The sequence below is a fragment of the Oncorhynchus mykiss genome, chromosome 28 (genome assembly GCF_013265735.2).
Source record: "Oncorhynchus mykiss isolate Arlee chromosome 28, USDA_OmykA_1.1, whole genome shotgun sequence".
Classification (NCBI taxonomy): Eukaryota; Metazoa; Chordata; class Actinopteri; order Salmoniformes; family Salmonidae; genus Oncorhynchus; species Oncorhynchus mykiss.
In genome coordinates, this window is record NC_048592.1 from 15,584,618 (window position 1) to 15,826,736 (window position 242,119).

General features: G+C 43.2%; 3 protein-coding genes across 7 annotated transcripts; 1 reads left to right on the top strand and 2 right to left on the bottom strand.

Annotated features, from left to right (window-relative positions):
* Positions 1-37,046: 37,046 nt before the first annotated feature.
* On the bottom strand, positions 37,047-115,839 carry LOC110508626 (PH domain leucine-rich repeat protein phosphatase 1). Its single transcript, XM_021589282.2, has 17 exons — positions 113,927-115,839; positions 64,420-64,616; positions 63,108-63,233; positions 60,888-61,036; positions 54,447-54,593; positions 53,213-53,440; positions 50,276-50,478; positions 49,872-49,932; positions 49,643-49,738; positions 45,432-45,587; positions 44,898-45,098; positions 44,609-44,771; positions 44,391-44,521; positions 44,140-44,253; positions 43,619-43,813; positions 43,288-43,516; positions 37,047-39,510 (listed from the first exon to the last, which is right to left on the bottom strand). The coding sequence occupies exons 1-17, from the start codon at positions 115,512-115,514 to the stop codon at positions 38,227-38,229; spliced, it is 5,268 nt and encodes a 1,755-aa protein (XP_021444957.2). The 5' UTR covers positions 115,515-115,839; the 3' UTR covers positions 37,047-38,226.
* Positions 115,840-118,715: 2,876 nt separating this feature from the next.
* On the bottom strand, positions 118,716-208,928 carry LOC110508627 (phosphatase and actin regulator 1). Of its 5 annotated transcripts, none has more exons than XM_036965991.1 (12): positions 208,706-208,928; positions 159,589-159,753; positions 150,121-150,201; positions 143,976-144,182; positions 142,491-142,887; positions 140,660-140,838; positions 140,304-140,460; positions 125,965-126,029; positions 124,976-125,037; positions 123,879-124,019; positions 122,136-122,212; positions 118,716-121,938 (listed from the first exon to the last, which is right to left on the bottom strand). In XM_036965991.1, the coding sequence occupies exons 1-12, from the start codon at positions 208,815-208,817 to the stop codon at positions 121,923-121,925; spliced, it is 1,659 nt and encodes a 552-aa protein (XP_036821886.1). In that variant the 5' UTR covers positions 208,818-208,928; the 3' UTR covers positions 118,716-121,922. The 5 variants fall into 5 exon arrangements, with proteins under 5 accessions (XP_036821886.1, XP_021444958.2, XP_036821883.1 ...); XM_021589283.2 differs by lacking the exon at positions 208,706-208,928 and adding an exon at positions 167,308-167,813 and having other exon boundaries at positions 125,974-126,029; XM_036965988.1 differs by lacking the exon at positions 208,706-208,928 and adding an exon at positions 167,308-167,813.
* A 263-nt stretch (positions 208,929-209,191) lies between these two features.
* LOC110508628 (NAD-dependent protein deacylase sirtuin-5, mitochondrial) lies at positions 209,192-216,739 on the top strand. Its single transcript, XM_021589284.2, has 9 exons — positions 209,192-209,339; positions 210,013-210,125; positions 210,735-210,868; positions 213,114-213,339; positions 213,708-213,795; positions 213,909-213,962; positions 214,275-214,398; positions 214,619-214,734; positions 215,179-216,739. Exons 2-9 carry the CDS (start codon positions 210,026-210,028, stop codon positions 215,249-215,251), a joined length of 915 nt encoding a protein of 304 aa, XP_021444959.1. The 5' UTR covers positions 209,192-209,339; positions 210,013-210,025; the 3' UTR covers positions 215,252-216,739.
* Positions 216,740-242,119: the final 25,380 nt, after the last annotated feature.

A 242,119-nucleotide genomic window follows, 5' to 3' on the forward strand; every position in this document is an offset into this window, starting at 1 on the left:
AAAAAAAAAAAGTCTAGAAACATAATTCCACTTTGATATTATGGGGCATTGTGTGTAGGCCAGAAACTCTGGCTACACACCTGAATGACTCCACTTTAATTCACCTTCACAGAACTGACAGGGGGAAGGATAATGCCAACCGGCCCTTTGTTTCAACCTCATAAAAAATGCTAAAAGAATGCATTGTCTGCCTGCCTGTGTTTTATTCCATGACTCCTTTCACTGAAGATTCAAACATAAGAAGCTCATGCCGGCCTCCACTTCTGTTCACTATATCTGTAGATCTTCTCTGCGGATACAGTATCTTCAAAGGGCATCTCAGATTCAGTTCTCTTTGAGTTGACAAAGAAAGAAATGTGTGGAAAAGTTGTAGTTGTCACACTCAAAGTCAATTCGCTTTTACGCCAACAGTGAGTTAGTTGTATGTTCTCGAGATGTCTTTTTACTTTGATTATTTCCACTCGTTCATTTCTACAAGGGACTTTGACAATGCTCATTATCATCCATTTTGACCTCATAAGTTCACATAGGAAAACCCACAACAGTGTTAATATCCCTTACCAACATCAGAGCCAGTAAGGTTTTGACACGTGACCATGATGGGATTTTAAACCCCCAAAAATGGAAGTGTTTAATGTGGAACTCTTAGAGGTAAACATTACAATTCACCACAGACAACTAATTAGGCTTTCCTTCAATACACCATACGGTATGGCCCGTTTTAATTTGTATGACCAGCAACATCGATATTCAATCACAGAAACATCCGTGGTGAGTGTCGGTATGCCGAGGATTTTCAGAGGCTAGTAATTCGGAGTATAATTTAATTTAATTGCAAAGTCAGGAGTCAGGTATTATAAAACCCAAATTCAGCCTTTTCTTGTTCATAAAGTAGCCAACAAGGTTCATTATATGGTTGACCTGGATGACATTTTTCGAATAAGGTGGTCTTGTGTGATCATTTGTGACGATGGAGGATTATGAATGAATTCATTATGAATGGGAAATGAGGAAATGTCCTGATGTAAACTTGTTCAGACTCTTTGACTCTTTTACACTAAGTCAAACGCTGTTGGGGAGTGGAGTTTTATAGAGGATGATGACAAGGGGAAGAAGAGAAAATAAAGTTGAGATGGAGAATGTGTGAGGGGAAAAATTGAGTGAGAAAGAAATCAATGGGAGAAGACAGAGAGAGGTCAATGTTCATATGTTAACAAAACATACAGGTCATTCCCATTTTATGAATTTACAAGAAATGTGTTATATGCCAAGTTAATGGCTTTTCAAACAGCAACATGGATTTGAAAAAACATGATAAAAGCTCTACCTTTCTGCTAACGGTCTTAAAAGTCTTACTTGTGGCTCTCACATCCTTACATCCTTGTAAAGGCTATGCTACAGCTGGATTCTATCACTCTCATGAATTGTAATGGAAAATGGACTGTTTTCTGTGTTCCGTAGCATGCTGTGCAGAACTGGGCCCGGTTTCCCAATTCAAAATCAAATCAAATCTAATTTTATTGGTCACATACACATATTTAGCACGTCATTACGGGTGTAGCGAAATGCTTGTGTTCCTAGATCCAACAGTGCAGTAGTCTCTAACAATTCACAACAATACACACAAAACTAAAAGTAAAATAATGGAATTAAGAAATCTATAAATATTAGGATGAACAATGTTGGAGTGGCATTGACTAGAATACCGTAGAATACAGTATATACATATGAAATTAATTTTAAAAAATGTATGTAAACATTATTAAAATGACCAGTGCTTCATTATTAAAGTGACCAGTGATTCCATGTCTATGTACTGTACTTTGTTACGTTACAGCCTTATTCTAAAACAGATTAAACTGTTGTCTTTTTCCTCATCAAGCTACACAAAATAACTCATAATGCCAAAGCAAAAACAGGTTTTTAGACATTTTTGCAAATTTATAAAAAAAAAACTGAAATACCACATTTACTTAAGTAACCCTTTACTCAGTACTTTGTTGAAGCACCTTTGGCAGTGATTACAGCCTCAAGTCTTCTTGGGTATGACGCTACAAGCTTGGCACACCTGTATTTGGGGAGTTTCTCCCATTCTTCTCTGCAGATCCACTCAAGCTCTGTCAGGTTGGATGGGGAGCTTCGCTACACAAATATTTCCAGGTCTCTGCAGTGATATTTGATCAGGTTCAAGTCCACTGGGCCACTCAAGGACATTCAGAAACTAGTCCCGAAGCCACTTCTGCGTTGTCTTGGCTGTGTGCTTAGGTTCGTTGTCCTGTTGTAAGCTGAACCTTCACCCAGTCTGAGGTCCGGAGCTGGTTTTCATCAAGAATCTCTCTGTACTTTGCTCTGTTCATCTTTCCCTTGATCCTGACTAGTCTCCCAGTCCCTGCCGAGGAAAAACATCCCACAGCATGATGCTGCCACCACCAAGCTTCACCGTAGGGATGGTGCCAGGTTTCCTTCAGATGTGACGCTTGGCATTCAGGCCAAAGAGTATAATTTGGTTTCATCCGACGAGAGAATCTTGTTTCTCATGGTCTGAGAGTCTTTTAGGTGCCTTTTGGGAAACTCCAAGCGGGCTGTCATGTGCCTTTTACTGAGGAGTGACATCCGTCTGGTCACTCTACCATAAAGGCATGATTGGTGGAGTAGTGCAGAGATGGTTGTCCTTCTGGAAGGTTCTCCCATCTTCACAGAGAAACTCTGGAGCTCTGTCAAAGTGACCATTAGGTTCTTGGTCACCTCCCTGACCAAGGCCCTTCTCCAACAATTGCTCAGTTTGATTCCAAACTTCTTCCATTTAAGAATGATGAAGGCCACTGTGTTCTTTGGGACCTTCAACGCTGCTGAAATGTTTTGGTACCTTCTGCAGATCTGTGCCTCAACACAATCCTTTTCTCGGAGCTCTAAGGACAATTCCTTAGACATTATGGCTTGGTTTTTGCTCTGACATGCACTGTCAACTGTGGGAAAATTACATAAAAACTGTTTTCGCTTTGTCATTATGGGGTATTGTGTGTAGAAGTCAAGTGGTCTTAATACTTTCTGTATGCACCGTAGACAGGTGTGTGCCTTTTCAAATCATGTCCGATCAATTTAATTTACCACAGGATGATCAATGGTAACACAATTCACCTGAGCTCAATTTCAAGTCTCATAGCAAATTATCTGAATACTTATGGAAAAAAATATTGAGTCCATTTTAGAATAAGGCTGTAACGTAACAAAATGTGGAAAACGTCAAGGGGTCTGAATACTTTCCGAATGCACTGTAGGTACAGCAGATCCCCTTTAAATGTGCCTTTAGATGCACGAACTCCAGGGCTGGATGGCATACCAGTTGAGGTACACTATCGGTCAAAAGATTTAGAACACCTACTCATTCAAGGGTTATTCCTTATATTTACTTTTTTCTACATTGCAGAACTGTGAAAAAACACACATGGAATCATGTAGTAACCAAAAGAAGTGTTAAACAAATCAAAATATATTTCATATTTTATATTCTTCAAAATAGCCACCCATTGCCTTGATGACAGCTTTGCACACTCTTGGCATTTTCCAACAGTCTTGAAGGAGTACCTACATATGCAGAGCACTTGTTGGCGGATTTTCCTTCACTCTGCGGTCCAACTCATCCCAAACCATCTCAATTTGGTTGAGTTCGGGGGATTGTGGAGGCCAAGTCATCTGATGCAGCACTTCATCACTCTCCTTCTTGGTAAAATAGCCCTTACACTGTCCTGTTGAAAAACAAATTATAGTCCCACTAAGCCCAAACCAGATGAAATGTTGAATCGCTGCAGAATGCTGTGGTAGCCATGCTGGTTAAGTGTGCCTTGAATTCTAAATAAATCACAGACAATAGTGTCTGTGACACAGTGTCAATAGCAAAGCACCCATACACCATAACACCTCCTCCTCCATGCTTTAAGGTGGGAAATACACATGCAGATATCATCCATTCACCCACACCGCGTTGCACAAATACACTGCGATTGGAACCAAAAATCTCCAATATGGACTCCAGACCAAAGGACAAATTTCCACCGGTATAATGTCCATTGTTCATGTTTCTTGGCCCTACACTACAGTACATAACCTAAAGTATGTGGACACCTGCTCGTCAAACAACTCACTCCAAAATCATGGGCATTATTATGGAGTTGGTCCCCCCCCCCCCCCTTTGCTGCTAAAAACAACCTCCACTCTTCTGGGAAGGCTTTCCACTAGATGTTGGAACATTGCTGGGGGACTTGCTTCCATTAAGCCACAAGAGCGTTAGTTAGGTCTGGCTCATAGTCGGCATTCCAATTCATCCTAAAGGTGTTTGATGGAGTTGAAGTCAGGGTTCTGTGCAGGCCAGTTCTTCCACACCGATCTCGACATACCATTCCTGTATGGACCTCACTTTGGGCACAGGGGCATTGTCGTGCTGAAACAGGAAAGGGCCTTCGCCAAACTGTTGTCACAAAGTTGGAAGCACAGAATCATCTAGAATATCCTTGTGTGCTGTAGTGTTAATATTTTCCTTCAATGGAACTAAGGGCCCGAACTATGAAAAACATCCCCAGACCATTATTCCTCATCCACCAAACTTTACAGTTGACACAATGCATTCAGGCAGGTAGCGTTCTCCTGGCATTCACCAAACCCAGATTCGACCGTCGGACTGCCAGATGGTGAAGCGTGATTCATCACTACAGAGATCGCATTTCTAGTCCTCTGAGCTTTACACCACTCCAGCCAACGCTTGGCAATATGTATGGTGATCTCAGGCTTGTGTGCGGCTGCTCGGCCATGGAAACCAATTTCATGAAGCTCCTGACGAAAAGTGCTTTTGCTGACGTTGCTTCCAGAGGCAGTTCAGAACTCGTTAGTGAGTGTTGCAACCGAGGACAGACGATTTTTACGCAATACGCGCAGTCCCGTTCTGTGAGCTTGGGCCTACTACTTTGTGGCTGAGCCGTTATTGCTGCTAGATGTTTCCACTTCACAATAACAGCACTTACAGTTGACTGGGGTAGCTTTAGCAGGGAAGAAATTTGACAACTCACTTGGAAAGGCAGCATCCTATGACAGTGCCACTTTGAAAGTCGCTGAGCTCTTTCGTAAGGCCATTCTGCTGCCATTGTTTGTCCATGGAGATTGTATGGTTGTTTGCTTGATTTTATATACCTGTCAGCAATGGGTGTGGCTGAAATAGCCAAATTCACACATTTTAAGCGGTGTCCACATACTTTTGTTTATATAGTGTATATAGTGTTTTACGTGTACTCCGGACTCTGACATTGCTCATCCCAATATTTCTATATTTCTTATTTCCATTCTTTTACTTTTAGATTTGTGTATATTGTTGTGTATTGTTAGATATTACTGCACTGCCGGAGCTAGGATTTCGCTATACCCACAATATATTCTGCTAAATATTTCTTTGCGACCAATAACACGTGATTTGATTTGAGGAGGACAATAATGCAGATGACCTTCCCTGAGATGGTTTCTAACAGTCGGTGCATGAAATCTTCAGTTGTGCAAACCCACAGTTTCATCAGCTGTCTGGGTGGCTGGTCTCAGATGATCCTGCAGGTGAACAAGCCAGATGTGGATGTCCTGGGCTGGCATGGTTACATGTGGTCTGTGGTTGTGAGGCTGGTTGGACATACTGCCAAACTCTCTAAAGCAATGATGGAGATGGCTTATGGTAGAGAAATAAACATTAAGTTCTCTGGCATCAGCTCTGGTGGACATTCCTTTTGTCAGCATGCCAATTGCATGTTCCCTCAAAACTTTAGGCATCTGTGGCATTGTGTTGTGTGACAAAACTGCACATTTTAGAGTGGCCTTTTATTGTCCCCAGCATAAGGTGCACCTGTGTAATGATCATGCTCTTTAATCAGCTCCTTGATATACCACACCTGTCAGGTCGATGGATTATCTTGGAAAATGAAAAATGCTCACTTACAGGGATGTAAACACATTTCTGTATAGCATTTCAGTGAAATAAGCTTTTTGTGCATATGTGAAATTTCTTGGCTGTTTTATTTCAGCTCGTGAAACATGGGACCATCACTTTACATGTTGCAATTATATTTTTGTTCAGTATGGAATCAAGATGTTTATCTGTATGTGACCGCTGATAAATTCAGAACAAAGATGACAAGAAATACAAAGTTGCCAATGTCTTTGCAGTTTATTTTAATTTTATTTATTTAACTAGACAATTCAGTTAAAATGTCTTATTTTACATTGACTGCCTACCCCGGCCAAACCCTCCTCTAACGACGCTGGGCCAATTGTGTGCCACCCTACGGGACTTCCGATCCCAGCTGGTTGTGATACAGCCCGGTATTGAACCAGGGTCTGTAGTGATGCCTCTAGCACTGAGATGCAATGCCTTAGATCACTGTGCCACACAGGAGCCTCTGGAGTGTGTTACAAACAAGTGAAAAGAAAAAATAGCTTAAAATGAAAACCGAGATGATAGCATTAAAATATAAAATAGAGTAGGCTACACACAGGCCTATGTATTTCAAGAATTGGGCTATTGAAATCTATTTCATATTCAATCAATTTAGTTATTCTGTTTTGCTAATTGTAGGCTGTTGTAGCCTAGGCTATGTTATTTTTGCCTCAATATGTTTCATGATGTGTGTTCACAATGTGCCACATCTCTGGTTCTGTGCTTTAATATATGGTGAGTCATTAGAATAAGCCACCTCAATATGACCTATTAGAAGCCATAGATTATCATATCTCTATAGGAGCTGATCAGTCCTCAGTATTTTGGAATAATTCTACTGATAAGTTAAGGTGATATTTGAAAAGCGAAAGCTGATCCAAGAGAGGCGCTGCGTTGCTTTCGATCTTATCAGTATCAACACATTTAAAAAAATGTTTTACCTTTGTTTAACTAGGCAAGTAAGTTAAGAACAAATTCTTATTTTCAATGACGGCCTAGGAACAGTGGGTTAACTGCCTGTTCAGGGGCAGAACGGCAGATTTGTACCTTGTCAGCTGGGGGGATTTGAACTTGCAACCTTTACGGTTACTAGCCCAACACTCTAACCACTAGGTTACCCTGCTCCAACGACAACATTTGTCTTTGCCTGGCGTTTTGGGAAATGCATATTACATCTTTGTCCTTTGTAGGAAAGTTGCATGTTAAAACACTTGTAAGCCTAAGTTCCATCGCTATCAGGAAACCGGGCCCTGGGCCTTATCCCTCCTAACCATATCTAAAGTATTTGGCCCCTGCCCTATTATAGGCTAGCCTCTTATGTAACTCAATCTGTCTGTGTGTGTGTCCTTGAGTGTGTGTGTGTGTGTGCATGCATGTAAAGTGATACTATCTACATCAGCTCCCTACCCTCCTGCAGGCTTTCGTTCCATCCTAAATCTAGCACACCGTATTCTACTAATTAGCATCTCACCACGAGCTTGATCAGCTTAATCGTATGTGTTAAAACAAGGTGGGATCAAAAGCCTGCTGACTAACAGCAAATAAACGATAACCTATCAAAATAAAGAAAGTCACACACTCCATATGTATTTATTTAGGTAGTTTAGGGTGAGTTGGGAGCACATGGATCATTGTGTTAATAGAGGACAGTCAAATGAGAGTAATGAGAGTTCTAACTAGTCTGGCTGTGTAACAAGGGGCCTTCAATTGACCAGGTTTCTCTGAGACCGGAACTCGCTCAAATGAAGCTCTGCCGCGATAGGGGTCGATGATCCATGCATGATTAAGTGCTATCATCTTTCCATTTCACTTGACTCACTTGACAAATATGTCCGGTGCTAGACTGGTCAGGCGGTTAATTAACTACTTCCTCTTCCTGAATCCTTCTGTGTGAGAATGTGCCTCTTTACTTTGAAAAAGCTCCTCAGGCACAACTCTTTCGGTGTATCAAAAGGTGTTTGCTGTTAAAGCAAGACGAAGATCAATACATGCCTATTATGACCATATTTCAACTGAACTCACATACGGTATAGTAATACTTGGCCCTGATAGGTGTTCAGCAAGTTTCTCAAAATGTCAAATAAAAAGTTTGTTTTTTCTCCTACATGTGTATACAATACATTATATCAAATTCTGCCCGTAGTTTGACCTATACTGAATGCAACAGTGTTGTTTGTTCCGTAACTCCAGTTGATCTCTCGACAGTTCCAGGACATCACCGTTCAAACACCTTGATATGAACAGCTGTAGCCAGTTGTTGCTGAGCCAATGATGCTCTTACATTGCAGTTCAGTCAGCTACAGCGCCTTCACAAGGCCTAAATAACACGTACCAGACCACACAACAGTTCGGTCACACATCCATTTCCCAACTGCCACAGCACTGCCCCGCCATTTGAACAGGACCGCAGCTGCCGGGCAGAGAGAGAGGTCACAATTCAGGATACCCCTGGACGACCGGTTCGCCAGTAATGAAACCTTCCTCCACTCTCCATCTCACATTAGACATGACTGTAAATGTAGATATGAATATTAATGGCAAGAAGAGATAGATCGAGGGAAGTCCACCAGCATCCTGTGATCAGTGGGAACTCGGTCAATAGAAAGATAGAAAACGTGAAATTAACACACAATCAATGACCTCATCAGACGAAAGGACAGATTTACACCGGTCGAATGTCCATTGCTTGTGTTTCTTGGCCCAAGCATGTCTCTTCTTGTTATTGGTGTCCTTTAGTAGTTGTTTCTTTGCTGCAATTTGACCATGAAGGCCTGATTCACACAGTCTCCTCTGAACAGTGGATGTTGAGATGTGTCTGTTACTTGAACTCCGTGAAGCATTTATTTGGGTTGCAATTTCTGAGGCTGGTAACGCTAACAAACTTAAATTAGAGTTACCAGCTTCAGAAATGGCAGTCAAAATAAATGCTTCACAGAGTGGTGGTCCTCATCAGAGCCAGTTTTATCATACCGCTTGATGGTTTTTGCACTTGAAGAAACTTCAAAAGTTCTTGAAAATTTCCGGATTGACTGACCTTCATGTCTTAAGTAATGATGGACTGTCGTTTCTGCTTATTTGAGCTGTTCTTTCCATAATATGGACTTCGTATTTTATCAAATAGGGCTATTTTCTGTATACAAGCCCTACCTTGTCACAACACAACTGATTGGCTCAAATGCATTAAGAAGGAAAGAAATTCCACAAATGTACTTTTAACAAGGCACACCTGTTAATTGAAATTCATTCCAAGTGACTACCTCATCAAGCTGGTTGAGAGTGCCAAGAGTGTGCAAAGCTGTCATCAAGGCAAAGGGTGGCTATTTTGAAGAATCTCAAATATAAAATATATTTTGATTTGTTTAACACTTTTTTTTTTGGTTACTACATGATTCCATGTATGTTATTTCACAGTCTTGATGTCTTCACTATTATTCTAAAATGTAGAAGAGAGTACAAATTAAAACCCTTAAATGAGTAGGTGTGTCAACTTTTGACTGGTACTTGTCCATGAGCTGGTGCCTTGAACTAACGGTCAGATATTGACTTCTGTCAGAAAAAAATCGCTGTATAATATTTTTTCACTCGGCCACTGTTTTGATAATAAAGCACACAGCGTAGCTTGGAGTCAATGCAGCAGGGTGGTTAGCAGTCGCTTCTCTGGAGGTAAGAACTACATGACAGCGTCAGAGGCTGAGGGCTGAATGTCTAACAGGTATCATGCCCTTACTGGTGAATAATAATGGGTGAACAACCATTAAATTGATCCCTTTGAAGTTTTGTAATGACTTGAAGATTTCCAAAGATAGTGTCCAGAAAATGATTAAGAAATTGCCTAATCAAAGTTGTTACACGCCTTGTACACCTGACCAGTTCAAAGCCAAAGACTTGTATGGGTGAATGACGTTTTAAGCGGTCAGACATTAGGTAATTTCCTAACTTCCTCACGTCAACAGAGTGAAAGTGAAAATGTAATTGTCAGGTGGGTTTGCCCTGTTGTATTTACACTTGTCAATTCAATTTAAATCAGTTACAATTCTCTAAGAAGATTGTACAGGTGGTATCATGACACAAGGTGCAGACACATGAGACCCAGGTGCAGACACATGAGACCCAGATGCAGACACATGAGACCCAGATGCAGACACATGAGGCAGATGGTTGGAGTCTAACAATATTTATTAATCAAATAGGGTTAGGCAAGAGAATGGTCGTGGACAAGATTCTAATGCATTGTTACTTCAACATGTTGTGACTAGGGTTGCACATTTTGGGGAATATTCAGATGTGGAAACTTTCCGTGGGAATTAATGGGAATATATGGGAATTAACGGGAATATATGGGAATTAACACGAATATATGGGAATATATGGGAATTAACAGAAATGTATGCAAATTAAATTTAAATGTAATGTTTTTTTGCATTGGATATATATTTCCCATATCACAAAGAGACAGAAACATAAACATTTTACCTTATCATATGTAGACATAATTGCAAATCCTTCCAATAGAAATGTTTAACAACTATTTAGTTACGAATTGAACTTTAATTAAATTAAATACCTAATTTGGGATTTCACTTTTCAGAAGTTTTTCAGCAAGATGAGAATGAACTACTAAAGCTGCAGGGAGTACCTTGAGTACGGCACCCATCTTGAAGCACCACCCCCACCCATCACATCAGCCACTAAGGAAGTCAGCCCTGTTCCTGCGGATACGATCCACATGACTGGGCAAGTATACAGACACTAAATCCACAGAATCATAGGATTAGTACTACTAGTAGTGAGGTCATTCCATGAAATGGTGCCTTTTGCATGCATCCCTTTGATATTTTAAGTAGGAATTGTGCACCAATATTGAATTTTAAAAGTCTGTTGTATTACATGTATTATTAGTCCCCTTTAATATAGACCACATGGACAATTCAATACATCAGATTTGTCATACGAATAAAGTCTTGCTAAAGTACAAAAATGTCCCTCTGTGATTTCTAGGAAGATTTCAACCCACTTAACCCTCCAATTTTTTTCCAGGTTTCCCCCATTAGCCCTAGTTGGTCATTTTATTTATTTATTTATTTTTTACCCCCTTTTTCTCCCCAATTTTGTGGTATCCAATTGTTAGTAGTTACTGTCTTGTCTCATCGCTGCAACTCCCGTACGGACTCGGGAGAGGCGACGGTCGAGAGCCATGCGTCCTCCGAAACACAACCCAACCAAGCCGCACTGCTTCTTAACACAGAAAGCATCCAAGCCGGAAGCCATCCACACCAATGTGTCGGAGGAAACGACGTACACCTAGCGACCTGGTCAGCGTGCACTGTGCCCGGCCCGCCACAGGAGTCACTAGTGCGCGACGAGACAAGGATATCCCTGCTGGCCAAACCCTCCCTAACCCGGACGATGCTAAGCCAATGGTGCGCTGCCCCATGGGCCTCCCAGTTGCAGCCGGCTGCGACAGATTTATTTAATTCTCCATGTGGTCTATATTAAAGGAGACTAATAATAATGTAATAGAACAGACTTTTAAAATTCAATATTGGTGCACAGTGCTGCAACAGAGCCTAGGCTCGAACCCAGCGTCTCTGGTGGCACAGCAATGCAGTGCCTTAGACCACTGCCCCACCCGGGAGGCCATAGTTGGTCATTTCTGAAGATTATTATTTATTTCATGTGATTAGGGATTAATTTACATTTGTCCCCTCATTTTAAGGTCAACCCTGCTACGTGAACTGAACTGTAGTTTTATTATGGTGAAATTATACATTTTTAAATAAAGAAGAAACATTGAACATTATTAGTCAAATCATAGAGTTAAAGCAGGGGAGCTGGTTCTATTCTTTTTGGCAATTTTATGGTGTTTAATGATGGAAAACTGAGCGGGTTGAGAATAACATGTCAACCCTGTTACCCATAGATAGACAGGCTAGACATTTCTGAAAGGTCCAATACAGCTGTTTTTATATCAATCTCAAATCATGTCTGGGTAATAAACGTTTTAATAATAGTAATAGTTTTCTATAATAATTGATCAAAATAGATTTTTAGCAACAAAAAAATGTCTCAAGCAAAACTTAGCTTGGGCTGTCTGGGGGTGGTCTGAGTTGGGAAGGGAAAACTGAAAACTAGCTGTTATTGGCAGAGGGGTTTGGAACTCTCTTTTTTATTGGTCTATTAACCAATTTACCGCCTGGTGACGCAATTCCTGCCCATGCAAACCTGCTAAATAGAAAATCCTGTGTAGATTTTATTTTCAACCAGCAACTCAGGAAATAACACAGATTTTTACACTTTTCCAGTGTTAGTTTTACCAGCTGTTGTACTATACAAAACACAGGAAAAACAGAATTCTGACTGCACTGGGCCTTGAACAATAAAAAAGATTGACACTTATATTCAATTGCCACTCCCTGTTGAATACAAGAAGCTTCCATTCACGCCGTCACAAGGGGATTTATGGATGATTTAAGATTAAACTTACGGTCAACCCTGTAAGTTTATTTGGCACTTACTATAGATATTTTTAATTCAACTTCTTGAGATGGGAAAACATGTTTTTCTGAAGGTGAACATGTGCACTTAGTGACAGAATGATAGGTGAAAGTTACACTTCTCAAAAGGCTCCACATTGGTGGACAACCCAATAATTGCAATAATGCTGTGGTAGCCAAAGTACTAAAACTAGAAGTACTAGTATTAGTACTGTGGTACTACTAGTAGTAGTATCAGAGAGTACCTGACTACGGTGGCAATGTTTTTTAAAATATTTATTTTTATTGAACCTTTATTTGAGTGTTCCAGAGGCCATAGTGCTGTAACTACCCAGAATTCTTCATGGTCAGTGAAGGTGAATGCATGGCCAGAGCTGAGACTGAATCAGTTCTACATTGTTAGGCATCTCCCTAAGATCCTATTATTTTAAGTAAAATAAAGCAGCGTCCTAAGAATATCAATAACCAATCACCTGAGTCCTGAGTCCTAGTTTCACAACAGTGAACTCAGATTCTATATTAAGCTCACAACTCAGTTTGATTGGTCGATCTTTACCTTGTCCCAGTTGCAACCTATAATCAAGGACAGGACACATTGTATTGGATCTTCGGCAAGAGGACAAACTTTTTCATTTAAATGTTCTCTTTGATGATAAATCGTCCGAAGTGACTGCATTTGTGAATAACTCATGAAGGTGTTAAAATGGCTAGATATCATATGTGACATATCAGCCACAGACTTAATTCTGATTTACAGGTATGGATGCAGTGTAATCATCCCTTCCATCAGCGTTCTCTTTCCTCTTTAAATAAACCTTCTGTTTAGAGTTCATGGAGATTAAGCATTAAGGCCCGAGGGGGTGTGGTATATGGCCAATATACCACGGCTAAGGGCTGTTCTTATGCATGACGGAACTCTGAGTGCTAGGACACAGCCATTAGCCGTGGTATATTGGCCATATATCACAAACCACAGAGCTGCCATATTGCTATTATAAACTGGTTACCAACGTAATTAGAGCAGTAAAAATATTTTTTTTGTCATACCCATGGTATACGGTCTGATATACCACAGCTTTCAGCCAATTAGCATTCAGGGTTTGAACCACCCAGTTTATAATCCACAAATTGCCACTGGCTAAATCTATAATGTTGAAATGCCTATTTACTCTGTTCCATCTGACTGCGCAATTCACTGTCTCATCAGCCCAGCCAGGCAATTTATAAACCTGATCTCCACTATAAAAAGCATCTCAACATTATCTCACATTTCTTTTAGACTAACATTTTGTTTTCAACAGCGGAGATTTGTTTGAACCTTGCTGTCTGTCTCTCCGACGTGCAACATTGTTTCAATATTCAAATTCTATCTCCTGCTGTCCTGTAGTAATTAATGAGTCGAGACAAGACAGGCAGTGTTTCTCAGCCAGTCAAAATCATGAATCAGTTGCCATAATTTTTATGGATATATACAAAAAAATGTCAATTGAAAAAAGGTCAAACTAAACACAGCTACTTTGCAGTATTTCCAGCTTCAGAAGTGATTGTGTTATTGTAGCTGTGTTGCTGGCTAGCTCCTATGCCAGGCAAAATCACGCCTCATTAGCTCATTGTTATGGATGTACTTAAATAAATGTCACAGTTTAAACAAGTGCAAATGAAGCTACTTTGCTGTTATTCTGGTTTACATGACAATAACTTAGCCGTAGTTGACTAGCTAGCAAGCAAGGGATTCGAACGTTGCCAGCCAGTATGGCAATGGAACATTTAGAACTATCGACAAGGTCCATAGATACAGAACAAATAGACTGAACGACGTCTCGTCTCTAGCAACCCTAGATTTGTGTCGGGACTATATCTTGTGGAAGGACGAAATAGTATGAATAAATTAATCAAAATAACGTTATGTGAATGTGTTGGTAATCCGTTGTATAAAAGTGATAATGCCCTCAAAGCCGGTGTTTGGAGATTATATTGGTTTTATTATATTACTAAGGTTTGCCTAACACCCATGTCAATATATCCTCCAAACACTGGCTTGTTGGGCATTATCACTCAAGGAAACCCTAAATTAATAATACCAAAAACTTACCTTGACTTGGAAGAGTTCCAGTGTTGGAAAATCATGGCCAGCTAGCTAACATAGCAGACATCTGTTTGAGTAGGGTGTTTCAGTTGTCAAACTAGCTAGCTGCATTTGCTAGCTAAGTAAGTGAAAGTGAAAAAATATGACAATCTCTCTATTTCTCTTGCTTCTCCTTCATTTTGGAAGAAATTAATTTGTTCCAAAATGTTCAACTCTCTTTGAGTCAACTACTCGCCACATTTGATACACTGCCGTGCTAGCTAGCTGTAGCTTATGCGTTCAGTACTAGATTAATTATCTGATCCTTTGATTGGGTGGGCAACATGTCAGTTCATGCTGCAAGAGCTCTGATAAGCTGGAGGGCGCCCTCCGGAAGTTGTCATAGTTACGGTGTAAGTCTATGGAAAGGGGTGAGAACCATGAGCCTCCTAGGTTTTAGCTTTGAAGTCAATGTACCCAGAGGAGGACGGAAGCTAGCTGTCCTCCAGCTACACCATGGTGCTACCCTACAGAGTGCTGTTGAATCTACTGTGGACCTTCATTGCAAAATAGTGTGTTTTAATCAGTTATTTGTTGACGTGATTATATTTAGTATAGTTTTATCTAAAAAGGATAACTTTTTAAATGTTTGACGATTTAAATCTTTATGAAATTTACTGAGGAGGATAGTCCTCCCCTTCCTCCTTTGAGGAGCCTCCACTGAAAGATCAATTATATGTTATTGACATTTGACATCTCGAAATTCTAATATGTTTGTGGGGAGAAAACTGATTACTGTTTTTAAAGACGATTAGAAGACATGTTTTCCAAAGAAATTCAATCAGCATGTTTCTAATGACAAATATAGTCACCTCCAAAATGATTGGCACCCTTGATAAACATGAACAAAAAATACTGTATAAAATAAATACTACAAATAAATGAATTACGTGTAACTGACATAAAAAAGGGAAACACCAACATAGTGTCTTAATAGGGCGTTGGGACACCACGAGCCACCAGAACAGCTTCAATGCACCTTGGCATAGATTCTTCAAGTGTATGGAACTCTAATTGAGGGATGTGACACCATTCTTCCACAAGAAATTCCATAATTTGGTGTTTTGTTTATGGTGTTGGAAATGCCATCTCAGGCACCACTCCAGAATACCCCATAAGTGTTCATTTGGGTTTAGATCTGGTGAATGAGACACTCTTTAATCCCGCTATGCTCATTTAAGACCCATCTTTCAAAGCCACAGCCCACTGGGCAAAAACTGGTTCAATCAATGTTTTTTCCACAGAATTTCAAACCAGAAAGTCAATGTGATGACGTTGAATCAACAAGGAAAACTCGATTTGCAAAAAGTAATGTGACGACCCTCCCACTCTGTCTGCCGTATTCTGTCTTTGTTCTTGTTTCCTTATTAGGATGCCGGTGGGCGGAGTTGGGAGGGTCGTCAGCTTCATGGGAAACACCTGGGCCAGGTGTCTCCCAGGATAAATAGACCTCTTCCACATTCATGGAGGAGACTCTCTCCATGCAGACGCCTTTGTAGATTGTGTTGTGGTTCTTGGTGGCGTTTTGTTTTGGCACCTTTCAACACCCTGCATTATCACATTCATGCATGCAAAACACTCACTTACACTACTGATTACACACTGTAACGGTTTTGACTTGAGGTTGTTTTTTATAGGGGTGCCAGGTAGGTTGTGCCTACCAGAGAAAACATTGGTTTCTCCTTTTAGTTTGGGAGGGAATGAGTCCCATCTGGTCCGTCAAGTCTACACCATTACAAAGGACTTATGTAAACGTCAGAAGGGAAATCAACTTTTCATAAACCCTTAAAACATTGAAAAGAACTTCAAAAACAACTATTCTTTTGCGTGGGTTGTATTAGCAACATCAATGGATTACACACACATAATAATATAACACAATGAGTTCTGGTTCCTCCAGAAATGTCCTGTACCTCGGGCCTAAAAAGAGTCCAGCCCGGTAAAGGAGTTCAGTGAACTCAAGTGACTTTTGTCACGCAATGTTTGTCCGTTCATTCCGTGTAGCGTAAACCCAGTATTAAATCATACAATCAATATAACAATTTTACCACAGAACTTTAAAGCGTATCAGCTCTTACTAATTCCTCAACTACATCTAACTACATAAATTATCACCGTATACATCATATCAAAACAAATGAAATACCGTATACAAAAAAGGTGGTAGTCAGTCGGTCAGTCAGACAATCCAATCCGCCAACAGATCTCCAGCGGAGAAAGGCCACGAAGAATGGAGAGGTGTAGTCCACGGACGCAAAGAGTGGATCCGATCCTGGGTAAACTCTCAGGCTACAAAACACACGTTTAACAGCAACAAAACAACCGGAATAGAGAAGCTTCGGGAACACATCCTCAGTCACGTCTCCATCACAAACGCCCCTTTTGCGCAGCTGATGCTGGCTATTTAATTGGGAATTAAAGGGAAAGCACCCTATTGGAAGGAGAAGCACTGAGACGGCTCAAAATAATTCAGGGCCGTCACACACCCCCTCCCCTGGAAAAAGCCGACCATTGCCCTGGAAGGCACATCTTGGTCGGGGTAACCGAGAAAGGTCTCCTCATCACTTTCCTCTACAAAAATTCTCATGACTTTTTGGAGCTCACGCTCCTCAGCTGAGGGGTCACAGGCCTTAAGGTGTGAGACTTCTGGGTCTGGGAATCCGAGAAAAGTCTCCTCACTTTCCTCTTCAAAGATATCCAAGATCTTGCGGCGCTCAATCGCCTCCAATTCCTCAGCCGAGGGGTAACAGGCCTTAAGGCGTGAGACATGGACAACGCGCATATCTTCACCTGTGTCCTCTTTCACCACTCGGTAGTTCAAAGGGCCCATCTGCTCCACAATCCTATATGGTCCTTGCCATTTAGGAGCGAGCTTGGCAGAGAAGAATTGTTCAGCTTTCGAGTAAGGATGAGAGCGAAGCCACACCCGATCACGAAGCTGAAACTGCATGTCTCGTCTGTTCTTATCATAATTTCTCTTCTGCTTGAGTCGAGCCTGGGTCATGTTCTTTGAGACAAGAGCTCTCAAGTCATGGAGATGGACTACCTGGTCATAGCAAGCAGCGTCTGGAGTAATCTGCTGGGGCTGTAGCACCATATCCAAGGGTCCTCGGAGGGGACGACTTAGGTTCAGCTCTGCAGGTGTGACTCCAGTGGACTCTTGCACAGCAGAATTCAGGGCAAATCGAAACTCGTGAAGGTGCTTGTCCCAGTGTTTGTGCTGGGTCCCTACATAGGAAGCAATCATTGTCTTCAAGGTTCGATTTACTCTCTCAGTGAGATTGGTCTGTGGGTGATAGGCCGTGGTCAACTTCTGTCTCAGGTTCCATCTTTGGCAGGTCTCCTCAAAGAGATCAGAGACAAATTGGGAACCTCGATCAGACAGGATGTAATCAGGCACTCCCCAGCGAGTCAGGATCTCTTTCGTAAGGATGTTAGAGACGGTCCTTGCTGTGGCCTGACGCAGGGAAAAGAGTTCCACCCACTTTGAATAATAATCAACAAACACAAGCATGTACACATTCTGATTGGAGCTTCTAGGAAATGGACCCATCAAATCCACTCCTAGCATTTCCCAAGGTCGGGTAACCACCGTTTGCTGCAACTTGCCAGCAGGCTTTCTACCTTCTGGTTTGTACATTTGACAAACCTGACAGTTTCGGATGTGTGACTTCACATCCATGCTCAGATGTGGCCAGTACAGTAACGCTTGCAACCGCTTGTAAGTTTTGAACCTGCCCAAATGACCAGCTAATGGGTCTTCATGGAAATGTTGAAGCAGTTGTAGGCGTAGAGTTTCAGGTATGTACAATTGGTAGAGGGTTCTGTGTGGTAGTTGTACAACACGGTAGACTTTGTCTTCCAGGATGGTCAGCTTTGTGGTAGGATTGACCATCTTTTCTCCATCTTCCAGTATAGTCTGGTACAAAGCCTGTACTTCTGGATCATCCTGTTGGGCTTTCCATATGGTCTCATCAGAGATGGGAAAGTCTGCTTTGGGCGAGTCTCGACTGCTTGACAGGACAGTAGCACATGTAAGATGCGGGCCACCGTTGCCACAAGCAGGAGCTCTGGATAAGGCATCTGGAACAGTGTTGTATTTTCCTTTCCTGTATTCTACTGCAAAGGTGAACTCTTGCAACCGTAGAGCCCATCTTATGAGTCTGGTGCTTGGTTTGTTGGTCTTGAACACCCACACAAGGGAGGAATGGTCAGTGACCACAGTGAAGTGTCTTCCCTCCAGGTAGTACCTCCACTTTTCCAAAGCCCAGACAACTGCAAGGCACTCTTGCTCGGTTGTGGAGTAGTTCCGTTCTGCTCCATTCAATGTCCGACTGGCGAACGCTAGCACTTCTTCAGTGCCAAGTCCAGTCTGTTGGACTAGGACAGCACCAAGTCCAACATCACTTGCATCAGTGTAAACAACAAAAGGGGAATCAAAGTTGGGATGACCTAAAATGGGAGGTGTGACGAGGTGTCGTTTCAGGGTTTCAAAGGATGTCTGGCACTCTGCCGTCCATAGGAATTTCACTCCTTTTCGCTTCAACGCGTTGAGGGGTTCTGCCACCTGGGAGAAGTTCGACACAAACCGATGGTACCATCCAGCCATCCCAAGGAACCGTTGAAGGGCCTTGAGTGTGGTTGGCACAGGAAAATCTTGTACCGCCTTGGTCTTTTCAGGATCCACATGAATGCCGTCGAAAGACACAATATGGCCAAGGAACTTCAGGGAAGTTTGGCAGAAGTTGCTCTTCTTCATATTCACGGTCAGACCAGCTTCTCTTAGCTTGTCCAACACTGCTTGAAGATCTTGAAAGTGTTGTTCTCTGTTCTGGGAGTAGATAATTATATCGTCCAGGTAGACAAAACAGATCTTCCCTTTGAGCTCACCTAACGCAATCTCCATCAGTCTTTGGAAAGTGGCAGGTGCATTCTTTAATCCAAAAGGCATCACCTTAAAGGAAAACAAGCCCTCAGCACAGACAAAAGCAGTCTTGTCCTTGCTTTCCTGGTCCATCTCAACTTGCCAATAACCACTATTGAGGTCAAGGGTAGTGAACACAACAGCGCCAGACAAGGACTCCAGGATCTCGTGGATGGTAGGAAAAGGATAGGCATCAGTCTGGGAAACATTGTTGGTCTTCCTATAGTCCACACAAAATCTAAGACCACCAGTCTTTTTTGGGATGAGGACAACAGGAGCAGCCCAAGGAGAGGAGGAACGTTCTATTATATCTTGTGTTAACATATCATTAATGAGTCCCTTTTGGATGATTAGCTTCGCTGGGGACAAACGATATGGCTTTTGCTTGATCGGCATTTCCTGTGTAAGGAATATTTTGTGCTTCAGGAGCCCGGTGCGTCCTAGCCTTGAAGTACATACATCAGCATTATTCTGCAGCTGTTCCAACAGCCTTAACTCCTCTGGATGTTCCAGCTGAGCTCTTCTTACAGCCTGTAAAAGGAGATCGTCAGAAGGATTATCAAGGGTTAGTGGTAACGGAGCAACGGCAGAGAAGACTGCCACATTTGAACCCCAATCATGTAACTTCGTAGCTTCTGATTGGAAGAAATGCTTCTTGCTCGGATTGTATGGAAACCAGTAGCAATTGTGTGCGATATCAATCTGGACACCACTGAAGTACATGAAATCAATTCCCAACACGACAGGAAAAGCAAGGTTCTTGGTTTGTAGGATAACCGAAGGAATCATATAGGAGCGGTTACACAGGCGGAACTCTACCTCACTCCATCCAAGTGGTCGTTTAGCCTCACCATCAGCCAGGTAGAGTGGACCTTCTGTCCACGGCTTCAAGTTGTATTGCGGACCTTTAACCTCCTTCCACAGTTTCTCATTGAGCAGTGTATAGGATGACCCGGTGTCCAGGATGGCTCTTCCTGTCCATGGGCCTATGGACAGGGGTAACCCCAGTTGGTGCGGTATGAACTGAAAGGAAGGGGATGTCGATGGGGGGGCGTAGGCAGTGACTCTTGGGATTTCAGCTCTGGTTAAAGCACCCAGAGAAGGATGGTCATTCCTGCGAAGAGAGTTAGGTGTGTTGGCCTGTTGTGATTTGTGGTTTCTGGAAGGGTTTTCGTGATACGGTCTTGGACATGTAGCTGAAGAATGTCCCTTTTGGCTACATCTCCAACAGAACATGAGAGGGGTCATGGCTTGAGACTCTGGCTGTTGTTGATGGTCTGTCTTGGGTAACGGTTTGGGTGTCTGTTTCTTTCTTTGGTCATATTGCTGTTGGCATTCTCTGTCCTTCTCAAACTGCTGTCCCAAGCGAACCAGTCCATCGACAGTGGTGACTCGTTCTCGGAGTTGACTGGCTAGTAGTGGGTTGATGTTCTTCAAAATCAATTTAATGACCTCTTCCTCCTCAATGCCAGGTTTCCACCTTCTGCACAGGGAGTGGTAACCGTATGTAAAGTCACGGATACTCTCTTTCTCTCTTTGTACTCGATTCCTGACTCTGTCTGCCAACTCATCTGTGTAGTCCTCAGACAGAAATGCAGAGGAAAACTTGGCCTCAAAGTCAGCCCAGGAGGTAGTGGTGAGACGTGCCACATCCCACCAGTCTCGAGCTGTCCCATGCAACACATTCCTCAATGTGGCAAGGAGTTCTTCGTCAGCCAGGGGATTGAGGGCAAGAAAGTCACGACATCTTTCTAGGTACATTAGCGGATCAGGACTGTCATCTTTTTTCCCAAAGGTGGGAAATTGCAATTTAATGGGCATCGCCCCCACATGACGTCTACTCAAATCACCATGAACAAACGAGCTAGGAGGGATTGAGGAAGTAGAGGGGAAGGGAGTTATCGGACAATGAAAATGAACACCAGGATGCATGGTGGATTGCATCCTGCAAGGGGTGGCTGTAGCATGGCCTTGTCTTGGCTCTTCAGAGGTGCCAGCTTGGCCCTCAGTGGTCTGAACAGAAGTGGACACTAGAGAAACTCTGTGTAAGTAGTTGTGTTTAATGGAGGCCATGTCCACAGACACGTCATCCAACATTTTAACACAATTAGAGAGCTCTGTTTGCAAGTGGTCTACAGTGTTAACCATGGGAGAAAAAACAGAATTAACGTCCTTGAGGACCTCAGTGTGATGATGTTGCAGGCGCCATTGGAGAGTGGCAGTGTGTTGGTTTCGTTGGTAGTCAAACTGCCTGTCCATGGCACCAGTAATTTCCCGTCTTCCACTCTCACTGAGCTCTGTCAGCGTGTGGGTTAGAGTGCTCAGTGAGTTTCTGAATTCCATGGCACTCTGTTGTTGCTCTTCCCTCAGACATTTGAATTTATCGTGGATAAGAGTTTGGAGATGTTGTTGAGTCCGACGAATATCAAGGATGTCACCTTGAAGTTGTAAAACTACAACCTCTGGAGATAAACCAGACAATGGAGGAAGGTTGGGTGTCAGATAGAGGGCTGGCTCAGTACTTTCACACAGATCCATGTCAATAAGTGAGTAACTGGTTAGACCTCCTGTGGCCTGTGGTCCAGACCGAGCATTCAGATTCCCAGGACTCTGGCCCAAATCAACTCCATTATCTCCATTCCCATTATGATTTGTGTTGTCAGCTTGATGGTCAGAATGGCCCTGTGTATTCCCATTGACAGGTATGAAATGGATGAGCACATTATCTTGGGGTGAATCCATTGTTTTAATTCCACACAAAATATTTGCTTTGGTTAGTTCTCAATGTTGAGCTGTCCCATCTGGGGTGCCATTTTTTATGTAACGGTTTTGACTTGAGGTTGTTTTTTATAGGGGTGCCAGGTAGGTTGTGCCTACCAGAGAAAACATTGGTTTCTCCTTTTAGTTTGGGAGGGAATGAGTCCCATCTGGTCCGTCAAGTCTACACCATTACAAAGGACTTATGTAAACGTCAGAAGGGAAATCAACTTTTCATAAACCCTTAAAACATTGAAAAGAACTTCAAAAACAACTATTCTTTTGCGTGGGTTGTATTAGCAACATCAATGGATTACACACACATAATAATATAACACAATGAGTTCTGGTTCCTCCAGAAATGTCCTGTACCTCGGGCCTAAAAAGAGTCCAGCCCGGTAAAGGAGTTCAGTGAACTCAAGTGACTTTTGTCACGCAATGTTTGTCCGTTCATTCCGTGTAGCGTAAACCCAGTATTAAATCATACAATCAATATAACAATTTTACCACAGAACTTTAAAGCGTATCAGCTCTTACTAATTCCTCAACTACATCTAACTACATAAATTATCACCGTATACATCATATCAAAACAAATGAAATACCGTATACAAAAAAGGTGGTAGTCAGTCGGTCAGTCAGACAATCCAATCCGCCAACAGATCTCCAGCGGAGAAAGGCCACGAAGAATGGAGAGGTGTAGTCCACGGACGCAAAGAGTGGATCCGATCCTGGGTAAACTCTCAGGCTACAAAACACACGTTTAACAGCAACAAAACAACCGGAATAGAGAAGCTTCGGGAACACATCCTCAGTCACGTCTCCATCACAAACGCCCCTTTTGCGCAGCTGATGCTGGCTATTTAATTGGGAATTAAAGGGAAAGCACCCTATTGGAAGGAGAAGCACTGAGACGGCTCAAAATAATTCAGGGCCGTCACAACACACCATTGTAAATGTTCCTTAGTTGCTTTAGTTAATAAATATTTTGTTACTCCTTATCTCCACGTTGTCTCCCTTTGTTACGGGCTTTGAGCCGGTTCGTGACAGTAATCAAAGTAAAAACATTTAGTATTTTTTTCACCCAACTTTTAACCTGAATCCAATGAAATTGTTACATTTGTTGTTTATTTCACGTTGAATTCAGTTAGTTAACAACTCAACCATGTAAATCAAAAGTATGTGCCCAGTGGGTGAGATCTCTTCTAGCCAAGGTAGCAACTGGGTATTTTTATACATGACCCTAAGCACGTTGGTGGAAGAAGGTGAGGACCAAGATGCAGCGTGGTAAGTGTATTTTAATAAACTGTACACTAAATACAACAAGGAACAAAAGAAACAACCGAAACAGCTCTGTCAGGTGCAAAACAACTCTAAAGAGAAAATAACTACCCACAAAACCCATGTGGGCAAAGTATGGTTCTCAATCAGAGACAACAACAGACAGCTGTCCCTGATTGAGAACCATACCCGGCCAAAAACAAAGAAATACAAAAACATAGAATAACAGAACGCCCACCCTAGCCTCTCTATGGCCAGGGTGTGACAGCATGATGGGATGTTAATTGCACACAACTGTGTGGAAGCATCTGCTTTCAAAATACTTTGTATCCCTCATTTACTCAAGTTTTTCCTTTATTTTGGCAGTTACCTGTATATTGTATGCACAAACATATGGGGAAATTATATTATTTTATATCTATACAGTTGCTCAGATAAAAGAGATTTTGTTAAACAAGTATTATTTTTCTCAAAAAGATGTAAAAATGGTCACCCATTAAAAAAAAAAAAAATACAAGTAAAAAAAACATAAAAAGTAGAATGTTATTGCAGGTTTAATTGAGTTAATCTCAGTTCATAACAATTTGGGAAACGCATGTAAAACCCATTTGTCATCCAAAAATGGTTTATCTTTACAAAAATAAGTTTAATTCACATTCGTCATGTCAATATTACAAATATATATATATGATTTGAATATGAATTGCAGTTCCACTATCGCGTTGGCAACAAATGCATTTGATCAATTTCCCAACAGCAAATTCTAGGAAAATGTGATTTAATGTTGAATATCACCTCTTAACTAACTTGAAAGGGGAATGTAAAGATTATTGTTTCATGAGAACAATTTGTGGGGCATTTTAGTAGCTAGCTCTTAAAACTAGCTATGTGTCTGGGAAAGGGAGCCCTACAGAGTGGATGCATGTAATGTCCCTTTACTAAAGCACATCGATGGCTAGTCTTTCAGCCACACATGTTGCTGACAGGTGTATAAAATTGAGCACACAGCAATGCTATCTCCATAGACAAACATTAAATCACCGAGAACCCGCACATAAGCCAGCAGCATACCACCCTGCATACCACTGCTGGCTTGCTTCTGAAGCTAAGCAGGGTTGGTCCTGGTCAGTTCCAGGATGGGAGACCAGATGCTGCTGGAATTGGTGTTGGAGGGCCAGTAGGAGGCACTCTTTCCTCTGGTCCCCAAAAATATCCCAATGCCCCAGGGCAGTAATTGGGGACACTGCCCTGTGTAGGGTGCTGTCTTTTGGATGGGATGTTAAACGGGTGTCCTGACTCTTTGAGGTCATTAAAGATCCCATGGCACTTATTGTAAGAGTAGGGGTGTTAACCCTGGTGTCCTGGCTAAATTCCCAATCGGGGCCTCAAACCATCACGGTCAGCTAATAATCCCCAATTTACAATTGGCTCATTCATCCCCCTCCTCTCCCCTGTAACTATTCCCCAGGTCGTTGCTGCAAATGAGAATGTGTTCTCAGTCAATTTACCTGGTAAAATAACAGATAAATAAAGATCACCATGCGCAATGTCAAGCGTTGGCTGGTGTGGTGTAAAGCTCGCGGCCATTGGACACTGGAGCATAGGGAAACCCGTTCTCTGGATTGATGAATCATGCTTCACGTTCTGGCAGTCCGACCGTCGAATCTGGGTTTGGCGGATGGCAGGAGAATGCTACCTGCCTGAATGCATAGTGCCAACTGTAAAGTTTGGTGGAGGATGAATAATGGTCTGGACCTGTTTTTCATGGTTCGGGCTCCTTAGTTCCAGTGAAGGGAAATCTTAACACTACAGTATACAATGACATTCTAGAGGATTCTGTGATCCAACTTTGTGTCAACAGTTTGAAGAAGGCCCTTTCCGGTTTCAGCACGACAATGCCCCTGTGCACAAAGCGAGGTCCATACAAAAATGGGTTGGTCATCGGTGTGGAAGAACTTGACTGGCCTGTACAGAGCCCTGACCTCAACCACATCGAACACCTTTGGGATGGAATGCCGACTGCGAGCCAGGCCTAATCACCCAACTTAATTGCCCATATTAATGCCCATGATTCTGGAATGAGATGTTCGACAAGCAGGTTTCAACATACTTTTGGTAGTGTATCAACTTGTATCGTCTTGTATATTGTACCATCATCACCAGCGCTGTGCAAATCAATCACCATTTACACCTCTACCTGCCCACCTACTGCTGAATTTTTGTCCTTACGACTGCTAGAAGGACCCTATTTTACACCAGGCCATTGTTAAATAGACACCAGCTGGAATGCGGTTTTAACCAATCAGCATTCAGGATTAGACCCACCCGTTGTATAATAACATGTTAGTTATATTAGCTATGCTGACTATGACGGTACTTTAGCTAATATGGTAACAACGATGTTGGCTGTTTGTAAAGATTTGGCTAGGAAAGTTTTTTTATCGCCTGGTCACATACAGCTGATTTGTTGTGAACTGATGAAGTCCACGAGAGAATGGAAGAGAGGGAAATACAACGTTGCTGTTATGAGAGTGAACTCATGTTTACACGTGATCAGGTGTGTATTCATTCCGCTAATTCTGTTGAAAAACGTTTCTTAAACGGAAGTAAACAGAACAAAACCGGGATAAACATACCTGGATTTGTCCAATAGAAACTCTCGTTTGCAACTGTTGGACTAATGATTACACCATATTTCAGCTAGATGTAGGCAAGAGCAGTATTTCATGTCACTGTCTTGTCACCTCAAGCTTGTCTCTCGACGTTGTAAATTTCATTCATAGGCTAGGTTGTAGCAACCTCATGACGGGTATAAGGAAAATGTGAGTATCATGTAGTAGCCTCAACCTATCGCTGTTACATTGAACTGGGTGAATGGAATATGAATGAGTCATCCAATATGCTGTAATAGAAAGAAAGTCCTCCCTCATCTTAAAAATGGCACTGACCGCCACTATGATTTTTAGATGATTATTAATATGCCTGTGAAGTACATTTTTAAGTGAAATGTTTCTTTTTTCTTCTTCCATCTCGCTGGTCTAGGGAGGCAAGCAAAAAACAACACTGTCAGAAATCTTAAAATAGATGATGTTATCACATCGTTGTTCAGTGATGACTATTTCGTCTGATGATCATAATACATTTCTTAATGTATTTGATGATGCGTTCTAACTATCTTGGTAAAATAGTGTTATTCTCTCATGTATTTATTCAATTAGCTACAGTTTTCTTAAACTTGCCTCAGGATTTTGATCCTCTGCACTTTAGGTACCTTTAAGGTGAGAACCTTAATGGGCTCTGAAAGAAGAATTCACAACAAAAAACTTCTGAGATCTGGGATGAGGAACACTTTGATTCTCAGAACTATGCTTTCTGCAGATAGAACCTTTTAGTCCCAAAGTCACAATGTCAACATGACAACAAAAAGGCAGATTAGTGCTAGCCTAATCAAACACGAGTTGTTTCAAACACACGACACAGTTGATTTATCTGGCCTTTTCCCAAGAGCAATAAGCTATGTGATCAGGACAAACAAATATGTCTTATTGTGCTGATCACATGCCTAATCTTCTCAGACAAGCAGGCTAAGGACACCATATAAGCATCGACGGAAGCATAATTTGAGATTAGGGCATGGTTTATCAATTCATTGTTATCAGGTCATTGCTTTACTTTTGTCAGATGTAATTGAAGGGCAAAGAGCAGCGACATTATTTTTAAGATTCCAGTCAGCATGCTGTAATCCACATGAAGTCCTAACCCTGCAGATCTGCCATTGGGGAGATTCCTTGTCTCCCTGACCTTTCGGGTTTGAAGGTCAATTACATGTCAACTCTGTCCATTCAGGAGACAAATTGAAAATCCAAGGCTAGATTTGAAAATAATGGCTAAACTTGCCAAATTTAAATGAAATTGAACCCTCCAACCTGGCTGAACTCTCTCTCTCACTCCTCCCTGCTCTCATACCCCCTCTCTCTCTATCCCTCCATCCCCAGGCAGGGAACACAACTTCAACACTTACAACGACACCACATCGAGTTCTCTGGGCGTCCCCTACAACTACGGTTCCATGATGCACTACAGTAAGACAGCGTTATGGCACAGAAGCCCAATATCTTCACCAAGAGCCCTGCCTTCGCCGACGTCGTCGGACAGTGCATGGAGTTCATCGACAATGACCTCGACAAGATCCAGAGCCTCTACGACTGCAGTAGGACTCAGTCGCTTTATGCTCTACAATTGCAGTAAAGCCGGGATTCAATCTGTAGACCGCTGTCCACAATGCACCTTTTAAAAGGCAGTGTTCTTGCGTTCGTGGGGATCACATGTCAGGTAAATGCTGCAGATGTCAGCTGAATTGGAAATCAAATGACCAATTCAAATTAAGTTACTTTAAGCTTCACAACTGCAGTGAGACTTTGGGCTCGACTCAATCTGTAAAAAGGTAAACGTAATATTAGATTGAGCCGACATATGCAGCGTTTACCATAAAGGTTGTCTCCGTGAACGCGGGAACCTTGCCCTTTAATTTTCTATCCCGCTTCAACATGGATCTTCCGCCATACTTCTGAGATACAGATTGAATCCAGCCTTCAGATATACAGTGCCTTGCGAAAGTATTCGGCCCCCTTGAACTTTGCGACCTTTTGCCACATTTCAGGCTTCAAACATAAAGATATAAAACTGTATTTTTTTGTGAAGAATCAACAACAAGTGGGACACAATCATGAAGTGGAACGACATTTATTGGATATCTAACAAATCAAAAACTGAAAAATTGGGCGTGCAAAATTATTCAGCCCCCTTAAGTTAATACTTTGTAGTGCCACCTTTTGCTGCGATTACAGCTGTAAGTCGCTTGGGGTATGTCTCTATCAGTTTTGCACATCGAGAGACTGAAATTTTTTCCCATTCCTCCTTGCAAAACAACTCGAGCTCAGTGAGGTTGGATGGAGAGCATTTGTGAACAGCAGTTTTCAGTTCTTTCCACAGATTCTCGATTGGATTCAGGTCTGGACTTTGACTTGGCCATTCTAACACCTGGATATGTTTATTTTTGAACCATTCCATTGTAGATTTTGCTTTATGTTTTGGATCATTGTCTTGTTGTAAGACAAATCTCCGTCCCAGTCTCAGGTCTTTTGCAGACTCCATCAGGTTTTCTTCCAGAATGGTCCTGTATTTGGCGCCATCCATCTTCCCATCAATTTTAACCATCTTCCCTGTCCCTGCTGAAGAAAAGCAGGCCCAAACCATGATGCTGCCACCACCATGTTTGACAGTGGGGATGGTGTGTTCAGCTGTGTTGCTTTTACGCCAAACATAACGTTTTGCATTGTTGCCAAAAAGTTCAATTTTGGTTTCATCTGACCAGAGCATCTTCTTCCACGTTTGGTCTGTCTCCCAGGTGGCTTGTGGCAAACTTTAAACAACACTTTTTATGGATATCTTTAAGAAATGGCTTTCTTCTTGCCACTCTTCCATAAAGGCCAGATTTGTGCAATATACGACTGATTGTTGTCCTATGGACAGAGTCTCCCACCTCAGCTGTAGATCTCTGCAGTTCATCCAGAGTGATCATGGGCCTCTTGGCTGCATCTCTGATCAGTCTTCTCCTTGTATGAGCTGAAAGTTTAGAGGGACGGCCAGGTCTTGGTAGATTTGCAGTGGTCTGATACTCCTTCCATTTCAATATTATCACTTGCACAGTGCTCCTTGGGATGTTTAAAGCTTGGGAAATCTTTTTGTATCCAAATCGGGCTTTAAACTTCTTCACAACAGTATCTCGGACCTGCCTGGTGTGTTCCTTGTTCTTCATGATGCTCTCTGCGCTTTTAACGGACCTCTGAGACTATCACAGTGCAGGTGCATTTATACGGAGACTTGATTACACACAGGTGGGTTGTATTTATCATCATTAGTCATTTAGGTCAACATTGGATCATTCAGAGATCCTCACTGAACTTCTGGAGAGAGTTTGCTGCACTGAAAGTAAAGGGGCTGAATAATTTTGCACTGCCAATTTTTCAGTTTTTGATTTGTTAAAAAAGTTTGAAATATCCAATAAATGTCGTTCCACTTCATGATTGTGTCCCACTTGTTGTGGATTCTTCACAAAAAAATACAGTTTTATATCTTTATGTTTGAAGCCTGAAATGTGGCAAAAGGTCGCAAAGTTCAAGGGGGCCGAATACTTTCGCAAGGCACTGTATTAGGACACTAATCTCTGGGTGTCAGTAGACTAGAGGTGAGCGAGGCAGACCAGCAGCCGGAAGGGCCATGCCGGGAGACACAAAAATGGGAAAGGAACTGAACTGACAGTTGGAAGGCTAATGGTCTCTGATCCCATGTACCATCTCCTGCCGCTGTGCTCTTGAGCAAGGCACTTAACCCCCACAATTGCTCATCATCCAGAGGTGCTGCACTGTGGCTGACCCTGTGCCTCTCAACTTGTGTGTATCTCTGGTTGTGTTGGAAAAGGCAGAAGACACATTTCCGTTATGAAGTATATATTCTATTCTACAACTGTCTGAGCAGACTGACTGATCTACCAAGTCAGTAGTCACAGTCACATTGGCCTGCTGATCTGCCGATATATTTATCAGTGGCTGTAGTTCAATCAAACCCACAGTGCAGGGGACCTCCTTTGCTGGAATTTCACATTTTTGTTATAAAAAGCACACCTGAAGTACAGTGATTAGCTAGGTAATATGTACAAAGCAAAACACCTGTTGATTTGGATGAAATTATGTATTTTGTAAAAACAGGAACAGTAGGTGTATTTCTTAGTGTGTATTTGAGAACCCTAGTGGATAAATAAAACATGATTTGATTGTTACTTTATGAGAGAATAGATGTCTTAGCTGCCTGGGTACATGGTAAAGTTATACATAAAAAGGCAAAACATTTGGCACATACTGCATAATTGATATGTGTGTCTGGATGGAGTCTACAGCAAGTCAAAGTTTCCCTGTGATTGCTGTTTAGCTATTGGCAAGTCGATGTTCAGTATGTGTCCTTTTGATACAGCACGCTCCACCACTTTCTTGGACACTTGTCTTTGAGAGGGAGAACATCTGTGGTATGGCCCGGAAGACCAGGCAGACTGGAGCACGGTGACCTAGGCCCCCAGCGGGCCCACCACGGAGTAATCCAACATGGGCAAATGCACCGGTGAGCACCCCCTCAGTACACAACAACCACAAAACAACACTATCAACCTCCATTCCTCAGTACCTGACGGGGCAGATCAGATTTATTCTTATCTTATAGTCCAAAGGATGATCAAAGGTCCTGCGGAGTTCATTTGTGTGTTATAAAAACTGCAGTTATGAACAGGGCCCAGAGTTTTCCCTGACCCTGATACCTGGTCAGGGAAACTCTGAGCCCTAGTTATTAACAATCCGAAGGAAAATTGATACTGGTGTCCATTGTCCACAGGCTTGGACTACTTCATGCACTTGAGCACTGCCACAGGCAAACCAGCAGACACAGCCAGGCTGGACAGCAGACTACTCTACCTTGAGAGGCTACCAGTGCCGGGAGTTCTTCCTCTAGAACAGGGGGACCGCCAATGATCAGCTGGTTCGAGAGTACGATGAAGCCCACCCCAACCGGAACCAGCGGGTTATTTAGCTCATTAGTTGGCAACATCTCTAACATCAGTAGTTTACACCCATCGTATTGGTTTTAATTAACCTGTTTAATGTGTATAATATAGAATCATTAGGGAGACTAGCCTAGCAGTAAGTGTTGGGCCAGTAACCGAAAGGTTGCTGGTTCGATTACCCAAGCTGACATCTATAAGTGACTTTGTTGAGCTTCACAGTCAGTTTTAGATACTTTCATTCTATCGGTCCATAGACTGCTTACAGGGAAGGAAACCAATGTGTAATTTGGGTGAACTGTCCCGAGCGGCACAGCGGTCTAAGGCACTGCATCTCAGTCCTAGAGGTGTCACTACAGATCCTGGTTCGATTCCAGGCTTTATCACAACTGGCTGTGATTGGGACAGCGTCGTCCGGGTTAGAGTTTGGCCGGGGTTGGCCGTGATTGTAAATAATAATTTGTTCTTAACTGTCTTGCCTAGTTAAAATAAGCACCTCAGAGTGGGAGTACTGATCTAGGATCAGGTTCCCCCTTTCCATTAAATATTATTCATTATGATCCTAGATCAGCAGAAAGATTTGAGACAAAGGGAATTCCTTTAAGACATGGAGTTACATTCCATTGACAGATGAGTGAAATTGCCATTATTTTCTGAGATTTTCCACCTGGTTTTGCACTGACCTAAAGTAGCAGTCTTGTAACGTCATAGATGAAGTCATGTTTACAGCATATTGAGAAACCTTTTTACCTTTCAGAGACTTCAGAGCTGTTCTTCTGGGGAGAACCTCGTAAAGTGGGCATTGAGGTGTCAGAGGCGGATGGGACCAAATAATTCCATGGGCCGGGCACCGGGACACCCGTGTACCAGGCCCATGGCAGGGCCAAGAGCAGGGATTTCATCAATGGGGGAGACACCATCTTCATGCTCAACATGGAGGCTAAGAAGCCCTGAAAAGTTCCACTGGTCCCAGATCTGTTAAGTGCTTTCTCGCCAAGTCCTATGGTCATTGCCACGTTTGACAAGATCGCACAAACCGATCTGGGACCAGACTACCGTATTTAGCAGTTGATCAAAAACAGGCAAAAACTATTCTCTACATTCTCTGAAAGCATGATCGAGAGAATCTATCTTTAGCATACCATGTTCCATACATATCCCATTAACACTACCTTGTTGGTTATCATCATACTCATTCAAATTCCATAGGTTGTGGTGGTCCCCCTACTTACCAACACATCCACATCATATGAAGGTATGAAATTCACACCCACTCGCCATTTCTATAACCAATCATGCTGTCCAATCCTATCCGTGTCTGTACATTCATTTCTATGTTAATACAGTTTGTGCTTGTCCTCATCTCATCACTTATATGCCCCCCCCCCCCCCCCTCCCCCCATCTCGTTACTCTACAGATGTGTCCCATCTGACGGTGATCCAACCCGTCCCCTCTACCGTGCCACCCGTCACCATGGTTACCGCCGCCATGCCGCACTCTGACCCCTGCACTAACATCACGTGTGGGAATGAGGGAGTCTGTGTATTGGATGCTGGAAATGCTGTTTGCAGGGCGTTTTACTGTCGGGGCTTGTAGCTTACACAGTACAATGGTCTGTCCTGTATTTATCTCTCTCTCGCTTCATTAATAACTACTGCGTGTTTCTCTTCTCATTGTATTATCTCGCTCCAGCGTCACAGAGCTACTGTAGTTATTCCCTCCCTTTTCCCCAGAGGGTGTTCAGTCTTTCTCTTTACAAACACACAAACAGCCCAGCAGGCAAAACTGGTTAAGATGTTATAATGACGAGTTTGTGGTTATAACTGCGTTATTTCAACTAGTTTTGACTGTGTAGTGACTCCCTCTTTCTCTCTCCACCCTCTATATAGGTGTGTCGTGTTAGATCTCTCTTTGGCTCGATGTGCAGTGGGTAGATTGTTGACTCTCTCTCACTCGTTCTCTTCCTCTCTGTCCAGGTGTGCAGTGGGTAGATTGTTGACTCTCTCTCTCACTCGTTCTCTTCCTCTCTGTCCAGGTGTGCAGTGGGTAGATTGTTGACTCTCTCTCTCACTCGTTCTCTTCCTCTCTGTCCAGGTGTGCAGTGGGTAGATTGTTGACTCTCTCTCACTCGTTCTCTTCCTCTCTGTCCAGGTGTGCAGTGGGTAGATTGTTGACTGTCTCTCTCAATTGTTCTCTTCCTCTCTCTATCCAGGTGTGCAGTTGGCGATGACTGGTGGTACTATTGAGAGACTTGTCAGTATCCTGGCTTCACCCAGGACACGGTGACCACAGCGTTGATAGCCTCTTTCTCCGTGTTGGTGGTGACCGTGGTTGTGTGGGTGTGTGTGTGAAGAGGAATTACAAGAACAGTGGTGGTGGTGGAGACATCACAATGTTCAATGTCAGCATTACAGGGATGTAGTGTGTTTTCTCCCTGCCAGCACCAAAACGACCCATGGCCAGCATCAAGTAGATGTAATGAAGATGGAGAAAGGGTTATAAATACATATGCTATGAAGTGTGCCTACAGTATAGTTTACGGAAGATGCGGCATTACTGTTGCTGACATGTAATTTCCATCATACCAGGATCTTAACAGTTTTAAATGCAGATTATTATAATTTTTTTCTATAGTTGCAGTCATAGAATGGATGGTTTTAGCGGCATATCATTACAGTGCTTCTAGGGTTAGTTTAATATTTTTTGTAATGACCTTAGTGATCACTGTTTTACAGCCTGTGTTCGTATTGGCTGCTCAGTGAAACAACCTGTCCTGATTTGTCCTTCATGAACTGGCCTCTAAAATGGTATAGAATCAGCTTGATCCCCTCTGTCGAAGACGCTTGGACCTTCTTTTTTGATATTTTCAGTGGTATTGTTAACAAACACGCCTCGTAAAGAAAATTTGAATTAAAAACAGGTTCAGCCCCTGGTTCGACCGTGATCTTGCAGAGTTACTCCACCTCAAGAATTGGATTTGGCGAAAGGCTCGGCACACGCATACTCAGGCTGACTGGCTCTCGTTCAGGCAAACGAGAAATAAGTGCACTCAGGCTATCCGGTAGGCCAAAGTTAGTTACTTAAAGGAGCAGTTCTCTCTGTGGGTCTAACCCCAATAAGTTCTGGAGAATGGTTAAAGACCTATAAAGACCTATAAACCCTCCTCCTCACAGCTGCTCATGTCCCTTGATGATGTGGTTGTTACTGACAAGAAGCACATGGCTGAGCTCTTTAATCACCACTTCATTAAGTCAGGATTCCTATTTGACTCAGCTATGACTCCTTGCCCGTCCAACATTTCCTCATCTCCCACCCATTCTAATGCGACTATCCCCGATGTTTCTCCCTCTTATTCCCCTGCCCCATTACAAAGTTTCTCCCTGCAGGCAGTCACTGAGCCCGAGGTGCTAAAGGATCTCCCTAAACTCCTTAGACCCTTTCTTCTTTAAGGTTGCTGCCCCTATCATCGCCAAGCCTATCTCCAACCTTGTTAACCTGTCTCTCCTTTCTGGGGAGGTTCCCATTGCTTGGAAGGCAGCCATGGTTCGTCCTTTAAATAAAGGGGGAGATCAAGCTGATTCTAACTGTTATAGGCCTATTTCTTCTTTGCCCTTTTTATCAAAAGTGTTGGAAAAACTAATAATCAACTGACTGGCTTTTTTGATGTCTATAGTATTCTCTCTGGTATGCAGTCTGGTTTCTGCTCAGGTTATGGATATGTCACTGCAACCTTAAAGGTCCTCAATGATGTCGCCATTGCCCTTGATTCTAAGCAATATTGTGCTGCCATTTTTATTGACTTGGCCTAAGCTTTTGATACGGTAGACCATTCCATTCTTGTGGGCCCGCTAAGGAGTATTGGTGTCGCTGAGGGGTCTTTGGACTGGTTTGCTAACTACCTCAAAGAGTGCAGCGTATAAAATCAGAAGATCTACTGTCTCAGCAACTGCATGTCACCAAGGGAGTACCCCAAGGCTCGATCCTAGGCCCCACTCTCTTCTCAATTTACATCAACAACATAGCTCAGGCTGTAGGAAGCTCTCTCATCCATTTATATGCAGATGATACAGTCTTATACTCAGCTGGCCCCTCACCGGGTGTTGTGTTAAATGCTCTACAACAAAGCATTCTTAGTGTCCAACAAGCTTTCTCTACCTTTAACCTTGTTCTGAACATCTCCAAAACAAAGGTCATGTGGTTTGGTAAGAAGAATGCCCGTTTTCCCACAGGTGTGATGACTACCTCTGAGGGTTTAGAGCTTGCGGTAGTCACCTCATACAAGTACTTGGGAGTATGGCTAGATGGTGCACTGTCCTATCAGCACGTATCAAAGCTGCAGGCTAAAGTTAAATCTAGACTTGGTTTCCTCTAACGTAACCGCTCCTCTTTCACCCCAGCTGCCAAACTAACCCTGATTCAGATGACCATCCTACCCATGCTAGATTATTTTAATTTGTAATTTTTTAAAAATGTATCTGTTATTTTACCAGGTAAGTTGACTGAGAACACATTCTCATTTGCAGCAACGACCTGGGGAATAGTTACAGGGGAGAGGAGGGGGATGAATGAGCCAATTGTAAACTGGGGATTATTAGGTGACCGTGATGGTTTGAGGGCCAGATTGGGAATTTAGCCAGGACACCGGGGTTAACACCCCTACTCTCAGAGTCAGGACACCCGTTTAACGTCCCATCCAAAAGACGGCACCCTACACAGGGCAGTGTCCCCAATCACTGCCCTGGGGTATTGGGATATTTTTTTAGAACAGAGGAAAGAGTGCCTCCTACTGGCCCTCCAACACCACTTCCAGCAGCATCTGGTCTCCCATCCAGGACCAACCCTGCTTAGCTTCAGAAGCAAGCCAGCAGTGGTATGCAGGGTGGTATTAGAGACATAATTTATAGATCAGTAAGTAAGGGTGCTCTCGAGTGGCTAGATGTTCTTTACCATTCGGCCATCAGATTTGCCACCAATACTCCTTATAGGACACATCATTGCACTCTGTAAACTGGTCATCTCTGTATACCCATTGCAAGACCCACTGGTTGATGCTTATTTATATAACCCTCTTAGGCCTCATTCCCCCCTATCTGAGATATCTACTGCAGCCTTCATCCTCCACATACAACACCCGTTCTGCCAGTCACATTCTGGGCCGCTCCTCTTTTCAGTTCGCTGCAGCTAGCGACTAGACACTCAAACTGGACAGTTTTATCTCAAAGACTCAATCATGGACACTCTTACTGACAGTTGTGGCTGTTTGCGTGATGTATTGGTGTCTCTACCTTCTTGCCCTGTGTGCTGTTGTCTGTGCCCAATAATGTTTGTACCATGTTTTGTGCTGCTACACTGTTGTGTTGCTACCATGCTGTGTTGCTGCCATGCCATGTTGTTTTCTTAAGTCTCTCTTTATGTAATGGTGTGTTGTCTCTCTTGTTGTGATGTGTTTTTGTCCTATATTTCTATTGTATTTACTTTCAATCCCAGGCCCCCGTCCCCGCAGGAGGCCTTTTGGTAGGCCATCATTGTAAATAATAATTTGTTCTTCACTGACTTGCCGAGTTAAATAAGAGCTTCATTGAGGTAGTGCTAATAAAGATATTGGACAATACCGACCTCTTCTGGTCATAAGGTGCACATACACCTGTATGATTTTGAACGTCCTCAAACTGTACGACAGCCACGCAACAAAGAGATTATTATCCTGCATTTCTTGATAATATGTAATGCGTTGTAAAGTCTAATTGAGTGCTACTAGCAGCATTTCTGGCTGTTCGTTTATATTAACTTAAAATTGTGTGACATTTGCATCTGAAAATATCAAACACACACACAGAAGAGAGAATTTGAATTTTGACCCCAAAATATACAAATACCACCAGAACAAGGAAGCTTATATTCACAAATGTAAGATTTATTATACCAAAGACAGGAACGTTTGTGTGGTTTACTTTCCATGTGGATATAGAATTTGTTTGCATTACTGAACTGGACACAGTCATGCTGGTGATAACAGTTAGGAGGGAGGTGGGAGGGAATACTGTGTGTATGTATTCTACTGTGTGTGTGTGTTGTGAGCACACTAGCAGGACTGCTGACTATAACCAAGATATAAGACAGAACTGAAAGAGAAGAACCACTGTGAACTGTGTGTGCTTGTACTGTATAACAGTGTGTGTGTGTGCATTGAGCATATCTCTCTCTGTATGTATGTCTAGGAGAGAAAGGAAAGTGAGCTCTTCATAATGGCTAAATCTGGTCTGACCCACATCCCCTCCACACCACTAAATCCATCCACAGACATATGGGTACACAGTTCCTTTAAAAGCGTCAGCATACATTTCTCTTATTTACAATCATTGGAAAAAAAATAAATCACAATTTCTCTCAGAGAAGATTAGTAAAAGTGACTAGGTCACCATAAAGAGTATGCAACTCCTAGGAGTTAGTCTTTCAAATTTCTACAAAAATTTCTATGCCTTTTTACAGGCCAAGAGCCAGGATTTACTGAAAAAACACAGTATCATTAAGTGCCCTATCTACAAAAGTTAAGCGTGTTAATATTGGTGTGTACCATTTCAAATGTATTTCATTGATAATAAGATTGTGTCTCCGTGTTTCATTTTTAAAAAGTAACTTAATTTTCTTCACATTAAAAGATATGGTAAGTAAAAAAAACAAAAAAACTGTAATCATATTATCCATATGAACTGTGTGTTGTGGTAGGCTAACCCTATTGCAGAGAGACTAGTGTTGATTACATTGGTACTCAGAGGTTTATTGTCTAATGTAAAAACAACATCCAGTATAGTCTGAGTAGTAGTGGAACTATCCTATAGGCCATTTTGGGGAAAGGGGTGGAGCAGGTTACAGTGCATGGTACTCCAGTGATGTGGTCTCAGGAACGGGTTGAGCGCTTGTAGTCTGACTGCTCAACAAGGTGCTGTTTTTCAGATACATAGGTTACTCAGCTAGTCTGCAGACTCTGTAGGGATTTATCAGGGGTGTGTCCTAGTAGTCTGCAGGAACATAGTGGAGGGTTGTAGTAGACTGCAGTAAGGGGGTGTGTCTGCTCAGAGGGGTGTGTCGTAGTAGTCTGCAGGCTGGTCGGGGCTAGGTGCTTTCTGTTGTTTCTGCTGATGCTGCTTCATGATCTCCTTGACTTCCTCCTCCAGCTCTGGAGGGATGATGAACTGGTCGTCCGGGTCGGGCTGGGCGGGGGCTGTGAAGTACCCTCCGCCCTTCTTAGAAGGGGCGTCTGCTGCCACCTCGATCAGGTTGTGGCTCTTCTCCTGAGGGGCCACGGAGCCATTCCCCCTCCTCTTGCCCAGGGTCTTCCCATCATCACCCTTTCTGCCAGACCCCACTGACCAGCCCTCCTCTCTCTGCTCCCTTGTCTCCGCCTCCCCCAAGGTCAGCTCCACCCCTTCCTCCAGTGGTTCCGGGGTGCAGGGTGGAGGAGGTGGAGGAGGGGACAGCAGGCGTTCCCATCCGGATGATGATGATGAAGAGGCCTCAGCCCTAAGGCAGTGGATGTCGGCCTCCACCTCCACTCTGCTCCCGTTGGAGAAGACCCCGGCGATGGGCTCCTCATCCTCACTGTCCAGCCCGTTGTCAGACAGCGCGCTGGAGAAGGTGGCACTGGACAGCTGCCTCTGGAAGGAGCCGCTCAGACAGGCAGGGTGGAGTGAACAGCAGCCCCGGGCAGGGAGCTCTGAGCCTGGGTGCGGGTATGGGCAGGGCTGGGCGGCGTGCTGGGCCTGGAGGGAGAGCTGGTTGGCCTGGTGGTGCAGGTGGAGCTGGTGGTGGTGGGGCTGTTCATGCAGCAGCACCAGGGAGCTCTGGGGAGGCTCGTCAGAGGAGGCTGTGGATCCCACCTCGCTGCTCATCTCACTAGTACTGATCTCACTGCTTATCTCGCTACAAGACGACGGAGGCACCGGGAGGGAGCCGTCCCCTGAGGGCCGCTCCTTTATCGACGAACCCCCCGAGGAGGGGTAGCCGCCCAGGCCGGGGCTGGGGGGCGGCTGGGGAGCGTCGCTGCAGCAGCAGGAGCAGCAGTCCTCGCTCACAGAAAGCTGGACCACCACGGCACAGAGACTGTCAGTGCAGCCGTAGCCCTGGGCCAGCGTACACAGCTTCTTGGCTGCAGCCAGGCCGTCTGGGACGTTACGAACAGCCTCCACCGCCTCCGACTGCGACAGAGCATCCCACAATCCCCGGCTGCCCAGGATGAAGAACTCGTCCTGCGGGGTGAGGGTTACCTTGGAGACGTAGGGCCGTGGGATCACCGCAGGGTACAGGAAGGAGTAGCCCATGATGCGGGTGGAGTCTGTCACTCCATTCACCTTGTTGTCCTAGAGGGGTAGAGGAAGAAGAAGATTACTTTATTGTTCAATAGAAACTTCTCTTCTGCTTTATCCCAACCCCTCCGAAAAACAAACACAAACATACAGTATGTTTACAGTGGGAGCAGTTAGTGTTTCTAACACATACACTACCGTTCAAAAGTTTGGGGTCACTTAGAAATGTCCTTGTTTTTGAAACAAAAGCACATTTTGTGTCCATTAAAATAACATCAAATTGATCAGAAATACAGTGTAGACATTGTTAATGTTGTAAATGACTATTGTAGCTGGAAACGGCTGATTTTTTATGGAATATTTACATAGGCGTACAGAGGCACATTATTTGGACTAAAAGACATGTTCAAAGTTCTTCATGTGTTAAAGTAATGATGGACTGTCATTTCTCTTTGCTTATTTGAGCTGTTCTTGCCATAATATGGACTTGGTATTTTACCAAATAGGGCTATCTTCTGTATACCACCCCAACCTTGTCACAACACAACTGATTGGTTCAAACACATTAAGAAGGAAATAAATTCCACAAGTTAACTTTTAACAAGGCACACCTGTTAATTGAAATGCATTCCAGGTGACTACCTCATGAAGCTGGTTGAGAGAATGCTAAGAGTGCGCAAAGGTGTCATCAAGGCAAAGTGTGGCTATTTTGAAGAATCTCAAATATAAAATATATTTTGATTTGTTTAACAATTTTTTGGTTACGACATTATTCTACATGTGTTATTTCATAGTTTTGATGTTTTCACTATTATTCTACAATGTAGAACTTAGTAGAAATAAAGAAAAACCCTGGAATGAGTAGGTGTGTCCCAATTTTGACTGGTACTGTATACATGTTTTTTGTGTCCCTGTTTTGCATGTGTCACATATCAGTTTGCAAACAATGTAAAATAAATACATCATTGAGTTAATAAAGCTGCATACAAACATGGTGTCTTTTTTGCTTTCTTGAGGTTGGCCGCTCCAAAACACAGGTGTTTCAGCCTAGCTCAGTTTTTTCTGTGGTGGTGGGGTAGCCAGCAGAAAATACAGAGTGTAGGGGTTGGTAATGTTCTCTAGTTGTGCTGTGATTGGCTCAATGTTCTATCACTCATGGGGACACAAAAATCTACTGGTAGAGCTTGAAAATTCATGTCCCTTGGGTGCTTCCATAGACTTACAGTAGAAGTGCCCATCCAAGAAGGCTCAAGGTCATTGGCCACAGATAAGATGATGTCAAATCACGTTATATCTACAGCTGCTTTGATTGGACAGATCATGTCAACATCATACTTTCAAAATCTTAGCTAGCAAGCTAGTCAAGCAGTCATCATAAATCAAGTCGACAATGTACTGGCAAATCCTTTTCAATCCTTGAAAAATTATAGATAAAACGTATCAGTGCTCATCGGCCATTGGACATAAACATTACACAACAAGTTGGAAATTGCAAATTTAACAATGAGTGCTGAGGCACGACAGCAGCCTCGGGTTCGATCCCAGGCTGTGTTACAGCCGGCCGTGACTGGGAGACCCATTGGACGGCGGATGGCGCACAATTGACCGAGTGTCGTCCGGGTTAGGGGAGGGTTTGGCCGGACGGGATTTCCTTGTCTCATTGTGCTCTAGCGACTCCTTGTGGGGAGCCGGGCGCCTGCAAGCTGACCCTGGTTGTCAGTTCGACGGTGTTTCCTCTGACACATTGGGCTTCCGGGTCAAGCGAGCAGTGTTTCAAGAAGCAGTGCGGCTTGGCTCTCGACCTTTGCAGAGTCCGTAGTGGCGTTGCAGTGATGAGACAAGATCGTAACTTCTCGCCCATGGTGTTGAACGTAAATGTTTACACTTTTAAACTGTTTTACCCCCTTTTTCTCCGCAGGTTTGTGGTATCCAATTGTTAAAGGTTGAATACATTGGCCATGCTGTCAATCCAGCAGGACTTCTGCTGCATTCAAAACAACTGGAAACTTGGAACTGGGAAATCTCAGACTTCAGTGAGTTCAAGAGAACTTGGAACTATCTACTACTGGGAGAACACAGAAAATAATTTTGAACGGTCATCCAACTTGGAATTCCAAGTCGGGAACTGTAGCCCAGTTGGGAACTGTAGCCCAGTCGGGAACTGTAGCCAAGTCGGGAACTGTAGCCCAGTTGGGAACTGTAGCCAAGTCGGGAACTGTAGCCCAGTTGGGAACTGTAGCCAAGTCGGGAACTGTAGCCAAGTCGGGAACTGGTAGCCAAGTCGGGAACTGTAGCCAAGTCGGGAACTGTAGCCCAGTCTGTAGCCAAGTCGGGAACTGTAGCCAAGTTGGGAACTGTAGCCAAGTTGGGAACTGTAGCCAAGTCGGGAACTGTAGCCAAGAAAGTAATGTGTATGTTGTGTAGTAAGCTGTTAGTAGCCCATGTGCCTCACCCTAATAATTTGGTCAATTTCCACCCTCATAACTTAGCCTACTGTTCTGACTTGGTGGTGCACTTGTAGCCTATAGCCTGTTTTAGAGAAATGTAATCATTGAATATTGTAAGCACTTTCATTGTCTGCTTGAGGCTGAATGAACTGTTTCGGTGCTAGACAAGGCTCCGCTGATAGCCAGGTGTAGCGGTGGTAAGGGTTCACTCCATGCTGCTGAAAAGAAAGCTCTGCCGTTGGGACAGCTTTATGTAGGCCCTAACAGTTTGTGGGCACCATTTGTCACCGTTATAGTGCAATGAATGTCTTGTTTAGTGCATTTTGTTGTGTAGTGGCTTTGCTGGCATGCATCAAAAACATTTTTTTTTAGTTTGCCCCACCAAGATTTACATCACCACTGGGTAGGAAAGATGCTCCAAGTTATGATATCTAGCAGTAAAAGAATGGCTATACAAACCAGAAGTCTTGGTTCAATATTTGCAATGCGGAAATCAGTCATCATACAATGGATGAAATCAGGCATTTGGTCCTTGAAAAGTCCTTGACGTTGCGGTAGGCAAGACGATATAGAAGTTCTACCTCTCCAATATAATTACTCCGTGATTTCATTTCTGATTCGTTTTTTATGAACGCTTTTATTTATTTCCGGACATTTCCGTTAAAGAACCATGTGTGCTTATTATGGGCAACACAACATCTCAAATGGGTAGACTGACTAGCTACCACCTGGACAGACTTCATCAGCCGGGGACTATCGATGCATGCGGTGTATTTAGTCAGGCAATGCCCACATTATTCTGAGATATTTTAGAATGTAAAAATAATATGAATGGCAATGCATAATGGCAATGGGAAAGCCTATTAAAGGGAAGGCCTATTAAAGGGAAGGCCTATTAAAGGGAAGGCCTATTAAAAATGTAGAATGGTAATGGTTCGTTTTTTCTATAGTCTATTACAACAATTAAATATACAATGCGGGTCCTTGAAAATGATAATTAAGTGCTTGAAAAAGTCCTGTCTGTATGAACCATGTATAGTATGGGTTTCCTGCCCAGCTCAAATGAAATATAAAATCACTTGCTAATTGAAATGATGTACGCATCATTCGCTTTACTGTCAGATCTTGACCCGGGCCAGTATTTCTTTCATTCGGGCAAGGAGCTTTCTGTTGCTACTGGCCTGGTGTGAAAGTGTACCTGGATGTGGAGCCCTGCAGAACCTTGGGGGTTATAGAATTTAAAGTGAAATGGAATTGATGTGCATCACAAGCTATAATATCAGTTACTATTTCATTTAAATGAACAGCCTCTTTACACACCCCCACACAACACGCATAATACACTCAACCTCTCCTCTCCCTCCACACACCCCTCCCTGTGTACCTCAGTGATGATGGCGTTGTGTTGTCTGATGCGTCGGTACTCTTCCTCCAGGCCTACGCTGTGCAGCAGGGAGAGGGGCAGTGGTTTGCCGTCGCGACACAGGATGGCCTGGCACTTGCCTACGTTGGCAGCGGTGAGGGTGAAGCAGCCGCCTGGGTCGGTGGGGTCGTGTCTGATGTGGCACAGGGCTGCCGAGCCACCCAGCTTCTGCCCTGCCGTACCCAGTTTCCTGTGGCACAGACAGAGAGAAAAGGAGACGGTTGACTATCTGATACTGTCTAAACGTGAAGGTGTATGACTCTCTCTCCCTCTGTGTGTGTTCCACACATACCTCTGCATGACGAGGAAAGTGTTGGTCATATGTTCTTCTTCACTCTTGGTCTTGTGTAGCTCTTCGGCCAGCACGTCGTTCATGGTACACTGCAGCAGGTAGGGCACTTCCACGTTCTTGTCTCCATCAAACACTCCATACAGGGCCTCACGACTCCCACAGAAACTGTTCACCGACAGGGCGGCCACACACAGCCTGGAAACACACACACACACACGCACAAAAACACAGACACACAAAATGTTAATGATATGCCCTCGAGGATGTTCAGAGTTTAACACATACTGTAGCTCCCACGGCACTGCATCTCTCTCTCACACACGGACAGATGGACGTGTGCATACACCCACCCAGACTATCTCTACTGCCCACCCCCCCATTGACCTCACTGACTGAGGTATTCGTCTCAGTCACCATGGTAACTTTGCTAGTGTTTTGAAAGCTCTCCCATGGTGGACCATTTGATTCACACATGATGAGGCTGTGTCCTGTAGTGTAGTGTAGCGTAGCGCGCTACTCACTTGTTCTTGACGCCCGAGGCCTCTGTGTAACCATGACTCCACACAGCCGGCCCACCCGACGCCTCATTGGCTGAGAAGGTCGGGGGCGGGTCGATGCGGAAACAGCGAATGTTACTGCAACGAAGACGAGAGAAGGAAACTTATCGAAACGATCACAGTGCAGGAATACAGATACACAGACAAACGAATAAAGAATTCAATTTGATTCCATCTTTAAAATCACAACTTGTCCACACTAATAGACCACTCACTTGAGATGTTCCAGGGTGTTGTGGTCCAGGTTGAGACGAGGGTTGCCTGTCAGGTCCAGCTCCTGGAGTTTAGGAGGCAGGTTCTCAGGCAGGCTGATCTCACTCAGCTCATTACAGCTCAGATCTACACACTGAGGAGAGACAGGAGAGGGTTAACGCACACACACACACAAACACACGCACACACACAAATGCATATGCATGCGCGACACACTTACCTTCATCTCCATAAGCTGCATGACCTCGGGGAAGACCTCTATGGTGTTGGAGTGGGCGATGAGTGTGTGCATGCGTCTGAGGTTCATGATGGTGGTGGGCACCGTCTTCAGCCTGTTCCCACTCAGGTCCAGCTCCTCCAGCTCCTCCAGCTTGGCCATTTTACTACAGTGAAGGAAAAGGGAGAGTCAGTGAGCATGTGTGTATAAGAGACAGTGAACTGTATTGTGAGGTAGACAAAGAAGCAGTTATTTGGTACGTGTGTGTGTGATGTAGCCTACATCCACTCACCTGGCAGGGAAGGTGTGCAGGTAGTTGTAGGCCATGTGTAGTACTCTGAGGTGTGTGTGTCCCGTCAGCAAGGGAACACACTTATCAGTCAGACGGTTGTTGGTGAGGTACAGTTCCTGTAGGACGCTGTTGCTTTCCTCTGATAGGCTGGAGGGAGGCAGGTGCTCCAGCTTATTGGCTGAGGCATTCAGGCACCGTAAACTGAAACAGGAAGTGAGCTTGAATGTCAGTCTTTCAACCATTAGACGTACTTTAGCAGGGATAGAAATAGCGTGTAATAACTTGTATTAACAGGTGTAATAACTTAGATTAACTAGTAAATAACTGGGGCAATAACTAAAGGACACCTCTTGTCATCATGCTGTTATATTGATACAAACAACACAGATTGTACTTTCTCAACACTACAGGCATATCCTTAATTTACTTTTATTCACACAGAGTTTCCTTCCTTCATTCCTACATTACCATGTAATCATACTCATTGTATGTTTACCACCCTATATGTAATATATGTTCATAATGTTGTGTTACCTGTCAGATTTGAGGAAGAGGTTGCAGGGCAGCTCTGCCAGCTGGTTGTGTTGTACGTCCAACACCTCCAGTAGTGGGCGCTCTACTCTCTCAGGCAGCTTCTGCAGGTGGTTGTGTCCTGCACTCAGCTTCCTCAGACTGCTGCTACACAGCAACCTGCCAGTAGGGGGGAGTGGAGAGACGTCAGCGTCAAACCAGTAACAACATCACAGTCACAGTGGGTGGGACATGGGCTGCATCTCAATGGTCAGAGTAAGACAGGGAGAGAAACAGGGGCTGCATCTCAATTGTCTCAAGTGGCTTCCTCGCCCCTTCGCCTTCTCTCCAACTGTACTGACAAAGAAGTTAAGAGCGGGACAGGTGAAAGAAAAGGCCTTCATATTACCTTCACTTAGTCTGTGTGTTCAGATCAGTGAAGACGAAGGCGTGGAGACACGGAAAGTATGCTTGTAAAAGATGCACCGATAAATCTTCAGAAAGAAGGCACGTACGTTGAGGGAATTGGCGATAAACCGACATGTGGCTCGTGCTTAACGCAGATAAAAGACCTTCTGTGCTTACGAAGACACACAGACACACTGTCACAGTGCAGCTGGTCTACTGGGGCGGTGTGTGCATGCGTTTCCGTGCGCGTGATGTGCGTCTAAACTGGGTCGTAACAGAAGGCATGGGATGGGGGTGGGGAAGGGATGAAGACATGAAAACAGAACATATCAGCACCTCTAGTGGAGCCTGCAGCTAAGATTCGTCATTCTGACACTTCCTGAGTAAAATATAGATCTGCAGAGGGAGATAGGGGATAGAGCGAGAAAGAGAGGGAGAGAGAGCGAGATGGAGCGAGAGATGGCATGAGAAAGAGAAAGAAAGAGTGGGGCAAGAACAAGAAAGAGAGAGAGAGAGAATAATACAGTGAGAAAGACAGAAGGAAGGTAGGAAGGAAGGAGCATCTGAAGTGAACTAGAGGGGGATACAAAAAGAGAAAGGATGGGATGGTGATGAAAGGCTATCTGGTTGATTCATGATGATCTGGTTGATTCATGATGATCTGGTTGATTCATGATGATCTGGTTGATTCATGATGATCTGGTTGATTCATGATGATCTGACTGATTCATGATGATCTGGTTGATTCGTGATGATCTGGTTGATTCATGATGATCTGGTTGATTCATGATGATCTGGTTGATTCATGATGATCTGGTTGATTCATGATGATCTGACTGATTCATGATGATCTGGTTGATTCGTGATGATCTGGTTGATTCATGATGATCTGGTTGATTCATGATGATCTGGTTGATTCATGATGATCTGACTGATTCATGATGATCTGGTTGATTCGTGATGATCTGGTTGATTCATGATGATCTGGTTGATTCATGATGATCTGGTTGATTCATGATGATCTGACTGATTCATGATGATCTGGTTGATTTGTGATGATCTGGTTGATTCATGATGATCTGGTTGATTCATGATGATCTGGTTGATTCATGATGATCTGGTTGATTCATGATGATCTGACTGATTCATGATGATCTGGTTGATTTGTGATGATCTGGTTGATTCATGATGATCTGGTTGATTCATGATGATCTGACTGATTCATGATGATCTGGTTGATTCGTGATGATCTGGTTGATTCGTGATGATCTGGTTGATTCATGATGATCTGGTTGATTCATGATGATCTGACTGATTCATGATGATCTGGTTGATTCATGACGATCTGACTGATTCATGATGATCTGACTGATTCATGATGATCTGGTTGATTCATGATGATCTGGTTGATTCATGATCGGGTTGATTCATGATGATCTGACTGATTCATGATGATCTGGTTGATTCATGATGATCTGACTGATTCATGATGATCTGGTTGATTCATGATGATCTGGTTGATTCATGATGATCTGACTGATTCATGACGATCTGGTTGATTCACAATGATCTGGATGATTTGTGACGCTTAGTTGGGGACAGAAGTCTGTCCATGAGCAGGGCACACAGGCATAAGATGAAGTGTCCAGAGGGACTAAATGAGACTACTGGCTGAGTCTCAACAGTCCAAACTAGCTTTCTTTTTTCCCCCGTTCCTTGTGTCCTTTCCTCCATGATCACTGATCTGGCAGGACATGAGAGCTGGAATACACATGGTGAAAACCCGTCCAGTCTTTCGACTTATCAGTGGTTACGAAGGAAAGGAGTATTGAGAACGAGCCATTTGGAGAATACAGAGCGGGATTGTACAGTGTTCTGTTGGACATCCTTCTAACGGATACACCTCGCAGACACACATGGACTGGGATTTTCTGTAAGGATGTCAGTGATCACTGTGCAATAGCTTGTGTTAGAAATACAAAAAATGACCAAAGCCAAACCCCGTTTTATATTTTTTAAAGACATTTTAGACCGTTTGATGAGCAGGCGTTCTTACATGATCTGTGCCATAGTACGTCTGATTCCCCATGTTGACACTGCCTGGGACTATTTCTATGTGAAATGTGTGTCCATTTGTGATAGGCCCCTGTGAAGAAGTTCAGAACCAGTGGAAGGGACCATTTCCTGGTTTCCTGATAACTTGGCGGAATGAATATAACGAAGTGGGCTGAGAGTCGGGGCAGCAAGTACAGGGAGTGAATATTTAATACATAAACGGAACACAAAACAAGAAACACTAACAGCACACAGACAAGAAACGGAAACATTAATGCCTGAGGAAGGAACCAAAGGGAGTGACATAAACAGGGCAGGTAATCAAGGAGGCAATGGAGTCCAGGTGATTGTCATTAGGCGCTGACGACCGTGGAGATGGGGACAGGTGTGCGCAACAATCAGGTGACTAGAGGCCGGAGAGGGAGCGAGGGCACGTGACAATTCATTAGAAAGAGAAATGTCTCTTAGGCTCAGGCTAGGCATATAAATGCTCCTGTTGACTGGGCCTCCTTCAGAGTGCTAAGAAACAAATGCACAGGATTGATCAGGTGACCAAATCAGATGACTATCTAAACGCAGTCACAGAGAACCTAAACAACCCTACCAAGTTCTGGAAGTGAATCGAATCAGAATCAGGTTCTAATGTATCCTCTGACCTTCCTGACCATTTAATGATGGATTCTAATGAAGTGAAGGATGAAGCAGATATTGTAGGGGTTTTTAACAAGACTTCATATCTGCTAGTTCAGTTGTTGATAATGGTGGGGCCCAGGCCTCTAATGTCAGCTCTGTTACAGTCAACTATAATATAGGCCCTCATGTCAACCATTTTAATTTTGAGCCTGTGTCTTATGCTGAGGTCTATAAAGCACTAAAGGCAATAGACACTAAAAAGTCTGCAGGTCCAGACAACCTGGATCCCCTACCTCTAAAAAAATAGCAGCTGGTATTATTACTGAACCTGTGGCTCATATTTTCAACTTGAGTCTCTTGACCAATTCCATACCCAGCATTTGGAAATCAGCTTACGTCCTCCCGCTGCTAAAGGGTGGAGATCCCTCAGATGCTAATAACTCTGGTCCTATCTCCAAACTCCCTATCCTGGCCAAAGTCTATGAATCCCCGAGTGAACTCACAGAACTCAACGTCTTAATTGAAAAGAACATACTGAGAGGGGTTGAGTCTGGCTTTAGATCGGGGCACAGCACCACAACTGCAGCTACGGCAGTGCCTTCTCGTTTTGTGCATCAGAGGCATGGAATAGTCTACAGCTCAAGCTTCATCTAGATATGTTAGTGCCACTGAATTAATTACCATTTTGATGGGAGACTCTGTTACAGAGGAGTGTGAATGCTTTTAAAAAAAAGTCTGGATTATGTTGTTGTATTGTACCGTATTGTTGTAGGTTTTCTTTCTGTAATGTATGTGTGGTCACTGCCTTCTTGGCCAGGTCTCCTTTGAAAAAGAGACTCTGGGTCTCAATGGGCTTTTCCTGGTTGAAAAACTACTGAGCCATTGGGAGAGAGACTGATCGCAGCTAGCGATAGATAGGCAGGGAGACCGTAGATAAAGAGAGAGAGAGACCATAGATAAAGACTGTAGATAGAGACCGTAGATAGAGAGTGAGAGACCATAGATAGAGATGATAGAGAGAGAGACTGGCGTTAGATAGAGAGAGAGATTTACATTTGGCAATGCTTCCCATGCCAATAAAGCCCTTTGAATTGAATTGAGAGAGAGCAAGAGAGAGCGAGAGAGCAAGAAAAACTGACCGTGCTGGGAGCTCAGTAACGAGGTTGTGGCTAATGTCCAGAACTTCTAGTTTCTTAATCTCACACAGCCACTCTGGGACGGCCTCCATACGATTCCTACAGAGAGAGAGAGAGAGTGGGAGAGGAGAGGTCAGGTTGGAAGAGGCTTTGTGAGTATGCTACGTTTCAGAGAGTGTCCGCACAGTATTTTCTGCAATGTTGAGTGTTGAAGGGAAGTTGTCGGCCTCACCTGGAGATGTCCATGTAGGTGAGTGTGGAGGGCACTGGGCTGACCTCCAGCTCCCGTAGTTCTATAGAAGGGAACACAGAGAGCCGTTTGTGATATTATAACAACAAAGACGTTACTTCTAACAGCGAATGCTGGTTTTTGTCTCCCTGCACGTGCAATAGAACAGCAGTTATATTTCTTTAGAACGACGCTGGATGCTCATTTCCTCAAAACAAAAAGGATGAACCCATTCACCTGGGGCGGCCGGTGGCATTTGTTTCACCTATCGCCAATCTCAGCCTTAACCATTAGTGTGGAAAACGCAAAACTGACCCAGGGTCAGCGTCTAGGGGCAACATCACCCTCCTACGTCTTTACGAGCACAGCAGGCATCGATGGACTCTTAACTGGGGACGCAGACCCACCGTTGTTCTGTGCGTAGATGGCTTTGAGCACGGAGCCCTTGACCTTGAGGGTGGCGATGTGGTTCCTCTCACAGTGGAGGACCTCCAGGCGTGGGAACAGGGAGGCATCCAGCTCCTCCAGCCCGTTGTCACGCACATCCAGCTGGGTCACGTGCCTCAGCAGGTCTGGCTCGTCTGGAACCACCACCCGGATCTTATTCAGCCTGATGGCACAGAGGGCAGAGGTTAGAGGTCATGCATAATTGGACAGTAGGCAGTATGGGCCGTAGCCTAATTAACCATCAGATCAAGATCAATGTCTGTATGGATTGATTTTTGTTGTTGTTGGAGTTGTCAACAAAGGGGAATTTGAAATCAAATCTGATTTTACTTGAAATTAACACATTGATTCAATATCTACAATCCTTCCCGAGTGGCACGGCGGTCTAAGGCACTGTATCTAAGTGCAAGAGGCAAAACAACAGTCCCTGGTTTGAATCCAGGCTGAATCACATCCGGCCGTGATTGGGAGTCCCATAGGGCGGCGCACAATTGGCCCAGCGTTGTCCGGGTTTGGCCCGGTGTAGGCCGTCATTGTAAATAAGAATTAGCTCTTAACTGACTTGCCTAGTTAAATAAAGGTTCAATAAATAAATAAATAAACAAGAGATGGTCTTGATATCTCATATGTGTGACCGAATAAATGTACGGAGGTCTCCTCACTTGAAATCTGACCTCAACGGTCCCGGCCCCCTCTCTGTGTGTGCACCATCGGGGTTACTCATTAACAGCTTTACGTGCTAAATGACCTGACACTCAACATATTTCTGTAAAAGACTGGAAAAAGCCGCACCGACCGACAAAAAGAACAGACAAAACCGTATTCACCTCTAGCTACAATCACGTGTGATCTTTGGTCCTGGGCTTGACAATATGACACAGAGACACTTCAGTGAATGTCCCATCGTCGTGACAGGAGTGATGTATTAACTTGACAAATAACGCTAAGTCACTCAAAGCCTGCTCTTTCCCAAGCAGGGAGGACATCGGTCTAGTAATGATTACGTGACGTTCCATGCTGACTGTCTGTTTAGCCTAGTTCTGTTCCATGCTGACTGTCTGTTTAGCCTGGTTCTGTTCCATGCTGATTCTCTGTTTAGTCTGGTTCTGTTCCATGCTGACTGTCTGTTTAGCCTGGTTCTGTTCCATGCTGATTCTCTGTTTAGCCTGGTTCTGTTCCATGCTGATTCTCTGTTTAGCCTGGTTCTGTTCCATCTGACTCTCTGTTTAGCCTGGTTCTGTTCCATGCTGATTCTCTGTTTAGCCTGGTTCTGTTCCATGCTGATTCTTTGTTTAGACTGGTTCTGTTCCATGCTGACTGTCTGTTTAGCCTGGTTCTGTTCCATGCTGACTGTCTGTTTAGCCTGGTTCTGTTCCATGCTGATTCTGTTTAGCCTGGTTCTGTTCCATGCTGATTCTCTGTTTAGCCCGGTTCTGTTCCATGCTGATTCTCTGTTTAGCCTGGTTCTGTTCCATCTGACTCTCTGTTTAGCCTGGTTCTGTTCCATGCTGATTCTCTGTTTAGTCTGGTTCTGTTCCATGCTGATTCTTTGTTTAGACTGGTTCTGTTCCATGCTGACTGCCTGTTTAGCCTGGTTCTGTTCCGTGCTGACTGTCTGTTTAGCCTGGTTCTGTTCCATGCTGATTCTTTGTTTAGACTGGTTCTGTTCCATGCTGACTATCTGTTTAGCCTGGTTCTGTTCCATGCTGACTGTCTGTTTAGCCTGGTTCTGTTCCATGATGATTCTGTTTAGCCTGGTTCTGTTCCACGCTGACTGTCTGTTTAGCCTGGTTCTGTTCCATGCCGATTCTCTGTTTAGCCTGGTTCTGTTCCATGATGATTCTCTGTTTAGCCTGGTTCTGTTCCATGCTGATTCTCTGTTTAGCCTTGTTCTGTTCCATGCTGATTCTCTGTTTAGCCTGGTTCTGTTCTATGCTGACTGTCTGTTTAGCCTGGTTCTGTTCCATGCTGATTCTCTGTTTAGCCTGTTTCCATCTGATTCTCTGTTTAGCCTGGTTCCATCTGATTCTGTTTAGCCTGGTTCTGTTCCCTGCCGACTTTCTGTTTAGCCTGGTTCTGTTCCCTGCCGACTTTCTGTTTAGCCTGGTTCTGTTCCCTGCCGACATTCTGTTTAGCCTGGTTCTGTTCCCTGCCGACTCTGTTTAGCCTGGTTCTGTTCCCTGCCGACATTCTGTTTAGCCTGGTTCTGTTCCCTGCCGACATTCTGTTTAGCCTGATTCTGTTCCCTGCCGACATTCTGTTTAGCCTGGTTCTGTTCCCTGCCGACTTTCTGTTTAGCCTGGTTCTGTTCCCTGCCGACATTCTGTTTAGCCTGGTTCTGTTCCCTGCAGACATTCTGTTTAGCCTGGTTCTGTTCCCTGCCGACATTCTGTTTAGCCTGGTTCTGTTCCCTGCCAACATTCTGTTTAGCCTGGTTCTGTTCCCTGACGACTTTCTGTTTAGCCTGGTTCTGTTCCATACAGTTTAGTGAAGTTTCCTTTCACGGTTTGAGTTTTGCAATCGAGAGACAAATCCAGTCAAACGTGTCCGGCCGCCAACACCCATGTGTCTACACATGTACTGAATGTTTCCCGCCAGGTGTCTAGACGTGATTACGACTAGGTGTAGACTGTGTTCAGATCATCAGAATCGACAAAACACGCATGGCGTTCATTTGGTGAACGAGTTGCATGCGTCTGCCATTACTGTACAAGCAATGGGGGGAAAAATGGCCTGGGTGCAAAGCTTGACGTCTGCTTGTAATGAGGATACTCAGACTGGATTACAAAATGTTTCTGAATACCGAGCTGTAGATAGGAGCTGAATCGAGCTTGTCTGCCCGTTTCTCTGTCTGTCCGTCTAGCTATCTGTCTATCTATATCTGTCTGTCTGCGTACCGTAGGTCGACGTGTTTGACTCGGAGCAGTCTGAAGCTCTGCAGCACCAGCGTGTCCAGGCTGTTGCCGGCCATACACAGCCTCTCCATGGACGCCAGACGCTCTAACACCTGGGGCACGTGGGTAAACTGGTTGAAGGACAGGCCCAGGTAGCCCAGTCTCTGGAGTGAACCCAGCTCACTGGGTAACTCACTCAGACAGTTACCGTCTAGGAGAAACGTCTGCAGGCTGAAGAAAGAGAGAAATAGAGAGAGAGAGAGGGGAGAGTGAGCATGATGTGAGAAGACAGCATTTTAACTTTGTGTGAAAAAACACGCTGACATTTCTCTGTTATTTTAAGAATCCCTGTCTAATGCGTGGTGATCAAGTACAATCAAAAGAGCTACATTACAAACAGCCGAGTCCCCTTTTCAAGTCATCCTCCACATTCTGATACTAAGGTCTTTCCGTCTACAACCAGGAGGTGGCAGTAGTAGCAATGAGGCTCGGTGAGCATACTGAGGAATTCACAGGCTGCATTCCAGATCCTTCCATTAGACGAGAGGAGAGGTGCTCAGCTACTGCTGCTGCCGCTGCGAGGAAGCAGACATCACCTCATCACAGCTTCTCTCTGCCGTCCTAAAGTATCACCCCACGTGAACTACTATCAGTTTTCCTATCGGCTCAGTCTGCATTCACTTCAGGCTACCATCAGATCGTCAGACAATCATCTGAAATGTTAAACATATTTAATATATCTATATTTCAGAACCTATCCAATGGTCTCCTGTGTCTAACCACTGATGCTTCATGTTGAAGGTTAGGGTCGCGGGTGAGGTCACCTGATCCTAGGACTGTGGTTAAGAGCGACCTTCAACCTCTCTGTCCCTCTCTATATGCCCATTGACCCCTCGCATGCATCCCAAATGGCACCCTATTTCCTATGACGTGCACTACTTTTGACCAGAGCCTCTGGGGGGGGGGGGGGGGGGAGTAGTAGACGGATACAGGGACTAGAACCCTACAGTGGTGGTGTCATAATACCCATAAAACCTAGCGGTCATAGGTGATTTTTAGAAACCCTTCAAATAAGGGCTGTGTTTCGTGTAGGCTTACCCCTTATCGGAAAAATGAATGGTGGAAAAACGATTGGAACCATTTCCCTGTTGTGACCGCTAGGTTTTATGGGTGTTATCACTCATACTGTGGACCTCGATAGAGTGCCATTGACTCCTAGACACTTCCTGGTTCTTACTTGGTCATGGATCCCACAGCTTGGCCCACGTTGGCCAGATAGTTACAGCTGAGGTTGACCTCGGTGAGGGTGGGGATGTCACAGATGGCCATGGGGAACTGACCCAGCTGGTTATTAGACAGGTTGAGGCTACGCAGACGAGAGAACCTGGCAGAGAGAGGGAGAAGAGAGAGAGGTTGTGAGCAGTATATTTAAGCAATAAGGCCCGAGGAGATGTGGTATATGGTCAATATACCATGGCTAAGGGCTGTTCTTAGGCATCATGCAATATACCCTTAGCCGCCGTGGTATGTTGGTAAACCCCAGAGGAGCCTTATTGCTATTATAAACTGGCTACCAAAGTAATTAGAGCAGCAAAAATACAAGTTTTGTCATACCCATGGTATACGGTCTGATATACCATGGGGCTTTCAGCCAATCAGCATTTAGGGCTCGAACCAGCCAGTTTATAATATGTATTATGTAGTTTGTTGGTTCAAGAGTAGTGTGCTGCTGTGCCCAGATAACCACACTGTTATAAGAGTAACTGCACTCTGTTAGAATGCTCCCAAAGTTTAAAACAAGCGTCAAAAGACTATGGAACTTCTCTGACCTTTTCCGTTCCTCTGTCATACTGTGGTAAAATGTTAAATATCACACATCTGTGATATTGTGTAGTTAGCAAAGTCAGTGGTCTGACTCAACAGTCGAAATGAAAATACTAATACATTGTCATGTAGAGGAAACAGGCAGAGTGTGTGTTGTCAGTAGCAACACCAGAGGCTCGAGGCATTTGGCTTCGTGTCCTATGGTTCAGCAGTGACCTTCAGTCAAGTCACCCTTACAGGGGAAAGGGGACAGGAGAGAGAGGGGAGGGCACACGGCCCCACCACTCCTGGGCCGATTGCCATGTTAGCATCAAAGCTGATAACCTCACAAACAAGTCTGCTGCCTTTTAGTCTGGCAATGCTTTGAATCGATCACACGTACACACACAGGCGCGCGCGCACACACACACACACACACACACACACACACACACACACACACACACACACACACACGCACAGCCAGTTTAGCCCCTTCATCATGTGTTATTAGAAAAAGGGAAGCTAGATGACAGGGCTATTAATTTGCAAGGCCATTTAATTCCAGCTCAGGTAGGGAGGGAGGCGTCCTCCTGTAGGAGCTGAACGAGACAAGGAGGCCAGGACAACCCTGTGCTCCTGTAGATCACCTGCTCAAATCTGCTGACTAACACCACACATACACCCCCTCCCTCTCTGCTCCCCTCTGTCTTCCTCTCCCGCTCTCCATCTCGCTATCTGCCCCCCCCCCCCTCCCCCAGATTAGCCAGATTAGCTCTAGAGTGATGTGCCAATCAAATATGGGCAATCAGGTGTGTAGGATACCTAGCCCCTCCTCTAATCCCATAATGCAATGCTCTGTTACAAAGGTCATCACACAGGGAGGGGCTGGATCTGGTTCCGTGCACATGTTTAAACCTTTGACCCTGTGTATTTTCATATTTACAATGCTGACTAAAAGTTATGAAGGACGAGAGAGAGAGAGAGAGAGAGAGAGAGAGAGAGAGAGAGAAAGAAAGAAAGAAAAAGTAAGAGGGAGGTAGGGAGGGGGAGGAAGAGAGGAGGGACACCACTTGGAAAAATACTAAATAGTCAGATGCCGTGATGTGAAGGACACCCAGTGTTTATAGGGAAACAAAACGGGAGACAAACCAGGTTCCCATCCAACCTTTTGATGTGAGTAAAGTACATGTCGGATATGAAATGTCACAGCAGGCCTGATGGAAACAGAACGTTTGCCCGTAAACTTTCAAAATGTCGGCAAAACAAAATACGCTAGACAAGGTGGGATCTTTTTGTGTCGGTAAAATTAATTATGCGAGAAATGGTGGTGGAAACGCCTTTTTGGGGAAATACTGATATCATTGCAATCATATTGAAGTAAACTTAAGAGTCACGCAACGATATGTGGTGTGGTCCTCCCACTACGACGCGGGAAAGCAATGCCGTTTATTAGGCTAACGATTCTATAAATTGTGAAAGTACAGGGTGATGAGCTTGATGCTCCTTTCAATAAACATCAAGGGTCTAATTCTGGTGACATGATGATCAATGCTTGGCTGACATTTGACAAATAAAACAAATCTTCCTATTTTGTTCATAATAATCTCATCAGGTAGGCTATACCCACACTGTATCTGCCAGCTGTTGGCTAGAGGTACGTGCCAAGACCAGAGTGGCACATTTTATTTTATTTATTTCACCTTTATTTAACCAGGTAAGCTAGATGAGGACAAGTTCTCATTTACAACCGAGACCTGGCCAAGATAAAGCAAAGCAGTGCAACACAGACGACAACACAGAGTTACACATGGAAAGTCTATATACAGTGTGTGCAAATGGAGTAAGGAGGTAAGGCAATTAATAGGCCATAGTAGCGAAGTAATAACAATTTAGCAAGTTAACTCTGGAGTGATAGATGAGCAGATGATGATGTGCAAGTAGAAATACTGGTGTGCAAAAATGCAGAAAAGTAAATAAAAACAATATGGGGATGAGGTAGGTAGATTGGGTGGGCATTTACAGATGGGGTATGCAGCGATCGGTCGCTCAGATAGCTGACATTGACTATATAAATGCAAATGTTTTTGTTACAGTCAATCAATCAAATGTATTTTCAGCAGATGTTACAAAGTGCTTCTACAGAAACCCAGCCTAAAACCCCAACCACAAGCAATGCCGATGTAGAAGCACGGGGGCTAGGAAAAACTCCCTGGAAAGGAAGGAACCTAGAGAGGAAGCAGGCTCTGAGGGGTGGCCAGTCCTCTTCTGGCTGGGCCGGGTGGAGATTATAAGAGTACATGGCCATTAAGGCCAGATCGTTCTTCAAGATGTTCAAACGTTCATAGATGACCAGCAGGGTCAAATAATAATCACAGTGGTTGTAGAGGATGCAACAGGTCAGCCCCTCACGAATATATGTGTAGAGTTGAAAATGCGATGGAAACTTGTAGTTTTTATTCAATACATGGGAATTTCACTGCAAAAGTTATTTTGATGTCCACTACGTCATCACGCACAGCCTTTAATCAACAACAAGTCACTTTGGTGGAAACATCTCTGGTGGGAAAATGCGCATATTGTTTTTATGCAGATTTTAGAATATTTGCATGTAAATCTGTCGCAAATTGGATGGAAACCTTGCTCCTCACACACACTCTCTCTCTCTCAGGAAAAATGTGTCTGAACACACACACAAACCTGAGCCAATACACATTGTGACATGCTCACAGACACAGTGAGAGCTGAGGAGTCTAGACTAGGCCATGTTGTCGCTCTCTCTTCCCCTATCTCTCTCTCTCTCTTTCCCCCCCCCTCTCTCTCTCTTTCCCCCCTCTCTCTCTTCCGCCCCCCCCCCCCCTCTCTCTTTCCCCACTCTCTCTCTCCCCCCCCACTCTCTCTCTCTTCCTCTCTCTTTCCCCCTCTCTCTCTCTTTCCCCCCCTCTCTCTTTCCCCCTCTCTCCCTCTTTCCCCCTCTCTCTCTCTCTTCCCCCCTCTCTCTCTTTCCCCCTCTCTCTCTCTTTCCCCCTCTCTCTCTCTCTCTCGCTCTCTCTTCCCCTCTCTCTCTCTCTCTTCCCCTGTCTCTTTCCCCCTCTCTCTCTCTCTTCCCCTCTCTCTCTCTCTCTCTCTTTCCCTCTCTCTCTCTCTTCCCCCCTCCTCGCTCTCTCTTCCCCTCTCTCTCTTTCTTCCCATCTCTCTTCCCCTCTCTCTCTTTCCCCCCCCTCTCTCTCTTCCCCTTTCTCTTCCCCTCTCTCTCTCTCTCTTCCTCTCTCTCTCTATTGCTCTCTCTTCCCCCCTCTATCTCTCTCTCTCCCTTTCCCCCTCTCTCTCTCGCTCTCTTCCCCTCCCTCTCTCTCTCTTCCCCTCTCTCTTGCTCTCTCTCTCTCCCCCTCTCTCTCTCGCTCTCTCTTCCCCTCTCTCTCTCTCTCTCTTCCCATCTCTCTCTCGCTCTCTCTTCCCCTCTCTCTCTCTGTCTTCCCCTCTCTCTCTCTCTTCCCCTCTCTCTCTCTCTTCCCCTCTCTCTCTCTCTTCCCCCCTCCTCGCTCTCTCTTCCCCTCTCTCTCTTTCTTCCCATCTCTCTTCCCCTCTCTCTCTTCCCCCCCTCTCTCTCTTCCCCTTTCTCTTCCCCTCTCTCTCTCTCTCTTCCTCTCTCTCTCTAGTGCTCTCTCTTCCCCCCTCTATCTCTCTCTCTCCCTTTCCCCCTCTCTCTCTCGCTCTCTTCCCCTCCCTCTCTCTCTCTTCCCCTCTCTCTTGCTCTCTCTCTCCCCCTCTCTCTCTCGCTCTCTCTTCCCCTCTCTCTCTCTCTCCCCATCTCTCTCTCGCTCTCTCTTCCCCTCTCTCTCTCTGTCTTCCCCTCTCTCTCTCTCTTCCCCTGTCTCTTTCCCCCTCTCTCTCTCTCTTACTGTCTTCCCCCCCTCTCTCTTCCCCCTCTCTCTCTCTCTCTATTGCTCTCTCTTCCCCCCCTCTCTCTCTCCCTTTCCCCCTCTCTCTCTCGCTCTCTTCCCCTCCCTCTCTTCCCCTCTCTCTTGCTCTCTCTCTCTCTCTCTTTCCCCCTCTCTCTCTCGCTCTCTCTTCCCCTCTCTCTCTCTCTTCCCCTCTCTCTCTCTCTCTGTCTTCCCCTCTCTCTCTCTCTCTTCCCCTGTCTCTTTCCCCCTCTCTCTCTCTTACTGTCTTCCCCCCCTCTCTCTCTTCCCCCCTCTCTCTCTCTCTCTTCCCCCTCTCGCTCTCTCTTCCCCTGTCTCTTCCCCTCTCTCTCTCTTCACCTGTCTCTTTTCCCCTCTCTCTCGCTCTCTTCACCCATCTCTTTCCCTCTCTCTCTCTCTCTCTCTCTTCACCTGTCTCTTTCCCTCTCTCTCTCTCTCTCCCTCTCTTCACTTGTCTCTTTCCCCCTCTCTCTCTCTCACTCTCTTCCCCCCCCCCCTCTCTCTCTCTTCACCTGTCTCTTTCCCCCCCATCTCTCTCACTCTCTCTTCACCTGTCTCTTTCCCCCTCTCTCTCTCTCACTCTCTCTTCACCTGTCTCTTTCCCCCTCTCTCTCTCTCTCTCGCTCTCTTCACTTGTCTCTTTCCCCCCCTCTCTCTCTCACTCGCTCTTCCCCTGTCTCTTTCCCTCTCTCGCTCTCTCTTCCCCCCTCTCTCTCTCTCTCACTCTCTCTTCCCCTGTCTCTTTCCCTCTCTCTCTCTTCCCCTCTCTCTCTCGCTCAGCCAATGACACTTTAAATACGAGTGACCCTACTAATGTAGGTCATACTCATTAGTACATTGTGTGAGTCTGATGCCCAGCAGGGATGCTCTGTAGCAATTAAACCCTCCATATCACATCATATCCTTTTATCTCCAAACTAGCAGCTTCTCATCGGTCATGTCCGTCTTTTGAATTCAGATTATCCCCTGCATTAGCCAGGATATAGAATATGAAAAGGCCAAAGCCTCGTATAATGTTGACGGGTCCTGGCACATATTCAGACAGGATCAGACGGGCACATGCACACACTGCTCTAATCTGCAGTGATCAAGATTCTGTATGCCCTAATTCTGCCTTCAACCAGTCACACACACAACCCAATATTCGCTCTCACGCACACATACAATCCCCCACTCTAGCCCTCGCTCTCTCTCTATCATCGTAGACTACATACACACTTGCACGTGCAGTTAAATGACAAATCATCTTCTGAATTTCTAAGACAGGCTGTGACAGGCATGCGCACTCACACACACACACACACACACACACACACACACACACACACACACACACACACACGCACAGTGTACAGTACATCTTGGCTATGTGGTTTAATCTGGGGCCAGATGGTGCCCACTGAGCAGTACTGAGAGGGAGAGTGAGGGAGCCAGGCCATATTAAAAGCCTCCCTGCAGAGGCAGACAGGTCTGGGCTACCCTACTAGACTCCATCCACTCCGACTGTCCAGGTCAACTCAACTAGGCCCTGTCCTGGTCCTGCCCAACTCAATCTGTTTGACCATCCCAGCTCAGGCCAGCCTTACCCTGCCCATCTCTGCTAGGCCTGGTCCTAAGCAGCTCAAGTCTGCCCAACCAAAGGCCACTGACACTGCCTTGCCCACTAACTGACACTACCCCATTCATGCATCTTAAGCCCAGCACTATTCTGCCAAGTCCACTCCAATCTAGGCTAGCTCAGTCTGGTCTAGCCCAGTCCAGCCCTACCCTAATTGTGACCCAGTCCAACTCTTTACTAAGCCAACCAAGCCAAACCATGCCATGCTCAGATCTGTCCAGGCAGAGCAACTTAACCAGGTCAAGCCCACCCCACCCTACCCCTTCCTGAGACCCAACCCATCCCTATTAATACCAGCCCTGTGTGTCCAATTCCCCTGGTTCGTACCACCTACCTCTGTAACTGGTGTAGACGGTGGTCTGTGGGGAGGAAGTTGTGTTTGAGGTTGAGGTGGGTGAGGTCCTGGCTGTAGAAGAGGTTGGGAGGCAGCTGCTCCAGACTGCAGCAGGACAGGTCCACAGAGTTGATCCTCTGGGACACCATCTGACCAACCGGGGGAGGGAAGAGAAAGGGGAAACCTGGTGTCAAACATAATTATCCCGACTCCACTGGGATGTGTGTGTGACTGGGGGGCGGATTGTGGATTTGTGGGAGGATTGTGTGTGTGTGACCTAGGGTGGTTATTAACAGGTCATCGATAGGTCAGGCGTCTTAAGATTAGAAAGGCAGGAAGTCAACCGTGAGTGAGACAGGACAAGACATAACAGGTCATCTCATGTTATCTACTGTATATCTACCGTATATCTACTGTATATCTACCGTATATCTACTGTATATCTGCCGTATATCTAATCTACATCTACTGTAAATCTACTGTAAATCTGCCGTATATCTACCGTATATCTACTGTATATCTTCCGTATATCTACTGTATATCTACTGTATATTTACTGTATGTCTACTGTATATTTACTGTATATCTGCCGTATATCTACTGTATATCTCCCATATATCTACTGTATATTTCCCGTATATCTACTGTATATCTCCCGTATATCTACTGTATATCTCCCATATATCTACTGTATATCTCCCGTATGTCTACTGTATATCTCCTGTATATCTGCCGTATATCTCCCGTATATCTCCCGTATATCTACTGTATATCTCCCGTATATCTACCGTATATCTCCAGTATATCTACTGTATATCTCCCGTATATCTACTGTATATCTCCCGTATATCTACTGTATATCTGCTGTATGTCTACTGTATATCTCCAGTATATCTACTGTTTCGCTTCCATATATCTACTGTATATTTACTGTTATCTGTCATAGCATGACGGAACACTTAGTCCAGTTCCACTATACTCTCCTTACCACTATACTCTCCTTATTACTATACTCACCTTACTATATTCTCCTTACTACTATATTCTCCTTACTATACTCTACTTACTACTATACACGCCTTACTAATGTACTCTCCTTACCACTATACTCTCCTTACTACTATACTCCCCTTACTACTATACTATCCTTACTGCTGTACTCTCCTTACTACTATACTCTCCTTACTACTATACTCTCCTTACTACTATACTCTCCTTACTACTGTACTCTCCTTACTACTGTACTCTCCTTACCACTGTACTCTCCTTACCACTATACTCTCTACTGTACTCTCCAGTTACACTATACTTTCCTTACTATACTCTCCTTACTACTATAATCTCCTTACCACTATACTCTCTACTGTACTCTCCAGTTACACTATACTCTCCTTACTATACTCTCCTTACTGTACTCTCCTTACTACTGTACTCTCCAGTTGCACTATACGCTCCTTACTACTATACTCTCCTTACTACTATAATCTCCTTACCACTATATTCTCTACTGTACTCTCCAGTTACACTATACTCTCCTTACTGTACTCTCCTTACTATACTCTACTGTACTCTCCAGTTCCACTATACTCTCCTTACTGTGCTCTCCAGTTCCACTATACTCTCCTTACTATACCCTCTACTAAAGTGTTTCCCAACTCCAGTCCTCAAGTACCTCCAACAGCACACCTTGTAGCCCCGGACAAACACACCTGATTCAACTCATTGAGGGCTTGATGATTAGTCGACAAGTTGAATCAGGTGTGTCTGTCCGGGGATCCTCAATTAAAATGTGTGGTGATGGGGACAATCGAGAACTGGAGATGGGGAACACTGCTCTACTTTACTCTCCTTCTCCTTATTATACTCTCTACTATACTCTCCATTTCCACTATAATCTCCTTTACAATACTTCCCTTACTGAACACGGTTAACTAGCTACTCTCCAGTCCTTGACTACTGCTCATGCCACTCCTCCTCACAGTCCTACAGTAGGTTCTATTCTGAGTGTTCCCCTGGGCTTCCATGACACGCTCGTCCCTGATAATATTTATAAAATTGGTTTCCTGGCTTTGGCCTACTTCAGTTAGGATGAGAGAGACGAGAGTGAGTGAGTGAGCGTTTGTGTGAGTGAGTGAGTGAGTGAGTGGGTGAGTGAGTGAGTGAGAGCTACTGTTTCACCCCCAACTGTACTCCACTGCACACACACACACACTGATGTACCTTGGCTGCGTGTCGGTGCCAGCGCAGGTGTTCTGTGAAGCTGTCAAAGCTGACGTAGTAGGTCTGGCTCTGGGGCCCTGCTGAGCTGAACGCCAGGCAGTGGCTATGCTTCTTCACCTCCTCCACCTACACACACACACACACACACGTTAGGCCTAGAGACTGCATTAACAAACACACATCTTCCGTTCACACCTCCAGGGTAAGTCACACATTCAAGATAACCACTGTCGGAAAACAAATCGCCAGTTAGACACGACAATGACAACACACACGCCGTCGGAGTCAGACAAGCAAGATAAACAAACCTGTAGGGCTATTGACTGAACAAATGTCGATTGCATACAGAAAACACACATACCTATAGGAAAGAAAGAAAAAAAAACATCCAGGGACTTTTTCAGTACACAACACAGTCCCTGTGTTCCATGTTACAGGCCATGGTCCATTTAGTGACGTCATCAGCACGAGCTGAACGCTTCAGATGTTCATATTAAAAGAGCCTCAGGCTGCAATTTCCGGTCTTATAGTTGTGACCGCACGCTGCGGAGATGTATGGGAATCTAGAGATCTAGAGGTCGTGTCTTGACATGACATGATATTTGAGCTGTGGTTGCGGTGGGATATGGGGAGTCACAGTCCTTTATATGCCTAGATATAGTATGTGGCAGGCTGATAGAAAGACCATTTGAGGAGGGCCCTTAGGGCTTATTCAACGGGCCTGTCTGCCCTTCCCTGCTGCAGATACACAGCCATAAAGCCATAAAGGGATAACAGTCATTAACCAAAGGCTCTCTCCCTAACTCCCTTTTTGGAATGTGAAATCCCAAGCCAGAAAATGTATTCGTGAGGATCCAGCCTAAACTAGGCAGAACCACGATAAGACTTTTAAATTGGAGGACAGTGAATAAAGGCCAACAATCCATTTAGGGTATAGAGTACTTGATGTGGAGAATGCAGATATAAAATAAGGATGTTGGAAGATTAAACACGGATCTGCAACGATGACTTATTGGCCCTTCACCAGGACTCTGTCACAGAGTTGATTAAAGACTGTTGATTTGATTTCAGCTCTATGATTACACACTGATTAGACGGAGTCAAGAATGAAGACAAATGGAAATGGAAAGCTGGTGATGTACGAGTAAAGTAAGGTTTGTGGATGCCACATTGGTGTCATAGAATTAGAATGAACTTTGTGATTTTTCTTCCTGGTGTGGGTGCTCTCAATACGGCTGCCGGTCCAGCCGTCACAGAACATTGTCAGTAGTGTCAGTAACAGCAGTCTTGTCAGTCCTGTGTCTTACTGTACCTTTCCTCCGATGAGGGGCAGGATGTGCATCTTGCCCGTGTGGCTGTCTTTGACGGAGGAGACAATGAGGCAGGTGCCACAAAGGATCACCTGGCGTCTGGTCCAGCGGTTGACTGGCAGCTGGAGTTTCCCTTTGCGGACATTATACGTCCCCGACAGTTGCACGCGTTCCGAGCTCTCGATGCTGTGGGGCTTTCCTGGAACACACACAAGGAGAGAGAGAGAGAGTTAGCATCCAGCTAATAACACAATGGGAGGGGGATACAGTTAACATCGTTAGAATCCAGCTAACTCAACACAGAGAGGAGAGGGAGCGAGAGTTAGCATAGTTAGCATTCAGCTAACTTAACACACAGAAGAGAGGGAGCGAGAGTTAGCATAGTTAGCATTCAGCTCACTCAACACACAGAGGAGAGGGAGCGAGAGTTAGCATTCAGCTAACTTAACACAGAGGAGAGGGCGCGAGAGTTAGCATAGTTAGCATTCAGCTAACTCAACACACAGAGGAGAGAGAGCGAGAATTAGCATTGTTAGCTAACTCAACACAGGGCCAGTAGCACACAGACCTGTATACTGGCCCTGCATCTATTAACCCAAAGCTAATCAAGTGACATAGTAATTATGTATGACTATAAAGCAAATAATAATGATAATTGCGTTTATTTACATACTGTACATACAGTATATTATCAACCCTGAGAGATATGAATAGTTAAATAGCGTAGCAGCCAGTCAAATCAATGCTGTGTTAGCATAAGCGCTAAACAGTCACAGTCAGCACTGATGCCGCACTCTGTTAGCATACGGCGCTGAATAGCTTTTAGCATAGCATTAAACACAACAGTGATAGTCAGATAATAGATGATGATGCCAGGTGCTGTCCACTAATTCAACACTATTTTGTTATGGCATTCTTTGAGCTGTCTTTATTCCCTTCACCCATTGGTTCTTCTCCTCTGTGACGTGTTCCCTCGTTCACTCCGCTACCCTGCCAAATGGCTTGTTTATTATCTGTCAATCAGTCTGTCTTCTCTGTCCATCTGTCTTCTCTGTCTCTCCAAAACATCCACCTGCTCTCCGTCTTGCAAACTGGCCGGCCAACTCTCTCAACCTCTCTCGCTCTCTCACATTCTTCTCCACTTGCATGTGCCTCTCTGTTCTCCTCCTACCTATCTATCTATGAACAGAATCTCTGCCTACCTGGACACTTGTTTGTCTTTTATTATTCATGTCTCCACCATGTGTGCTAGGCCAAGGCGCTACGCCAAAGCATCTGATGTAGAACAGATGTGGAATGGACACGACCCCAGGCCATAGAAAATGACTCACATGTTACTGTAAACGACAGTAAATCACTCCTGCCCTCTACATCTCTCCCATCCACTCCACACGGAGTAAATGAGGGATCATTTAAAAAAAAATTTTTAAATACAAAGTATATTGAAAGCAGGTGCTTCCACACAGTTGTGTGCAACTACCATCTCATCATGCTTAGGGTCATGTATAAAAATACACAGTTGCTACCTTGGCTAGAAGAGATCTCACCCACTGGGCACATACTTTTGATTTACATGATTGAGTTGCTAACTAACCGTGAGTTAATTAAGCAATTGACATCCCATCATGCTTAGGGTCATGTATAAAAATACTGGGGTAGACCATTATTTTGGCTACCATGGCTATGCTCTCATAGGAGAGGGTCACTGAATGGTTTGATGAGCAAGAAAACGCTGTAAACCATATGCCGTGGCCGTCTCAGTCACCAGATCTCAACCCAATTGAACACTTATGGGAGATTCTGGAGTGGCGCCCGAGACAGCGTTTTCCACCACCATCAACAAAACACCAAATGATGGAATTTCTTGTGGAAGAACGGTGTCCATCGCTGCGATAGTTTCAGACACTTGTAGAATCTGTGCCAAGGTGCATTGAAGCTGTTCTGGCGGCCCAAGACCACATTAAGACACTTTATGTTGGCGTTTACCTTATTTCTTCAGTTATGTAACCCACTGTAAACCACTCCTCCATCTCTCCCAGCCACTTCAATCCAGACAGGGATAGAGAGAGAGCTGGTGGGGTAGTACTATGGGGTAAGTACTAAGTACCAGGACAAGCTCTTACAGCTTTGAATAATTCAACACAGGTCCCTTACATGCTGACTGTTAGACTAACACGAGAGAATGCTGTATGACACATGGCCCAGGGCTAACACTTTTAGCATCGCTTTAAAACTCCCACAACTGGAGAACACTACAGTTACCTACTCTATTGTAGGGAGCTTACAACCTAGCGACCTCCTCAAGAGGTTCGGATCTCTTGGCGTAATGGCTAAGGTGTAGGGTTGACAGTTGCAAGGTCCCAGGTTCAAGCCCAGGTCAGGACCGATGTACCCTCAAAAGATTATCGCCACTGAGCAAATTTCAGGTCTACTGAGCGCAAAGTTCAATGTAGGCCTACATTCCATGAGACTTTTGGGAAAAAAATGCATGGCTTGACATGAACCTGTTTAGCCACTTGTCCTTCAGATAAGGTGACTGAAAATGTTGTTGTTGTTTGACGTAAGAAACCACTTCCCATACCCTTATTACAGAGAATCAGAAATTATGCTAGACTCTGCCTATTGGCTACTTAGCTTATTCAAGCCTGTCTCAAAATACAACACTGCCCCTTTAAGACAAAAAAATCTATTTACTTGACTTTCTTTTCAAAGATGTCTAGAAATGTACACGTTTTGTGCTCTTGTAGGAAGCAATCACTCCCTTATTGCTGAATACAAAGGACCTATAACTGGGCTAATAATTCACTAACTAGCAAAGGATATTAAAACGTTTACACGTGGCTACACGCAGCTCACACTTTGATCTCAAAACAAGCGCATCTACTCACGACCGCTCATGCTGTAAACACAGTCCAGTTCAAAGTAAATGGCACAGATCCACATATGCCAATGGTCTATTTGCATATAGGCCTAGTGCAGCTCTGATTGGTTATGTCACACCGGTCTGTGTAAAGTACGGCTGAGTAGTGTGTGTCAATGCACTTGGCAGCAGCTAATGGGGATCCATAATAAATATAAATGCAATAGAATCCTACTCCGGTGCGTTCTGCCTACAACAAAATCTCTTGCATAGTTCGTTTTGTTTCGGTATGTTGCATTGAAAGTGGCTAATATTGCGCCGATTCAATCACAATTGCCACAGTAAAGGGAAATGTTGATATTGTTAATTAACAGGGAAAACTGTACAACAGTGGTCACCAACCTTTTCTTAGTCAAGAACACATTGAGTCAAAATGCAAGCCGAGATCTACCGCTCAGAATTTTTATTTTTGTATTTTTACATGACTTTAAAAAACATAAGCCTAAGCAACATTAACCAATTAAAAACAATACTGTCGCAATGAGGTTTGTGCAGTAAGCTATATGCCCAAAACATTATCACCGCAAATTGGCTTTGCTTGAATTGCCCTGCCAATGAATGCATTGTTGTTTGGAATATATATATATATTTTTTTATGAGGAAGGCTACATGATCACACCGGTAATGATTGAGCATATATTTAAATAATGTGCTTTTTATTTATTGTTTACTGTGCTGATGATGCCTGCATCTGATGGTCAGTCTCAGCAGATGGAGAGAGCAGCAGACTGAAGGTCCACCTCTCAACATCCCTCCGCTCTACCTTTCGTCCACTGACACTGACCAAAAAGGGACAGTCTTCCAGCTGATGGCGAAACTCGAGTCGCACTGCATTATTTCTGCCTCATGCACAAATTCATGTTGTTACTCCTCTGACCAGAGAAAGTGAAATATCCCTTGATATTAAAAAAAGACCCAAGCCGCTAATAATAACAACGCAAGCCTGTAGATACACTTTCCTACTCATTCATTACTGCTCCACTGCTTGTTGTAGCGCTGAGTGGAAATAGGAAGAATGCGCATTTAAGTGTTAAAAGTGTTGAATACAAAGTGTTGACAGTGCTGAGTGAGAACTTAAACATGAACTCATCTCTTTGCTGTATTCGTTGACAGTCTCTCTCTCTCGTCATGATTTTTAAACATTTAGAAATCTCACAGTATCAACTTTGCTGAGGCTTTCTTTAATGGCTGCTATGTTACTGCAGACACGGTCGTCTGAGCCATCCGATTGGCCAGCGTTAGGCCTATAGTGCACTTGTTTTGCTCTCAGGGCCTACTGGAAGTCAGAGTTTGTGTCTTTAGACACATGCTATGGTTAAAAATGGCAACAGTTTGCCTACCTAGTGCGCAGGGCAGCTGAGTCGGGTGCACCTACCGCCAACAGCCCGAGACCAACACAGGCACAAGGCTTTATTGTTGTTGTTGTTGTTTTACAGAAATGTTTACCGATCGACTAGGAATGCTTGGAGATCGACCAGGCGTTCGCGATCGACCGGTTGGTGACCACTGCTCAAGAAAGTTAAGTGACGATCAATCTCCTGCTTTTCTCTGTGGGCTGATATTTCCTGCACGGCCGTCTCGGGCTACTGCTCGGCACAGCTTAGAGGGAACATTGTTCAGGACTACATGTACACCCTCCTTCCAATATGTACCTGGCGCTTTCAGTCTGGTCCTAAAGCAACTGGAGCAGTGATTGTGCTCGTGTCTCTGTAGCTCAAGATACTGTGAAGTTGGCTTGATACTGTCAGAGACGAGGGTTGAAGAATAAATTCACTGAGGAAGTGCTCATGTTCTGTAGAACAGACTCCGAGCCCGGGGCAAAGGGCTACATTTTAATATGAGCTACTGTGATCAGCACTTTTCCCCGCTGTATCATCACAGTGCAGTGACCTTTGGCCTCATTTTCACGCCCGAAATCAAATCAATAACCGACTTTGCAAATGGACTGGTCAAATACTGAGCATGTGCAATGCGGCACCTTACCACATGGTCAGAAGTGAGATGCCACCACAGAGCTCAGACCTCTACAGTACAACTCAGTTCATTTTCAGAATTGAGTTTGCGAGTCGGATGGGAAATTGTTTGAACAGGCAAATTATTCACCAGCTTTTAGCCTCAATAAGTCACACTGGCAATCTCAAAATATCTAGGGCTTTGTTGGAACACTTTGTGTGTGTGTGCACAATCACACACACACACCCTCCACATGCATGCACAGATGCACACACTCTGATTCAGTGACAGTGATAAACCTCCTCCATATGTGATTTGGGCTTTATTGTTCACCTGGATGAGGATGGACCAAAGCAGGAACAAACGTTTTAAAAGGGGAACAATATGGAGTGGGGCAGTAGGAAGCCCTAATGATAACAGTGGGCCTAAAACAGCATCTGTCTGCCCGGGTGTTGATTTGTCCTGGCGGCTACAGTAACTCTCTCTCCCCACCCAGTCACATGGACACAGTGGATCTGCCTGTGTGTAGACCAGACCACTACACTGTCTAGGTTAGTTCAATTGAAGGGGAAGAGTGGGTGGGTGGGGCTCCCACTGTTTACATTGGATCTATACAACCTCTTGACATCACAATGATAATATGGTTTAGTCTCATGCTGGAATCAAACCCACAACCCTGGTGGGGCAAGAACCAGGCTCCAGCCAACCAACTGAGTCATCGGAACAAGGACTCTATTTGTTGTCCCAGGCCAGGAGTCTTCAATTTAAAGGTTGAGGATGGAAGCAATGTAGGGGATAGGGTTCGGGTCAAAAGGACACTATGGTCTTGGCTAGTTGTGTGTGTGTGTGTGTGTTTGGAGAATGAGGTGCTTTCTTTACCTTTGAGTGCTATGGAGAATGGGACCTTTTTTTGTAAATTTGATTGGTGGATTCAAATATTAAAAATATTAAGTATTAAGTATTAAAAATATATATGTGTGTGACTAGGGAGTGGCGTGTGTTTACTTTAGGGTGTTCACTACCTAGGGGTTTATCAAGATGTCTTCCTTCCCTAAGATCAGGAAAGGCCACGGTTTCCCCTCTCCCTGCCAACACACACCCACGCAGAGAGGAACTGACTGCGGTGGGGCGGACAGTGGTACCGTTTCCCCTACTGTGGATTCCATCTTTAACAGAGTGTAAGGCCCTCCCCCATGTGATAACCAGACCACTTGCAGAACCACCTCTCCTCCTCGCTACACACGTGTAATCAGGCTGACCCCCCCTAATGAAACAAGACACTGCAACACACATACACTTCTACCACTGGGTCTGGGCACGCCGTACCTCAGGGCTCTGACCAACATGACACACTGGGTCTGGGCTCGCCGTACCTCAGGGCTCTGACCAACATTACACACTGGGTCTGGGCTCGCCATACCTCAGGGCTCTGACCAACATTACACACTGGGTCTGGGCACGCCGTACCTCAGGGCTCTGACCAACATGACACACTGGGTCTGGGCACGCCGTACCTCAGGGCTCTGACCAACATCACACACTGGGTCTGGGCTCGCCGTACCTCAGGGCTCTGACCAACATCACACAATGGGTGGGAATGAGATACATGCAATACATGCTATGGTGCTGTGGACTGGCACAGATGAGACTAATGTATGGGTCGTAGTGTAGAGCAGGGTTTGTGTTCAGGCTATAACTAGCTCCTGCTGCCTGGCCTTGGCTGCCGCTCACATCTTTTTTCTGCGTCCCAAATGGCACCCTCTTCCCTAGATAGTGCACTACCATTGACCAGAGCCATATGGGCCGTGGTCAAAAGTAGTGCACTATCTTGGGAATAGGGTGCCATTTGAGCCACAAGCCTCTGTCTCGTTTCCTGTATGAGATTGTTACGATCTGAGGTGTTGTATCAAGGCCCTCCTTGCTACTGAGGAGCTGTAGAGACACATCACTGTCAAATAGTGCTAAAAATAACACATTCTGTAGCGTGTCCTTCAGAGGCTTGTTATTATTATCAAATGATGCTTGATGGCTGTTGTTTTCCGCCGCTGACAGTGAAAAGGAGTAATGAGATATTGAAGAAAGAGGAAGCGAGTAAGCGCCAACACATATGGGGAAGAGAGAGAGAGGGGGAAGAGAGAGGGAGGGAAAGAAAGAGAAGGAAAGAAATCAAGCTGTTTCTGTGGCCTGTAAATTGCTGTCCTCCTGTAGGGGCACGCACACCATGTGGCACCGAACCTGCCTTAGTGTGAGAGAGTGTGTGTGTGTGTGTGTGTGTGTGTGTGTGTGTGTCTGTCATCTCTTGATTTGACCTTCTGTCTTTCTCCGTATAAACCCAAAACCTTGCTTTTCCCAGCTGGCAAAAGTGGTTGCAATGACGTCTTTGCAGACAGATTTCAACAAATTGCAATGGTGTCATATTAAACAGATGTTGTAATAATGTCGTATCAAACCCCTTTTTCTACCTGGATTCACTCCCCCTCAATTCAATTCAACATGCATGGGAAACATACTGTACGTTTACATTGCCAAAGCAAATGAAATAGACAATAAACATGGGAAGTAAACAATCAGAAATGAAGAGTAAAACGTTTTAAAAGAATACAGACATTTCAAATGATATTATTGTCTATGTACAGTGTTGTAACAATGTGCAAATAGTTGAAGTAAACCTCGGAATAACCGTTTGTAGTGCTGCAAGGCCCAAGGTAACAGGAATAGGCTCCTTTGGACAAGCTCTAAGGTAGGTGACACACACAAACAGACATGGGCGTGTAATGGCAGTGACGGTGAGGACCAGACGAGGTGACAGCTGCTAGGGACAATTAGTGCGCGGGCCAAGGCAGTGCTATTATCCCCTCCTCCCATCTGCCAGCCTGGCGCAACATGTTACAACCTTCCAACAATCATGGGACAACCTTCAAGGCTATCTACCATACCGCACTGTCTGCCTTTAGGACTATGTATGGTACTGTGTGTGTGTGTGTTGTTTTATACTACATAGCTTTGTAAGTCTGTAAGCAACAGGGTCGTAGATAGTTACCACAGCCACAAAGTCTGAAGGCCCGCCTCCTCGGCCAATCAGATGAGGGAGTGTGTTGACACGTATGCCAGATTACGGTATATTTCCAGTTCAAGTTTGAGGACCAATTTATTTTATGTACCGATCCATAAATGACTTGGTTATTTATTAGCTATAATAAAACCAACAGTTCAAAATGTAAATTGGTAATCAGATGTCTTAATCAAACTCAGCTGGGAAGCTTATCATGATGTTTGCTCTAATTGTTTAAAAAAAAATTCCAAACAAATTGACATCTTGATTTTAGATTTATTCAGTTTCAGGGAAATGAAAAATGATGAATTAGGCTGCTTTAAGATATAAACTTCAACCCTGTTTTCCAATTGGGCACTTATTATAGTATTTTTTTTAAACTTATTTAAAATCGTACAATTGGAATTGGGGTGCCTGAGTAAACACAGCCTTAGACTTTGACCAACAGTAGGTTGATGATATACTTTAAAATATTTACCTTAAAAACAGAAAAGCAGATAGCGTGGGCAATTTTTATTATAGCCTTGCAGTCCACCTTTTTGGTATTTTGCACCAAATCAAATCAAATGTTATTTATCATGCGCCGAATACAACTGGTGTAGACTTGACAGTGAAATGCTTATGAACCTTTCCAAATGATGCAGAGTTTAAAGATAAAATACACAAGAATGGACCTATATACAGGGACCAGTACCAGATCAATGTGGAGCTAAATACAGGGACCAGTACCAGATCAATGTGGAGCTAAATACAGGGACCAGTACCAGATCAATGTGGAGCTAAATACAGGGACCAGTACCAGATCAATGTGGAGCTAAATACAGGGACCAGTACCAGATCAATGTGGAGCTAAATACAGGGACCAGTACCAGATCAATGTGGAGCTAAATACAGGGACCAGTACCGGATCAATGTGGAGCTAAATACAGGGACCAGTACCAGATCAATGTGGAGCTAAATACAGGGACCAGTACCGGATCAATGTGGAGCTAAATACAGGGACCAGTACCAGATCAATGTGGAGCTAAATACAGGGACCAGTACCGGATCAATGTGGAGCTAAATACAGGGACCAGTACCGGATTAATGTGGAGCTAAATACAGGGACCAGTACCAGATCAATGTGGAGCTAAATACAGGGACCAGTACCGGATCAATGTGGAGCTAAATACAGGGACCAGTACCAGATCAATGTACATTTCGACCTCAAGTAACTTGTACCTCTGTACAAGTTACTTGGAGTCAATATGTACATGAACGCAGGGTAAAGTGACTAGGCAAATAATACTAATAATAAGTGTAAAATAAAGAACAGATGATGTGTAAAACTGTGTGTGAACATCTTATTCTGAAATCACGGGCATTAATGATGAATCACGCTTCACCATACATTTCAACATACATTTCGTTGAGTGCCAGAGTGGTGTTGGCCTGTGGAAGAATGCAGAAAGCCCTGATAATTATGGATGAGAACTCTCTTGGTAGATAAAAGGGTCTGCAGCTCACCATGAGTTATTTTGTGTAGACTTTATATACACACACTCACAGGTATTACTGAGGTATTCGTTTTTACCAGTTTCCGTCTCTGTACAAAGACATGGTCTTCAAGCTATGGAAGATGGCAAAACACTTAACCGTTTCACGTGGGAATTCCAAATATCTCTAACGGTCGAGGTTTTATGCACGTGATGTCAGAATGCATTCTGACATTGAAAATGTGATTGTTATGCAACAGGACAGCTAACCCGAACTGCCTGCTAATTATCTAACCCCCGCTGCCTGCTATGTTTCAGTTTGTTAATTTCAAAGTATTTTCTAACAAGTTTTATTTTCTAACAACAGTTTGAATTGAAGTGTGTTCTGCATCCTCATTAATTCACATAGAAGTAGCCCATTTCACTGTTGCAGACAATTTATGTTTGAGGATTTACTGAGCCAGACAAACTTCTCTCTTTGAGGAGAGCCAAAGCACTTCCCCAGTGTTTCACGCAGATCAAGTATGCAGACATTTGCGCAGTCTTGCAAACTTTTTCCCCCTGGCATATTTTCTGGCTAGTGCTCGCATTGCCTTCATTGTCGTTTTCCTTACAAATAATAACTTCGGACGTGTGTGTGTTCCTATCAAAGTAAGTGCCGTATTGTCTGTATATCGTGTTGTCATTTCTACTGTAGCATACAGTATGTATGTGTGTATGGAGCATAATGTATTTACAGTTTTATTACGTTTTCAAGAACTGGTGACAAATAATCCATTCCGATTATTGCAGATTGTAATGGACACCTATGTGTGTAAAATACTTTTTTGAAGGTTGTACTGATTATGATGAGCTAATGCTAAGCTATTTAAACAACTACGTGTGGCACCATGTTTGTTGACATTACACAATGCATTCTGGGTGTCATGTAAACGTCTGTCAGACCAAAGATGTTACAATGAGGTGAAGGAACGGTTCACTCATCTTTTGAGTAGACTTCCGGGGGTGAATGAAGGGAAGTGAATGATCGTAGACGACACACTCCTCCAACATGCATTCTGCCAACAGACCAAACTCATCTGGTCTCCTCTTCATATCTTTGGTTGACGAAAAATACTACCCATTGTCGGATTACACCATCGATTTTTAGAAAGTGTTTTACTAAATTATTTCGATCAATGTTGAGCTCTCCCGTGATGTGATGAATTGTAAACAGCCAATTGCTATTAGCTAATTCATATTGTGGTTTCTGCCGAGTTTTAGCTAAATATGACCGTTAGCTCTAATTTTCTCCAATTACCGCCATTTAAAATCGAACTGTTTTAAAGTCACCATTAGCCTCATGGTGAAAATCTTTGATCGGTTTCCTTCCTCTCCGGCAACTAGACGCCTGCATCTTTGTAGTGACTGTATTGATACACCATCCAAAGTGTAATTACCAGGCTCAAATGGATCTTCAATGTCTGCTTCTAAACTGTTTTACCCATCTACCAATACGTATCCTTCTTTGCGAGGCATTGGAAAACCTCCCTGGTCTTTGTGGTTGAATCTGTGTATGAAATTCACTGCTCGACTGAGGGACCGTACAGATAATTGTATGTGTGGGGTACAGAGATGAGGTAGTCATTCAAAAACCATGTTAAACACTATTATTGCACACAGAGTGAGTCCATGCAACTTGCTAAGCACATTTTTACATGTGAACTTATTTAAGCTTGCCATAACAAAGGGGTTAAATACTTGTCTTGTTTTATTTTGAATGAATCGAAAATCATAATTCCAATTTGACATGATGGGGTATTGTGTGTAGGCTAGGGTGTAACACAACAAAATATGGAAAAAGTCTAGGGGTATGAATACTTTCTGAAGGCACTGTACAGTCGTGCCATGGTATCTTTAGTGACCACAGAGTTGAACCTGTTTAAAGTCCCATTTTCTTAAAAGTTATTGAGGAACATAAAATTGTTGTATTAAAAGTGTATGGTATAAACAGTGATCTGTATTTGAACTTACTGCCTTCTTGTTCATTTCAGCAGCATATTTCTCTTTAGTTTTTATTTGTTTGTCTTTACCGTTTACTCGTGGCATTCATAAAGTGTTGGTCCCATGTTTCATGAGCTGAAATAAAAATACCCAGAAATGTTCCATACGCACAAAAAGCGTATTTCTCTAAATGTTGTACACTAATTTGTTTATACCCTAGTTAGTGAGCATTTCTCCTTTGCCAAGATACTCTACCTGACAGGTGTAGCTTATCAAGAAGCTGATTAAACAGCTAGATCATTACCACAGGTGCATCTTGTGCTGTGGACAATAAAAGGCCACTAAAACTGTGAAGTTTTGTCAAACAACACAATGCCACAGATGTCTCAAGTTGAGGGAGCATGCTATTGGCATGCTGACTGCTGGAATGTCCACCAGAGCTATTGCCAGATAATTGAATGTTCATTTCTCTACCATTAGCCACGTCCAACATTGTTTTAGAGAATTGGCAGTACATCCAAAGGGCCTCACAAAAGCAGACCACGTGTAACCACACCAGCTGAGGACCTCAACATCCTGCTTCTTCTCCTGCGGGATCATCCGAGACCACCACCCAGAAAGCTGATGAAACGGAGTTTGCACAACCAAAGAATTTCTGTAGAAACTAAAAAAACACCTCAGGGAAGCTCATCTGCGTGCTCGTTATCCTCACTAGGGTCTTAACCTGACTTAGTTATTTGGTCCTCAAAATTTAACTTGAAATATTCCGTACACTGGCAAACGCATCATCACACTCCCTCATCTGATTGGTTGAGTAGGTGGGCCTTCGGATTTTGTGGCTGTAGTAACTAGTGATGACTAAGCAACAGTTAGGGAGACACTTGCTTACTTAGAGAGTGAAACCTACAAATCCACAATTTCACAGTTTCTGAAAGGCCTAATCCTTAATTAGTAGCTTCTTAATCCGCTAAACATCCTCTTTAAAAGTTCCCAGATGTTCTCACACTAAACGAGTCTGCACAGAAGATTTACTGGGGGTTGCTTCTAATGCTAGCTTCTGCATGTGTGTGTGTGGTCTTTTTTGGGAAGAGTGTTCAGCGTGCTGACAACTGCCCAAGTCCCTCTAGGCTGGGCTGAGTGACATCTGGTTTAGTGCTCGTCTCCTGTCACACAGATTGACAACAGGGTTACATTGAGGGAGCATCTCTCAGTGAGTGTTACATTGAGGGAGCATCTCTCAGTGAGTGTTACATTGAGGGAGCATCTCTCAGTGAGTGTTACATTGAGGGAGCATCTCTTAGTTAACTCAGCTCATAGGACCTCTAGACATGTTCTAGGATGCTGTCCAACAGGCCTTGATCTCCTCGTGTTTTCTCCTCCATTTCCTCTCCCCTCCCCTGCTTGTGTTTTCTCCTCTCCCCCCCTCTCCCCTACTCTCTTCTCCCCCCCTCTCCACTACTCTCTTCTCCCCCCCACTCTCTTCTCTACTTCTTGTGTTTTCTCCTCCATTTCATTTCCCCGCTCCACGTTGTTAATTTACCACAGGAGCTGGGGTTAGGGACAAACTGTTGCCATGGAGTAGGTGACCATGAAACCTCCATGTCCAGTTAGGGAGACTATGGGAGGGAAGAAGAGGACAATGAATGATTTGATGGATGTCACGGGAGGAGTCCTGGTGACTTGACTCAGGGCCAGTGTTTGATAAGCAAGAGACAAATATAAATGAGCACACACTCACGACATGACACACACACACAGCTGAAAAAAATACACTTCCTAGAATTCAGTGCAAAGAAACGACAGATCAGCAATATACAGTAAGAAGTGAACATTGGTACTGTTCATAGGACACCACCCTGATCAGCTAAACATTTCCAAATCAAATCTTTGCCCTTAGAGGGTACAGAACTAAACAAAACAGAAGAGCCTACTGCTAATCCAGTGGAGGGGTTTTCCAATAATTTCCATAAACCCTGCTATTGCTATATATTGTCTAAAACCCTGCTAATGCTATATATTGGCTAAAACTCTGCTAATGCTATAAATTGGCTAAAACTCTGCTAATGCTATATATTGGCTAAAACCCTGCTAATGCTATATATTGGCTAAAACTCTGCTAATGCTCTATATTGGCTAAATCTCTGCTAATGCTATATTTTGGCTAAAACTCTGCTAATGCTATATATTGGCTAAAACCCTGCTAATGCTATATATTTGGTAAAACCATGCTCATGCTATATATTGGCTAAAACTCTGCTAATGCTATATATTGGCTAATGAAAGGCTCTGAAGCCACCTGTCAGCCCTCCATAGGAAAGAATGGAATTCTACAGTATTTCAATTATATGTTTCAGGTACAAAATATTTGTTGTTGTGGGAACAGTAACATTACTGTTACTGGCTACCTGCCAGTCCTCCATAGGAAAGAATGGAATTCTACAGTATTTCAATTATATGTTTCAGGTACACAAATGTAGACATTAACAAATGCATTCCTATTGCTTCCAAAATATGTTATTATAATGGTGGGGGAGTTCCATGATGGAGGTGTGGTGTCTTCAACACAACACCCCCTACAAATCATCTAGTGTATATATAAATCATTGGTGCTTTCCCACCAGGTCAGTGCAGTAGCACCCAGTGCCACAATGGCCAGTGTGGGGGTGAGGTCCTGACAGGGGGAGGACCTGGAGCAAGAGCCGGCCAGAGTGCTTGTGTAGTGCTGAATAATCTTTGTTAAGACTCCAGTGAACTTCGCCCACTTTCACATTTACTGCTTCTTCTGTGGGTTTATATAACAGCAGTAGGCATTAAGCAGCTATCTACCACCACACACACCAATAGCCAGGACACCCACACACAGGGCACACATGGGGAAACACTGCCTCCCTGACCGGGGATGTATCTATGATCATTTAGAAAGAGGAGGCAGAGAAAGGGATGTCATGCTACAGCCTTCCACATGAATCATGGCTGGCTAGTAGAACTGGAGAACTGATTATATTCTAGTTCTATTCTATTCCATCCAGAGATAGAGGGGAAAATATGAAATGCCAACTAAACCAATACAGTAGTAGTCCATCTATAGTGTTGTCAGGGAGGCACCAGCCTACCTTCCTACCATGTATTTATTATCAATGCAAATACAGTACAAACACTACAGATCAACTCCAGATCTTTGATAATGCCTAATGAACAAAACACTTTGTCCTGGCCAAGGGTAGGCAATAGGTATATTCTTAAGAGTAGCCCTGAAGATTAAGGGAACCTTTTAAGTGACCATAAATCTAGATCAAGTAAAGGTCATCGATTGGGAGTGCATTCCCTGTACAGCGTTCCGAATCCCAATGGCGTATGTGTGTGTGAGAGAGTGAGTGAGTGAGCGAGCGAGCGAGAAAGGATTTTCCCCAGTGATTCCCTCTTTCAATGAAAGGGTGGGAGGTTGACGTAGATGTGATGCTTGTGTGATGTGTGTGTGTGTGTGTGTGTGCTCTCTGTCTCCTCTCCCGACTCCCGCTGTTATGCAAGTGTTACGAAACCTTACATTGGAAAACATGAGCCCTTTGATCAGCCAGCACAGAGCCAGGGAGATCACACACACAGAACATTGTCTTTAGTGACAGAGGCCTGTGTGTTTGTTTTTGTGTGTGTGCGCGTATGTATGTATGTATGTATGTATGTATACATATATATATATATATATATATATATACACACAGTGCCTTGCGAAAGTATTCGGCCCCCTTGAACTTTGCGACCTTTTGCCACATTTCAGGCTTCAAACATAAAGATATAAAACTGTATTTTTTTGTGAAGAATCAACAACAAGTGGGACACAATCATGAAGTGGAACGACATTTATTGGATATTTCAAATATTTTTAACAAATCATGTCTCTATCAGTTTTGCACATCGAGAGACTGAAATGTTTTCCCATTCCTCCTTGCAAAACAGCTCGAGCTCAGTGAGGTTGGATGGAGAGCATTTGTGAACAGCAGTTTTCAGTTCTTTCCACAGATTCTCGATTGGATTCAGGTCTGGACTTTGACTTGGCCATTCTAACACCTGGATATGTTTATTTTTGAACCATTCCATTGTAGATTTTGCTTTATGTTTTGGATCATTGTCTTGTTGGAAGACAAATCTCCGTCCCAGTCTCAGGTCTTTTGCAGACTCCATCAGGTTTTCTTCCAGAATGGTCCTGTATTTGGCTCCATCCATCTTCCCATCAATTTTAACCATCTTCCCTGTCCCTGCTGAAGAAAAGCAGGCCCAAACCATGATGCTGCCACCACCATGTTTGACAGTGGGGATGGTGTGTTCAGCTGTGTTGCTTTTACACCAAACATAACGTTTTGCATTGTTGCCAAAAAGTTAAATTTTGGTTTCATCTGACCAGAGCACCTTCTTCCACATGTTTGGTGTGTCTCCCAGGTGGCTTGTGGCAAACTTTAAACAACACTTTTTATGGCTATCTTTAAGAAATGGCTTTCTTCTTGCCACTCTTCCATAAAGGCCAGATTTGTGCAATATACGACTGATTGTTGTCCTATGGACAGAGTCTCCCACCTCAGCTGTAGATCTCTGCAGTTCATCCAGAGTGATCATGGGCCTCTTGGCTGCATCTCTGATTAGTCTTCTCCTTGTATGAGCTGAAAGTTTAGAGGGACGGCCAGGTCTTGGTAGATTTGCAGTGGTCTGATACTCCTTCCATTTCAATATTATCGCTTGCACAGTGCTCCTTGGGATGTTTAAAGCTTGGGAAATCTTTTTGTATCCAAATCCGGCTTTAAACTTCTTCACAACAATATCTCGGACCTGCCTGGTGTGTTCCTTGTTCTTCATGATGCTCTCTGCGCTTTTAACGGACCTCTGAGACTATCACAGTGCAGGTGCATTTATACGGAGACTTGATTACACACAGGTGGATTGTATTTATCATCATTACTCATTTAGGTCAACATTGGATCATTCAGAGATCCTCACTGAACTTCTGAAGAGACTTTGCTGCACTGAAAGTAAAGGGGCTGAATAATTTTGCACGCCCAATTTTTCAGTTTTTGATTTGTTAAAAAAGTTTGAAATATCCAATGAATGTCGTTCCACTTCATGATTGTGTCCCACTTGTTGTTGATTCTTCACAAAAAAATACAGTTTTATATCTTTATGTTCGAAGCCTGAAATGTGGCAAAAGGTCGCAAAGTTCAAGGGGGCCGAATACTTTCGCAAGGCACTGTACCTATAAACAGTAAAACCAGAAAATGGAAGGCTGTGAAAAGTGTGCAGAGAGGACATCTAAATGATTGTGTGTTAGTTTGTTTGTGAGCATGTGTTTGAGAATGTGAGTGTGAGAGGGACAGAAAGATAGGGGGAGGGGAAAAGAGAGTGACAGAGAGCAGAGGGATGAGAAAACAAGGACAACATCAGAGTGAGAGAGGAGAAATAGAGAGAGAGAGAGATAGCAGCTAAAGGCAGGCACATCCTTTAGCCTAGGGGAGAGACAGACCCAGATGAAGGGAACTCTACAGTAAAATTGTGTGTAAACATCAGTCATCTGCCAGCATGGGAAAGAGCAGAAAAATCAGTGTACCTAGCCCACACATACACACAGGCCTCTATACACACACACACACAGAGACACAGAGAGAGGAGAGAAGCATGGATTTCTCTGCAATTGTAATCCTTGGGCAGGCAGCTTAAGCGTTTGTTCAGGCAACCTAAGTCCAAACAGTGTAATATATATATATATATATATATACAGTTGAAGTTGGAAGTTTGCATACACCTTAGCCAAATACATGTAAACTACATGTAAACTTGAGTTTACAACTCAATTCCTGAAATTTAATCCTAGTACAAATTCCCTGTCTTAGGTCAGTTAGGATCACCACTTTATTTTAAGAATGTGAAAAGGTCAGAATAATAGTAGAGAGAAGGATTTATTTCAGCTTTTATTTCTTTCATCACATTCCCAGTGGGTCAGAAGTTCACAAACACTCAATTAGTATTTGGTAGCAGTGCCTTTAAAATTGTTTGGTGAATTTTGGCCCATTTCTCCTGACAGAGATGGTGGAACTGAGTCCGGTTTGTAGGCCTCCTTGCTCGCACACGCTTTTTCAGTTCTGCCCAAAAAATTATGGGATTGAGGTCAGGGCTTTGTGATGGCCACTCAAATACCTCGACTTTGTTGTCCTTAAGCCATTTTGCCACAACTTTGGAAATATGCTTGGGGTCATTGTCCATTTGGAAGACCCATTTGCGAAGAAGCTTTAACTTCCTGACTGATGACTTGAGATGTTGCTTCAATATATCCACATAATTTTCCTGCCTCATGGCGCCATCCATTTTGTGAAGTGCACCAGTCCCTCCTGCAGAAGTATACCCCCACAACATGATGCTGCCACCCCCGTGCTTTACGTTTAGGATGGTGTTCTTTAGCTTGTAAGCCTCCCCCCTTTTCCTCCAAACATAACAATGGTCATTATAGCCAAAAAGTTATATATTTTTAAAATCAGACCAGAGGACATTTCTCCAAAAAGTACAATCTTTGTCCCCATGTGCAGTTGCAAACCGTAGTCTGGCTTTTTTATGGCGGTTTTGGAGCAGTGGCTTCCTTGCTGAGCGGCCTTTCAAGTTATGTCGATATAGGAATAATTTTACTGTGGATATAGATACTTTTGTACTCGTTTCCTCCAGCATCTTCACAAAGTCCTTTGCTTTTGCTCTGGGATTGATTTGCACTTTTCGCACAAAAGTACTTTTCGTCTGTGTGTTCCCATGGTGTTTAAACTTGCGTACTATTGTTTGTACAGATGAACGTGATACCTTCAGGTGTTTGGAAATTGCTCCCAAGGATGAACCAGACTTGTGAAGGTCTACAAATTGTTTTCTGAGGTCTTGGCTGATTTCTTTTGATTTTCCCATGATGTCAAGCAAAGAGGAACTGAGTTTGAAGATAGGCCTTGAAATACATCCACAGTTGACTCAAATGATGTCAATTAGCCAATCAGAAACTTCTACAGCCATGACATAATCTTCTGGAATTTTCCAAGCTGTTTAAAGGCACAGTCAACTTAGTGTATGTAAACTTCTGACCCACTGGAATTGTGATATAGTGAAGAATAAGTGAAATAATCTGTCTAAACAATTGTTGGAAAAATGACGTGTCATGCACAAAGTAGATGTCCTAACCGACTTGCCAAAACTATAGTTTGTTAACAAGAAATTTGTGGAGTGGTTGAAAAACAAGTTTTAATGACTCCAACCTAAGTGTATGTAAACTTCTGACTTTAACTGTATATCTAGCCTTATTCTACAATTTATGAAATAGTTTCCTCCCCCCATCAATCTACACACAATACCGTATAATCCCTAAAAAAGTGTTTGTTTTCTAAAAACTCCTCCTTCTCTACCCTCTGCTCTCTGTCACTCTCTCTTATCCCCTCCTATCTTTTTGTCCATCTCACACTCACATTCTTATACACATGCTCACAAACAAACTAACACACAATCATTTAGATGTTCTCTTGGCACACTTTTCACAGCCCTGCATAAAAAAACGGAAATATGACATTTACATAATTATTCAGACCCTTTACTCAGTGCTTTGTTGAAGCACCTTTGGCAATAATTACAGCCTCGAGTCTTCTTGGGTATGACGCAACAAGCATGGCACACCTGTATTTTGGGAGTTTCTTCCATTCTACTCTGCAGATCCTCTCAAGCTCTGTCAGGCTAGATGGGGAGCGTCGTTGCACAACTATTTTCAGGTCTCTCCAGAGATGTTTGATCGGGTTCAAGTCCGGGCTCTAGCTGGGACACTCAAGGACATTTAGAGACTTGTGCCGAAGCCACTCCTGCATTTTCTTGGCTGTGTGCTTACGGTCGTTGTCCAGTTGGATGGTGAACTTTTGCCCCAGTCTGAGGTCCTGAGCGCTCTGGAGCAGATTTTAATCCGGGAACTCTGTACTTTTGCTCTGTTCATCTTTGCTTCGATCCTGACTAGTCTCCCAGTCCCTGCTGCTGAAAAACATCCCCACAGCATGATGCTGCCACCACCATGCTTCACAGAGTTCAAGTAAAAGACACATCTCAACTTCAACTGTTCAGAGGACTGTGTGAATCAGGCCTTTGTGGTCAAATTGCTGCAAAGAAATCACTACAAAAGGGACACCAATAAGAAAAAGAGACTTGCTTGGGCCAAGAAACACCAGCAATGGACATTAGTCCGGTGGAAATTAGTCCTTTTTGGTCTGGAGTCCAAATCTGCGATTTTTGGTTCCAACCGCCGTGTCTTTGTGAGACGCGGTGTGTCTGAAAGGATGATCTCCGCATGTGTATTTCCCACCGTGAAGCATGGAGGAGGAGGTGTTATGGTGTGCTATGCTGGTGACACTGTTTGTGATTTATTTAGAATTCAAGGAACACTTAACCACGTCTCAGTAATGACCAAAATATCTAGATTGGAGCTGTGAACCCACACTTTCAATTGATCCATTTTAGGTAACACACTTCAAGTGTTAACGTACAGAAAACCCAGGCTTTTACGAATGTAGAAATCAGTGAAGCAGATATCAGAGCACAAGTCAACAGTAGATGGGCCAGGGTGTACATGCACATTTCCAGATATAATCATCAGTAATACAATCAGGGCACGGCAGAGTCCAGGGAGAGTGCTGCAGTGTTCATTTATGACATTTGTATGTGCATTGGATGGGAACAAGATCATATTGTACAGCAATTTCATCATGCAACATTAATACAAAGCCAGCGAGGTGGTTATTATTGGATGGGAGGCCAAGAGTCTGTGTAACCAATAGAGAGTCAGAGTCCCGGGTGTGGGAATAAACAGTTTGTCCCATGGTTAGGTAAACAAGAAAGTTCATAGTCAACAAAGCAAGCAGGAGTTGAGGCAAATAGCAAAATGCACAATAAAAAAAGATTTAAACGCCTTGGGGCTAGCCATTGTAAGTTCAGAGTCACTCGCCCCAACAGTGCGCGAAAGCTCGGGAGAGAGGGGGGAGTGTGGTGGGGGTACCTGTACCAGACAGGGGGAGACAACCAGGGCAGACGGTGAACAGATCGCCAGGTGGAATCCAAGCAGCAGTGCAGCAGGCAACAGGTGTAGGTGTCACACCCACTTGGGTGAATCTTTTATTTCTGGAGGCAGATTTCTTTTAGAAATTGCCAGTGGAAGTTCTCTGAACAGTGGGAGTGGGCTTCAAAGGCCTCTTGATTTGGATGGGGTTGGCTGTGAGAGACTCCTGCCATTTGTTGGGCTGAAAGGCTTCGACACCTCTCACTTCACCCCTCAGTGCTAACTGAAGTTGTCTCAGAGCTTGGAAAAAGGAATCCTTAGTAGTAGTAATCCTTCCATGTAATTTTGTCCAAAATTAGGTTGCAGGTTTGGAGTTTTGAATCTGGAGTGAAGGTTCTGCTGTGGAGGGTAGCATCTTGTATATGTCCCTGCCCAAAAGTTGATCTAAATCCAAAAACATAGTTTTGTAAAAAAAACATGTTGAAAAATGCGATAGCTCACATGCAGCTGTGTCTCTCTCTATAAAGAGATATGCTCCACCTGACATGTGAAGCATATCAAGAGGCTGATTAAACAGCATGATCATTACACAGGTGCACCTTGTGCAATAAAATGCCACTAAAATGTGCAGTTGTGTCACACAACACAATGCCACAGATGCCTCAAGTTTTGAGGGAGAGTGCAATTGGCATGCTGACGACGGGAATGTCCACCAGAGCTGTTTCCAGATAATGTCATGTTTAATTTCTCTACCATAAGCTGCCTCTCCAATGTCGTTTTTGAGAATTAGGCAGTACGTCCAACCCTTCCTCACAAACGTACCAGACAGGGGGAGACGGGCCAGGGCTAACAGTGGACAGATCGCCAGGTGGAATCCAAGCAGTGCAGCAGGCAACGGGAGTAGGAGTCACGTGTAACCACATCCACCCAGGTCCTCCACATCCGGCTTCTTCACCTATGTGATCGTCTGAGACCAGCCACCCGGACAGCTGATAAAACCTTTTTGTTTTTGTTTTTGCACACAAAGAATTTCAGCAAAAACTGCCAGAAACCGTCTCAGGGAAGCTAATCGGCATGCTTGTCATCCTCACCAGAATCTTGACCTGACTGCAGTTTGGCGTCGTAACTGACTTCAGTGGGTAAATACTCACCTTTGATGGTCACTGGCACGCTGGAAAAGTGTGCTCTTCACGTCAAGTGTGGGCGAGCGGTTTGCTGATGTCAACATTGTGAACAGAGTGCCCCATGGTGTCGGTGGGGTTATGGTATTGGCAATTTGAATGCACAGAGATAATGTAACGTGACGTGATCCTGCCATTCATCCGCCCCGCCATCACCTCATGTTTCAGCATGATAATGCACGGCCCCATGTCACAAGGATCTGCACACAATTCCTGGAAACTGAAAATGTTCCAGTTCTTCCATGGCTTGCATACTCACCAGACATGTCACCCATTGAGCATGTTTGGGATGCTCTGGATCGACTTGTATGACAGCGTGTTCCAGTTCCCGCCAATATCCAGCAATGTTGCACAGCCAGTGAAGCGGAGTGGTACAGCATTTCACAGGCCACAATCAACAACTCTATGTGAAGGAGATGTGCCACGCTGCATGAGGCAAATGGTGGTCACACCAGATACTGACTGGTTTTCTGATTCACACCTCTACCATTTTTTGTAAGGTATCGGTGACCAACAGATGCAAATCTGTATTCCCAGTCATGTGAAATCCATAGATTAGGGCCTAATTTATTTATTTCAATTGACTGATTTCCTTATATGAACTGTAACTCAGCAAAATCTTTGAAATTGTTGCATTGATATTTCTGTTTAGTGTGTGTGTGTGTGTGTGTGTGTGTGTGTGTGTGTGTGTATATATATAAATAAAATTGGGGTGAAAAACACTTTCAGTGTAAGCCTAAATGACTAAAACCAGATATAAAGTATGTAGAAAAAATAGACATATTTTTGGGGGGAATATAATCTTGAGAACTAAACAACCTAAATAAAAGCTCAACAGGGAGAATAGAAATTTCCAAAAACAATTCATTTAGCAGTATTGATTTTGTTATTATGTTTGAGCATAAGAACACAGCCATGGCAAAATGTGTAGAACTGCAGGAAATTAGCTTTAAAACGGTATCGTATTATCTCAGCTCCATGGAGGAAAATGCAGTAAATTGGCATCAAAATGCCCCAAAAAATCTACACCGCCAAGATGGAAGAAATTCAGCCGCGCAGACGGGCCGAAGGCACCAGTGGCCACGCCCCTTGCCACGCCCACCACATAAGCCAGAAATAGGTTTGAAGCATCACAGTAACCACGTTTCCATCCACAGTTTTGATATGAGTAAAGTCATATTGTGAAGGAAAAAAAGGGGGGCACATTTCCCAGTCTAACTCCTATGCAATGACACTGTTCAGCTCTTTGGGTTGTTTTGTAGCTTTGTTGCGAGACATTGCATCAGAAATAAGGTAGACAAGCCGTGTCTGAGCCAAAACAGCCCATAGAGCTCCTGTAGCTTGAGGGCCTTGCCGCCAATCCATCTTCTTAATGCTGAGTGCCAAGCAGAGATGCTTTGCATGTCATTTTTACAGTCAGACACTCTAACCACAAGGCCACTGAGGTACTAGTTGGGCCACTGAGCAATGTTGAATTCTAGGTCAAATCTATAGCCTGAAACCTCCACAAGGCTCTCTTGTCTGACTCACTGTGAACACAGTTGTGTGTGTGTGTGTGTGTGAGAAAGTCATGATGTGTCAGGTCATTGGGATGAGCAATACCACGCCATGTTTGATGATAACATGCTAGCAGAGGGCAGGAGATTTCATTGAATTGTATACAGTATACACACACACACACACACACAAATACAACCCACAAACATGTGTTACGTGTGAATTGAACGGCACGCACAGGACAGCGCTCAGACACCTTACCTCTCACCACCTCTCCATCTCACTTGCTCCATTCTCCTCCTATCCTCTCTCTGTAGATAGAGTGGATGGTGGTCTGTGTTAGTGTGACAACAGATGAATCGCTTCTGCCTGCTAAACTTCAGCCCCAATCCCAGCCTCAGCCAAAGCCTCAACCCCAGTCCCAGCCTCAACCCCAGCGAATAGCCTCAGCAGTGTGTCCTCGATACAGCCAGAGGGCCATCGGGCTCAAGGATACACTGTTGACAGTCATGGGTCATTGCAGTCCAGGGAGAGTGTGACACACTCATGAATGATGCAGGACACCGACACACAAGTACACACACTGCTTAAGCCTTACAGGTCTGTCGCGCACGCACACACACGCGCACACACATAACAAAGCCCATAAACAAGACTCCACACATCTCAAAGGTCTCTGGAACGCTACACAGTGAACATAATATGGAGAGAACATTGGGGGTAGAACATAATGTGCTGGCCAATTTCACACGTCACAGAGAATAAGGTACAGAGCCTTCGGAAAGTATTCACACCCCCTGACTTTTTCCACACTTTGTTAGGTTACAGCGTATTCTAAAATGTATTAAATAATCCCCCCCCTCAGCAACCTACATACAATACTCCATAATGACAAAGCAAAAACAGGTTTTTAGAACTTGTGAAAATGTATTAGAAATGTAAACATGTAATATCACATCTACATAAGTACTCAGTCTTTACTCAGTACTTTGCTGAAGCACATTTGGCAGTGATTACAGCCTTGAGTATTCTTGGCTTTGACACTACAAGCTTGGCACACCTGTATTTAGGGAGTTTCTCCCATTCTTCTCTGCAGATCCTCTCAAGCTCTGTCAGGTTGGGTGGGGAGTGTTGCGAACCTTGTGAACCTTCACCCCTCTCTGAGGTCCTGAGCGCTCTGGAGCAGATTTTCATCAAAGATCGCTCTGTACTTTGCTCTGTTCATCTTTGCCTCAATCCTGACTAGTCTCCCAGTCCCTGCTGCTGAAAAACATTCCCACAGCATGATGCTGCCACCACCATGCTTCACCGTAGGGATGGTATTGGCCAGGTTTCCTCCAGACGTGACGCTTGGCATTCAGGTCTAAGAGTTCAATCTTGGTTTCATCAGACGAGAGAATCTTGTTTCTCATGGTCCGAGAGTTTTTAGGTGCCTTTTGGCAAACGCCAAGCAGGCAGTCATGTGCGTTTTACTGAGGAGTGGCTTCCGTCTGGCCACTCTACCATAAAGGCCTGATTGGTGGAGTGCTGCAGAGATGGTTGTCCTTCTGGAAGGTTCTCCCATCTCCACAGAGGAACTCTGGAGCTCTGTCAGATTGACCATCGTGTTCTTCGTCACCTCCCTGACCAAGGCCCTTCTCCCCTGATTGCTCAGTTTGGCCGGGCGGCCAGCTCTAGGAAGAGTCTTGGTGGTTCCAAACTTCTTCCATTTAAGAATGATGGAGGTCACTGTACTTGGAGACCTTCAATGCTGCAGAAATGTGTTGGCACCCTTCCTCAGATCTGTGCCTCGACAAAATCCTGTCTCGGAAATCTATGGACAATTCCTTCGACCTCGTGGCTTGGTTTTTGCTCTGACATGCACTGTCAACTGTGGGACCTTATACAGGTGTGTGCCTTTCCAAATCAAGTTGTCATGATCAATGGAAACAGGATGCACCAGAGCTATATTTCAAATTTCATAGCAAAGGGTCTGAATACTTATGTAAATATATGTTTTTTTTATTTTTATACATTTGCAAAAAAAAAGAAAGTAACCTGTTTTCGCTTTGTCATTATGGGATATTGTGTGTAGATTGCTGAGGATTTATTCAATTTTCTATCCATTTTAGAATAAGGCTGTAACGTAACAAAATGTGGAAAAAGTCAAGGGGTGCTTTCCGAAGACCACCTCAGAACATTAAATTGAGACAAGCATCTGAAACGCATCATGCCATATGAACTAGGGCGATATGGCCCCCCCAAAAAAACTTATCAGGAATTCACAATAAATATCTAAAAAATGTTTTAATGTGGAAGCTTCCACAACCATCAGATCCACAAATTATTTAATTAATTCATCAAAATAGTTTAACCTGCTTTGTTTTTGCAATCATCACTGATCTGGCATTCAAGTCTGTTGCAAATTTTACTATAACCATTCATAATGCACATTCACTAATAATGTGAACGTGCATTATGCAGTTCATTCGGGTATGGAAAATGAACACGTCTCATCAACTCTCTCTCAAGCACACGTGCTAGTCTTCAGTCAGCTAATCTTTATATTTCAGTTAGCCATCATCATCATCTATTTGCTAGCTTACAAGGTTGAGCAGTTGAATTGCTATGAACACACCCTTCTGTCTGTTTCCAACTGTTTGAACAGCATGCTAGCCTGTCCACTTTGTTCAGATCTGATCATCTATGTTGCAATCAAGTGGCCTACCTTATTTCTCAAAATGAGAAGTGGACAATTCCTTATATGATTCTGTTTTATGCTTATTGTACATTTGTAAAACACAGACTAGACAGCACAGGAGGTTGGTGGCACCTTCATTGGGGAGGATGGGCTTGTGGTAATGGCTGGAGTGGAATCAGTGGAATGGTGCCAAATACAATAAAACACGTGGTTCCTGTGTTTGATGCCATACCATTTGCGCCGTTCCAGCCATTATTATGAGACGTCCTCCCCTCACCAGCCTCCACTGGTAGACAGCTAGTACGACAGTCTTAGGCCAAAATGCTGCTAGCCGGTACTCCAATGATGAGAGCGACAAGCCGAGCATTCATTTTCCAGAATCAATGTTCATTGATACTCTCGTTTTTGTAGTGTCTGCGCAATGGGCAATTTAATTAGTTGAGACATAAAAAAGGCTTTCGTTAGAAAAGTTTACTTCTCTATTACAATAAAATAATGTGTTTTGGTGTCCATATGACCGATTCTGTTGGAGCAAACCTCAAATGCAAATATCGAGATGAAACCACTTGGCATGAGGGGGCTTGGCGTGTGTGTAAACCATTGAGGAAGAGGCAAAGTGAGAGGTTTTACTCTCACAGAAAATCTGTCCAAAATAAGGCCAATGCATTTCTATGGGCTTATTTTAGACCTGAGCTTGTCGCCTGCCTTCCCGCCTTTGGGACTACGACTCCCAATGTTAGGGCGGAGACATGCATCTTGTCATTATATACAGATTCCTGGTGTAAAGGTGGTGCCCCCAGCACAGAGGAGGGAAGGAGATGAGACCATTAAAAATACAACATTAGAACAGGCCGACAAGCGTACGTAAAAACAAAACAAAAATAACAAAACCTTGAATATCGCACAAAAACAATCATTCTAATTAATTCGATATATCGCCCAGCCCTAATATGGACCATTCAGCGTCACCATCTAGATAGTATGTTACCATGTCAACATCCACATTCTGTCAATCAACACAGTCATTAGCTAGTCATTAGTTCAGTAAGCAACCCACTCCCATATGGTCTTTGCAGGTGGGTGTACTTTATTGTGAGGGAGGGAGACAAAGAGGGAGAGCGGTAACAACATTGTTGTTGTCTTGAGGTAGGATACAATATAGCCCCCCCACACAGTGTCATTTTGGTTTACCCCAGCAGCATCGGACCCCCAAGAGACTACACCATGGGAGGGTGTAACGTGAGAGCAGAGGGGTGAGGACGGGTGATTGAGGGATGGCAAGATTTCTCTCTCCAATCCCTATAAAAAATGACCTCAGTCGGGTAGGTAGTCCTGAAACCTGCATACAAACACTGTGATGACATGTTTTAGTAATCACACATGGTATGTGTGTGTGCATGCTTGCGTATGTGTGCGCTTGTCTCTGTGCGCGCGATCACATCTGTGTTTGTGCGCGTGTCTGAGCACGTCCGTGTGTGTGTGTGTGTGTGCGCGCGCACGCGCGTCTCTCCATTCTTGTGTGTATGTATTCAGTGATTAATTACCTTGCGCTGGGGGACTTCTGCCTGTCTTTAATATGGTCCTGTGTTTCCTTGTTTATTTGCAGCACTGCATTATTAATGGCTGCTGGACGTTTCACCCAGGCCTGCTGCTGCTCCTGCTGCCAGGACACCTGTCTGTCTGCATCTCTCTCCATTTCTCTCTCAATACCTTTTCACCCTCCCTCTCTCTCTCTCAATGGTCTTTTGTCTCTCTCCCTTTTCTCAGTGCCAGTCTTAATATCCTTCTCTTTAACACAGTCTCCCTCTCTACGTCTGTATCACTCCATCTCGTCTCTCCCTCGGTCACTAAAGCATTGCTGGGAAAGTCAGTGAGTCTCCACTCACTGCAGATCTGTAGGTCCATGTACCTACTACTCGGGCTTGGTAATATATTGAACTAATGTTTGTTTTTGCGCGATATTACAAATGCCTGTATCGTAATAATCCATGTTTTGTTCTTTTTTTGTTTTTATGAGCGTGCAAGTCGGCTGGTTCCCATGTTGTATTTTTGGTCTCATCTCCTTCGCTCCTCTGTGCACCTTTCCATTTACACCAGAGATCTGTATATAATGACGAGATGCACATCTCCGCCTTATCAATGGGAGTCGTTGTCCAAAAGGTGGGAAGGTAGGCGACAAGCTAAGGTCCAACATAAGCCATTAGAAACGCAATGGCCTTATTTTGGACAGATTTTAGCGAGAGTGAAGCCTCTTGCTTCACCTCTTCCTCTATGGTTTACAGACACACCAAGCCCCTCCCCCTGCCTCTAACACCAATAAAATCAGAGATCACATCTTCCTCTCTGACAAGCGGTTTCAACTCGCTACTTGAGGTTTGATCCAACAGATTTGGTAATATGGACACCAAAACACACAGAGGCATTATTTTACTGTAATAGAGAAGTAAACTTTTCTAATGATAGCCTTTCTATGTCTCAACTACTCAAAATGCATGCAGAGCAGACACTAAAACCAGAGTATCAATGGACAGTCAGTTTGTCGCGCGCTGCGTTAGGGTACCACGTACCGTTAGCGTCATTTTAGCCAAAGACTGTTATACTAGCGGTCGGGTCGGTTTTATAAATGTGCAATAAGCATGAAATACAATTATAGAAGGAATTGGCAATTTGTTCTGAGAAATAAGGTAGACAACTTGATTTCAACATCTGAACAAAGTGGACAGGCTAACATGCTTTTCAAACAGTTGGAGACGGACACAAGGGTGTGTTCATAACAATTCAACTGCTCAACCTTGTTAGCTAGCAATACAGCTAAGTTGGCTGAAATGTAAATATAAAGATCAGCTAGCATATACACTAGCATGTGGGCTTGAGAGATTGTTGATGAGACACGTGTTCATTTTCTATAGCCTAATGCCTGCTACAAAAAGTTTCATTATTAGTGAATGTGTGTTATGCATGGTTCTAGTTAAATTTGTAACAAAAAGGGGCATTTTCATAGACCGACTTGAAAGCCAGATCAGTGATCATTGCAACAACAAAAAAAAAGCAGGCTAAACTATTTCTGATAAAATCATTCAATTATAAGTGGCTCTTAATGGCTGTGGAACGCTTATATTTAGCCACGGTATAACTTCACAAGCCCCGAAATCATTTAATTATTGCTGACTGTTTGAAATGCAGCGTGTTTTACCTTTCATTGTACAATAATGCTCATTTAGAGAAAATATTTTTACAAATCTAGATACTGTACAGTATATATTGTGAATCACCCATCAGTTTGGGGGAAAAAATGAGATGTGATTCTTAGGCTATATCGCCCAGCCCTACCTACTGGATGTAATGTCATGTGGTAACATTATGGGGACAAAGACCTGTCATCGGCAATAGCCGAGTACAGGACAATCTCTCACACACACACACACACACACAACTGTATATATAGTACGTAACTACTGTATGATCTCTCTGCCTCTGGAACGGGGGTTTGTTCTCTCACACCCCTTCTATCTCTAGTGGGTGTGTGTGTGTGTCGGACTCAACCAGCCGCAGCTCTCTAATCACTGATAAACTGATAAGTGAGTTAGGTCACATATCCAAAGGTCAACGTTTAAGGAAGGCATTGAAACAGTGTCAGTCTGTTTTTCTGAAGTTTCATAATATACAGCAGAATACACTGCATAGCCTACACCTGTAGTACATACACTATACCCACAACACAACCATTGTATTGGTGTGTAGTGTAATACATAGAGTTGAAGTCGGAAGTTTACATACACTTAGGTTGGAGTCATTAAAACTCATTTTTCAACCACTCCATAAATTTCTTGTCAACAAACTATAGTTTTGTCAAGTCGGTTAGGACATCTACTTTATGCATGACACAAGTAATTTTTCAAACAATTACTCACAGACAGATTGTTTCACTTATAATTCACTGTATCACAATCCCAGTTGGTCAGAAGTTTACATACACTAAATTGACTGTGCCTTTAAACAGCTTGGAAAATTCCAGAAAATGGCATGGCTTTGGAAGCTTCTGATAGGCTAATTTACAACATTTTACAACATTTGAGTTAATTGGAGGTGTACTTGTGGATGTATTTCAAGGCCTACCTTTAAAGTCAGTGCCCCTTTGCTTGACATCATCATCCCAGAACAACAGCAAAGGACCTTTTTTTTAATTTTTACTTTATTTAACTAGGCAAGTCAGTTAAGAACAAATCCAATGACGGCATTGGAACAGTGGGTTAACTGCCTTGTTCAGGGGCAGAACGACATATTTTTACCTTGCCTGCTCGGGGATTAGATCTTGCAACCTTTCAGTTACTAGTCCAACGCTCTAACCACTAGACTTACCTGCCGCCCCCTTCGCAATGTGAAGATGCTGGAGAAAACCGGTACAATATCCACAGTAAAACGAGTCCTATATCGACATAACCTGAAAGGCCGCTCAGCAAGGAAGAAGCCACTATTCCAAAACCGCCATAAAAAAGCCAGACTACGGTTTGCAACTGCACATGGGGACAAAGATCGTACTTTTTGGAGAAATGTCCTCTGGTCTGATGGAACAGAAATAGAACTGTTTGGCCATAATGACCATCGTTATTTTTGGAGGACAAAGGGGAGGCTTGCAAGCCAAAGAACACCATCCTAACCGTGAAGAACAGGGGTGGCAGCATCATGTTGAGCCGGTGCTTTGCTGCAGGAAGGACTGGTGCACTTCACAAAATAGATGGCGCCATGAGGCAGGAAAATTATGTAGATATATTGAAGCAACATCGCAAGTTAAAGCTTGGTCGCAAATGGGTCTTCCAAATGGACAATGACCACAAACATACTTCCAAAGTTGTGGGAAATGGCTTAAGGACAACAAAGTCAAGGTATTGGAGTGGCCATCACAAAGCCCTGACCTCATTTGCGGGCAGAACTGAAAAAGTGTGTGCGAGCAAGGACAAACCTGACTCGGTTACACCAGCTCTGTCAGAAGGAATGGGCCAAAATGCACCCAACTTATTGTGGGAAACATGTGGAAGGCTACCCGAAACGTTTGACCCAAGTTAAACAATTTAAAAAGGCAATTCTACCAAATACTAATTACGTGTATGCACACTTCTGACCCACTGGGAATGTGATGACAACTGAAATAAATCCTTCTCTCTAATATTATTCTGACATTTCACATTCTTAAAATAAAGTGGTGATCCTAACTGACATAGGACAGGGAATTTTTACTAGGATTAAATGTCAGGAATTGTGAAAAACTGAGTTTAAATGTATTTGGCTAAGGTTTATGTAAACTTCCAACTTCAACTGTCTATATTTTTTAATTAATGTGAGAGCAACACCTCTCCCAAACCACGATTCACCGAATCACTGTAGCTCCGTGTGCCTCTGTGTCTCTCTCTACCCCGACCTGTACTGTTTGTGCTCCACGCTAATGGCTTTCATTTGCAGCAGTCATGAAACATCAGGTTGCTTAATGAGACTGGAGGATGAGACCGGGACTTGGGAAGCTGGAGTCATCAGGGTCGCATTCATTAGGCACCACACAGAAGAAAACATTTTCAGTTTTCTGTTGCAAAACGTTTTACAACACAGGTCTCTCACAGCCGTGTATCATTATGACTTAGTCATGGGTTGGCAGTTAACAGGTTAAATATTAGTTTGTATAGAAAGAAGTATTATGAGTTTAGAGGCTATGCAACAGGGAGTATTTAGACTGACACAGGATCAGATCGTTTTTTCACTCCCCTATTGGCTAAGGTTCAGATGGAGGCTATGGTAATCTGATCTTAGATGAGTGGTTAAGAGCAACTCCTACCTCGAGCACAGAAACAAGAAGGCTTTCATACAAGAAGAGATACAGAGATAGCGCAAGGGAGAGAGAGAACGAGAGGGAACGAGAGAGAGCACAAAGAAAGGGAGAGCAAGGTGGGGAGTGCCAGACTTATTAAAGGGCTGTGCTCTAGACTTCGCAGTGAGATCGACCGAACCAAGCAAATAGAGGAGAAGAGAGAAGAAGAGAAAAGGAGGAGAGGAGTGAATGGATGAGATTGTGATTCTAGTGCACATTCCATGGGCCCACATTCTATGGCCCCACATTCTATGGCCCCACATTCTATGGCCCCACATTCCATGGCCCCACATTCCATGGCCCCACATTCTATGGCCCCACATTCTATGGCCCCACATTCCATGGCCCCACATTCCATGGCCCCACATTCTATGGGCCCACATTCTATGGGCCCACATTCTATGGGCCCACATTCTATGGGCCCAGTGATTAACTACAGTATAATGGATAAGCAGCGGTGGGCTGCCACGGCTAAATCACGGAACCACTCCCCCCAAAAATATTTTTTTTAATTATTATTAAACATTCACACACTACCGTTCAAAAATGTGGGGTCACTTAGACATTTCCTTGTTTTTGAAAGGAAATAACATTTTTGTCCATTAAAATAACATTAAGTTGCTCACAAATACAGTGTAGACATTGTTAATGTTGTAAATGACTATGGCAGCTGGAAACGGCAGATTTTTTTATGGAATATCTACATAGGTGCAGAGGCCCATTATCAGCAACCATCACTCCTGTGTTCCAATGGCACATTGTTAGCTAATCCAAGTTTATGATTTTAAAAGGCTAATGATCATTAGAAAACCCTTTTGAAATTATGTTAGCACAGCTGATTCTGTTCTGATTAAAGAAGCAATAAGACAGGCCTTAAGACCAGTTGAGTATCTGGAGGATCAGCATTTGTGGGTTCGATTACAGGCTCAAAATGTCCAGAAACAAAGAACATTCTTCTGAAACCCGTCAGTCTATTCTTGTTCTGAGAAATGAAGGCTATTCCATGCGAGAAACTGAAGATCTCGTACAACTGTGTACTACTCCCATCACAGAACAGCACAAACTGGCCCTAACCAGTTTAGAAAGAGGAGTGGGAGGCTCCGGCACACAACTGAGCAAGAGGACAAGTACATTAGTGTCTAATTTGAGAAACAGATGCCTCAAGTCCTCAACTGGCAGCTTCATTAAATAGTACCCGCAAAACACAAGTCTCAACGTCAACAGTGAAGAGGCAACTCCGGGATGCTTGCTTTCTAGGTAGAGTTGTAAAGAAAAAACTATATCTAAGACTGGCCAACAAAAATAAAAAATTAAGATGGGCAAAATAACACAGACACTGGACAGAGGAAGATTGGGAAAAAGTTATTGATAGACTAATATATGTTTGAGGGGTTTGGATCACAAAGAAGAACATTTGTGAGATGCAGAAAAAATGAAAAGATGCTGGAGGAGTGCTTGACACCATCTGTCAAGCATGGTGGAGGCAATGTGATGGTCTGCGGGTGCTTTGGTGGTTGTAAAAGTGGGAGATTTGTACAGAATAAAAGGGATCTTGAAGAAGGAAGGCTATCACTCCATTTTGAGTATCACTCAACGCCATGCCATACCCTCTGGACGGAGCTTAAATGGAGGCAATTTCCTCCTACAACAGGACAATGACCCAAAGCACAGCTCCAAACTATGCAATAACTATTTAGGGAAGAAGCACTCAGCTGTTATTCTGTCTAAAATGGAGTGGCCAGCACAGTCACCAGATCTCAACCCTATTGAGCTGTTGTGGGAGCAGCTTGACCGTCAAGCCGAAGTGCCCATCAAGCCAATCCAACTTTTGGGAGGTGTGTCAGGAAGCATGGGGTGAAATCTCTTCAGATTACCTCAACAAATTGACAACTAGAATGCCAAAGGTCTGCAAAGCTGTACATTGAGGGAAAAAAGTATTTGATCCCCTGCTGATTTTGTACGTTTGCCCAATGACAAGGAAATGATCAGTCTATAATTTTAATGGTAGGTTTATTTGAACAGTGAGAGACAGAATAACAAAAAAATCCAGAAAAACACATGTCAAAAATGTTATAAATTGATTTGCATTTTAATGAGGGAAATAAGTATTTGACCCCCTCTCAATCAGAAAGATTTCTGGCTCCCAGTTGTCTTTTACAGTGCCTTGCGAAAGTATTCGGCCCCCTTGAACTTTCCGACCTTTTGACATATTTTAGGCTTCAAACAAAGATATAACACTGTATTTTTTTGTGAAGAATCAACAACAAGTGGGACACAATCATGAAGTGGAACGACATTTATTGGATATTTCAAACTTTTTTAACAAATCAAAAACTGAAAAATTGGGCGTGCAAAATGATTCAGCCCCCTTACTTTGTAGCGCCACCTTTTGCTGCAATTACAGCTGTAAGTCGCTTGGGGTATGTCTCTATCAGTTTTGCACATCGAGAGACTGAATTTTTTTTCCCATTCCTCCTTGCAAAACAGCTCGAGCTCAGTGAGGTTGGATGGAGAGCATTTGTGAACAGCAGTTTTCAGTTCTTTCCACAGATTCTCGATTGGATTCAGGTCTGGACTTTGACTTGGCCATTCTAACACCTGGATATGTTTATTTTTGAACCATTCCATTGTAGATTTTGCTTTATGTTTTGGATCATTGTCTTGTTGGAAGACAAATCTCCGTCCCAGTCTCAGGTCTTTTGCAGACTCCATCAGGTTTTCTTCCAGAATGGTCCTGTATTTGGCGCCATCCATCTTCCCATCAATTTTAACCATCTTCCCTGTCCCTGCTGAATAAAAGCAGGCCCAAACCATGATGCTGCCACCAACATGTTTGACAGTGGGGATGGTGTGTTCAGCTGTGTTGCTTTTACGCCAAACATAACGTTTTGCATTGTTGCCAAAAAGTTCAATTTTGGTTTCATCTGACCAGAGCACCTTCTTCCACATGTTTGGTGTGTCTCCCAGGTGGCTTGTGGCAAACTTTAAACAACACTTTTTATGGATATCTTTAAGAAATGGCTTTCTTCTTGCCACTCTTCCATAAAGGCCAGATTTGTGCAATATACGACTGATTGTTGTCCTATGGACAGAGTCTCCCACCTCAGCTGTAGATCTCTGCAGTTCATCCAGAGTGATCATGGGCCTCTTGGCTGCATCTCTGATCAGTCTTCTCCTTGTATGAGCTGAAAGTTTAGAGGGACGGCCAGGTCTTGGTAGATTTGCAGTGGTCTGATACTCCTTCCATTTCAATATTATCGCTTGCACAGTGCTCCTTGGGATGTTTAAAGCTTGGGAAATCTTTCTGTATCCAAATCCGGCTTTAAACTTCTTCACAACAGTATCTCGGACCTGCCTGGTGTGTTCCTTGTTCTTCATGATGCTCTCTGCACTTTTAACGGACCTCTGAGACTATCACAGTGCAGGTGCATTTGTACAGAGACTTGATTACACACAGGTGGATTGTATTTATCATCATTAGTCATTTAGGTCAACATTGGATCATTCAGAGATCCTCACTGAACTTCTGGAGAGAGTTTGCTGCACTGAAAGTAAAGGGGCTGAATAATTTTGCACGCCCAATTTTTCAGTTTTTGATTTGTTAAAAAAGTTAGAAATATCCAATAAATGTCGTTCCACTTCATGATTGTGTCCCACTTGTTGTTGATTCTTCACAAAAAAATACAGTTTTATATCTTTATGTTTGAAGCCTGAAATGTGGCAAAAGGTCGCAAAGTTCAAGGGGGCCGAATACTTTCGCAAGGCACTGTATACAGGTAACGAGCTGAGATTAGGAGCACACTCTTAAAGGGAGTGATCATAATCTCAGTTTGCTACCTGTATAAAAGACACCTGTCCACAGAAGCAATCAATCAGATTCCAAACTCTCCACCATGGCCAAGACCAAAGAGCTCTCCAAGGATGTCAGGGACAAGATTGTAGACCTACACGAAAGCAGAATGTATTACAATCATCTCTGATGGGTGGTCTAATGTTCTTGGGCAAGGAACAATTAACTACATCATCTCCCCCCTCAACCAGTATTCTACGTATTCTAAGAGCACAGACACAAGGGACAACAGAGACACCAGTCTCTACATTGCAGATGAGCTGAAGGCAGTCATCTATGACCTTGGACCACAGAAGGTATTTGCACTGGTGACAGATAATGCTGCGAACATGAAGGCTGCTTGGTCTAAAGTGGAGAAGTCCTACCCTCACATCACACTCATTGGCTGTGCTGCTCATGCATTGAATCTGCTCCTCAAGGACATCATGGCACTGAAAACAATGGGTACACTCTACAAGAGAGCCTATGAAATGGTTAGGTATGTGAAGGGTCATCAAGTTATAGCAGCAATCTACCACACCAAGTGAGAAGAATAAGAGCACCACATTGAAGCTGCCCAGCAACACCTGTTGGGGTGGTGTTGTCATCATGTTTGACAATATCCCGGAGGGAAGGAGTCTCTCCAAGAAATGGCCATATCACAGTCTGCCGATATGGACAGCCCCATCAAGAGGATCCTCCTGGATGATGTATTTTGGGAGAGAGTGGTAAGCAGCCTGAAACTCCTGAAACCTATAGCAGTAGCCACCATTGCACGGATTGAAGGAGACAATGCCATCCTGTCTGATGTTCAGACTCTGCTTGCAGAAGTAAGAGAAAAAATCTTATTGACCTGCCCACTTCACTGTTGCTCCAAGCAGAGGAAACTGCAGTTCCTCTGCAGTTTCCGTGAAGACTTCTGCCTGAAGCCCATACATGCCGCAGCGTACATGTTGTACCCCAAGTATGCTGGAAAGAGTATCCTGTCTGGTGCAGAGATCAACAAGGTCTATGGTGTCATCACTACCGTGTCTGGATGAGGGCAGCGGCCTTGGCCTGGATGAGGGCAAGGTTCTTGGCAGTCTGGCGAAGTACACTTCCAAGTAAGGGCTTTGGGATGGAGATTCAATATGGCAGTTGTGTCAACATACTGTATCTCATCAGCCACCTGGTGAAAGGGACTTTGTGGATCTGAGGCTCTTTCCCTTGTTGCCTCCATCATCCTCCTACAAATCCCATCAATATCAGCCATCTCAGAGCACAACTGGTCCTTGTTTGGGAACACACACACCAAAGCACGCAACAGGCTGACCATCCAGGCAAATGAGGCTTTTTGAGCCTGACAACGAGCCATCCTCAACAAGGGTGGAAAGTGACAGTGAAGATGAGGCCTCAGAGTCTGATGTTCAAGAGGTGGACATTGAGGAGGTCCAGGGAGAAGACATGGAAGCCTGAGAAGACAACCAACGCTTTAGTTTCATTTTACAGATAGGAGATTTGGGAGATGTAATGGATCATTGAGGATCATTCAATATTCTCTTTTGTTGTTCCGTGAAATTGTATTAATTTCATTTAAGTAAAGTTCAATTCGTAACTAAATAGTTTTTTTTATTTCTATTGGAAGGATTTAATCATTTGCAATGATGTCTACTTATGTTAAGGTAAAATGTTTATGTTTCTGTCTCCATATGATATGGTAAATATATCCAATGCAAAAAACATCTACATTTAAATGGTATTAATATTAATTTGCATATATTTCCATTCGTTCCCATCGAAAGTTTCCACCTCTGAATATTCCCCAAAATGTGCAACCCAACTGACTACCAGTCATTGCGCTAAAGCTAAGAGGGACCTTTAACATCCTTAAAACTGCATGCAGACACATAAACAGGGTATCCATGAGTTCATCTGACTCTGGGTAAGTAGAAAAAGGGCTTATTTGCCAAAATCTCGCACTATCCCTTTAAGAGGGATAGGTTAAAACTTATATTTGTAGCAAACAGAGCGAACAGTAAGGAGAATGAGAGCCACTAGCTTACAGCCACCGCTTGTTCCTCAGTATCTCCCTACAGCGCAGTGGCACCAATCAGTTATATTTCCGATGGTATCAACATAATTAAATGTTCACGCATTTTGGAGTAGAATCACAGACCTTCTATATCCAGAGGCGCAACTTTGGGGAACGCTTGGCAAGCAAACCAGTCCAGGGTTTGAGCAGTCAACTACAGAAGTGAAAAATGATTCCTTAGTTGTTCATTTTCTCGAAATATAAATGCACAAACTAGTTTGGAACCAATGTCTTAAGTAGCTGAACATGTTATTACTCCAACCTCGTGAAAGTGAAAAACTGAGACTTTTTCAATTTCTTCAAAAAATGACTTTATATCGAAGGAGTGCCTTAGATTTGATGGCCTGCACATGTGCAGTCCGGCGCAAGACGACCGTTAGACCGATGTTTTCCTGAGCATAAGTTTAGCTAGCCTACAAGCGTGATTCTATTGGAGAAGCAGCTTCCGCACACTGGGGCCGCTTGTGCTCTCTTTCTTCTCCCTCTTTCACTCTTACCTCTTTTGTTTTGTTTAAAATTTAACGAGGCCTGGTTGGAACGGCAGACAGGCAGGGAGGAGGGAGGCTGAAGCTACAGTGGGCATGGCATGGCATCCGGGGTGTTTTGGCTTAGCTCCCTGTCACATGCTGGGGCCATGTGAACACAGTGGCACTGACAGAGAGGGTGGGAGGGAGTGGGGGGGGGAGAGACTGAGTGTGATGGGAAGAATATAACTAAAGAGGGGAAGTCTAACCAGAGGGGCACACAGGCAGAAAGAGAGAGTCTGAACGGAACAGAACACAGAGAGAGAGAGAGAAATAGTGCAAAAGAGGGAGGAAGAATGAGAAAAGAGATTGAGAGTGCCTTACTGCCTTCACAGAGAGAGCTACAGAGAGAGAGAACTATATGGAAGAGAGACAACAATAGACAAGAGGGTGAGAGAGAGAGACAGAGAGAGACAGACAGAGACAGAGACAGAGACAGAGAGAGAGAGAGATCTCCTCGGCCAGGCTGGCGCAGCAGGTTACATTTTCTCCTTTCCCATGGCCTGGGACATTATCAGAGGCCACAGCTGAGAACAATAGCCTGCAGCGTTGTAATGAATAAGGGAAGCTGCACACTGGGCCTGGCCTGCTCCTGCCTTTGGGCCCTTCACTGTGGAGAGGGGAGGCAGAGGGGCCACCAGGGAACCACTCACTGTCCCTTTAAATTGTCTCTTTAACTTTGTGCTGTTTCACCAGCACAACATAGTGCTGCCTTTTCTCAGTGCAGAAGCAGTGAGCAGAGTTACAACCGCTAACACTGTAGAACCATTGGTGCAGAGCTGGTACAAAACCACTGACAGGGCAGCTCTGAACTGGTATAGAACCACTAACAGTTTGTTCATTTTGTTTCACCTACAGAACAGGTTATCCGTTTGTACTCAATAAACACAAAGCTTTTCTACAGTGCCTTGCGGGACAACACCACACATAGGGAAGTTATGTTAGTTAGTGTACTTCCTGGTAGTACCAGTGGTACAAAGTAGTTGGGGGTTTTAAATGAAGTCAGTTGGTATCAGTGACTGTGGACCTTTAGTTTGCCACCAGAGAGAACGCCACCCAAACACACCCTATCTTTCTGTCTGGACAAGGATTTCATCTTTTCCCGGTATTTTTCCAAATGTTGCAGCACTTTTCTCCCAGGTAACCCAATATTTTCCGGCAAAACCCGGAAGTGTCATTCAAAAGCATTATAAAGAACATGCAGTGCCTTCAGAAAGTAGGTATTCAGACCCCTAGACTTTTCACAATTTGTTACAGCCTAATCCGACAATGGATTTTTTAAAATGTTTCCTCAGTAATCTACACAAAATAACCCCATAATGACAAAACTTATACAGGTTTAGAAATGTTTGCAAATGTATTACAAATAAAAAAACACAAATACCTTATTTACATACACTACAGTTCATAAGGTTATGGTCACTTAGAAATGTCCTTGTTTAATTATTCTTTTTTTAAGTCAATTAAAATAGCATCAAATTGATCAGAAATACAGTGTAGACATTGTTAATGTTATTGTAGCTGGAAACAGCAGATGATTTAATGGAATATCTACATAGACAGAGGCCCATTATCAGCAACTATCACACATGTGTTCCAATGGCACGTTGTGTTAGCTAATCCAAGTTTATCATTTTAAAAGGCTAATTGATCATTAGAAAACCCTTTTGCAATTATGTTAGCACAGCTGAAAACTGTTGTTCTAATTAAAGAAGCCATAAATCTGGCCTTCGTTAGACTAGTTGAGTATCTGGAGTATCAGCATTTGTGGGATCGATTACAGCACATGCGGCCTACAAGTATAGGCTAGCGAATTTGATTTTCAAATATAATGGGGCCGATTTGAATAATAAGTAGGCTGACGCATATCTACCCTTCATAATATGTCCCCGAATCTTATTAGCCTGCCTCCTCTTTCTATTGTTGCTTCATTCCTTCCTCGCTTTCAACAGTTACATGAAATAAGTGTTGTAGTCCTTATCTTCATCATTCTAATGATATCCTTGACATCCTTTAATGCCACCCTTGAATTAGATCCAGAGGGCTTTCACTTCTCTTCCCGAAGACTGAGCGGTTATGGGTCTGAATTAATAACTGCTATAGCCTACCACCATCGAGAGTTTGGCTCTTCTTTCAAAACGACCAGTGAGTTCTATTGGCTGCTGCATTTAACATTCAGCAAAAAAAAAGAGCTGGCGTCCCTCTTCGAATACTCTATTGGTATAAGAATGATTTAAAAAAAAATGTTTTTATTAAAAACAATGTCCAGCAAGGTATTCTAGTCTAGCTTTTCCTGCATGGGACTCCCAACAGCTAAGGAGTGTATTTCTTTCTTCTTTCTTCTTAAGGAGGCCAGCGGAGCACAGTTGCTTGCGTACTGCGCAAGAGACAAGAGGCCATAAATTAGAAGCTTATTATGCATAACCCAGCTAAATATAAGGCTAATACTGCAATTCATTCTATATATAGGGCTATACATCAATCTAAAATAGGATGATCTATTTTTGGGGCAATTTGAATGGAGTTGGAGGGAAAGACCGCGAGAATGCTCGCATGTGCACTGATTTAAAGTAAGATATTCGAGTGACAGGTTGTTTTAAAACTCTGCAGATGCAAAAAAAAAAACTATTTTAATCTTTACAGTTAAAGAAAACAAAGCCAGATAGAGATGAGTAAATTAGACGCGTATTCGATCTTTATATTACTGTGGCATAGACAATGCTGCAACAAATGTAGGCCTACCTGTCACAAGAAAATAAGTTACCATGATGAGGTGATAGGTCTACATGCATTGTGAACTGTGCTCCATACAGAGATGGGCTGTCTGTCCTCACCTGGAGCGTTGATTCATCATGCAGAGGTCGTAGAGAAAAGCCTGTTCGTATAAATCATTTATGATAATTTACCGGTTTCTCGCAGTTATTTATACCGGGAAAATGGAGTAGATTTGGGTGATAAATCCTGTTGAATCTTGGTAACCGGGTTCCTGCCATTCAACCCTAGTCTGGACCACACAAACGTAGGTGTTGTAACCGTTTATGTTCTGACCACAGCCGTTGTATGTGGTTGTCAAACAACCACTTATCAGTTCAAAACCCATGGCAAACTGTCATAAAATAAAGTGTCTAGCCATAGAAAATGATAGCAGATTAGACCTAAATTCTGACAACATCCAATTGATCTCCATCTAATGTAGAAACGTGAAAGTCCTAATGATTTCCCTGGAGACTTGAGTGAGTTGAGGCAGATTGAATTGGTTAAATAACATTTGAGATGGCATTCAAGGACCCAACTTAAAGCAGACAGGCAGCAGTGTTTCCTAATCAGAGTGTTTGGGGTTTTGAGCTTCTTTTTTGCTCTGCTTTAATGCCGAGGGTTGCACATGCAGGCTGGCATTAGGCTGGGCTGCTGTTGATCAAAGCTGGGTAGAGTGAGCCCTGCTGGCCTGGTCCTAATCCCCCTGCATGGGCATGAGGAGCACAGGGGGCTGGGAAGGAGGAGAGGGGAGGAGTGAGCAGGGGAAGAGGGGGCTGGGGAGGAGGGGCTGTGGAGGAGGGAGCTGGTGATGAGTGGAGAGGAGGAGGGGACTGGAAAGGAGGGGTCTGGGGGGTAGTGGAGAGGAGGAAGGGACTGGGGAGGAGCGGAGGGTAGGAGGGGCTGTGGAGTGGAGAGTAGGAGGGGCTGGGGAGGAGCAGCGGGGATGGGCTATGGACAGGGGGGGGGGGGCTGTGGAGGAAGGGGCTGGGGAGGAGTGGAGAGGAGAAGAGGAGGGGACTGGAGAGGAGGGGCCTGGGGGGTAGTGGACTGGAGGAAGGGCCTGGGGGGTAGTGGAGTAGAGGAAGGGACTGGGTAGGAGTGGAGGGTAGGAGGGGCTATGGACAGGGGGGGGGACTGTGGAGGAAGGGGCTGGGGAGGAGGGGGGGACTGGAATGGAATGGAGGGGCCTGGGGGGTAGTGGACTGGAGGAAGGGCCTGGGGGGTAGTGGAGTAGAGGAAGGGACTGGGTAGGAGTGGAGGGTAGGAGGGGGCTGTGAAAGGGAGAGGAAAGTGGGGACTGTGGAGAAAGAAGCGTGATTTACTGGGGATTGGGGCTGACAAGAGGATGGGATATGGGATTCTAGGGCTGTCCTGACTTTGGGGAGACCCCTTCCCTGCCATGTTAACCCCATGTGGGCTCACTCCCTCCTCTATATCCAAAGCTTCTCACAGAATAACACTTTTCCTTCAGGCCAGTTTGACAGACAGCTGAGAAGGCAGGCATTTCCCATAGGGTGTATAGGCTCCCGCCCCCTTCACGCCCCTCTCCACTCCCTCCCTCCCTCCCTCACCAGGCTAGACAGGAATGGCATAGCATGACATTCTTTAGCCCAGAGAGTTCAACTGCTTACCACAAAGCAGTGTTCACTTCAAAAAGTGGTTATCGGTTCCTGCTCTACTTTACATTTGAAAACCACAAGCCTTTCTCAGAACCACCTCGGGCTAAACTCAATCACCATGGTCACCAGGAATACTGTGCATTACCGTCCATCACAGTACATGAGGAAAGGAGAGGAGTGGGAGGACAGGAGAGCCCTAGATGAGGGTGGCAGAGAAAAAGGTAGACTATGGACAGTCAGAGAAGAAAAAAAAAAGATGGTCTGGTGAGGGAGAGAAAGACACAGCGAGAGATGAATGGAATCTGTCAGATGGTCTGAGGGAGGAGATGTGAGAAATGATAGCGAGAGGAAAGAGACGAGGACAGATTGAGGGAGAAATTGAGAGTGGGAGGGGTGGCGTGGGAGAGAGGGAGGGAGGGATGTCGGCCAAGAGGGGGGGGATCTATATTAGAATGAAAACAGACATGCTCCTCTGGCTCTGCAGGCTGACACCACTATCATAAAAGCATCTCGCTGCGCGCATTCACACACACCACCAGCCAAAACCACCGTCCTCACATACCGGATCAGACCACCTCCCCCAACACACACAGAAATCCTGCCTACCCCCACGCACACACACCTTATGTAACAGTGTGTTCCGCCCGTGAGGAGACAACGCAACAGTGCCCTCTTGCCCCCCCCCCCACCCTCCTTGGGTGTGCGCACACAAGACACATTGGATTCGAGCCCTGGAACGTGTGAAATCTGATTAGACAATTACATTGACTCACCAATGGGCTGTTTAGGAACACACCATTAGCTTCCAGCCAGGAAAGGAGATGAGATGAGGGGAGACAACCACCGTTAGGGGACTCACTCTCACTATCGGTTGGCATTCATTTTGAAGCGATTTTCTCTCTACTGCTAAACTACTAGTAAGACCTTGAGGACCTTGAATCTAATAAGTTTAATCACGTTGAAAAAAATGAAAGAGCTCCTAAATTTGTTGCCAAGACGACCAGTGACACATACATAAAGAAGGTGTCAGAAACCGTGTTCTTCTGCCATGATGTAAAAGATTTGGAGAAGACAGATTTGTGAATGTGGGACCAATCTGGGGTGTTGAGCAAGAGGAGAGCAGATCAGAGGAGAGGAGCGGGGAGAGGAGGAGCGGGGAGAGGAGGAGCGGAGAGGAGCAGGGAGAGGAGCAGGGAGAGGAGCGGAGAGGAGGAGCGGAGAGGAGGAGCGGGGAGAGGAGGAGCGGAGAGAGGAGGAGCGGAGAGGAGGAGGAGCGGGGAGGAGGAGGAGCGGGGAGGAGGAGGAGCGGGGAGAGGGGAGAGGAGGAGCGGGGAGAGGAGTGGGAGACTCAGAGTCAGCTGTGAGCTTAGCGGCTGCCGAGGCTTCAGAGAACTTCACGCTTCATTAAGCCTTTAAACCCCTAGCTAGCTGCGGAGTTCTTAAAGTCACCATGTCACCACCAAATTCCTGCTCACTACTCAGCTATGTGACAGGGGAAAACAAGACGCGCAGTAATACATGTATTTAAATGTGTGGACTGTGGGCAAACTAATGTAAGGTAAATATTAATGGCCTGTATGCAAATACTGTATCACCAAAATTATTTCCTCTTTATGTAGTGAAAACATCCTCTCTCTGGCCTCACTGTGCTATGAGTGTGTGTACATGGAAATATGAAACGCCTGGATTATGGCATTTCTTTAAGACAGCCGAGTCTGACTGATCAGCCTTTTCATTTGAAACTCACAATGGTCATGTGACATTTTCTGAGCGGGCATGTATTAGTCTGCTATGTGTTGTGTACAAAGGGGTCCTTCAGCTTGGGCACTGGCTGGCTGGCTGCGTTGGATATCTCCTTCGTCATCAGTTCCACATGAGCGGCACAGTCCCATGCTGCACCTGTCCGTCACGCCGACACACGCCGCCTCAAACCCGTGTGACACAGCAACATTGTTAAACATTACCCAACTCTTTACCCGAATGAAGGAGAGAATAAAATCAACTCAGCCCTCTCACCTGACGGTCTCCGCTCACCCGTAGTATCATACTCTCTGAAGTAGCCTAAAAGCAGTAGCCTAAAAGCACAATAGGCCAAGTAATGTATTGCCGGAGTGACTTTTGAATAAATAGGCCAACCAATAACAGTATAATGACAGCGAATCTCAGTTCAAAAGCAATGCACTGTCAACTAAGCACAAATTTCACTCAACTGGAGCACTGCAGCTTGTGATACGTTTGATATAGACCGGAAGCAAAATATATATATATATATTTTATTAAAACAAGTCCCGGGGGAGACGGTAATTAAAAGTAAAATCCTACATTTTCCTAAATGTGGGTTGTTTGCTGAGCTAAACTAAGGAGAAGGCTAATACAAGTAAATCATTCAGGGCTGGTACAAAGCACTCTGGCACCTCAGCCTCTGGGGAAGCCCTGTGTGCTCCGGTGCCGAGGTTTAAACCACTGATTCTGTTCTCTCACACACACACACCCCTCTGAGTTTGCTAGTGGGGAAACAGTCACATCCTCTTGGCAAGGGAGAGCTTTGTTAGGTTATTCTCCCGAGAGGTCTCTGGGCTGATCCTAGTTCAGCGGAGTCACAGAGGGACACTAACCTAACGAAGAAAGACGCCCGAGCGGAATCCCCACTTCTGTTTTTCAGGGGGAAATGGAAGTTCGGTTGATAATACCGTTTCCTGAAAACCAGTACAATCCGCTTTCTGACAACGCCGCTAAGGGTGAAGGGACACAGAAGTCCCTGAAATATGAGCTGGTCCCAGTTCAGTGGGATTCTGGAAAAAGGTACCCGGTTTGGGAATCGCCGTTTCAGCCACAGCTCCCGAGTCATAGAAGCCCTCAACTCACATGGCACCGGCAGTCAACACAACATGTTTTCTCACAGCCTTGAACTGTGGAGTTTCTACTTGGGTTAAGTCTATCTTTAGTTTATGTAATAGGTATTGTAATAAGCAATATTTTGTATCGGTCTTATTATCCTGCAATAAGTGTTTTAAGTGCAATAAGTGTTTATCCTGCAATAAGTCATTTAATTACCAACATACAGTATGATTTACTCTGTTCCTTTAAGTCTTGACAGAGAAAATGGAGGGCCATAATGCACTGTACTAGTGACCTGTCATCGTAATGGCCCCTGTGTGGGCAGAACTGGAGGTCTCACTCTGCAGACTGTCAAAGAGCACCGCCATGGCCCTTTGATCTGTGTGTGTGTGTGTGTGTGTGTGTCCCTCTCTCTCTGGCAGACCCTCCGCTCACCCAGGTAAGATACTGTATCTCATCCGGTCACCGAGGGAGGGAGGGCAAGGTCTGGTTGGATTCACAGGCTTTAGAGTAGAGCTTCGACAACTGAGCAATCTCACTGCATTTGCCCGCCGTTCAGGCCTATATCTCCAACAGGTACCAAACGGGTGTTGTTGATTGTAAGACACGACTGTCTCCGCCACACACCTAAAGACCTAATACTGCATGACTGTCGAGATGAGATATTAGAGTCTACTGGATTTCCTGTTACAGACGCTTCACACACACCTAAAGACCTAATACTGCATGACTTTCGAGATAAGATATTAGAGTCTACTGGACTTCCTGTTACAGATGCTTCACACACACACACCTAACACAGAAAGGCCTTCAGTAAAAGCAGCTGTGCCTGCAGCAAGTCAGCCGAGGCAGCTCCCGTTTTCCCTCTCCCTGTATTCACTATCTGAGAGGAACAGTCACTCAAAGTCAGTCAGTCAACTGAAGACGTGGCAGTAGCACTACTAGCTTCCCTCCTCTGATCCTCTCCATCCTCACACTTTAGGTTTCATTTAGCAGACGCCCTTATCCAGAGCCACTTACAGTTGGGTGCATTCATCTTGAAGATAGCCGGGTGAGACAACCACATATCACAGGCGTAGTTAAGTACACTATTCCTCAATAAAGAAGTTAGCAGCTAAGTCAGTGGTAGTAGGAAAAGCTTTGTTTTTTTTTAATGGGGGAGGTTCTTATTCTAAAGATATTCTTTGAAGAGGTCGGGTTTCAGACGTTTTCAGAAGATGGGAAGGGACTGGGCAGGGACACTTCCTCCCCAGCAGACGTGCCCGGCATTCTAGAAGAGCCAGCGTACATTCCTCCACCATTCGAGTGCCTCACACAAGGGCATATGGGCTGATGCTTTTAAACGACCTTGTATGCTGCTACTCCGACTCCACTGGCCTTTTAGACCAGAGTCAGGCGCTTGGACTTTTGAACTGTAGAGAGACAGGGACCTGGTTATTGGCTAGTGGCCCAGGGGGGTGAGTCGAGGGTCAGACGGGGCCTGAGGAGGGCTCAGATGAGCAGAGTTAAGCTGACTCACGTGGGACAGGGAGGGGACAGGGAGGGAGGGAAGTGTTGGCTGGCTGGCTCCTGGAGGTAGAGCAGCGTCAAAGCTACTGTAATGGCTGTCACAGCTGGTTGGTTGGCTAGCTAGTTAGACTCAGCTGACTGCACACACATATATGCCACACAGGGAGGCTGCAGGCCTGTTAAGCATATTAACTAGAGCTGGGAGATATGGTTAAAAATCCATTTGGCAATAAATTGCCTGAATTGGTGCGAGAACAAATAGAACAATATGTGTAATAACGATGTGCACCATTTTGTTGGTCATTATCCTTTAAAAACTGATACTACTAGTTTAATATTTATGCCATCAATTCTCCCATTAACAATAACCCATATAGCAAACATTTCATTTCAAACTTCACATTTCTGTAGGGGGGGGTTGGGTTAAATGTGGAAGACACATTTCAGTTGAAGGCATTCAGTTGTACAACTGACTAGGTATCCCCCTTTCCCTTCTCGTAATGAACAATGTCAGCAAAACGCCTGCGATCAGTGGTTGGTATGGTCGGTGTCGATCATTTTTGGTTAATCGTCCAAGATCTAATGTTAACCACCACTATCCCACACACACACACTTTTGCTCTCTCTTTGCATCCTAATCCACACACGCTCCTTGTGCCCATCATATAAAACCATTTACATGAACTGATTCTACTATCCACTCAAGGCACTGTGGGCTTTTAAACAAAGACACAAACGGACTATGGGCCTGGCACATTTGACAGTGAAGGTGAATGGGACAGCGACAACATGCTAGCCATTTTCAGTCTCACATTGACAACGACCTCTGCAACAATAGCTATCCTCTCTCAGTCCGGGCAGGACAGACGTTTGGGGAGACAGAGAGTGTGTGTTTTGACCTCTGTTCACGTGCAGTATCAGGCTCCTGAATTTAAAAAGCTCACCTTCACGTTTCTAAGACCTTCATGTCCCTGGTGAACGTTCTAGAAACAAAGACACAGTCAGACAGGCAAGCACAGTGTTTGTGCTAATCATCCCCTGCTTACCCAGAAGCCTTGGTTATATTACTGTCACTTCTGTCTCTCTGTTTCTCCCCCCAGCTGAAGCAGAGGTGTTGTATCAGTGGTGGGAGAGTGAATGAAAAGCGCTTTCTGCTCTCTGGTGGGGCTGGGACTGGGGCTAGTGCTGAGGATGGGACTGGGCTTAGGCTGTGGCTGAGGCTGGGACTGGGGCTAGTGCTGAGGATGGGACTGGGCTGAGGCTGTGGTTGAGGTTGTCCCCATGGGCTAGTGCTGAGGATGGGACTGGGCTGAGGCTGTGGCTGGCACTGGGGCTAGTGCTGAGGATGGGACTGGGCTTAGGCTGTGGCTGAGGTTGGGACTGGGGCTAGTGCGGAGGATGAGACTGGGACTGAGGCTAGGGCTGGGGCTAGTGCTGAGGATGGGACTGGGACTGAGGCTAGGGCTGAGGCTGGGGCATGCAAACCCAGCTTGGCAGGCAGGCAGTTACTGTGACAGTCCAGGATGCAGGGTGTCTGGAGGACAGGGCCCGTGCAGCATTTAAATGACCACAATTTACTGAATACATTTAAGAGCTGGGGTTTTATGGTCCCCCAAGCCCCCCTTACATCCCTCTCTCTCGACCCATCCACTCCTCTATCCCTCTCCCCATCCATCCATCCGCCCACACAGGCATTCATGCCTTTCATTGCAATGATAATGGGCCAAAGCTGTAACAGGGCCCATGTCTGAGGGCCATAAGTTGCAGCGCTGGCTTTGTGGCCATATCATGCGTGTCGATGGGAGCGGAGTGTGCTGCCACGGTTCAACAAAGACGGAGGGAGAAGAGGGAAAAAACAACCACGCTAAAAATGTTTTAAAAAAGACTGTCCCTACTGCCTTCAGCAGGGCAACTTTGCCCAAAGCATACCTTCCCTGTTAATCTTAAAAGACCTCATGCCAGTATATACACACAGTCAGGCCTGGTCGGCAAGCCTGAACACGTTAGGTGACGGGTGTTCAAAATGTGTGTGAGCTATACACACACTATGGTGATACTGGATAAGCAGTTATTGTGTGGTGAGCTTCACTTCCTACTTACCTTGTCAACACTTGTTCCCAGAGTCTTATATCTGCCTATCATTATCGTCCTGCATGGAATATGGACTGTTACGCTCACCTCGCCTGTCAAAGTGCACAGTTAATGACAACAGGGAAGAATGGGCCCGTCCTATACCATCTGCAGGGCATTGTAACAGAGGACAATAGTCTGTTTCTACACGGGGGATAAGGAGAGGCGAGGTGCTAAAGGGTTGACTTTGAGCACCTGCAGGGTAGGTTGAGATCAAAATTACAATGGTATAACATGGCATTAAGCTGCACCACGTAGGCTAATGCCATTCTCTAATACAAATAGACATTGTAGGCTTTGGAATGACATGCAGGGAGGTGTACACCAATGCACAAGTGTACATTAGGTGCAACAGTTCCTTCCTCAAACTCCATCACCAAAAATGGCACAAAATGCACAAGAAAGTGAATTGTGCACAATGATGAAGACAAGGTACATGGCTTTTCCCCTCTTACCAACTTCAAGAGCCACCTATTAAATCAGGGGCCACTGATTCTCTGACCATGTGTCAACATAAGGCCTGGTGTAATAACATCCACACATCTTTCACACCTCAACAGCGCCTCATTCACAATCATTGAGCAAGTGGCTTTTTACCTGCGTAAAACCGCAACAGAGAGCCAAGCTCGGTGTTCATCCCTTCCTCCTGCACGCGCCACGGGTCCTTAAATCCCAGTTTGAAGAGAAAGTCATTCTGGATCTGGAGAGGCCTTTCGTCTTGCCCAAGCCTCCTGACAGCTTCACCGTGGAGCTGAACGTAAAGTGTGGGACTGGTGTCTCCTGCTGCATCCCAATCCTGATCGGTCGCCCCCGACCCTGTTTTCAAACCTCCTTGCCGATGGTCAGGTTCTTGGATGTCGGGCGTGTGAACTCTCATAAAGGCCCGGGACAATGAGCGACTGCTACTGCTGGGTGGCAGGCTGCCCAGACTGAGAAGTTTGAGTCTGTCACCTGCCCCCATATCGTTTGTCACCCCACCGTTGCTAAACTTGTAGTTGGCAGCGACAGTGTTGCCATTGGGGAGAATGGGGTCAACGTTTGTGGTAGGACAGTCGAGCTCCAGTTCGTCTGAGGAGCTTCCATAGGTTTCGTGGCCCTCCACGGCTCGATCAAAAGTAGGGCTCAGGATGGATGCCTCTGTGCCCAGGATCATGTCGTCACTGAGGGAGTCCCGGTGCTCACTGAGCCGGACCCCTGAGCTGCTGAGGTCATCGAATGCACTGCTGCTCTCCACGTCTGAACCAGAATTGAGCCCGTAGCTGTCCAGTCCGTTCAGCCTCTGTTCTGAATCATAATCGTTAGGAGGATCCAGGTTAGAATTCAGATCCGACGAGTTAGTTATATTATCTTGCGACTCTGAGTCTGGAGTAAAAAGTTTTGCATCTAAATCCTGTTGCCTCTCATCGCCGTTCTCCATAAGCAGTAGCCTCAGCCTGTCACTTGGCTGGTCCGATAGGCCGCCACTGAGTTCTGGGGGTCCCGAATGGTTGCACTTGATACTTCCATCTTCCTTTAGCTTAGACTGGGCGTCATTATATGTATACTTCACATTACAGTTGCCGTTTTGATCAGTCTTTAAGTTGTCTTTACAAAATATACGCAATACAGTGCTCGACTTACTGCAGAGTTTGCTCATACGGAGCGCCATCTCGCCGGCTGTAGTATCCATCGTGCACACCACCGGCCTAGGATATGAAGGCGACGTGAGTTTATCGTGGACGTGTATGGATCCCCTGTGAAGATCCCCTCGCACCCACTCTCTATCTGAAGGCTGTAGTTGCATGTTTTGCCGATGCCTCAACAACGTCTTCCTATCCAGACTCCGAGTATGCAGAGACGCAGAGGAGATGGCCGAGTTCATCTTGGCGCCGAAGGCGGCAGTGACAGCTGAGGTGGCAGTGGTTGCAGAGAGGTTCCTCTTCAGCCTCCTCCGTCTCAACAGGAGCGAGTTGGAGTTACTGGATAAACTCCGACCATTCGTAGATGTGCTTCCATTACTTTTATTCGAAGCACTAGACCCCAACGCAACATGGGAATTTCTAATATCTAGACGAGAGGCTGCCACATTTCCACCGCCATCATCCACAGGCTTCCCCTGAGCGACAGACAGTCCACTAGGCTTCTTAAACTTATTCGCACTTACATCTGCCGAGCCTATATCAACGACAGTCCGCGCACTTTCCATTTTGGCAAATGAAAAGTACACTAAATCTCCGTGCGTACTTCGCTTAACATCAGCCTTCTACATTAAAAAAGCGCGTCAATATGAGCACAATACAGAAAATATCCGCCGGTTGGGCGGTGTACTTATCCCGCTCTTCATTCACTTATTTGCCTTCGTGCTCCAGTTGTAATCTCCCATGCTGTACCCGAAAACATTTTTACCAAGGAAATCCTCTAAAAGAGTCTGGACTCGAAGTTTGAGATCGGTACAAGGGCGGAGACGTGACTGTGTGTCTCATTTACACTGAATACTATGGTAGAATATGAAATGAACGTCGGGAGACCGCTTACGCAAATATAGAACGATATATATTCATGATGTGACAAATGGGGCGCAATACGGTATTGCCTTCTGGGAAATGTATTTTAATGTAAGGATTTCATGTTGGAATACCGAAGTAAAAACTACATTTCCCAAATGAAGTGAATACCCACAGCAGACAATGTTCAGAATGGTGTAAATAGACATGTAATACACAGAAATACGGCTCCTGTTTGGTAGAGAGCCTTATCATTTTTAAGCAAAGGGCAACATTTCTGCCGTGCCTTCAGAGCGTATTAATCATACCCCTTGACTTATTCCACATTTTGTGTTAGACTGAATTTAAAAAAATGATATTTCTATATATTTTTACCCATCTACACACAATACCCCATAAAGACAAATTGAAAACATGTTTTTAGAATGTTTGCAAATTTATTGAGAAAGAAATACAGAAATCTAATTGACATAATTATTCACACCCCTGAGTCTAAGAGCTTTCCACATCTAGATTGTGCAACATTTGCCCATTATTCTTTTCAAAATTATTGAGCGCTGTCAAATTGGTTGATCAATGCTAGACAACTCTGTTCAGGTCTTGCTTTTCAAGTAGATTTAAGTTAAAACTGTGTCTCAGCCACTCAGGAACATCTCACTGTCATCTTGGTAATCAACTCCAGTGTAGATTTGGCCTTGTGTTTTAGGTTATTGTCCTGCTGAAAGATGAATTCATCTCCCAGTGTCTAGTGGGAAGTGGACTGAACCAGGTTTTCCACTAGGATTTTGACTGTGCTTAGCTCCATTCCATTTCTTTTTCATCCTGAAAATCTCCCTAGTCCTTAACGATTACAAGCAGACCCATAATATATATGATATAGCCACCACTCTGTTTGAAAATATGGAGAGTGGTACTCAGTAATGTGTTGTATTGGAATTGCCCCAAACATAACACTCTGTATTCAGGACAAAAAGTGAATTTTTTCACTTTGCCACGTTTTGCAGTATTACTTAATATTATGTGTCTTGTTGCAAACAGGAGGCATGTTTTGGAACATTTCTATTCTGTACATACTACAATGTTATTGATCCCATCCTCAGTTTTCTCCTATCATAGCCATTGAACTCTAACTGTTTTAAATTCCCCATTGGCCTCAGTGAACTCCCGGAGTGGTTTCCTTCCTCTCCGGCAAATTAGTTAGGAAGGACACCTGTATCTTTGTAGTGACTGGGTGTATTGATACACCATCCAAAGTGTAATTAATAACTGCACCATGCTCAAAGGGATGAAACAGTTTCAAATGCACTGCTCGACTGAGGGACGGTACAGATAATTGTACGTGTGGGGTACAGAGGTGAGGTAGCCATTCAAAAATCATGTTAAACACTATTATTGCACATTTTTACACCTAAGCTAATTTAGGCTTGCCATAAAGGGATTGAATACTTATCGACTCAAGACTTTTATTTTTTACAAATCAATGAAAAAAAAAATGAAGTTTAAACTATTCCACTTTAACATTATGTGTAGGCCAGTTATATTTTCTCTCAATTTAATCTGCATTTTAAATGCAGGCTGTAAACAACAAAATGTGGAAAAAGTCAAAGGTTGTGAATACCATCTGAAGACACTATATGTGCAACAACCTTATGCACTGCCCATGTCCTTAGTGAATATCCCTCTTGTGGAATTGTTTGATACCTCGGATTCAACCGTCTGACTATGTAGGAAATTAAGTTACTGTACCTGGAAAATAAACTTGTCAAGTGCATCAAGCATAAAACCATTCTAAAGCCTATATCAAAATGTTACAATAGGAGACGGAACATGTATTTCCCAACACTAATACAAATATCTAGCAGAAGTTTTTTTTTGGATTTGTGCTTGCATCAAATACCATGGGAAAATAACGTTAGTCTTCTTGACCAGTGATGACCATCAACTTCAGTTGAGCACCATCTCATCAGGACGCCATTTCACAAGGCCACAACTACTGGCCGACTTGCTGCCCTCAAGGATATTCCATTGTCCTCTTCTGCCACCTAGTGACGCTTCCTCTCAGTATAACGACAATAATCCGGGGCCCAATCATGGTCTGAGGACCCACAGGGTGTGCAGGCATTTGCTGAAGCTCAGTACAAACACTCCTTCCTTATTCTAATGAAGTCATTCAATTAATAATTTAGTACACTTGACTGTACACCGTTCCGAATGCTACCCCAGACCCTTAAAAGAGATTATTTGGTACATTTGTATACTTTTTTGGCAATCGTTCTAAAAGTAGCGCTCGCAAGCCTAAAGTGGCCCCTGAATTTCACCCATTACATAATGTATGTGCACCACGTCATCGCGCTCGCTCTCACTCTGCTATGTGTGCATCTTGCTAGCCGTCACTCAACAGGGCCAGGGGCTGAAGCTCACTGGCTAGAACTCGAATTGCTAGGGGGCTGGCCTACATTGGGGAAAATGTAGGGAATATGGCACAGCACAGCTTCCAGAAAAACAGTTGCTTTGAAACTAGGGATTTCATGGCAAATTGAAGTAAAACAGTAATTCTGCTCACACGTTATGCATGTATGAACTACACTGACACATCCAGAACAAAACACTTATATGCTGATGTTTGAGCTTTTTTTTTACCTATACCCACAGTGTTAGTAGGTTACAGTGTAACAACTAGGCTGAGTAGTACAACAGTTTGACTTACTTGATTTAAACTCTTGCCTCCTATAAGGCGCAGAGGCCGTGGAATATTGTCTTCCATCACTCTGATCGGGTCATGTTTTTCCCAGGTCACACCAGTGCTGCTCTCGATGATCTATGCCTGAACGGCTCGCCAACTGTTTTGAGTCCTGGAGTACGACTGAAACGCTGAAATAAATTGACACCAGTCAAAAAGGTGATTGCTGGGAAAATCCTTTTAGTAAAATATTTATTGGACAGACACAAATCAGGTCTACCTGTTACATGCATTGTCCACCTGTGCAAAGTAAAGCATGACAGGGTAGGCTATGGGAGACTCCTGTAGTTCTGTACATAGGATTAGTTATACATTACTCTACTGGTGTAACAAGGGACCTTTAAGTATACTCAAAACTTATTTCTGAGATGTTTAAACAAGTCAGTGTGAACACTTGCATGTCATGGAAGTATTAAAGACAATTGTCAACAGGGTGGCCAGGGCCATTATAACCATGTGATTGTTATACCATGTCAAAATGGACTTTTCAGTTTGACGAAAACAGTTTGAATGCTTTGAAATGAGATATTCAAATCGAATATGAAACCCAAAAACAACAAGTGGCACATCCAGACTATTCGGGATCAGGACCTTCACTAACCCGTAAAACGAAAGGATAACCCACAAAACGAGAGGATAACCCATAAAACGAGAGGATAACCCATAGAATTACATAGTGATTTATACGATCTCTGTGTTGGATAACCTCTTCAAATGAGAGACTGAAGAGGTTGTAATCAATGTAAAGATCCAATAGCATAAATGAGATACCGACACAAAATATGCTTTGAGATTAAAGGGGATGGAATGAGAGCCAAAGTAGTAAGGCTACGTGAGTATTTTACTCAAATCGCATTAGCTACAATTCCTGGGCAGCCATAGACCCAATAGCCTCTGATGGTAATATTGCCATGCTTTGAGAAAATATACATCAAACAAATGATCGTACAAAGACTGCAACATACATAATGATGTTTAATAGAGACATGGTGGTCATTCACATGGCAAATGGAAAGGAATCTATATTTCCAAAGAGGAGAAGAATAATGCTCATTTTCAAATGACTTAATTCTCTCCGCGTACACCTAACAGGAAAAACAGTTTATTGTGGAATTTATATTCCTCAATTCCAACATGACACCATCCTCATGCTATGCGGCGATTTGTCAATAGACAAATGGAGAAGGGCCTCCTCAAGGTATTGATCAAAATCTTTAAGGTTCTACAAAAATGCCCAAAACGTGTTGGGGGAAAACATGTGGGTGGCATGATGCTGGAATCAAAAAGGTAGCTGGTTTGAGCAGAAAACGTAAGGTTTTACTTCCTTAAAGGTACCCCAAAGAAAATTAGATAAACACGTCAGGATAATATTGTAAATGAGAATAACCCGTGTAATAAATTAAGCAATATGTTGAACATAAATGCTTCAAACTAATATAACATATAATGAATGACCCAGTCGCTGATAACCAAATGTGCAATACCTTCTATGTTCCAGAATGTTTTTGTAAATTTCATTGGGGCATCTTCTCACAGAACTACAATGATGTTCAAAATGACAGAGCATGTCTTTTCGTTCATACATTTTCCTATGCAGGTCCATGGACCTGTCTGGCCCTTCACCATAACTAATCTATGTCTTATGACAAGCAAACGTTTTCATATAGCAATTTTAAGAGTAAAGCATATTGGGTACCATTTAAAAACAACTCAAACAGTGGCCAATAAGAATCCAATCCCGATATGACCATCGGGGCCTTTTTAAAATCACAACAAAAAAACTGAAATGAAAGAGAGGACCATTTACAAGAAGAGTAAAAAAAAAAAAAAGAATACTCTGTGATTTAAATATCCACAGTAAGAAAACGAGAACAAACAAAAAAACAGGGTTTTCATACAGTTTGCCAAGAGGCAGAAAGAATATTGCTTGTTCTTAAATAGACGCAGGAAGAAGGAAAAAAAGACAAATCCCCCCAAAAACAGAACCAAGTGCAGGGCACTCACATGAGCAGAGTTCATTAAACATAAGAATGCAAAAACGAGAGAAAAGCTTGATCCTCAACAATAAATAATAAAAACCATAAAGTATTCCTGGATGGCAAACCAAGGGTTCCGTTCTAAATGGCACCCTATTCCCCATTTGGTGCACTACTTTTGACCAGGGCCCATATGGCTCTGGACAAAGGTAGTTCACTTTATAGGAAATAGGGTGCCATTTGGGAAGCAGATTCTCTCTTCCCGGAGGAAGTCTATATTCAAACGTCGGAGGCCTGTGACATCCCCTGAAGCCACAACTCAGTTTAAAATCAAAGCACCACTTTTAAAAACTAAACTAAAATTATTTAAAAAGCTGTTCAACCTTAACACATATATACAGTTAGTGCATTATCTGCCAGCTGCATTGTTCATTGAATTTACCCTTTTAAGATCCCAACATGAAATGGACAATATTGAAGTGTGATTCTCTTGTTACTTTCATGTCTGTATAAACACAATGTATATTTGGAGAGTGTAAACAAAACAAAAAAAAATTGTCTGCACTCTCAAATTCACAGTTAGCAATAGACAACATTGTCAGTAACAGTGGGAATTGAACTGCCCATGTCGGGGAGAAGTAGAGGTGAGATTACATAATGACACCGGGTGAGCCCCAGAGGGCGCTATAACCCAAGAAGAGCAGAGGAAAAATATTGCACACAATTCTGGAGTGTCATATGGATCTCCCACTTCTTTTTCTCTTTCACCATTCAAACACTACAGGTGACTCTACAAACATAAGGTTAATCTTAACCAAGCCAGGATAACGTTCTCCAAGTGGTTGAAGTCCATCTCTCCCAAGGTCCATGGGTAGACGGGTTAAAACGGTCCTTTTTGATGAAGAGAGAGTGAGGAAGTGGAGGCTCCACTCACCAAGAGCAACAGATCAATCACAGCCAAGAATGACACCGTGAGGGAGGGGCACAGGTGTCATCACTGCCAGTCAATGATGGAGATGGCAGGTGTCCAAACCCAACCAGCCTATCCCACTACCATCATCCCCAAAGCACGGAGGTGCTTTCCTGAGCATTCAGCACTAGGCTGTGGGACCAGCTAGTCAGTTACACAGAAAGAAAAGATGTTAAGATGGGTGGGAATTGGGGGGGGGGGGGGGGGGGGGGGGGTAGATTATGTGCTACTAAATCAGGTGTCCATCTACTGTTTGTCTCTGGAGGGGAAGCTACCGACCAACTCAGTTGCAGGGTATTGAAAGGCATTTCAGATCAGAAGACATGGCCTTATTGTAGAAATGGGCACCATTTCCTGTCCAGCACTTATGGTTCTCAGTGGAAAACAGCCAGTCTGTCCAGCGTTCCAATCAGACAGTGATGGGCTATGGTCTGTGAAACCTGAGGGAGAAAGGAGCAGAAAATACTGCCATTTGTACAGATTCCAAAGGTCAAATATTGCAACTTCATTATTATAGGTATGCTATAAACATATATCAAGTATTCACAGGTTTGTACAGCCATTGCTTTCCACCATGATATTCAGGGGTGTTCATGGTTACAAATGCATAGCATTAAAACACGCCAACGCTCTTTACCTGGTTAAATGGCGACTTGACTCATGCACTTCCATCTCGTTGCTCTTGAAATCGTTGAGTTCCTTCCGTATGGCTGCCTGTAAGGGACAAACAGAGGGGGAAACAAAGGGTTAGTGCCAAGACGAAAAGAAAGTCACGCAGTCTTGCTCCGTGTCCTTTTAGAGACACTTTATACATAATTTACTCGCTTCTTAAGGTCAAGAGTGAATAAACTTAATTCTCTCCGCTAAACACTCTTCTCTCTCTCATTTCTCCACCCCTTCCACTGGATTGAGAAATGGAGCAACAGGAAAGTGCAAGATAGGCATATTTTAGACGGTGAATCTTCACATTGTGGGAGAACTTGTTAAGCAAACTGTGTGCATTAGCTTGTCATCCTGAAGTCTGCAACCGGTGTGCTCGCATCGTGACCCGTCTTACACCCCTCCCCATCCTGCGATTTCCAGCTGTGTCGCAGCATCATTACCCCTCCTACTCTGTGGCTGGTTAGCGCAAGTTGCTGCATCAAGCGGATGAGATTTCAACATTTACAAGGGTGAAAAATGACATCTTACAAAATGACTCAAATCATTCTCGTCATCTTCCCCTTGCTTTTAATCTATTGAGATAACACCGGAGGCACCTCCTTTAAGTTTTGCATTGTGCAACCAGCACTTTGTCTCTGATTAGATGCTATAAATCCCTAAAATGATCTTGTCCCAAAAGGATGACTCAATCTTCCAGGAACGACATAGGTGACTCAGTCGGGACTTTTGGATAATCCCCCTGGCATGTTCCGACACAGGCCGGCGATGTCACGGACAAGTCTAATTAACAGGATGACACAGGGGAACATCTCGTCATCTCATCCCCTGAGCAGTGTAGGATGCTAATGAACTGAAAACAGGAAGACATAGAAGCCCTGACCTCTGGTAACTTAAGACGGCAGGAAAGCGATCTAATGTCAACGGAGCGTGTGCAGTTAAGGGCGAGAGGTCCTGCGGCAGTGTCTGTCCTTCCCCTCGTTACCGTCTTACGTAACGGCGGAGAACATTGTGTAACGGAAGGCAGAATTAGCGAACTTCGCCTTTTTTGCCCAAAATGGTCCTCAGGTGTTGACCCCGTATGCTCGGATCCCAGCGCTGCTGCTCACGTCACAGGGATTACAGAGGGAGAGAACGGCTCACTCTTCTCAGAACGACAGAGCTCATTAAAAAGTCAGAACCATGTTCTGACAGCTGGCGTACGGCGGATTGCTCGGGGGTGTTGACTCGGAGTGGTGGGGGGGGGACAACAACGAAGACATCTGAACGAATAAACAGCAGCACTGGAAGTGCTGTGAGGAGACGAGCACAGATCTCCTAGTATTGAACTTCTGCATTATGCTTTGAGCTCTGAACTGAAGAACAGAGAGGGATTGATCCAGGGCAGTCTGCTGAGAGAGGCTATAACAGCAGAGGGGAAGTACAACAACAGGCTTTGAACCTTTGTTTGGACCTAAATAATAGATATAGAGGAAGAGATGGGAAGATCCACATTGTGAGGCTGAAAATGTTAATATGCTCCCGAGGGCTGTGCATGTGTACAGTAGGCATACATGGTTTTCTCTGCAGCATCTCCCGACTTTAAATAAGCTATATATACACACACACACACACACACAACCTCAAAGGCCATTTGATGCTAAATGACAATGCCTAACAAAGCGCTGAGTAAATATCTCTTAACCCACCCATCCATCCATCCATCCTCAACACTACTTGCCTTGTCGGCTGCTGTGAGGCGTGTCCAGGGTTTGTCTGCCCGCCGGTCGTGTTCCGGGGCGTCAGACACCTCTACGTAGTCACTGAAGCGGATCAGGATCTTCGCTTGTCTCAGCTCCTCCACCGTGGGCCTCTGACTCAGCTGGAACAAAACAGAGGATCAGTAACTATCTAGGACTGTATGCAACAGACATTTCAGAGTAGGAACCCTGATCTAGGATCAGGTCCCACCTGTTCCTTTACTATATAAACTGATCCTTGGTCAGGACTCTAAATGCTACTAGGTTTAGTGTCTTTCCAGCTTCGATACAGCTTTGTTTCTGAAACGACCTCGTTATACTGTACTCCACATGATGGAGTAGTGCGTTGGGAGTATAGCCTGTACAGAGCAAAGAACACTACGTCAACCTTTGACCAGGAGGCGGCAAATCAGGTCTGAACGCTACTGAACTAAAAGGTAACCTAAACATCAATAGAGCTTGGTTTCCAAAACCACCAAGTTATACCGACTAATCAGACTAGTGAATTTGACTAAATACTAGCCCCTGGGGCTAAATTACTACATCTGGTAGTGTGATAAAGGGCTTATTTTTTTACTACGAGAATGAACAATGATGCATGAGCTCCTGATCATTGCGGTATGCTCACGAAGCGACAGCAAGTACAGAACTGTACAGCTGCTCCAGCGAATCCCTGGGACGACGGCAAGGTGTTTGCAGAGACAGCAGGTGCAGGAGACAGTGCTGCTATGCAATTCAAGGTGATAGGAACATGCCCAACACCTCACTGTGGGGCAGAGATAATCTGGCTTGGGTCACTGATAGGCCAAGGGCACTGAAGAGGCGATCGTCTCCTGGGGTGACCTTGGGTATTATAGTGCTGTGACACCTTTCTGTCCTCTCACCCTGAGCGAGTCATTTTTGTGCTTTTTGCTTTGCTGTGTGAATGTTCTGTCACATCCAACACCTTAGAGAACAACAGGGAGCGTTTGGCAGTTGGCACGCCGTTTGCGCACGGGGGTTATGCAGCATTTTTCTAAAGCTATTTAGATAGAATTGGCAGTTGAACCGGTTTTTGGACACGTCTTTCCTGCCTTACCTTTCGCGTTAGTCGGCGTTTTATCTCCCGCTTCTCCTCCAACTCCTCCTGCTCGTTGCGCGCTGTGGGAAACACAAGGGAGCAGAGGTTAGACTGTCTCAGGGCACAAAATGGTGGCGAGTGGGCTGAGGTGCTTGGACAACATTTCAACACTGCTGGAAGGAGAATAAACACCTCATTTGCATAATGTAGCTGATTAAAAATGCAGCAGCAGCAGCACAAGCGCACTTCTTAATATTCAACGTCGCTGAATTTCTCAAAGCCTTAAAAAGAGGCAGCGATAAACAGTTTAATGTCGGACTATTTGGATGGCAGAAATGGGGGAAGGGAAAAGCCGTCTCCCTATCCAGCATTCCCACATGGCTAGTTCTTCCACGTTCATTAACATGGAGTTGGTTGGCTCGTTTAAAGTTACATTAAAATAACAAATCGCTCGCTTCTAGGGAACGCCGGGACTAATTCAGACCAAAAGTCACATCCAGTTTTGCTCAGAAGAAAGAAATACTCCCACTAGAGATTCCCCTTCGCCTGTTCCACGGATGCTCTCCAAACTACCAGACAAGCACTCCCCAGCCTTAGAGAGAAGGAGGTAGAAAGCAAAAGGAGGCAGAGGACCAAACACATACTAGACTAGCTAATCTAAAAGCACACCAGAGTTCCGTGTTAAATACGTAACGATGCCACTGCTCTCTTGATTTGGAGTGCCAGTCCCAACAGAACGTTCAAAGACGTGCCCCATTTCTCTAACCTAGGCAGTGTTGTGGGGGAGACTTTCATTCCTGGAGTCTTACAGTTGCAACCCGTGTCTCCCTCTTCTCTACAAATAATATGGTACAAATCGGGTTAGTCAAGTTGTCACTGGGAATAGCAGTAAACGGGGGGACATTAGTGTGGCTTTAATAGAACGGTGATGATTATCAGGAAATGGCTGCTGTCCTGTTTATATATAATGATGGTGTGTTATAATGATAAGGAGTAGAGGTACATACAATACTCACGTTTCAGGATATTCCGCTGTTCCAGATCCTCAGCACTGGGCCTCTGACTCAACCGCCTGCACGAAAACACAACCAAAAACACGCGCGGTCAAAATCAACCGCACAGCAAACACGGTCCAAGGCAACCTCCAACCAACATGATAAACCCCTGAGTAACAAACGCTAACTTTGGCAACTAGCCCAATCTCCACAGACAACCGTAAGAATCAAGTCAAATTACCATTCTAAAGAAACACATGCAAACATGAATAAATTCCCCCTCAATTTAGCAGCTCACTACTTCGGTGCGTGTCGTTTCAGGACAAGTCCTAAGACCACGAGCCAAATCACGAGGGAAATTGTCAGTTTCTCTTCCTACACGTCTAGCCAGTTAGTCACTCCCCTGCTGTCACTTCTCCTTTAACGGACTCCATCCTGCCAGTGTAATCTAAGTGACCGTTTGAGTGACAGCTTGAGTGCCAGGCAGCACCGGTGTCAACTATGGCCGAGTTGGCACGCCAGGACTGGTGGCATCTCAGTCAGTACAGAAATCTACACCCATTATCTGCCAGACATGAATAGAAACTGACTGAATTCAAGGCAGTGAGCAGGTCTCTTTCCTTCATCTCTGTGTATTTGTTATAGACCAGCAGCAGTATTCTCAAGATCATCATGTGCATATAAGACTCCTTTGCCTCATTGAGATCCTAATGTACTTCCAGATGGATTACCCTCTTTACAACATCTGGTACACACACACGACCTCTATTCTCCCTCCTAGTTACTTTATCTAGGGAAGTCACATTGAGGGAGAGTGAGCGAGAGCACAGGAGAGAAGGAAAGAAGGATCTCGGCAGAAAGAGAAAAAAAAGTAGGGAGAATGCAAGAGTTAAGAAAAGACAGTAAATGCATTGAAACGATGCCATTCCTAATTTGAATTTACCCTCGTCTTTTATTATGCCTGCAAGGTCTACGAGAGAGATCTCTCGTATCAAATCTCCACAACGAACCAAAACAACGACTACTTCCGGCGCCGACAGAGATGGCAGCTTTTCGTTCCTAGGAAACTATGCAGTATTTTGTTTTTTTACGTGTTATTTCTTACATTGGTACCCCAGGTAATCTTAGGTGTTATTACATACAGTCGGAAGGAACTACTGGGTATAAGAGCAACGTCAACTTACCATCATTACGACCAGGAATATGACTTTCCCGAAGCGGATCCTGTGATTTGCCCACCACCCAGGACAATGGATCTGATCCCAGCCGGCGAACCAAAACAACATCACCGTAAAAGGGGCAGACAAAACGGTCTTCTGGTCAGGCTCCGGAGACGGGCACATCGCGCACCGCTCCCTAGCATACCACATGTCCAGTCTCTTGACAACAAGGTTGATGAAATCCGAGCAAAGGTAGCATCCCAGAGAGACAGAGACTAACATTCTTTGCTTCACGGAAACATGGCTCACTCGAGACACGCTATCGGAGTCGGTACAGCCAGCTGGTTTCTTCACGCATCGCGCCGACAGAAACAAGCATCTTTCTGGTAAGAAGAGGGGGGGGGGTATGCCTTATGATTAACGAGACGTGGTGTGATCATAACATACAGGAACTCAAGTCCTTCTGTTCACCTGATTTAGAATTCCTCACAATCAAAATGTCGACCGCAATATCTACCAAGAGAACTCACTTTGATTATAATCACAGCTGCATATATTCCCCCCCAAGCAGACAGACGGCCCTGAACAAACTTTATTTGACTCTGTAAACCACATATCCTGAGGCTGCATTCATTGTAGCTGGGGATTTTAACAAGGCTAATCTGAAAACAAGACTCCCTAAATTCTATCAGCATATTGATTGTGCTACCAGGGCTGGTAAAACCATAGATCATTGTTATTCTAACTTCCGCGACGCATATAAGAACCTCCCCCGCCCTCTTTTTGGAAAAGCTGACCACGACTATTTTGTTGCTCCCAGCCTATAGACAGAGACTAAAACAGGACGCTCCCGCGCTCAGGTCTGTTCAACGCTGGTCCGACCAATCTGATTCCTCGCTTCAAGATTGCGTCGATCACGTGGATTGGGATATGTTCCACACTGTGTCAAACAACATTGACGAATACGCTGATTTGGTGAGCGAGTTCATTAGCAAGTGCATTAGCAAGTGCATCAGCGATATCGTACACACAGCAACTATTAAAACATTCCCAAACCAGAAACCGTGGATTGATGGCAGCATTCGCGCGAAACTGAAAGCGCGAACCACCGCTTTTAACCAGGGCAAGGTGACCAGAAACATGACCGAATACAAACAGTGTAGCTATTCCCTCCGCAAGGCAATCAAACTAGCTAAGCGTCAGTATAGAGACAAAGTAGAGTCGCAATTCAATGGCTCAGACACAAGAGGTATGTGGCAGGGTCTACAGTCAATCATGGATTACAAAAAGAAAAACAGCCCCGTCGCAGACCAGGATGTCTTGCTCCCAGACAGACTAAACAACGTCTTTGCCCGCTTTGAGGACAATACAGTGCTACTGACAGTCCGCTACCAAAACCTGTGGACTCTCCTTCACTGCAGCCTACTTGAGTAAAACATTTAAAATGTGTTAACCCTTGCAAGGCTGCAGGCCCAGACGGCATCCCCAGCCGTGTCCTCAGAGCATGCACAGACCAGCTGGCTGTTGTGTTTACGGACATATTAAATCAATCCTTATCCCAGTCTGCTGTTCCCACATGCTTCAAGAGGGCCACCATTGTTCCTGTTCCCAAGAAAGCTAAGGTAACTGAGCTAAACAACTACCGCCCCGTAGCACTCACTTCCGTCATCATGAAGTGCTTTGAGAGACTAGTCAAGGACCATATCACCTCCACCCTACCTGACACCCTAGACCCACTCCAATAGGTCCACAGACAACGCAATCGCAACCACACTGCCCTAATCCAGCTGGACAAGAGGAATACCTATGTGAGAATGCTGTTTAATCGACTACAGCTCAGCATTTAACACCATAGTACCCTCCAAACTCATCAAGCTGTGCGACCCTGGGTCTCGAACCCGCCCTGTGCAAATGTGTACTGGACTTCCTGACGGGCCGCCCCCAGGTGGTGAGGGTAGGTAACAACATCTCCACCCCGCTGATCCTCAACACTGGGGCCCCACAAGGGTGCGTTCTGAGCCCTCTCCTGTACTCCCTGTTCACCCACGACTGCGTGGCCACGCAGGCCTCCAACTCAATCATCAAGTTTGCAGACGACACCACAGTGGTAGGCTTGATTACCAACAACGACGAGACGGCCTACAGGGAGGAGGTGAGGGCCCTCGGAGTGTGGTGTCAGGAAAATAACCTCACACTCAACGTCAACAAAACAAAAAGGAGATGATCGTGGACTTCAGGAAACAGCAGAGGGAGCACCACCCTATCCTCATCGACAGGACAGTAGTGGAGAGGGTAGTAACTTAAGTTCCTCAGCGTACACATCACGGACAAACTAAATTGGTTCACCAACACAGACAGCGTGGTGAAGAAGGCGCAGCAGCGCCTCTGACCTCAGGAGGCTGAAGAAATTTGGCTTGTCACCAAAAGCACTCACAAATTTCTACAGATGCACAATCGAGAGCATCCTGTCGGGCTGTATCACCGACTGGTAGGGCAACTGCTCCTCCCACAACCGTAAGGCTCTCCAGAGGGTAGTGAGGTCTGCACAACGCATCACCGGGGGCAAACTACCTGCCCTCCAGGACACCTACACCACACGATGTCACAGGAAGGCCATAAAGATCATCAAGGACAACAACCACCCGAGACACTGCCTGTTCACCCCGCTATCATCCAGAAGGCGGAGGTCAGTACAGGTGCATCAAAGTAGGGACCGAGAGACTGAAAAACAGCTTCTATCTCAAGGCCATCAGACTGTTAAACAGCCACCACTAACATCGAGTGGCTGCTGCAAACATACGGACTCAACTCCAGCCACTTTAATAATGGAGAAATTGATGTAAAAATGTATCACTAGCCACTTTAAACAATGCCACTTAATGTTTCCATTACTCATCTCATATGTATATACTGTACTCTATACCATCTACTGCATCTTGCCTATGCCGTTCTGTACCATCACTCATTCATTAATGTGTATGTACATATTCTTCATCCCTTTACACTTGTGTGTGTATAAGGTAGTTGTGAAATTGTTAGATTACTTGTTGGTTATACTGCATTGTAGGAACTAGAAGCACTAGCATTTCGCTACACGCGCATTAACATCTGCTAACCCGGTGTATGTGACAAATAAAATTTGATTTGATCTTTAGCATCAAGTGCTTGACATGACTGGCTGAATACAGTATGACATTTTTTTAAATGTATTATTTCACCTTTATTTAACCAGGTAGGCCAGTTGAGAACAAGTTCTCATTTACAACTGTGACCTGTCCAACATAAAGCAAAGCAGTGTGACAAAAACAGAGTTCCACATGGGATTAAAAAAAATATGTACAGTAAATAACAAGGTGGTTGAAAATGCTTTTAGATAGAGATCACTTGATTGGTCAATTGCACAAGGTCCAACCAAAATTTGATTTCCGCTTTTAACCCAACCCTTCTGAAAGCCACGCATACAGGTTTGAGGTGCGAGGGGATGCCACACTGGGCACTGCAATGAGGGGTTAAGTGCCTTGCTCAAGAGTACAACGGTAAGCAATGGAATTGATACCGGCGACCCTTTTAAATTTGGGTTTTTTGGAACACACTTTGAATAAGTTCTGAACACAGCAGAAGTAGTTATTCGGACTGAATCGATGATGGCTAGCTAGAGCTCCTTTTACTGCAGTGGGCTGAATCAAGGTTACATAGTGTTTCAAGGTAGTCTTAAATCTACTTTGAAACAAAAAGTACACACCTCATACATGGTTATGGGCTGTATTATTATTATTTTTTTTTAAAGAACACACCTGTACTATGTCAGATAGAGTTGAAATGTATTCGAATCTCAATATTACCCTTCACACACGAAATACCAAAACTGTTTTGACATAGAAACACTGGATTTTTGGCGTTTTTCTTTTTATAATAACATTCCACCCATAAGGCCATTTGATTGCAGGAAATAGCTAAGAGGTAGACGGGCAACTGCTGCTACAATGTCGAGGACCCCGAGATACAGCGAGACGGATTGGTTTGTCTCATTTCACTCGGCCACACACGTCCTGGAGAAACAAGACAGTGCCCGTGCCCAAAATCTGGCTTGCCTACTACTTACTGTGTACTAATCGTACTACATACTATTGTAAATGTACGGTTTAGTAAAAATGCAGTAAGCAACTACCAACACACTAGGTTCATCCACACTCTATGTGTATGAATGACTCAGAATGTGACGCTCGCCATTTGTTTATTTTGGTACAGTGCCTCAATTTATCTGATTATCAGCCATTGTCAAATGCACTGAAAGGTCTGAAAAGACAATTCCATTCCTCTAGTGTGCAGCGAATTCTACCAGATCAAATGTCGCAATTACACTGAACAAAAAATAAAAGCGCAACATGCAACAAATTTCAAAGATTTTAATGAGTTACAGTTCATAAGGAAGTCAGTAGTAAATTATCCCCTAATCTATGGATTTCACATGATAGGTATCTGTGACCAACAGATGCATATAAAAAAAATATATACAGTATATATTAAAAAAAAAAAATATATATATATATATATATATATATATATATATATATATATATATATATATATATAAATAAATAAATAAATAAAAAGGGTAGGGGCTTGGATCAGAAAAACAGTCAGTATTTGGTGTGACCATTTGCCTCATGCAGCGCAACACATCTCCTTTGCATGGAGTTGATTGTGGCCTGTAGAATGTTGTTTCACCCCTCTTCAATGGCTGGCCGAAGTTGCTGGACATTGGCGGGAACTGGAACACACTGTTGGACATGTCGATCCACAGCATTCCAAACATGCTCAATGGGTGACATGTCTGGCCATTGAAGAACTTGGACATGTTCATCTTCCAGGAACTGTGTATAGAGTCTCCTGACATGGGGCCACGCATTATCATGTTATAACATTAGGTGATGGCGGCAGATGAATGGCTCGACAATGGCCCTCGGGATCTCGTCACGGTATCTCTGTGCATTCAAATTGTAAATCGATACATTGCAATTGCGTTCATTGTACGTAGCTTATGCCTACCCATACCATAACCCCACCGCCACAATGAGCCACTCTGTTCACAGCAAAGTGCTCACCCACACGACGCCCTACACGCAGTCTGCCCGGTACAGTTGAAACCGGTTGTCATCAGTCAAGAGCACACTTCTCCAGAGTGCCAGTGGCAATCGAAGGTGAGAATTTGCCCAATCTGTAGCATTGTGTTGTGTGACAAAACTGCACATTTTAAAGTGGCCTTTTATTGTCCCCAGGACAAGGTGCACCTGTGTAATGATCATGCTGTTTAATCAGCTTCATGATATACCACACCTGTCAGGTGGATGGATTATCTTGGCAAAGGAGAATGGCTAACTAACATGGATGTAAACAAATTGGTGCACAACATTTGAGAGAAATATTATTTTTGTGCATATGGAACATTTCTGGGATATTTTATTTCAGCTCATGAAACTGACACTTCACATGTTGTGTTTATATTTCTGTTCAGTATAGTATAACATCCTAGAATTTTTTTATCTTCACATAACCATTTTCGCATAGCCAAATTGCCAACTATTTCAGAATGTACGTACGCTAGCGACTGCCGGACGTCTCCGCTTCTTAGCATTCTGCTCCCAGCGTCAGCATTCTGCTGATCCACACATGCGCTGACCTCAACCCAACCTCAGACAGTCTGACCTCTGCGCTTGTCCCAAAACATCAATATTCATCTTCGTCATCATCCTCATTGTTATACAATGCAGTGCCCTGTGCATAGCCATAATCAATGATATTACATAAGGAATAGGCAGGGGAGGAAGTAACGAATTACAAATACAATAGTTCATGTTATTGAGAAGGTATTCCGAGCACTTGTACCTTCAGTATTATTTTTCAAAGTCAATTTTACTTACACACACCCACACAGTGCATTCATAAAGTATTCAGACTCCTTCCCTTTTTCCACATTGCTACTTTACAGCCTTGTACTAAAATGCTTTTTTTTTTTATTCCCCCTCAATCTACAAATACCCAATAATGTCAAAATAAAAAAACAGAAATACCTCATTTAGATCAATTATACAAAATGTCAAATTCTAAAAAGCTATTTCTGCTTTGTTATTCTGGGGTATTGTGTGTAGATTGATGAGGGGGAAAAAACAACTTAACCTATTTTAGAATAAGGCTGTAACAAAATGTGGGAAAAGTCAAGGGGTCTGAATACTTTCCGAATGCACTGTATACTAAATAACTATATAGAAAAACAGGTCAAATTAAACTAAGTGCAGCTAGTTTGCAGTCTTTCCAGTTTCAGTTTGTAGTGATTGTGTTAGCTAGCTCCTCTGAACACTAGTGTCCTGACAAGAGAGCCCATTTTCTATGCCAGTTGAAAACGCACATCATTAGCTCATTGTTTTGGATGTATCCAAATAAATTTAACTTGAAAACTGCTTAAACAAATGCAAATGTAGCTCCTTTGTTGTTATTCTGGCTGCACTGTGTGACGTGACTAAGTTAGCCGTAGTTGGCTAGCTAGCAAACAAGGGAAAGGAACATTTATTGCCATATTGGCTGGCACATTTTTGAACGAACGCGTCCATAGATACAGAACAAAAAAGACGACTGGGTCACGTCTCTGGCAACCGAACAACCAGCCGGCTTAGGTAGCAACCCTAGATTTGTGTCGGGACTATATCGTGTGGAAGGATGAAATAATATGAATACATTTATTAAAACAACGTTAATGAATGTAAACCATTATCTGAATATGTTGGTAATGCCCTCAAAGCCAGGGTTTGGAGGATATATTGGCACTGGTGTTAGGCCCGAGATTAAGTCAAGGGTCGGCAAACCGTGCTAATATATCCTCCAAAACCTCTGCTGCTCTGGCATCATCACTTAAGTGGAAACATCTAGGAACAACAACGGCTCAGTCGTAAAGTGGTAGGCCACACAAGCTCACAGAACAGGACTGCCGAGTGCTGAAGCGCAGAAAAAAATAGTCTGTCCTCGGTTGCAGAACTCACTACAGAGTTCCAAACTGCCCCTAGGAGCAATGTCAGCACAATAACTTTGTTGGGAGCTTCATGAAATGGGTTCCCATGGCTGAGAAGCCGCACACAAGCCTAAGATCACCATGTGCAATGCCAAGCATCAGATGGAGTGGTGTAAATCTCACTAAAATTGGACTCTGAAGCAGTAGAAACAAGTTGTTATCTTCACCATCTAGCAGTCTGACGGACAAATCTGGGTTTGGCGGATGCCAGGAGAATGCCACTTACCCAAATGCATAGTGCCAACTGTGATGTTTGGTGGAGGACAATTAATGTCTGGGGCTGTTTTTTCATAGTTCGGGCTAGGCCCCTTAGTTCCAGGGAAGGGAAATCTTAATGCTACAGCATACAATGACATTCTAGATGATTCTGTGCTTCCACTTTGTGGCAACAATTTGGAGAAGGCCCTTACATGTTTCAGTATGACAATGCCCCCATGCACAAAGCAAGGTCCATACAGAAATATGTATCAAGATTGGTGTGGAAGAACTTGACTGGCTTGCACAGAACCGTGACCTCAACTTTATCGAACACCTTTGGGATGAATTGGAACACCAACTGCGAGCCATGCCTAATCATCAACATCAGTGCCCGACCTCACTAATGCTCTTGCGGCTGAATAGAAGCAAGAAGCAAGCAGCAATGTTCCAACATCGAGTGGAAGGCCTTCATAAAAGAGTGGAGGCAGTTAATCCTAAAAGAGTGGAGGCAGTTAAAGCAGCAACGGGGGGGGGGTTTTGGAATGAGTTGTTAGACGAGCAGATGTCCACATAGTTTGTCATGTAATATATGTAGAATTTTGTAGGCCATCCATTAAAGTAGATCATGAGGGCATGGAAAGTTTGAGCCCCTCGGAGCTCCCCCCCCCCCACCCAAAAAATAAATGTCAAATTTCACGCATCATGCCAATACAGGCCAATCAAATCGAGCTGTATATACAAACTGAGCGATGATAGAAGATTTGGATAAATAACTTGGTTTATTTCAAGACGTATAGTGAAAGAAAGGAACAGTTTTTATCAAAGTGGTGTGTGTGGAAACAATGGATCCTGACCAGTTCTCCTTCAAGCACAGGAGAGGTGATGAAATGCAACTCAGGATGATGAAACGTGGCAGCTTCACACACAATATATATATATATATATTTAAACTCTGCTTCAAACCTGAGGAAACATTGTAGAGGCAAGATAGAGCCTTCAGAAAGTATTCATAACCCTTGACTTATTCCACATTTTGTTGTTTTACAGCCGGAACTGAAAATGGATTAAATTGAGCCAAACACCTATCTCCTAATGACAGTGAAAACATGTTTTTGCAAATGTACCCCATTTACATAATGGAAGTATTCACACCCAAGTCAATACTTTGTAGAAGCACATTTTGCACCGATTACAGCTGTAAGTGTTTATGGGTAAGTCTCTAAGCGCTTTCCACACCTGGATTGTGTAACATTTGCCCATTACTCTTTTCAAAATTCTTCAAGCTCTGTCTAATTGGTTGTTGATCATTGCTAGACAACCTTTTTCAGGTCTTGCAATAAGAGTTAAGTAGATTTAAGTCTAAACTAACTCGCCACTCAGGAACATTCACAGTCTTCTTGGTAAGACACTTGTGTAGATTTGGCTTTTTATTTTAGGTTATTGTCCGGCTGAAAGGTGAATTCATCTGCCAGTGTCTGGTGGAAAGCAGACAACCACGTCTTCTGCGAGAATTTTGGTTGTGCTTACAGTAGCTCCATTCAGTTTCTATTTTATCCTGAAAATCTCCCCAGTCCTTTACGACTACAAGCACACCTATACCATGACGCAGCCACCACTATGCTTGAAAATATGGAGAGTGGTGCTCAGTAATTTAATGCATTTGCCTGAAACATAACACTTTGTATTCAGGACAAAACATTTTTTGCAGTGTCTTCACTCTGTCAATTATGTCAGATTGTGGAGTAACTACAATGTTGTTGAACCATCCTCAGTTTCCTCCAATCACAGCCATTCATTTATGAAATGGTTTTAAAAAGTTACACTTGGCCTCATGGTGAAATCCCCGAGCGGTTACCTTCCTCTTCCAGAACCTGAGTGAGGAAGGGCACCTTCATCTGTGTAGGGACTGGGTGTATTGATACACCATCCAAAGTGTAATTAATAACTTCACCATGCTCAAAAGGATATTTAATATCTGCTTTATTTTTTTTCCCCCATTTACCTATAGTTGCACTTCTTTAACAAGACATTGGAAAAACTCCCTCGTCTTCGTGGTTGAATCAGTGTTTGAAATTCACTGCCTAACTGAGGGACCTTTGAAATGTCCTTATTTTTAAAAGAAAAGCTAAATTCTTGTCCATTAAAATAACATCAAATTGATCAGAAATACAGTGTAGACATTGTTAATGTTGTAAATGACTATTGTAGCTGGAAACGGCTGATTTTTTTTAATGGAATATCTACATAGACGTACAGAGGCCCGTTATCAGCAACTATCACACATGTGTTCCAATGGCACGTTGTGTTAGCTAATCCAAGTTTATAATTTTAAAAGGCTAATTGATCATTAGAAAACCCCTTTGCAATCATGTTAGCACAGCTGAAAACGGTTGTGCTAATTAAAGAAGCAATAAAACTGGCTTTCTTTAGACTAGTTGAGTATCTGGAGCATTTGTGGGTTCGATTATAGGCTCAAAATGTCCAGAAATAAAGACCTTTCTTCTGAAACACGCCAGTCTACTCTTGTTCTGAGAAATGAAGGCTATTCCATGCGAGAAATCGCCAAGGAACTGAAGATCTCGTGGTCTACCTGAAGCATAATCTTGACACAATAACAGTAGACGAAAGAGCAAGAGATGCCGCATTCATCTGATGAAGAGGATTTCTCATCATCAATGCCAAAAAGGTCACAAAGCACAGGGGAGCTGGATGGGTACTTTGCCTGTGTTTCAGACAGGATGGACTTGCTGCATTCCTTTCCATATATAAAAGAAGTTGTCCCTCAAACTGAACACAGCTCTGCCTGCCTCTACCATCTGTGAGTGTCTTTTTAGCTATGTTGAACTGGTCTTCACTGCAAAGCGAACCAGGATAGACTCGATTCAGTTTGACAATCAGCTCCTGCTGAAACTGAATAGCAAGTTCAGAGAGAAATGAAGGCCTTAGGACATACTGTAACGCCTTGTTGTTGCTCAAGGAACACTACATAACCTAATGTACTCTGTACCTAGTGCTCTTCATGTGTCCACCCGAACCCCCGAGACCCAACCAGGTCCAAGATAAAAATAACTTTTCCTTTGGTTCAAGTCTGGTCATATTTGATTGTCATCGGGTCTATGTAACTACAGCTGATAGAGTGGACCTAACCACGGCTCTGCATAGTCTATAGCATATTTATTTTAAGTTTAATGAAAGCCTAGCTAACATATAAAAAGACCTGTTTGTTACTCAGAAGAGCTGATAATCAATTTGGGGTCTAGTCTAGACAGGGACTTGTTAGAATAGGGGTCAGGTCTGAGTGTCATTGGGTCCGGTAGAGTTCAGGTCTTATTATTCTTGGGTCCGGATCCCCCTCTTTAAATATGAAGTCAGGTCCGGGGTCAAATTATTTGGAGCCGAGAAGAACTCTCGTCTCTACATGTAGCCTGTATATAATTGATCGATCTAATGCAACATCTATAGCCCCTTCTGTATTTCAGGGAGGTTGGCTCACAATTGAGTATTTCCATGATGTTCCATTGTTGCATTCAGAGCTAATTTGACATAATTCTTTAGGTATGTCCAGTGTGCCCTGGCACTACTCCATTTGGACTGTTGTGAATTTGAGAGCGAGGGAAGGAAAATAGAGTGAATGGGTGATTTATTTTAAATACAAAATAATGTATTTCTTAAATTCATCAACACATTGTAATTGCTTTGCGATGTTTAATTTATTTTCAATTAGTATGGACAAATATTTTTTTGTTCTTTTTTTTTTTTATACAGATGTGCCTTGCTGCAACTCAAACAATACATGTACTTAATTCATACTGTACATTCATTTCTGCTTCCTTTTTCAATGTGTTGCATGGAAAAGATCATGTGTCGTAGCGAAATTAGCTATAAGGTACATTCTTACATTTTTATTAACTAAATTACTTTAACTGACTAATTATTACTCACATCATTTTACACACCAGTCGTTTTACTTATACTTGTATAAAATATCATTAAACTAGCAGTACATCTACTGGAGTAGGATATTTCAGTATTTATGAAATAAAAAATATCAACAACCCTATATTATGCCGTCTACCACATCTTCCCTCATCTCCGTCAGAATAAGGAGAAAAGATGAGAGAAGAGATGGTTAAGGTCATAAAGACCTCCTCCGGGATTAGAACCATCCATTTATACTGGCCTGCCACAAAGAGACCTGCTACAGAGGAGCACAATGCATGTGGAAAATAGCATGAAATTGGGAGTTGATTCTGTGTGCATCCCAAATGGCACCCTATTCCTTATATAGTGCACTACTTTTGACCAGAGCCATGATTAAGAGCAGCTTACCGATCACTGTACCCATATGTACAGTACACAGCCAATCTGTAAATAGCGCACCCGACTACCTCATCCCCATATTGTCATTTATCCTCTTGCTATTTTGCACCCCAGTATCTCTACTTGCACATCATCATCTGCACATCTATCACTCCAGTGTTAATGCTAGATTTGTATTATTTTGCCTCTATGGCCCGTTCACCTCCCTACTCTTCTACATTTGCACACACTGTACATAGTTTTTCTATTGTGTTATTGACTGTAGGTTTGTTTATGTGCAACTCTGTGTGGTTGACGCACTGCTTTGCTTTATCTTGACCAGGTCGCAGTTGTAAATGAGAACTTGTTCTCAACTGTCCTACTTGGTTAAATAAAAGGTGGGGGGGGTGGGGGAAGACCCCTGCTCAAAGGTAGCACTAGAGCTGCACAATTCAATGGAATTCACGTCGTTATGTAATGACATGTGCAATATCCATATCACAAGAGATCCATTCCACTCTGTGTAATAGTTTACTCCGTTTGCATTCTCCGCTTGCGGCTGCTTGCCACATAACAACAAGACCTTCTGCGAACACCACACCGTGAGCCAATCACAGCAGGGATTAGTAGCAGAGTACGGCCTCTTCTCTTTCACATCAAACCATAATGTTCCCTCTCTTCTTCTACCCCCCCTCCACCCCCCTTTCCATTCCATCCAGCCTTTTATTCACTACCATCTCATTGTCTCCCCACTCGCAGGTTCGGTCCAAACCGAACAGTTCGGTCCAGCATCCTGTTCAGTGATGGTAGATTCAAAATCATAAAATCATTAGGGAAGCCCTAATGATAACAGTGGGCCTTAAGACAGCCTCTGTCTGCCGGCACAGCCATGTTATTTTCTCCTTGGATTAAAAAGAACCCATCTGTATTATTGCCATGTTTCAAATGAAAGATGAAGCGAGGGAGGGTGTTACTGCTGTGTTGTGTGTGTGTGTGTGTGTAACCACCGTGTTCCGTCTCGGCACAGAGAGAGTGTGGAGGAGTGGGGTGGTAATGGCTTGACACATATCACAGTGGTGATTCAGTGAGCGAGGGAGGATGGCAGGCCGTGGGAAGAAAAGAGGGAGAGCGAACAGAGAGACCGAGATTATGCATTGCTGAAATGACGTCAGCTCATTTCTCAGCGCCCCTCTAAATGAGACGGCGGGTTTTTATCTTAAAAAAAAAAAAAAACAGACGGAAGAAGAATAAAAAAAAAATGTTTGACATGAGTCATAGCAAGTTATGTTAGAAGGGATGTCAGACCATTTTCCCAGTGGGCCAAAGTGCCATATTTATTGTTAAACAGTTTCCTGACAGCTCTTAGAGTAGAAATGGACACGCCTTTCAAAACACAGAGCTGCCAGTCTTCACTGCAGCAGACAAGAGGCATACTTAGTCTAGCGCTACATTAAGGGTGATGAAGATATTTAACATATAAAAGCGGGCAAGGCTCTCTATTTACAGAAACACAATCGAGTCGGTTTTAGTCACTAACCGTCTGTGGCTGATAATTGCACTACTGAGAAGACTCTGGTCCATCTCGTTATGAGAGTTCTGCCTGGGCAGTCTGTGTGCCCTCGCTCTCTCACCGTGTGAGCTTGGTGCCTATCTGCTGCCTGGACTCCAGCCTCTCCTCGTCAGTCTGCATTGGCAGGATGTTCTTCTCCTCCAGCTCACTCTTAGATGGACGATTACTCAGCTTGACGGCCAGAGAGTCCTTCCTCAACACCTTCAGAGCCAGGGTACCTACACAAAGACAACAGGAGTTAAACAAAGAAATGACCAGAGCAGGGTACCTATAGTGCAGAGACGCCGCTAGTTAAAAGAAAATACAAAACATCTGTGGCTTAGGGGACACTTATCTGTGTGTGTGTGTGTGTGTGTGTGTGTGTGTGTGTGTGTGTGTGTGTGTGTGTGTGTGTGTGTGTGTGTATGAAACCCTTACTTGTAAAGAGCGAATCATCATCATCCTCGTCATCATATTCATCCTCATCTTTGTACATGCTGGGTAGGTCCTCGTAGTCGGACTCGTTGGGCATGTTCTCCTTGTTGTCCTCGTCGATGACCACAGAGGGCACCTGGCTTCTGTCCAGCAGACTACACTGACCAGAATGCATTGCATTGCTGCAGGGACAAGAGAGTCATAATGGATATAATCTTCTTCATAGTAATCTCGCCCATCTACCACTATCCCACGTTCCCATGGGAATCTAATGGTTGCTATAGAAATGCAATGCGCTATAGAGTCATTATGACCATGACTCTACAAGTGGTTGACTCATTCCCATCTCCTGTGGAAGTCATCTGAGAAATTGAAGTCTTGCTGGAATTACCTTGACGCACCTCAGTGTGAGACGGAGGCTATGAGCTAGCCATTTCTGGATCATGGTCATTAGCACAAAATTGTCCATCTTGACTTGCAACCATTGAGCTAGTAAGACAGTCACACATTTCTGGTTATCTGAGCCACAGGTTCCTAGATGGGAGTTCAGTCTGTTTGACAGCCACACAGTCTACATACCATGAGATAATTTACCACATCCTTCATGTCACAGACCATTCAGGTCGAATTAAACAAAGTGGTCAATTAACTGGTCGGTGCGAGGGACTGGCTTCATACTGCAGAGTGGGGTTTTAATCATCATATCATACACGGATATCACACAGACTACCCACAAGCCCCTGCTGTGAGCGCCCACTGAGGGCCGTTCAGCTCACCATGAGACACGCAAAGCAAGTAATCAGAGGACCAGGGAGGAAGGGTGTGTATGTTTTGGGTTTTTTACTATCCTTGTAGGGACCAGAAGTCCTCACAAGGATAGTAAAACAAGGTTAATTAGGACAAGTGGGGACATTTCGCCAGCCCCCACAAGGAAAAGGGCTATTTTAGGCTCAGAGGTTAGGTTTACATTTAAGTTTAGGGAAAAGAGGATTTTGAATGGGAATCAATTGTTTGGTCCCCACAAGGACAGTAAAACAAACGTGTGCACACACACACACACACATACATACATACATACATACATACATACATACATACATACATACATACATACATACATACATACATACATACATACGATAGATGGACCCCCTGTTGTGAGGCTGTATTGTACTCATGTCTACCTGAATAATTAAGGGTACCTAGCGCTTCTATTCTACCCCTCTACACATGCGATATGATAATACTGGCTCTGTCCCCGTCCCGTTTCAATTCATCTCAATTGAAAGATCGGGGCGATGAAGAATGGCTGACAGATTGATTCTTGTCGAGTTCTTTCTTTTTTTTGTCCCATTTTTAGATTTCGGCAACCAAATGTTACATAAGCTATAGAGAAATTACATGCTCAAGTTACCAATACATTTCTCTGTATTCCTTTTTCCAATGTTTGGTAGGGTAGAGAACAGGACATGCTGTGCCAGGTTGGCCTTTGGAAGAGATCCGGGTGCCATGGTGCACACACAGACTGCTGTCAAAGTGGGCCACGCTGTAGCAGTAGGACAGGGCGAGCTGGGTCAGACATCTACAGCAGAGCCACATGGTGGCAGCCTGACCCCAATATCACAAGGCAGGGGTGACCTGAACTACAAACCAGCTGGACCTGCTACACTGAACATGCATTGGGAAAAAAAGTATTCATATTTCATTTTGACATTTTTGACACTCAACTCCCATTATATAAAGTTGTGTCATCTCAAAACGATGAATTTCTACCTGCTATACAACCATAGAGACACAAATTACAGTTTTATTTAATATGGTGTATACAACTCACTTCTCCAGCCTCTGCAGGTTGAAGGCCAGCGTCTTGTTGAGCTCCTCGATGATGCGGCTGGGGGTGTGGCCTTGCATGGAGCCGTACTGCAGCTGGAGCGGGTGGCTGTGGCCATGGTTGTGGGTGTGCCCGTGGTTATGGTGGTTGCCACCCCCCAGGAGGCCCTGGTGGAGGTTGGCCAGGGCTGTGAGCTGCGAGGGCAGCAGAGGGCCATGGTGGGGGGGATGGCCCTGTGGAGGGGGGCACTTCTGCTGGGAGAAAGTGCTGAGGGGGGAGGGGGAGGAGCTGTCCATTCCCCCTTGAGGCACACAGATCATAACCTTCTTGGGAGGTAGCGGAGGAGAGAGCTTCCCTCCCTGGCCTGGCATACAGGACAGCTTCATCTGCTGGCAAGAGTCTGGAAAGAGAGAGATGGGTAGAGAAAGAAAAGACTGAAACAGGTAAACGTCAAGGTCACTTTTTTCTGAATTAGTGCAGGGACTTTGACATGTTACTTCTTCAAAGCCGCTAATTGTTGAGTATAATTGCATGAGTTTCCTGGACACGTGACCTGCGCTTGGCCATATTGTAAGACTCAGGCAGCAGTCCGATACAGTGGACAGACGTGACAATGTACAGTAGAAGGCCCGGACTTGAGCAGGGAGAATTAGATTAGGCTATTGCCACTTCTAGCTGACTGGCAGATTGTCTGTCAGGGCCTGAGTACAGCTGACCTGGCTACACTGGGACTTAATGACACTAATCTCTCCATCCGCCATCTGCACAGAGACACCGTGCGCGTGCACACCGGCAATATGTTTAGGATTATTCAACTACGTAACTGCCCAAACAAAACGTTCAAGTCTCCGTCTCGGAGCTCTATACCATAAACCCTTTGCCAGTTCAGTCAATCTTTAATCTTGGTATTCAATGTGCGGAGTGCCAAACATGATTATACTGTATATAAAAACACTTGTCCCAATGTCCCCGTTGCTGACAGGTCTGGGCCTTAGATGGAGACATGTGGTCGTCCTTTAACACCCTCAGGGGAGAGACCATTACAAGAAGCGCGTGTGAAATCGGTCCAGTCCACTTTCTCTTTGTTGAGGATAAGCAAATATTTTTGTGGGGTCGTCTTTGAAAATAAAATCTACACCGACCAATTATCGTAGGCATTTTGCTAATATCGTTCATTGCAATAAGTAGCCTGTACGACAGAAATGTGACGTTTGAAATGAAATACGTTTGCTATATGGGTGATTGCTAATCGGAGAATTGATGGCTACAATAAATCAGACTAGTAGTAGTTTAAAGGGCAATAAAAAAAATTATAAAAAGAACTAGTACACTTTCATTAAGGTATTGTTCTCGCATCAAATAATTTAAATCGCCATATGGATTTTTGTCCATGTCGCCCAGCTCTACGTTTTTGGCACATTAAGTGCGTTTGTATAAGTCTGAAACGAGGGGCATCAGTGGCAGGGCCGCTGGTGTCTGTACGATTACCTGTGCTGTAGTTGGGAATCCTGTTGAAAGGTCTGGGGGGGAGCGCAGGGGGCTGTTTGTGGTACATGGGGGGCTTGGCGGCGTTGTCCTGAACGTTGCAGAGGAAACCAACAGATTTCTTTGAAGGAAGGACCATAGACGACTTCATACTAGAGGGCTCCTGAGTACAGACTCCGCCCTCCATCGAGGATCGGAACTCCACGGTTGCTGGAGAAACAAACACAAATCATGAACATAATGTACAGATGAAATGGAAATGAAGGTCTACAAGAGAAATCAGGTGCTGCATCATTCAAGAGAAGGATATGGTTGCGCAATACAAACACACACACACACACACACACACAGTGCAGACAGAAAGTACTCAGACCCCTTCACTTTTTCCACATTTTGTAATGTTACAGCCTAAATCTAAAATGGATCAAATCTTTTTTTCCTCAATCTACACATAATACACCATAATGACCAAGCAAACTTTTAAAATGTTTGCAAATATTTAAAAAAAAAATGTTTTAAACAAATACATTTACATAATAAATATTCAGACCTTTTGCTATGAGACTCGAAATTGAGCTCAGGTGCATCCTGTTTCCATGAGCATCCTTGAGATGTTTCTACAACTTGAGTTCACCTGTGGTAAATTCAATTGATTGGACATGATTTGGAAAAAGGCACACACCTGTCTATATAAGGTCCCACAGTTGACAGTGCATGTCAGAGCAAAAACCAAGCCACGAGGTCGAAGGAATTGTCCGTAGAGCTCCGAGACAGGATTGTGTCGAGGCACAGATCTGGTGAAAGGTACAAAAACATTTCTGCAGCATCGAAGGTCCCCAAGGACACGGTGGACTCAATCATTCTTAAAATGGAAGTTTGGACCCACCCAGACAAGCAATCAGGGAATAATGGATTTGATCAGGGAGGTGACCAAGAACCCGATGGTAACTCTGACAGAGTTCCTCTGGAGATGGGAGAACCTTCCGGAAGGACAACCATCTCTGCAGCACTCCACCAAATCAGGCCTTTACGGTAGAATGGCCAGATGGAAGACACTCCTCAGTAAAAGGCACAACAGCCTGCTTGGAGTTTGAAGATTGAACTCTTAGGTCTGAATGCCAAGCGTCACATCTGGAGGAAACCTGGCACCATCCCACGGTAAAGCATGGTGGTGGCAGCATCATGTTGTGTGGAGCTTTTTCAGCGGCAGGGACTGGGAGACTAGTCAGGATCGAAGCAAAGATGAACGGGGGAAAGTACAGAGAGAACCTTGATGAAAACCTGCTCCAGAGCACTCAGGACCTCAGACAGGGGCGAAGGTTCACCTTCCAACAGGTCAACGACCCTAAGCACACAGCCAAGTCAATGCCGGAGTGGCTTCGGGACAAGTCTCTGAATGTCCGAGTGCCCAGCCAGAGCCGGACCTAAACCCGATCGAACATCTATGAGAGACCTGAAAATAGCTATGCAGCAACGCTCCCCATCCAACCTGAGAGCTTGAGAGGATGTGCAGAGAAGGATCTGCCAAGCTTGTAGCGTCATACCCAAGAAGACAAGGCTGTAATCTCTGCCAAAGGTGTGTCAACAATGTACTGATTAAATGGTCAATCCTTATGTAATGTGATCAGTTTTTTTTTATTTTATAAAATGTGCAAAATTTTCTAAAACCCCGTTTTTGCATTGTCATTATGGGGGTATTGTGTGTAGATTTAAAAAACTGTTTAATCCATTTTAGAATAAGGCTGTAACATAACAAAATGTGGAAAAAGTTAAGGGGTCTGAATACTTTCCAAATGCACCGTGTATATACACACACAAATCAATCCTCCTATACAGGCGTGTTTTGCGCCCATCAGATCCTGCTGTGAAACTCAAAATGCACCACAGCTCCTTGTTCCTTTCGCATCAAGAGGTCGCCTCCCGCTAGCAACGACGGCGAGGAAAGAATGACTCATTGTTAAGTGAAGATACTCTGAGAGATGTTCAAACAGTGGAGTCTGACAGCTTCCCAAGGACCAATTCCTCACCATGTCAACAAAAAAAGAAGTGATTTAACGGTTGCATAATGACGGTTGTGGCAGGCTGGCAGCATGAGGTCCATGGACGTGTAGCTGGGAAATGCCGTAGAGAGAGAGAGACTGACGTCTGACACATGGGGCCTCAAAATACCCCTTTGAAACCATAACTTGATAGCAGTAGTAAAAACTTTCCTTGGTTGACCGTTTCAGAATACTTTTCTTCATGCACATTGTCAGGTAAGAGAGTTGTTCCTAAGAGGAGCACAAAAGCTTGAATGCAAATGAGTCAGCCTACTACAGCACGTGAGCAAAATCAGACTTGAGGAACCATCGCTCCAATAAAAAGGACAGGGTTTGAGAGGGATCAGGCTATCCGTTTCGCTTATTCCATTTCCCAAATGCCATCAACACAAAGGAAGGAGGAGTTTGAAAACAGTAGGCTATACATTTTTTATTTTTTTTTATCATTCATATATTTGTTATGTTTCAGATTATTTCGTGCCCAATAGAAATTGTAATTAATTTTGTGTCATTTGAGTCAAGTTTACTTTAAATGAGAATGCATCTAAACCCTTCTACATTAATGTGGATTCTACCATGATTATGGACAGTCCTGAATAATGACGAGTGAGAAAGTTAGATGCACAAATAGCATACCCCCAAGACATGCCAACCCAGAGATGGGCAACGCCAGTCCCAGGGAGCCTCATTGGTGTCACACTTCTGCCCTAGCTAACACACCGGACTCCAATGATCAACTAAAATCATGATCTTCAGTTTAGAATGCAATTCGTTTAAGCAGCTGTGTTTGCTAGGGATGGGGGAAAAGGTGTGACACCACTCTGGCTTCCAAGGACTGAGTTCCCCATCCATCCCTGTGCCAACTAACTTATTTATTTTATTGAAAACGTCTGTGGCGTCCGAAAGGTTTAGACTACAAACTAATATGACCCCTCTATGGAAAGATGTTACCATGATTATGGATCGCCCTGAATGAATCATGATGAGTGGGAAAGTTAAGACGCACAAATAGGGCTGTGGTGGTAATGAAAATGTGTTAGTCGGTTATTGTGATGCAAAAGACTAGCGGTCTCATGGTAATTGACCTTTAACATAAACACCTTTTAGGATCTTCAGTCCTCCACACATACAAGGCACTGATGCAAGCCTTTGGAACATCTACATGAAAATTTTTTTTTTTTTAAATGTCTATTTAATATACACCATCACAATAAAGCCATGATTTATTTTAGGCAGGTCTAATGAAACATTATGATAGGGAGAATATGAGTTGGCCTACTGTATGCTATCTGGCTACGCGCCATCCCATCCCGTTCGTTTTGCAGACAAGATGTGTAAAAGTCCTGTGCCATTATTTTATAGCAAAAAAATTATAATTGAACCTAGCCGAATAAAATATAAATATTATTTTTCCCCATTCCAGAGCAAATGCGAACGCATTTGAAGTGGCTATGTTGAGCAAAAGTGATCAGTTGAAACTGGTCCTATACACTAGATTTAGAGTTATTTGGCAACTTTAGTTATGAATGATGCAAACCTTAGAAATCAAAACATATAGCTTATGGTCTGCATGATGAGACTATAGGACTTTGATAAAGTCGCAAAGAAAAGCTTGCGCTCCATTCCTTGCCTCAAGCTGCACACACTGTTCTCTCATCAAGTAATCGTATTTTCACCCATCAGACTATTCTTAATTTAATATTGCCTTTATGTCAAATTAGTTTGGATTTAGAATGGCCCATTATCAAAATCGGCAGGAACAGGGGCAAAAATACATGTCAGCATATACACTGGAATAGCTGATGCAGGCCACTTTCCCGCAGGTCATTTCTTATCCCCTCACTCATGCTGGTAGGGTGACCACATTTTAAAATACCCAAATACAGGACAAGAGGATGATTTTGCGGGACACCTTGGAATATGCATTTCAATCTTCTTGCAATTGAATAACTGTTTTAGTGAGAAAATTAGAGCAGCTGTAGTTAAAAACCTCTACGCGATTGGTGTCCCTATACCGGGACGGTAGAGCTAACGTGCACCAATGTGATTAGCAGCCATCTTTTCAGGACATAGACATGTATTATATGGGCTGGCTTGATACGTTCACCTCTGAAGGTAAATAATGTACTTATTCAGTAATCTTGCTCTGATTTGTCATCCTGAGGGTCCCAGAGATAAAATGTAGCATAGTTGGTTTGATAAAAATCTATTTTTATATTCAAATGTAGGAACTGGGCTCTACAGTTTGAACCCCTGCTGTCTCTGGCTCCACACCCACCCCGTCATCTAGATGTGTTAGTGTATAAGCTGATGATCCATTGTGTAGGACATTCCTGGGAGTGCGTAAACTTACAGAAATTATATGGTAATACAACATGTATGTTCTCTGTAGTTATGTACCTGAAAACGTATCAATTGACCAATTTGGCACATTTGGGAACACTTGATCCAACATATTGTGCAGTATTGCAATACTTCACTGGATCAATCTGAAACTTTGGACACACATTGCAAAATCTAAATTGCGCCTAAACTGCAATACCAGATTATGGCCTTTCTCTTGCATTTCAAAAAGGATGGAACAAAAAGAAAATCGAAAACTCTTTTTTTTTCTATCACCTTTTACCAGATCTAGTGCGTTATATTCTCCTGCATTAATTTCACATTTCCACAAAGTTCAAAAGTGTTTCCTTTCAAATGGTATCAAAAATATGCATATCCTTGCTTCAGGTCCTGAGCTACAGGAAGTTAGATTTGGGTATGTAATTTTAGGCAATTTTTTTTTTTTTAAAGGGTATGAACCTTAAGAGGATAATGTGCACCACCGTGTGAGAAGTGGCAGAGTGTCTCCGGTGCGCTCTGGCAGCACTACACCCCTGCACTGAATGAGTTGATTGACATGCACCAGCTGCACCTAGCCTATTATTTTTCCGATCACAACATTTGATGCAAAAGGAGACCACAAGTGTGGCGGTTTTATGAAAATCAGGGAATATGTGGCCAAGGAAACATTTCTGGTTGGTCTCAGGGAACATAGCGGCAGAGTTGTAAAGAAAAGCCATATCTCAGACTGGCCAATGAAAAGAAAAAATTAAGCTGGGCAAAAGAACAGACACTGGACAGAGGAACTCTGCCTAGAAGGTCAGCATCCCGGAGTCACCTCTTCACTGTTGACATTGAGACTGGTGGCGTGGCATAATATGGTCACCAAAACAGCCCTACGCACAAATTTCATACCCTCCCAAAAAATGCTACCTCCAGTTATCGTAATTCCTTTAAATTCACACTGTAACAACAAAATGTGGAAAAAGCAAAGGGGTGTGAATACTTTGAAGGCACTGTCTCTCTCTATTATGTGTGAAAGGATTTCCAAAATTAACATCCTTGGAGCTGATTCGCTGGTGTTTGGTCTTATGTAAAACATATATATATATTTTTTAATTGCTCAGAACTTGGTGGGCCAAATAAAATGACCTGCGGGCCATTACAAAAACAGGTGAGGTTAGCATTTTTATTGGGGGGGGGGGGGGGGGGGTGTATGATGTGTACGCGTCTTTCTTACTCATTCACGATTCATTCAGGACTATCCATAATCAGGGTAGCATCTTTCCATAGAGTGGCTATATTAGTTTGTAGGCCAAACCATTCGGAAGCTACAGATGTTTTTGAGAAGACCAATTTCTGGGACCATTTTTTTAAATGTATTTTTATAATGTTACTTAGATTGATGCACCCTTAAGGATTCAAACATAGTAAGAAGAATCATAAAAAAAATGTTGGGGTAAGTGCAACATAAGAAAATCAAAAACAATTACAAAGAGTGAGTGAGAGGGAGAGGTCTAACTGGTGGCCACACACACACAAATCACTAAATGATTTCAATGCACTTTAGGAGTCAAGAAAAAAAGCCTTAAACTAGAAAGTGGCTGAATGACTTTCTGAAAGTAATGCCATTTGGCATTTAGCTGAGCAGAACATGCAATAAAATCACACACACACACACTAATTCACTGTAGGATGACAAAACATTGATAAGCAAAACATTTTAGGGGCACAGGATTAAATTCATTTGATCCTTTAAATGATTGATAGGGAGGAAAGCATCTCACCTTTCTCAAAGATCTCCTTCAGCACGCCTCTCTTTATCAGCTCCTCTCTGCTTTGCCTTACCGACATCTTCCTCTCCAACACTGAAGGAAAAACATGGGAGAAAGCATGAGGATTGTTAAATCATGTAAACATAAATTATATCAATGGTGCAGATGCAGTTGTGTGTGCAGGAGCATTCGTATATGGAAAAACATCACTCAAACCTACATGGTAACCCTTGATTATGGTTGTTGTAGAGCGGTGTTCCAACTATTTGCCTCCAAGTTCTGAGCAATTAAAAAAATAAAAAAAATTTAACAAGTGTTTTATTTAAAAAAAAAAAAAAAATGTATTAAAATAAATGCAAATCAGCACCAAGTGATTTTTATTTAGGAAATCTGTTCCAAAATATTCCCACGCATAGAGGTACAGTGCCTTCAGAAAGTATTCACACCCCTCGATGACTTCTACATTTTGTTGTGGTCCAGCCTGAATGTAATAATTAATTACATTCGTCGTCACTGGCCTACACACAATACCCCATAATGTCAAAGTGGAATTATGTTTTTCAAAATGTTTACGAAATTCATAAATGAAAAGATGAAAATGTCTTGAGTCAATACTGATCAAACCCCTTTGTTATGGCAAGCATAAATAAGTTCTGGAGTAAAACATTTCTTAACAACTCACAAGTTGCATGGACTCACCGGGTGGAATAGTGTTTAACACTATTTTTTAATGACTACTTGACCTCTGTATCCGACACTGTAAGGTCCCTCAGTTGAGAAGTGAATTTCAAAACAGTCCAATGCCTTACAAAGGCCACCCATTGGTGGACGGGTAAAAAAATTAAAAAGCAGACATTGAATATCCCTTTGAACATGATGAAGTTATTAATTACACTTTGGATGGTGTACACCCAGTCACTACAAATATACAGGCGTCCTTCCTAACTCAGTTGCTGGAGGGGAAGGAAACCACTCAGGGATTTCACCATGAGGCCAATGGTGACTTTAAAAACAGCTAGAGTTTAAAGGTGATGGCTCAACTTTGTAGTTACTCCACATACTTGTACAGAATACAAATATTCCAAAACATGCATCCTATTTGCAACAAGGCACTAAAGTAATACTGGAAAAAAATGAATACAAAGTGTTCTGTTTGGGGTAAATCACTCAATATTTACAAGCCTAGTTGTGGCTGCATCATGTTATGGGTATGCTTGTAATCGGGTTTTTTTACATGGACATTTTTTTTTATGGAATGAAACTAAACACAGGAAAAAAATCTTAGAGGAAAACCTGGTTCAGTCTGCCTTCCACCAGACACTGGGAGATGAATTCACTTTTCAGCAGGACAATAACCTAAAACAAGGCCAAACCTAAATTGGAGGTGTACCAAGAAGACAGTGAATGTTCCGTTTTGACTTAAATCTGCTTGAAAATCTATGCTAAGACTTGTAAATGGCTGTCTAGCAATGGTCAATAACCCATGACAGAGCTTGAAGAATTAAAGATTTAAAAAATAAATTTAAAAAAAAAAGGGCAAATATTGTACAGTCCAGGTGTGCAAAGCACTTAGAAACTTACCAAGAAAGACAGCTGTAGTGGCTACCAAAGGTGATTCAGGGGTGTGAATAATTATGTAAATTAGATCTCTATGTCATTTAAAATACATTTGCAAAAATGTCTAAAAACATGTTTTCACTGTCATTATGGGATAGTGTGTAGACGGGTGAGAGAAAAAAAAATCACTTGAATCCATTTTGAATCCAGGCTGTAACAAAATGTGGAGTAAGTCAAGTGGTATGACTGCTTTCTGAAGACACTGTTTATGATCATATACACATATTAAGCAAGGTTTGAAATGATTATGTTTTAGTCAAAAATAACTGTTTGGCCTTCTTGAACTCAATTTGCAGTCTACAAAATTATTTGTAATTATGTTCCGGCCTCCTGACCATCCACTTTTTACATGCATTTTATTTTAGTTAAATTAAAATGGTCCTGTGGCTGAATCTAGTTAGTGATCCCTGTTGTAGAGCTAATCATACGATTAGAGAAACAAGCATGAAGATTATGTTGGATCACCCACATCATCAATTAGTTAATATTGGCAATTTTCCCCTGGTCATTTCCATAATGTGTTCACTTGGCTCCCAACACTGATCTGCACACTTGGGACTGAGCACCCACACGTCACTGGCACTCTGGTCATCACGGGTACAGTGCGTCACACTATGTTCCCAAGAGGTCATGCATTCACCATAGGGACACGGGTGACGAGGGATGGGTGCAAAAATGTGAACACACTCAGTTTCACATAGCCTTTACGTAGTCTAAAATATTATGAATCAATGCCCAACTGCCCATCAAAATCAAGCAGAAGAATTTCATTTAAAAAAAAAAAGTTAAGCCTGTTGAAATACTCATGTCTAACATAATTCAGTTGGAAAGCAATGTATCAACTCAAGGTATTTCTTCAAAAGGCATGAAGATCTTAACCTCATTTGTAATAATGAAAGAGAATAATATAAGAGCAATGCAACACCTCCCAAAGTAATGCATTATGTATGAGCATGTCAAGCAGACATATCCCAAAGCTAACCCGTCTATATTTAGATCTCGGTAGTTGAGGGACATTATCTAGCGCTGGGCTGAACCCAGGCAGTTCAGCATCACGGTTGTCACTTAAAAATCTACCCCTGCAAAGGAACCAATTAAGAATGTGAAATGAGGATCAGCAAGAATACTTGAGCAGCACACTGCGCAACATTCTCCCTGCAGACCACCGGCTCTTGTTCAAGTGAGATTACTCTGTGTGTGTGTGTGTGTGTGTGTGTGTGTGTGTGTGTGTGTGTGTGTGTGTGTGTCAAACATATAGTACGTGTGCATGCAAATGTGGTGTGCACATGTGAGTGGACTAAGGAGCCGCCTGCAACACTTGACGGTAGGGGCCAGGACCAATGCTAATGGACGTTCACCAAAATTATTAGAACCCAAAACATCTTGGTCCCTCAATCCCCCCCCCCCCCCCTCCAACCCCCCCGCTCAGTCAATACACTGTGTGGACTATAACTAATGGCTTAAACTCAAAAGGGAAGGCACACAAAACTGTTGTGAGCCTCTAGTGCAGCCAGTCGGAGTGAACCCAGGTGTTCTAAAATGTCCCATTGAATAACGTTATCGTAACCTTATGTTTCATTATGAGCTCCTCCAGGACACCCAGATATTTAATACACCATCCAAACTTCAAAGGCTACCCAGCGAAACTCGTTGGGGATGGTCTGGAAGCCACGGGTTGGCTGCCGCAGAGATGGTTTGGCAAGTAGACAGGATCAAAACATCCCTACACCGTCCAGAAAGAGTCACCTCTACGGGAGCCTCAGGAGAAATGGAATTTGGGTAGTGTGCAAAAATATGCCATTTTGCAGAAATGGACTGCTGTACAAAAATAAAAATGCCATGAGAAGGATCTCCACCTACATACTAGTACAAGCAGTCAGGCAGAGGAGTAGGAAAGCACTGTTAGAAAAAATAAATAAAAACTTCCTCCCACCCTATACCAAGAGGAAGTCAGCCAGTTTCAATGATGGGAGTGTGTGGAGTAGATCAATACCTCCACTCTCCTGGTGTGTGAAGGATATGGCTGAGGGAGGAGCAGGCCGTTTGGGTCTAAATGGCCTCATTCAATAAAGCACCAATCACGTCCCTCTGTCTAATTCACAACGTCGGTCACAAGCTGGCCAATCAAATGATAATGATTCTGTAATGGCAGCTGTGGCAAATCACGAGATCACATTTGTAACAGCCAGGAATGAAAATCACAGAGGTATTGCCGCACTGCTGTGAGGCTAGGGGGGAGTGTTACAACCAAGATTATTGGTAGAGACTGGTGGTCACCATGATATTCTCTTTTTAGATATATTTAGGTTTGAAACCTATATCTTAGTTTGTCACAGAAAATTCACATTAAGCCTCATCTAAATTCTATCAAACCGCTACATTTAACAACAGATACATTGCTACTCTGATTAGCATGATTTGAGTTTATAAAATCAGAACAGACAAGGAGCAAACAGGCTTCACAAAATATTTCCCATGATTCCAAGCTGCTGAATATTGAAGGTAAATCGGGTTGTGTGTGAGAATGTTAAAACGCATTCTGAGATTACATTTAAAATGTGATCCAGGGGGGGGGGGGGGGGGGGGGGGGGAGTAATTACCAAAAGGTTTATGACATAACGGCTTGCGTAGCGATGATGGGATATGCGCAGTTATGCAATAATTCCACTGATTCGGAACAAACCTCGGCCAGCTATGTCTTCAGGTTTGTCACAAAACATGTGGTTCTAGAAAATGGGAACGGAAAGAATATTACTGTACACTTAGAAATAAACTATTCAGTGTTCACAGAAAACCACTACTTGTCGCTCGGTTCCAGAAATCGTATTAAAAACTTATATTCCACAGTAATAGTGTGCGAGTTGGCTCAGACCCAGAGCTTGAAAAAGTGACAATGTGAAGTCAAGAGTTATTCTTTCCACAGTCCGTTCACAGTAAACCTTGGCGATCATGGCTAAACTAACTACCCATGATTTGCACCGAGATGAGCAGATTACAAAGTCATTGGAGGGACTCGTCTCGGAGCATATTAAATGAAACTGGCATCGACTTGCAAATGCTACACTTAGTTTTAGAGAGAAATCTATTCTGCTGTGAATTGACCCAGATAGAGGAGAGGCAGAACATTCTCTACAGCATCAAGCCCCAGGCATGGGATATGCAATGGGAGGCTTTTAGCGAGGCAATTCACTCACCAGTTAGCCTCACAAAACCACTGAAAAACTTCCATGCCACGTCACAGAGATGTTGTGGTGCTTACATCTGGAGTCAAGCATCTGTTTAGGGAAAGCTAGAGAGGGTTTTTGTACACAAGTGACAAAGCAGTGTGTGGCTGTTATGGCATCTGGTGGCATTACCTTTCGTTTCCCTTTTCTTTTTCTTTTTTTTTTAGAACAGGCAGCTATGAATTATTCTAATGATTTATTCAAATGCAGCTTGAGGACCGCTGCCCATCCTGAGCCTAAACCCAACAATCATGGAGCATACAGCAGGTCTAGCTACATAACATGAAAAACAAAAGGAATCCAAAATAATCTGCATTTTCAATGGCATTCAAAATAAAAGGAATCTTATATATATATATATAGAATGGGCTACATTAAATACAAACCTAGGAGTGGTCAGATTAGTGCCCCGCCCACCCAGGGAATGAAGCCTGATCCATTAACCTCTAGTTCCGTTCCATAAGATCACTTGACTACCTGACAGACAGGGAATAGGGCAGGAGGCACAGCTGTCAGTTCTCTCAGTATTCAGAGTACTGTTGCTAGCGCACTCCTGGAGTTATGAGTAAAGCCCCCTCCTGCCTGACTAGAATACATAATCCTCTTGTGCACATTCACATTATCCAATTACCTGGCTGGAACATCTGCACGCCCAGCAGCTGGTCTGCTTCCTGCCTGTAGTCAGAGTCCCAATGATAAACATCATGAAACAAAATCACCAGAAGAAAAAAAAACAGCCAAGCCAAACAAGGAGTCATGTTCAGCAAGGATAACCCTTGACCAATGAGCAAACCTAAGCTTAGCTCAATATTTCAGTTTAAAACTTCTGCACAATCAACGACTACATTTACATGCACATAGTATTCCAGATAAAAATCGCTAACATCCCGGTTATTAAGGTCTAATTCAGGAACATCCTTTACATATACCTTTGATATCCTGCTCACGAGTATCTCTGTAACCATGAATAAACTTTTTTTTTTTAAATGAGGTGCGATTAAATAACAAAAACATTGCTTATAATGTCCAACATTTGGCAGGCTATAATTACTGTTGATACACGTGACTTCTCTTTTTTCATTCCTTATAGTTGCACTATGCAGTAATCGCGCTGCCATTTCCTGGTTGCTGAAAAACTTGAATAGTTTGCCTAATTTCAGTTTGTGAAAAGAATAAGCTAGTATAGTGTAGAGAATCATTATACCATCTAAACCTCTGAAATATTTCCCATAACCAAAAATATTGTTTCAACTGGTATACAAAACCGAAAGGATTTATTTTTTTTAACATTTTTTTAACTTAACAGGAAGCATAGAAATAGCATACATAGAAAGTTCTACCTTCTTAGACTTGCTTCCAAGTAGAATGATTGAGCTCAAACTCACATTTCCATGTGAATTTGGTCAGATCACACAAAAAGTTACATATTGCCACTTTAATGCTCTAGAATACTCAAAGCCGTGCTCACCAGAAAATCATAAATCAATAGAATGAAGGCATCATCAACAATCTAGTTGACATCAGAAAAGTCCTTTCATTTCTGCCAGAGGAGGTTTAGGGACCGGGGAGATTTACCACACAAACTTTCCAAATGCAGTTTGTAGGCCAGTTAAGGAAATGTAAAAGCTGTGAAAATTATCCAGCATGTTACTTAAAGTATTTCAGTTAGTCTTGATGCATATTTAATGTGGTTGAAAAGTGAAAATGTAATTTTACTGCATGAAACACTTCATACTGCAGGAGTTTATATTATAATAGGCTACAGTCTGCTTAATCTAACAATCTGCTTAATCTAATAAATAATTATACCTTTTCATGTCTTTATTGAATTGTATGTTGGAAAAAGTATGTGAACCCTTGGATTTAATTTAACTGGTTGACCTTCCTTTGGCAGCAATAACCTCAACCAAACGTTTTCTGTAGCTGCGGATTAGACCTGCACAACATTCACAGGAGGAATTTTGAACCATTCCACTTTACAAAAAACTGTCAGTTCAACAATATTCTTGGGATGTCTGGTGTGAACCGCTGAAGGTTATGCCACAGCATCTCAAATCTTGTTGAGGTCAGGACTGACTGGGCCACTCCAGAAGGCGTATTTTCTTCTGTTGAAGCCATTATGTTGTTGATTTACTACTGTGTTTTGGGTCGTTGTCCTGTTGCACCAAACTTCTGTTGAGCTTCAATTGGCGGACACAGCCTTACATTCTCCTGCAAAATGTCTTGATAAAACTTGGGAATTCCTTTTTCTGTTGATGATAGCAAGCTGTCCAGGCCCTGAGGCAGCAAAGCAGTCCAAAACCATGACACTCCCTCCACCATACTTTACAGTTGGGATGAGGTTGATGTTGGCGTGCAGTGCCTTTTTCTCTTCACACAGTGTGGTGTTCCTTCCAAACAACTTTTGTTTAATTTGTCCACAGAATATTTTGCCAGTAGCGCTGTGGAATATCCAGGTGCTCGTGCGAACTTCAGACGTGCAGCAATGTTTTTTTTGGACAGTGGCTTCTTCCGTGGTGTCCTCCCAAGAACATCCTTATTTTTTCGTGTTTTACGTATCGTAGACTCAGATGTTAGCATGTTCCAGAGATTTCTGTTAGTCTTTAGCTGACACTCTACGATTCTTCTTAACCTCATTGAGCATTCTGCGCTGTGCTCTTGCAGTAATCTTTGCAGGACGGCCACTCCTAGGGAGAGTAGTAACAGTGCTGAACTTCCTCCATTTATAGACAATTTGTCTTACCGTGGAATGATGAACATCAAGGCTTTTAGAGATTATTTGTAACCCTTTCCAGCTTTATGCAAATCTTAGGTATTCTGAGATCTTTTGTTCGAGGCATGGTCCACTTCAGGCAATGCTTCGTGTGAATAGCAAACTCACATTTTGTGAGTGTTTTTTGATATTGCAGGGCAGCTCTAACCAACATCTCCAATCTCATCTCATTGATTGGACTCCAGGTTAGCGGAGTCCTGACGACAATTAGCTTTTGGAGAAGTCATTAGCCTAGGGGTTCACATACTTTTTCCAACCTACACTGCGAATGTTTAAATTATGTATTCAATAGAGACAAGAAAAATACTATAATGTGTACGTTATTAGTTTAAGCACACTGTATATTGTTGTGATTTGGGAGGAAGATCAGAACACCATTTTTTGACCAATTTATGCAGAAATCCAGGTCAATCCAAAAGGGTTTACATACGTTTCCTTGAAACTGTAAATGAAATGTTTCCAACAATTATGGTCCCATCTGAACTTTATACAGTGATACTATGCAAAACTGAGTCTGCACAGACATGGAAAAACAAAAATAAATGGTATAAGATGTTTACATGCCACAGTATCCAGTCTAAGAGCAGCATATCCCAGGTATCTTATTCAGGTTACTCATAACCGGGATAGGAGCCGAGTTGGGTTATTGTAAAAACGGGATATGATGGTTTATAAGAGTCAACTCAAAAACATAATACTTGAGTATCCCAAATAATAAACAGGATGTTGGTGCGCATGTAAACGTGGTCAATGTCAGTGGACAACAGAGACCACTGCTGTAAAACATGAGTTCAGCAGTCTCCATATAGCCTACCCTGGTTCTAATTTGTCAAACAGAGCTCCATCCTAGCATAAAATAAATATTGTTTGTTGCAAATGCATCCAAAAACAGCCACCTACAATGTCCTCTCCAGTGTTTGAAAACAAACATCCGCACAGTGTAGAAAGGGCCTGAAGTGAAAAGCTCTTACAGAAGCCAGTCCAATGGAAAAAGCTAGTAGGTCTCAATATGCCGTTAGTGTAACCAGTAGGAAAAATAAAGGCGACTAGATTATACAGACTAAACAAAAAAAAGATACTACATAGAGAGAGAAGTCTTGTTCATTGGGCTTTATCGTTGATTTAACACAACAACAAATTGTGTTAAAGTTTGCTGCTCCATTTCACTCAGGAGAGGGAGAAAGGAAAAAAAAAAAATCTGGGCTTAAACATTCAGTCGACACCATGCATACAAAGCGGAAAGAGAGCGAAGAGTCGTGAAGTCAAGGTGTCAGCTTTCACTCAGAGCCATTGGACTGTCAGAGTTCCCGAGGCTAGAGTAAAGTGTTGGGTCAGCAATACGAACCAGACTCAAAGCTAAGAGCAAGAAGGCGACAGTCACAGTAGAGAAGCCCTCAACACCTTAAGTGAACAAAGAAAAAAAAAAAGAAGTGCATATCACATCATTGCCAATCTCTAAAATCACTGACTGATGAATGATCAACTGCATGAATAGGAAATGTGAACACTAAAGAAAGCCCCATTAAATCCAGTTCTACCCAGCACAGCTTCAGGGAAGAAAACTCTTGGGAAAAGAGAAGCGGGGTAACATCAAAACCTTCAGTAGCGCCTGGAGGAGCAAGAACCCAAATATAGAGAGGAGTTGAGCTCTCCACCTCACTGACCTAATGGAAAGTCTGAGTGAGGGAGCTGATTCAGAACACCAAGACATCTTGCAATCTTTTCATGTCCAGTGGATAGTCAGGCGAGGGCAGTAAAATTGACAGGGGAAGAGGTCAGATTGTCAGGGGAGTTCACACCAAGGCCAGCGGCAAACCAGGGCCGTGTGCAGAATATCTAAGAAGCGCTCACATCTTGGGCCCTTACCTGCAGAGGTCTGCCTGAACTTCTCACTCTTCTTCTTCCTCCACTTCCAGGGCTTGAGGAGACGGCCCAGAGTGGCAAACTTGCTGCGGCGGCGGATGGGCGGGGTGTGCGTGCCAGGGACCAGGGACTCAGAGCGCATTGCGGCCAGCCTCTCGACCTCCTCCGCTGTAGGGACACAGGAGAAAAGGGTTAGGGTGTTTTCACATTATAGTCCTCTTTAAAATAACCGATTTCAGTGAACTCTGGGGTGAAGCAAAAAAATCCAAAGAACTGCATTCTCTCTGGATTCACACTACCCTTGGCTTTAAAATGAGGACTTGGCTCTCTTGCCAGTTCACTTCAAGATTTTTGTGGTCAGTCCTCTTTGCAATCACTTGCTATGTTTAGAAAGGAACCAAGATCTTTTTTAAACATTCACTCAGTGCACTCTTGGTAAATCAAAATTGTATTGGTCACATACACATATTTAGCAGATGTTATTGTGGCTGTAGTGAAATGCTTGTGTTCCTAGTGCCAACAGTGCAGTAGTATCTAACAATTCACAACAATACACAAACCTAAAAGTAAAAGAATAGAATTAAGAAATATATAAATATTAGGATGGAAATGTCAGAATGGCATTGACTAAAATAGAGTTAAATACATATAAGATAAGTAAAGCAGTATGTAAACACTATAAAAGTGACTAGTTGCAGGTGCAGTGACTAGTGTTCCATTATTAAAGTGGCCAGTGTTCCATGTCTATGTACAATAGGGCAGCAGCCTCTAAGGTGCACAGTTGAATAACTGGGTGGTAGCCGGGTAGTGACAATGACTAAGGTTCAGGGCAGGGTACTGGGTGGAGGCTGGCTAGTGATGGTTATTTAACAGGGATGGCCTTGAGATAGAAGCAGTTTTTCAATCTCTCGGTCTCAGCTTTGATGAACATGTATGGACCTTGCCTTCTGGATGATAGCGGGATGAACAGGCAGTGGCACGGGGAGTTTATGTCCTTGATGATCTTTTTGGCCTTCCTGTGACATCAGGTGCTGTAGGTGTCCTGGAGGGCAGGCGGTGTGCACCACGTGAACTGTTGGGCAGACTGCACCACCCACTGGAGAGCCCTGTGGCTGCGAGTGTTGCATTTACCGTACCAGGTGGTGATACAGCCCAATAGGATGCTCTCAAAAGCTGTTGCACCTTCGCCACACTATCTGTGTGGGTGGACCATTTCAGATTGTCCGTGATGTGTACACCAAAGAACTTGAAGCTTTCCACCTTCTCAGCTGCGGTCCCGTTGATGTGGATAGGGTCGTGCTCCCTCTGCTGTTTCCTGAAGTCCACGATCAGCTCCTTCGTTTTGTTGACGTTGAGGGAGAAGTTATTTTCCTGGCATCACGCCGCCAGGTCCCTCACCTCCTCCCTGTAGGCTGTCCCCGTCATTGTTGGTAATCAGGCCTAATACTGTTGTGTCGTCTTCAAACTTGATGATTGAATACAGAGTGCAGGACAAGCCACACCAGGACAGGTTATGTACCTACATAAAGTTTGAATGATAATACTTTGCATTTAGCTACAAAATATACACATTACAGGATAAATGAAAGAATAATAATTGCAGATTAAATAATGCTTGTGCACTCCAAATTGCACATTTGTTCATGGCAGTTTGTGGTACTAATGTGAGGGGCTATGGCAGGGGAAACAGTGTTTCAGTAGTCTACTGCTTGATCTGAGAATAATAAGTGAACCTGGCGAGAGTAAACAGACCTGTGTATTATCAGACAGCATAATGCAGGATATATTCAGAATCTGAACAGCAGGAAGCTGCATGCTGCGGATTAGTCCGCACTAGCTTGCCAAAAAAAACAGACCAGGGAGAAATAATCGTGTTTAGCCTACTAGCTCCTTATAGTCACTAGAGTGTTTGTCCTCCTTTGATGTAGTTTTTGATATCAAGAGGAGTAATTGAAGAGAAAACGTGCTGGAGCTAATAGCAACAGAATAAGTGATAAGGCATCCATATTGAAACGACAGACTCTCCCAGACTTGTCCTGATAAAAGCAGAGCGTTGGCCTATGCTACAGTCGTAATCCACATACGCATCACCTCTACACTGAACAGGACTAGTCTCTGGCGGTCTATACTTACAAAACTTGTGCTTAAAACTTGCAATTTGTTAGCTTCTCATGAGATAACTTGTTACAGACCAAGTGTGCTATGTTAAGTGTACCATTTATTTTAATATACTGTAAAACTATTTGGTGGAATGTGCTATGTGGCTGCCCGAATGTTACATTTGCTTGGACTCTCGTGTTCCATTTGTACATGTGTATTTGCATGGCACAACCAAAAAGAAACTAAGCATCACACAGTTCCTTCTCCCTAAATTCCCTTTCCCCTCCGAGTCTCATTCACTCAAATGCTTTCCGACACACACACACACGCTCCAGTTAGGCCTGAAAAAATAAATGCCTATAAAAACATATCTAACTGATGGGATACACGAGCTACATTCCTTGCCAAATGACAGTTATCACAAATTCAAAATCGGATGGTTGATTAAAGTAGGAAAATATGTGTGTTCCAACAACGAGCTGCAGTTTTGTAATAATTACGTCCCATCGATTTTCCGCTTATGCTACTTAGCGAACTGCTAGTGCCATATAGAATTGGTAAGCCAGCGGTCAGAAACCTTTTCGGAGTTAAGATCACAGCGTGAAAATGCAAGCTGAGAACTAACGCTCAGATTATTATTATACATTTTTTAAACTTAAAAAACATAAGCCTAAGCAACATTAGCCAATTAAAAACAGAACTGTAGCAATGAGGTTTGTGCAGTAAGCTATATCCCAAATATGTTATCAAGAAGGCAGTAATCTCAGCAGGGGCGCTTGCTTGTAGAAGCCTATTGCCCTATTGCTTGAATTGCCCTGCCAATCTTCTCCTCAGACCATGTAGGTATATGATCACACTGTTAATAGATCATTTGTTGCATTACTTGTGAGGCAAAGCTCAGTGAGCAATATTACTTTTTTTTTTTTACTGGCTGCCCCTCACCCGACTCACTGTCCCTCATCCCTCCCTTTGCTGAGAAAAGGGAACAGTCTTCCAGCACGATGGCGAAACTTAAGTGGGACTGCATTATTTCTGCCTCATGCACCAATTCATATTGTTACTCCGATGACCAAAGAAAGGGAAATATTCCTAAAAAAAAAAAATATTTTTAAAGACCAGCCGCAAATATGAAAGTTAGCTTATTGAAACACTTTTCTGTACTCATTCATTGCAGCTGCAGTGCTGGTTGTAGCGTGAGTGGAAGTAGGGAGAACATTGATGCTGAATCAGAACAAAATCTCTGCTGTATCGTTGAGTCTCTAGTCATGGTTTTAAATGTTTGGAAATCTCACATGATCAACTTTGCTGTGCGTTCGAGGCTTCTTTTTTACAGTCTATGGCACAAGGCAACTGTGCAGATGCAGTGATCTGAGCCATATGATTGGCCAGCGGTAGGCCTATTAGGTGCACTTGATTTGCTTTCTGGGCCTGCCGAGTTGGTCGGAGTTCTACCTTCAGACACATGAAATTATTAAAAACCTTCCCGGCACTAGGGCTGCTAAATCAAGTGCACCTACAAGCAACAGCATGAAATAGAAATTGGAACAAGGATTTTTTTTTTTTTTTTTTTTAACTTACAATTTTGATTTGAAAACATTTTTGTATTTGTCACATGCAGCGAATACAACAGGTACAGTGAAATGCTTACTTACAAGCCCTTAGCCAACAATACAGTTAAGAAAAATAAAGAAAATAAATAAAAGTAACATAATTAAAGAGCAGCAGTAAAATAACAATAGTGAGGCTATATACAGGGGGTACCTGTACAGAGTCAATGTGCAGCGGTTAGTCGAAGAAATATGTACATGCAGGTATGACTACGCATAGATAATAAACAGAGTAACAGCAGCATAAAAGAGGGGGGGGGGGCAATGCAAATAGTCTGGGTAGCACTTTGATTAGATGGTCAGGAGTCTCATGGCTTGGGGGTAGAAACTGTTTAGAAGCCTCTTGGACCTAGATCTGGTGCTCCGGTACTGCTTGCCGTGCGGTAGCAGAGAGAACAGTCTATGACTTGGGTGTCTGGAGTCTTTGATCATTTTTAGGGCCTTCCTCTGACACCACCTCTTATAGAGGTCCTGGATGGCAGGCAGCTTGGCCCCAGTGATGTATTGGGCCATACGCACTACCCTCTGTAATGCCTTGAGGTCAGAGGCCGAGCAGTCGCCATACCAGGCAGTGAAGCAACCAGTTAGGATGCTCTCGATGGTGCAGCTGTAAAACCTTTTGAAGATCTGAGGACCCATGCCAAATCTTTTCAGTCTCCAAATTGCGCCCCGTTTGAAAATAAATATGAGAATAACCGTTCCATGCACATCACTTCACGATGGCAACTTCTCATTTTGAAAAATATTATTTTATATTTTATTCTGTTATATTACATCATGTTTTTATTTCATATAAAATAGGTGTCTTGACAGTGATAAGGACTCAGGAAAAAAACATTTTTTTACTAAACCTGGCTGTGCTTCTACAAGCAAACGCCCCTGCTGAAGTAACTGTCTTTTTGAAGACAGTGTTTCAAAATATAACCAGTTGATATTACAGTTTCAATATACTAATCTTAAAAATGACACTTTCTTTTAATAATTGACTGAATATAGTGTGTATGCGCCAATTTAGCAATTAGGATTTGTTATCTGTAATGGTTATGATAAATTAGGCATTGTTGCCATATAAATAATTGCACCAATTTTTCCAGTGCGAGCCTTGTGTTATAAAAATGTTGTTTTCTTCATTCAAGTGCTAATTTTTTCATGTATTTTTTTATTTAAAAAAAAAAATGTACGAGTACTAGAACAGGCAAAAATTGCCAAAGGCCCATCCCCAATACACAATACAGCGGGAAGATGCAGTGTAGATAGCGTTTACGTATTGGCAAGACGTCTTTCAAATGTATTTAGATTCTACATCGTTCATGTCGGTCCGAGGTCTCGCCGATATCTTCCCAGTGTACCAACACTCTCCAAACTACATAATCCTCACGCAATTTGATACATTGTCCAAACACGTGCGCTTTCTGGATTTGGAATATCAAAATAGCAAAACATATAGGCACCTACGTTTCGTATTGTGAGGTCCTTGGCAATTCCCAGCCCCAGTAAAACAAAATACATCAGAATAAGTAGTCAGAATGTTGAATGATGTTGAACTTAATTTAAACCTACTCTACCCGTTCGCTGATTTCGTACTTACTTGACAATATCCACAGGAACGTATTATCGATCAAAACAAGGGTCTGTGTGTGGCTCTCAAGATTGGTTTGTTCATCACCTGAGGCATGTGCACAAGGCGTAAATACATGCACACGACGCATGTATACTAACCAAAGTCTTGGAAGTGTTTACAGCAGAGTTCCCCAACTGCCCAAAATTGACCCGCGGGTGATTTTATTTGCCCCTCCCACAGTTGAGCAAAAGTCTTTACAAGTGATTTTGGAAATATGATCCAAAGTAGTCCCACGCATAATAGAGATATGTGATCGTATACAAATGTAACCAAGGTTTGAAATTGTTTTTGTCAAATATATCGTTTTGGGCTTCTTGTGGTCCATTTTAAGTCCACAAATTATTTGTGATTATGTTCCCTGACCTTCCACTCAAGAGAATATTTAAATAAAAATATGTCCGTGGCTGAATCTCATTGATAATACCCATTTTATATGGTATTGCGCATGTGCCAGGGTTTTGCAAAGTCTATTTAGTAATAGTTTCCTGTGGATATTATTTGGACATTAGGACCAACTGCATAGACAACCAGTAGAGTAAGTTCAAATGGAACTTATTTAACATTCTGGCGTGTAAGAAAACCTCTTTCACAGTTTGATGTATTAGACACACACACACACACAGAAAGTCGTCGCCATATAACAGTCAATAGTGAGTTATATACTTGAGTAATAATATAGGCAAGGTCTGCCCTGATGACAGCAATGCAATCTGCCACCTCAGTCATCACTAGCTCAGGGACAGGGCGACAGTGTCAGTGTCACACCACCCCTGCCATGTGCAGACAGACACCGCCACTGACCACAGCGTGCATAATTAAATCACCATGAAGGTTGACAAGCGACAACATGGGAGTGTCACTTCACAGGTAGGGAAGGCAGCCGCTCCACCGGGGGTATAGCATGATAAATCATGTGAACCAAGGTGGACATGAATGCAGTGAAACAGACTATTACCTAAATGCAGTGCCTGATGCCGCTCACGGCCTCAGCCTCACAGCCAACCATCTTAGGAATCCTGCCACATATGTCTATAAATAGATTCAGACTCGATGCTAATTGAATCCAGTGGTGCTTCAAATGACTTCAAATGGAGTCCAAAAAGAAAGAGAGATCGGGGGGGGGGGGTTAGACCTGAGCTCAGAAATATTCATAAAAACATTGTTCATTTGCCACCTATGCATTTCAGACAACAACAAAGACAGCCAGCCACACACTTCCTAGATTTGTTGACAGGGATGCATATTGAAAGCGACATGGTTTATTTTCCCGGCTGCGTTTGGTGAAAAAAAAAAAAAAAAACTCCCATAGTAGCCCATTAACACACCAAACATCCTCGAGACATCCACCATGTTATATGAGCAGCAGCCAACAAATAAAAAGTACTTTGCAGTCAAAAGTTACACACTTCTTGCAACATAACAAAAACTCAAGAGAATGCTACAAAGACTAAAAGAGGCTTTAGACTGTAGGCTACCACAGCCCTAGTGTTTCTTTACAAGCATGTATTCTCTGATACACACATCTATACTCCTCTGGCCAGTTTCCCAGAACAAGATTATGCCTAGTCCAGGAACCAAAATGTATCTTGGTCCTCAATCATCTTGGCTGAGTGAGTGACATTCTCCTTCATGTTTGGGTGGGGTGGAGTAGAATCAGTAGGGGACTGAGAATGACCACTTTAGGTGCTAATCAGGAGGAGGGGGGGGGGGGGGGTAGTGGAGCCTGGGATGGAGGGGGTCATCAAGAGGATTCGTCAGAGTATTAGGTCTATGAGTAGTAAACCACAATGCATATTGTGGAGCAGGCTCTTTGTGGTGTTAAAATAAGGCCAATTTTACACCCACACCAGTAACCTGCTACAAAAGAAAAATATCAGTTCAACAACTCATAATATAATTTCTCCAAGTCTAAAATGGGTAATGCCATTTAGCTACACTGTAGCTGCTGTTGCATACCACTCTTTCCTAGAAATAATACATTATAGCTGGCAATTTGTCTTGATACATGTGTGGCCCACTACGCATTGTGTCAAACTAAGTGATGTTACATTTATCCCAGAATGCAACAGAATGGCAGTGTAAAGAATAGTATGACCATAAAGCAAGTACAGGATTACACATAGCAATGGAGTCAAGGCTCCCCTGGAAAAGTACATTGTGTCTATGATGAAGGTTACCAGGATTACCAGAATTAGATACATCAAGCAATTTTAATCTCATAACTCTAGGACATATATAATCGCGGAATGGGCAAACAAGAACTGCGCATGTTACCCCCCCTCCCCTATTGAGCGTGTTCCATGAGCATGAAACCACTGTGTTTGATAGCCAGCAGAGCTGAAGAAAGACCATACCACAACGCATCCATATGCCGCTATAGGCTAGGCTACTCACCGTCCTGGGTATCGTTCGCGCGGCTGCAGTTGCTGCAAATGTGCTTGATCTCTTTCCCGATGTGACAGTGGATCATGAAGGGCATATTGTTATTCTGGTGATGCTGATGGTTGGTTTGTTGCTCTTTCTTATTGTTGTTGAGAGACATCATTCTGACCAGGTAAAATGCCTTCTTCTTCGGTTTCTCAACCGCCACAGGCGTATTGTTTTCCCTGAAGCCCGTGTTGTTGAACCAACTCCCATGCATGATTGTGGGCCCGGGATCCGCAGCCATCGGATAGTTGGCAGTCTTGAACATAAAGACACGAAAATTGATTCGCGTCTAAATGCACTGCATACGGGGAGGGGTTTTTAAACAAACGGCGCCTCGACTCCTACCTGACCTCACCCCTTCAACCAATCACGAGGGTTTCGCTCCGCGCGTTTGCAGAACCCCTTTCTCTTCTATCAACGACGTCAGATAGAATATTGTAATTTCCACACCTGCACCTGAGGTTCCGATCTAGTGCACTCACACCCGCCTGCCTCCGCAATGCCAAGGGCAGAAGTCAAAACCACGGATGCTACTATACTATGATGATGGACCAGTGCCGCTAGAAGACATATCGAGTGTGTGAATTGCAGTGCCTCTGCCTCTCCCTCGGTCCCCATCCTCGTCTGCAAAAATAATCCGCTCACGGCAAGCATAATTGGCTACCCAGTGTTCACTCCTGTAGTTATATTAGTCTACAGACAGAAAGTAAAGGTTTAACATCAAATCCCAAGACTTGATAATGACAAGAATGATTATAGGCTCCAGCTACATGATACACTATATGACCGAAAGTATGTGGACACCTGCTCGGAACATCTCATTCCAAAATCATGGAAATGAATATGGAGTTGGTACCTCCTTTGCTGATATAACAGCCTCCATCCACTCTTCTGGGAAGGCTTTCCACTAAATGATAGAACATCTGCAGGGACTTGCTTCCATTCAGCCACAAGCACATTAGTGAGATCGGGCACTAATGTTAGACCTGGCTCACAGTCGGAGTTCCAATTCATTCCTTCCCCAAACTGTTGCCACAAAGTTGGTTGCACAGAATCATCTAGAATATCATTGTATGCTGTAGCGTTAAGATGTCCCTTAACTGGAACTAAGGGGCCTAGCCCGAAACCATGGAAAAACAGCCCCAGACCATTATTCCTCATCCACCAAACTTTACAGTTGGCACTATGCATTGGGGCAGGTAGCGTTCTCCTGGCATCCGCCAAACCCAGATTCTTCGGTCGGACTGCCAGATGGTGAAGTGTGATTCATCACTCCAGAGAACGCATGTCCACTGCTCCAGAGTCCAATGGTGGCGAGCTTTACACCACTCCAGCCAACGCTTGGCATTGCGCATAATGATCTTAGGCTTGTGTGCAGCTGCTCGGCCATGGAAACCCATTTTCATGAAGCACCTGACGAACAGTTCTTGTGCTGACGTTGTTTCTAGAGGCAGTTTGGAACTCGGTAGTGAGTGTTGCAACCGAGGACAGGCGATATATATGTGCTACGCACTAAAGCACTCGGCTGTCCCATTCTGTGAACTTGTGTGGCCTACAGTGGTGTAAAGTATGTAGAAATACTTTAAAGTACTTTTTTGGGGCGTATCTGTACATTACTATACATTTTTTGACAACTTTATTACATACATTTTCCCTGACACCCAAAAGTACTTGTTACATTTTCAATGCTTAGCAGGACAGGTAAATGTTCCAATTCATGCACTTATCAAGACAACACATTGTCATCCTTACTGCCTCGGATTTTGTGGACTCAAAAAACACAAATGTATAATTTGTAAATGATGTCTGAGTGTGCCCCTGGCTATCCGTACATAAAAACAAGAAAATGTTGACGTCTGCTTTGCTTAATATAAGGATACTTAAGTATATTTTAGCAATTACATTTTTCTTTTTGATACTTAAGTATATTTAGAACCAAATACTTTTAGACTTTTACTCAATAAGAATTTCACTGGGTGACTAACTTTTACTTGAGAAACTTTCTATTAAGTTAACGATACTTTTGCTCAAGTATCACAATTGGATACTTTTTCCACCACTGTTGGCCTACCACTTCACGGCAGAGCCGTTGTTGCTCCTAGACGTTTTCACTGACTTGTTGGTTCCTATGATGGTGCCACGTTGAAAGTCACTGAGCTCTTCAGTAAGGCCATTCTACTGCTAATGTTTGTCTATGGAGATTGCATAGACCTGTCAGCAACGGGTGTGGCTGAAATAGCTGAATCCTCTAATTTGAAGGGGTATATACACTTCTGTATATATAGTGTAGTTTGGATAGAGAGCTTGTTCCTACTTGATTAGAAAGGCAATTATACACCAATTGAACCCAATTCACTGAAAAAAATTGAAGAATTACACTTTGAATGCAATTAACTTCTTCTCTTGTTATGATCGTGTGAAATATTAATCCCAAGGGATGGTAAAATAAAACTTGCCTTTATTGCTAAACATACACACACACCATTTTTGTGCATGAAGCAAAATTATCTTGTCATTTTAGAGGAAAATCAATCATTAGCCTGCTAACTTTAATTAATGTATCTGCCATTGTACCAACTATCCTTCAAATTTGTATAAAGGGAGTCATTAACCCTACTGTGCCTAACAGAATATCCAACAAGCCTATAGATAATCCTCTTTATCAATAAACTAGTCACTAGCTACTGCTTTTCCTGGATTTTGGCTACATCACACATGTTCTTGTACTTGTTCTTGTACTTTTCTAGTAAAGTACAGGATGCAATCATGAGGCTCCTGGCAAGAGGCAAAAGCCCTCAGAGGAAAGTGAGGTGTACAGTAATGGTGGACGCTCTATGCCCGCAATGGGTCCAAAAGGACCAAGTGAAATAAGTATACTTCGCTATGTATTTTTTTGGACAGTGAAGCTAACTTTTAATTTGGCTCTATATTCCAGCATTTTGGATTTGATATAAAATATTTCATATGAGGGGACGGTACAGAATGTCATTTGAAGGTGTCATAGGGGCGGCAGGGCGGCAGGGTAGCCTAGTGGTTAGAGTGTTGGACTAGTAACCGGAAGGTTGCGAGTTCAAACCCCCGAGCTGACAAGGTACAAATCTGTCGTTCTGCCCCTGAACAGGCAGTTAACCCACTGTTCCCAGGCTGTCATTGAAAATAAGAATTTGTTCTTAACTGACTTGCCTGGTTAAATAAAGGTAAAATAAAAAAATAAATAAATAAAAATAAGTATTTGGACAAATGTATTAAAGTACTAATAAATTCAGTATTTGGTCTCATATTCCTGGCATGCAATGACTACAAGATTGTGACTCTACTAACGTGTTGGATGCTAGAAATATGAAACCAAATACTAAACTTTTGACTTCTTTAATATACTAAAAGTGAATTTGGCCAAATACTGAAAAAAACTTAAAATGTGGGGACTAGATACATAAAGTGCTTTCATTCCTAAACGGTAAAACAGAGATGTATTAAAAAAAATACCCTCAAATAAAAGGTGACATTCTGCACTGTCGCCTCATGAAACATTTGATCTCAAATCCAAAATGCTGGAGTATAGAGACAAATTTAAAGTTTCTGCTTCGCTGTCCAAAGAAATATGTGAATATGTGGATGGAAATCATGATGCATAGTCACGGTAGGGAAGGAAAGGGGGAGGTTGCGCAGTCATGTTAACAATCATAACAACTGCTCTATATCAGTGCGTCATGCCGTTTTATGCTGACGGCGGCCGTAGCATCTTTATCATTTGGACTTGGAGAATTGCATGTCTGGAGCCTGGCAGATTGAGTTACTGCGTCTTCAGCCCAACTACCGACCAGGGCTTCAAATCCTAATTGAAGGATAAGACTGATAAATCAAAGGAGCAGATCTATCTAGACTGGCAACACGCAGGTTGGGTACAGCCTATCGTGCATAATGGCCAACCACTAACCCAGCGGCACGCCACCCCATAGCCATGCAGTCCCCTTGCACTCCGACTCTCGATCCTCACAAAGTTCAACTCCAGAAGTTAAATGAGGCAGTAATAAGGCTGCGGGAACATAGGGAAGAAATCTAAAAGGTCCCCATGGTATTTTCAATCATGTTTCAGACATAATATATTTTTGGTTTGTGCGTGTGTGCGTGTATATGTGTGGTGCCTTTGATGTTCCTTTCAATGAGCTGCGGCTTATTCCAGTGACATCAAAGCCCCTATCCGAAATGAGGGACAGAAGCGCCTGATTTTCCAACTGCCGCCACGGTGCGATGCGGTGGAGTCGGTGCCCTTGGCCACTTTTTTGATTACAGAATATGACCATGTGCTATTCACACCAACTTCCCGGAAGATGGACAGTAAGGTTATCTACACTCTCACACTTGACCAGTAATAAATGAAGACTTAAACAATTCTTGTCAGGTCATATTGATGGAGTTCCAGCTGTGTATGTGTGTGTAAGGATAAGGTATTGTCCATAAGACATCCATAAACTGACAGGGCTAATTTAGCTCACAAGGGATCAATCTTAAACCTCAGATTCACTACCTTCTACTGTATGTATTGTATGTAGGCCTGTGTGTTTGCGTACTTCAGCTCTCTATGCGACGGCTGGCATCTCCCTTCGATGACTCCTCTAAGCAGCACATGTTCAAAGCTGCATGCCAGACCCTATCAGTGTGTGCCGCTCCAGTGTTAGCTGTTGGCTCACGTGATGTGTGGCAGCGTTCTTATGTAACTACAGGCTGTGGATAGGGCCCAAGCACATTACTTGGGCTCATTCATGGGGAAACAAGCCAAGTATGTTTTATTTATTTTAGGCTCCGAGCAAGGTTAGTTGTTTTTAGCTACAGTAGCATTTCTTGAAGGGAAAAAAAATATTTTAGGTGGAAATGTTTTAAGTGATTTTTTAAAAATGAGTTAACTTTATACTTTAGATGTAAAAGGCTGTAGACACGGGCCATACCTTTCTTTCACCAGAGTGGAAATGTATTTGGTCACTCATTCCCTCTACAGGGGAAGCTATAAATCCCATTCCCTCTATAGCCTCGGCTCCAGGCTTCGATCACATTCAGGTAGCAGTAAGCCACCAGCATTTAAACCTATGTTCACAAAATAACAGTATTCATCATGTTTGTCTGTTTGATTATTTATCTAGATTTGAACATGTACAGCATGGTAGAGTATTACACATATTGTCCTTGTTTCATACATGCCTCACATCATTTGTATTATTTTTTAAATGTAATTTCAAAGCTTATTCACTCCCTGCAGTGTCTAGCCAGCCACCTTAGTTTCCCTAAACCGATTACGTTACCACCCCCCCCCCCCCAAAAAAAAACGGTATTAGAAAACCTACTGTTCTGTACAGTCAGTTTGTCCCAGTGGATTGGAAAGTCACTCATCCAGACAGAGAAGCACATGAACCGCTAAAGAGGAGGAGGAGGTCCTCAACTTCTTGCTGTTAGTGCCTAGGCTGAGACAGTCCACTGGGCGCGCTCTCTAGGGTCCTGCTGCTGTGTTGTGAGTTAGGGCATGAGTCTGGCACTGACACACACAACCACCACGTTGGAGCTCTCCCTCTCTCTCTCTCTCTCAAAGGTCACGCACATCTCCTATATTCCCTCCCCATAAACTTGAAAGGGAATTAAAAGTACATGATAAAAGCAGGGTTGCTTTTTTTGTCTCTCCTTTCAGTTTCCCAATGGCAGTGTTGAATCGTTATGTAATTCTAATCTGGGAGGAACCTAATCTTCCTCCATTTAGTTACACAGTTATTGGCTCCACCCTGAAACTAAACTCAATCTTCCACTTGACAAGACACAGAACGTAATGTAATCGCTTATGTAAAGTCTGAAAAATATGAAAGAAAACAGTAAATGAGGCCATTTAAGGCACACACACACACACCAAATTTTCATGGACAGCAAAGTGTCTCAGAATAGACCTAATTATAGCTATAGTACCTGCACAGTGTTATGGATTGGAATCAGGGTGTGAAGAGTAAGGAGCCAGCGTGAGGTGGTTATTCAATTAGCACAGAGTCGGAGTACAGGGGAGAACTGAAAGAGCATCACAACAGAGGTAACCTGCCACATTCCAGGAGAGAACTATTAGACTGCATCACTAGCTATGGAAACAAACTACCCGTTTGGTGCTGTAGGGGAGCACCTTGGCTACATCGCAGCTATAAATCCCATCCCAAGAGAGAAACATTAAATAATTGAATAATTGATAGCCAACGGAGACACAATTCCATATTCCAGGAGAGTACACTGCCCACATACAGTTAACTACTATGTCTGAAATACATTTTATAATTTAATCTATCTGGTGTAAACTTTCATTTAAATTATACAGTATGAACATTGAGACAGCAGAAGCAGCACACTCCCATCCACATCAACAGGGAAGTGGAGAAGCTGAAAAGCTTAAAGTTCCTCGGCATACACATCACTGACAATCTGAAATGGTCCACATACACAGACAGTGTGTTGAACAAGGCGCAACAGCGCCTCTTCAACCTCGGAAGCCTGAAGACATTTGGGTTGGCCACTGTGACCCTCACAAAGTTTTACAGATGCACCATTGAGAGCATCCTGTCTGGCTGTATCACCGCCTGGTACAGCAACTGCACCGTCCGCAACTGCAGGGCTCTCCAGAGGGTGGTGCGGTCAGCCCAATGCATCACCTGGGGCACACTGCCTGCCCTCTAGGACACCTACAGAAAGGCCAAGAAGATCATCAAGGGCCTCAGCCACCCGAGCCATGGTCTGTTCACCCCGCTATCATCCAGAAGGCGAGGGCAGTACAGGTTAGAGGTCGACCGGCATGGCCGATTAATTAGGGCCAATTTCAAGTTTTCATAACAATCGGTAATCAGCTTTTTTGGACAATCCATGAGGAAACTGTGTGGCAGGCTGAGCACCTGTTACGCGAGTGCAGTGTCCAAAGGACCTTGAGGCTGCAAGGAGCCAAGGTAAGTTGCTGGCTAGCATTAAACTTATCTTATAAAAACAATCAATCTTCACATAATCACTAGTTAACCTAGTAATATCATCAACCATGTGTTTTGGTGTTATGTGTTATGGTGTTATGGTAATGAGCTTGAGTCTGTATTCACGATCCCGGATCCGGGATGGGGAGATTGTCCTGCGTTGCATATAATCAATGTGGTGCCTGTTAATATATAATTTAATCACAGCTTACTTCATTTAACAAAAAGCGCAATCTTTGCACAAATGTACCTAACCACAAACATCAATGCCTTTCTTAAAATCAATACACAGAAGTATATATTTTTAAACATGCCTATTCAGTTAAAATAAATTCATGTTAGCAGGAAATATTAACAAGGGAAATTGTGTCACTTCTCTTGCGTTCAGTGCAAGCAGTTTGGGCCGCCTGGCTCGTTGCGAACTGTGAACTAATATGCCAGAATTTTACAGAATTATGACATAACATTGAAGGTTGTGCAATGTAACAGCAATATTTAGACTTAGGGTTGCCACCCGCTCGATAAAATACGGAACGGTTCTGTATTTCACTGAAAGAATAAAAGTTTTGTTTTTAAAATGATAGTTTCCGTATTTGACCATACGAATGACGAAAGGCTCGTATTTCTGTGTTTTTATATTATAATTATGTCTATGATTCGATATTTGATAGAGCAGTCTAACTGAGCGGTGGTCGGCAGCAGCAGGCTCGTAAGCATTTGGTCAAACAGCACTTTACTGCGTATGCCAGCAGCTGTTAGCAGTGCTTGAAGCACAGCGCTGTTTATGTCTTCAAGCCTATCAACTCCCGAGATTAGGCTGGCAATACTAAAGTGCCTATAAGAACATCCAATAGTCAAAGGTATATGAAATACAAATAGTATAAGAAAAATAGTCAACGTGTCATAATTCCTATAAGAACTACAACCTAAAACTTCTTAAACTGGGAATATTGAAGAACTGGGAATGTTGAACCACCAGCTTTCATATGTACTCATGTTCTGAGCAAGAAACTTAAACATTAGCTTTTTTTACATGGCACATATTACACTTTTACTTTCTTCTCCAACACTGTTTTTACATTGTTTAAACCAAATTGAACATGTTTCATTATTTATTTGAGACTAAATATATTTTATGTATTATATTAAGTTAATAAAAAAGTGTTCATTGTTCATTCAGTATTGCTGTAATTGTCATTATTACAAATATATATATATAAATCGTCCGATTAATCGGTACCGGCTTTTTTAGGTCCTCCAATAATCGGAATAGGTATCTGCTTGAAAAATCATATTCGGTTGACCTCTAGTACAGGTGCATCAAAGCTGGGACCGAGAGACTGAAAAACAGCTTCTATCTCAAGCCCATCAGACGGTTAAAAAGCCATAGCTAGCCAGCCTCCACCCAGTACCCTGCCCTGAACTTAGTCACTGTCACTAGCTGGCTACCACCCGGTTACTCAACCCTGCACCTTACATAGGCTGTTGCCCTATGTACATCGACATGGAACACTGCCCACTTTAATAATGGAATACTGGCCACTTTAATAAATGTTGATGTACTGTTTTACACATTTCATATGTATACTACTGTATTCTAGTCGAGGCCTATCCTATTCAACCCCTTCCCTTTTTTTTGGCGGCAGGTGGTCAGAGCGTTGGGCCAGTAACCGAAAGGTTGCTGGATCAAATCCCCGAGCTGACAAGGTAATAATCTGTCTAATTTAACCCACTGTACCCCAGGCACCAAATACGTGGATGTCGATTAAGGCTGGGTTGGGTTAAATGCGGAAAACACATTTCAGTTGTACAACTGACTAGGTATCCCCCTTCCCCCCTTTCAACTATTGCTGTACATATACTATTCTATCATTATATATTCTACAGATACACTACATATTCTATCCGTATACTGTCCATAATGTATGTACATCCAATCCCATCACACACACACACACACGCACACACACATACACGCTTATCCTTCACTCTGCCGTCCAACTCAACCCAAACCAAAAGTTTGGACACACCTACTCATTCAAGGGTTTTTCTTTATTTTCACTATTTTCTACATTGTACAATAATAGTGAAGACATCAAAACTATGAAATAACACATATGGGATCATCTAATAACAAAAAAGTGTTAAACAAATCAAAATATATATTTTATATTCACGGTGACACCATCAGGGATTTATTTAGAATTCAAGGCACACTTAATCAGCACGGCTACAACAGCATTCTGCAGCAATACGCCATCCCATCTGGTTTGCTCTTAGTCCCACAATCATTCATTTTTTCAACAGGACAACGACCCAACACATCTTGAGTCTGTTTAAGGGCTATTTGACCAAGAAGGAGAGTGATGGAGTGCTGCATCAGATGACCTGCCTCTACAATCACCTGATCTCAACCCAACTGAGATGGTTTGGGATGAGTTGGACTGCAGAGTGAAGGAAAAGCAGCCAACAAGTGCTCAGCATATGTGGGAACTCCTTCAAGACTGTTGGAAAATAATTCCAGGTGAAGTTGGTTGAGAGAATGCCAACACTGTGCAAACATGTCATCAAGGCAAAGGGTGGCTTCTTTATATAAAATATATAATTTAATAATTTAATAAAAAAATATATAACTTTTTTGGTTACTACCAATCCCCTGTCTTATTTCATAGTTCTGATGTCTTCACAATTATTCTACAATGTATAAACAGTAAAAATAAAGAAAAACACTGGAATAAGTAGGTTTGTCCAACCTTTGGACTGGTGCTGTGTATACTGTACAGTGCGTTCGGAAAGAATTCAGGCCCTTTGACCTTTTACACATTTTGTTACGTTACAGCCTTATTCTAAAATGAATTAAATAACAAAAAAATACTCAGCAATCTACACACAATACCCTATAATGACAAAGCAAAACCAGGCTTTTAGAAATGTATGCAAAGGTATTGAAAATAAAACAGAAATACTTCATTTACGTAAGTATTAAGACTCTTTGCTGAGTGACAAGACATTTAGCTCAGGTGCATCCTGTTTCCATTGATCATCCCTGAGATATTTCCACAACTTGATTGGAGTCTTGTGGTAAATTCAATTGATTGGATAAGATTTGGAAAGGCACACACCTGTGTTTAAGGTTCTACAGTTGACAGTGCATGTCAGAGCAAAAACCAAGCCATGAGGTCGAAGGCATTGTCTGCAGAGCTCTGAGACAGGGTTGAGTCGAGGCACTGATCTGGGGAAGTGTACCAAAAAATGTCTGCAGCATTGAAGATCCCCAAGAATACAGTGGAAGAAGTTTGGAACCACCAAGACTCTTCCTGGAGCTGGCCACCCGGCCAAATTAAGAATTGGGGGAGAAGGGCCTTGGTCAGGTGACCAAGAACCCGATGGTCACTCTGACAGAGGAATCCTTGCACCATCCTTACGGTGAAGCATGGTAGGGGCAGCTCCAGAGCGGTCAGGATCTCAGACTGGGGGCGACGGTTCACCTTCCAATAGGACAATGACCCTAAGCACACAGGCAAGATAATGCAGGAGTGGCTTCAGGACAAGTCACAATGTCCTTGAGTGTTCCAGCCAGAGCCCAGACTTGAATCCGATTGAACATCTCCGGAGAGACCTGAAAATAGCTGTATAGCAACACTCCCCATCTAACCTGACAGAGCTTGAGGGGATCTGCAGGGAGGAATAAGAGAAACTCCCCAAATACAGGTGTGCCAAGCTTGTAGCGTCATACCCAAAAAGACTCAAGGCTGTAATCACTGCCAAAGGTGCGTCAACAAAGTACTGAGTAAATGGTCTGAATACTTATGTAAATGTAATACTTTCGTTTTGAATACATTTTCAAACATTTCTAAAAACCTGTTTTTGCTTTGTCATTATGGAGTATTGTGTGTAGATTGATAAGGGGGAATAAAATATTTAATGAACTTTAGAATAAGGCTGTAACGTAACAAAATGTGGAAAAAGTCAAGTGGTCTGAATACTTTCCAAATTAACTGTATATTTATACTCGGGACTCCGACATGGCTCATTCTAATATTTCTATATATTTCTTAATTCCATTATTTTACTTTTAGATTTCTGTGTAGTGTTAGAAATTACTGCACTGTTGAAGCTAGGAACACAAGCATTTCCCTACACCCGCAATAACATCTGCTAAATATGTGTATGTGACCAATAAAATGGGATTTGATGTGATTTGGAAAGTGTTCCACCTTGTGTCTATTATATGAAAGTGCTACAGTGGAAAGGTGGTAAAGATGGCTTTCCATGTGTGGCTTCCTGCTACCATCTAGTGGTCAGTCAATTCACATAACTCACGTCACACAACTCATTCAGTTTTAGGAGTGTCATAATATATATTTCATACCTTTACATTGTGTCTAGTACACCATATATGCATCCCAGGGACACCATACCCATTTGTTGTCCCAGGACATCATACATTAGTATTATTGTTTAAAAGAAAGAAAAATACAATGTACCAAAGAAGGCTGGTGAAGGGAGGACGGTTCATAAAAACTTCTGGAATGGAATAACTGGAATGGTAATAAAACACATGGTAACCATGTGTGTGCAATGGCGGAAAAAGTACCCAATTGTCATACTTGAGTAAAAGTAAAGATACCTTAAAATAGAAAATGACTCAAGTAAAAGTGAATGTCCCCCAGTAAAATACTACTTGAATAAAAGTCTAAAAGTATTTGGTTTTAAATATACATAAGTATCAAAAGTAAAAGACAAGTATAAATCATTTCAAATTCATTATATTACATTCTTTTTTTGTTTATGGGTAGCCAAGGGCACACTCCATCATAATTTACAATCAAAACATGTGTTTAGTGAGTCTCCCAGATCAAAGCAGTAGGAATGACCAGGGATGTCCTCTTGATAAGTGTGTGAATTTGACAATTTTTCAGTCTGGCTAAGCAATAAAAAGATAAGTACTTTTGGGTATCAGGGAAAATGTTTGGAGTAAAATGTATATTATTTTATTTAGGAATGTAGTGATGTAAATGTTGTCAAAAATATACAGCATATTCTGTATTCAGACCCCTTGACATTTTCCATATGTTGTTATGTTACAGCCTTATTCTAAAGTACTTTTCCCTCATCAACCTACGCACAATACCCCATTATGACAAAGTGAAAACATTTTTTTATATATTTGTGCACATTTATAAAAAATTCAAAACTGAAATACCTCATTTACATAAGTATTTCAACCCTTCGCTACGAGACTCAAAATTGAGCTCAGGTGGATCCTGTTACCATTGATCATCCTTGAGATGTTTCTAACACGATTGGAGTCCACCTGTGGTAAATTATATTGATTGGACATGATTTGAAAAGGCACACACCTGTCTATATAAGCTCCCACTGCACACAGTGCATTTCAGAGAAAAAGCTAAGCCATTGGTTCGAAGGTATTGTCCGTAGAGCTATGAGACAGGACTGTGTCGAGGCATCGATCTGGGGAAGGGTACCAAAACATTCCGCAGGATTGAAGGTCCCCAAGAACACAGTGGCCTCCATAATTCCTAAATGGAAGAAGTTTGGAACTACCAAGACTCTTCCTAGAGCTGGCCGCCTGGCCAAACGGGGGAGAAGGGTCTTGGTCAGGGAGGTGAACAATAACCTGATGGTCACTCTGACAGGGCTCCAGAGTTCCTCTGTGGAGATGGGAGAAACTTCCAGAAGGACAACCATCTCTGTAGCACTGCAACAATCAGGCCTTCACGGTAGAGTGGCCAGACGGAAGCCACTCCTCAGTAAAAGGCACATGATAGCCCGCTTGGAGCTTGCCAAAAGGCACATAAAGACTCTCAGAACATGAGAAACAAGATTCTCCGGTCTGATGAAACCAAGGTTGAACTCTTTCGCCTGAATGCTAAGCGTCACATCTGGAGGAAACCAGGCACCGCTCATCACCTGGTCAATACCATTCCCTATAGTGAAGCAAGGTGGTGGCAGCATCACGATGTGGGGATGTTTTTCTGCGGCAGTGACTGGGAGACTAGTCAAGATCAAGGGAAAGATGAAAGGAGCAAAGTACAGAGAGATCCTTGATGAAAACCTGCGCCAGAGCACTCAGGACCTCAGACTGTGGTGAAGGTTACCCTTCCAACAGGACAACGACCCTAAGCATCCAACAAAGACAACACATGAGTGGCTTAAGGACAAGTCTCTGAATGTCCTTGAGTAGCCCAACAAGAGCCTGGACTTGAACCCAATCAAACATCTCTGGAGAGACCTGAAAATAGCTGTGCAGCGACGCTTCCCATCAAACATGACAGAGCTTGAGAGGATCTGTAGAGAAGAATGGGAGATACAAATACAGGTGTGCCAAGCTTGTAGTGTCATACCCAAGATGACTCAATGCTGTAATCACTGCCAAAGGTGCTTCATCAAAGTACTGAGTAAAGGGTCTGAATACTTATGTAAATGTTTTACTTCAGTTTTTTAATTTTAATACATTTTCAAAACAGTCTAACAACCTGTTTTTGCATTGTCATCATGGTGTATTGTGTGTAGATTGACAATTGAATCCATTTTTAGAATAAGGCTGTAACGTAACAACTGTGGGTAAAAGTGAGGGGCCTGAATATTTTCCCGAATGCACTGTATATAGTACAGATACCCCAAAGAACTACTTGAGGATTTTTCACTTTAGTACTTTACATCACTGTGTGTGTGGTGTATTTGATACCATTCTGTTAACTCCATTCCAGTCATTACTAAGAGCCCATCCTCCCAAATCGAGGTGCCACCTGCCACCTGTGCTCTGTACCTTCAGTGTCAGAAATGGGTTGTGCTGAGTAGTGATATACTGAACCCCTCGGTAGCAGCTATACATCATGCAGGTGTAATGGCCTACTGGAAATAGAAAAAATATATACATAAATGTGCACAGGCTGGTTTCATATGGCATGTCTCGTTTGGGCAAAAGTTTGTCCTCTGTCCTCTCTCCTCCGTGACCCGGAAACCAATTAGTGGTCGAGGAGTGTGTCATTGGGCATTTGAGTGGTAAAGCGTAAGTAGCCGGCTGTAGATTGCATGTCCGCATCACTACGGCCTGCAGCATATTTATTTTATTCTCAACCTTTGTTGCTTTTGTCAGTAAGCATGTAAAGAGTAGAATTGATTCAAATCACATGAAGGACAAAAACACTCACTGTACAGAAAAGGATTACACTACATCTACACCAGTTCACATAACTTACTCAGGTAACAATATGCCAAGCAGTCAAAGGAACTTGGTATTCACCCCAAGACTGGTGTCTGGGGTACTTGCTCATTAAGGGACACTTTCCCGGACACAGATCAAGCCTTAACCCCAAACCCTACTATAAACTGAAGTAGTAGAATGAGCAGTAGGTTTACTTAACGGCATCCTAACTGTAACTTTAGCTTTCTTGATCTGATCTTTAGCAACGGTAGTCCAACCAATATTCTCAATAACTTCTTTCCCATTGTTGCTGGAGTCATCGGAATCAAACTCGACGTCTTCATTCATCTTCCTCAAGCCCGGATAGACATAACTATGAGCATCCACATCGCTTTCGCTATCGGACGCACTATTAGAGGCCATGCACCCTCCATTGCTCTCAACCCTTTAACCTAACTCCTAACCTTAACCTTGTTTAAAGTGAATGTCTAGATACCCATACAGTAGGTTGCGTGTTTGAATATCATCACGGACAACTTTAGAATGTTAGCTAATTAGCAACTGTTCAACTACTTCCTACTTTTTTACCTACTTTGCAGCTATTTAGCATATTAGCTAACCCTTCCCCTAACCTTAAACCCTTTAACCTAACTCCTAACCATATCCTTAACCCTAACCTTGATCCCTAACCCCTAGCCTAGCTAACATTAGCCACCAAGCTCTGCTTCTTAACCCAAGCCTGATGGGCCCCGACACTATACATCTGGTTAGGGCCAGGTAGGCCCTGTTTTTCATCAATTACTGGGGTAAGGGCAGGGCTCCAGTATCACGAAATTGATCACTAACATTTTGAATCTGAGCCATTTGCTGAGCCATCTGCTCTCTTATGTCTCTTCGTTGAACAGCTGATGCAGAGCCGTTGCTATGAATACTCACAGACTCAGAGCGCCATGAACAGAGCGCATGCAGAGCGAGCTGTGAGCAAGGAGTGAGTGACAGCAGCTTACTAAGATTTTGGGCAGGGCCTTAAATTTGGCAGAAGCAATTGGGCCTGGGTAGGGTAGGGCCTGAATGTCGTGGGCATGGTTAGGACTCGGACTTAACGTTCATGCCTGTGCAGGGCTATAGTTAGCATTAGCCACATATCTAACATTAGACTCAACAAATTGGAATTCGTTACATATCATACGCATTGTTAATTCGTAACATAATATTTGAATTGTAATATAATTATATTAAATACATATTGCATATAAAATATATTTTCTCATATAGAAAATAAAATATGTAAGAAAATCTTCCTCTCTGCAACATGCATTCTGATATGCTTTCTGGCCTTGCTAAACATGGTAACCATTTACTGTAGCTGTCAGAAAATAATGGTATATACCCATTAAAAACAGTCTATTTTGACTTTTCCCCTTATTAGAATGCGCCATCAAATCTTTCCTCCTCTGTGAACTTTAAATATTAATTGCCACTGTGACCCTTTTCCTGGGGGTTTAGTCTCGTAACGGTCCAGTAACTGCATGTATTAACCCAGAGGCATATGCATTTTCATCTCTGCACTACTGTTGCAGTAGCCTTATGTTCTCCACGAGAGAGCAGCATTGTTACATCACGTGCTACAACAAGACCAGCCCCCTTTGATCAAATTAGCTAGAGGATACTCTTTCTTCTATGATGGGAGTGAACAGCTCCCAGAATCTCAGGATCTGCTGTGTGGCAGATAGCAGAGCAGTTCAAACACATCCAGGACCAGGCTATAACTCCTATGGTTGTTGCGACCAAGAGAGTTGGCAAGAGAGCACAGACATATCTGGGACCAGGCTAGGTGGCAGAGGCTGCAGAGGCTGCAGGTGTGGTTCTTCTCCTCCCAGTTAGTGAAACCTCTTATAACCTGTTTCCGATGGTTTTTACACCAATCCAGCCTCTGGCATGAATCGGCGCACGTGACTCCCTGTCTCTAAGGCCTCTCAGGAGATGTGGAATGCAGAAAATATTAATATTTCATAAAGACAGGCACTCAAGCACTAAAAAGCTACACTGACATGGTGATACAGGTCCTTCAGAAAGTACTCAAACCTCTTGACTTATTCCACATTTTGTTGTGTTACAGCTTGAATTCAAAATGGATTACATTTATATTTCTCTCACCCATCTACACACAATATCCCACATAAGTGAAAACACGTTTTTAGAAATTCTTGCAAATGTGTTGAAAATTAAATACAAAAATCTCTCAATTCCATAAGTATTCACACCACTGAGTCAATACTTTGTAGAAGCATCTTTGGCAGCGATTTTAGCTGTGAGTCTTTCTGGGTAAGTCTCTAAAAAATTTCCACACCTGGATTGTGCAACATTTGCCCATTTATTATTTTCAAAATTCTTCTAGCGCTGTCAAATTGGTTGTTGATCACCGCTAGACAACCATTTTAAGGTTGTTCCATCGATTTTAACGTAGATGTTTTTTTTTTTTTTACCCATCTACCAATAGGTGCCCTTCTTTGTGAGGCATTGCAACACCTCCCTGGTCTTTGTGGTTGAATCTGTGTTGGAAATTCACTGCTCAAGCAAGGGACCTTACAGATAATATGTGTAGGGTACAGAGATGGCATAGTCATTCAAAAAAATCATGTTAAACACTATTTTTGCACACAGGGTGAGTCCAAGAAACTTATTAGGTGACCTGTTAATTAAGAACATTTTTACTCATGAACTTATTTAGGCTTGTCATAATCAAGGGGTTGAATACCTATTGAATACTAATTTTGTATTAATTTACAACAATTTTGAAAAACATAATTCCAATTTGACATTATGGGGGGGGGGGGGGGGGGGGTATTGTGTGTAGTTACAGTTACAACAAAAATCTAAATTGAATCCATTTTAAATTCAAGCTGTACGACAACAAAATGTTAAAGAAGCCCAGGTGTGGTAATACTTTCTGAAGGCACTGTATTTCTAGCTAGAGCTATTGAAGGGGGAAATCAAACAGGATTAGTGGACAGAATGAATTACTCAATCTAAAATGCCATAGTCCAATGGTTTTTCTTAATGGTGTTCACAGCCCAAGGAAATTGACATTCAAATATGCTCAAGTCAAAAGTTGTGACCATAATCATACATACATTTACCATAATGATGAGATTACATTTTGCTTTTGGAAATGAACAGAGCTCATACTATTTCGGGCATCTTGGTTCTGATTGCTGTCTAACTGGGTTCCTTGGATTTAAAAAAGGTATTATAAGCTCTTATCATACCGATCAGAGAACCCCCCCCCCCCCTCCCAACACCAAGGTCATTTGAAACACACTGATCTCTAACTGATCACTTGGACACAGACTTTCCCCTCTTGTCCTCGGTATGACCAAGTGAGAGTGTTAAACACACTGATCTCTAACTGATCACTTGGACACAGACTTTCCCCTCTTGTCCTCGGTATGACCAAGTGAAAGTGTTGAACACACTGATATGCAAATGAGAATGATGGTGCAAAAAAAAGAGCCAAGGCTCGTGTCTTTAAAAACCAAAGCCTGTCACTGAGAGCTACTCTAAACTGCCTGGAAATATAACACATTGCCCTCCCCTTTAAATATGTATTATCAAGCTGTTAAACCAACGCCCCTCAGTACTATGAGAAGACAGCACAGCATTCCCCAGTGGAGACATTAGTCAAAGTCAACTGCATGGTTTACCCAGCCATTAACAATATAGTTCACATTGGTCTTTCGTGCTGGGGGAAAAAAAGCCTATCGAAATGACTCCAGTCTCTGTAAATGCGATACTACCTTCCCAAAGCAAAGGCATTTAACTATTTTGGTGTTACGGTTAGCATACGTGCCTTGGGGACCCGGGTTCAATCCCCACAGTGGATGTACCTACTTCCATCACCAGCTGCAGACACAGCCTCTATTTAACATTGTAGTACATAGCTCCCAATGCCAGGCTTCTCGTGACAGAGACTGGCTGGCTAGTGAAAGTGACTTCAATAAACACAGAACAGGCACACTGCCTGTACATCCTCCAACTATAGTGAAAATTACAAGGTGTCGACGACAGGTTTTATATTCCCTGATTAGTCTGGACTGCAAGCCAGGCTGAGTAGCAGGAGATGGTGTATCGCAGGGTTGTCCAACTCATTCCATGGTTTTAGTTTTTTCCTTTCAATTAAGACCTAGACAACCATGTGACGGAGTTCCTTACTAATCAGCGACCTTAATTAAATCAAGTACAAGGGGGAAGCGAAAAACCCGCAGACACTCGGCCCTCCGTGCAAAGACAGTGGCTCTCAGTACTGCAGACAGCTGAACAGTAGTATGCATGCTCTTGATGCTCTGTGCAGCTGGCTAGGCGACATCTGTACATCTCCCAGAATATGGGTTTCTCTACCAAGTAAAGAGCACAGAAATCAGTCCACCATATCTGCCTCAACTCCTGAACAGTGCCTGAGCCGTAGTCTGCTGATGTACCTGCTTCCTCTACTGAATGGTCCATTGGGGATGGATTGAGGTGCAGAAGCCACTGCTCCAAAACCGCCATAAAAAAGCCAGACTACGGTTTGCAACGGCACATGGGGACAAAGATGATACATTTTGGAGAAATGTCCTCTGGTCTGATGAAACAAAAATAGAACTATTTGGCCATAATGACCATCACTATGTTTGGAGGAAAAAGGGGTAGTCTTGCAAGCCGAAGAACACCATCCCAACCGTGAAGCACGGGGGTGGCAGCATCATGTTGTGGGGGTGCTTTGCTGCAGGAGGGACTGGTGCACTTCACAAAATAGATGGCATCATGAGGAAGTAAAATTATGTGGATATATTGAAGCAACATCTCAAGACACCAGTCAGGAAGTTAAAGCGTGGTCACAAATTAGTCTTCCAAATGGGCAATGACCCCAAGCATACTTCCAAAGTTGTGGCAAAATGGCTTAAGGACAACAAAGTCAAGGTATTGGAGTGGCCATCACCAAGCCCTGACCTCAATCCTATAGAAAATGTGTGGGCGGAACTGAAAAAGCATGTTCGAGCAAGGAGGCCTACAAACCTGACTCAGTTACACCAGCTCTGTCAGGAAGAATGGGCAAAAATTCACCCAACTTATTGTGGGAAGCTACCCGAAACGTTTGACCCAAGTTTAAATTGTTTAAGGCAATGCTACCGAATACTAATTGAGTGTATGTAAACTTCTGACCCACTGGGAATGTGATGAAATAAATAATATTTACTAGGATTAAATGTCAGGAATTGTGAAAAACTAAGTTAAATGTATTTGGCTAAGGTGTATGTAAACTTCCAACTTCAACTGTATAATTATACACATTATATACACAAAAGTATGTGGACACCCCTTCAAATTAGTGGATTTCAACCACACCCGTTGCCGCAAACAAATCGAGCACACAGCCATGCAATCTCCATAGACAAACATGGCAGTAGAATGGCCTTACTGAAGCGCTCAGTGACTTTCAACGTGGCACTGTTATAGGATGCCACCTTTCCAACAAGTCAGTTCGTAAAAATTCTGCCCTGCTAGAGCTGTTCCGGTCAACTGGAAGTGCTGTTATTGTGAAGTGGAAACGTCTAGGAACAACAACGGCTCAGCCGCAAAGTAGTAGGCCCAAGAACGGGCCCGCAGTGTGCTGAGGCGTGTAGCGAGAAAAAATAATCTGTCCTCGGTTACAACACTCACTACCGAGTTCCAAACTGCCTCTGGAAGCAATGTCAGCACAAGAACTGTTAGTTAGGAGCTTCATGAAATTGATTTTCATGACCGAGCAGCCACACACAAGCCTAAGGTCCCCTTGCGCAATGCCAAGTATTGGCTGGAGTGCTGTAAAGCGTGCCGCCATTGGACTCTGAAGCAGTGGAAAATGCGATCTCTGGAGTGATAAATCACACTCAACCATCTGGCAATCTGCAGGAAGAATCTGGGTTTGGCAGATGCCAGGAGAACGCTACCTACCCCAATGCATAGTGCCAACTGTAAAGTTTGGTGGAGGAGGAATAATAGTCAGGGGCTGTTTTCATGGTTTGGGCTAGGCCCCTTAGTTCCACTGAAGGGAAATCTTAACGCTACAGCATACAATAACATTCCAGACCATTCTGTGCTTCCAACTTTGTGGCAACAGTTTGGGGAAGGCCCTTTCATATTTCAGCATGACAATGCCCCTGTGCAAAAGCAAGGTCTGGCCTGCACAGAGCCCTGGCCTCAACCCCATAAACACCTTTGGGATGAATTGGAACAATGACTGCGAGCCAGGCCTAATCACCCAACATCAGTGCCTGACCTCACTAATGCTCCTGTGGCTGGATGGAAGCAAGTTCCCGCCGCAATATTCCAACATCTAGTGGAAAGCCATCCGAGAAGACTGGAGGCTGTTATAGCAGAAAAGGGGAGGACCAACTCCATATTAATGCCCATGATTTTGGAATGACATGTTTGACAAGCAGGTGTATGTGCATCTGAATGGGTGTACAGTGCATTCGGAAAGTATTCAGACCCGTGGACTTTCTCAACATTTTGTTACGTTATAGCCTTATTCTAAAATTGATTAAATAGTTTCCTTCATCAATATGCACACAATACTCCATAATGAAAAAGCAAAAACAGATTTGACATTTTTGCAAATGTATAAAAAATGGAATACTGTAATATCACATTTACATAAGTATTCAAACCTTTTACTCAGTGCTTTGTTGAAGCACCTTTGGCAGTGATTACAGCCTTGAGTCTTCTTGGGTTTGACACTACAAGCTTGGCACACCTGTATTTGGGGAGTTTCTCCCATTCTTCTCTGCAGATCCTCTCAAGCTCTGTCAGGTTGGATGGGGAGCGTCGCTGCACAGCTATTTTCAGGTCTCTCGAGAGATGTTCGATCGGGTTCAAGTCCAGGCTCTGGCTGGAACACTCAAGGACATACAGAGACTTGTCCTGAAGCCACTTCTGCGTTGTCTTGTGTGTGCTTTGTGCTGTGTTGTGTGCTTAGGGCCGTTGTCCTGTTGGAAGGTGAACCTTCACCACAGTAAGGTCATTAGTGCTCCGGAGCATGTTTTCATCAAGGATCACTCTGTACTTTCCTCCATTCATTTTTATCCTTGATCATGACTAATATCCCAGTCCCTGCTGATGAAAAACATCCCCACAGCATTGATGAGGGGGGGAAATGATTTAGTCAATTTTAGAATAAGGCTGTAATGTAACAAAATGTGGAAAAAGTAAAGGGGTCTGAATACTTTCCGAATGTATTTGATAGATTTATGGACATTATGGACAGTATGCGGATAGAAAATATAGTATATCTGAAGAATACATGGATAGAATAGTGTGTACAGCAATAGTTGAATAGGCTGGCCTTGACTAGAATACAGTATATACACATATAAAATGTGTAAAACATTATTAAAGATAGAGACGAGGAGAGATGCACCAGTCAATACATCAAATACTACAACAGCAAACCACCTTATTAACTGTTATTAATTAGATACCTGTAGAATAACAAAACTACACAACTGGAGATAATAGGCATATGTAGTGTAGTATATTCAGCCTATCCCCCAACTGTCCTTCGCTGTGCCTGCTTATGGAGTAGGCTGCCGCTGCTCGAGACGTTTACATTAGTGTGCTAAAGATGAAACAGAGCTGCAAGCAGGGTGACCGAGGATGGCACACGGCAACTGTTGGGGAAAACTAATATTGCTTTCATAACTGAGGAGGAAGGGGGTGCGTGCGTGTGTGTGTGTGTGTGTGTGTGTGTGGGAGGGGGGGGGGGTTTAGTCCCCGCAAGGTCAAATGCTATTTCTACAGGGGTTTATGGTTAAGGTTAGAATTAGTGTTAGAATTAGGTTTAGGGTTCGTTTTAGGTTTAGGAGCTAGGGTTATGGTTAGGTTTTGGGGTTAGGGAAAATAGGATTTGGAATGGGACTGAATTGTGTGTCCCCACAAGGTTAGTGAGAGGAGTGTGTGTGTGAGCACATAGCTAGAGTAATGAAGCAAGGTCTTACAGGGGAGAAGGAATGGTTCCAATCCTAATTCAGTTAGAGTGAAGTATAAACCCTACAGTCAGGGCCTCCGTGAGGAATTGCAGGACATATGCAGCTCTTAGAAGTAACAAAGATGTATTTTTTTCCTCATTCCAATACAAGCTTTGTTAGCGGATCATACAATATACTCCGATAGGTAGAATCCAAACGTTCGCTCTGCGAGTTTGATATTCATCTAGAATGAGGTCCGAGTTCGATATCCAAATAAACAGCATGTCAAACCTACACTTGTGAGTTTGATAGACTGTGCTTCCTTCCTGCATCTGTTCTCAGTGTACTGTTGCTATGTGGGCACTGAGACGAGAGAGAGCAAACACACCACCACTGAGTTGAGCACAGCAACAACACTCACAGGTAGGCTGACGGCTTGGCAGCAGCTTGGCACATGGTGGCCCTCTGGGAAGTGCATAATAGGTAGCTAGGCCTCGCTCTCCCACACACACACTTGCTCTGTGTATCTATACATCTGTAATTTGTAACTCCCTACTACTCCCTATTGTCGACTCTCTCTCTCTCTCTCTCTCTCCATATCTCCTTTCTATAGCTATCCCTCCGGTTTATCTATACATCTCTAATTTGTAACTCTCTAGCTACTGCTGCGCTCCTCGTTGTCTACTCTCTATCTCCCCCTTTCCCATCTCTCCCTCCTCTTTTGTGAATGGATTGCTGGCTCTCAGAGCTCAGTCGTTCCCAGCCTGTGATGACTCAGTCGAAGTTCAAACGCTATACATGCAGCTCTGCTCTGGATCTCATGGGTGGGTGGCATTGCTTTATGTAACTGCTTACGCCCAGTAGTTTTCACTGGCGACAGAGCACACCGCTAAGTCCCAACACAATTATGCTAATTGCACAGGACTTGTCCCCAAGGGTCCCAGGGGGAATAAGGCAGAGGGGGTGGGGGATAGGGGGAGGGGGGGGGCAGACAGCTGTAACCGCTCCCAGTTTAATGCTGACGCAGCTCTACAACACAATGTAAAGTATCGAGCCATTTCAATCTTGCATGGTGGGAGTGAAGTAGTAGTGTGTGCGGAATTCCAAATCAGTATACTGCCTCCCCTGATTCATGCATTGCTCCAGGTAAGAGCGTCATATGCAAAAATGAATATATCATTAAACACCTAATACAACCTCTCTTGCCTTTTACTACACCTACTGTACCCATTTCATCTTCATATAGCCTACTGGTCAGGCTTAATGTGGACTCACGTAACTATCTGAATGGTGGGTACATCATTTCCCGTAATGAGCTGTCTTAATGGGTGAGCCACACAAACCACAACGTCAAATATGGCCCATTCTCATTGGCTGATCTAGTTCTGCCCAATGAAAACACATCTGCCCACTGTGCACACCATGTCATTTCAAAGTGGATAATATATAGTACATTACATCCTATCTTCACCCACTCAAAAAGTTAGTTGATTTTCCAAGGAACCACCTAATAGCACAACCAAATTACAATGAAAAAAAAAGTCTATCATTGCACTTTCAACCGTTTAAAAGCTGAGCAAAGTTCAAAAAGGAATACAATGTCAGATATTTTGTTTATTTATACAACAGATTGTCTTATCACTGTGCTTCATCTAATAGCAGAACCAAATGACCTGGATTGCAGTAGAGACTACATTAAAAGTACATAGTGCAAGTGATCAATTCTATTTGAGATACTGCACAGATTATTACAAAGTTACTGCAGTGTAACTTTGACTGAATGGACGCCAATGTTACTGCTGTACACTACACTCTTAGATAAAAAGGGTTCATCGGCTGTCCCCTTAGGAGAACCCTTTTGGGTTCCAGGTAATACCCTTTTTGGCTGCATGTAGAACCCTATGTGGAAAGGGTTCTAAGTGGAACCGAAAATAGTTATATCTGAAACCAAAGTGATTCTACTTGGAACCAAAAAGGGTTCTTCAAAGGGTTCTCCTATGCGGACAGCCGAGTCCGCACAGGAGTTCTTTCTGAGAGCTCTCCTCTGTCTGTCAGCAGAAACATCATAAAGAGCTGGTAGTGTGCAGCGGGAACTGTACTACGATACTACCAACAAGCAGTTATGCCTTTCCCTCCATATTGCTTCACAACAATGCTGACTGCCTGCACAAACTCCAACAGAGGTAAATTCACATCGCTCCACCGGGTTTTCTGCAGATTGAATTAAAGAAAAACAAGCTGTGTAGAGAAAGAGACACTGCACTCCCCCACCTCCAGGCTGTGTAGAGAAAGAGACACTGCACTCCCCCACCTCCAGGCTGTGTAGAGAAAGAGACACTGCACTCCCCCACCTCCAGGCTGTGTAGAGAAAGAGACACTGCACTCCCCCACCTCCAGGCTGTGTAGAGAAAGAGACACTGCACTCCCCCACCTCCAGGCTGTGTAGAGAAAGAGACACTGCACACCCCACCTCCTCCAGGCAGCATATTGGCTTTTGGCAGTGGTGGAGCTGTCATTGGGATTCAGTGCCTCAACACCTCCTACCCCCCCCACACCGTCCTACTCCTACCCCCTTACCCAACGTTCTTCCACGTTGACTATAAATATGATTAATAACCTCATTGTCACGCAGCTTTCCCCAGCTTGGAGAGCTTTTGCAGAACGCATTATTTCACATGGGGGATGGGAGGGGGGGGCACGTGGAAAGCATATTACAGCCAGTCATTCCCACACTCCAGGAGAGAAATGGGGAGGGCGATAGAGGGACTGAGAGAAAGAGAGAGACAGAGAGAGAAAATAAAGTGCAATCTCTTCAGGCCTTTCATGGTCGACATCTGCCGGTCCCCTCCTTTCATCTGAAGTGGAGGATGATGGGCGATCTCCTAGTCAGGTGGTTGGTTCTGATGTTTGAAAGGATTCGTAGCACGATTAGTTGCCTCGGTGCAGCACGGCTATACAGCTATTTTCAACATGACATGTTTTAGTCAGAGATCGATGGTACAGTAGGGTACAACCTGTGCTGATCCACATGGACTGCTCTAAGAACACGTGCGTTGCATGACTAAAATGTGAGTGTGCGCGTGTGTAGGGTGTAACCTCTTGCCACTTTGTTGAACATGCTTAATAATAGTCCTGTGTATTGTTACCAAACAGCTAACATACTGCAGGTTCAGCAGAGTCCATGCTGGCACCACCCCCAAAAGCAATCAATCTCAGACGCACTGCACCTTAACAGGAAGAAGAGGATGAAGAAAAAAAGGAAATCGGCACGTTAAGACTGACGACTGACAGCAGACGTTCCCAGACAATCTTGACCGTGCAAACACCTCCAGAATATGTGATTTAATTTGTACTGGGGCTAAAAAAGAAGGAGGATAATCTAATCCGGTTGTGGTAGGAGTCGAAATTTAAAGAGTGATTAAACTTGTTAATCCTTAAACTGGTAGTAAACTCAAACTGTCGTCTCTGTTAAAGCCATAGTTACGTAGCCGCCCATGTCCAGGATGCAATGACTACTGGGGTCGTTCTTGAATTGAGGTGGCATTTGCATCCCTTGACTTTGCAACCTTGAAAAGCACTCTAAAAATTACAAATAGTTAAATATCATGTTTGTTAATATTGAACTGTTTATCAACGATAAAACATAATGCAAGTAATTTATTCTGCAACACTTTATGTTAATGCATGGTTTAAAGTAGTTAGGGTAAGCAATTTGACTTGTCCCAGTAGTGATGTGTAGAGTTGTAGCAATATGTTTTGGGGATTTAGAGATATTATCTATTATTATTAATACTAAAGGTGAACAAAAGTATTGAATATATTGTATAGAGATCAATAAAAACAAATAAGGCTATTAAAATATATATTTTTTGTTGCTAGTATAATGTTTGACCCTCAGCTTTAAGTCAGTGGTGTTACCTCCTTGAAAATTCCTCAGTACTAATCTAATCACAAATCTACTGACCGAACGCAAGAGGTGGCTAACAACATACCTCCATCCTATGCTAGCTTGCTACCGATGGCCTGGCTAGCTGTCTAAATCGGCGTGACCCTCAACCAACCTCTCCACTCACTGGACCCTTTTGATCACTCGACTAAGCATGCCTCTCCTTAATGTCTTAATGTCTTGTCCATTGCTGTTCTGGTTAGTGTTTATTGGCTTATTTCACTGTAGAGCCTCTAGTCCTGCTCACTATACCTTATCCAACCTATTAGTTCCACCACCCACACATGCAATGACATCTCCTGGTTTCAATGATGTTTCTAGAGACAATATATCTCTCTTCATCACTCAATACCTAGGTTTACCTCCACTGTATTCACATCCTACCTTACCTTTGTCTGTACATTATACCTTGATGCTATTTTATCACCCCCAGAAACCTCCTTTTACTCTCTGTTCCAGACGTTCTAGACGACCAATTCTTATTGCTTTTAGCCGCACCCTTATTCTACTCCTCCTATGTTCCTCTGGCGATGTAGAGGTGAATCCAGGCCCTGCAGTGCCTAGCTCCACTCCTATTCCCCAGGCGCTCTCTTTTGACGACTTCTGTAACCGTAATAGCCTTGGTTTCATGCATGTTAACATTAGAAGCCTCCTCCCTAAGTTTGTTCTATTCACTGCTTTAGCACACTCTGCCAACCCGGATGTTCTAGCTGTGTCTGAATCCTGGCTTAGGAAGACCACCAAAAATTCAGACATTTTAATTCCAAACTACAACATTTTCAGACAAGATAGAACTGCCAAAGGGGGCGGTGTTGCAATCTACTGCAAAGATAGCCTGCAGAGTTCTGTCCTTACTATCCAGGTCTGTACCCAAACAATTTGAACTTCTACTTTTAAAAATCCACCTCTCTAAAAACAAGTCTCTCACCGTTGCCGCCTGCTATAGACCACCCTCTGCCCCCAGCTGTGCTTTGGACACCATATGTGAACTGATTGCCCCCCATCTATCTTCAGAGCTCGTGCTGCTAGGCGACCTAAACTGGAACATGCTTAACACCCCAGCCATCCTACAATCTAAACTTGATGCCCTCAATCTCACACAAATTATCAATGAACCTACCAGGTACCTCCCCAAAGCCTTAAACATGGGCACCCTCATAGATATCATCCTAACCAACTTCCCCTCTAAATACACCTCTGCTGTCTTCAACCAAGATCTCAGCGATCACTGCCTCATTGCCTGCATCCGTAATGGATCAGCAGTCAAACGACCTCCTCTCATCACTGTAAAACGCTCCCTGAAACACTTCAGCGAGCAGGCCTTTCTAATCGATCTGGCCGGGGTATCCTGGAAGGATATTGACCTCATCCCGTCAGTAGAGGATGCCTGGATATTTTTTAAAAATGCCTTCCTAACCATCTTAAATAAACATGACCCATTCAAGAAATTTAGAACCAGGAACAGATATAGCCCTTGGTTCTCCCCAGACCTGACTGCCCTTAACCAACACAAAAACATCCTATGGCGTTCTGCATTAGCATCGAACAGCCCCCGTGATATGCAGCTGTTCAGGGAAGCTAGAAACCATTATACACAGGCAGTTAGAAAAGCCAAGGCTAGCTTTTTCAAGCAGAAATTTGCTTCTTGCAACACTAACTCAAAAAAGTTCTGGGACACTGTAAAGTCCATGGAGAATAAGAACACCTCCTCCCAGCTGCCCAGTGCACTGAAGATAGGAAACACTGTCACCACTGATAAATCCACCATAATTGAAAATTTCAATAAGCATTTTTCTACTGCTGGCCATGCTTTCCACCTGGCTACTCCTACCCCTGTCAACAGCACTGCACCCCCAACAGCAACTCGCCCAAGCCTTCCCCATTTCTCCTTCTCCCAAATCCATTCAGCTGATGTTCTGAAAGAGCTGCAAAATCTGGACCCCTACAAATCAGCCGGGCTAGACAATCTGGACCCTTTCTTTCTAAAATTATCTGCCGAAATTGTTGCCACCCCTATTACTAGCCTGTTCAACCTCTCTTTCGTGTCGTCTGAGATTCCCAAAGATTGGAAAGCAGCTGCGGTCATCCCCCTCTTCAAAGGGGGGGACACTCTTGATCCAAACTGCTACAGACCTATATCTATCCTACCATGCCTTTCTAAGGTCTTCGAAAGCCAAGTCAACAAACAGATTACCGACCATTTCGAATCTCACCATACCTTCTCTGCTATGCAATCTGGTTTCAGAGCTGGTCATGGGTGCACCTCAGCCACGCTCAAGGTCCTAAACGATATCTTAACCGCCATCGATAAGAAACATTACTGTGCAGCCGTATTCATTGATCTGGCCAAGGCTTTCGACTCTGTCAATCACCACATCCTCATCGGCAGACTCGACAGCCTTGGTTTCTCAAATGATTGCCTCGCCTGGTTCACCAACTACTTCTCTGATAGAGTTCAGTGTGTCAAATCGGAGGGTCTGTTGTCCGGACCTCTGGCAGTCTCTATGGGGGTGCCACAGGGTTCAATTCTTGGACCGACTCTCTTCTCTGTATACATCAATGAGGTCGCTCTTGCTGCTGGTGAGTCTCTGATCCACCTCTACGCAGACGACACCATTCTGTATACTTCCGGCCCTTCTTTGGACACTGTGTTAACAACCCTCCAGGCAAGCTTCAATGCCATACAACTCTCCTTCCGTGGCCTCCAATTGCTCTTAAATACAAGTAAAACTAAATGCATGCTCTTCAACCGATCACTACCTGCACCTACCCGCCTGTCCAACATCGCTACTCTGGACGGCTCTGACTTAGAATACGTGGACAACTACAAATACTTAGGTGTCTGGTTAGACTGTAAACTCTCCTTCCAGACCCATATCAAACATCTCCAATCCAAAGTTAAATCTAGAATTGGCTTCCTATTTCGCAACAAAGCATCCTTCACTCATGCTGCCAAACATACCCTTGTAAAACTGACCATCCTACCAATCCTCGACTTTGGCGATGTCATTTACAAAATAGCCTCCAATACCCTACTCAACAAATTGGATGCAGTCTATCACAGTGCAATCCGTTTTGTCACCAAAGCCCCATATACTACCCACCATTGCGACCTGTACGCTCTCGTTGGCTGGCCCTCGCTTCATACTCGTCGCCAAACCCACTGGCTCCATGTCATCTACAAGACCCTGTTAGGTAAAGTCCCCCCTTATCTTAGCTCGCTGGTCACCATAGCATCTCCCACCTGTAGCACACGCTCCAGCAGGTATATCTCTCTAGTCACCCCCAAAACCAATTCTTTCTTTGGCCGCCTCTCTTTCCAGTTCTCTGCTGCCAATGACTGGAACGAACTACAAAAATCTCTGAAACTGGAAACACTTATCTCCCTCACTAGCTTTAAGCACCAACTGTCAGAGCAGCTCACAGATTACTGCACCTGTACATAGCCCACCTATAATTTAGCCCAAACAACTACCTCTTTCCCAACTGTATTTAATTAATTTATTTATTTTGCTCCTTTGCACCCCATTATTTTATTTCTACTTTGCACATTCTTCCATTGCAAAACTACCATTCCAGTGTTTTACTTGCTATATTGTATTTACCTTGCCACCATGGCCTTTTTTGCCTTTACCTCCCTTCTCACCTCATTTGCTCACATTGTATATAGACTTGTTTATACTGTATTATTGACTGTATGTTTGTTTTACTCCATGTGTAACTCTGTGTCGTTGTATCTGTCGAACTGCATTGCTTTATCTTGGCCAGGTCGCAATTGTAAATGAGAACTTGTTCTCAACTTGCCTACCTGGTTAAATAAAGGTAAAATAAAAATAAATAAAGTACAAAGATATACTGTACAAGGATCTTGAGCATTCCCTCCCGTGGCAAACTGTTTTCAGGGGAGGAGTCTATATTAAACTAAATTATTTGCTAATTACACCCTTTTAGTATATAAAACAATTATTCAGGATTCCATTTACAATTTGGTGTGTCTAAATCCAAAGTGTCACTTTGTGTTATTCAATTACTCAAAGGAAATAACATTGTTAGCAAAATTATGAATCATCTAACTTTAGTAAATTATTTTTAACGGGAAGGACTTTAGATCTATGGCCTCCTTTTACGAAAATCCCCCAAAACCACACATTTCTTACAGGTGTTACCATCATTGGTGTTACCGTCATTGGTGTTACCGTCATTGGTGTTACCGTCATTGGTGTTACCACTCCTACTAGTGACGCAAAGTTATCAAAATGGTAAAACATATTTAACGTAATTAATATGCCATACTAGTTGATTAAGAATGTGAAGTTGGACCCAAATACATTTAAATAAATACAAGTTTTTCCAAAATGCGATGCCCAAATGATGTCTCAATTCAAGAACCAGCCTACAACAGTGTATTCAGACAGTATTCAGACCCCAAAAAATTGTTACGCTCCAGGCTTATTCTAAAATTGATTAAATAAAAAAATTTGCTTATCAAGCTACACAAAATAATGACAAATGTGTGTATATATATAACAATAACTTACAGTTGAAGTCAGAAGTTTACATACACCTTAGCCAAATACCAATTCAACTCAGTTTTTCACAATTCCTGACATTTAATCCTAGTAAAAATTCCCTGTCTTAGGTCAGTTAGGATCACCACTTTATTTTATGAATGTGAAATGTCAGAATAACAATAGTAGAGAGAATTTTTATTTCAGCTTTAATTTCTTTCATCACATTCCCAGTGGGTCAGAAGTTTACATACACTCAATTAGTATTTGGTAGCATTGCCTTAAAATTGTTTAAAATTGGGTCAAACATTTCGGGTAGCCTTCCGCAAGCTTCCCACAATAGGTTGGGTGAATCTTGGCCCATTCCTCCTGACAAAGCTGGAGTAATCGAGTCAGGTTTGTAGGCCTCCTTGCTTGCACACGCTTTTTCAGTTCCACCCACACATTTTGTATAGGATTGAGGTCAGGGCTTTGTGATGGCCACTCCAATACCTTGACTTTGTTGTCCTTAAGCCATTTTGCCACAACTTTGAAAGTATGCTTGGGGTCATTGTCCATTTGGAGGACCCATTTGCAACCAAGCTTTAACTGATGTCTTGAGATGTTGCTTCAATGTACTCACATAACTTTACTTCCTCATGTTGCCATCTATTTTGTGAAGTGCACCAGTCCCTCCTGCAACAAAGCACCCCCACAACATGATGCTGCCACCCCCACAACATGATGCTGCCACCCCTGTGCTTCACAGTTAGGATGGTGTTCTTCGGCTTGCAAGAGTCCCCATTTTTCATCCAAACATAACAATGATCATTATGGCCAAATAGTTATATTTTGTGTTTCATCAGACCAGAGGACATTTCTCCAAAAAGTCCGATCTTTGTCCCCATGTGCAGTTGCAAACGGTAGTCTAGCTTTTATATGGCGGTTTTGGAGCAGTGACTTCTTCCTTGCTGAGCGGCCCTTCATGTTATGTCAATATAGGACTCGTTTAACTGTGAATATAGATACTTTTGTACCTGTTTCCTCCAGCATCTTCACAAGTTCCTTTGCTGTTGTTCTGGGATTGATTTGCGCTTTTCGCACCAAAGTACGTTCATCTCTAGGAGACAGAGCACGTCTCCTTCCTGAGCGGTATGATGGCTGCGAGATCCCATGGTGTTTATACTTGCATACTATTGTTTGTACAGATGAACGTGGTACCTTCAGGCATTTGGAAATTGCTCCCAAGGACGAACCAGACTTGTGGAGATCTACAATTTTTATTCTGAGGTCTTGGCTGATTTATTTAGATTTCCCCATGATGTCAAGCGAAGAGGCACTGAGGTCGAAGGTAGGCCTTGAAATACAGCCACAGGTACACCTCCAATTGACTCAAATGATGTCAATTAGTCTATCAGAAGCCTCTAAAGCCATGACATAATTTTCTGGAATTTTCCAAGCTGTTTAAAAGCACAGTCAACTTAGTGTATGAAAACTTCTGACCCACTGGAATTCTGTTTGTAAACAATTGTTGGAAAAATGACTTGTGTCATGAACAAAGTAGGTGTCGTAACCAACTTGCCAAAACTATAGTTTAACAAGACATTTTTGGAGTGGTTGAAAAATGAGTATTAATGGCTCCAACCTAAGTGTATGTAAACTTTGCTATGTGAATAAAAATGGAGCTTAGGAGCATCCCGTCATCCTTGAGATGTTTCGACAACTTGATTGGAGTCCACCTGTGGTAAATTCAGCTGATTGGACATTATTTGGAAAGGCACACACCGGTCTATATAAAGGTCCCACAGTTGACAGTGCATGTCAGAGCAAAAACCAAGCTATGAGGTCAAAGGAATTGTCCGTAGCTCGCTTAGCTCGCTAAGCGAGCATTCAAGGTCCCCAAGAACACAGTGGCCTCCATCCTTCTTAAATGGAAGAAGTTTGGAACCACCAAGACTCTTCCTAGAGCAGGCCACCCGGCCAAACTGAGCAATCGGGGGAGAAGAGCCTTCCAACAGGACAACAACCCTAAGCACACAGCCAAGACAACACAGGAGTGGCTTCGGGACAAGTCTCTGAATGTCCTTGAGTGGCACAGCCAGAGCCCGGACTTGAACCCGATCTAACATCTCTGGAGAAACCTGAAAATAGCTGTGCAGCAACGCTCCCCATCCAACCTGATAGAGCTTGATAGGATCTGCAGAGAAGAATGGGAAAAACTCCCCGAATACAGGTGTGCCAAGCTTGTAGCGTCATACCCAAGAAAACTCGAGGCTGTAATGGGGGGCGGCAGGGTAGCCTAGTGGTTAGAGCGTTGGACTAGTAACTGGAAGGTTGCAAGTTCAAACCCCCGAGCTGAAAAGGTACAAATCTGTCGTTCTGCCCCTGAAACGGCAGCTAACCCACTAGGCCGTCATTGAAAATAAGAATGTGTTCTTAACTGACTTGCCTAGTTAAATAAAGGTTAAAAAAAAAAAAATGCTGCCAAAAGGTGCTTCAACAAAGTACTGAGTAAAGGGACTGAATACTTAGTTAAATGTGATATTTCAGTTAAATGTTTTATAAATTAGCAAAAATGTCTAAACTGTTTTTGGCTTTGTTATTATGGGGTATTGTGTGTAGATTAAGAATGAGGCCATAACGTAACCAAATGTGGAATAAGTCAAAGGGTCTGAATACTTTTTCAAATGCACCGTATATCAAACCCTACCCTGCAGTTAGAGTAACCAGGTACAAGCAAAGTGTATGAAGAGGTGATAGATCCGCTCAGGGTAGAACAGAGACGGGCTCGAATACAGATCAAATACAGGCAGCCTTAAAACTGGGAGTGGATCTTGTCTGGCCGGTGGTTGTGTGATGTGCTTCCCTCTGACACATTATCGTTTCCCCCAGAAAGGCCCAGGTGAGACAGGAAGATAGAGGGTGGCGTTAGATGGGCTCTGTCCTGCCACCCTCCGTCTGGCCATATTGATTGTACTCTCTGGAACAGGAGTGATTACAGAGACCAGGAGGGAAGGAAGGAGAGAGAAGCAGTGAGGGCGAAAACTCAACATTACTGTACTGCAACGGACTGGTAATATCAGGAATCAAGGTAAGACCCAGACTGTCGAAGTAACAATGTTTATTGTGGCAACAGGGGCAGGCAAAGACAGGTCAAGGCAGGCCGTGCCATTGATGACACGGAGGGGGAGGGCATGGGCCTAGAAACAGAAGACAAGGGGCAGTCAGACATAGGAGAGGTCCGGGGGAATTTCCAAGCCCAGTCAATGGAGGGATTGTGTCGCTGGAGCCAAGAGAATCCCAATACCACAGGAACCTGCGGGGACTCAACTAGCAGGAATTGGATAGCCTCGCTGTGCTTCCCCGACACTCATAGGCTGACAGGGGTGATCTTGTGGGTCACCCGGCCTATAGAGCGCCCGTCCAGCACTCTAACACCCATGGGAATGGAGAGCTGTTGAGTGGGGATGCCCAGCTCGGACGGTGGGGTAACATCCATGAGACTCACATCGGCCCCGGAGTCGATGAGTACCTGGAGAGACTTGGACTGGTCGCCCCACAGCAGGATGGCATAGAGAGGGGGGAGAGTAAGGGGAGAAGAACAATTATCTTTCAGACCCTCCAGTGTACACACTCCAACGAATGAGCTAGCTCTCTTGAAGGGACAAGACACAAAATGACCTATAGGTCTCAAGTCTGCGTATGCATTCGGCTGGAGATAGCCTAGCCCTGCCTAGCCCTGCCGAGCTGCATCGGCTCGGGAAGAGGTGAATCGGCAGTCTCCGGGAGGCTCTTGGAGGGACACGGGTAAGCACGGATCCTTTCAGGGGCGTCCGGAGTTTATCAGCTCACGGTGGGATCCCTGAGTGAGGGATTGGGACCGCAATCGAACCTCTTCTCCCTCCTACGTTCCCGTAGCCGACCATCGATCCGGATGGTTAAAGCGATGAGTGAATCGAGACCCATTGGTAGTTATCAGACTGCCAGCTCATCCTTTACCTCCTCTGATAATCCATGCAGGAACTTGTCGAACCGCACTTCCGGGTTCCAGGTACCCTCAGCTGCTAGCGTGCAGAACTCCACCGCATAGTCTATCACACTGAGGGTGTGCTGCCGGAGCTGGAGTAACTTCCGGGCAGCCTCTCTCACGGACACCGGAGCCTCGAACACTTTTCTCACCTCCGCCAGGAATACTTTTCTCACCTCCGCCACGAAAACCTCTGAGGCAGACTGTTGCTCCCACACCACCGTGGCCCAGGCGAGTTCCCTCCCGGACATCAGCGTAATAATATACACAATCGTTGAGTGGTCCAAGAGGAAAGAAGAAGGCTGCAGCTCGAAAACGAGGGAGCATTGGGAGAGAAATGCCTGGCAGGTTCTGGAATCTCCATCATAGCACTCCGGGGGAGGTAAACGGGGTGCCCGGGAAACCGCGGTGACGGCACTGCTACCAGGCGGGTTACAGAGGGGCTAGGAGGTTACCCTTCGTGGTCGGCTGCCTAAAGGCAACCCATGGACATGCTCCCGCAACATGTCCAATGCTTGGTCATGACGATCGGCCGTGGCCTGGAACCCCTCCATTATGCCGCGAAGCAACTCCTCGTGCCTACCAGTGGTGGCTCCTTGGGAGGAGATGGCGTAGCGGAGCTGGTCCAAGTCTGCTGGGTCAGTCATGGCCAGTTCGTACTATCAGGAATCAAGGTAAGACCCAGATGCAGACTGTCGAAGTAACAATGTTGATTGTGGCAACAGGGGCAGACAAAGACAGGTCAAGGGAGGCAGGGGTCGAAAATCCAGGGTAAGGCAAAGGTACAGGGCGGCAGGCAGGCTCAGGCAGAGAGGTCAGGTGGGCGGGTACAGGTTCAGGACAGGCAAAGGTCAAAAACCAGGAGGACGAGAAAAGAGGCGCTGACAGGATACCGCTGGTTAGCTTGAATGAACAAGACAAACTGACAACGAACAGACAGAACACAGGTAAAAATACACAGGGGATAATAGGGAAGATGGGCTACACCTGGAGGGGTGTGGAGACAAGCACAAGGACAGGTGAAGCAGATCAGGGTGTGACAGGTAATGCTTATACACTGATACTAGGCATCTGGGAATGGAAAATAATGTTCCCAGTACATTGTGAAGAGGTTGTCAGTATGTTTGGTGCTGAGGAAGGGAGTCATGTGTTAAATGGAGTGTGTGTATGTGTGCATCCATGTGTATGAAAATAGCTTCAAATTCATGTCCCCTGCAATGCAGCTCAGCCTAGTCCAGTCCAGTCTCCAGCCCATACAGGCTATTTACATTCAGCCCACGTGCTGCAATGGAGATCTAGCCATCAGTGTCCCCTGTCGCACGCCCCCACGCCTTAGTCTGCACACAGGGCATTCAGCTGCCCAGGACATCTAACTACTGCACAGTAGCCCACCCCTGTGAAGTGCACAGTGTATCACATCCATGACATTACAAGATAAACCAAATACCGTGTAAGACAGATCAACAATGAGTGTAGCGATCCTATATGGAGTGCACAAAACATGTGATTGTAAATTGGATCTGTTTTTGGTTTAGTTCAATCACACACAGATGAAAGGCTCCTGTCTGATTGGATTTTATTTCACTTTAGCAGAGCGGTTTTCAAAGGGAACTGCAGTGGGGTCGCCAAAACGTACAGCCGCAATATGTTTGTTTTTGGGAAACCTCACAAGTCACAGAAATGTGAGTCTAAAAGTCTAAGAAGCAGAACATCTGTTCTATATGCACTAGTTCTATACTTCACATTTTTTTTAAAGTTTTGTTTTTGCGTCTTTTACTTTTGGTAAAAACAGCTGAAAATACAATATTTTTTAAAATTATATTTCACAGCTGTTCAGATGGTATGATGACTTTCTACAATATACTTGCTTGTTTTGTCACAAACTGAAATTAGGTGAACTATTATACATGTTTGCAACCAGGAAATGGTACAGCAACTTCTGCATAGTGCATCTTTAAAGAGTACAGATTATCGTATGGGACAATATACAAACGTTTTTAAGAAAGACAATTTGAAAGATACAATTTTATTGAGTAAATGTGCTTATTGTTTTCTCTTCATTTTGATAAGAAAGTAAAATGCAACAAATTGAAGGTTATTTGTTGATGGAAAAATCTAAAATGTACAGATTTTAAAGTTGTTTCATTAGATTTGGGGTGGGGTCGCAAGACATTTGAGAAAAAAAAAAAGAAAAAAAATGGGATCCCTGCTGAAAAAGTTTGAATACCACTGCTGTAGGGGTTGAGGGGTCAACAGTCAAAACTACAGCATCACAAATCTTTCTGTATGTCTGTCACACAAATGCACGGGCACACGCGCGCGCGCACACACACACACACACACACACACACACACACACACACACACACACACACACACACACACACACACACACACACACACACACACACACACACACACACACACACACACACAGAGAAAGTATACATCTCTTTCCATCTGACCTCATGTTAGAGCCAAAGAGCACCATTCACAAAGTTAAGGATCATGCCTTCCACAAAACACTGTAACAGCTAACTGAAGGGACCACTGACAACCAGTACATCTGAACTTAAAACACACTGTGTGACTGCGTGTGTGAGACAGAGAGGCAAAGGTGGGCTTCAGTAAATGAAACTGTGTGAGACCAGATGACAGTATGCTAGAGTGTGAAAGAGAATGAATGAGGAGAAATTAAAGGAGAGTGTGTATAGGGAAGGGAGAAATGTGTGTGTGTGTGTGTGTGTGTGTCCGTGTGTCTGTTTGGGAGAGGGAGATAACAGATGTGACTGTTGTTAAGCTATGCCTAAGTGATGAGCAAACAAAACAGACTAATCTAATGAGAGAGCTGCTGGACTGACCGTTAGGCAGGCAACACACACACACACACACACAACGTTGCAAGCACACGCATGCACCCACGCACACGAACATGCACGCAAACATGCATACAAGCATGCACACACACACACAAACACACACACAGCTCTCACCCAAACATTCACTCCGCAGCCTGCCATTCTAATCCTTCATTTGCCTGTACAGATGGGACTGGATTCTATTCATTCTGCGTTTGTGTGCACAGTGTGAAATGGAAGTGTCAACCAGCTTCTCTGGTTAGCAGTAATTTCCTGTTGGGATGATTGATTGGAATCCTGGCTTCACCTTGTTAAGTCATCTGACAGATGTAGTTCCAATCGCTCAAAGCAGAGCCATGTATAGCTTGCAGATACACACACACACACACACACACACACACACACACACACACACACACACACACATACACACACTCCTTTGGAATGGTCACCTGCTGCTCTGATTTTCGACTGCGTCCCATAGGGCTCTGGTCACATGTGGTGCACTACATAGGGAATAGGGTGCCATTTAGGACTCACATGTATAGCATCACATCACTGGGTGCTTCATAACAGTGAGAGAGAACAAGGCTTAGCCTAGCTGTGGTTTCCAACAACAGAAACCTCCACTATGTTAAGGATGAACTCACATGGCAGCCAGCAGCATGACTCAGCTCCGGTTAATCTAATCAAAGAGACCAATCAAATTAGCCACACGATGCTAAACAGACCAATTCAATATACCTACGTCTTGTCATACTCAACCCTTACTGTACTCACCCCTGATTCAATGATGGGGTAATTCCTGTCATAAAGTAAATGGACGCCATGGTGCTTTAACATTGCAGGGCTGAGCTAGCCTCACTGCAGAGACTATATGAGCCTACTGTATGTGACCCTGGGAGGACAGGGTTCCAAATGTTTCAGCAGTTTCAGTTCAGAGGACAGAATAGAACTGCATACTGATTTCTTCAAGCCATGCATGAAAAATCTTTATTATGTTGATCATTGGCCGTTCATTGGCCAGTCAGACAATCGAGTGCCTTTGGAACGGTATCCTCAGACATTTGCACTGTTGTCCTCTCAGAATGTTGTGTCTGTTCGAGTTTGTGTGTGTGTGTGTGTCTATGAGTGAGTGGGATATCTGACACCATATTGTGATCTGTGGTGTCTGGCAAAGACAGATTTGTGGTCATATACAGTAGAATATACATTAGCAGCTTGCTTCAGGCCTATTCCAAGAATCCTGTAGGTGCTGGTGGGGTATAGTTCAGCTGTTAGTATTGGTGGTCCCCATTCTCCTGCCCCCTTTCCACTAAGGCCACCTCCCAATAGTGGCAAAAGGAGGACTGAGACATGCAAAGTCATAACCCTCTCAGCCTGCTCCCCTCCACAGTCTGACAGGCTCATTAGAACAGACAGTGTGAAACAGGTTCTGGTTACCTCAGGGCTCATCTGGGCCAAATGGCTTGGTGACTTTAGTCTCTCTCTCTCTCTCTCTCTCTTGCAGATTATAGTAAAACATGTTTTGGGGCAAATCAAAACACAAGAATGAATAGACATTTCCAAAATACATCAATAGCCTGCAAAGTATTTATTCCCGAAACTATGCAAAGGACTACAAGCTGGTGTGCAATATTGTGTGTTAAATCAACAGCACAAGTAAAGCCCATCTTAACACCATCGGGACTGATGCTGCAGAATTCACAGTGTGGGTGTGACTGGAAAAACAACTTGATGGAGGACTGGGTGATGATGATCAAAACAGAAATGTAGCAATACAGTTTGGTTTAACAAAATATAGCAGGTTAAAGACAAAACAAGCCCCTAAAATAAAAGATTCAAAGACTTTACCTTAAGTTATTTGAAGTCTTTGTAAGTACGCAACTGGCGGGCAAACTTGGCTAGCTAGCAGTTTCAGCACCACAGCCAGCCAGCCAGCCAGCTGTGTGACAGAAGCACTGCAAGACTATTGAACTGATGCATTGACTATTTGTCAACTAATAAACTGTCGTTCCGCCCCTGAACAAGGCAGTTGACCCACCGTTCCTAGGCCGTCATTGTAAATAAGAACTTGTTCTTAACTGACTTGCCTAGTTGAATAAAAGGTAAACATATATTTTTTAAATGGCAATCACACAGACCATATTTTGCATGATATCGAAATACGAATAACTACGATATTTGATTGAAAGGCTACATTTGGCTGCATTTGGTTCAGACTGCATGCTATTACATTGCAAAACATATGAATACCTCATGGTCTAACAACTGACTCAGCCTGAAATATGCCAAGTCACCATGGTAACAAGGAATGCAATACACCTAGGTGCTCGAGGGGAGCAATTTGTGCACGTTTCCCACAAGCCATAACCAAAATCGAATCAACATCCAATACACTAATATATTCTTACACTGTACGTAATAACTTGGATGTATCTAACATACAGTGCATTCGGAAAGTATTCAGACCCCTTGACTTTTTCTACATTTTGTTATGTTACAGCCTTATTCTAAAATGGATTAAAAAAAAAATTATCTTATCAATCTACATACCCCACAATGACAAAGTATTCAGACCCTTTACTCAGTACTTTGTTGAACCACCTTTGGCAGCGATTACAGCCTTGAGTCTTCTTGGATATGACGCTACAGGCTTGGCACACCTGTATTTGGGGAGTTTCTCCCATTCTTCTCTGCAGATCCTCTCAAGCTCTGTCAGGTTGGATGGAGAGCGTCACTGACCAAGGCCCTTCTCCCCTGATTGCTCAGTTTGGCCGGGTGGCCAGCTCTAGGAAGAGTCTTGGTGGTTCAAAACTTCTTCCATTTAAGAATGATGGTGGCCACTGTGTTCTTGGGGAAGTTCAATGCTGCAGAAATGTTTTGGTACCCTTCCCCAAATCTGTGCCTCGACACAATCCTATCTCGGCACTCTACGAACAAGTCCTTTGACCTCATGGCTTGGTTTTTGCTCTGACATTCACTGTCAACTGTGGGACCTTATATAGACAGGTCAGACAGACAGATAGACAGGCCTTTCCAAATAATGTCCAATCAATTGAATTTACCACAGCTGTACTCCAATCAAGTTGTAGAAACATCTCAAGGATGCTCAACGGAAAAAGGATGTACCTGAGCTCAATTTGGAGTCTCTTATCAAAGGGTCTGAATACTTATGTAAATCAACAATTTCTGTTGATTTATTTGTAATAAATTAGAAAATATTTTTAAAAAACCTGTGTTCGCTTTGTTATTATGGGGTATTGTTTGTAGATGGAAGAGGGGGAAAAAAACACATTTAATCCGTTTTAGAATAAGGCTGTAACGTAACAAAATGTGGAAAAAGGGAAGGGGTCTGAATACTTTCCCAATGCACTGTACACGGGTGCTTTAACAGTCAACACCAATCTGTTCGCTGTCAGGGATCTGTCCGGTGTAGCCTAATCCTGGACACCTTGCTGTTGACTACGATCACGTTGGGGCTCAGATTGCCATTCGAATGCTTCTCTATTATGTAACTGAATTTAATTAATGCCTAATTCCGTTCTCTTACGAAATCAAATCTCACACGTTGAATAATGATCATGAGTATTGTTCTTCTTCTTACAAAGCCTAATCGCAAATGATCAATTTAGCAATCAGACAATTCGATTGATATGACAAACTTGTCCAAAATCCTACCAAAATTGCAAATGAGGCAAAACCAAACTTCCATATCATAGGCTACATGCACTAGAGCCCACAGGCAATAGCGCAGATCAAGCACAGTCTCAGTAAAACAAATACGATAAAATAGAATTATGTGTTACAAAACCGTTAGTTTACAATAGGCTAGTAAGGTTAGGTGCAGTGCTTTATACGCTACAATGCATCGAACACTGAAAATCAATGGCCAAACGTGAGAAGCAACCTACCTGTGCGCAGGTTGAAGGAAACTCTGGCTTCGGCGAGGTACGGGGTATCGCTCTTGGACCGGACTCTCCTGATCGGCCGGCGGTCTATATGGTCCTCTGGAGAAGCCGCCATCAATTTGAGCAGTGAACACTGGGGGGTTGGGACAGACAGAGAGCCACCACCGCTCAAGAGGAGGTACTGATGGGGAGGAAAAAAACTGAACGGGTAGAGACCGGAGAGGGAGATGTGACTTTTGAAGCGAGGTGGAGCCGCCACTACAAAGCTCCTTAACCCAACAGCAGACAGAGGGGAATGGAATAAAGGGAAACAATTATGAATAATCAAGTAAATGGCCTACATTTTCAAAATAGCCTATCCAATGCGGATTTATGGAGTTAAATTATCAATATAAGCTCCTGTATGGATGTTGATCAGCAAGTGGAAATCTTGTATGAGGTCAGGGGATATTTTTTTAAACGTACACCACCAGAGGGCACTATTAACTTAACTAGCCTACAACTTTCCCCTCAATAGTGGATTTTGGAGCGGAATCTTCAATGCTTTGCGACAGCAAGGTAGTCTTTACGGTTTTTCAAATAAATTACATTAAGAAAAGTAAACAAACTCTGCCTCGCCATCTGGTAACTCTGCTGGGTATGTATGGACGTGTTATGCATGAACTCGAGTTATTCTGAAAAAGGCCAATCCATGTAGTGATCGTTGTACACCTTATTTGCCTGCATGTAACATTTTTACTTTTGGTATTTAGCTACTTTTACTATTCAAGATGGCTCTTCTTTATACCCCTGTTTTCAATGTTTTAGAAATGTAGGCTATAGTATCGTTGAGGAAATTATATTTATTTATTTAATATTCTGTTAGTTTTTATAAAACACGATTTGATTTACGAGCCACAGCAGATTTGAGTTTGCTCACTGACAATCAAAACTTTTAACACTTATTGTGTAGACTGCTGGTTTGGACACGTTTTCGCCTAAATACCCTTTAGAATGCGTAATCTTATGCCCACGCAAAACGTGTTAAAATTCAAGGCTGTCATGCACAACGCGATGTAAAATGTAACAAGTAAATATGTATATCGCAGCCAGTTGACATTGATCAGGCGCTGGTGACAATTCTCATTCCCACATTCAAACAAGTAAATGACACGATGATAACATGTATAAATGACCGTGGCCTTAAAAGTGTATGAATGCAAATGTGTAATGATATAGTTTGTCCATCTGTGTCACCTATATTTAACTAGGACAAACTATTCCGATGCAGTCAGAAAATAATTATCCTAACTTTCTGTCTTATCTTACAGAGCTGTAGTGACAATGATTCTTCGAAATCTAGTTTCAATTGGACTTGGTCCTCGCGTGTCTTCTCCAGTGACACGTCGGCCTTTGGTAGAGATGACCAGGTCTGCCAGTTCAGGTAAAGTCCTACCACATGCATGAGCTGAATTCATAAGTCTCCATACATTGGCTTTACATTCTAGTGTACATTGTAATAGGCCTAGGCTACTGCTGAGTGAACAGTCTAATAAATTGGGATGGGCATCAGCAGTTTTTCTATTGTTATGTCAGTTACTCCATTACCCCATGTCAGCTAAACATCTTTAGATTGCTAAATTATTCTAGCCAGCTATGTAAACTTGTTGTAATCGTGGTCGAATTACCGACCAGGGGGCCCCAATTTATTTTGTTAGTCACTCTCACTCGGCTATCATATTCAGAACTGTAAACTTTTCTCTCCGCCCCATGGGAAAATGAGTAGAATTGCATGAAATGAACTCTAAAACCCCAAACATGTCTCACCGCTGTCAAGAGGGGGGCTGAGAAAATGTTTTGTTCGCAAGTTGGGCGGGCCTCCCAACAAAATTTTACTTGGGGCCCCCAAAAGTCTATAGGTCTGGCTCTGACTACATGTGTGGGTACGCAGACCCCCGAGCCACTGCGGCCCCTCATGATGAGTTCAGGTTTTTGTGCCCCCCCATCAATGTTTCCCATCCCTGCTCTAATGGCTCTTGTTTATCTTCTGTAGATATGTCTGAATTCCGGAAGGTCTTCTCTAAAGCCAGGCACATAGCCATCATTACTGGGGCGGGTGTGAGTGCAGAGAGTGGAGTGCCTACCTTTAGGGGTGCTGCGGGTTACTGGAGGAAATGGCAATCTCAGGTAATGTAAAACAGACATGCATAGACCTACAGGAATTCACTTCACAATCTGTAACATGCTCATGTACACGCAGACGTTGACATCATGCCATCATGAATTTTACATTTGGCTCTATACTCCAGCAATTTGGATTTGAGATGTTTCATATGAGCCGTCAGTACAGAATGTTACCTTTTGTTCGAGGGTATTTTCATATCAGTTTTACCCTTCAGAAATGAAAGCACTTTATGTATCTAATCCCCCCCCATTTGAAAAAGTCATAAGTATTTAGACAAATTCACTTATAGGGTATTAAAGTAGTCAAACATTTAGTGTTTGCGTGCTAGGAATATGGGACCAATGACTACATCAAGCTTGTTTCTCTACAAATACATTGGATGCATTTGCAGTTTGTTTGGTTGTGTTTTGGATTATGTTTTGCCCAATAGGAACTGAATGGGGAATGATGACTACAGTAATTCTTTACAAGTGAGTAAATAAGATGTTTCTGACCATTTTAGAAAAATCATGAATTAATAGTGATGAGTGAGAAAGTTACAAAGGCTACAACAAAACATGCTTACCTCTCACGATGACCAATAGCAGGGGAAGTTCGCTTTTTTGGGGGAGGTATGATCTTTGTCCGTCTCACTCATCATCATTCACAATTCATGATTGTGGCAGTGACCCCACTCTCCTAGAGTGTCTTGGTGAGTTGGTATATGCTAAAAACACATTTCCAATTCATACATGCATTTAAAAATGTTACCATGTCACATGGGTTCAAGTGTATTATTGCTTTTATGCAATGGGTTACCAGCATTAAAAAGCAAGATTATTTCCCAAACCATACATTTTTCAGCAAAACGTGGTGCTACATTCACTAACACTGGTTGTCAATTGCAATTTTAGGCGTACCCTGGTCATTAGTTCAATTCGTATTGACTGCCATGTAAAGCAAAACTACCCAAGTGTTGGTTGATAGTTCCAGAACTTTGTAGGTTGCTTTGGCAAAAAAAAAGCTGCATTTAATTTGACCTGTTTTCTATTGACATTTCTTTGTATATATCCATAAAAATGATGCCAGCTGATTCATGATTTCGAGTGGCTGAGAAAAGCTGCCTGTCTGTCTCGTCCTGACTCCCGACACTTTCATTACTATGGGACAGCTGGAGATTTGTTTCAATATTGAAATTCAATGTTGCAAATGTCAAAGAGAAAGACTGCAAGGTTTCTACGAATCTCCGCTGTTGAAAACTAAATGTTAGTCTAAAAGAAATGGGAGATAATGTCTAGATGCTTTTTATAGTGGAGATCAAGTTTATAATTGCCTGGCTGGGCTGGTGAGACTGTGGATTGCGCAGTCAGATGGAACAGAGTAAATAGGCATTTCAACGTCATTTCTTTAGCCAGTGGTAACTTGTGGAAAAGACAGCGTCTGGAATGTGGCTTTAACCAATCAGCATCCAGGATTAGACCCACCTGTTGTATAATGTCCAGTATATCATGGGCAAGATGGACTATAAGATGGACACGATACATTATTCACATTCACTTTCTATTGGGCAAAACATTATCCGAAACAGAACCAAAGCTGTAAATGCATCCAACAAGTTTGTAGTCACAAGCTTTATGTAGTCATTGTGACATTCTGCACTGTCGCCTCATATGAAACGTTTGATCTCAAATCCAAAATGCTGGAGTGTAGAGCCACGTTTAAAATGTTAGCTTCACTGTCCTAATACATACGGAGGGGAGTGTACTCCCGTATCAATGGATTTGTCTTGACAACAACAATGAGGGGGGGTAGGCGTAACCACGGTTACTGTGTGCGGTTCCCAGGGAGAGCTGAGGAGCTGGAGCCAGTATCAGTTAATCTAAGTAGGACAGTCTCATCAGAGATTCACTTTGAGAGAGAGAATCAAAACAAACCTTTAACTTGTGTTTGTTCCATCCTGTGCCCCCAAGTGTTTATTTATGGGAGCTTGTTCACACTCTTCAATATGTGAAAATGTCATGTTTATTTAGTTTTTACCTGGGATCTCTATATCTACAACTCAGCGTGCCTTGCCGTTCTCTGCTCTAACTATGACCCAGTCCTCCCACCTGCTATTTGCCTAGTCATTTACTCTCATCCAGTCTGCCCTTAACAATGTAGACTATCCCATCCATCTCCACCCTGACACCCTTCGACTCTACCTCCGCATCCTGTGAACGCTGTTCCCTAACCCTCCCCACCCATGTCCCTGTCCATCTCTGTCCACAGGACATAGCCACCCCTGAGGCCTTCTTTCGGAACCCTTCCCTGGTGTGGGAGTTCTACCACTACCGACGAGAAGTGATGCTGAGTAAGGGGCCCAATACGGCCCACCTGGCCATTGCAGAGTGTGAGGCCCGGCTGAGGAAGCAGGGCCGCTCTGTGGTAGTCATCACCCAGGTCATAGATGATCTGCACCGCCAGGCCGGATCCAGACATGTCCTCAAGATCCACGGTGAGAGGGCTGGGCTGGGACAGGGCTAAGCGGGTCTTTTAGAGGGCTGGAATGGGCTGGGCAGCAGGGATTGGTTCAGACAAGGCAGGCAAATATGTTTTTAGAAAGAAGGCACTGTTTCAAGAGAGGCTCCATTGTTAATAAGTAAGCTCAGAAGATGTACTCAAATAATTAGCCCTTGCTCTAGTGGTGGTTTCCAAAGCTTGTTGTCAAAAGTTGAACGTAAGATAAGGATAAGATTGACTTTAGTATCCCTGAAGGTAAATCCTACTTGGACAAATGTTGTCATTATCAGCATGTTTTTGAGAGACTTCTCCAAAGTGTCTGGACGGTGCTCAGTTCTGTTTTTCTCCCCGGTGAATCATCAGGAAGTCTGTTTGAGACGCGCTGTGTGAGCTGTGGACATGTGGCTGTGAACCAAGGCAGCCCAATATGCGCTGCCCTAGAGGGGAAAGGGTAAGCAGCACTACAGCTCCTCAGTACAATACAACCACCTGCTCAGGCGAATCTTCTACATTGGATGTGTGACTTGACTTTTAGAAAAATGGTTGTATTCGATTGTTCCACAGTTCTCCTGACCCAGATACCAGTGATGCCAAGATTCCCCCAGAGGAGCTGCCAAGGTAGGGGATGATTAGTATGGTTCTGTCTATTTGTTGACATATATATATGTGTGTGTGTGTGTGTGTGTGTGTGTGTGTGTGTGTGTGTGTGTGTGTGTGTGTGTGTGTGTGTGTGTGTGTGTGTAAATAATTATTTTTACACAAGTCTACCATAGAAAATCCAAGCCACAGTGATAAAATATTTTCCACATGGTGGCGGTAGTGTTATTTGCTTTTAACTTGACCTCTTCTCAATCCTAAGTAACCATACACCTGTTATGTGTGATGTCATCCCTTGTGTGTGATGTCATCACTTGGTGGTTTTATGTGCAGGTGTGAGAAGAGTGACTGCCATGGTCTGCTCAGGCCCAATGTGACCTGGTTCGGGGAAACTCTGGACTCGCACGTCTTGACCAAGGTGGAGACGGTGCTGGACACCTGTGATCTGTGTCTGGTGGTGAGTTGGCCTCGTAGTCGCTGGAGAATCTTGTAGTTGCTATGTATCTCAGTCTTTATATACACACTTTAGTATGTAGTAAGATTTTGTCATACGCTGTAGAGACAGAGCCTGAGGTAAAGCACCACACACCTGAAACTGATGTTCAGACCAATGTATAATATACACACATTTCTCCGAAATGGCTTTGCTGGTGCCTATGCTCTCTATCTGCCCGCAGGTTGGCACCTCCTCCATAGTGTACCCGGCAGCCATGTTTGCCCCCCAGGTGGCGTCCAGGGGCGTGCCAGTAGCAGAGTTCAACATTGAGACCACCTCTGAGACCACGCGCTTCACGTAAGCCACAGCCCACCGCTATTAGAAAATGATGTGTTTTTGTCGTAATACAAGTTTCTTTGGGGATTTTCAATTTCTTTTCTTGATGTGCAAAATACAAATACGTTTTGTGAAGTCAAATAGTGTATATATCATTTTCTTTAAAGTAAAACAGGATATATTTAATCAAATAGGGATTCTTCGTCAAAACGAAGCCTGATAAAGTGTGTTTTATTCATGATTCTACTGCATCACACAGTTTGTCAGGTTTGAAATCAGTCAGCGTTATCAGCTCTTTGGTCTTAGATCTGATTGATCAGATGTGTGTCAGGGAAATTAAGAACCAAACACTTCCTTAGGGACACTGGTGAGCATTTCTCAGATTTCTCCTTTTATCCTTGCTTTGTCGGGTGGGGGTGTGTGTGTGTGTGTGTGTGTGTGGTGTGCCGTGCTTCTGCTGTACAGGTACCATTTCCAGGGCCCGTGTGGGGCCACGCTACCCCTGGCGTTGGCGCGTCACGAGTCTGAAGTCGTCTGAGGGGTCAAGGGGTGGGGTCTGATGGTGTCCGAACCTCTGGGGCTCCTCCCATATCCACTCCACGGCCGTTTGATTCCATGGTGATTATTCCCTTATCCGAAAACCGTGCCTTAAGACACTTTGAAACAGGAATTCTTGGTGGAGGGAGCGCTGCTGTCTGCAGCAGAGGACTGAATAGTCTTACTGGATACTTGATACTTATTCTGTTAACTAAACTGGAACTGAGATGTTATGTGTTGTTGTCTCTTCTTGAAAGGCAGAAAAGTATATATTCAGCTGAAATAAGGAGAAGTATTTCTTGATATAGGACGGGCAAATGTTTTCTACTCCGGAGTTTTGAGCGTGTCATTTCTTCATATACAGTATAATAATAATAATAACACATGCCATTTAGCAGATGCTTTTATCCAAAGCGACTTAGTCATGTGAGCAAACATTTCTCTCTCTCACTGCTAATTCAGTATATTTCGGATGTACAGGCTTTGCTGGTTGCTCTGTTTTTGTGACATTATTGAGGTCAGTGCACATGCTGTACATGACACACACACATTATATAACATGCTGGTGTAGCTTGTGAGATCAGATGATATTATTCTTTATAGCGTATAGTAATATAATCATATAGCTGAACCTTTTTCTCACTCTATGGAGGATATACTGTATTAACTCCAACCCAGTACAATACCTAATCCATGTGCCTGGCCAACTGTTTCCACAACCTTGGCCAAATACACACAACCATGACCAAATACATGCTTTGAACCTCAAGTACATAGCAACGTCACAGAGAGAGAGTCAGTTCATTGAACTGGCTATTGCTGAACCTGGACTATTGTATTCCCGTCCCTGTACAGTATTTACCATATCAATATCTATCAATAGTCATACTGTGGTTACATGGCATGAGAATGTGTTCAAGGGATATTTCAGGATTGAAGCCCTTTATCTACTTCCCCGGAGTCAGATGAACTCGCGGATGAAAATGTCATGTCTCTGCAATACAGTCTGAAGGAAGTTACTAACTACTGTTAGCGCAATTGCTAACTTGCGCTAGCACCATGACTGGAAATCTATGGTAACTGCTAGCATGCTAGTAGATACCATAGACTTCCAAGCCTTGTGCTAACGCTAGTTAGCAATTGCCCTAACACTAGTTGGTAATTTCCTTCAGACTGTATTGCAGAGACATGACATTTTCATCCGCGAGTTCATCTGACTCCGGGGAAGTTGATCATTACCAAAATCCCGAAGTGTCCCTTTTATCATTTGTATTACTCATTGAAATGTATTGTTTTGCCTAATCACGCACAACAACTCTGTTTTTGGAAATGTTCTATACCCGAACCAAGTGTGTACTTCGATATCATGACTGTGTTTGTACTTTTTTTTTTACAACTACTGCTAGCTACTTTAGGTGTTTTTGCTTTTATGCAACGTAATGAGATCTCATGCAACGCTTCAAAATATACTACTGTCAACACCATGAATTAATTTGCATTACTTTTGTCCTTTTTTCTCTCACACAATGGTGTCATTACTGGCAGTCTTCAAAATAGGCTTATATGTGATTGGGGGAGTTTGCATTCCCAAAGCTAACAGTAGATGCCAGTATGTAGACTGTAGATTCAATAAAAAACCCTCTGAACAGACAGAGTAGCCTGACTGACTGCAGACTCTCCTTCCTGGCTATCTCTCAATTAGAATGCATGGGTAAGAGGAAATATAGATTTGTATTCTTCTGGGACAATGTTTTGCTCTGCTCAAGGTGAAGTGAACGCTACCATTATTTCGGTAGATGGCAAAACCAGAGAGCTCATTTGGACCATCGTGATGTTGTAAAAATAAAAAGCTAATGTACGTGTGAACTACTCGCCATTTTGACCGCATAATCCTGGTCCTTGAATGACCATCTCCAAGCGTATTTGAGTTATTTATCTGGTCCTCTATGTATTCTGAAATGAGTCTCCATTTGTATTGATCTATTGAATGAGTGAGAAACCAGAGAGAGCGTGAGGTGGCGGCATGGCTATGGGAGAGGATTTGCCTGCTAAGGTCCAAGCAGGACAGACCTCTCTTACAACGCACAAGGTCAAAGGTGAAAGGTCATACAAAGGGAAGGACCTCACTTAGAATTTCTTATAGAAAACATCCACAAAGATGGGACCACGGTTAACATCCCAAAACAATACAGGCAAGTTTACTCAGAGGTGGGTCTGCCTGGCTCCTTACTGTTGATTTGGTTGTTGATGGCTGAGGTTAGTGCAAATTGTGTGGGAGAAGTTCCCATCCAGCTGAGTCACCATCTGTTTAAAGGTCTGAATCTGTTCTTATAGGCCTGGTTGACGAGAAATCGAGGGGGAAGGAGAGACTGACAGGGAGGTTACCTAAGCACTGTGTGTGCATGGTTGCACCTGTGTGTTCCAGTTTGTGTGTCCCAGTGTTTGTCTATGTTCCCCAGTGTGAATGTCCAGACTTAATGACATGAGTCTCATGTTCAGGGTCCTCCAGTGTTAACGAGAGAGAGCGAGAGGAGCGGTTATTATGAGTCACTGTAAGCTGAAGTTCCATGCAAATTATTCTAAAACACACTGCCATACGGTGTGTATTAGGATGTCAGTGAGGATTGGGAGGTTATTACTGTGTCTGCGTATGGCATGTCTAGTTAATTTGTGAGATTTGGAAATGGCTAAATCTGTCAGATTTACAGAAATGTTGATTATTTAGCATTACCCCTGTGAAATTAACATAATCAATCATAATGCAGCTGTAGGCCTACTGGTCCGTGGTCCCTACATGTTAATCTGAACAGGCAGGCTGTAACCTCGAACAGACCTGTGTGTGTGTGCGTGCGAGTGAGCGAGGAGTCATGCAGGGCCAGCTCATATCATGCCCACCATGCACCCAGCGCTCTCATCAAATTAGTGTCTGGCACACACACACATAAAACCGAGGGAACCAAACACACAATAAACACATACATCAGAACCCTGTTTAGAATCATATGGTCCAAAAATACCCCATCCCATTTCCCATTAATTAAGGAATAATTCCCTCTTCTTCATTGCTTCTCTCTGCTTAATTTCTTTACCCACAATCCCCTACTGTAAATGTTCATTATCATTGATGATTATCATCATAACCTTTCTCCTACTCTTCTTACCTTTTTCTTCTTATCTTCTACCTTCTAACACTGTTTCTAATGTCAGGAGTGAGGTGAAATCTGTTTTTCACATCATAAAATTAACTAATGAAATGGACAAAAGGATAAGATTCTTCTTGCGTTGATAGGATGATATAGTTGATTGAAGCCTCAATTGAGAAGGCCTGCTGGAGTGTGAGTGGTGATATTGGCAGTGACTGCAGTGATAAGCGAGGGATGAGATGGTAGATGTGTAAAGGTCCCTGCCTGACCCTGCAGGTTAATAGAGCCACCATCATTGGTATCACTTCTGCAAATATCCCTGTGTCTCTTTGAATGATAAAGTAGATTGACTAGGACACCGGCTGAAGAGTGAGTGAGTGTGTGTGTGTGTGAGAGAGAGATCGAAAATAAAAGGTGAGAAACTGAGCATGTTGAATCTGGTGAAGTGACTTGATGACATCTATTTGGAGTGTTTGAGTTTTGAAATGGTTGAAGGTGGCATTTGGGGTCAGTTGTGTGTGAGTGTATGGCTTTGCCAGGGATTGGTAAGGAGGGGGGAACATTCATGTTTCTCTTTATGCAGACTGACAGGACTGTCAGAGCTATCCACATCAGCAAAAATATCCCATGATTATGACCTATTCAAAGAGCATAGTAGCTTAGTAAAAATAGAAGTGATTTGAATCACCTACAAGACAAGCTATGACTGTTTTTCAATGTTACTGTGAAGAGAGATCTGGTGCATAAAGTGAGGTGTTTTGTCCCTGCCGGCCCAGATGTTTTTCCCTGTATAGGGCTGATGCTAGGGGTTCTGGGTAGTGAGGCTGGGAGGGAGTTGTTTTTAAGGCTGAGAATAGGGTTCAGGTGCAGGCTAATCTCATCTAAAGCTAGGCTAATTAGGATCAAGGCAGGTGGCCACTGTCACCTGATTATTGATCATTGCCACAGGCCCTGGCCTGCCTCAGAGCAGGGTCTGAACACTCACAGAATAAGATCAGAGCACAGGACACACACGTGAAAGGAACCATTGTATATTTATTGATATAATAAATGGATTGTATTGGACTTGAACAGGCTCTATTATATTATATTCTGTACATCGGAATTATATTTGGGAATGTATTCAGTGCTACCAGGTTTTATTGAGTGCAAGAAATAGCATGTTAATACATTTAACTTCTTATTTTCCACAATCTGTGTTCTTGTTTTTGTTCTTCTGGACTTCCTATGTGTATACCTAACTCTGACAGCTCCTCTTTGAGTGTTGACCCACAACCACTTGTTCATCTCATAACTTCCTGCACAATCTTCACTCGTCAAGGTCCCCAATATATATCTATATAAATAAATCCTATCTGACTCATAGGTGTTACCTCTCTTTTGACGTCAGATACCAATTTATAGTTTTTCCCTCTCTTCATTTTGTCCTCTCCCTCTGTTTCTCTCGCTCTTCCTGTTTCTGTGTCTCTCTCCGTGTGTGTGTCTGTTTGCTTGTGTGTGCATGGGTGTGTGGCCTCCCATGTTAAGGGTAAGCCCCAGCCCTGCACTCTGTATTGTAATTCAGCACAGGGCACTTGAGTCTCTGGAGAAAAGCCCTGGAGGGAAGAGACAGGGCACATGGGCACACACACACGGTGGCTGGCCTCTCCCAGATGACTTGCCGTATCAGCAGAATTAAGAGGATTCCACAGTGGGAATAGGGCTCCTGGCTATTGATCCAACCTAAACTAGAGTACACACAACCACACACAGAAATGTGTGTCTTGGAGCCTTTTCAGTCTAATGGGTTTTGATCATTAGCACTTCATTGCGCTTGAAAAGTTTACAAATAAAAAATGTTGTCACTTGCGCCGAATACAAATGATTTATTTTTAATTTTTAAATGTAACCTTTATTTAACTAGGCAAGTCAGTTAAGAACAAATTCTTATTTACAATGACAGCCTACCAAAAGGCCTCCTGCAGGGCTGGGATTAAAAATATAAATATAGGACACAACAAGCATCACGACAAGAGAGACAACACAACACTACTTAAAATGAGACCTAAAACACAGCATGGTAGCAATATAACAAAAACATGGTAGCAGCACAAAACAATGTACAAACATTATTGGCCACAGACAACAGCACAAAGGGCAAGAAGGTGGAGTGCCAGAGTGCCACTCTGGAGTGCCAGAGTGCGCTTTGGGCGTTCGTAAATGCCGAGCCTTGGCCAAGGAGTAGGGTTGATCTGAGCGTTCTGACCTCAAAACAGCAGTCAAGCTAACCAGTAAAGTTGGCTAGCATAATAGCTACTTCCAGACACATGAGCGAAAACCTCACTCTGATCATTTTACTCGCCCTAGCAGAGCTGGTTAGACTGTTTTCATGTTATCTAGTGAGCTGGTGACTGTAGCTGTGCTGCTGGCAACAATTGAATTACGTTTTTTCCCTGACGTTTCCTGACATCGGTCATATTCAACGGGTGTTGCGGGTGCTCTGAAATTATAGTCCATAGTCAGAGTGAATGCACCCCTAAGCTCTTTAGTGACTCACTCACTGTTTACACACTGATTTCCTTCATGGTAACCTAAATAAATTAATAGATCAAATAAATAAACAAGCTGGCACACTTACTAAAAATGTATGGACTCCCTGTATTGTAAGTCCCTTTATGGGTATTACAGCTGGCAGTGGGACTACTACTCCTGGGCCAATATTCATAAAGCTTTTTAGTGTAGGCGTGCATATTTGGACAGGGAAGAACTGATGCTAGATCAGATTTCTAGTGTAGGCGTGCCTATTTGGACAGGGAAGAACTGATGCTAGATCAGATTTCTAGTGTAGGCGTGCCTATTTGGACAGGGAAGAACTGATGCTAGATCAGCACTCCTACTCTGAGATGCTTTATGCATGATCTGATGGTCATCCAGAAGGAGGAGTGAGCTGTGTTATGTAGTATGCAGTAACAGAGTCTGTGTACAACCCAGGAGATAGATCAGTCAGACAACCAAGCAGTTAAATCATGTCAAAGTGTATTGGTGCGTACATACATTTGCAGATGTTATTGCAGGTGCAGTGAAATGCTTAAGTTTCTAGCTCCAACAGCAATACAATAACAATACACATAAAAAAAAAACATGAAATTAAGAAATATCAGAACAAGCAATATCAGAATGAGCAATGTCTGAGTCCGTAATATAAATAAATATACAGTGCCTTCAGAAAGTGACTGTTGGTATTGATGCACCATCCAAAGTGTAATTAACAACTTCACCATGCTCTAAGGGATATTCAATGTCTGCTTTTTGTTGTTGTTACCCATCTACCAATTAGAAAACCTCCCTGGTCTCTCTGTTTGAAAATCACTGCTCAACTGAGGGACCTTACAGATAATTGCATGTGTGGGGTACAGAGATGAGGTAGTCACTCAAAAATAATGCTAAATACTATTATTGCAAACTAAAGGTGTGATGGTCCACACTCAAGATGTCGCACAAAACGTACTTCATTTTTCATTATTTTGTAAATAATTGTCATTGCAAGCCTTATTCCCCCTAATTTTGTTGAATAGGAAAGAAATCATGATTGTTCATATTTTTATCATATTTGTACTGTGAACTTGAGTTTGTATCCTCAAAAGTATCTACACCTCGGCAGTGCCTAACTAGTTTTACCAGAAAGGTGAGATTTTTTATATATATTTTTTGCAGTTTAAGCATTACTATGTATTGTTTATGGCCCTTTTGTGATAATTAATTACTTTTCGGTATGTCTATTTAGGTGGAAATCTACATTTTGACATTACCTTTAACAGGTTAAATGTACCCATTTAGAATATTGGTAAACCTGCTGTATCTAATCACTATCACAAGTGTAGAGTCAGAAACTAATGTGATGATATGTGGCAATCAGCATCATAGATATAATAACCCTAGCCAATGCTGTCCATAATGTACATTAAGTACATAATGAATAAGCTTCTCTTAAATGCGTACACACAAACACCATTTTTGCTAGCTTGACATCTGGTGCATCTCCCTACTTGTCCAGGCCCCTGCTTTAGAGAGTCTCCCCTCTGAGAGACTTAAAAAGAGCTTATATTTCCAGGCCATCAGACTGTTAAACAGTCCTCACTCAAGAAGATGTCACATAAAGCTTACTTCATTTTTATATTTTGTATTATTTCCCTGCTATTAAGAATGGTGTGCGTGTGTGGGTGTACACGTTACAGAAGACAACCGTATTCAGAATATACACTACCTGACCAAAAGTATATGGGGACCTGCGTGTCGAACATCTCATTCCAAAATCATGGGCATTAATATGGAGCTGGTCCCTCCTTTTCTGCTATAACAGCCTACACTCTTCTGGAAGGAAGAGTGTGTGGAATCTTGCTTTCATTTAGCCACAAGAGCATTAGTGAGGTCGGGCATGATATTGGGCGATTAGGCCTGGCTCAGAGTCGGCGTTCCGATTCATCCCAAAGGAGTTCGACGAGGTTGAGGTAGGGCTCTGTGCAGGCAGTCTGACGGACGAATCTGCATTTGGTGGATGCCAGGAGAACGCTTCCTGCCCGAATGCATAGTGCAAACTACAGTTTGGTGGAGGAGTAATAATGCTCAGGGGATGTTTTTCATGGTTCAGGCCTAGTCCCTTACTTCCAGTGAAGGGAAATCTTAACGCTACAGCATACAATGACATTCTAGACATTTCTGTGCTTTCAACTTCATAGCAACAGTTTGGGGAAGGCCTTTTCCTGTTTCAGCAAGACAATGCCCCAGCATGACAAAGCGAGGTCCGTACAGAAATGGTTTGTCGAGATTGGTGTGGAAGAACTTGACTGGCCTGCAGAGAGCCCTAACCTTAACCCCATCGAACACCTTTGGGATGAATTAGAACGCAGACTGTGAGCCAGGCCTAATCATCCAAGATCAGTACCTGACCTCACGAATGCTCTTGTGGCTGAATGAAATCAAATCCCTGCAGAAATGTTCCAACATCTCCTGGAAAGCCTTCCCAGAAGACTGGAGGCTGTTATAGCAGTAAAGTAGGGACCAACTCCATATTAATGCCCATGATTTTGGAATGAGATGTTCGACGAGCAGGTGTAGATACACTACATGACCGTGGAGGCGCACATACATTTGGTCATGTAGTGTATCTACAACTACCCTTTGGTCTCCCAACCAGGGGTTTAACCAAGCCCAGCCATGATATTTGTCACTGACTATTACCAATGTGCTATGAGAAGGATTGTTGAGCAATATCCACTTAAAAACGAAATATATTCACTGTTGCTATCGAAGTGATTCCAAAGGGTAGTTTTAACAGAGCAAATGAAATGTGAACATACTTTATCAGTCAGAAAGTATTCATATCCCTTGACTTATTCCACATTTTGTTGTTACAGCCTGAATTCAAAATGGATTCAATATATTTGTTTCTCAACCATCTACACACAATACACCATAATGACAAAGTTAAAACATGTTTTTAGAAAGGTTTGCAAATGTATTGAAACGGAAATACATAAATATCTCATTTTTTCACACCCTGAGTCAATACATGTTAGAATTCCCTTTGGCGCCCGATTACAGCTGTGAGTATTTCTATGTACAGTTGAAGTCGAAAGTTTACATACATTAAGTTGACTGTGCCTTGGAAAATTCCAGAAAATTATGTCATGGCTTTAGAAGCTTCTGATAGGCTAATTGACATAATTTGAGTCAATTGGAGGTGTACCTGTGGATGTATTTCAAGGCCTACCTTTAAACTCAGTGCCTCTTTGCTTGACATCATGGAAAAATCGGGTTCATCCTTGGGAGCATTTTTCAATTGCCTGAAGGTACCACGTTCATCTGTACAGACAATACTATGCAAGTATAAACACCATGGGACCATGCAGCCATAATACCACTCAGGAAGGAGACTCGTTCTGTCTCCTAGAGATGAATGAACTTGGGTGCAAAAAGTGCAAATCAATCCCAGAACAACAGCAAAGGATGTGGTGAAGATGCTGGAGGAAACAGGTACAGGTACAGGTCTATGTCCACAGTAAAACGAGCCCTGTATCGACATAACCTGAAAGGCCGCTCAGCAAGGAAGAAAAAAAAAAGCCAGACTATGGTTTGCAACTGCACATGGGGATTGTACTTTTTGGAGAAATGTCCTCTGGTCTGATGAAATAAAAATATAATGGTTTGGCCATAATGACCATCGTTATATTTGGAGGAAAAGGGGGGAGGCTTGCAAGCCGAAGAATACCATCCCAACCGTGAAGCATGGGGTGTCAGCATCATGTTGTGGGGGTGCTTTGCTGCAGGAGGGACTGGTGCACTTCACAAAATAGATGGCATCATGAGGAGGTAAAATTATGTGGATATATTGAAGCAATATCTCAAGACATCAGTCAGGAAGTTAAAGCTTCGTCGCAAATGGGTCTTCCAAATGGACAATGACCTCAAGCATACTTCTAAAGTTGTGGCAAAATGGCTTAAGGACAACAAAGTCAAGGTATTGGTGTGGACATCACAAAGCCCTGACCTCAATCCCATAGAAAATATGTGGGCAGAACTGAAAAAGCGTGTGCGAGCAAGGAGGCCTACAAACCTGACTCAGTTACTCCAGCTCTGTCAGGAGGAATGGGCCAAAATTCTACCCAAAACGTTTGACCCAAGTTAAACAATTTTAAGGCAATGCTACCAAATACTAATTAAGTGTATGTAAACTTCTGACCCACTGGGAACGTGATGAAAGAAATGAAAGCTGAAATAAATCACTCTTTTACTATTATTCTGACATTTCACGTTCTTAAAATAATGTGGTGATCTTAACCGACCTTAAATGGAATTTTTACTAGGATTAAATGTCAGGAATTGTGAAAAACTGAGTTTAAATGTATTTGGCTAAAGTGTATGTAAACTTCCGACTTCAACTGTAAGTCTCTAAGAGCTTTGCACACCTGGATTGTGCAGTATTTGCATTTTAAATCGTATAAACTGGTTGTTGATCATTGCTGGACAGCCATTTTCTAGTCATAGATTTTCAAGTCGATTTAATTCAACTGTAACTAGGCCACTCAGGATCATTCAAGTCGTCTTGGTAAGCAACTGGTGTATTTTTGGCCTTGTATTGTAGGTTATTTTCATGCTGAAATGTAAATGTGTCTCCTAGTGTCTGTTGGAAAGGATTTTTCCTATGCTTAGCTCTTTTTGCAGTTTTACTTCAGTGCCTTATTGAAAACAGGATACATGTTTTAGAATATTTGTATTCTGTACAGAATTCCTTCTTTTCACTCTATTATTTAGGCAGAGGTGGAAAAAGTACACAATTGTCATACTTGAGTAAAAGTAAAGATACCTTAATAGAAAAGTGAAAGTCACCCAGTAAAATACTACTTTAGTAAAAGTCTAAAAGTATCTGGTTTTAAATGTACTTAAGTACAGTGGTGGAAAAGGTACTGAATTGTCATACTTGAATAAAAGTAAAAAGTCAAAGTAAATGCAATACATGAAATTCCTTATATTAAGCAAACCAGACGACACGGTTTCCATATTATTATTATTATTTGACTGCCAGAGGCACACTCCACCATTCAGACATCATTTACAAACTAAGCATTTGTGAGTCTGAAAACAGGCTACCTAAGTATGGTGCTCAATCAGGGACAACGATTGACAGCTGCCTCTGATTGAGAACCATACCAGGGGCCTCCCGGGTGGCGCAGTGGTTAAGGGCGCTGTACTGCAGCGCCAGCTGTGACACCAAAGACTCTGGGTTCTCGCCCAGGCTCTGTCGTAACCTGCCGGGACCGGGAGGTACGTGGGGCGAAGCACAATTGGCCCAGCGTCGTCCAGGTTAGGGAGGGTTTGGCCGGTAGGGATGTCTCATCGCGCACCAGCGACTCCTGTGGCGGGCCGGGCGCAGTGCGGCTGGTTGCCAGGTGCAAGGTGTTTCCTCCGACACATTGGTGCGGCTGGCTTCCGGGTTGGATGCACCCTGTGTTAAGAAGCAGTGCGGCTTGGTTGGGTTGTGTATCGGAGGACGCATGGCTTTCAACCTTCGTCTCTCCCGAGCGCGTATGGGAGTTGTAGCGATGAGACAAGATAGTAGCTATTAAAACAATTGGATTCCACAAAATTGGGGAGAAAAAAGGGGTAAAAAAAAAAAGAAGGGAAAAAAAGAACCAAGCCAAACACAGAAATCCAAAATCATAGAAAAAATAACATAGACTGCCCTCACGCCCTGACCATACTAAAACAAAGACAAAACAAAGGAACTAAGGTCAGAATGTGACACCAACTCAACCAAAAGTTAAAGAATGGGATTAAGTCAGTGGCTCAGATTCAAGCAGTAGATACCACTCCTTTAAATGTTGATATTTGGTTGCATTGTCAACCAAACACAATTCAATATTACTTGTGTAATACAGTACCACTGTATGAGTCATAACACCCATAAAACCTAGAGGTTAAACAGGGAAATTGTTCTGATCTTTTACCACCATTCATTTTGGAAACACTTAAAATAAGATCTGTGTTTCATGTAGGCTTTCCCTGGCGTTACATTTTGATAACTGTGTAAATCTCTCTAGGACAAGGTGACTTTCGTCAATATATTCACCTGTATTTACCACCAAAAATGAAAAAAATAAAAATGCTAATTAGCTGCTAATGTGGCTATCATAAAAAACTACAATGCCATGATGATCTGGACAAGACTGCTGGATCGAGGCAACGGTAAGAATCTCTGGACTAGCTATCTAATGTTAGTTAAATGAGGTAATTAATAAATTGGCCACATTTCGTAAATGGACAATTATGTGAACTGTCTTGTGCAGTTCAGTTTTAAATTGACACAATACCTGCAGGGATTTGCAGTTTTGCATGATGTCTACTTTGATACAAATTATTTTACCTTTATTTAACTAGGCAAGTCAGTTAAGAACAAATGTTGAACAAAATATATTCAATGAAGGCCTAGGAACAGTGAGTTAACTGCCTGTTCAGGGGTAGAACGGCAGATTTGTCAGCTCTGGGGTTTGAACTTGCAACCAACATTACTAGTTCAACGCGCTAACCACTAGGCTACCCTGCCGCTCCCTTATCATTTTTGAGATTAAAAGAATAAATAGAGCCAAATATATTGATAAATCACCTTGTCCTAGAGAGATTTACATGGTTATCAAATCGTCATGCCAGGGTAAGCCTACACAAAACACAGGCCTTATTTTAAGTGTTTCTAAAATCCCCTATGGGAAAAATTATTGGAACCATTTCCCTGTTTGACGGCTAGGTATTATGACACCTCCACTGTGGGGCTCTATACAGTAAATAGCCTAAAGCTTATCTAACATTCAACCTTAAAATGAGTAACACATCCATGGCCACATTTTGAGTTTAGTCTAACTATAAATGTATTCTTATGTAATCATATAAAGAGTGCATGTTCAAGAAAGTAGCTCGCATAGGTTGTCGCAGGTCTGTGGAGATCTTCGCATTTGCTGCAATAATCTGTGCAGAATCTGAAATGGCAATCCAGGTCATTTGGCTCTGCTATTAGATGAAGCACAGCGTTGACACATGAATCTGTTGAGTAAATAAACAAAATATCTGACATTTGAATTCCCATTTGAACTGTGTGTATTTTTTATATATTTTCTTTAGGCTTGCTGGGCTTTTAAATGAATGATAGCGCAGTGTTAGACATTTGGGTGATAACTAAACCAAAAATGTGACTTTGTTTTTCCACTAGCATTTGGTTGTGATTTTAGATGGTTTAGACTAGAGCATTGTGATAATATTCAACTAACTTTTGTCTCTTTTTGAGTGGGTGAATATATTTTATTTTATTTTTTATTTTACCTTTATTTAACCAGGCAAGTCAGTTAAGAACAAATTCTTATTTTCAATGACGGCCTGGGAACAGTGGGTTAACTGCCTGTTCAGGGGCAGAACGACAGATTTGTACCTTGTCAGCTCGGGGGTTTGAACTCGCAACCTTCCAGTTACTAGTCCAACGCTCTAACCACTAGGCTACCCTGCCGCCCCAATATAGGTTGTAGGTCTCATTGAACAACATCTTTAACCAAATATTACCCAATTATCCGCGTTGAAATGACTCGGTTGTGCCCAGTGGGTAATGACAGTACGAAATTGGCACCATCTCATATAACTGACTACAGAGCATTTTCTGAACGCTCTGCAGACACCGTTCAAATGCCTACTGACTCATTACACCTTCAGCTTTAAGGTACAAGGTGATCTCGAGAAAGTGGTGTTCCAATTCTACGAAATCATTTTGTATTTTTTCATGTTAAGAACCCTCTAAATCCATCTGAGAACATCACAGTGAGATGAGACTACATTTACTGCAACCGCTAGTCTCCAGTTTTATGTGCCATATTGTAAACTGAACTGCAAGGTTCACAGCCAGGGGAGTTCGATCATTTGGGTCGATAGACCAGAAAATGTGACGTGTCACTCCCTACGCAAATGAGGTGTCAGATTTCACAGACTGCATCTCAGATTAGAGGGGAGAATGGCATGCAAAGTACAACCAGAGCTGTCACGGACTGCGCAGCAATTTACGTTGCGCCGCTCAAGGAGTGCTCTGTACACAAACAAATTGGTCGGAACCGGTCCAGAACCGCTTAAAATCCCCTAAATAGAGGACTTGAATGTTTTTAAGAATTGATGGTTGTTCTCATTCTGGCTCGATTAAGATACTGTTCTCTTCAGCTCAGGTATACAGTATATTGAAGCAACATTTGCCTTACTAAAAATAGCCTTTACTGTATTGTATGTTAAATCGCAATTAAGTTATGTGAACTGTAACACACTTCCAATGGTACTTGAAGTGTTTATCACTGTTTCGTGTTATCATAGATACTGTTCAGCAGTCACTCAGCGTTAATTAGTTTAATGACAGGATATACATTTCAGACAAATGTTTACAGCATTTGAAATGTAAATTAACAAAGGTCTGGAGACACATTTTGACTGACGTTTTCGTTTTGTATTTACACCTTTACATTTCTCGGTTGTGTTATGGGTGAGGCTAATATGCTGGAAATGTAATCTTCTATAATACAGTAGCCTAGGCTCCTGGTTATTTGAATAATATGTCTCTGATATATTGACAGTTCGGTTTTAATTTCGGAGTTTGGCTTTTAGAGCCCTTTGTCACACATAGCTGAATCATGTTGCTTTTCCTCTGCCTTTGTGAAACATTGTGCTCTCTCTGTGTTCGTATTGGCCATTCACGTACTAATATGACAGAACCAAAACAAAAGTCGTTTTACTCACCACCTTCTAACAGCTGGCTGCCATCAGCTGATTTGCACTATGCTTCAGGCCCCCTCTCTCTCTCTCAAGCATGGATTTTCTGTTTCATTAGGATGGTGCTGACACAAACTGTCTCAGATTACACCAGAGCTGTGTTTCAAATGGCATCCTATAGCCTATAGTGCATTACTTTCAACCAGAGCCATTTGGGCCGTAGTCAAAGGTACTAGGTAGGGAATAGGTTGCTATTTTGGACATAACCCAGCTCTGCTTCTATCCGGACACCAATGGGACCTGCATGCAACTCTAGACTCACTGATGATCACTTGATGACAGATAGTATAAACACAGATTTAGCCTAGGATAAAATGTGCAGTGCATTCGAAAAGTATTCAGACCCGTTGACCTTTTCCACATTTTGTCACGTTACATCCTTATTCTAAAATCAATTCAATAGTTTTTCTCCCCTCATTAATCTACACGCAATACGCCATAATGAAAAAGCTAATTTATAGAAAAAAATAACCCGGATATTACATTTACATAAGAACTTTTACTCAGTACTTTGTTGAAGCACCTTTTGGCAGCGATTACATTCTCGAAACTTCTTGGGGATGACGCTAGATGCTTCGCTCTGTATTTGGGGGGTTTCTCCCATTCTTCTCTGCAGATCCTCTCTAGCTCTGTCAGGTTGGATAGGGAGCATCACTGCACAGATATTTTCAGGTCTCTCCACAGCTGTTCGATCAGGTTCAAGTCCAGTTTAGGTTTTGGCTAGGCCACTCAAAGACATTCAGAGTCTTGTCCAGAAGCCACTACTGCGTTCTCTTGGCTGTGTGCTTAGGGTCATTGTCCTATTGGAAGGTGGACCTTCGCCCCAGTCTGAGGTTCTGAGCTCTCTGCAGACGGTTTTCATCAAAGATATCTCTGTACTTTGCTCCATTCACCTTTCCCTCAATCCTGACCAGTCTCCCAGTTCCGGCCGCTGATAAACATCCTCACATGGTGCTGCCACCACCATGCTTCACCGTAGGGAAGGTGCCAGGTTTCCTCCAGGCGCTTGGCATTCAGGCCAAAGAGTTAAATCTTGATTTCATCAGACCAGAGAAACTATCTTCTCATGATTTGAGAATGGGCTGTGCCTTTTACTGAGAAGTGTCTTCCGTCTGGCCATTCTAACCATAAAGGCCTGATTGGTGGAGTGCTACAGAGATGGTTGTCTTTCTGGACGGTTCTCCCATCTCCACAGAGGAACTCTGTAGCTTTTTCAGAGTGACCATCGGGCTCTTGGTCACCTCCCAGACAAGGCCCTCTCCCCTGATTTATCAGTTTGGCCGGGTGGCCAGCTCTAGGAAGAGTCTTGGTGGTCCCAAACTTCTTCCATTTAAGAATGATGGAAGCCACTGTGTTCTTAAGGACCTTCAATGCTGAAGAAATGTTTTGGTGCCCTTCCCCAGATCTGTGCCTCGACACAATCCTGTCCCAGAGCTCTATGGACAATTCCTTTGACCTCATGGCTTGGTTTTTGCTCTGACATACACTGCCAACTGTGGGATCTTATATAGACAGGTGTATGCCTTTCCAAATCATGTCCAACCAATTGAATTGACCACAGGTGGACTCCATCAAAGTTGTAAACACATCTCAAGGATCATCAGTGGAAACAGGACGCACTTGAGCTCAATATCGAGTCTCATAGTAACAGGTCTGAATACTCATGTAAATATTTCTGTTTTTTATTTGAGATACATTTCTAAAAACCAGTTTTTGCTTTGTTATTAGGGTGTATTGTGTGTAGATTGATGAGGAAAAACAATTATTTAATACATTTTAGAATAAGTAACGAATGAGGAAAAAGTCAAGGGGTCGTAATACGCAAGATTCTGGCCATAGCTTTTTGCTTGGTTTTTTATTCCCACCTTTGTGTGAGCCAACCGTAGTTCTGGGGATGTTTTTAGTGTCAGCTTGAGGGACTGTGACAGGCAGCTCAGACAACCAGTCTGTCAAAAAGGTTTTCTCAGAAGGAGTTTCTCATGTATGTCTCTATCCACTTGCCAATCTCATATGCTAAACTGACACCAGAAGTAACCAGGTAAATCGTCTGGTAAACGCATTAGGTTTTTTTCTGACATGTTTTTTTTTTCCGGAGACTTCTCTCCCAGTCAGAAACCATTTTTACATCCATCTACGGAACACATGGGGATTGTTATACAGAGTTTTTTTCGATGTTCACTTAGATTTGTAATCAGCAGCACACGCTCCTGGAACCATAAAGGAATGTTATGCTTGTCCCTGATATCGGACAGTTTGCCATAGTTTGTGACACGTACTGTAAAGGAAACCTAAAGTATCAGATTGTAGTGAACAAAGATCTGTATTAAAGATATTACATGAAAGCCAGGAAAGCCATTGATGCAATATTCATCAACTGTATACCAGAGACATCAACAGGAGATTCATCAGATACTGCTAGCTTGACTCTGTCTGTCTGTCTCTCTGTTTTTTTGCTAAACACTGAGGAGACTGTTTGCCTGGGTGAAATAGTGTTCTGCTTCACGTAGGTGTGCCTATGGTAGAGGAGAGGAGAGAAAGACAGACATGAGTGGTAGGAGAGAAAGAGAGGAAGTGAGGAGTCGTCAGTTTGAGGGAGGATAATTGGAGAGAGCGCTGTGTTCTTGGCCCACTTCCCCGGTGGAGAGACAAGTCCAACAGTTGGACAGGTGGTGTGGGGATGGTGTGGGGACCGGCAGGACTGACGAGCTGAGACTCTGCCCGGTGGACATGTGGCTTCGCCCGCTCCTCATCTGGGACAGGAAGAGACTGTGTGTGTGTGTGTGGCTGTCATTTTGCCTCTGACAGATGACTAATCTTCTCTTGGTAATGACTGAGGAGGAGCTACCTTCTAAATGCCAAGCGGCTGTATAGGAAGAGGAGATGGAGAGAGAGAAGGAAAGAGAGGAGAGAGTGAGAGCGGAAGCGAGAGTGAGAGAGAGAGAGAGACAGGCAGGCAGGGTGGCTGCAACGCTACCAAGCATTGCAAAGATGAGACCCGTGTTTCTGATTCCTCTGTGTCTGATTCAGACTGATGTAATCTAGATCTCCTGTTTAAAACATGAGCTTTCATGTTTAATTGCTTTTGACCATGTAATACAATACACACATGCAAGGGTGCAATAGCAGAGGGGGCTGCTATAAGGAAATTATTCACTTCAATCAGCTAGCATTGTGCAGTAACCGGATATGGTGTTTATATCATACTGTATCTACACACTCGCTTAGAGATACATAATATGTACAGTGGGGAGAACAAGTATTTGATACACTGCCGATTTTGCAGGTTTTCCTTCTTACAAAGCATGTAGAGGTCTGTAATTTTTTGTCATAGGTACACTTCAACTGTGAGAGACGGAATCTAAAACAAAAATCCAGAAAATCACATTGTATGATTTTTAAGCAATTAATTTGCATTTTATTGCATGACATAAGTATTTGATACATCAGAAAATCAGAACCTAATATTTGGTACAGAAACCTTTGTTTGCAATTACAGAGATCATACATTTCCTGTAGTTCTTGACCATGTTTGCACAAACTGCAGCAGGGATTTTGGCCCACTCCTCCATACAGACCTTCTCCAGATCCTTCAGGTTTCGGGGCTGTCGCTGGGCAATACTTACTTTCAGCTCCCTCCAAATATTTTCTATTGGGTTCAGGTCTGGAGACTGGCTAGGCCACTCCAGGACCTTGAGATGCTTCTTATGGAGCCACTCCTTAGTTGCCCTGGCTGTGTGTTTCGGGTCGTTGTCATGCTGGAAGACCCAGCCACGACCCATCTTCAATGCTCTTACTGAGGGAAGGAGGTTGTTGGCCAAGATCTTACGATACATGGCCCCATCCATCCTCCCCTCAATATGGTGCAGTTGTTATGTCCCCTTTGCAGAAAAGCATCCCTAAAGAATGATGTTTCCACCTCCATGCTTCACGGTTGGGATGGTGTTCTTGGGGTTGTACTCATCATTCTTCTTCCTCCAAACACGGGGAGTGGAGTTTAGACCAAAAAGCTCTATTTTTGTCTCATCAGACCACATGACCTTCTCCCATTCCTCCTCTGGATCATCCAGATGGTCATTGGCAAAGTTCAGACGGGCCTGGACATGCACTGGCTTGAGCAGGGGGACCTTGCATGCGCTGCAGGAATTTAATCCATGACGGCGTAGTGTGTTACTCATGGTTTTCTTTGAGACTGTGGTCCCAGCTCTCTTCAGGTCATTGACCAGGTCCTGTCGTGTATTTCTTGGCTGATCCCTCACCTTCCTCATGATAATTGATGCCTCACGAGGTGAGATCTTGCATGGAGCCCCAGGTGATTGACCGTCATCTTGAACTTCTTCCATTTTCTAATTTATTGTGCCAACAGTTGGTGCCTTCTCACCAAGCTGCTTGCCTATTGTCCTGTAGCCCATCCCAGCCTTGTGTAGGTCTACAATTCTATCCCTGATGTCCTTACACAGCTCTCTGGTCTTGGCCATTGTGGAGAGGTTGGAGTCTGGTGGATTGAGTGTGTGGACAGGTGTCTTTTATACAGGTAACGAGTTCAAACAGGTGCAGTTAATACAGGTAATGAGTGGAGAACAGGAGGGGTTCTTAAAGAAAAACTAACAGGTCTGTGAGAGCCGGAATTCTTACTGGTTGGTAGGTGATCAAATACTTATGTCATGCAATAAAATGCTAATTAATTACTTAAAAACCATACAATGTGATTTTCTGGATTTTTGTTCTACAGTATCTTATGGATTCTCTGTGTGTTCAATGTGTATGATCTAAAGATAACAAAACATTGTAGTGTACTAGAGAGGGAAGAGGGGGAACTGTGAGCTCTGCAATATTGAGTATTTTTTTGTTCAAGAGAGGAGAGAGACAGAGAGGGAGAATGACAAAGCGATATTTTGGATCCACCATCCTCTCATGCCTCTGAACGCTTGGCTGTTTGCTATTTGCTCCACTTGTGGTCTGGAAACAGGTCAGGATGTTCAGTCTGACATCACAACTTTACTTTAAACTTTAAAGATGACATAGCCTTGAAAGAAAATGCTCTCTCTCTCTCTCTCCCTCCCTCCCTCTTTCTTTCAAACAAACACACAGGCCTTCAGATACGCACGTACACACACACACACACACAATAGTTCACACAATGATTCACACATCCGATATTATTCCTGGTATCTTCCAAAGAACTCTCTTCACCTGGCAGAGGTGATTTGACTGTCTATTTAAAAAGACACCGGTGGTCTCCTCCCTTGTGCATTGCTATTTTGTACAGCTGCTCACAGATGTGTGAACATGTCACTGTTCCTCTAATTGGGCAATGCACACAGTCTATAAATGGATACCATGTTATACTGCAATACAACCATTATACAGCTATTATTTTATTCATAGGCCTGTAGCTGATACATGTTATACACAGACTTTAATTGTGTTCTGTGCATGGGCCTCCAAAGGCCATACTCGTTGTAATTTGTATACATAAATCTCAGTAAGCTGCTTAAGTTTAAGCAAATTCAACTACAGTGTGGACTGTAGTGCGACCTCTCTATGGGGGACCAAATCTGCCGTAATTAGAAATATATGAATAAATGCACACACAAATGGATAAACACACACGTAAAAAGCTAAATAAATCGATGGACGAATGTACATTTAAAAAGATAAATCATTTATTAAAATAATAAATCCCACTTGCTTTCTTTAATTTGATTAATTTATATTATTTCTTCATTTTATTTATTTGTGTATTTCTTCTTTCAATAAGATAATGAAGGGGTGTCAAGCAAACGTATGTGGGCGGTAAATCTAACACGCCATTGGTTTATCAATGCCACGGCACAATGCTCAATTGAAACAAAGGCCATGTTTCACATTAGCACCCCCCAAACAATAATGTGTAGCGCATATAGCTACACTACATTACCAAATGTATGTGGACACTTGCTTGTCCAACATCTCATTCCAAAATCATGGGCATTAATATGGAGTTGGTGGGCCCCCCTTTTTTTTTTACCTAAATGTAGTAATTAATAAATTGGCCACATTTCTTAAATGGACAATTATGTGAACTGTAAGTTTCAAATTGACACATACCTGCAGGGATTTGCATGATGTCTACTTTGATACAAATTATTTTACCTTTATTTAACTAGGCAAGTCAGTTAAGAACAAATTCTTATTTTCAATGACAACCTAGGAACAGTGGGTTAACTGCCTGTTCAGGGGCAGAACGACAGATTTGTACCTTGTCAGCTCGGGGATTTGAACTTGCAACCTTTCGGTTACTAGTCCGTTACTAGTAACGCTCTAGCCACTAGGCTACCCTGCCGCCCCGTTATCGTTTTCGAAATTAAAAGAATAAATAGAGCCAAATATTCATGATAAATCATCTTGTCCGAGAGAGATTTACATGGTTATCAAATCGCCATGCCAGGGTAAGCCTACACAAAACACAGGCCTTATTTTAAGTGTTTCTAAAATCCCCTATGGGAAAAATGAATGGTGGAAAAATTATTGGAACCATTTCCCTGTTTGATGGCTAGGTATTATGACACCTCCACTGTGGGGCTCTATACAGTAAATAGCCTAAAGCTTATCTAACATTCAACCTTAAAATAGATAATAAACTAAACTGCAATAATCATAAACCATTATTAGATAGCTAGCTACGATAGAAAAATATCTGTCGGATGGAAAGGAAGCAGGACCATGACATGTGTCAGAAGCAATGCATGTTGGCTAGCTCCTGTTAGCTAAAGTAGATCACCTTTAAGCAAACAGAGTGGATACTTAAATAATAGGGTTGTCATTTAGCTAGCTTGGCTAATTCTCGACATCATCGATCTTTGAAGCAGCGTGGTTGCAACAATCACATGCATTTAAGCTAATAGCTAGCTAACTACAGTCGAATAAGGAGGAGAATGATGTCATTATGGAATAAGTCACCTATGTGAAGCTAGTCACAATACGAATTGGCCACAATAGTGGAATTTGCATTTTCGCCTTAGCAATTGTTAGTGAGATGTGACGTGGTGCCATAATATAGCATAATAGCTTAGCTGGCTATAAATTCACGTATGCCATGTCATTTGTCATAGTCCTTATCAACAAATGGCATGCACACTTTTAATCAGCTCTGTTGTTGTCCTTTGTGGACTTGAATGTGAAGTAGGCCAACTGATTCATGAACGCTAAATACAGCAGTGGTGGTCGGTGCCATTTAATTAAGATGAGGGAAGCCGAATATAAAATATGAGCATGGCCTTAGTTCTATTACAGCATATTGGATGACTGCCATTCATATTCCATTCACCCAGCTCAATGTAACATCAATAGGTTTTGGCTACTACAAGAAACACATTTCCCTATACCCATCTTGAGGTTGCTTCAACCTAGCCTTTGAATGAAAGTTTACAACGTAGGCGCACAGGTCGAGAGAAATGACTGACATTGACACATTCAATACCGCCTTGCACACTCTTGCCTGCATCTAGCTGATCTAGGGCGTAATCATTAGTCCAACAGTTGCAAGCGAGAGTTTCTATTGGACAATTTAATTTATGTTTATCCCCATTTTATTCTATTTGCTTCCGTTTAAGAAACATTTTTCAACAGAATCAGCGGAATGAATACACCCCTGATCACACGCACACTTTCATAGCAGCCACATATAAACAGCATGATCCCTTTGATCATTGTTTAATTCGTTCTCGCATCTACACTTTCCTTCTCTCACCTTTTACCTTTGCTTGTGGACTTTAGTGACAACACATAATCTGTATGTGAACTAGCAAAAAACCTTTCCAAGCCAAACCTTCCTATCATAACCGCTAACCGCTACACACAACCTACATCGTTGTCACCGTATTAACGTCAACATTGTTAGTAAACCCACTACAATCATGCAGTACAGTGTACAGTCAACAGCAATTACACTGGTAGGCCCCGGTGGCAATAAATTAATAAAACCAAAAGCTTACTTTGACTTAGAAGAGTTTCAGTGTTGGATAGGCATAGCCAGCTAGCTGACATAGCATCACTCTCTGTTGAGACGTGTGTTTCAGTAGGCTAAACTAACTAGCTGCATTCACTAGCTAAGTGGGGAAAAAATACAACAAAATATAGCTAGCTCTCTCTCCATTCCTTCTTCTTCATTTTTGAAGAAATTAATTTGTTCAACACTGTTAAGCTATTGTCTTTCTCTCTCTTTGAGTCAACTACTCACCAACTATTCTGATAAATTGGAGGACGTCCTCCCGATGTTGTCATAATTATTGTGTAAGTCTATGGAAGGGGGTGAGAACCATGAGCCTCCTAGGTTTTGTATTGAAATCAATGTACCCTGAGGAGGACTGAAACTAGCTGTCCTCCAGCTACACCATGGTGCTACCCTACAGAGTGCAGTTGAGGCTTCTGTAGACCTTCTTTGCAAAATAGTGTGTTTTAATCAATTATTTGATGACGTTAATATATTTAATATAGTTTTATCTAAAAAAGGATAACTTTTTATTTTTCACTTTTTATTTTTATGAAATCACTGAGGACGATGGACCTCCCCTTCCTCCTCTGAGGAGCCTCTACTGAAATACATGTACTTTTGTTAATATCTGCACATTTATCATCTGATCTCTTAGATCCTGGTAGAGATAGATATGCAACCATACTACAAGTCAGGACTTTTCTCTGCATCCAGGCTGAGGCTTGCTACCAGCAGGAACACGGAACACTCCAACACTCCAAGTCATGAAATGTTTGTTTTCCTTTATATTGCATGATACTAGGCCCTGGGCCAGTAGGAGGTTAGGGCTCTCTTTCTAGCACGCTCACCAACTCTCTCCGTCTACCTCCAGGTGCTACAGAGACCGAATGGTATTCCAGAACCATCTGACCGACTACCTGCGATCACTCCAGAGCACAGAGATGTAAGCTACACTCAAAATAGTATACTTGATGGTCTATGTAAGCCTCCTTCTCTATGGCAGTCTGACTGTGTGACAACATCGTATATTAACAAGGGTCACTGGTTGGATTGGATTTATTGTATTCGCTCCAAAACTGATGCTCTCTCCTCCCTGTAAAAGTCTCCCAGACTTTTATCAAAACGAACATGTCCATCACTCTATCCCCAGGTGAGTCTGCTAGGCTACAGAACTTTAGAGCAGCACATCAAGAAATCTGCCATCCTGTCGTCAGCTGTCTGCAGACAGTTCCCTGAAGTAGGATGCAACTATCAAGGCTTTCAAAGGCTACATTTTGGGAATTACCAAATGCAATACAATGTTGTATAAACAACTTTTTTTTTAATTATTAGATTACAAAACAATAACTTTTTCATGGCATGTATGTCACATTGTTCTTCACAATAACTTTTACTAACTTCTGTGGTAACTTAAACACAAAGACATCCCTTAGAGCTCATGACTAAAAAGGACTACAAATGTGTATTATGTCCAGGGTGAATATTTGTATATTCATGTAAACCAGACACATCACAGAGGTGTCAACTAAAACATATACAGTTGAAGTCGGAAGTTTACATACACTTAGGTTGGAGTCATTAAAACTAGTTTTTGAACCACTTCACAATTTCTTGTTTACAAACTATAGTTTTGACTAGTCGGTTAGGACATCTACTTTGTGCATGACACAGTAATTTCTCCAACAATTGTTTACATTCAGATTATGTCACTAATAATTCACTGTATCACAATTCCAGTGGGTCAGACGTTTACATACACTAAGTTGACTGTGCCTTTAAACAGCTGGGAAAATTCCAGGCTTTAGAAGCTTCTGATAGGCTAATTGACATAATTTGAGTCAATTAGAGGTGTACCTGTGGATGTATTTCAAGGCCTACCTTCAAACTCAGTGCCTCTTTGCTTGAATCATAGGAAAATCAAAAGAAATCAGACAAGACCTCAGACAAAATATTGTAGACCTCCACAAGTCTGGTTCACCCTTGGGAGCAATTTCCAAATGCCTGAAGGTACCACCTTCATCTCTACAAACAATAGTACGCAAGTGCAAACACCATGGGACCACGCAGCCTTCATATCGCTCAGGAAGGAGACGCGTTCTGTCTCCTAGAGATGAACGTACTTTTGTGCAAAAGTGCAAATCAATCCCAGAACAACAACAAAGGACCATGTGAAGATGTTGGAGAAAACAGGTACAAAAGTATCGATATCCACAGTAAAACGAGTTCTATATAAACATAACCTGAAAGGCCGCTCAGCAAGTAAGAAGCTACTGCTCCAAAACCTCCATAAAAAAGCCAGACTACGGTTTGCAACTGCACATGGGGACAAAGCTCGTACTTTTTGGAGAAAAATCCTCTGGTCTGATGAAACAAAAATAGAACTGTTTGACAATAATGACCATCGTTATATTTGGAGGAAAAAGGCTGAGGCTTGCAAGCCAAAGAACACCATCCCAACCGTGAAGCATGGGGTGTTGTGGGGGTGCTTTGCTGCAGGAGGGACTGGTGCACTTCACAAAATAGATGGCATCATGAGGGAGGACAATTACAGTGGGGCAAAAAAGTATTTAGTCAGCCACCAATTGTGCAATTTCTCCCACTTAAAAAGATGAGAGAGGCCTGTAATTTTCATCATAGGTACACTCCAACTATGACAGACAAAATGAGAAGAAAAAGAAATCCAGAAAATCACATTGTAGGATTTTTAATGAATTTATTTGCAAATTATAGTGGAAAATAAGTAACACTCAATTAGTATTTAGTAGCATTGCCTTTAAATTGTTTAACTTGTGCGAAACATTTCAGGTAGCCTTCACATGCTTCCCACAATAAGTTGGGTGAATTTTGGCCCATTCCTCCTGACAGAGCTGGTGTAACTGCTTTTGGTACCACTAAAGGACACAATTTTTTAAATATTTATTTTACTAGGCAAGTCAGTTAAGAACAAATTCTTAATTTCAATGAACAGTGGGTTAACTGCCTTGTTCAGGGGCAGAACGACAGATTTTTACATTGGCAGCTCTGAGATTAGATCTAGCACCCTTTTTGGTTACTGGCCCTATGCTCTAACCACTAGGCTACCTACCACCCCTGAAGATGTGTCACCATCCGGGCCCATGTCACAGCATGCAGTGGTCTGATACCAAATACATTATGTACCTTTCATCACCAAAGCCATGTTAACATCTACTGCACATGTTGAACAATTAAACCCTTTTGTTAGTGTTATTGATATTTGGAAATGCAAAAAAAGAATTGTCCTCTCACTATCAACTGTTTACTTCCAGCAAACTTAACATGTAAATATGTGTATGAACATAACAAGACTCAACAATTGAGACATAAACTGAACAAGTTCCACAGACATGTGACTGACAGAAATGGAATAATGTGTCCCTGAACAAAGGGGGAATGGGGGGGTCAAAATCAAAAGTAACAGTCAGTATTAAGTGGCCACCAACTGCAGTGCATCTCCTCATGGACTGCAACAGATTTGCCTATTTTCCTGTGAGATGTTACCCCACTCTTCCACCAAAGCACCTGCAGGTTCCCGGTCATTTCTGGGGGGAATGGCCCTAGCCCTCACCCTCCGATCCAACAGGTCCCAGACGTGCTCAATGGGATTGAGATCAGGGCTCTTCGCTGGCCATGGCAGAACACTGACATTCCTGTCTTGCAGGTAATCACGCACAGAATGAGCAGTATGGCTGGTGGCATTGTCATGCTGGAGGGTCATGTCAGGATGAGCCTGCAGGAAGGGTACCACATGAGGGAGGAAGATGTCTTCCCTGTAATGCACAGCATTGATATTGCCTGCAATGACAACAAGCTCAGTCCAATGCTGCTGTGACACACAGCCCCAGACCATGACGGACCCTCCACCTCCAAATTGATCCCACTGCAGAGTACAGGCCTCGGTGTAACGCTCATTCCTGCGACGAAAAAAGACATTGATTCCGCCTTGATCTAACTTTACTAAATGAGCACCATTGTGAGGAGTGATACTCTTCTATTTGTAATAATAAGTGATGATTAGGGGTAGACAACAGAGGGATCATGTGGAGTTTTATGAACATCAAGGTAGAAACACTGAGAATTTGGTTCCTAGGTCTCTTTGAAGTGATAAGGTTCATGCGTTGGATCAGTTTGCCTGCGTTTCTGTAAGCTAAGCAATCAGACACTAGGGCGACTTCAAGTGTGATTTAGGCCGACATGAGCCCCAATTCCTGAACAAACTGTTTTGAGGACAGCTGTTTTAGAAAACTCTGGTAGAGTTTTCTGTCTGTGACTGTTATGTCAGATTTGGCCAGCTCCAAGTGGTCAAGCCTCTGACAGACGGGCCTCTGCACACACGCCAATAGTTATTCATCATTCACACCACCGCCAGAGAGAGAGGAAAGGGAAGAAATCTCAATTTACCAACCTACAGCCT

What these genes read in the sequence shown, in the direction of transcription:
- LOC110508627 (XM_036965988.1), bottom strand. Translation starts at nt 167,605, where the DNA reads ATGTTCAAGACTGCCAACTATCCGATGGCTGCGGATCCCGGGCCCACA. An exon ending in GAAGGAGATCTTTGAGAAAG is followed by an intron (nt 144,183 to 150,120) that starts GTGAGATGCTTT and finishes TTGTTTCTCCAG; the next exon opens with CAACCGTGGAGTTCCGATCC. An exon ending in TATCCTGAAACGTGAGTATT is followed by an intron (nt 125,038 to 125,964) that starts GTATGTACCTCT and finishes TGTTTCCCACAG; the next exon opens with CGCGCAACGAGCAGGAGGAG.
- LOC110508628 (XM_021589284.2), top strand. Translation starts at nt 210,026, where the DNA reads ATGATTCTTCGAAATCTAGTTTCAATTGGACTTGGTCCTCGCGTGTCT. An exon ending in CCTGTGATCTGTGTCTGGTG is followed by an intron (nt 214,399 to 214,618) that starts GTGAGTTGGCCT and finishes ATCTGCCCGCAG; the next exon opens with GTTGGCACCTCCTCCATAGT. An exon ending in TCTGAGACCACGCGCTTCAC is followed by an intron (nt 214,735 to 215,178) that starts GTAAGCCACAGC and finishes TCTGCTGTACAG; the next exon opens with GTACCATTTCCAGGGCCCGT.
- LOC110508626 (XM_021589282.2), bottom strand. Translation starts at nt 115,514, where the DNA reads ATGGAAAGTGCGCGGACTGTCGTTGATATAGGCTCGGCAGATGTAAGT. An exon ending in GGCACCGACACGCAGCCAAG is followed by an intron (nt 61,037 to 63,107) that starts GTACATCAGTGT and finishes CCGGTTGGTCAG; the next exon opens with ATGGTGTCCCAGAGGATCAA. An exon ending in GTCAAACACGTCGACCTACG is followed by an intron (nt 50,479 to 53,212) that starts GTACGCAGACAG and finishes CTGTGCCATCAG; the next exon opens with GCTGAATAAGATCCGGGTGG.